At 35.5% G+C, this 220,691-nt stretch overlaps 20 protein-coding genes and 3 long non-coding RNA genes across 41 annotated transcripts; 12 read left to right on the top strand and 11 right to left on the bottom strand.

Moving 5' to 3' along the window:
• Window positions 1-3,529: 3,529 nt before the first annotated feature.
• On the bottom strand, window positions 3,530-4,691 carry LOC119085925. Its single transcript, XM_037196476.1, has 5 exons — window positions 4,498-4,691; window positions 4,323-4,433; window positions 4,194-4,256; window positions 3,814-4,099; window positions 3,530-3,650 (listed from the first exon to the last, which is right to left on the bottom strand). Exons 1-4 carry the CDS (start codon window positions 4,565-4,567, stop codon window positions 3,882-3,884), a joined length of 462 nt encoding a protein of 153 aa, XP_037052371.1. The 5' UTR covers window positions 4,568-4,691; the 3' UTR covers window positions 3,530-3,650; window positions 3,814-3,881.
• Window positions 4,692-16,067: 11,376 nt separating this feature from the next.
• On the bottom strand, window positions 16,068-16,358 carry LOC119085923. The gene is made up of 2 exons (XR_005089367.1): window positions 16,242-16,358; window positions 16,068-16,185 (listed from the first exon to the last, which is right to left on the bottom strand). It is a non-coding gene; the product is annotated as an uncharacterized LOC119085923 (long non-coding RNA).
• Window positions 16,359-18,410: 2,052 nt separating this feature from the next.
• On the top strand, window positions 18,411-19,475 carry LOC119085918 (dTTP/UTP pyrophosphatase). Its single transcript, XM_037196472.1, has 5 exons — window positions 18,411-18,659; window positions 18,722-18,963; window positions 19,024-19,170; window positions 19,237-19,265; window positions 19,324-19,475. The coding sequence occupies exons 1-5, from the start codon at window positions 18,570-18,572 to the stop codon at window positions 19,440-19,442; spliced, it is 627 nt and encodes a 208-aa protein (XP_037052367.1). The 5' UTR covers window positions 18,411-18,569; the 3' UTR covers window positions 19,443-19,475.
• Window positions 19,476-20,703: 1,228 nt separating this feature from the next.
• On the bottom strand, window positions 20,704-27,129 carry LOC119085917 (ethanolaminephosphotransferase 1). 4 transcript variants are annotated; one of them, XR_005089365.1, is made up of 10 exons: window positions 26,331-27,105; window positions 24,035-24,103; window positions 23,772-23,955; window positions 23,444-23,700; window positions 23,213-23,370; window positions 22,953-23,133; window positions 22,682-22,888; window positions 22,572-22,613; window positions 22,384-22,459; window positions 20,704-20,819 (listed from the first exon to the last, which is right to left on the bottom strand). XR_005089365.1 is itself a non-coding variant. In XM_037196471.1 (9 exons), the coding sequence occupies exons 1-9, from the start codon at window positions 26,385-26,387 to the stop codon at window positions 20,790-20,792; spliced, it is 1,185 nt and encodes a 394-aa protein (XP_037052366.1). In that variant the 5' UTR covers window positions 26,388-27,106; the 3' UTR covers window positions 20,704-20,789. The 4 variants fall into 4 exon arrangements, 2 of the variants coding, with proteins under 2 accessions (XP_037052366.1, XP_037052365.1); XM_037196471.1 differs by lacking the exon at window positions 22,384-22,459 and having other exon boundaries at window positions 26,331-27,106; XM_037196470.1 differs by lacking the exons at window positions 20,704-20,819; window positions 22,384-22,459 and having other exon boundaries at window positions 22,515-22,613; window positions 26,331-27,129.
• Window positions 27,130-27,528: 399 nt separating this feature from the next.
• Window positions 27,529-34,286, bottom strand: LOC119085924. The gene is made up of 3 exons (XR_005089368.1): window positions 34,146-34,286; window positions 28,775-29,393; window positions 27,529-27,822 (listed from the first exon to the last, which is right to left on the bottom strand). It is a non-coding gene; the product is annotated as an uncharacterized LOC119085924 (long non-coding RNA).
• Window positions 28,810-33,133, top strand: LOC119085911 (protein smoothened). 2 transcript variants are annotated; one of them, XM_037196461.1, is made up of 11 exons: window positions 28,810-28,884; window positions 29,080-29,146; window positions 29,223-29,407; window positions 29,471-29,706; window positions 29,768-30,035; window positions 30,209-30,422; window positions 30,489-30,682; window positions 30,749-30,813; window positions 30,879-31,240; window positions 31,298-31,471; window positions 31,555-33,133. In XM_037196461.1, the coding sequence occupies exons 2-11, from the start codon at window positions 29,139-29,141 to the stop codon at window positions 32,960-32,962; spliced, it is 3,114 nt and encodes a 1,037-aa protein (XP_037052356.1). In that variant the 5' UTR covers window positions 28,810-28,884; window positions 29,080-29,138; the 3' UTR covers window positions 32,963-33,133. The 2 variants fall into 2 exon arrangements, with proteins under 2 accessions (XP_037052356.1, XP_037052355.1); XM_037196460.1 differs by having other exon boundaries at window positions 28,854-28,928.
• A 653-nt stretch (window positions 34,287-34,939) lies between the features above and the next one.
• LOC119085913 (nicotinate phosphoribosyltransferase) lies at window positions 34,940-56,613 on the top strand. Of its 3 annotated transcripts, none has more exons than XM_037196464.1 (10): window positions 34,940-35,256; window positions 39,375-39,756; window positions 39,830-39,957; window positions 47,807-48,119; window positions 49,996-50,310; window positions 53,415-53,680; window positions 53,753-54,033; window positions 54,092-54,220; window positions 54,285-54,348; window positions 54,408-56,613. In XM_037196464.1, exons 1-10 carry the CDS (start codon window positions 35,196-35,198, stop codon window positions 54,419-54,421), a joined length of 1,953 nt encoding a protein of 650 aa, XP_037052359.1. In that variant the 5' UTR covers window positions 34,940-35,195; the 3' UTR covers window positions 54,422-56,613. The 3 variants fall into 3 exon arrangements, with proteins under 3 accessions (XP_037052359.1, XP_037052358.1, XP_037052360.1); XM_037196463.1 differs by having other exon boundaries at window positions 49,993-50,310; XM_037196465.1 differs by lacking the exon at window positions 49,996-50,310.
• On the top strand, window positions 45,926-47,781 carry LOC119085914 (calponin homology domain-containing protein DDB_G0272472-like). Its single transcript, XM_037196466.1, has one exon. The coding sequence runs from the start codon at window positions 46,012-46,014 to the stop codon at window positions 47,626-47,628; it is 1,617 nt and encodes a 538-aa protein (XP_037052361.1). The 5' UTR covers window positions 45,926-46,011; the 3' UTR covers window positions 47,629-47,781.
• Window positions 56,614-57,056: 443 nt separating the features above from the next.
• Window positions 57,057-95,005, bottom strand: LOC119085922 (gametocyte-specific factor 1-like). The gene is made up of 2 exons (XM_037196475.1): window positions 94,911-95,005; window positions 57,057-57,377 (listed from the first exon to the last, which is right to left on the bottom strand). Exons 1-2 carry the CDS (start codon window positions 94,962-94,964, stop codon window positions 57,150-57,152), a joined length of 282 nt encoding a protein of 93 aa, XP_037052370.1. The 5' UTR covers window positions 94,965-95,005; the 3' UTR covers window positions 57,057-57,149.
• On the top strand, window positions 59,846-63,999 carry LOC119085915 (zinc finger protein 1 homolog). The gene is made up of 6 exons (XM_037196468.1): window positions 59,846-59,880; window positions 60,065-60,574; window positions 62,386-63,341; window positions 63,411-63,600; window positions 63,658-63,684; window positions 63,747-63,999. Exons 2-6 carry the CDS (start codon window positions 60,437-60,439, stop codon window positions 63,837-63,839), a joined length of 1,404 nt encoding a protein of 467 aa, XP_037052363.1. The 5' UTR covers window positions 59,846-59,880; window positions 60,065-60,436; the 3' UTR covers window positions 63,840-63,999.
• Window positions 66,164-67,518, top strand: LOC119066452 (mitochondrial ribonuclease P protein 1 homolog). The gene is made up of 4 exons (XM_037168953.1): window positions 66,164-66,180; window positions 66,246-66,573; window positions 66,634-66,782; window positions 66,854-67,518. Exons 1-4 carry the CDS (start codon window positions 66,164-66,166, stop codon window positions 67,437-67,439), a joined length of 1,080 nt encoding a protein of 359 aa, XP_037024848.1. The 3' UTR covers window positions 67,440-67,518.
• LOC119085919 lies at window positions 68,042-68,727 on the bottom strand. The gene is made up of 3 exons (XM_037196473.1): window positions 68,480-68,727; window positions 68,275-68,418; window positions 68,042-68,218 (listed from the first exon to the last, which is right to left on the bottom strand). Exons 1-3 carry the CDS (start codon window positions 68,638-68,640, stop codon window positions 68,077-68,079), a joined length of 447 nt encoding a protein of 148 aa, XP_037052368.1. The 5' UTR covers window positions 68,641-68,727; the 3' UTR covers window positions 68,042-68,076.
• Window positions 68,821-72,706, top strand: LOC119085912 (polyphosphoinositide phosphatase). The gene is made up of 6 exons (XM_037196462.1): window positions 68,821-69,512; window positions 69,571-69,831; window positions 69,900-69,961; window positions 70,023-70,483; window positions 70,551-70,868; window positions 70,934-72,706. The coding sequence occupies exons 1-6, from the start codon at window positions 68,934-68,936 to the stop codon at window positions 71,809-71,811; spliced, it is 2,559 nt and encodes an 852-aa protein (XP_037052357.1). The 5' UTR covers window positions 68,821-68,933; the 3' UTR covers window positions 71,812-72,706.
• LOC119085920 (protein TIPIN homolog) lies at window positions 71,770-72,825 on the bottom strand. The gene has a single exon (XM_037196474.1). It carries the CDS (start codon window positions 72,689-72,691, stop codon window positions 71,822-71,824), a length of 870 nt encoding a protein of 289 aa, XP_037052369.1. The 5' UTR covers window positions 72,692-72,825; the 3' UTR covers window positions 71,770-71,821.
• On the top strand, window positions 74,245-77,283 carry LOC119085916 (dnaJ homolog subfamily A member 2-like). The gene is made up of 2 exons (XM_037196469.1): window positions 74,245-74,463; window positions 75,872-77,283. Exons 1-2 carry the CDS (start codon window positions 74,395-74,397, stop codon window positions 77,015-77,017), a joined length of 1,215 nt encoding a protein of 404 aa, XP_037052364.1. The 5' UTR covers window positions 74,245-74,394; the 3' UTR covers window positions 77,018-77,283.
• Window positions 95,006-95,262: 257 nt separating the features above from the next.
• Window positions 95,263-138,024, top strand: LOC119085910. Of its 4 annotated transcripts, none has more exons than XM_037196458.1 (6): window positions 95,263-95,455; window positions 128,461-129,298; window positions 129,405-131,360; window positions 131,425-131,623; window positions 131,692-131,970; window positions 135,893-138,020. In XM_037196458.1, exons 2-6 carry the CDS (start codon window positions 128,493-128,495, stop codon window positions 137,486-137,488), a joined length of 4,836 nt encoding a protein of 1,611 aa, XP_037052353.1. In that variant the 5' UTR covers window positions 95,263-95,455; window positions 128,461-128,492; the 3' UTR covers window positions 137,489-138,020. The 4 variants fall into 4 exon arrangements, with proteins under 4 accessions (XP_037052353.1, XP_037052350.1, XP_037052351.1 ...); XM_037196455.1 differs by having other exon boundaries at window positions 131,692-132,069; XM_037196456.1 differs by lacking the exon at window positions 95,263-95,455 and adding an exon at window positions 124,630-125,247 and having other exon boundaries at window positions 131,692-132,069; window positions 135,893-138,024.
• Window positions 138,025-142,368: 4,344 nt separating this feature from the next.
• LOC119085908 (chromobox protein homolog 3-like) lies at window positions 142,369-145,393 on the bottom strand. The gene is made up of 4 exons (XM_037196454.1): window positions 145,234-145,393; window positions 144,952-145,080; window positions 144,698-144,868; window positions 142,369-142,834 (listed from the first exon to the last, which is right to left on the bottom strand). Exons 2-4 carry the CDS (start codon window positions 145,072-145,074, stop codon window positions 142,466-142,468), a joined length of 663 nt encoding a protein of 220 aa, XP_037052349.1. The 5' UTR covers window positions 145,075-145,080; window positions 145,234-145,393; the 3' UTR covers window positions 142,369-142,465.
• Window positions 145,394-147,466: 2,073 nt separating this feature from the next.
• LOC119085907 (sodium- and chloride-dependent GABA transporter ine) lies at window positions 147,467-161,486 on the bottom strand. 3 transcript variants are annotated; one of them, XM_037196451.1, is made up of 14 exons: window positions 160,996-161,486; window positions 160,681-160,930; window positions 152,909-153,045; window positions 152,794-152,844; window positions 152,021-152,155; window positions 150,630-150,759; window positions 150,488-150,555; window positions 150,393-150,417; window positions 150,199-150,331; window positions 149,777-150,140; window positions 149,596-149,708; window positions 149,192-149,533; window positions 148,953-149,129; window positions 147,467-148,038 (listed from the first exon to the last, which is right to left on the bottom strand). In XM_037196451.1, exons 1-14 carry the CDS (start codon window positions 161,306-161,308, stop codon window positions 147,796-147,798), a joined length of 2,481 nt encoding a protein of 826 aa, XP_037052346.1. In that variant the 5' UTR covers window positions 161,309-161,486; the 3' UTR covers window positions 147,467-147,795. The 3 variants fall into 3 exon arrangements, with proteins under 3 accessions (XP_037052346.1, XP_037052347.1, XP_037052348.1); XM_037196452.1 differs by lacking the exons at window positions 160,681-160,930; window positions 160,996-161,486 and adding exons at window positions 156,528-156,754; window positions 156,829-156,934 and having other exon boundaries at window positions 147,759-148,038; XM_037196453.1 differs by lacking the exons at window positions 160,681-160,930; window positions 160,996-161,486 and adding an exon at window positions 156,528-156,867 and having other exon boundaries at window positions 147,759-148,038.
• An 8,973-nt stretch (window positions 161,487-170,459) lies between these two features.
• On the top strand, window positions 170,460-174,420 carry LOC119085906 (protein rhomboid). 2 transcript variants are annotated; one of them, XM_037196450.1, is made up of 7 exons: window positions 170,897-171,031; window positions 171,096-171,184; window positions 172,788-172,859; window positions 172,921-172,956; window positions 173,034-173,249; window positions 173,315-173,447; window positions 173,506-174,420. In XM_037196450.1, the coding sequence occupies exons 2-7, from the start codon at window positions 171,176-171,178 to the stop codon at window positions 173,679-173,681; spliced, it is 642 nt and encodes a 213-aa protein (XP_037052345.1). In that variant the 5' UTR covers window positions 170,897-171,031; window positions 171,096-171,175; the 3' UTR covers window positions 173,682-174,420. The 2 variants fall into 2 exon arrangements, with proteins under 2 accessions (XP_037052344.1, XP_037052345.1); XM_037196449.1 differs by having other exon boundaries at window positions 170,460-171,184.
• A 286-nt stretch (window positions 174,421-174,706) lies between these two features.
• Window positions 174,707-189,070, bottom strand: LOC119085905 (mucin-3A). Its single transcript, XM_037196448.1, has 7 exons — window positions 188,475-189,070; window positions 180,990-181,361; window positions 180,530-180,820; window positions 180,272-180,460; window positions 178,000-180,192; window positions 176,955-177,083; window positions 174,707-176,891 (listed from the first exon to the last, which is right to left on the bottom strand). Exons 1-7 carry the CDS (start codon window positions 188,563-188,565, stop codon window positions 175,651-175,653), a joined length of 4,506 nt encoding a protein of 1,501 aa, XP_037052343.1. The 5' UTR covers window positions 188,566-189,070; the 3' UTR covers window positions 174,707-175,650.
• Window positions 189,071-195,879: 6,809 nt separating this feature from the next.
• On the top strand, window positions 195,880-196,590 carry LOC119085901 (nicotinamide riboside kinase 1-like). The gene has a single exon (XM_037196445.1). It carries the CDS (start codon window positions 195,955-195,957, stop codon window positions 196,570-196,572), a length of 618 nt encoding a protein of 205 aa, XP_037052340.1. The 5' UTR covers window positions 195,880-195,954; the 3' UTR covers window positions 196,573-196,590.
• Window positions 196,591-197,487: 897 nt separating this feature from the next.
• On the top strand, window positions 197,488-198,344 carry LOC119085904. Its single transcript, XR_005089364.1, has 4 exons — window positions 197,488-197,673; window positions 197,802-197,938; window positions 198,065-198,195; window positions 198,254-198,344. It is a non-coding gene; the product is annotated as an uncharacterized LOC119085904 (long non-coding RNA).
• Window positions 198,345-203,278: 4,934 nt separating this feature from the next.
• LOC119085898 (S-adenosylmethionine synthase) lies at window positions 203,279-216,076 on the bottom strand. 7 transcript variants are annotated; one of them, XM_037196440.1, is made up of 9 exons: window positions 215,921-216,076; window positions 213,863-214,055; window positions 211,934-212,011; window positions 209,620-209,742; window positions 209,353-209,465; window positions 204,950-205,093; window positions 204,511-204,729; window positions 204,135-204,451; window positions 203,279-203,455 (listed from the first exon to the last, which is right to left on the bottom strand). In XM_037196440.1, the coding sequence occupies exons 2-9, from the start codon at window positions 213,972-213,974 to the stop codon at window positions 203,350-203,352; spliced, it is 1,212 nt and encodes a 403-aa protein (XP_037052335.1). In that variant the 5' UTR covers window positions 213,975-214,055; window positions 215,921-216,076; the 3' UTR covers window positions 203,279-203,349. The 7 variants fall into 7 exon arrangements, 5 of the variants coding, with proteins under 5 accessions (XP_037052335.1, XP_037052333.1, XP_037052336.1 ...); XM_037196438.1 differs by lacking the exon at window positions 209,353-209,465 and adding an exon at window positions 206,479-206,591 and having other exon boundaries at window positions 215,921-216,075; XM_037196441.1 differs by lacking the exon at window positions 215,921-216,076 and adding an exon at window positions 206,479-206,591 and having other exon boundaries at window positions 209,361-209,465; window positions 213,863-214,221.
• Between the last annotated feature and the right edge of the window lie 4,615 nt (window positions 216,077-220,691).

Genomic DNA, 220,691 nt, shown 5'->3' with positions numbered 1-220,691 from the left:
TGCCAAACAAAACCAGACTCGTATTACATAAAACATAATTAACCTGTAGCACTGTAGTTACTTTAAAGCGATGCAATTTCTTAGTGAAGGAAATCGATATACGGTCGTTTGCTAACTTTCAAATCAATTAAAAAGTTTAGTAAAAAAAAATCAAAGAAAAATTCTACTTGTAGGGTGCTGAAGCCGACCGACTGATCAGATTGAACAACCTAGGTTCCTTCCCGATCTTGGTGAATAAATTAACTTTCATCGAATTAAATTTAAAAGAATATGTCCGTTTGTCTAACTAGAAAATTGGTGTAATGGTCCAGTAATGATGGATCATTAACATGCAAATATTCAATTCACGTGTGTAATACACACTGTGTATAAAATGAACGATACCTAGATAGGTATGCTATTTTCAAATAAATAACCAAATGAATGAGTATAGTCACAATATTGTCGAATTAATGTCGATAATAATACGTCCGTACATATGTTGAGTGTAACGTGTAATTAATTTCGTTTTTATTATTGAAATCGTGTATTTAATGAAAGTGAAATTACAATTTCTTCGTCATTATTGTATGAATTCGCACCGGATTTTTTTTAGAGACTGTCCACAAAATATTTCTTTCTTTTTATTTCATGCTATTCGACTTAATGTGTCGTTTGTAACACATGCCATGTGTGAGGAAAAAAAGCCAATGCCTAGAGATACCAAATTCACAAAAATAAATCGTCTAACTTTACGCCAAGGCTTGAGTAAGTCAGATTTTGAAAATTGGTTATTCTTTTCAGATTGATCTGAAATTTACCCGATCTGAATCTGATCTGAAGACTTGAATCTGATCTGATCTGATCCAATCTGAATGACCTGAAGTCCCAAGAATAAAATTTGAAATTCCAAAACTTGCTACTATTATAGAAATATTTTTGATTTTATTAGTTCCCCTGCACTCGCGGAGCCTTGCAGTTCAAGAATTTCTAATAAATTAGCATTTGTTTAGTCATACTGATTTTCAGATTTGAGTTTGATCCGAAAATTTCCAATTTTCAGTTTTCAGATGAGATCAGATCAAGCCGTGTGAGATCTGGATCTGAAATTTTCAGATCGCCTTTTTCAGATTCAGATCAGGTCAGAACGATCTGTTTCGAGCCCTATTCCAGAGGGTTTCAATGTCATTTGTATTTATATTTCAGAACACAAATAACTCGTTGTCAGTGGTAATTAATTCATGTGAATTGTAACACTGTATACACTGTATACAGTTAGAGGAACGGGTCAGAAATATTTTTTTTGTTATTTATGTAACAAGAATCATATGCTGGTATATTATCGGTTTCGGCTTCGTCTCGGATTGGCAATGTAACATCTAGTGCGATAATATACCTCTACTACTGCACTAGTTCGATAAAACTCCTTGCATATCCTTTATCGCACTAGTGCGATAAAATACGTTCAAACGACATTGATCACAGGCGTCTTAAGTTACAAATATCAAATATAAAAAAAATTATTCGACCTCTCGTGGGCATCAAATGTTTTTAGTGGTTTTTGTAGAGGGCGTCACCACGAGTAAGAATAACCTAACAAGAAAATATTTCGATTGGAAAATTTTTAATTTGATCGATTTTTCGTTTTTTTACCTCCGGTAAGCTTTGAAAACCTACTGGTTCCCAAAAAAGAATATATCGCTCAGTGATAGGTCCTATCTTCAGGATTTTTTGTTCCTGAATTCCGAGAACTTCAGGAATTTTAATTTTTGGCATTCTTGAAAATTCTCGTTAACTCCTAATTTTGGCATAGCTGGGGACAGGTTACGCCACAAATATGTCTATCGAAATATAGAAATGTTTCACAACTGGTTCACGCTCACAATGGGAATGCGGGATCGTACGGGAATAACGTCACAGCGATCTGCTACGTTTCAAAGCTGATGGTTTCATTTTCGTTCAGTCTTCTGAGTGCTTTTCAAACGCCCCACTTTTTGCAGATGGTCTATTCACACTAACAAAACAGATCAAACATTTTCTTTGGAAAATTCCTTTGATTTGGTCGGGAAAATTAAAATTTAAAGAAATGTTCCCGGAAGTGATGGTACAAAAATGGAGAAATATGGAGAATACGTACGTCAATATAGAGAAAATGGTACAAATAAGCTTACATTGTAAGTTTCAGTTCAATGTATTCTTTTGTCATTAGTTCTTTTAATGCGGAAAGCCATCTATTAAAAATTCCTTTTATGAGTTCAGAAAAATAAAAGTTTAAAGAGGTGTTCCTGGTAGTAGCGATATGAACTAACTTTGGAGCTTAATGTCATGATATTTTTGTAAGACTCTTTTCATGGAATTTCAATAAATAGACTACATATCACAAAAGACTTTTCTTTTTCCATTGTTAATTAACTTTTGAAAAGTCAATACAGCGTCTGCATTGTCATATCAAAAGTTTATATGAAGCTCTACGATGCCGGTCAAGCAAAAGCAACTATTTGAAAATGTTTCTTCGAATCAAACTCGGCCAGTGTTGTAGAAATTTTAATGGCTGGCATCCGTTGATGTGTATTTTATTGCAAAGATGATTGACATATATGAGGCTTCAAAAAGTTTGAAGCTGTTCGAATAGGTGGACATATTAATAAAGAAAATTAAAATAAAGATTGCATCACTTCTTCATATGCTTGCATTGTTATATCGTAAAATAATAATGAACACATAAGTAACTGAAAATCTTCAAATACAAAATTGTTGCAATGATAAATGTGTTCATTCATTTGCACTAGCACCGAAACACAATTACATGTAATCACGAACAACAACGAAATATTAAAGAAAAATCCGACAACAGTAAATAATTAAAGACACCAATTGACGGTGAAGATGAATTAAAAAGACAAAAGAATTTAATTTCCCAGAAGCATTACATTTCACATCTCGTGAATTTGACTTGACTTAAGGTATTCAAAGTATTATAGACACAAACTATATTTCCTCACGCTAGAAATATTGTCATTTCCCAGTCACAACCGTCCTATTATTGCGTATGCAGATCTCCAACAGAGTCATAATAACATGCCACACAGGTAGCTTTTTTCAAAAATTTAATGTGCAACAAGTTGTTCAATGGCTTATAGTTATTGGCAAGATCGAGGATGATGTACAGTCTATCACGAAAAAATTTTAATTGATGAGGCTGGAGCTTCTCGAAGAGTTGAAAATAAATCACTGGAAGTTTGTGATCATTTGTTGTCGACAACTGTGTCAAAAATAAGGGATGGGCTCTGTCTGTTAAATTATAAAGTAGAAAGAAAGTTAAAACAATTGAAGTAAAAGATTTTGTGTCAAACACTACGCGATACTTTAAACTTTCAAAAGTTTAACACCTAAAACATTTAGGAAATATGAAAGTTAGTTGTGGGTTGGGTAGGATGAGACTCAGGTTATTTGGTTTAAATAGCAATGCGAGTCTCAGAAGAATGAAGTTAAAGTTTTTGTGTGTGCTGTGTTGAAAATAATTCGATTAAAATAGACAAATAAACAGAAATTGATCGAAATTCCATACTTTATTGAAATACGATTTTGCCTTTGTGCATGTGTGCTTGTATTGTATAACTAACCCAACTAAATAAATCTATTACCCAATTAAATTACAATTTAAACTTAAATTGAATACGTAGTGACTATTCGCAGGCGCCTGCTAATAGCCAAATTATTACTAAAGATGCTATTGGCAGGCGCCTGCCAATAGCATTTTCTCTTTTACACAGGCTATTGGTAGGCGCCTGCCAATAGCATTTTTCTGCAGGTGAAATGGCCTGCCAACAGCATCTAAGAATTTTATATTTTACTTTTGTCCAATAGCGATGATATAAATTTCATCCACATCTTTTATCCATTTAGTGAATAACAACATTCACCAGGGTGCAAACACAAACGTGTTCATGTCCATGCATAGTATCGCTTATTTGGAAGCGTAACTGTGCAGGAATTCCTCCATGATATTCGCTAAACACGGGAATTGTGGTACCTTGAGTCAGTGACTCGCCAACTGTGACTGGACAGGAGCCCCTGACCAAACTGTTGCAAGCATTTGACGCTCCAGGTGGTAGAGTAACTGCAGAATGTATCAATGAAAAATAGGAAAATATTAGGGCGGCTCAGATTTCTCTAAATGTAAGCTTGAAATAATAAATTTGGTTGCACTTTACCTGGACGTTCCTGACCAAGAATAGTTGCAGTTATGGACAGTGTCAACGTATCAGTTGAATGAGCTGGAGCGAAAACATAAGATTTTTTTCTGAATTTCTTTCTCAAATAACCGAATGTGATTTTCTTACTTGCAGCGAAATCGACTTCATAACCAATTACGTCGTCCCGGTTTATGTGGCAAGGAAAACTAGCGCATAATGGGATTCGAACTCCTGTCGGTGCTGGTAGTCCACCTGGACCTGTATTCAACCAGAAAATTTGTTCAAACAAACAAAACTCAATTCAAATTAAGTTTTAAATTACAAGGAACGATGTGATGATGGCCAAAGACAACTGCTGGCAGCAATACAACGACCAGTAAGTAACTGAACATTTCAATAAGTTTATTCTCTCTTGTATTGGACGGAAGGCGACGTGTGCAAAACTTTTCGTGTAGAAAAGATCGGCAAGTAGTAAGGTGTGCAAAAGCTGTCCGAATCTACTGACTTTTTCAGCGTGCCAGTCAGTCGCTTTATAGCACCAGTTGTGCGATATTCCACTTGAACCGAATTCTGTTTTAGATAACTGAGTTATTTTGACAGACCTACTTGAAGATGATAAGTGCATAATGGGCGTATCTCATTTGATAATCTGATTTTTTAGTAGAAAAAAAAAGTTTCTGCCAAATAAGACCAACCACTCTAAACAAATCACACATCGGTATATCTGTACACTGAATTGTTCAGCTTGAATTTACATCAATATCTAAGTAATCTTCATGCATTCAATCTCCTCATGATTTATTTGATCCTTTGGTGTCAGTTGTTGTTATATTATGATATTTTGAACGCATGTTATCTGGGTACATTGTGACCGCCTCTGTCTGATTGATTGATAATAATTTGTATTTCGCATTACCAGAAAATTTAGAGATTAGAGAGTCGGATCGTACGACTTCTTATTCTTTCCTATTACGAGACCAGAAAATTCGCAATGACTTCCAGTCAATGTAAGATCAGGAAAGTAAGAAGATTATTTTGTATAAATCTGGTACAAAATTTGTACTACAAATACGTCAATCCAGAGCAGAAGGAGATTTGAATCTCGGTGTGTTTGGGACTAAACCTACCTTGCCCGTTTCTCTTCTATATAATCTCGGTGTGTTTGGGACTAAACCTACCTTGCCCGTTTCTCTTCTATATACTCATTGAAGAGTATAACCTGAAGTGAATCATAACTCGGTGTGTTTGGGACTAAACCTACCTTTCCCAAACACACCGAGGTTACACTCTTCAATGAGTATATAGAAGAGAAACGGGCAAGGTAGGTTTAGTCCCAAACACACCGAGACACACCGAGGTTATACTCTTCAATGAGTATATAGAAGAGAAACGGGCAAGGTAGGTTTAGTCCCAAACACACCGAGACAGAGGTAGAAAAGACGAGGAGGAGACGATTGCTTCATGGATCAGCGAGTTATGATTCACTTCAGGTTATACTCTTCAATGAGTATATAGAAGAGAAACGGGCAAGGTAGGTTTAGTCCCAAACACACCGACAATGAGTATATAGAAGAGAAACGGGCAAGGTAGGTTTAGTCCCAAACACACCGACAATGAGTCTATAGAAGAGAAACGGGCAAGGTAGGCTTAGTCCCAAACACACTTAGATAAGTATTTCTAAAGAGACCGAACATCTGACCACTTGTAGTGACCTCGACAAGAGAATTGTAAATTTTATAGAAACGCTGTCAGATCAGAGAACATGATAATCTTTACGGATGAATTCCTCCATGAGCGATTTTCGAAAATGATTGTCTCTGTTAATTTGCCATTTACATTACTTTGGAAATCGTTGACAAGCATATAATAGCTAACATGGACAAAAGGCTAATCAGCAATCGGTAGCATAGTCACATAAACCTACCGGTCCTGAAACAGTATCTAAATCTCTGGCACATTTTGAAACAATAGAACCTAAAAAAAACTGAAATTAAAATGAAATGAAGATGAGAAATCGAAAACGTGATGAAAAACTTTGCTTTCCTCTTGCATTGTCTGTTGTAAGCATTTTAGTTGGAATTGAATTATTGTTGTTTGATCGGAAGATAAGTAAGTCGAGAATGAATACTAAAACTTTTCCGTATACACATCAACATCAATTGCTAATGTGTTTTGTTGCGTCATTGAAAGTTACTGTAGCAGAATGTATTTGAAACGAAGTAAAGTTCATGAATGCGAAATCCTAATCATAAAATGGAAACTTCAGAGAATGTAAATATAAATAATATGCAAAATACGTTGGTTTGTGGTCTACGTTCACTTTAGTGAATTAATTGCCGCCTTTAAATAAAATCGAAATTAATTGATAAAACATTTGGAATTGCAGATGGTAGAAGAAGAATTCATTTAAATATTCATTCAATTTCTTACATTCACACACAGACTTGAACGGAGTGAATAGAAAATCAAACATCGTGTTACAAGAGACACCAAAGAACTCGAATAATCAAATTCGGAAAATGTACAGAAAGTCTGTCTTTAATGCGAGAAAAGTACATTCAAAATGTAAAATGTAAAACATTTTGTGTTGCTTTTTCGTTCCTTTGACAATTTTACAAACAAGTTGCTTTAAGGTCGACAGGTTTTATCAGTTCAAGGCTGGTCGTCTGAGACAAGAAAAGAATAAATGAAATGAAAAAATACTTTCACTGGTTAATTTTCAACTATTAAGTCACAATGTTCGTAGTAGAAATGTAATTGTTTGTTGATTGTTCTGTCCTATAGTATAGTTCCATACAGAAATGCAGTATAGGATACTGGATGGAATTCAGACTGAGTATGGGTTCATATTAGTGACCTTGTGTAACGACGTGAGGTGTCGGTTGATTGGTATAGATTGTAGAGTTACGTAGTTGGACTCTGCATTAGTTTGACCGTTTAGTTTTCTAAGAAATTGTTCAAAAATGTTTCCTCTGTCGACCACGGTTACAAACGAAATAAAACCGCGAGCCTCATGCCTGTTCAAATAATCTTAATTGAAGAAATAGTGAGATTCCAAGGAAATATGAACTTTATATTAAATCATCTCGAAATACTTGATACCCGTACATTGTATCAACGCACTTCAAGCATGAATGGAACTGGACAGTGTGTCATACCACGGCAGAGTAAAATAAACCAGGCAGGAGCGGTTCATTTTCGAAACGTCAAATAAGGGACCTAATGCATTGTATGAAAATGAACTCAAATGAACACTGACATAAATTGAAAAATTTTGTTCGCAAAAAATATTGGGCTTCTAGATTATTCAGGTCCCTTGTCAAATCAGCGCTCCTGCCTGGTTAACTTTACTCTGTCGTGGTCATACTCATGCTTGCAGTGCGTCGATTGTACATATGACCACAAAATTCGCGCGTAAATACTCAACGAATCTCTGGTTAATTTATGTTCCAATAATTCTAATTGAGGTGAGGATTCACTCTGTACCATGTCCAGTCCATGGTATCAAAGATTATATAGAAAATATTTGTACAACACATTACGTACTTGCACCGATTTCATAACATTACACAACAACGTTAACGATTTATCGGTGTGTAATTTTCCTAAAGTAAGATAAACTTGACTTATTATATTCGATTATTCGATCGATTTTCCGCTGTACATATACATCCGTTAATCTAATAGTTCGTAATAAATTCAAGCCACAAAGTAAATGGAAATCATTTAATAAAAACGGAGAACAACACACCGAATAGAATTCTCTTCACAAAGATATTCGATTCGTTATTTTGAAACTGAACCGAAAAAGTCGAGGGTTTTTCTTCGCTCGTTCGTTTTCATAAGAAGTTCGATTTCCTATTATTGCATGTTTAGATATTACATTAGACGTGGTTACATGGTATGAATATTTATTAGACGAACGTTCTTAAGATGTTGCTATGAAATTTTTTATTATCTTCTTTTGAAATGGGTCCGTTACGTTCGCACAAAGTGTCACAGATTTTATCAGTCTTAGGCCTCCTAGGAATTGGATCTCGAAATTTACTTTCAACAGCAACAAGTTTCAGATCACCTCAGTTTGTGTGGATATATGCTTGAAGAGTGAAGAGTTTCAGAAACGTCCAGTCATCTGCCATAGATTCCGACGACAAAAAGCACTGAGCGGCTCCAGTCAGCTATATCTTATATTCAAATAAGTATTTTACTATTATACATACACTAGCCGTTCCTAAACGACGTAACAGACTTAAATTGATCGTACGGGTACGTGAGCACCAACCCAAATTTTCAATATTTTGTTTTCATTTTATACTTTGCTATGTCTAGGGGATTCTCTTTTCAAAATCCATCTTCACTTCTTACACACGAAATGATTTTCCCGAACAGAGCCCATCGATGGTACACTTCATTCTATATACAAGTTTTAATGAATATCTCGTCGAAGGATATCCCATTTTTATTTATATATTTACTTGTGATACGATATAAGAAAATAAGAATAGTTCTTGTTTACACCCGTCCTTCAACATTTATTTACCTTTCGCGATGTATACACAGATTCGTTTCAACGTTTGTGTTGTGATAAGTACTACAGTATCACTTGTCAACCGATCCTTCATTTAAGCCTGATAAATTTTACGTGTTTTTGAGTCAAAAAGCTTAGTTTTTATCAGGGCCGGATTGGCTCGAAAAAGCTCTTCGGGTGTTTTATGGGGAAAGTTTGAAAAAAGCCCTTCATTGCCCTTGTTCCATACAAAAAAGAAAGCCCTTCAGGCATCGCCCAAATGACCGTGGAGGCAGTGTGGCTGGTTTTTATCACTCTCTATCTACTTTCGGTAACTTAATAACGTTGAAGTTATAGATTCGAAAAAATACAGACTAGATTCACTTAACTTTTGTATTCCATCTGCAAAGGTAAGCTATTAAAAGTTATTATGGTCAATACCACCTTTAGCAGAGGATAAGCGAATTGATCAAAGGAAGTAATAGATTGAATATTGGTGATATGCTTGCCGTGTATGAAAGTATGGTTTTCAGTCCTGAAGTAAGACCCAAAGGGAGGATTTATGTCGGTGCAAGGCAATGAATTTGTCGTTCGCATATTTTGCTGCATCTGCCTTTACCAATACGTGATCATAAAGTAGAGTAACTTCTTCCCATCAATCAATATTTAATCACCGAAAAGCGGTATGTTGTGCATATTAGAAATATATTACATGCATTCCATTCGTGTGGGTCTATAAAACTTCCCATCAGCCATTTATGGCTTCTTGCACATCTTATGTGTTCTTTGCGAGGTTGGATACATTTTTGTAAATAATAGGGAAAAAAATATTTCAATATGGGATATAGTCTCAACGGACTAGCCGCGTTGAATGTGATAGATGGATAGAGATGATTTGGGAAAGGAATAATGTTTTAGTGCAATGATGTAGTATATACGGTATGTATAGCAAAGTAAACTCCGAATACAGCAATTTTAAGACGAAGAATCAGAATTTGCAGTTCAATTCGAGTTCAATTTAAAGTGCATTCAAGTGCATTTGAATGCGCTTTGGAAAATCGTCGATCTCGTTCGATAATATTTTTTTTCTGCAAAGACGTGGTCATGGAATTATGTTAAGTAACCGATTGGGATATTCATTTAATAGGCCCTCACAAGGCTGGAAATCCGCATTTGTTTTCAAACAGTTCGTCAGCGCACTGATTAATTTTTCACTATCCTATTGTAAAATGAACACTTTTTAACTGAAGCAGGTGCACCGTGTAACCGATGTAATTTAAATTCCATCCGATTCGATTAAATTCAGTTCGTTTATATTTTAATTTATAGTTTTGAAAACAATTTGAACAATTTGAAAATAATTGGGCTTTTAATTACAATGAGAATTTCAAAAACGCCAACTCATTCATGAACCCAAACCACCGCGTACCATCCACTTACAAACCCACACCACCCCGATTGAATGAAGAGTGTACGCCAACAACAATTATTTTTTTAATATATTTTTGTCATGTATATGTAACAAAGATCGAGAAACCTTCACGAAAAGCTTAAACTCTTAATATTCTTGTCATAAGTTACCATCTTAAGATCCATATGCTGGATGGGGTGTTTATTCGGTTATGTGTGGTATATAAAGCGAATAAGCGGAAAAGTTGCTGTTGTGGGTATACCTTTATGTCGGGATTGTAGTAAGTGTTTCGTTGCTGATAACAACTATTACAAAACATCCATCCATGAGTAACCGCAACCCATATAAATAAATCAATTTCAGTATACGCATTAGGCATGATAAGTTCGGCAACCCATTCGCCATCGAGTCATCACTGTGGATGAAATGATGAGGGAAAATGGTTGTCATCATTTCCACTTTAAGAAAAAGAATTAAATTCGATTAAATGGCAGTACCTAACCGTTTCATGAACTGGATGTTTTTTTCTTCTCTATGGTTCAAGTCTTTTACAAGTACTTCAGTGCAGGTGTTAAAATGGCATAAGAAACAAGTAGTGGTGTAGGTACTTCATTGTTAACATAAATACAAAACTTTGCACTTGCCGATTTTTATAGAAAAATTCATTGTACCAGATTATGGGATTGTGTTGTAGCGTTTGATTTAGTTTCGTCTAGAAAGTTGAAAGCACTTTTTACGAGACGTGCAATTTAGCAAATTTTTTTCTTCACAATTTTTATTATTCATCTTAAAGTTCAGACTGGTTGACGTTCCAATCCTAAATCAAACAATATAATTCGAAAGTTGAGTGGTTGGTGATATTATTGTCTATTCAAATTCTAAGTCATTTCTTATATTTAAGTAACGCAGCCGGAGTAGTGACATTCTCTCACAAGTTTTTTTTAATGGAAATGTTAAGCAATTCTCATGGGTTATATAAAATAAGCTCTTACTAATATTATGGTAACTAAATTTGGCCGTTGACTTGGAATCAAACGTCAAAGAGCTAAACAATGGTTTTCAAATTGCAGAATCCCATACAATATCTGAGGTACTGCTTCGGTCAACCATCGTTTTTATGTTTCTTATGACCAAATTTCATTTTATTTACGCCCCCTGAGAAAAAAAATGTATTAGAGCGGAACGCGCGGCGCTCGAAGATCCCAAACGTTTTCAACTTTTAGCTCTAAATTTCAGAGGATTGAAATGAAGAAAGTTGTTTGTCTTCGCTAACAATCTAAAACGCCCGCTGCAAAATGTTTCCGGGCTGTGACTTTCATTTGGACGAAAATGAAAATTTATTAAAAGAAATTTTTTGAAGTCGGACTTGTAGTAAGTGCCAGAGGAATTATCTGTGAAGTTTTTTTTTATTAAAAAAATTCATTCATACACATGTTTGGAAATTAAAGAACAAATTACAACAAGAAATACACTTCGTTAAGTTTCTCCGAATCTGGCAATGAGCCCATGATACAAGCTGCATTTGAGCTCTGGATAGTAATGCTGATCTTTTGCATTTAAAACGTTTTAGACCTCGGTTCACCGGAAGTCTGTCTGATCAATGAACCCAGGTCAATCGCCTCATCACACCAGGGACCAATCGTTTCGCACGCGAAAGGAACAAATAAATAATTCTGTTCGATGATGTCGGAATAAGTTGACCTTTTCCGCGTTGCAGCCATCTTTGCGACGGACCCAGCCGCCGCAGCGGAACTTTTAACGTATGAAGGAGCCAATGTGTCCCAACAAGTGGCATCCCACACCAAAATCTGTCCATGCGACCACGGGACTAGCGTCATTCCGTCCCGGCGCTTTCCGTCATTTCTACACAAACCTTCCGGTTCCAATTTAGCTGGAATTTCTGCCGAGTTACATGCCCTCTTAAGAATGTCATTCAAATGCCGATGACGATACAGGCGGCCAACACTTTTAATACATGAAAGCCCATGAGTTCCGGTGGAATCTACAAAGTCACCACACAAACATCTGTGAGGAACACAAATATCACATCCAAGTCGCAAAGCAGTTCCGATTCTAAATGCATTGTTATCCAGCAACGTTGCAAGATTCTTGCTCGGTAACACAGTAAGCCAAGAACTAGCTTCTTTGCTCAACGATGCCTTGTACCTCGCCTTGTCTGGGTCTGAACGAAATGACAAATCATTGATGATTCGGTTGACGTTGATGCTATCCCACTGATGTTGGGATGATTGTTGCGATGGTGGCAAAGTATCGGGACACAAAGAAGTCCAGGCATCCAATGTCTCGTCAAGACCTGAGGTATCGGAAAAATCTGTTTGTAAACAAGGTAGTATCGTACAGATTAATTCCGAGGAACCGATTAGAGATGATAAGAACGATGGAATAGCAATGTCCTGTACTCGGCGAACACCAACACCACCATTGCGAATTGGTAACGAAGCAAGGATCCATTTCTTCTGACCCAAATTAACATTCAAAATTCCTTGCAATGTCTGACAGATGAGGGCGTCGAACTTGTGAACCAAATCCGGAAACTTCCATATAGGAAAAGTACGTAACAAGAACGCCAATTTCGGAATAGCAAAACAATGTTTGAGCAAAAAATACGCAATGTGGTGATTCAGATCTGTCAGTCGTGAAAACATCAACTCCAGCTCAGCAAATTTCTTTTCAAAAATCAACTTATTTGCAGAATCCGTTAATGGCGCGCCAAGCAAATGCAAATCTGACTCAACCATCTGTATACCAGGCTTGTAGTAATGTAAAGGTAATGATATCCATGATGAGACACAATAACAAAATCAACATAAAACACTATTTCCGGTCTCAATATACGGGAAAAACTCTTATATCGCATCTGACCTACACTTCGAATGGCTCTAACTCGGAAAAGTCACCGTCGAAGACCGAATTTTGTTGCTCAAAAGATTCTCTTTAACACGAGGAACAATAGTAAAGAAAAAATTTGAGTTACATCTCACTCTTAATCTTAATTCAGTCCAATTCAAGCGCACCGTAAAATAACAACGAGCCATCAGAACAGTCGGAGCGTTTGCTGCGACTGAGCCCCGTACAAACCCGTATATCTATTGCGTACGTGACCCTATTGCGTCTGTCACCCTACTTTGACCGTAAACCTATTGCGCCGGTTAATGTAGTTAAAGTAAAATTATTATGGAATGTGTACATCTTAGAAATTGCGCATAGCGCAATTACGAAGCCCCGTACGACGTTCCTTTCAAATGAAACAAAAATTTCAAATAGCCCTAAAATTTAAATTTATTTAGTATAAATACACATAGGCCTAGTATCGGCCTCAGTCCGAGGATCCAAATTTATTTTTTTTCAACTACATTCTATTCGGCCTTTGATTACCTTCCAAATGAAACAAAAAATACGAAAAACGTATGAAATTTGCTCGAGTTATATGTAAAATACACATAGGGCCCTAGTAGCGGCCTTAGTCCGAGGACCCAAATTTATTTTTTTTCAACAACATTCTATTCGGCCTTTGATTACCTTCCAAATGAAACAAAAATTACGAAAAACGGATGAAATTTGCTCGAGTTATATGTAAAATACGCATAGGGCCCTAGTACCAACCTTAGTCCGAGGACCCAAATTTATTTTTATTTTCAACTACATTCTATTCGGCCTTCGATTACCTTCTAAATTAAACAAAAATTAAGACAAACGGATGAAATTTACGCGAGTTGTATGTAAAATACACATAGGGCCCTAGTACCAGCCTTAGTCCGAGGACCCAAATTTATTTTTTTTTCAACTACATTCTATTCGGCCTTTGATTACCCTCCAAATGAAACAAAAAATACGAAAAACGGATGAAATTTGCTCGAGTTCTATGTAAAATACACATAGGGCCCTAGTAGCGGCCTTAGTCCGAGGACCCAAATTTATTTTTTTTCAACAACATTCTATTCGGCCTTTGATTACCTTCCAAATGAAACAAAAATTACGAAAAACGGATGAAATTTGCTCGAGTTATATGTAAAATACGCATAGGGCCCTAGTAGCGGCCTTAGTCCGAGGACCCAAATTTAATTTTTTTTTCAACAACATTCCATTCGGCCTTTGATTACCTTCCAAATGACACAAAAATTACGAAAAACGAATGAAATTTACTCGAGTTCAATGTAAAATACACATAGGGCCCTAGTAGTGGCCTTAGTCCAAGGACCCAAATTTAATTTTTTTTTCAACAACATCCTATTCGGCTTTTGATTACCTTCCAAATGACACAAAAATTACGAAAAACGAATGAAATTTACTTGAGTTCTATGTAAAATACACATAGGGCCCTAGTAGCGGCCTTAGTCCGAGGACCCAAATTTAATTTTTTTTTCAACAACATTCTATTCGGCTTTTGATTACCTTCCAAATGACACAAAAATTACGAAAAACGAATGAAATTTACTTGAGTTCTATGTAAAATACACATAGGGCCCTAGTAGCTTTTCACTTCTAAGGCCCTAACTCACGGTCCACTCACCCGATTTTAAAAAACTTTTTTTTCCTGGATTGGTATTGACAATACCTATCATTTGCCGTGTCATTTACATTTCCATCGTTTATTTTGCCATAAATATCACCAAAAGACCTTAAATCACTTAGGTGGCCCTAACTCACGAAGGGCCGACCCGAATATGCCCATCTTCGAACTTAGCCTCACTATTTTGACTATCTTTCAGGGAAAAAAAATTTTGAAATCGGATTTGATTTACTCAAGATATCGACGTGACGGACAGACTGACAGACGGACAGACGGACAGACGGCCCAAATTTTTAATGCGGATTCGTCATCTATGAACATAGGCAAACACTTTGCCCTTACCGTCTGCTTCGAATTCCATCAATTACACACGGCATCGTAATCCTATAAGCCCCTTCGTACTTCGTACGGGGCTAAAAAGTTTTTTCTATAAATTAGATATAAATCATTTATAAGGTGTAATAGAGTGCTTTCCAATATGGTTCTTAGCAAAGAATATATCGCTACACATATTGCATTGCTGTAATAAATATTATAAAATATGATGAAATTCGGCGAATATAGCCTGAGCTGTTAACAGTAATAACCGTATGATGTTCACCCATTTTCATTCAAATATTTTAAAAGTTTGATCCCTAGACCAAGACTAAATCCATCGAAAAGCATATTATTACTTTACCAGATGCGAAAAGCATTATTCAACTACTTATATTACTACCTACCGCATGCGAAAGTTGACCATTACATAATAATTTGCCCTCTGCGGAAATGATCCATTACATGTAGACTATGTTCGGTTCATTTTTTTTCATTTTCCAGAGTGGAAGTCAACTGTCACATGGCGCAGGTACTCACTGGTGTGTTTTTGAGCAACTCTCTGGTGTTGGTTTAAGCAGCTTGCTTCTGTAACTGTTTTTCGACAAAGGTACTCGTATAACTCGGCTTCGGCTCGGACATAAAACCTCTACACTTATCGAAGAGACAGTTACCGAAGCCACACGTTGAAGCATTTAACCTTCTATATGATTGCTAGGAGGGTTGGTCTAGTGCAGTGCATATCACAGCCAAATATGAATCAATTCTAAAAGCAGTGCCAGACTATTCTATTTATATTCTCCGAGGCGATAAAGAACTGAAAGAAATTGTGGGCACGAGAGCAGATGTACAGTAAGTAATACACACGAACCGAGACATGAACAATGTATTTTAATTACGGCAACGAAAATAATCGTTGTTGTCTTATCATTAAAAGTATCAGCGTGCCCCCACTTTGAAAACGTACTTCAGCATCAATATTTAAAAAGTGCGAGAAACGCTCAATTTTGTGGTGGAACTACATTTTTAACAAAACTTTACGCTAGAAACTCACTCAATTGAATGAAAATTTAATTCACCCAACTTAAACTAACGAGAGTATAAACAAGCAAAAAAACAGTTGTGTTATCATTTATCTTTGTCTCAACCATACGGTTCGATGTTCCTTTGATTTATTTCTTTAAATCAGATTGTCTCACACCACAAATAAAATTAGCGAAGTACGTACACCGGTGGCCAAGTCTAGCTGTAATAAATTCAAACGATAAATCAATACAAACACCCATCAAAATCCTTCTACACTTTCAGTCACTTCAATAATTTGGTGGGATTTTCTATTGCTGCAGTCCCCGGTACGGATTTCGATTGTTGAACTTAAAGCTGTAAATTGTGGTGTGGAACTGTACAATCGATATAACCGTTGCTTTTGTGTATGAGAAGGAAAAGTGATCACATGTTGTTTACTGAAGAAGACAAATCTTTACCTTTGTTGGTACATTTTGATTTAAACGAAAATTATATCTGACATAGTATTTTTCTTTCAAAATTCAGTTTATTGCACTCGGTAGCGATTTCTACTACGTTAACAATGCACTCGTATCTGGTCACAGGGAATGACTTTTTCGCATCGTAAGGAAACTTCACTCTTTAATTCATTGATTCATTTCGTTGTCATAAAAGATTCTCGTAATAGTAGCAGCACCTTTGGAAAATTTAATTTTGTCGATGACATTTTCCCTTATTACATCCCTTCCCATATTGAAACGAAGTGTATTTTCTCGTTGTTCCGTAACTGAGAAGAAGAAACTGCTAATTCTTTTATGGGTTCGGTGAACCGAGACAAATAAACGACAAATAAATGTAAATGTAGCCAGACTGGGAAACAGACGTATTGTAATTGGTAGAGATATTATCAAAATAATAATAAAAGGAACGACTGAATCGTGTGGGAATGAGATTTTCAATCTATAAATAGATGACAATCAGAAGATAGTAAATCTACGATGAAAGGTGATTTCGATTGTTTGCTTGCTCGTTCCCAACTTTAAATATACTTCCGACCTAAATGGTTTAAATATTTTTGGACTGAATTTCAAAAATATAAAATCATCTTTACCTTAGTAGGAAAGTAATAAGGTCATTACTGCGCCAGGGCAAAGCCTTCACCAACCTCGTTAGGTAAAATAGCATACTCTGGGAAGTAACGAGTTATCTCGTATCCAGGTGAGTAAAAGTATCCGAGGTCGGCAGCCCGAGTTATAGTAATCTACTATTAATGACTTCAATAGAGTTACTGGAATTTTACCATTTCCTGTTTTGGTGTTTACTCTTAAGATGAGCTGCTACCATTTAACATTCTTAACGTAAATTTTCTAGGTCTTTTTACTCATCGGAAAACATAATAAACATTTCAGATTTATATTGCTGCGCCTCGTAAATGGTAAAGAAATCGGAACGAGAATTTAGTTCACATTTAACACCGAATAAAAAAAATCTAACGAAGTTTTTCATCGCAATAAATCTTTTCTAATGTTTAAAGAAAGGGTGTTAAAGGAAAAACACAAATTCCGACAGGTTTTTTCTGAGGGTTGTTTTTGTTTATTTTAAATTTCAACGCTACGGAAAATAATAGAAAATATCGCTTCAAATGAGAACAGTGTATGGAAGCAACAAAAATAAATAATAAATTGGAGTGAGGCAAAGTATAAGTAGGAAATCCTTTGCAGCATGTCTGAGAGTCATGGGAGGTTTATTTACGACTATAAACTATTTACTAGTAAATTCTTCAAAATATGCAAAAATGGGAATTTCAACTCGTAACGGAATTCACGTCGGGATAATTTCTTGATTTCATGTCTTTCAGCAATAGTAGATTACGAACGTAGGAATATATGGGAAATGGAAAGTGGATTCGAGGGTGCAGTACCGAGTCCTTGGGCGAGGGAAAAATTTATCTCAGTAAATCCGTTTTTACCTTTTTACCCTGCAAAGCTAAATAAATTTTGATAGCAAGAAATGATGTTCAATTTATCTCCCTGGGGAAACACTGTGTTGAGGAAAACACAAGCAAGGCCATCACACTTCACACAGACTTACCGAATATGTTACTCTGTTGGGTCTAAAAGTTTTCACTTTGTATTCCTACCAAAACCAAAAGTGGTATTCGCGGCTGTTCAGAAATACCATCAATAAAAGTGGAGAAGCCACTCTTACTTTCAAAAGAAACTTTGAAGGTTTTTATAAATTCTTTCCACCAAGTGTACGCCGATTCATTGGCGACTCTTATTTTTGAATTCATTCTTTGTGAACGTAACTTTACTGGCGAACGGTAATGACACAAAATTCCAACAGATTTATAGTAATCTATCGCAATCGATAAAACATTGGGCTCCTCTTCTGGTCATCCGAGTAATTTTTTATGGGTAACAGTGCGCATTCACCATTCCGAAAAATCAGATGTTTTGACATTCTTGTAAACACTATAAGTTGGTATACGGGTTCGGCGGACGGTGTGTGCTCTCATTATCCAAAGATATTGTCTTCAATAACAAGTTACTTATTCCAGAAAGCGAGTGCATTAAAGTCCGAAGTTGAGTGTTAACATTGTGATTCCATTGAATTTCATAAAATATGCTGTCCCCAATCAAAAGTCTTTTAAACTGTAAAAGAATATTCCTGGCAAGTGGTTCACCCAGAAGACAAGAGCTTATCAAGAACATTGTAAGAAAGTTTGCAATTAATCGTCGTTCTCAGTGATAGTTCAACCGATTTCCATGTTACAGGGTGTAAATGTTGAGCTGTGTCCATCGTTATTCGAAGAGAACTTAGATCCGAAGAGTTTTTCTGGATTTTCGGAGTTTGTAGAAGCAACTGCTCTGGGCAAAGTCGCTGAAGTGTTTGATCGACTTCAATCGGATAATACAGCGGTGGACATTGTTATTGGTGCCGACACTGTGGTGACATTAAATGGAAGAATTTATGGCAAACCGAAGACAAAACAGGAGGCTTTCGATACGCTGACGGAGTAATGTCGTATAAAAAATCATGTTCAGAACGACGTAGATTTTATTTGCTTCTTTTTTAGGCTGGTAGGCAAATCTCACATTGTGTATACTGGAGTTGTGATCAAGTATGGCCAAAGAATAGTTAAATTTACGGAAACCGCTACTGTTCAATTCGGTAAAGCCAACTCTGAACAAATTCAGGCGTACGTAGATACTGGGGAACCGATGTAAGTCCGAATATATTGAGAGACTCCAGAACTTTTCAATCTTCTTTCTAATTCATTCGGTTTTAGGGATAAAGCTGGAAGCTATGGCATTCAGGGTATAACATCTAATTTCTAGACACTTTTCTCTTTGTATTTATTGTCCATTTTTTGTAGGAGTTGGAGGTACGTTAGTGGAAAGAATTGATGGCGATTTCTTCACAGTCATGGGACTTCCGCTATACAGGTTATCGGTGGCGTTACTTGAACTATTTGATTACAACATCGACAAATGAATAAACGAAATATGCTGAGCATATCATTCCAAACGATTTTTTGTTGGGTAATGTAACTTAAGTCATTGGACCTTGACCTCTCATGGTAAACTTACGATTACACTTACATCAGTATATAGGTCATTAACTTAGAGAGCACGTGTTTTAGTACAGCAATTACAGTTGAGAGAGTGAGACTAAGAGATAAGCCGGCAACTAAAGACTCGAGACTTACAAGATCATCACTCAAGCCATTTATTTTTTTACTGCCGTAGTAGACAATTCCGAACAACAAACTCACTTTTTCAATATTTCCGCGAAACTATTTTATAGTGGCATGGCTGTCTGGAAAATGAATACCAACAAAGCACTTCAAGCATGAGTGGTACACTCAAAATGTTTCTGAAACTTGACAGTGTGGCATATAACTGTAAAAAGTCATTTCATACAAAATAGTAAGGTGGGTCCGCCCATTATACCTTGTAAAATAGTACTCTATTTGCCAGCTGATCACGTTGGTGATCACGTTTGCTTGAAGTGCCAATCGAAGAGGAAGAAAAAACATTAAAAAATTGAGTTTTTTTTCGGAATACTCTTAGGTCAGGCCGTGCTTTTTCTTCTCTTCGAATCATCTTCAACCCTTAGTTACCAATCATTTTTCTGTTAACCGCCCAAAGTAGGGAATGACTTTCTATAAAAGGTACTTTTATGCAGAGGACTGTTTCGTATCGATCTGTTGCAAATACTGAGACAAAAGAATCAAAACAGACTCAATAACTACACTAGTATTATACTGTTCATAACAGGTTAACACAAATGACTCAGTAAATTTTCACATTATTATTTCAAGGTTTTCCGATAGCATACTTCCACATCTTGTTAACCTAACGCAATAGTTGTAATGTTTCCAAGAAATGATATGGCATGACTAGGCTAGACAACAGACCGGTAGTAATTATTAGGTAAGGTATGTAGCTGTATGAATTGACAGAGAACAGCTTGTGGTTTACATGTAACATATTTATTCAGGTGTAGCGTATCGTCATGATTCCATTCGATCATCGTATTGAAAAAACAAAAATTTTGCACATTGCCTACCTACCGTGTAATGGATTTTCATGTATATTTTACAATCCAAGGGTTGTAATCGATTTCTTGTTTTGTAGTTAGTGTGTAACGTTGTGTATCTAACTAAGGAAAAGAATGCAAAATCACGTTTTCGTATAATTATTGACCTCAGATTCGAAATCGAAAATCGAACCTCCGAACCAAAACTACAGAAATGATTCGACTTGTTTATTTGCCATTAAGATTTAACTTCGTAAAATGAGTATTTTTTTGGTATAAAACATTAAACAATTTTCTGTGTTAGACTTCTTGTTGGTCTGGTAATCGAATCTAAAAAGTAAAACATAGAGACGATTGAGTTAGACTAGTCAGGAAAAACGATTATAAGATCAGTTTATAAGCGGAAAAAGATCATGCGCTGATAGTGAAAGTGGATTTATTATCAAACATTCGATCCACTCGTTACTGATAAGCAGCTGGGTGCATCGTACTTACTTTAATGCATGCACTTGTTTTATCTCTGCTAGCGATCTACACCGACTTCGATCATTAAAATTAGTTTCTACATGCAACGCTTATCTCTACGAATCTAAATAGGACAAGCCAAAAAGTTCAACAAACGTTGCCCGGTTTTGCATTTTCATTTTCTTAAATTTTTGAAAAGTTTTCTTCGAGTTTTCGAAAAAAAATGAAAACCTACCAGATTAGTCACTTGATAATAGGTCTGGCTGTGCAATCACAGCAAATGCAACATATTGATAAAAAAAATCCTTTTCGATAGATACCAAAGCACCTTTGGGTGCTCTAGGTGCTTTGTATAGATACTCACCTTGTGAAATATTATCAACTTTTTAAGATGTTAAGACGAATAAGGCAAAGGACTTTTTGTGTGATTTTGTTGAAAATACTTCGATCAACAGAATTAACAGATTTCGATATCTCGAAAGACGTTTGCAGACGTATAAAAACTTTTGTTTCGATGAGTAGACCAGCTGAAAACAGCTGAAGCAAATTCATGCCTTAATTTCACTGACATCCTCCGTAATACACATTCTTTAACTGTGAAACAATTCTACAGGGTAGGGTACCTTCTATGGAAATTGTAGGTTCGATTGATTACAATCCGATGTGGTAATTCCTCATATGATATCGACCTTACAATACATGCGTGAGTAACGTAATTAATGATGTTTTAAATGGAATCAATACAACAATGGAAGTTAAATTGCACGACAAAACAGTAATTGAATCAAAGGCACAGCATGATTTGATTGTAAGGTATACTTAATACTATGAATCGTTGCTGCGATGTCCAAGTCACTAAGAACAAGTAAGAATGTTCCGCTAGCGAGCCAAATAACACTTCACATCAGTCTGTGGTGCTGAGATAAATCCAAAGCGACTTTAATTTAATTGTTTTTAACGAATTGTTTAACGAAAGCCACTTGATAAAAAACTGATAAAAACTAAGCTTAGGACCAGGTCAACCTGAAAATGAGTGTGAACACGACAGAGTTAAATAAACCAGGCAGGAGCTGATTTGACTAGAGACCTCAATTATCTAGTAGCCTTATAATTTGCGAAGTAAAATTAAATCAATTCATTTTTCATAAAATGCATTATGTCCCTTATTTGACTTTTCAAAAATGAACCGCTCCTGCCTGGTTTATTTTATTCTGCCGTGGTGTAAATTCAGGTTAAGTTCCAATCAGATTCAGTTAATCTTAGAATCAGGTTTCAGGTCAAGCTGACCTGTTCCGAGCCTTAGAGAACTTGTTAAAGCTAACAAAAATGTTACTATTCGACCACTAAACTTTGTGCAAAGCCTCATGCATATCTTATTCCAACAAAGTTAAGCGTCTGAAAACAGTCATTTTATTGACCAAATGTTTACCTCAAACGTTCGTTTGATTGCGATTAGTTTGGTATGGTGTTAGTTTCATAAGCAAGCTGTTTAAAGATTTTTAAATCTGAAAATTTGTTTATGACATAAATACGATTGAATTATGAATATAAATACCCCCATCAGCTTAAATATTAATTTATTTTAACTTGGTTGTTATTCGTAATTGGTTCTCTTACTTTAAAACATTTGATTTTAAAGTGGCGACACATTTCTCGAACCTGTAACCAAACACGAATGGAATACAATTAGAAAATGAGAAACAGATCCAGAATCTTCATACACTCACCACCCCCTGACCATAGTGAAAATGAGCAATCGTTAGCATTGACGTTAATACATAAACGAGCCACCGTTCCGTAGCCGGAGCAATATCTCCCATTGCAAAATATCGATACGGAAATATCGATATGCTAACAGCAACCAACAGTGGCCAAAAGAAGGCGTTCCAACCCTCTGTACGTGTGTCAGACATTTGAGCCACAATTAGGCGACACTGTAAATAAGATCTATGAATTGAAACTACAGTTCCATTGCGCCTGTTCACGCAAAAGACTTACGCATATGTTCGAGAAAATTGTGCCGAAAAGTAGAAACATCAGTCGTGGTTCCATGGAGCATATGTCATTCCTGGATAACATAACCCAAATTGTGGTTATGATGAATAATGCAGTGAATGGCATAAGTGGCCTCAATGCTTCCAAAATGGGTCTCATTTTCCCTGTTTTATTTTTGTAAGATCTGCATCGAAACGAATTTTTCAGGTGACAGAGAAAACTTTGTAAAGTAACTTGAAAGGTCCATATCTCCTCCGACTTACTTGTACACATTGTATATGATAAATGGATGGCTGCTGATTATTCCAGATATGTACAGTAGCCATTCGAATGCAAATGCCGGTGCTATGCCGCCTGGCAATGGTGTATGCCAAATGTTCGTTCCGAACAGAAACGTGACGAGAAGTGTCAGCGTAACTCCCTAAAATGTTCAAACATCTTCAACGAATATCAATTAATTGCATTATTTACGTTTCCGTGTCCAATTCACCTACCCACATTGTGAAGTCATAGGCCCATGGCAAGAACAGAACACCAGTATTGTACTTTTCGAAGTGGGTGAGATAAAAATTCAGAAATACGTTCCACGTAACAAAGTGCATTCTTAACGGACTCAGTTCGACTTTGCCAAACAAACTGAAAACATAGATGGGTATCAGCACGGCCGAATATGAATCCACGCCGTGATCGAAGAGTTCTCCCAACGGACCACTGGTTCCAGTTCTCCTAGCTTGTTTACCATCGATTCCATCTATGTATAGCATATAAGTTTGACCACAAATTAGTAAATCAATTGAAGACATTTCTTAACATTTTGTATACCTAAGGTGTACGCTAAAAAAATATTTATCGATGCTACCAGCCATACCCATCTCGGTATCGGATGTTCTTTATCGTTTACTGCGGTAAATCCATAGTCATAGTATCCTATCAGCAAGAAATTGGCTATCGTAAGTAAGAAACCGGTGAATGTTATTAAATTCGGCGCGATCCATCTGGGGAAGAACTGAGGAAAACATATTTTCGCATCAATTTTAACGTACAAAAAAAAATCTTTTAAAAATCATTCCAATCAATTTGCTTACTTGTACACACCAATTCCAGAATGGGTGCATCACCTTCGTACTAAATATACTGTTGTCAATGGAACTGTACTGGAAATAAACGAGAAAAAATGTATTCAACAATAGCAGTTCTAGATTGAAGAGTAAGACTAGTAAGCCAGCGAAGATTTTCTAAAGGAGAGTTTCTTATGAGGTCGATAACAGTTTGTAAAACTGATCCTGATATTATGCGATAAGGGCCTGTCTTTGGAAAATTGATTTGCTGAATTTGGTAAGATTTTACAAAATTTCGTTAAAAAATTGTTTGGAAAATTTGAACGTCTTCAGGAAAATATTAGCAAACTTTGAAAGATTTTAGCAAATGGAAAATTTAAGCAAGCTAAAGGCTTTAAAAAAAAACTTTCTAGGAAATTAACCCTGTATGAGATCATTCAAACTGTGCCCTTTAACGATAGTGAAATTAAGAATGAAAGATTTTTGTTTTACAACAGCGAGTGCATTTTCTATCCGGCTCGTACATATATCACTTGAGGTTCCCGTCCTGTCGTAATTCACACAATATAAAAAAGTGTCACCAGCAAATTACTGCATCGTCCTTAAAAACGCAAGAGTCTCAAGCCAAAGCTTTCAGACACCTTGAAATGCGATAAATCATACCGACATCAAACCTCAACCAAATCTTTAACCTGCCACAGACGGCAAGCATATTAACAGAGTTGTACTATTCAAACTGTTACTTCATTTGATCGAATATTTTCAGAGATTGATTTCAGAAATCTTTTACTTCATTTGTTTTGAACATGCTCTTTGCTATATAAGGCCTCATTAGTCAGAGACTCTCGTTTATTCTCGCTGTCGTTGTCGATAACAGATGACATCAAAGGTTAATTGGCCGTGAAAAAACCATGTCGTTTCTTCATCTTTTATCTGATCAAAATATCACAAAAATTTCTTTTAAGAACCAAATCAGATTTTGAAACTTGACAGTCTGTCACACAACTGTAAAACACTGTAAAAACAAATTCATAAAAATTATGATCTATTTGGCAGCTGTCGACCACTATGGCCACTCTTGCTTGAAGTGCGTTGACTATGCACAATTTAGTAATACTTATTTTGGATTATTTCTTGTCAACAACGAGAATGAAAAATGAGCATATAGGCAACGCACATCAGACATGAGTGATCATGGTGGTCAGCTGCAGAAAGTACTCTATTTTACATGAAAACATTTTTAGAGCGTTTTACGTTTGTACAGTGCCAGACTGGCCCTATGGGCCTTCGGGCGATTCCCGAAAGGCCTTTTGATTTTTGAATGGATAAATGACAACGAAGGGCTTTTTGAAAAATTTCTCCATACAACGCCCGAAGGGCTTTTTTGAGCCAGTCCGGCACTGCGTTTGTATGATACACTGTCCAGTTTTAGTACTCTATTTAGAGAACCACTGTACCACTCATGCTTGTAGTGCGTTGGTGTATAGGAAAATTCATGTTTAAAATTAATGAAGTAAAAGATTTTTCATCAATTTGCTGAAAATACAAGGAAGTAAACTCGATGCTTGTTTTGGATATTTGCCTTCAGAATATTCGTATATCTAGTTAGAAATCAAGTTTTTAGATGATCGGAAAACCTAATTAGTCATATTCTGGTCCGAATTGGTCTGGTAAAATTATTATTTTTAAATGTTGTACTGAAGAACTCTGAAAAGTGCAACGAATGCCACAGACGACAAAACGAAGCAGTAATACTACCCCGAAGCAATGGAAGTGTAGTAAATTTAATCATTACTGTTTACATCCTTGCTCTTAACAATACAAGCTGGTGTATTGTCCTCAATTAAGAATCGGTTTTATTAGCCATAAGTGAATTACATTTGAAGAAAGAATTATGGGAGGACGAGATCGCGTTTAATTCATCAAATCTCCCATTTGCATTGATATTCGCGATATTACGTAAACTGGGTACAAATCGGCGCTAACACCAACTTGATATCATTCAATGTATAATATTAATCTCTTATCTCAATGAATTATTTATGACCAGAAGGTTTGAGCAAATAGAGGTCTAAATTCCATCATGTGCTACGTTTCAATAATCTTTGTTTCTCATATTTTTTTTTGCTTTTTTGTTTGTTGAGGCAATTACTAAATTCTATTGACCTTTCGGAAGGGTTATCTCGTTGAAATGTAAAGTCGAAGAAATTGAATAATGAACAACTCAATTTAAAAATGAGAATATCGTTTCAAGGAATAAATAAAATCGGAAACGCTGACAATGCGAGTGTAATACTAACACAGTTACGAGATGTAATCTTACCTTGTATCTTTCGAATCCCTTCAACTGGCCTTCGTTTAGGTATCGTTTGAAGATCATTTTTGCTTTTTATTATTGCAACAAACCACAACTTCAAAGGAATATTAAACTGTGACACACACTCGACTATGCAAAATAAAATTATTTTTTCGCCGAACGAATATCGTTCAGAATTTTTGACTGTCTTACGATTGATATTTATAAATATTCCAAAATTAGTAAGTACACAACGAATTTATTGCAATTCACGAACGAGCCACATTGTTATTAAAGTGTTATCATGTATGCATACACGTCGGTATTATCTTCTACGCAATTTAAATCAAAATGATTCAGATTTTTCGGACATTAATTCATTTTAATCACTTCCGGTTCTCTAGCCTTTTAGCATACGATTGTCTATATGTTCACGAATACGAACATGATAACGAGTTTATTACACCCTTAAAACACGTATGCAAAAACAACAACAATTTCAATTGGAAATGAATTTCTTTTCACAGAAAACTTGCACTTTGTAGTATTCAATTCCACGTAACGTGTGGAACAGATAATAAGGAATATAACTGAATATGGTACAACTACTAAAACAGTCACAGCCAGTAAAATAACAGGCCACACCACACGTAATCCAATTCACAAATTCAAATCAGTCTATTTTTCCAGACACCGATTCTGGTGTATTTGCTACGTTCACAACATACACAAGTCGCTCTTCGTTGTCTCCGAAATGTTGCTAGAGACTGAGCCAATAATATCGGCTTAACAGCTATTACACTCGGCCAATTCATCGAATCCAGACGATTTGTTATCAGTCAGCTGTACTCTAACTCAATATATTGCTACAGACACTTTAAGTATGCGTACATGTCATTGGAAAATATATATTTATATTTTGTGTTGAATGTTGAATGTACGTAAAATGTATGTTATAAATGTGGTGCCTCTCGATATGCAGATGCTTTAGAGTAACAGCAAAATTTGATTTTGAATGAGACGAAATGTGTAGCGAACTTTGAATAGAGTGTGACTTCGTGAGGTTTCATCATTTTTGCGGCAGACTCGTATGACTCGTATTTTTTGTAGTTTTTCAATTGAACTGTGATAAGACCGAGGAATATTCGTTTCATATCAAGTACGAAGACACTCAGTGGTGGTCAGTGCGGACTGCTCATGCAAAACCGAAACACGTTCGTAATTTAGTAATCCATTCTTTATTAACAACTTTACAAAGGATGGTACATGGAACATCCAATTAATTTTGATTTTCTGAATAGTTGCGATTCAACAATTCGAAAATCTTTCCTTCAATTTCATTTTGTCCAGCGATCTTCAACATATGCAGGCTTGTTGATCTGAAGGCACCGTTTCGACTTAATTGGATAATGGTCTGGATGGACTTCGAAATGACGAGAAAGTTCTTGGTCGAATCATTTCGTTTGGCCTTCAGAGCATCCTTTTTAATTTGTCTCTGATCGGCATGCGATTGATTCATCTGTAACAGGGAAATGGTTAATTTTAGAATTTATTAGAAGCTCTATCGATTAAGAGATAAGAGGCCATTCGATATCGTTATCGTAGAGTCAAGCGGTCCAAGAGGGAACCATTATGTTTTCCAAACTTTAGTACATTGTCTCGAAGTCAAGTGAATTTAATTCGCGACATAATTGATGATCATTTCGTACTAACTTTTCGGGAGTCGTACCATTCTTTCAGAAAAGACTTTGAGGACGATCGGAAATAATTTTGAAAAAACCAAATTAAACTCAACTCTTCCTTTCCTGTTGGTTTTTGGTGATTCGATAGGTGTCGGAATACACTTGACTGTAAGAGTGTTATTGATAGTCGAATAAAATCAAAAACCTAACGTCTCGTTCTAAATACTTTAACCATGTCTGCAGCACATAGAAACCGAACAATCGCTCGCCGATTTTTTATCGTCAAAAATTTATCTTTTTCATCAACGGAATTCTCAGTTGCTATAACCAACTAATCAAAGCCGACGATGACGACCAATCCATGAAAAATACAGGCCGTACCTGAACAACAATTATTGTATTTATATCATGGCATTTGCCAGCTGAAAGCCAAACCCTTGGATTTTTATAGATTTCATCCAGTTAGAGCTGACCATTTCTGATCAAACCCTTGGATGCTGTGACATTAAAAGAATAAATTGTGATTGAGAAAGGATCTGAATTTACATGGATTTGTATTCGTCGTTAATTGTACCAAAAACATGACCTTGATGAAAGGGAGACCATTAAAATATCATTCAGCTTCGAATTTCAAGCGAACCGCCTCATAAGTTCCAATAATTCAAATTCTGAAAATAACAACCGACCGCCATCTCTCGACCAAAATGCAATGCTTTCTTAAAAAATGTCTTAAAGAGACAGCATAAGTACAAAACGTCAAAATTCAAGGAAATATAATAATATACTCACGATGGGTGGTCTTCTAGCTCGGCGTGTTGTAATATAACAATTCGACGCGTTTTTATTAGCAAAGAAAGTGAAGCGTCTTGACGAATAATTTACGAAATTGAAATGGATTAGTGAGTAGAATAAATGCTGGTTTCATTCAACAAAATCGTATACCGTACGCAACACCTATACACACATTATTAAATCACTTGTTTTCTTTGTACTTATTGTCATTTTTTTCTGATTTTTGTTTATTTATATGCACAGAACATTGCCATTCGATGTAATCACAAAGTTTTTATTTTTTCTCGATCCTATACGTTCAGCCTCATTTCGTAATCTCCTTTTTATGTGTTCAAATTATGTTTAGTTGTACTCATGCACAATGAAATTGTAAGTGATTCGAATCGCTATCGGGAAACTGTACTGATCGACCATTCACACGTTCCGATTTTATGTATTTCTGCAGACCACCGAATACTCTCAAAATAACTGTGATATTGACGATACTGCATTTAAACTGTTGCATTGGAAACAAAGCTCAAAGATCTGTGCCGGATTTTGGCCAGGGAGTACCACGACTTCCGGTTGCAAATGATGATGATGTGCCCGATATTGAACCGATTTACGGCAGCCGAAACTATAGAATAAATGGTAATGTTAGCTTTACAGTCACACTGGCAGAGTTCTAAGAACACAAAATGAAAATTCAAATAGGCAAAAAGGGTAAGGACGACAAACCGTGGTTTGACGGAAGAGACATACGACATATTCACTGTGTGCGACCGGGACGATGCGAGAAACTGAAGAATGCCACTTGTTTCGGATCGAAATTGCCGTATCAATATACCAGTTTGGATTTGACAGACTCGTTGAACCAGGATGAGAGTCGAGAACGTTTGTACAATTACGAGGCGCTACGAAATATTCCGAAATGTTGGGCGGTCATTCAAGTAAATTCATTCTTTCTGTTCAAAATGGGGAGGGAATATGTTTAACTTGCTTGCATTGCAGCCCTTTCTCTGTGCAGTCTATGTGCCGAAATGCGAGACAATAGGAAATCGAGATATGGTTTATCTACCGTCATTGGAAATGTGTCGCATAACACTCGAACCGTGCCGTATCCTGTACAACACGACCTTTTTTCCGGAGTTTTTGAAATGCAACGATACACTGTTCCCGTCGAAGTGCAACAATGATGTGAGGGAAATGAAATTTAATGCAACCGGAAATTGTCTACTACCGCTGGTGCCAACTGATTCAGCGACCAGTTATTATAAAGGTAATTTTAAAATAGTCCCAGAGCGACACGGGAAGCTTCTTGACTTACTTTCCTCGAGTTTGAAGTTGAGGGAAATGTGAGGAAATTTAGCCGATCGATTCCCTCAATGATGGGAACTGTAGCCTCTCAAAGGGTTGAGAACACAAAACTACTTTTGGTTCTCGTCCCGATAGATATCGAAGGATGTGGCATTCAATGTAAGGATCCACTGTATACGGACGATGAACATCGACAGATAAACAAACTGAATGCATGGGGAGCCTCACTCTGTTTCATGTGCAATCTCTTTGCCATCGTAACATTCTTGATCGACTGGCAGAATGCCAATAAGTATCCAGCACTGATAATTTTCTACATCAACGTTTGCTTCCTGATCAATTGTTTGGGGTGAGGGTTACGATCACAGCTCATTTGATCAACGCCATTCAACCATCAATTATCTAACTCTTTCAGATGGCTAGCACAATTTACACCAGGTAGTCGGGAGGACATTGTCTGTCGCAAAGATGGAACTCTAAGATATTCGGAGCCGAGTGCTGGCGAAAATTTGTCTTGCATCGTGGTGTTCGTTTTAGTTTTTTACTCGCAAATTGCGGTGATGGTATGGTTCATAATATTCGCGTACTCGTTTCATTTGAGAGCGGTTGGTAAGTACAGCACATACTACAAAACGACGTTAAACAGTTTCGCTAATTCAAAAAATTATTTTCAAGGAAACGCTCAAGATAGAATCGATAAAAAGGGAAGCTATTTTCATCTGGTGGCGTGGTCCTTTCCCGTAAGTTTGATCATTTTAAATCCACTGAACAAGCGACCTCAAGTTTTTCTCTGTTCCAAAATTAGTTGGTTTTAACCATCACCATAATGGCACTAAGCGAAGTCGATGGCAATAGCATCGTCGGAATATGTTTCGTTGGATACGTGAATCATCCAATCCGAGCCGGATTCATGCTCGGACCGCTGTGTGGTGTCTTGTTGGTCGGAGGTTTCTTCATCATCCGAGGCATGGTCATTCTGTTCGACTTGAAGAAATTTTCCACTAGCATCAAGTCTCCGACCGCCAGCAATAAGATTCACGTTACAATCGTTCGCATTGGATTGACCACAATGTTTGCGTTCGTGTTCATTTTGGTGGCGATCATTTGCCAGGCTTACGAATTTCGAAACTCGCATCTGTGGACCGAAGGCTTGAGGGAATTGATTATGTAAGGAGTGCTAACGGTGGGTTGGATTCGTTCTCTCAAAATGTTTCTATCTTTCAGTTGTAAAATTCTGTCCACTTACACCGACGTTCATTCGGCCTGTAAACTGGAAAATCGACCGAGTGTGGCCATTTTACAGTTGCAGCTGCTCTGCCTGTTTGGGTCAGGAATCGTTATGTCTTCCTTATGTTGGACTACCTCATCTATCGATACTTGGAAGAGATACATCAAAAAGTGAGTTTACCCTACCAGTCTGTCGATTACTTGAATTTCACCTGTGACACATCCTCTCTCTCTCTTGTTCTTTGTCTAATTAGAAAACTCGGCTATGAGCAAGGTAACGAGGAGATGAAAATCCGAAAGCACAAAGTTATAGCCCAAGCATATGAGAAACGTAAGGAATTCCAAGACAAAGGCCGTCTATCGATATCGTTCTACAAGAGCCACACAGATCCGGTTGGTTTAAATTTCAACGTAAACGACTTAAATTCTACTGCCACCAATGACATCAGCACAACGTGGACCAATTATTTGCCTGGCTTATTGAGACGCCGATATGCGCTGACTGGAGCTAACAATAATTCGTCCAGTTGTGCATCGCGCAAAAGCTCATTGGACTCGGAGATTAGTGTCAGTGTTCGTCACTATTCAGTTGAATCTCGACGGAATTCCGTTGACTCACAAGTATCCGTGAAAATTGCCGAGGTACAGACAAAGGTTGCTCGTCGAACGCATCATGGAACAGTTAAAAGTAAAACGCGGGGTCGACGACGAGATTTCAATGCGACAAATAAGCAACGCTTCCGCAGGGAGAGCAGCACGTCGGTCGAAAGTCAAATTATTACGGCAATGCAGAAGACCAGCTATCCGTCAAATTGTTTCTTCACATCGAAAGATAAGAGTTTAAAGCGACGTAATGCTGGTGTTGTTAACGCCAATGACATTACCCATATTCTCAAGACCGTATTGCAGAATCAGAACATGGGTACGACTACCGATGACGATAATCAGTCGAGAACGTCTGTTAAAATTCAGGACTCTCGTTTGGATTTCGTTATGCGACAGGACATGCGAGTAAGTGACGATGAATTCGGTGGTGAGGCTCGCAGTGATGATGAGCCCGAACGAAGGGCGTATCCATATCCAAGTCTACAAGAGGTTCTGAATGCAACGAATAATATCAATTCGACCAACAACTCGCTCAAGAGCAGCAAAGAACGACCGGACGTTGATCGAAACAGTAAGAACAGTTTGAGAAGCATAAGAAGCAGAAAATCATCACGACCAAACTCGAGACGACTGCGAAAAAGCTCGAAGAATGTCACAAAATTGACAACAAAAAGGGATGCAGCCGGTCAATTTTCCGGCATAGATGATTCGTCGTTTGCATCGTATTCATCCGGTTTGGAAATTCCGGCCGGTGTGCAGAGTTCGTATTCGGGAGTATCTATGGGAAAAACGCATTCCCGCAACAGCAAAACCAGCTGTGACGTCGGCACCCAGGCGAATTCTTATGAAATCGAAACGCAAACTCAGCTAACCGATGAATATGACACAGCGATCCGAAAAATGGACCGAGATGTGAAAGACGATGATGAATTTACCGAAAATCATCAGCTATTGACACCAAACAAACGGAAAGAGTCGACGATGACCTCGAGGCGAGACACGCTGACTATGAGCGAAACTGATAAACTTAAGATGTTGCTACTGCCATCCAAATAGATGGAATGTAAACCAACATTTTCTGACTGACTGGAGTGAGCGCGATGTGGAAGCTTTACTTCGAATCGGGCAGACTGTTTTTATAAACTCTAATGGAGTTACATTGTGTAGTTTGATTGTGTATACGTACGAAAACCGATCATCATTAATGTTAGGGAGAGACAATTTGTCTAGAAAACAGTTAATTTCTGGAAAGCATTTTGAAGACTGAACCTTGGCAATGAGATTTGTTTGTGGTACTTAAGAAAATTGTTTTCAGTTCAGTCTCCAATCAACGTTTACTATATTATGTTTAGGCGATAGGAATGTTTTGTCAAATATTTTTAGTGTTTTTAAAACAATTCCGGCAGCATCGACAACGACACTCAGCGAGTGTAACTGGTGGCGCAACACTATACAAAATTCTCTGTTTCGTCTCAATCGGTAATATTACACTGTCCGATACGAAAGCATGTTTCGTACGACTTTCATTTTTGAAACCCTAGAAGGGACCTAACATTTCAGCCATCACACATGGGAAATTCAAGTTGGTGTCAAAATGAAGGTTTCGGTATCAAATGAAGAATGAAATTTAAAACTTAAATTTCCGGATTATCAACACAGATCATGCCAGACGGCTTTTCAATAAAACTTTTATTTTTAAATTTCATTCTTCATTCGACACCGAAATCTTCATTTTGACAGCAATTTGAATTTTCTACAACGTGTGCGACGCTGCTCACAAACGATAAGGTCAACCAACCCACTTCAAGCAAAAGTTCTTCGAGTGACAGCTGTCAAATATAGTACTTTTTTGTATGACAAATTTCTCCAGATTTTTTTACAGTGTCAAAATTTCTTTGATACACTGTCCCGTTTCAGTACTCCGTTTAGAATACCACTCATGCTTGAAGTGCGTTGGATCAACGAAAACGAAGGCGAAATGGAGGACTTCTTTTTAAACTGTAAGGTCACTCCTCAAAATCCTTGATGGGGAAATTGCTTCTGGATGTGACGTTATTACTATGACAAAGCATTCGCATCGCTTTTGTAAGAGAAAATCATCTCAAATTTTTGCTACGCTCTCATTTTATATAAGTGAATGACTTAAGACCTACCGAAAATATTTTTAAAGAATTTTTTTTGTATACTCTATTGTGCCTTTTAACTTAGTTTTTACTTTTAACTTTTGTAATACATTTACTTTGTGTATAAAAATGTGTGGCCTGCGTTTTATTTCACTTCAAACATGCAAGTTATTCAATTTAAACCGAAAACAAACACAATCTATTGTTGGGCACCAACTTACAACTTGCAACAGATAACAATCAGGATAAAAGTAAAGAGAGCTAGCTAACATTGCTGACGACAGACGACGACGCGACCCATACATATATGTAAGTATGAACTGTATAAGCACGAAACACATAGACTGCACTCCGTTTACTCACCGTTTACGAAAAAAAAATTGGACATGGTTCAGAACCATTGGTTCTGTTTACTGAACAGCTCTCTCTAAAATGAGGGAAAACGGGTAGAAAAACTGTGAACAGAATAGTCAAACTTGATATCGAATCACGAAAGAAAAATCAACATTCTTCACATAACAGCCGCATCTCAGTATTCCTATACAGTACACTTGATTCAAATAATTTTCACAAACGTGAACCACCCTAACACTACCGTAACAAGAGATTTCTTTCTGAACAAACGATTCATACCCGCGCTGTTCACAGTTTTGACAGTGACAGTGCAACTAATGACCTTCATGCAACCTTTCAAAACATAACGTTTCACGTGCTCCAAAACGTCTAAAACTCATCTCACTGAACATATGTTCGTGTGTTTTGATGTGTATTTTCCGTTCGTGAGTCTCTTTCGTGTGCGTAGTATTTATTTGAAAGTCTCTCCACACTCTTATCATTCGCTCGATTCGCTCTCATTTTCGAGGAATGTTTCCACTCCACAAAATATAAATACAACTGGATTTTTGTTTTGTCGTTCAGTTTGAAGAGAGCTCTCCAGTTCGTATTTTTTTACAGTTCCATTCAGTTGGTGACTTTCCATTCGTTCAGTTCACTACTTCGTAGTGAGGTTATGTAAAAAGTGTTGAAACTTGTTTTCATTGATAAGAAAAAGGAATTTTATTCACTCGGTCTATTTTGTGGCTATGTGTTTGATCTGAAATATTCGGTTCAGGTTGTTGTTTAAACTAATAAATCTTACGCGGTCTTATTCTACAACGCGATCGACAATGATGGAAGAGCCAGGATATTCACATAATCAGAATGCTGTCGTTCAACCACTATTAACAGGTTTGTTTTTGTTTTAATGTATTTATTGACGTGTATGTAAGTGCTCTGTTGCTATGAAAATCATCAAAAATGTAAACTTAGAGTTGTGTTAATTACAATTTGTGTCGATTTACGAACAATTTATTGGCCTTGATTCGATTTGTTTTATTTTTATTTGTACGTCTCTTGAAGTATACTTCTCAACGAATCAACTTATACTCGAATGCGTGAATGTTGTTCAGATAAGACACCACAAAAACTGGCATTGTTTGGTCAATAAATTAGATATTCCGATTCCGGGATATTTTCTAACCGTTTGTAACAAACAAACACAAAACGAAAGCAAGAAAATAAAAAAACAAACAAAAACGATCCGATTGCATATCGTTTTTTTCGTTCCGTTTAAGCCTTAAAGGTCAATGATACCATATTCGCATTCTAAGACGTTACTGATTTCGACTTTTGTTCAGTTTTTTCTTTCTTCATTGTTATTCGTCCTCTTTATACAACTAAAGATATGGAAATTGAATGCCCCATTAATTGGTACAGATTGACAAAGTTGCATTTTCTTATATCAATTGAAATGTAATGTGAATAGCTTGTGTCACGGCTGGCACGGCTGGTGTTAAAAAAAAACCTTATAATCTTCATGTTATCTTTTGGTTATCACTTGTCGTATCTTTCTTCTTTACTTTGTGTGAAGGTGTCTGTTTCACTTTTTGTTATATGGATAGTCACAGACTTTGTATTATTGTAATTATAGCATCTAATAAATGCAGTATGCGTACAAAATGCTTCGTAGGGATTTTCCATTCTTTGAACGTTCCTATACATGTTACGAGGCAATTCAGGACAATCTATTTTCAACCATTCGTTTCGAATAGAACTCTAAAACATTTGCTTTGAAATGATGTTATTCGTACTCGAAGATTTGCCAATCATTGTAGCTCGTCAGGATCTCCTGCAGTAGTGACCAAAGCCGCATCGTATCGTCCCGAGTAAAGGATAACTTACTTTGCAACGTTTTTTTAGCTTTATTGCGTCAGTCATTCACCAATTCCACACAAATTCTACTGTCGATGTGCCCTAATTATTCATCTTTTTTACCGGCTGTGCTATATGCAGTTTTTTTTGTTTATTCGAATGAAACATTTTAATTATTATGCGAACAGTTGGTAAATAATGAAAATTATGTGAGACAGAGACACATCTGTTAGTTTTACCGAAATATTTCTGTGGAAAAAATGTGTTCGAACGAATTTCGACAGCAAAACAATTTCGAAATTTTTCGTTTGCGTAAAAACACTTTGTTGAATCCTGTTTCCTTCGAAAAGTTACATCATATGACTCAACGTGCATAAATTCATTGTTTATATGGGCTCATTCAAAAAGCTTGGACGCCCTAAGGGAGTAGGAGAGTTCGTAAAAAGCGTACGGAAGCGAGTAATGGGGTTGCAAGTTAGGCGAAAGAGTATGTAATCTTGTAACGAATTTTGTATTTTGAACTTTTGCGAAGTTCAGAGAGAAATTAGATAGTAAGACAAAGGGACTATGTTCAGGAAAGTATTTCTTTTGGTTTTCTATATATTTTCGTAGAAGTTTTCGTCAATATCAAAAACTCTCCTGCAACTTTTGCACAATTTTTTCGCTTCTTTGCTTCAAAGCTTAAATAAACGCAAGACGTTATAGGTATGAGGTTAAAAAGTTGTGGTTTGTATAGGTAATTCTATTCGTTACCTACTATTTATTGTAGAAAAGATCTTGTTCTAAAAGTTATAAAACTGCTACTTTAATGTGTGGTTTCGAAAACAAACCAACAATTTATGTTGTACACATATTATGTGTCACATAAACCTTTAATAAATTCTTACCTATGCTTACACAGAATAGACGATCCCAGAGCACATTAATTACACAATTTAGTTCAGAGCACATTTTTCAATTAAGATATTTCAAGCTGAAGACAGTCAAGACAGTCCGAACGTGGCGAGAAATAGGTCAAATGGTAGGTGTTAGCAGCGTGAAAGGTAGAACTTTGAATGTTCATTAAACAAAGACTGTCAATGATAAGAAACTAAACGTCTAAACTATATAAATGTCGAGTAAAATGTGAATTTCCCATGTTCACAAAGAGCTATATAGTAAACGCTTCAAACTAAAAAAATTGTTTGCTGAAACAAACCAAAGTCAAAAGCTATCCTTGTAGCAACTGAAATCCTTGAAGCAGCAATTCCGCTTCATTTCATTCATTGCCAACGATCTGTTCAGTTGTTAAATTGCAGTTATTCACATATCCCGGTAAATCCTGTTCAAACGTCGCATTCCATTTAGGCTCCGGTCGATCATTTGTCAATTTTGGCTCACGAATAACTTCTCGTATTCTTAGCTTTCATAGACATGCCACAAATTTTTTCATGTTCATTTTTGTTTCCCGAATGAGAAAAATATCGTCAACATTTTCCACAATTTCTTTACATCGGTTTACAAGCATCCGACTTTTGATGCCGCATAAGCCCCGCGTGTGGCATAAAACATAACATTTCCGACACACACATAAAAGTCCTTGGATGGACGACATTTTATCACATACAATTTCACAGATTTGATTGAAGATCACAAAAAAACATCGCACACGGTGGCCATAAACAAAATCACAAACCGAACGGAAAAACCATCAACAATTCAATAAGCGACTAATCAACTTTTTTCGCGGTTTTTTATCAAATACCAGCAGAAATACGAAAAATAAAAATCTAGTACATCAGGCATTCTCAAAATATTGTTACATTTAAAAGATTTTACAAAAAGAAAATCATGAAAAAGCACTTCACACTCACTTTCACACTCAAATTACATCCAAGGTTCTGAAAGTATAGGTTAAGACAACCACGAAGGCGGGTGACACCAAATTTTATAAACAGATAGTGTGAGAAATCAAATTAAAGAAAATATTTTTCTCGAAATTTCAAATTTTCTTTTTGTAAAGTTCCATTTTACGTATAAACTTCGCAGCCGTTGACGCAATTGTGTGTCACCGCCTTCGTGATCAACTCAGAGTTGTGTTAACCTGTTCTTTCAGAACCTTGGTTGTCTTAACACATTTAAATTAATTGCGGTAATCCGAGGAAAGGCTCCAAATCTAAAAATCCAAAACTGAATTCTAGATTTTTAGATATTTATTTGGAGGTATTACACAACTATTAAAGTAAAGTCCAGGCTGCCGAAAGTTGACAAGCCGCAATTATTTTGAATGTGTTAACCTGTTCTTTCAGAACTTTGGTCAAAGCCACCAAAATGATGAAAAATTTCTTATGACCAATCATGTAAACATTATTGTAGTTTGGTGTGATCTGAGTTTCAAAACAGATGACCCAGTAGGAATAAAATGTCGGCGGTAATCTTAAAAATTGCGTTTTAGCGGAAACGCTTTAGTTTAAATGTGTGTACGTTTCCGACAAAATATGCAATCACTTTTGAGGAACTTTACGATAACTACTGCAATAGTTGGGGGTGGGTCACATCCCTCATTTATTTATTTCATTTATTTCAGTTTCAAAGTGATTATAAATACAAAAACATCTGCGTAGCTCTAGTGTGACGAAGTCAATTCGAAAGAGCTATGAAAATTCAATTCAATTAATTTTTTGCAATCTAAACAGGTGTTCGTTTGTTCTGTTTTAATGTTTTTCCATAAATTTCGTCAACAAATGTACGATTAACCTGTCACAGACGACAAGCATCTGACTAGTATGATTATCGGGTCTATTACTTCCATAGATCAAATTATTTTTAATCTGTTGATTTCAAATCTAGTACTTCAATTGTTTTAACATTCATTTTACCATATAACGGACCATATTACCCAGAGACTGTCATTATTTTTGTCGTTGTTATCGATAACAGATGAATAGCCGTATGTGACAGGTGTGTAAGAAGTTTTATATATTTCGATGTCGATATGGCGAAAAATTTAAAAATCGAGTGAATGCAAAAACGGGTGTAATGGTCGAGTCTAATAAAGCTTCTTAGTGTTTCGCGAGCTGTTTCTATCAAATTTTATTTGTTGTAAAACCACACTGACCCGAAGTAAAATCAAAAACAAGTGTTCAACGCAATAAACCTTTTCTCTTCCATTCCAGATTTATATCAAATCACAATGGCTTATGCCTATTGGAAATCGGGTAAAACAGACGATTCCAGTGTGTTCGATTTATATTTCCGAAAAAATCCCTTCGAGGGCGAATTTACAATATTTGCTGGTTTGGACGAGTGCTTGAAATTCATCGACAATTTTCGCTACAGCGACGGTGATATCGAATACCTGAGACAGACACTACCCGAAGGAATTGAAGATGCTTTCTTCGATTATCTGAGCGAACTAACGGCAAAACAAGTCACCGTTCATGCTATTGAAGAAGGATCGGTGGTCTTTCCTCGAGTGCCTATAATCAGAGTTGAGGGTCCACTCATTATCGTGCAGCTGCTAGAAACAACGCTACTGACTCTGGTCAATTACGCAAGGTATTGATGACAAGAAAATATCCAAATTTTGGCACAACTCTAACGAACAATTTGTTTCATTTGTTTCCAACAGTCTAATGGCTACAAACGCAGCACGATATCGTATGGTTGCTGGCAAACACATAAAATTACTAGAATTCGGTTTAAGGCGAGCACAAGGTCCCGATGGTGGCCTATCGGCGTCGAAGTACTCGTACATTGGTGAGTTTGAATTTTTTATGTTAATTACCAGTTGACATCGGTCTGATTGCTAGCATCGGATGATGATGTCTTGTCCGTATAATCATAATTTATAATCGTTCACCTTCATATTAGACATTGAATTGTAAATCCTCTATAGTTGAAACGGTTCGCTTTCATAAATATACGGTGCGCGCTCTTCCATTTTATACGTAATGTAAATTCTCAGCGACTTTAATTGTTTAATCGATGTGTATGCATAATGACGACGACGGTAACTTTATACATTTTCAATTAAATATGATCAATAACAATAAATCAGCGTCTCTCTGTACACAATACATAAAATATGGGAGACACGCTGCTGCCAGTTTTGATATGATAATCAATTTATCCGTTGATAAGCTTATACGCACATCTGGATATATATCATTCGAATCGAATAATTCGATAGAAAACATATCAACAACAAAACGCAAAAACTATAGACTCGAAAGGCGTTGGGACTATTTTTCAAACATCGCATGCATAAATGTACAGACTACTCTACAAGGAGGTACGGGGATTATACTTTTATTTTCTGCAAATAAATAATTTACTGTCTGAATGTGTATGTAGGTTATCATGGATCGGTATCTCTATCAGTAATGTTGGTAGTCACATTCGTAAGGTAGAAAATGTGAGTGATTATTCCTGGGCTACTACTTTCATTTTGTGCAGAGATTCCCATATATTTGAAGGGAAACTGTTCGACTTACTTTCCAATAATTTTTTCGCTCAGAATCATGAGGACCAAGTGAAGACCGACATCCAATTTTTAATGAGGAGTGAATAGACTCGGTCTATTAACCATAGAATTTTGACCTACTGAGTATCTGAACCGCCAGGATACGTTTATACTCATCTGCAAACTAATTCACTCATCTAAAGGGCTCAAGAGTTACTGCCCCAATGTTAGCAAAATTATTAGGTTTCGTGAAACAAAATGGGTCTCGGAAACAGACCTGTAGTACAAACGGATGCGGAAGTGGACCTATGGCCTAGTATTGGTACAATTCGACCGGTAATTATCACTAATTAAAATTGGAAAAATCTGGTACTCCCCCACCCCTAGTCTTGTTAATCGTGAAGTAAAGTCTCCAGAGACCCCGTGCCCATGTGATTTCTTAAATTATTTTGACAATTTGACAGACTTTATCACGATGTAATAATTTAATCCAATCTGTTACTTCTCTTGTTTAATGTATTAAATGTATTAAATGTATTAAATGGTATTGTATTCGTTTGATACAAAATCTTTTACTTCATTAGTTTTGGCACACCCATTTTGCAATATAAAATCGTATTAGGCATAGGTCGTCGTTTATTTTTTCCGTTGCTGCTGGCAACAGATGATATAGTATAGATGCCTCGATAGATGCTTATAAGAATGCCTTCTCTAAGCGTGTTACACTATTCACGCTATTTATATATATTTTTAGTCCAAGTGGCCCCAAGGGTGTCATTCTCTGAAAATTTTCATTTTCGTCAAGACAGCCAAGGGACTTGATCCAGATTTTGTGCAAATGTTATCATAATTTCATTGGGTCTGTAGACCATTCACCTCTCATCTTCTTTTTTCTAGCATGACCTAAGACCTTCTAAATTTGAATTACAAAGAGTGAGCGCTAAAAACAGCTGATACAAATTTGGCTAAGTTTTCACTTTCGTAAAATGGTAAAAACAAAAAAAAAAACAAAAAAAAAGTCTCCACGTGTTTCGAAAGCTCTACTCTGCTATAATCAAGAGAAATTCGATTCTACAGCAAAATGAATATTTTACCAAAAATTCCAATTTCCCGAAACGAAATGGGGATTGTAAATAGATTAAAGTGGAAGTTTCTATTGTCTGTCGTCATGTTTGTTTCTTTTCGGCAAAATTTATATCAATCATAATAGAGCACTAGCGATAATATTAATAAAAAAAAACGTGTCGGCTCATGTTATAATAACTTTTCATTGGTTGTATCACACAGACGTCTCAGGGTTACGATTGGTGTTTTTCCTAGTAGAGAATTGGACAAATTCATGTGTATAAATATTCACAGAAGGAAGAAAAAAAAACAACCACCAACAACAGCAGCAACACATTCGGTACCTTTGCGTACCACTTTTAGGGTTAGTTTTGGATCGTGTTGTGTGATTACAGTTTTGAGGTGAAAGTGTATTCTTTTTCGTGGCAACTGAACGTTAATTTTATGCTTTATCGAAATTGATGTATACGAATTGATGATTGAAAAGCAGCTCAATGGAAAAATAAGTTTCGTTTCGGTGCTAATGTTATAAAATTGAATTAGCTTTTCCATATATGAAGGTTAACGGTTGTGCATTGAGAGGAGGAGGTGTCATGTAGCCAATAAAATATTACTGTTACAATCGACGAATGAGATATAGAAACTAGATGTTCGCTGTATAAAATAGTAGCCGCATTTTTGACTTGCGAAAATAAAAAGCTTTAGCTGTGAACCATAACACAAAGACTTACGATTTCTGTGTAAACGAAACTGATTCGAATATTTGAAAGACCAAACATACTTAGTAAAGGTCTTGTTCAACAATAGGGACACTTCAAAACGATTCAAAACTGATGCAACAAGTAAAATACCGTCCAATCGACGGTGATATCCCTTAAAATGAACATACATCATCCATGACAATGTCGTCATACACTTAATTCTTATAGAACTCATTTAAAACTGGAAAATTTAACAAAGGGAACAGAATTTGTTAGAATTGGGACACGGGACTTCGAGACTCGTACTTCAAACACTTCAGACAATTCCATTTTGCTATTTGCACGTTCGTGAAATAAATCGTCTTAAGGGGCAAAGTTCTCGAAATAAACGAATGACGAAAGTTAGATTAGAATTGGAACTATGGCAACACTGATTAAAGGGAAAGGAAAGTGTTGAAAATCAATCAAAATTTTGCTAAATAATTTATAAACTGTTTCAATAGACCGCTTAGTGAAGTGTACATCAAATTTCAAGTTTTTTTTTCTAATTATTAAAATAACAGATAAAACAGTTTGCTCATACTTATCTCATTTTGTTATCTTGCCCCATCCAGACTACCCACTTTATCTAGTTAAATCAGCCATGCACGATTGATTGATTGATCAGTAAGATAACAATGTGACATAACACAAAATGAAGAGGAAATGAGCAGCATTCTCTTTCAGCAAAACGTTTATGATTGTAGATTATAGATTATGTTCTCGTTTAGACATACAGTGAACGACATCTCAAATGTCTCACTGTCATTTTTTTCAGAGAATGTAATTGTGAGTTTGCAATGACACAATAAAATTCTCAGAAAAATTTGACAGTGAGACATTTGAGATGTCGTTCACTGTAATAATAGAAACAGGTCACATTAAGCGCTAGTGGGTAACACTTTCCAGCACACGGAAATTTTTGAACCTGCTGTTGTAGTCATTATCATTCTGAAACCCACAAAGTTTACCCGAAAATTGGTTTAGAAATTGAATGTTACTTTAAATTACTGGATCTGGCTCGACATTCCACGCAGATACAATTTTCCGTAGTGTGATTCAAGGAAAAATGATTCGTTTTTTTTTGTACTTGCACTTTCCCAGTTTATTAATTTAGAAATGTCAGAGGCTAGGCTAGCCTTTATCTTACTTAACATTAAGTGATTTTTCTCATTGCAGTATCGTATTTAACATTCGAATTGTTTATTTTCTCTGTAGGCAGATCATATCTCTCTATTAGAAAAAAAAAACCATCTGAAACGATTCCTTATCGGTGAGAACTGTAAGTCGACATGAGTTAACAAAACAAAATGTTTTCAAAGTCGTAAATCTTTGACCTTAAAATTGTATTAAAGGCCATATACATCATGCTCGCAAACCACTGATAAAATATGTCAATAAAACGGATCAGCAACAACATAAGAGAACGTAAACATTTCATTCAGGTACTGTGCACTATGCCCAAGGAATGACATTTTTCACCTTCCTTCCCTTTCTGTTAAGGATGTTCTCGGAAACGGAAACAACGTGATAAAATTTGCTACTTTGTTTGTATTCAAATTGTCGCAAATTTGCTATATCTCGGCCATAATTTGTTGAAATTGTAATATTATTCAAATACTGGCTGTTCATATGAAAAAGGTTGTGTGAAATGTGAACTTCACGGTTTTAATGTGAATTGTTTCGTTTATTACAATCAAACATGCATCGTGTTGTTTTAGTTAGGGCGCTGAAGGCAAGCTTTCTTCAGAATTTTATGTCATTTATAATGATGCTACTCATGGAGAGATCAAGAATAACCCTACCCTTCCCTATAATCTACATGGCGAATGTCAAATGTTACAAACGCAACGGTTTCATGCAAGAATTCTCCTACTTATAAAATGTTCGATCTTTCAATAAATCATTTTTCTTCCATACCATTAACGAAGGAAAGTTTGACAAAACTATTTTACGCAAATAAATACCATGATGAGACATGCGACTGCAACTGCAACCGTTAATGTAAGACTATAAAAAGTTCTTTTTATCGTTGAACAAGTAATGAGTTAGTTATCCTTGTCATACATAATGTCGTATGTCGTTGTGATGATACCACGTAGTGCAAATACTGCATAAGTATAACTCGGGTATTGCAGTTTACTCAGTTGACTTGAATACTTTAATTTATTTATTTTATTCATTTAATGGGACAGTGCTGGTAGAATAATCGTTACCAGGCTTTAACTACCGAAAGTTTTAAGCATAGTTTTGCAGAAATTTTGTTAGTTGGCTCTAGTTTGTCATTACCGGATTTGGTTTTGTTTTTAGTAGTTTTTAATGAATGAAGTAAAAAGCGTATAACAGGGAGACATTACTCATTCCTTTTCCTTATTTTGTACGACGGTTATGGACGCATTGCACTAAAAACGAAATTTACTGTTAACTATATTTATCATTCAAAGTTCTTCCTACACTGGTCTGATTGAAATATTTCAATTTTGATGATTGTCCGGCAAACGAGATAGAAGATAAAAACTAATTCTTCGAATGATCACATTCACTATAGTCAATGATAGTATCATTGAATGATCCACTTTCATCATGTTTTAGGTGTCGTTGGTTCTTCGAACTCGTTCGACTCTAACCTTGAACCTTGAAGCATCATATAGTTCTATTAAACTGGGTGAACTGAGTCTACGTTTAAATTAAACTGAACTGACAAATTTTCATTTTTATTTTACGCAGAAGTTGAATGCACTTCAAATTCTCGCATTGTTAGAGATTGTATAATGTAGGTAGCCTTGACTATATTAATATGGTGAATGTGATATCATAGGAAAGTGGCGATGATACGCTTAAATAAAAATTTAATTATCAGCAAAAACCTCTTATCTCCATTGTAAACTTTGGATTTTTTGCGTAATAAGTTTTCTGAAATGGATGGAATTAAGCTAAGAAAAAATTCCTTATTTATGGATCATTAGTTTAACACCAGGCTGAAAGCCATCAAGTTTTACTTTACATACAAATGTGTGCAATCATCAGATTATATTTCTACAGCAAACGTACGATGATTTTGTCATTTTTATCTATTAATTCGCTCGTTTAAAGCTAGTGTTTGATAAGAAATCTTTTACTTCATTTGTTATACTACATAACAGAGCAACATGAAAAGCTCATCGTTTTTTCAGGTTATCGTTGTCGATAACATATAACCACTAATCATTGCGGTCCATAGAAAATAAGTGGACAAATGTCCATTAAAAAAATCTTTTCTTGTGCCTGTTATTGGAGCGAGTGGATTGCAATAAGTAGATAACTTGTGAATTCATCAAATTTTTGATTTTATTCGAATGGGTAGTACCAATAAGTTTGAATCTTCTTATCTTCTAGAACTATTAACCCATACTATACTCCAAAACTTCCCTTCCACATTATCCGATCTGCAAAGACCATTTATTAGTTAGATTAAATCAAACTTGAAATCAGATTACAGGAGGCCATTTTCTATTGTCTATACTTTTTGTTAGATCTCGTCAATAGCCAGAAAATAAATTTAAAATGTTAGTCGCGAGAGGTTCCCAATCTTCATATGGACAAAATAAGACAAAAAGGAATTTTGTCAAAGAAAACGCCAGAGTCAAATTTGGTAAATATGCTGCACAAAAAGGATTTACCTCTGGATCATACACTCAACATCATCCATCAAAATGTAATCATACATTGAATGGACAGCCGATTCACCTGAAAAAAGACAGTGAAGTACAGTTGGTGCGTATCAAATATCAGGAAAGTGTTAGAGATCTGGTAGTGCCAACAACAGTCAACATACATCCGGCCATATGGCCTGTGAAGGAAATTAACCGGCTTACAGCTAAAAGCCAATTGGTTACAATCGACGAAAAGAAATCCGAACTGCAGCGAAAATATGACGAAATGAAATATTTGGAAGAGGAATGTGAGAAGAGGAAAGCTCATTTAAAGGAATTGGACAAAATTAAAGCGAACTACAATTCGGATGACGAAGCGGACGATGCTGCTGAAAAACAACAAATTTTAGATCGAGCACGTATTGAACAAATTGAAGGAACGGCCGAATTTAGGCGAGCGAACCAATTGATTGTTTCGAAAAAGTGTCAGCTTACTCGGGCCGCCCAAATTGCAGAAAAGAACCAAATTCAACGTGAAGTACGCGATTACAACTTGTTTTTGGAAAAATCTATTTTAGATGATTGTGCGAAGGCACTTCAATTGGAATCGGAAAATGCTCTGAAACGGCGCCAATCAAAAGCCGAACTCGCTGAGAGCTTGAAGGATCGGGTCAATCAAAAGGAATTATCAGAAAAGATGGCTGCAGAAAAGGCTCTAGAAATGGATAAAGCTGAGGTTCACGCGAATGCAGTAGAGCTCGCTATGCTGGAAGAGCAAGAGAAAAAGCAGCGAACAGAACAGATGTTCAAAACACGCGAAGACATTGAAAACTTCAAAGCTCTGAGAGAAACGTTACAAAATAAGGCTCTAGAAGAAGAACGCATCATGGAACTGAAGGCTCAGGAACACATGCGTAAAAAACAGGAGGAAATGAAAAAAATGGCAGAAGCAAGACGTTTAGTACAAGAAGAAAAGCGACGGAAAGCCGAAGAATTGCTCATGATACAAGCAAAACTTCTGGAAACTAGAAACCAACAAGGTGAATCAAATATAAAACGTCTGGAAGAAGAAAAAGAACGAGAATTCCGTCGTAAGGCCAAAGAAGATGCGCTGAAGCGGAAACTATTACACAAAGACGTGCAAGATGTTCGAGCATTTCAGTTGCAAGAAATTCGCAGAAAAAAGGAAATGGAAAAGGAGCAAGAGAGAGTGGCTCTCAAGCAGTTGAAGGAAAAAATAGATTCCGAGGAAATGGAGGAAAAAAGGAAAATGGAACGGAATCGGGTGGAGAAAGAACAACTACAAAATGAGATTATAAACCAAATTAAGGAAAAGGAACGGAAAAAACAAATGGAAGAAGAAAGAGCCAAAGTCGATTATATCAAAGAACAGGAACGACAGAAAGAACAGTTGACAAGTATACAAAGTGTTCTGAACGCAAAATTAGCAGAAATGGAAGAAGCAAAGATGCCGTTAGAAGACATTCGAGAGATTAAACGAAAAATTAAATCGAAATTGGTTAGCTAGCCAAAACAAGCTTCGTGCGCTCGGAAATTTTAATTCGGTTTTTGTTCGTCACACCTTCTCCCAAATTAAATTCGTATCAACCAACCAAATCCTTTTATTTAAAACCCAAAAACCCTGAATACATCCCTCAAATCCTCTGGCATTTCGTCTTAATAAATAATTTTTAATTTAATTTTAGGCGGATTCGACGGAACATCCAACGTATTGGCGGGAAAACTGTTCAACATTCCCGTCAAAGGCACCCACGCCCACGCATATATTACATCGTTTTCCGGTTTCGCCGAGCTGAAAACGCGAAACATCAAACACAAAGAACACGGAACGCTGCGCGACCTATTGGAACTGGCAATCGGCCATCGAAACGCTTTGTCACAAACGATGGAAATATCAACGGAAGAGTCGAGCGAAGGTGAATTGGCAGCCATGGTTTCATTTGCAATCGCATTTCCGGATGGATTCATGGCTTTAGTCGATACGTACGATGTCAAGAGGTATTTTGCTTTTTAGGCGTAACTCTCTCGGTTATTATACACAATTTCGTTGGTTGAAAAAACATTTGTTGTTTGAAGCGATGGGATTTCCTTTTGATTTGACTTAAATTTATCGAAAACAAGCGAAAATGACGAGTTCATTTTCTGGTATCAGTTGAGTAACGATTTCCTTTTTAGTTTCATTTATGATTTTTGGTATACTTAACAACGCTTGAACTAAATTTAATAATCCACGTAATTTATCATTATGAACTGTGCTGAAAGTATGTAATGTACTAGCGACTAAATGTTTGTTTCAATAATGTTTGATTTGATGTAAGTACAGCCTCTCGATGGTATTAACACTTTCAACAAAAACAAAATTTGTAGACTGTGAAGACAATCATAGGTGAATGATTATACTGAAAATTATTTCATTCGCTTTCCTGAAATGGTGGAAAAATTCTCTTTGTTTGTCAAGGTGGACATTAGTTTGAGGAATTTTTTTGAAAACGTACCTACCGGAATCGTACGCATTTTCCAGCTGACTTTTTTATATGTACCCTGAAAGGTCAGAAGCCAAAACTACCACAAAAAAAAAATTTAGATGCTTGTGTGGCTATTGGGAGATGATCAAAATGCAGATTCATGAAAGCTTTCTGAAACGTAGTCGTGCGGGGAGTTATTGTCTTATTGGGTTTAAAATGCACTTACACTCGGATATATGCAGGAAAACGGTTTTCCCTGATTGCTATTGGCTTTAGATTTACGACACCGAAAATTCATGGGAAGAGCCGCGATTAATTTTCCTTTGAAGTGTAAGTTTGGAAGAAGCTTTCCTACTCGAATGTCTATGAGCACGAATATTTTTTTATTGAGTATGTAAGGCTGCTGACCTACGTTTTCGATATCAACGAACATAGTTTAACAAAAAATAATGAAATGAAAATGTGTCCGATTTCGGTAGGTACCTTTTCAACAGAAACCCTCTCTATGCCAAAATTTCTCAGATCAGAAATTACAGGGGATGATTGAGTTCTCAAAGGAAAACAATTATGAAAAAGCAGTCGAAACAATGGCAGGAGTGTCTATAACAGATGCATTTCGTTAAAATGTTTTCTGATTATTTTCTCCGAAATTGTGATCTGCCTAGATGATCTAAATACATCCAAAGTGCAACTTGCTTCATGTTGAAAAAATGAATGACTGGGTCAGCTGACTTAGCAGCTGTTTCAACGAACTCAAGTTCAGTGGCACTAACTCATTTCTTTGTTTTTTGTAAATTTTAAAAACTTTGCATCCAACCCAACCTGTTACAGACGGCTGTCATCTGTTATCGACAACGACAGTAATAATAAACGATAAGCTCTGACTAAAGAGATCTTATATAGCGAAAAGCATGTTCAAAACAAATGAAGTAAAAGATTTCTGAGATCAATCTCTGAAAATCTTCGATCAAATGAAGTAATAGACCAGATAGTAAAACTGTTAATATGCTTGCCGTCTGTGACAGGTTAAAAAAACAGGTCACTTTCACAAAAATGGATGAGTGATCTACTCAATTGAATTTTCGCGAATTGGTACTTTCGTCTAGTCTAAATTAAAAATAAAGCTTTCAGAAGAAGAAGATTCTACAGCAATTGTCAATTACACCAACTGAGATGGGCAATTACAATTTTTGGTCGGTGTTTCTTCACCTTAAACGGTTCTTAATATTAACAAAATTGGTGACTGTACCAAATTCCGAAATATCCAAATTTTGTTGGAACATTTCCCATTTTCGACTGGGTCAGTGTTACGGGTTTGCAGTTCATTTAGACGCGTGTATCACTTGATTTCCAATCAGCAGAATTACTTTTTTTTTTGTTGAAAACTTTGAACTAACTAATTTCAGCAGTGAACCAACCAATTCAACGATAAATGATCCTTCAACCCATGCCACGAATGGAATTGTAAATACAAATGGTTTGAATGTGCCAATAGAAAATGCCAAAGTTGATGAAAATTCAAATTGTGAACATGCGTCGAATAATGAAAATCCGTTAAATTCGTGTACAGAGGACAGAGTAAATGGGGAATTTAGTTACAATATTGTTGACGGTGATAATGATGATGTTAACAAAATGGATGATGGTACTGTACATAAATGTCAATCTAATAAAATGCTTTCAACGCATACCAAACTGCTAAAAACTGTCGGGAAGTCATTCAGGTAACTATTCTTATTTTAGTAAAAATAGCACGAGTGACGTTTCGTTCGTTTTTTTATTAATTATTTTTTTTAACGTTTTTTACGTCCGTTTCGTCTTCATAATCATTTGTCATTGTTAATAATACCTTTCCATAACATAGTCAATCCAACTGAATTTGAAACTTACTTGAAGAATTGGTTGTGGCAAAGAAAAATCAGCTAGGCCTGCGATATGGATGCATTTGAACCATTGGCACTTGAAATTGTGAGACATCATATCAATTTTTGTACAGTTTTTAACGTATTAGGTTCGTGGAGAGTGGGTTCGGGTTGGGATATATACGGGTCGGAAAATATGAGGGTCGAGATTTATTAGATTTGTTAATAAAGAGTTCAGGTTTTATAGAAAAAGCCACTGCTTTTGTTGTTCATTCTTTGAATTCGGTCGAAGTAGAGAAATTTTCAAATTGATGGGAAATCGAAAAATTATTTTTTTTATTAAACTTCTCTTCAATAAAAAAAAATTAAAAATTCTTATGCAAGAATGTCTTGAAAACGTTCAAAGTTCCTTCGTAAAACTATACCAAAAAGTATTGATTTAGAATTGAATTGGACATAGCGTCCCACGGTCCATAGACGCATCTATAAATAACTGACTGTGGAATGAATGCCATAACTCTGATGAAAAACATTTGAAACCAAATTCAAGTCAAGTCTTCTATTAAGATTCAGATTGAAACAAATTTCGCACCTTTCCATTTCAAACAACATAACTCATTCGATCTTCATTACTCACTTCGTCTGTATATTTACTTCTCCCATTTCAATAACAAATTGCCCTAGTTTTCGTTGTGCATGCTACTAACTCTTAACCAAATGTTTTTTTTTTTGCTGTGAAAACTGTTTCTGTGAAAGTTTCAATCATTTTTTTCATTTTTTAAACTTTTTTCCTTTAATTTTTTTGATTTTGCCAAAATGACTTCCCGACAATCATAATTCCAGGGCAGAGGTATGTAATGGTTATCAATTGTTAATTGCTAATTCTCAATGATTGGTTTTACCTATCAAAAAAAGTTGAATCATTTTTAACAACCATAATTGTGGATTGTGGAGAAATTTTTGTTTTTTTGTTTAGGAACCAACAATATTGGCAGTGATATTTCTTCAATGGAATTTAAAAAAAAATGAAACAAAATTTTACTGTAAAAATATTAAGTCTGTGTGTATGTGTCTTTAGATAGAATCTCCGAGAGAGCAGTGCATGGCTTGATGTATTTAAAGAAAGAAATACATAATTTTGATGTTTACAAATCGGCTGTTGTAAATAAAATGCATTCGTTTTGCATGATTTATGTAGAATTGATTTAGTACTCACATTATACGCTTTGAGATCATTCAAAACCTTTTTTTGTAATTCATTTAAACGATCACCATTCACCATTTGGTCTAAAAAATGTAAAAATCACCATACACTGAGAAATTGTGAGAATCTTTGGACTGTTAATGTGATGTAGACACAGTAATCCTATTGAACGTTAAGGGTTCGAGCTAGGGTTTCTAATATTATTACTAAATTTAAGTCTGTGGAGTGGTTAAGTCAACTTAAAGTTCTTCTTTTAAGAGCAATTTACCCAATAAATTCACTGAAATTGGCTGAAGAGTCTTCAGTGAAGACTGCGCAATTTTTCAGTTTTTTACTACGAAACGATGGGTTCGAGGGAAATCGAATCGTAGAAAACATTTTCAAAACGCAAGCGAGAAAGTAGTCATTTTCTACCCTCCGTTGAAACATCGGAAGCCTTTTTTGTGAAAAACGTTGTGTTTAACTCGTGAAAAAAGTTGGAAATTGCATTGTCTCTGGTGACTACACTCTCGAAACAAAAACTTTTTTTTTTGTTTTCACAATATTAATGGACTAAAGAACATTACTTGATGTAAATGTGACATTTTACGACCACCACAATCTATTATTTCCTGAAAATTACAGGCACAAATTCCTGAAGCCATTTTGAACTCAGTGGTTTAGTCCTCTTATGGTCTTCTCTCATTTCCATAACATAATAGCGAGTAAATAGCCTCAATACGAACAACACACACTCTACGGATAATAGCGGCAGAGTCAAAATGACCCAAAATTATATCGGCTAAATTTGAAGTTTTTAGACAAAATGATGTATGAACGACTTGTACATTATTAAAAATAAGGGGCACCTTCCATACATCACTTTTCGATTGGACCACAGGTACCACCCGGAACCATCTGGAACCACTTGCAAAAATCAAGCATCGACTCTGCCGTTATTATCCGTAGAGTGTGTGTTGTTCGTATTGAGGCTATTTAATAGCGAGGAGTGACGCACTTCTTCATTTGGTCAATTCAATTCCGTAGGATCTAGTCCAATAAGTGCATCACTCACCGAGTATTTAACCTGTTACATACAGTAAGCATTTGACGCCAATATTATTATCGGGTCTATTACGTCCATCGATCAATTATTTTTAATCGGTTGATTTCAAATCTTGTACTTCAATTTTTCACATGTATTTTACTATATATAAAGAACCACATTAACCAGAGCTAGTCATTAGACAATAGATGACAGTCAGGAATATTTCGTTTATTGTCCAGCTAGTGCATGTAAAATAGCTCCTCATTCTAAACGCTTCTCTTACGATGGTGTGCGAGATGAACAAATTCGATGAATCAAATACAGAATCCGTATTACGATCCACAACCGCATCAAATAATCTATTTCAGTACAACGGTTTGTAGCTGACCAGAATCCGGTGTGACTGGGCGAAAATAGCTGAAAACTGTGCCATTCTTCGATCCATTTGATTGGAATGACTTTTATGATCGCGATCGTCTGATGAAAGGTTCACAAGTTCATTTTATTCGTTGTCATTTGTTGTCGTGTTGTTTTTTTTTGTATTAGACATTCAGTGTCATTTGGCTGTCGATAGCACTGTAGCACTTTTAGAAGCTGCAGTTTTTACTTGTTCTCGATTTATTTTATTTTTTATTTTCCTTTTTGAATAATTTTTTTACCATCTCTCTATAGAAAATCAATTCAACTTTAATCGCCGTACCACCAAATCTAATTGCTGAACTTTCAATATTTCAGGAGCGGCCTTTTGAATTTCTGTGCAGTAGCTTTAGCATTAAACGATCAGGGTTATCGAGCGTTGGGTATACGAATAGATTCGGGTGATCTAGCGTATCTGTCGTGTTTGGCTCGTGAGACATTCGAAAAGGTGGCTGTCAAATTCAAAATACCTTGGTTCAATACTTTGACAATTGTAGCGTCGAATGACATCAACGAAGAGACAATTTTAAGCTTAAATGAACAGGGCCATAAAATCGACTGTTTCGGCATCGGAACACATTTGGGTGAGGTTTCAGAATCCATTTACGATTGCGATGCGGGATCTAATTTTGCTTCGAATTATTTATTGCAAACAGTAACCTGTCAGCGACAACCTGCACTCGGTTGCGTTTATAAATTGGTGGAAATTAACGGCCAGGCACGAATTAAGCTAAGTCAAGACGTGGAAAAGGTGACAATGCCGGGCAATAAGAATGCATATCGATTGTACAGTGCCGATGGTCATGCACTCATTGACTTACTGCAAAAAGATTCGGAGGATGCACCGAAAGTCGGTCAAAAAGTGTTATGTCGACATCCATTCCAAGAGTCGAAACGGGCCTATGTTATTCCGTCTCGCGTGGAACCACTGTATAAGGTGAATACAACCGGAGGGCATTGGGGTTCTTAAGATTAACTCAGTTGAATCGATTTAGGTGTACTGGAAAGAGGGACGCTTGACGCAACCGCGGGCCACGTTGGAACAGACAAGAGATAAGGTGAAACGATCTCTGGAGATGCTGAGAAGTGATCACAAACGCAATTTGAATCCAACTCCCTACAAGGTAAGCACGAAATATGATCCACCCGAACAAGTTTTATCAATGATGTGAACGTCTTCTGGAATAGGTTGCCGTCAGTGACGATCTGTACAGTTTCATACACGATTTATGGCTGCAGAATGCTCCGATTGGTATGTCCTCTATTTCAACAATCCGAAATGTTCTCACTAATATTCTCCCTTCTATGCAGGCGAGCTTTCATGATAGATTCCGTCCGGGAAAATGTACTTGCCTGTTGTTTTCCTATCAATCAAAAAAATATCGATGTGCGTGTCGTCTGTGTAAAAGATTACGTTCCGGAACAAAATCGAACTTAAAATCCAAAATTTATTTAGAATGTAAGGGAATTGTGAACGAACTTGATTTAACAAAAAAAAGGCAGAACGGTATGATCTACCAACCGAAGGACAGTGTCAAAGGGTTGTAGACTTGAGTGTAAAAACAATAGTTTAAGAATCACAAGTTTGTGGTTCGATTAGTTCTTTAAACTTGCGCGACATTTTGTTTCGTAGCCGTTACTTGGCGCTTGTAATCACACACTAAACTAAGTGGAAACCAAAATAATCTTAACAACAACCAAAGCAATTTCTTATTTGTACCACGAATTACACATTTTTTACATTTTATTTTGCTTGTTAGCATGCTGATCGCAGTCTATAGTTGAATAAGTTAGTTGGTAGCTCACAACATACAGTACCCTAAGACATTTATTCGTACTGAATGATATGGGTACGGTCAACGATTTTTGATTCGTTCGTTTGGTTTAGCCTGGTGTTTGGTTCGGACGGATGTTACTTAAGTTGAGTTAATTTTTAAGTTCTCGCAGATTCGTTCTCACCTACCGCAGTCGACGCAACATGTCGATAACAGATGAGATGACCTAGTCGTCTGTAAATGGTTAAGACTTCTAACGCATCCGCAACACAGCAGAAGGTAGCCAGATAAATTAGAGAACTTCAAGATTTGTATACATCAATAGATGTCTATATTATCGAGTCTAAAGGCTATCCAGACTTGGCATGGCAAAAGTGGCGGCCATGCCGGTAAAAATATTTTGACTTTCGCTTCAGAGATCGACCGATCGCTCGCAAGATAGCCAGTCCTGAAGCTATCATGTGATGAAAAATGATGACGGTGGATATTTGGTAGATCGTGGTAGCACCATTTTCTATAATCAATAGGGCCTATACTACATATCCAATACGATTTCATAGTACAGTTAGGTCTATGGAAATTTCAGCATGTATTTGCTTCAGCTGTTTTCCAGCTGATCCATACAATCGAAATGGTTTAAACGTCTTTATACGGTTTTACCACTACAACGCGCGTGCGTGTTTTAGCTTCAACCATTGAACAAGTAAGGGCAGTTTTGATTGTATGTGTGGATCAGCCGAAAAGCAGCCGAAGCAAATTCATGCTGAAATTTCACTGCCTCTGACTGTATGTAGTCATTGTGATCATTTCCTTGAAGAAGAAAAAACGACAATCTTCGCAGAATTGTTTTAAAATGCACAAAATTTCGAAAGAAAATGCTCTGAGACCGTTAGGTCTTATTTAGCTGTAGCCACCGACTGAATGCAGACTGATGGGTCCGAAGCTCGCTATAAGCTGAATCATGGATCATATGTGTTTATCAAAGTTGATGCACGCATTCTGTCAAACACATCAGTTTGACTCGGTTTGTTGTGTAAAAGATGAGTTCGTTTCACTACTTTCGTGGCAACTTCAAATGTGAAGACCTTATGCTTTACATGAGTTTGTGTGATAACAGAAACAATTCTAGTAAACGGCTGGGTTTGAAATGTGAAATTCAATTGGGCTTTTTTGAGCGAAATAATTTGCTTTTTACATTAACGATCCCATAAACTTTCTAAAAGGTGAAAATCTAAGAATACTCTGAGACCCTTGTGTCTCAAAGAGTTTTCATGCAGATTACTATTCCTATAGATGTTAAACGCAGATGATTGTGTCGGTATCGGGTAGGCAAGAATCTATTGCATCCTGAGTGTCACATACCTATGAGCTGTTTCGGACGGAACTAGTTCAGCTCTGTCTGGTGTTCTCTTAAAAATTGAGAAGCGAGTCTACTAATGAAGTACTAATATTATGCATGCCGTGCCGTCTGTAAAAAGTAATTTTTTTCTTTTGTATTAATTGGGCACTTGACTGTGAGCCCTCGGCTGTAATTGTTGAAAGGATTCAAGGGGAATTGAACTTAACTGAAATTGTTTCTGAAATTGTTTGGCACTTAAAAATGTTGTGAGCCATAACGGTGGTAGACCAAACATCAGACACAAATACAAAATTTACTAAAGTAACAATCTCACGCTTGAGCTATATAAATGAACAAAAACTTCTACTTTAATTACGAATTTAATTAAGTTTAGGTGAGTTAGTGAAACGTAAAACGTTTAAACAGTTGGACAGATTTAGTCAATCTGCAGATATAGGTTTACGAAACACATTGAATTTTGTGATGAAATTTAGTATTTTAAGAGCAAATATCATTAGCCATTCGGTTGAACGTGTGAAAATTGCTTTGACCGGTGTAACCAAAGAAAAGGTCAAAGCTTAAATTGGCGTTGAATTGTTAGTGGAAATTTAGTTTGTCTTTGTCTCTGATAGAGAGACCTAATATTTGCACTGCCCAGATTTGTAAAGAAATGAATTTCGTTTAATGTTATGAGAAACGTTCCGAGATTTCCAAAGTCTATACACAAAGTAAAAAAATTATTTTTGTAAAGTACACTGCAAAGAGCACACAACATTGTTACGTAGAATGACGGACTTTTTAGCCGAAGATGTAAATTAAAAGTTGAAATAAAAAAAAACATTTTCCTTTACTTGAAACGTCAGTGTCTTCTTTATTTACATGTCCATCTTAAAATTAAATCGAATTTACAATAAATGTCACTCTCGAGTCACCAACGTATTAGTCCGACCCTACGCCTTGGGCTATGTGATAATCAGGACAATCCATCAAATGTGGTACCATTTTCTCCTTCGGTACCATATGCATTGCGTTGTATGGACATGATTCCAGCGGTGGACCGGTGTAGCTTTTCTTGCACTTGACGAGATGAATTGGCATTCGGTGTCGAATAATACGATGCGAAGAATTGAACGGACACTCCATCAGTTCATCCATGATTGTCGTTATCTAAATTTGGATGAAAGTAAAATGGAACCTTAGGATTATGAAAATGGATGGACAGACGTAGAAACAGGAAGATGCTGTTACTGACAATAGAGTGGCTGCTGGTATGAGCTTCGTTGTAGCTCTTCAGTTTTATCTTAAATCATAAAGTCTCCGTCTACAAACTTCGCACAGAGCAGATACAAAACCTAAGAAGGCAAAGTTCGGCTCCTAGACATTTTGTCGAGAAAACTTGACTAAGGTCAAGCAGTCCTCAATCTCACATCTAGGTTTCTTTTCATACAATAAGAGACACTGAGTAACATTTTTACAAAGATCCGTTCGATTTATAGACAAGGCCGTCAAGTGTACCCTCAAAGGCCTTCCAAACTCGACGGATAATATCTACTCTTCGAAACTGCGTTCACGATATTGGTTTGTTTTCAGGGAGAAAAATTCGTCGAATCAGCTCACTGAACGAAATAAACAAATTCCAGCAATGTGTTGGCACCTCGAACACAATGTCAAATGAATGTTACATCAAATTTTAGAATACTGTAAGGAGAAATGGCAGAATCAGCATTTTATTGTCTTCGCTCAAAGCTATGCGTGATGGTATAGAGTTCATATAGGGCGACAATTCAGGTTCGTTCTTTCACGTGTTTAAGAAATTTTTGACAACAATAGAATGCGACTCAGGCGAGAAATAGTAATTTTCTCACCTCAACTGATCCTTTGTTATGATGAATGTCGTGCTGACCTCGGGGAAAAGGTTGAAAACACAAATGTTCCCATTTTGAATGAAACTTTACATTAACGAGTGTTAACAGCAAATTTGAAAAAAATTTCAAGCAACGAATTAGATCGAACGTTAAATCAGAGAAACTGCAGCAAAACTTCATTTCAACAAAAATCAGTTTCCAAACTAAAACTAATTTCCTCACCTAATGCCGTGTCTTGATTATAAAAGCGTTCGTTCGCCCTGATCGTAAAATAATTTGTGTTTGATACGACAAGAGGTTTGTTTGAAAAATGTTTAATGACAGTGTTGTCGTCAGCTGATGATGGTGGAAAGATTCGAGTTAGGTACTAGATGCTCGAGTAACAGGTCCAATGACAACAAAAATAAGCGCGATGAAAATTCAAATGAATAAAGGAAATGATTTCTCATTGATGTTCAAAATACTTAAGTCAAAAGAAGAAACAGACTTGATAATACTATACTGGTGATGTGTTTATTGACACTTCTCTACAGTTTTTTGAAATTCACGAAATTTCTTTTCGGAAATTTCTCGATTTTCTTAGCGAACCTTTGGAAAATAGTTAATTTTAGGTGCACGAGTTCGACCCTGTTATGTCATCCTTTTTTGTTAATTTTTTTAATGAAACCAAAAATTGCAGTTAGATTTATCAGTTTGGGACGATCAGTTAAGATCTCGAAACACAGATCTGCCCATCATGTAAATCATGGCAGACTTCCTGTTGCCGATAGGAACCTGTCTAAGATGTCAGGTCCTATTGCAGCAATTTCCGAAGGAACCACCTCGTAGTCTCCGAATTTGGGGCAATCACATATCAAGTGTGCACCCGTTTCTACTTCTAGATCAGAGGAACATCTCGGAGTGTCCGAAAGCCTCAACTTATTCATGTGCCGATTCAGCCCACAATGTCCCGTAACCGCTCCTACTACTCTTCTAATGTAATTTCGGTCCATTTTGAGCAAATCTTTGGCCCTTTTTTTGTTAGGCTTAGGGAGAAAGCATTTCGTGTGAACGCCTCCATTATATGCTTCCCAGCGTTCTGCGTATTTACGCTTGACCCAGTCTTCCAGTGCAGTTAAGTCTAATGTAAGATAAAGATCGAACATTTGGATACAAGAGGCTGTTGTCTTCTCTAAAATAAGTGTTGCGAAACAGTATTACTCACTGCTTTCACTCTCATATAAGAAGATTTTAGGTGTGAGATTGCCTTAGCACGAGTGTATTATATTCCTCAGGACGTTATTTTACCGCTGTTTTACTTTAAGCAAGACGTTGAAATGAGAATATTTCAAATTACGTTGATGAAACCTTTAGAGAAGGCTTATCATTAGGTGTTTCATAGATCAGTGTGAAGTTCCATTTATCCTTCAAGAAATTTGTATAACTCTGTCAGTCTCTTCGCTGTTTATTGAAGCGCGATTGTTGGAGATTTAGTGTGTGCGTTACTTGTTTGCTTGCTTGCAATGTAGTGTATCGAAGAAAAACGAGAGCACACACATTTATTGCTGATATATGACGGTATAACACCAAATGAAAAAAAAAACAAAAAGAATTTGTTACAGGATAGAAACGATTCAATGTTTGCATTTATTATCACATTATAATCGCACACTATTATATTATGCGCATGATTCAAAAAAACATTTACACGGACCCATACATGTACAGTATCTCTTCTAAACATAGTTTGTGTAATAAGAGAAAAATATTTTTTTTTCTGTTTTGCACTCACGTACAGAACATTGTTTAAACCGCGCTATTGGAGTGTAGGATCGAATCGAAATTTGAAAGAAAAATAAATAAATAAAATAACGCACATCAATTGGGGGTGCAACTTGAATCAATCCGTCGCGTGTTGATTTCTATCAGATGTTGTTTTAACGACATTCGTACCAAAATCGTTCGTCACGTTACTAAGGACAACAATTTTTTTTTCTGTTTCTTTTACAGACGAAAGACGAACCATTAAAAAGAAGAAAAAAAAATCACACACATCAACAGCGTAAACATACGTCGCGACGGTCTCGACGCTCCGATTCAATGACTATTCGCATTTTACGGACCAACAATTCTGATCCAAACCGTTTATTTATTCGTGGACTTTCCTGATTTTTCAATAAAATTTAAAATTTTCATAAACAAAGAGTGTTGGTTGCTTAAAGTTGTTTGATAACAGATAACCATGGTGTTGTATTCGTGTGTATGCATTCGTCGCGTTGTTGTTTTTCATAATAATTTCAGTTGAATGTTGTAAACATTTTGGGAACGTCTTAATCATTCAGATACAACAGAGTCTTGAGAGTATACTAATAGCTCAAGACGATGACTTCGTTGCGGGAGAGCAATTTATTCTTAAAGTGTCGCATTTGTGTGTCAGATATTCAGCAATACTCGAATGCAATCACCATATTCTGCAAAGACTTCTTGGACGAAAAGATCAGAAAGTATCTGCACGTAAACGTAAGCTTTTTTTTTACTTGAATCAATTTTCTCTCATTCAAGAAAATAGATTTTAAGCGCGAAAATCATCACACGCTTCGTCGAGGTGCGATTTCCTAAATTCAATTTTCGTTTAAAGAAAATAAACTTCTTGGGATGTTCTTTTGTTCCGCATCGTACTTCTAATATCAATTCTATTCTTCAACCAACAACAAAAAAAAATTGTCTTTCATTTCGCAGAGATATTGATTTTATTTTTAACTATAGTTCTATAGGTGTAAAGACATAAACATTTGCATTGGTATTGTGTTTTATGCTTTTGTTAATTTCAAATTCAAGTATAAAAGCACCATGTCAGAGAACAACAGTCCGCTGTGGCTTTTCTACAAGAATACAAAAACTCTGTCAGTGTTAGTGCATCGACTCTCTTTTTCTCTCTATCGCACTCTCTTTGTGTGTACTATGTCTGCCTGAATTGTATACGTACATTTTATTGGAACAATTTTGTTTTCATGGAATATATAGAAGTTTATACCTAAAACACACGACGTTTTTAGCGCATATTTGTATCCAGCCCCAGTTTATGCATATACTAAATTTTGTTATTCAACCATTTCTATCAAACAACGTTTTATATAAATAATGGAATCAGTTGCCGTATTAGTAATACGGTATTACTCATACATACCACAGTCGCAATAATAAAAAAAAAACTTTAAATAATAACGATGGTTGGACCACTATCACTATAGTAGTAGTATATACTTGGTATAAACTTTAGAAGTAACACAAAAAGTATTCGCATTTATATTTCATTCACATATACCAAAAGTTTAGAGAATTATTTTAATCAGAATGGAATTTGTTAGAATTACTCATGAATCAGATGGAGTATGCGGTACTTAGTAGTAATATCAGTAGTACACAAATTCATTTTTGGAAAAAAATACAAGAAGTCGTTAAGAATGTTTTTTTTTATTACCGGTACGTAATCCCCACCTTTCCATATGAATGGATATTTTTTCATCGAATGAGAGGAAGCTTTTGGTGAGTCCCAGATCGCAAAAACTATTTATGTCTCTACCATCTACCATTTGTATTTTATTGTACTCGATGTCTTGTCAATCTTAGCATCGCCTCGGACAGACAATCCGAGATCCACAAAGAAGGTGATGCCAGCCAAGAGAAGTTAAAGTTCCGAAACTATAATTCTAAATTCGATATTTATAAACAATCACCTGTCGTTGCTCAAGAACCACAAGGACCATAAGTGCAAAATGACACCGTTAGATTCGATGGTTCACAAAGCATAACTCAATTTGCCCACTAAATTGAGAGGGTAAACACATACTACCAAACATTTTGTTCGAAATTTCCTCTCTAGGTAAAATTACTCTTAGGTCCGACCACTATGTGGACTATATATCTTGCCCATGCAGTAATACACTAGCATAGTTTAGTGAGGAAATACGCAACTTATATATAAAAATCAATAAATCCAAACTGTTGCATAATAAGTCAGTATCCCAGTTTGTGATTTCATCAATTTTTACCAGACTGTTTTTAATAAAGTAATTATTGGAAATATTAGGAAAAATCTCGAGAAACATGTCAAAATGTGGGAAAAACATTTACCCGTAAATAGTCCATGCGAGAAATTCATTATGGAAAACAATGATTTTGGACCAATTTGATCTGACATGTATCATTGAGTCGAGAATAACAGCAAACATCTAATTCCATTGAGAAAAAACTTTTAATTTCTATCTAACCACCAATTCTGTTCCTAACAGGACAAAAACTGATTCTTAAAAAATTCTTCAAATTTTCAGATTGACTTCAGCGACAAATTCCACAAACGAATTTGCCGGAAATGTTTAATTAAATTGGAAGACATCCACCAGTTTGCCTGTCTTGCACAAAAAAATCAACAGATTTTTATCAAGTATGCAGAAGAGCTAAAAACAACCGTCAGCAATTCCGTTAAATTAACTAAAACACCGCTGGTTTCGAATGAAGACATAACCATCTTTGCCTACGATGAATTGAAACTGGGTCAAGTAATCAAAGATCATGACTTGCTGAAATTGATACTCAAAGCTTTGAAATGGTCCCACTCCAAACGAAACCAAAACACTCAAATCGAAAAACTGAAGAACACAAACTTCCATGAGGTACTCGCCAATCCAGATCTACTTCGGGATACGGATCTAATGCAACTGCTAGGACCGTATGTGAAGCAAGACCGAAATGGTAATGGAGGACCGAAAGCCACGTTGCATCGATCGGGTCAGGAAAAGAACGTGGAAGTGTTAGAGCTGGGCCAATCTGATTATAAATCCAACCACTCAAACAACGATGGTACAGCTGACGAAACTAGTGTTGAAATGGAGGTGGTTGTGGATCCAGATTTATTTTTCCCATACGACGACGATGAGACACGAAGTGCAGAAGAGACTATCGAATTGGAAGAACTGAAACCACTAAAGTGTCCAACATGTCCGGAACTGTACAAAACCGAACTCGAGCTGAAGGAGCACATACTCAGACATATGATGGAGAAGCACGAACAAGACGAACTGGATGCGGAAAAGGAAGCCGATGAAGAGAAAATAAATGAAATGCTGGATGAATTAGTTCCGCGAAAAAGAACCCGGCGAAAACCGACATCGTCCAGATTTACTTGTCCCACGTGCAAGAAAAAATTGTCGACGAAAGGAAATTTAAAAGTTCACTTGGAGACACACAAGCCGAAGGGAAAATTTTCATGCGATAAATGTGGAAGAATGTAAGGTTTTCAGATCCTCTTCTTCTCTTTCCATTGTTATCATTAACGTCCATCCGTTTCCTATCATAGCTTCAAAACCTACATAAACTTGGTTCGGCATCGAAAGTATCACTCTGGCGATAAATTTTCCTGTCCGACCTGCTCTAGAGTTTATCCGACGAAAAGCACGCTACGAGCGCACATCATAACTCACAGCAATGTCCGACCCCACGATTGTCCGATATGCCACAAAACGTTTAAACGGAACCAAGATTTGAAGGTAATGGAACACCATTCCCACAACTTAGATTTTTTGAATTCAAAATTCTCATTTCAGTTTCACATCAATCAGCATACAGGAATGGTAATGGATCATCATCACCACATCGTTGTCCGATACTCAATATAAACGCTTTTTCTTTGTAGAAACCATACAAATGTGATAAATGTGACAAGGCGTTTGCAAGTTCCGGAAACTGTTTTTCACATCGCAAGCGTATGCACTCTGATAAAGTTTAAATTTAAGAGGTCGCTGGTCGAAAGAAAAAAGTTTATCACCGAAATGGATCCACATTCCTCCTCGGTTAAGCCACAAATGTTTCGTGCAGAATTTTCTGTGATAATAAGATATAAAGTTTGTATGAAAAAAAAAGAAATAAAAGCTTGGAAGATGGTAATTCAATTTGATAGAAAGATGATAACAGATGGCGTTGCTTCTCTCTGAACTAATCTGAAAGAGTCGCTCGATAGCATTGAACCAAGTACTAGAATAGATTTTTTTTTAAACGAAAGCTCGGATCTTGAGGGTCTGCACTGAACGAAAGAGCAAAATTTCGATGCTTCAGCGAAACCAAACCTGTCCCTTAATCAATCCTTATAAGCATAATTCAAATGCAATTTTCAAGTTCAAGTACTTTTTCCCCAATTAATGTCAGCACTGACTTAGTACGCATAGTGTACTCACACATTAACAAACAATAGAAACAAAAACAAAAGATCTCTAAAACTGTTTTGAATAGAACTCAAATATGCTAGCAATGACCGACCACAGATCCAAATCATTGCTAAAGTTCGCTTTAAAAGGAGCACACGAAATGGAAGGTCGCGGTCGAGAGTCGAAGTCAATGGCTTTTTACGTGTTCGGTTTAGCGACAAAGTACAGTCAGATCAGTGAAACATTCGATAGAACGTAAGTTCTTACGTTTTACATTTTTACTTTTCGGTTTTTTTAAAAGCAAAATTCGTTTTAGGCAAATGAACAGTTTTCTGTCCGCATTGAGAAACCTACATGGTGGTAACATTGGCACACTTGAAGTATCGTCGTGTGAAGATGGGATTCGAGATCTGATAGAAGGTGCAATGCCATTACTAATTGCGACAGTGGAGAGAGACATGTAAGTGGACAAACTATAAGAATATCAACTTTAGATACAAATACTTTTCGTTTCAGGCCTAGGGCGCTATCTGGATTACATGCAATTGATTGGCGTCAACTATTTCAAATCTACCCAGTTGCATCGATTCAAATCGTTGTGACATCGGCAAGCAATGAGGGTAGTCCAGACAGTGGAGGTGGGTCGGACGGCAATTAAAAATTGTTTTCAATAACTCGGATATTAAACTAGAATAAAGCTTTTTTCGCTTAACGGTTTGAGGCATATCGATCAATCGTGAGGTCATACATCGCTGCGCTCACAGTGTGCTTTTCGTCGAATACACTCTCATCAGAGTGATAATTTCTATGCCTAACCGAGGGTATCATAGGAAAGTATGGGCGTTAATAACATCGATGGAACGAGAAGTTTTTGCAAATCTGAAAATTTTACTTTCCTTTGTGCGTCTCCAAGTGAACCTTTAAATTTCCTTCCATTTTACGTGCTCCTTCAGCTCGAGTTCGGATTGTCCCGAACATGTTGGACATTTTAGTTTTCAGTTCTTCCACTTCGATGGTCTCTTCTGCACTTCTTGTCTCATCGTCATAGTATGCGAAAAATAAATCTGGATCCACAACGTACTCTATTTCAATGAAAGTTTCGTCAGCTGTATATACCATCGTTCTTTGAGTGGTTGGGTTCAGATTGGCTCAGCTCTAACACTTTTTCTGAGAAAATCGATGTAGGAGAAAAAAGCAAGTTGAAAACTGTGATTCACTTCAGGTAGATTTGATTTTTTATTAATTGGAATACGTGGTTTAGATTTTTGTAAAGTTTTTATTTTCCGAGCTTTCGCTCACAATCAGTGAGCTTCATCAGGGATGAAAACTAAATGAGACGGGCCTACTTATGAAATGGTTACAATGAATTTTGATATGTTTACTTAGCGAAATCATAAACGTTCGGGATTATTGGAGTCCATGCATTGCTCAAAACCAAACCTTTGTCAGTGTTCATTAATGGTGTTTGGCTTTGTTGTATAGCGAGACCTTCTTTGACCTTTCTTAAGTTAAAATCACTTCAGGTATACTCTTCACCGAGTTATTAGAAGTAAAACGGACGAATTAGGCTTTTAGTCCAATCGCTGCGGAAGCAACGCCATCTGTTATCATCTCTCTGAACTAATCTAAAAGATTTGCTCGATTCGCTCGATAGCATTGAACCAAGTACTAGAATAGATTTTTTTTTAAACGAAAGCTCGGATCTTGAGGGTCTGCACTGAACGAAAGAGCAAAATTTCGATGCTTCAGCGAAACCAAACCTGTCTCTTAATCAATCTTTATCAGCATTATTCAAATGCAATTTTTGAAAAAGAGAGCCACAAAGTGAAACACTCAAAATGTGTCACCATCAAAGACGACAGCACTGCGTTTTGTGAGGTTAGGGGTTTTTGTTATGACTTTTGTTGTGATGGTAAACAAACATTGGTAGATCTGGATTCTGATGGGAACAAAATGATTTTTTTCAAACGATGTTGTTTCTTAACACACAGTTTTTGCGGTATCTACTCCTTACATCCTCAATCGTCCATATTGAATAGAGCGACATATGTATTACCAAGAAAGTTTGATTCATTTAGACTAAGTTCATCGTCGGTTGAGCAAGAAAATGAAGGCAATTCGCTCGTCGACGAAGATCGACAGATCGAAACAGTTAAAACGGAAATTGCCTCAATACGCCAAAGGGGCGGTAGAGCACCCGACATCAATTTGATTCAAAAACATCACTGGAACGATCTACTTTCGTTGAAAACTACTGCGTCTAGACGAAGTTACTATTGGTACTTATTCTCCAGGGAACAGACTATAAAGAACGGCAAGGTATGTGAATGAGCTATTTGAACATTTTGCTATTGTTACGAGAGAAAATATGGGTTTCAGCTGAAACGACAAAAGCAGAAAAATGAACGTGAACAACAAGTGAGGCTAAATCCACCACAAGACGGACAAGACAAACTTTATTCAGAGGGGCAACCGACTTTTTTGTTACCAGTTGGACGAAGAACAATAAACAAGATGCGCAACTATAGGTACGCCTCCATGCAGATTCTATAAAAAATCACTTTTAAGCTGACTTTCGTTTCGATTCTGTTGCTTATAGACTGTGGCGTGCCGCGCAACTTGGTGAAAAGCTAATTTTTGATTGTTCCTACGACGAATACATGACCCGTCATGAAGCCAAAAGTGCTGCAAATCAGCTTGCCTGGTCGTTTACCGATAATAGAAGTGACACCGAACCATTTGATCTGCACTTTTGTAACGTTAATTTCAGCAGCGTAACCATACAGCAACTGGAACGGAACATTCCAACAATGCAAAACGAAAAATTCCCGATGCATTTACACGAGACCAGCTATGTGGATTTGTTTCCCAAGGAGCAATTAGTGTACCTAACACCACACTGTGATAATGATCTTACCGAATACGATCCGGACATGATTTACATAATCGGCGCGATGGTGGATAAGGGTGGTCAGGGACCGTTGTCTTTAGAGAAGGCCAAGGCATTAGATTTGAAAATGGCTCGATTGCCGTTGGATCAGTACTTGAACTGGGAAAAGGGTACCAGTAAATATTTGACATTGGACCAAATGGTCAGAATTATGTTGGACTTGAAGAGAACGGGAAAATGGGAAGTCGCATTGCGGCATGCACCGAAGAGGAAAGTGTCTTCTGCAAAGAACTAGCATTTTGGACTGTGATTCAAATTCGATGGAACGTAATGTTTTAGTTTAATAAAAGACAAACTGTGTGCAGTGAAGCTTACCTTGTTGTTTTTAACTTGTTTTTTTCTGCTACATCGATCTTCTCAGAAAAAGTGTTAGAGCTGAGCCAATCTGAACCTAACCACTCAAACAATGATGGTACAGCTGACGAAACTTTCATTGAAATAGAGTACGTTGTGGATCCAGATTTATTTTTCGCATACTATGACGATGAGACAAGAAGTGCAGAAGAGACTATCGAATTGGAAGAATTGAAAACTAAAATATCCAACATGTTCGGGACAGTCCAGATCCGAACTCGAGCTGAAGGAGCACGTAAAATGGAAGGAAATTTAAAGGTTCACTTGGAGACGCACAAAGGAAAGTAAAATTTTCAGATTTGCAAAAACTTCTCGTTCCATCGATGTTATTAACGTCCATACTTTCCTATGATACCCTCGGTTAGGCATAGAAATTATCACTCTGATGAGAGTGTATTCGACGAAAAGCACACTGTGAGCGCAGCGATGTACGACCTCACAATTGACCGACATGCCTCAAACCGTTAAGCGAAAAAAGCTTTATTCTAGTTTAATACCCGATTTATTGAAAACAATTTTTATTTGCCGTCCGACCCACCTCCACTGTCTGGTCTACCCTCATTGCTTGCCGATGCCACAGTGATTTGAATGGATGCAACTGGGTGGATTTGAAATAGTTGACGCCAATCAATTGCATGCAATCCAGGTAGCGCACTAGGCCTGAAAGGAAAAGTATTTGTATCTAAAGTTCAGATTCTTATAGTTTGTCCACTTACATGTCTCTCTCCACTGTCGCAATTAGTAATGGCATTGCACCTTCTATCAGATCTCGAATCCCATCTTCACTTGCCAATGGTACACAATGGCCAATGTTATCACCATGTATGTTTCTCAATGCGGACAGAAAACTATTCATTTGCCTAAAACGAATTTTGCTTTAAAAAAAACCGAAAAGTAAAAATGTAAAACGTAAGAACTTACGTTCTATCGAATGTTTCACTGATCTGACTGTACTTTGTCGCTAAACCGAACACGTAAAAAGCCATTGACTTCGACTCTCGACCGCGACCTTCCATTTCGTGTGCTCCTTTTAAAGCGAACTTTAGCAATGATTTGGATCTGTGGTCGGTCATTGCTAGCATATTTGAGTTCTATTCAAAACAGTTTTAGAGATCTTTTGTTTTTGTTTCTATTGTTTGTTAATGTGTGAGTACACTATGCGTACTAAGTCAGTGCTGACATTAATTGGGGAAAAAGTACTTGAACTCATATTATCCATTTCACATCTTCGTCATCTAGGTCATCCATCACTCTGTCGCTGTCAAATTATTGATATTACATGAAGAGGAGTGTCTGTTTACCTTCGTAAAAACTATGATAAACTACAAACACGGAATTCCGCCCGTGTAGAGCTTGAATTAGACAAAACAATAGAATGGCTAGTGTTAGTGACAATAATGTGATATTTCATTCAATGATCAGTTCGATCCAAAAAGTAGCCCTTTATGAGACCAAAACAAAATTATATTTGCTGGGCAGCAACGATCAGGAGACAAGGTTCCGTTTGTTGCAAATCGACCGAACCCATCCCAATGAGCTTATCATCCAAGAGCATCCCAGTGAAATGGAAGCTCGCGGCATTCGCAAATTGGTTAATTCATGGGGCCACTGTAAAGTTACATCGGCCTACGGGATTCTGGGATTCGTTCGGTTTTTGGAAGGATATTATTTGATATTGATAACGAAACGGACTCGCATCGGAATCATCGGAATGCATCTAATGTATACGATCATGGATACGACGATGATACGAGTGAATGACACGTCGAAACAACCGCATCCGTTGGAGCAGCGATACTTGAAAATGTTCATGAACATCGATCTGAAGAGCAATTTCTATTTTAGTTACAGTTATGATCTAACAAGGACCTTGCAGCATAACATGTCGCCTCCAAATTTTGTGGGTGAAAAAACGAACATTGAGACCGATGCTCCGTTACCTCCCTGGCAAAATGTAGTAGACAGACTTAACGGTGGCTCGATTCGAAGTTACAATATTTTTACCATTTTAGAATGGTCCCGATAGAGCCGAGTACGCATTCCGGAGTATTTCGCGTAAGAGATTCGTTTGGAATGCCTTTCTCTTGAAACCAATGGAAAACATCATGCATAGAGATTGGAGTTTGGAAGTCATTCATGGATTCATCAGTCAGTCTAATGTGAGCATTTTCGGGCGACCAGTCTACGTTTGCCTAGTGACAAGACGAAGTACAAGATTTGCAGGTACAAGGTATCTGAAACGTGGCGCTAACTTTGACGGGGATGTAGCAAATGTAAGTTCTTCCTCCATTTGTTCAAACCATTTTTTTTAATTTTTCACTTAATTTTCATGCATCTTTAGGAAGTTGAAACCGAGCAAATTGTTATCGATGGCACCCGATTCTCCAGCTTCGTTCAAATGAGGTAAATTTCAGTTTCACCTACCGTCAGTCAAAGCAAATCAAATGTTTGCTCAATCTTAAAGAGGTTCAATACCTTCACATTGGTCGCAAGAGCGCAGCAAAAAAATGGTACCCAAACCGCCCATTTCCTTGGATCTTTCCGATCCATACGCTCGTACACCCGGCAAACACTTCCGACGGTTATTGCATCAATTCGGTGCTCCGATTATCGTTTTGAATCTGGTGAAAAAGCGGGAGAAACGAAAACACGAGAGCATACTGACCGAAGAGATGCTCACTTCAATCCGCTACTTGAATCAATTTCTACCTCCGAAATTCCAGCTGAAGTACATTCACTTCGACATGGCGAGAAAGAGTCGTGGCGGAAATGTGATGTCGATACTGGCTGACATTGCTGAAAGTGTGGTCCAACAGACTGGACTGTTCTTCAAAGACGCATCCGAAACTACATTACAGACTGGCATAGTACGCGTTAATTGTGTCGATTGTTTGGATCGAACGAATACGGCTCAATTCGCCATAGGTGAGTCCACTAATCATACCGGAAATGCATGATGGTAACTCCTCGTCCATTTTTTTTTTTTTCATAGGAAAATGTGCGCTAGCCCATCAGCTCTTCAAATTGGGATTTATTCGACCGCCGAAGCTAGAATTCGATTCGGATTGTGTCACAATGCTGGAGAGTTTATACGAAGATCATGGCGATACTCTAGCTCTTCAGTATGGTGGCTCGCAACTGGTTCATCGAATAAAAACGTACAGAAAGACCGCCGCCTGGACATCACAGGGAAATGATATCATGCAAACGCTGAGCCGCTATTTGAGTAATACGTTCAGTGACACTGAGAAGCAGCACAGCATCAATCTGTTCCTCGGCTATTACATTCCCTACGAAAATTCGCAGAAAGGTAATTGGCAGATCGCTTGCATGCCAAAGTGTTTTCCCTGTAACTGACCAATGTGAATCATTCAGACAATGCAGCAATTTGGGAACTTCCCACCGATTACTACATGCACAATTTACAAACGTTCAACGATCACGATGTGAGATCATTGGCCGCATTTACCGACTGGGTAGGAGATCAAATTATGCGCAACTTGCCCTATTCGACAAATGATCGGAACAAAGTCGTAAAAGAATTGATTCGGGTCCACTCGAAGGAATTGGAAATGATTGACTACTACTCAAATTATCACATACCCTACAAGTGGACAGCTTTCGAGGAGAACATTGCATTTCAAATCGGTCACTTGGCTCGCAACTTCATGCCCACTTATCGCACCAATTTCAGCCCATTCGATCCTAGCCGACGTGAGGTGCGAGTAAGTTTAAAAAATCCATCGCTTACCGGCCAAAGTTCGACCAGCTCAACGACCAGTTCGACCAGTTCCAGTTTGGATGAATATTCATCCGATTCCGATGACGAACAGGTCATCTCTAATCGGAACACCACTTCGACGAATGACAGAGAGGAAAAGTTCATTAGTTTTGCTACCCTGCTGTCGTCGACGTTGGACGTATATGGATTTGAAATAAAGCAACCGCAGAGGGATGACGCTCTAAAATACAGGCGATACGTTCAGATGGGTAAACTGTCGATGCCGAACCGAACATATCAGTTTGCTGGCGGGGCGAATAGTAGGAATCTTTTGCCGAAAACGGTTACATTAGCACCATTAAGCAACTATGGGACAGACAACTATCAGAAAGTTCATCCACCGAATGTTCCGGAAACATCGATGAGTGTCTACGACAAGTACATTAAGTCACCTCATACCATTTACACAAACAGTGAACCGAGTGAGGAATTGTTGAAATATTTTCAGTTTAATTTCTACGCATCCAAGTAAACTAAATAAATTACAAAGGCTCGCTATTATTACTATCGTTGCTTGGTGCTACTGTCTCATTGGTAGTTTGAACAGCAGCCGCTTCACGTCTTGCTTTCAGTCTTTCCAAAGCTTTTAATCGATTTTCTGCTATCATTGCCCGTTGCTCTGCAGTCAATTGTGGCCGGGGAGTATCTGGTTGCGATGGAATCGGTATCGGCGTTTCATCTAGCGGTCGACATCCCATTGGCGACATCGGTGTGGAAGCTTCCATTGGTCTTCGGCCCATGAATTTTGGCGTCGTAATTACACTCGATCGCATCGAATCGAAAGTTGTGTTGTTGGCTTTGGTGGCGGATGGGGCGGTTTTGTATTTCTCGATTTGTTGTCCGAGCAATTCGTCAATGTCGTCGAATGGTTGATCAACCACTTCCATTTCATCCGGTTCATCTTCCACAACAGGTTTCACAGTCAATTCAAGCATTCCTTGCCGATAGCGATTCATGTGCGTCTGCAATTGCTTCTTTTTACCCAACTGTTCGGCAGTGGCCAGAAAATCTTTGAAATTGTATTTCGGATATAGTCGATGGGCCCAGTGTTCCATACGTTTCAGAACGTTGTCCAAATCTTCCTTTTCGTGACCTTTGCCGCTATACTTTATGCCTTGAAAATACTTTTCCAGTGTGTGTACGCCTCGTTCAGCGCCAATCATTCGTTCTACGTTCAATCGTAACTGCGGTTTTCGAATCGTCCGGCGCTTCGGATCGACCGGTTTGGAAGTACCTTCCTCATCTTTTGTGTCGGAATTATTTCCATCCTCGTTTTCAGCACCACTGCCGATATTTTTGTTTAAGGCATCGTTACCCAGTATACTGTCAATATCGTCACCAAATACGTCCATTTTTTCAGATTCAATTAAAAACACTTTACTTTCATTTGAAACTAATGTTTTGAATTGTATACCATCCCACTCAATGTCAAATGATATTTCGCGCTCAAATTTACCCCTATTTTGTAAGATTTTAAAGACAGCATAGTGGATACGAACAATACAGAATAGATCAGAAAATGTCACTCATGATGACACCTATGTATTTCATTTTGTACAAGAATATACATAACATAAGCGCAGAAACACTAGCAGTACTAGTGCTCTCTTTAATGTCTACTATAGTAAACGCTGTAAGCGCTGGAAGGCCTTAGTCATAGTTTAGTCATTCACATAGACTAGGTGGACAATAGACTGTTATCATGAGAAAAAAATGAAATGCGGATCAGTTAAATATTTCAACTAACACACAAAAATTACACAAATTTATATGAAAATATTCAAAGGTAAGTAAATTAACTGATCCTCGGTATTCCAGCACTAATCACAGCAACCTATAGAATCAAAACATTTTTAGTTTTCAATTGAGATCAGTCCGAGGCGAAGCCGACATTAACCTTCAATCTGAATTTATGTAAAGGATTGAAGGTTGTTCTCCACCGATAAAACTTATTCAAAAAATCCATTTCAAACATAATATCCCGGCGAACAAATTTTGCAATCAAAGTATAAACCAGGTACGGTCTGTATACAAACCGGAGGACATAGCGATTTCATATGAGCAAACTCACCTCTCTTGAGAGAGAAAGAAATATTTTGACAAGTACCCCAAGGCAAGTTATAATAAACTCCGGTCTCCGGTCTTCTCACTCACATTATAACATGTTGAAAGAGAAGCAAATACATAGACAAGTACCCCAAGGCAGGTTATAATTAAATGGTCTTCGGTTTTCTCGCTCTGATCATAACACTCTATGTCCTCCGCTACATACAAAGTTTGACATTCGACCATACCTTGTGTTAACATTCATTGAAAGTTTAATGTGTTTTTTGACAGCACATACTTGTGTTAATGTTATAACGAAGTACAATGCTCTATAGACTGTTTAAATCGAGAGATAGACCAGTTTTGTGATGTGAGATCAGTTTTGCTCAGTTTCCGCTGGAGGTGTAGCTGTCAAATATAACAAAACAAAATTGAAATCGACAATAGAATGTTTACAACAATGTAACATCAGGTGTGAGGCCCATTAGTTGTTGCATTTTGCATCTAAACTTCGCAGCTGTTGACGCAATTTGTGTGTCACCGCCTTCGTGATCAACTCAGGGTTGTCTTAACACGTTCTTTCAGAACCTTGCATTAGTTAGCCAGAGCCTATTTTTGCAATAGTACGTAAATGTACGTAAAGCACTAGATACGACCAATAGACTGTTATGATCAGAGCCAGAGAACCGAAGACTAGTTAATTATAACTTGCCTTGGGGTACTCATCAAAATACTTCTTTCTCTTTCATCATAACACTCTATTGTATGTACTGTAGCCAGAAATCCGGTACATGTGTATATGTATGTACTAGATTTACGCACAACAGGTACTACAACTCGTTAACAAAATGTTAGAAATAAATGAACGAATCGGTGAAATAAAAAAGGTAAAAGAGGAACGAAAAACAAAAAAAGAATCCGATCGTTCCGATACGTCACGGCGTGTCTGTCAAACAATTTTAACAAATTTTTTTTAAGTCCTTTTCTTCTCTGACTTTGTTCCGTAAAAATGGCAGACAACAAACTGTACGAGGTTTTAGGTGTTACTCCAAACTCTTCGGATAGTGAAATTAAAAAGGTTAGTGGAATTTGATGCGGCGCTCCGTATAGCATCGATTTTAATTTATTTGCATAAATAAGTGACGGCCGTATCGAGACATCAGCATTTTTCACCCATTGCATTAATTGTAATGATGGTGTGCTTGTGAACCTTTGATCCGATGAAAAGCCGAAATTGCTTTAATTCACAGAAATTTGCAATGAGACATTGCAATGGTTTCGTTTTGATTCGCTAAATTTTGATTAATTTATCGGATACGATTTTGTCTGCCGGAATGTTGCTCTTTGTTTATTTTATCAATATCGTTGTCTAGTGCCATATCATTGTGACTTTCAAAATGAGAGACGGCGGGCATTGATGAATATACAACAGTCCTTTGTTGATATTTTTCGAGTTTTTTTAAGCTTTAGGGCGATTGAATAGAGTTCCGGGTACATTAAGACGTAGTTCGGATCTAGGCGCAATATTGGTCGAAAAACTACGAGTTATGTTAGTGGACAATGTCACTCAACACGTGTCTTATGCATGTATATAGACATAGCATCTAATTAGTAGACCGTTAATTTATTATAAACGACTGTTTTCCTCAAGGAGAATAGTTGGAAAATTGTGCCAAAATATAAAATTTCCAGACAACACCAACTATTTGCACCTGTTATATGTTCCTTGTTTATGTGGGTGTCATTATACAACATCGAATGACAACAAATTTTGTCTGATTGGTTCTAATTCAAATCAGAGTCAGAATTTCAAACGATAAAGTATTTCTGTCTGGAAATATTATGCGTCATGTCATTGAATTAAGTGTCATTACAGCAACGTAATCGCTTTGCAGTTAATTTTAATTCGATATCTTTGCGAAGTTCGAGGAAATAACATAACGACATACTGAAGTAGCGATTAAATATAGTGGCGGCTGGAGTGTCGTACAGAGTGTTAAAAGAGAATGTCAAAAAGAGTGTGCCCCATCGAGCTCGGTTAAATTAACTGGTTTGTTCCTAGTTAACTGGACTTTTACATACAAATTGTGACATTCTACAGAGTGTAAAAAGAGCGGAAAAAGATCAAGTGGTCTCGATATGTCACAATTTGTATGTAAAATTCCAGTTAACTGGGAACATACCAGTTAATTTACCTGAGCTCTATGTTGGCATACTCTTTTTGACATTCCTTTTTAACACTCCATGACGGTATCTCCGAGAAAAATCATGATGTCAGTCTATCACTAAGTAATCAAATCAGCCGGGGATTCTGAAGTTTTTAATCTATTATCAAATCCAATTAGTTCCATCAAACGCATAGAGCTACGCCCTTCTATGTGAGCAGAATTATGAATTAATAAATCCCATTCAAGCCACTTTTCCCTTACTTTCACAGAAAACTTCATTTTGACATTCGTTTCTAATTGTACTCCTTTCCATTTTAGGCGTATCGGAAACTAGCCAAAGAATTCCATCCCGACAAAAATCCTGAAGCTGGTGACAAATTCAAGGAAATTTCATTTGCCTACGAAGTTCTATCGGATCCCGAAAAGAAACAAACCTACGACCGGTATGGACTCAAAGGATTGCAGGAAGGTATGGAAAGTGGTGGCGGTCACGATGTGTTTAGCCGATTCTTTGGCGGCTTCTTCGGCGGTATGGGAGGTATGGGTGGCCGTGGACGACAGCAAGCCGAAGATAAGATATTGCAGCAGCCTGTCACATTAGAAGATTTGTATAATGGAGGCAAAGAGATTCCGCTAGAGTTTAAACGAATTGTGCTCTGTGCAAAGTGCGATGGGCGAGGCGGAAAATCGGGTACAGCTAAACGTTGTCACACGTGTCAGGGAACCGGAACCAAGGTGACATTACAGCATGTTCACATCGGCATCGCTAGGCAAATACATTCGAAGTGTACCGATTGTAAAGGTAAAGGTGAAGCGTTCAGTGAACGGGACACATGTGGCGATTGTCGTGGATATGGTACGAAAGAGGAGATGAAAGTGCTTCAGGTTCATATAGACAAGGGAATGCAACATATGCAGAAAATTCTTTATCGTGATGAGGGAAATCAGACGCCTGATTGTGACAAAGGAAACGTTATCGTTGTGCTAGCGTGTCGACCACACGAAACATTCCATCGCAATGGCAGCAATTTAATTGTGCGTCACACTATCAGTCTGACGGAAGCGTTGTGTGGCTTTCAGCTACCCATCAAACATTTGGATGGACGAAATTTAGTGTTGAGTTGTGCGCCGGGCGATGTAATTAAGAGTGATACGGTCAAGGCGTTAATAGGCGAAGGAATGCCGATATATAAGAATCCGTTCGAAAAAGGAAATTTGTATATTGAATTCGTCATCGACTTTCCGCCGAATAACTTTGCTACCGAAGAGCAAATGCAGATGCTGGAAAAACTACTGCCAGCCCGGCCACCATTCGTCCAGCCGATCGGTGATGATGTGGAAGAAGTGAGCCTTCATCCGTACGATCCGCATACATCACAATCGTCGTCGCATCGCGGTGAAGCTTATGACAGTGACGAGGAACACAGTCACGGCGCTCAGGAAGTACAGTGCCCGGCACAATAAGTTCGTGTGGCGCGCGATTCATTGAATTTTTCTTGCTTTATTGCGTCTCGGTGTGAGTGTGAGTGTGTGTAGACACAAACTCGGAACTATATAAATTAAATCGACAAAACTCGTCTCTTAACTTAAACAAAAATCATTTTCTTTTCACATTTTGTACGACAAATGGAACATTTATTGCCAACATAATGTCCTGTTTTCTGTAGCCTGTGATGAATTTGTATACTTGAAAGGGAAATGAATTCAATAAACGCGTTGGACAGCTTTTACGAATACTTATTTTTTTGTTGTTGTGAATTTTCTATTCAAATATATCCATTACCAAGCGCAAGCACACTAACAATAAATCAAAAGAAAAGAAAAAAAAAACAAATTGCGAATTCTAGATTAATTTTTATGTTTTTAAGTAGTTAGAACACAACTTGAGGAATTATTGTCGCAACAGCAACAAAATGATAGCCTCAAAAACAATGCAAAAATTCACTAATTATTATTGTCAATAAATTTATTAAATGAACCAAGAGTAAAACGACTTTTCCGTCGTACGGTCTAAGGTCCGAAGTCATCTGCAGCAATTTTATCGCCGCCGACGACGACCAAAGGAAACCATTGTGATGGTAATAAGGTATAAGAAAGTGGTATCTTTTCCTGAGACCAATTTTCCACTTTATCGTGTTGACAGTGACGCCGAGTATCCGCGCGTACGGAGACTTCCGAATATACTTTGCATGCACAGATAAAAATATGGGATTACAATTTTTAGGTCCCAGGGGATTACAATTTTTAGGTCCCAGGGGATTACTTTCAAAAAGTAATTCTTTCGGGATCAGATTTTTAATCTTCGCCAGAAATTGAAAAAATGTAATTCCATCAGGGATCGAGGATTGAACGATGATACTGCTGCTTAGAATTTTCCGTTAATAATTTGATTGTCTTGAAATCACACTTTTGTGTTAATTTAGTTCGAACACGATTTACGAGTAAGATGTGGTTATGTGAGAAAAATTAATTGAAACGGACATTTATTTGGTGTTAAAATGTTTCAATGGTACTACCGATGGTTTATTCTGCCTTACAATACCAGGCTCAGAATAGAAATTTTAAGGCGGTTTGTAAAGATACTACCAGTTAATATGGATATGGTTAAAGATAGTATAGAGAAATTCTAGATTGAAAATGGCAGTAAGGCCAATTTTAGCAGCGAACTATTTCACATTACTATGGGAAAACAGACAGAAATGGTTAAATACTTAAAAAGAATGGTAAGGAAACTACAGAAGAATATAAAAATGAAAATCATAAAAAAATATCGAGGTTTAAAGTGACGATCTTCCCATCTGGCAAGTTGCATTTTAATCCCAATTTTAATCCCACGAGGAATTAGTTTCTTTGAAACAACGGTTCACAATAAGCCACGTTGGGATTAAGAACAAATTGCAGCAGTGGTAAGATCGTAGACTGAAGTGCATGAGGTCCCGGTTTCAAATCTCGTCAGGTAAATAAAAAATAATAATTTCTGTTTAATAAAAACATTTCTCATTCCAGATTCACAAAAAAGCTTCTTCTCATATCAGACGTTTAGCTAAAAACTGTACTGGAAACACAATATCCGATAAAAAAATCTTTTTTTTTTTCATTTCTGAAGTGAAAGTAGGAAGGGTTAGAATTTTTTTTTACTACAAATAACATTTTGATCAGATTAAAATGAGATTTTCGTTTCAACGCATAGTAAACAAACGTCAAACGTTAGGGCCTCAAAGATTAAAATTTAATTCCTCTAGGGATTAATTATTTGGGGATAAGTTCAAGTAATCTCTCAAGGGATTAAATTTAAATTCTACAAAAGATTCGGTCGCGTACTGGTAATCCCAAAAAAAATTGAGATCTAGGTGCATATTTTTATCTGTGTGGGTTGGTTTGGGCGATGCGAACAATGTCCCTAATGACGGAAGAAAAATAATTCAAGCTTCGAATGATAGATTTCAACGAATTTATGGAATACTGCAGAAACTTACATAACTGATGATACTGCTAACAATTTCTTAATTATCTTTCATCGACTTATGCAGTAGACATTTTAAATAATTTTTTAGCACTTTTTTTAAAAAAACACCTTTATTGGTATGAATAGTACAATCTTAACTATTTGTAGAGTCCCTATACGGTGTGCTGTTTGCATCCTTCATGTCAGTTCGTGGGGTTTAACACGTTTCAACCTCCTTATTTCATTTGTAATATCTAGTAATAAGATGGCTTCTACATTGGTGTGGTGAAGCAGTCTTTTTTCGTGTTTGATGGCGTTTTCCCGAATTACATCGGCAACCCATTGTATTTTTAAATCTTTGTGAATTTCTTTGTTTGTCACGTAACGATATGCGTTGGTGATCATGCGAAGAAAGTTGTTTTGGCTTGTTTGGATGATATCTGTGTTTGATTTTTTAGCACAGCCCCAAAGAGTAGAGCCGTACATCCAGATAGATGCGAATATTGATTTGTAAATCAACGTTTTACAATACAGGTTAAGTTTAGAGTTGTATTCGACCAACCAGTACATTTGTCTCGTTTTGTGTTTGATTTGCTCAGCTTTTTGCTGGTATAAAGTATTTCAAATTTTTTAGGCATTTCAGGTATAAAATAAGAAAGGAGAAGAATCGGGTAAACCCTCAACATTCTTCATATGAGAATGTTGAGTGAATTGAAAGTATTTAGTCTCGTTTTTGCTTCACATGATGCTTCCAGTTTATTTTGTTATACAGATTTAATCCTAGATATTTAGTTGACTCTGCCTGCGGAATGGGAATCCCATTGAGGGGAATGCGGAGATTGCTGTTTAAGTGACGCAATGCAAAAGTGACGTGATTAGATTTTGACTCATTGAGTTTTATTTTCCAATCGATGGTCCACTGATTTATTTTATCCAAAGCATTTTGTAAATGTTTAACTGCCTCCGACTGCGATGTAACTGGGCAGATGGGTTCAATTTTTTGTTCTGCAGCAAGAACTACATGGGTATCGACAATTCTGATCAAAAGAATTTCTAAAAACTGTGTAAAATCAAAAATATAGGGTCGCCATTTTGTAATTTTCTAACAGGCGGCTGTTTCGAAGTTTAGACGAGCTTATAAAAAGATCAGTGCATTTTAGAGACACACCTTAAAACAATTTTTTGTTTGGAATAATGTTTGGGAAGAAATAAAAGCGATAAATCTAAAATAAGAATTGATCACTTGAAAATTAAAATGATTGCAGGAAAATAAGAATGTGATCACAACCAGTTTTTCAAATATAACACTACGAAATAAGATTCTATCAACCTAAAATAAGAAGTGATCACAAGTAGTACCTACTACTAAAAATAAAGAATTTGATCACTAAAAGTAAAGAATTTGATCACTAAAAGTCCGAACGAATACACATAAAAAGCGTTTTAACACGCCGAGCGATCCGGCCCATTGCCCCGGAGCGAAGCGGAGGGCCGCAATGCGAGCCGGGCGCCGGAACGGTGTTGGTAACTTAGGAGTTAATTTTTTCTCTCTCGCATCGTCTAATAATTAGTCTGTGTAATTCATTGCACATAAAAAGCGTTTTAACACGCCGAGCGATCCGGCCCATTGCCCCGTAGCGAAGCGGAGGGCCGCAATGCGAGCCGGGCGCCGGAACGGTGTTGGTAACTTAGGTGTTAATTTTTTTTTTCTCTTGCATCGTCTAATAATCAAACAGAATAATAGATAGCATATCCTTATTTCTTGCAATCAAATTTTTTATTTTGCACGATCATTTCTTTATTTTTTGTAATCAAATTCGTATAATTGTAGATCATTTCTTATTTCGAGACGATCATATGTTAGTGGTAAAATTGCATATATTTAGTGATCAAATTCTTATTTTTTGGTGATCAAATTCTATTTTTATTGCTATCATAAAAAAATTGTGATCATTTCTCTTTTTCTAGTGATCATTTCCTATTTTCTTGTGATCATTTCTTATTAAATAGCTATCACTTTAATTACATGCCATAATGTTTTACGTCGATTAAAAATAACCTGTCAAAACTTCAGTCCCCCATTATGTTACACTTCATAAAAATTGAAATCACAATTTACAACGAAACTCATTACCTTGTTGAGAGTTGCTACTCAAAGACCGTTACCACTCAATAGTAGATTATTCACCTCTGTCCACATGTTTATTTAGACACTTGGGGAGTTATTGCATGAGCTGAAGGCTAATGTTATAACCCCAAGTGTCTAAAAAACATTTAGACAGAGGTGAATACGCTATTTTATCTACCGACGGCGAAATAATAGCACTTTTTCACTGCTATTATTTCACCTAGGTAGATAAAGACAGTTACTTCGATTTTCGATTGGAGAATTACAACTCATCGAGATTAACACGACAGGAGGCATGATTATGATGTGAGAGTTAAAACATACAACATTTATAGTATGTAATGTTAAATAGTATCTAAAATTGGCGATGTTTTGACACCTGTGTTGAGCTTTTCTTGGATTTAGCGGCGTTGTATTGACGAAAGAAAACGAGGATTTTTGCTATATTTCGAGGTTTATTCACCTCTTCATCAGGCTATCTTTAACTAAAAACAGAAAATTTACTAATTTATTGCACAATCATCGCAATCTGACTTCTGTTGATATCAACCCTCGTTTTCTTTCGTCGATACAACGCCGCTAAATCCAAGAAAAGCTCAACACCAACGTAATTTTCTTGAAAAAATATCGATAAACGAATGAAATCGAATAACTTTGCCTTTACAATTTGGTAGAAGTAAACAGCCTCTATACAAACAAACGCCTCTCTCCTCGGGGAGAAGTACCTGGATTACAATATTTCGGTGCGTAAGAGTGATAGCCCTTTGCTAATTTCAAATGAAGTCACCCAAAATCTTAGGATGTCTAAAAATTTGCGTTGTGATATTGTGAATTTAAAGTTCAACTATTCCTTCCTAGAAATTCTACACTAAAAGGTTGTGATCTCTGATCTGTAATTATCATGACGAATGGTCTAATAGTTCTTCTGAAGAGGCATCCTTCTATGGTGCTGTCATTTACAAAACGAAGATCTATTTCTAGCTTTCACTAAAACTTTGAGTCAGTTTAGATTACAGAGGCGTTGACATAAAAGTGATCCACTATTTCCAGTATACAGTTTTTATCCAAAAATTTTACATTAAAAATTTCGTCCCGAAGAAAAGTGATAGTGTTACATTCGATATAAGGTAGTTAAGGTAGTTAAATGTGAATTCTAAGTAGCTTTGCGAAAGCTCCCGAACATTTCATTTCATCGTACGTTTCGCAAGCTCTAAAAGCGTTCCAGTTGGAATAAAGATTTTTTAGAATTCGCTCTATAAAATTGATAAAATTCCATGAACTTTTAGATGATAGACATTTTGGAAGAAAGTATTTTTGGCAGAGCCAACAAAAATCGTAGAAATCGATCCGGAGATATGATGAACAAAGTTAGGTGTAGGAAGTTGGGAAGGAAAATTGCATAGGAAATTTCCTATGAAATTCCCTATGATATTTCCTAAAATCGTCGTTCTCACTTCCTTCAAAAAGTATCGAAATTTTAATTGATTTTGACGTACGATAGCTCGTTAGAAAGTTCTTCACGAGTTTTAGGAAATAGGATAAAATTTGACCACTTTTGTTGCGCTACATCGCTACAGGAAGCGCTACAAAAATTGGTAAAATTGATCGAAAATTTCCTCAAACTTCATCTAAATGTTGTCCGACCTTAACAAAAGAGGGTTCGTTGAAAATGTCTTGACAAGATCTAGGAAATAGGATGGAACTTGAGGAAATTACCAATAAATGAGAAAGAAATATCTGTCAAAAAGCGCTAAAAACGCTAAAATTGATATAAATTTCCCCACTTTTCATCTAAAAGTGGTCCAATTTCATTAAATAGGGATTTGAATGATCACGACGAGATGTAGGACATAGAATGAAATTTAAAAAAAAAATAATTTTTAAAAGAATCTAAAAAGCGATAAAACCACCTAATTTTACCCAAATTTCCTCAAATTTCATCGAAATGTAGTCGAATCTCTACATATAGGGTGTCTTTGGAAAGGCCTGGTCCAAGTCCAATCAAACCGTATATTTTAATGAAGGCATTTATTCATAATTCCATTAATAAAGTTGCGCGAAATACAATATACTAAAACTTAAGTAGATCGTCTAACAATTTAAGTAAAATCCGAAAAATCAATAAAGTTTGTAGAAAACACCCAAAAGTAAGCAACATTTAATCTAGGATTTCAATTTCAAGAACCTCCTGTGGGCACTATGAAAAGGTAACGTCAAAATCCGTCAAACTGACAACAGGTGTGGAAAAAAAAACTTACAATTTTATTTGATATAGCTCAGATTTGCTATCATGAGTGTCTTGTCAAGAACTACAGAACTTTGATAAAATCACAAATTCTACGAGGTGAGGATTGTGTTGTAATTAATCATTGAAACATTGAAAACATCTTAAAGTATAGCAAAATGGTGACATGCCTTAGTAAAAAAAAATAATAGAATTATAAACGAAAGGCTAGCTTTTTTTAAAATAATTTCCCGGACCTCCAACATTTTTGGCCAACATTTTTTTTAAGGGTTTTCCGCCTGTCTGTGACTATTTTTTTCTTAAATACGAAATATTTCCCATCAGTTTGCTGACATCGTATGGTCTAACTTTCTGGTCTAACTCCGGATTGTGCTAGATACAAAAATATGTTTCTCAAATTTTAATTGCTGCTTCACACACACCTCCATCACACAGAATTAGCTCTCATACAAATTTAACAATCTGTGGTTCGTTTCTACATTTAACTCTGGTTTCCACAGCATAAAATTCTTCCGTATGGTATATATATGATACACACTTCGAATTCAGATGATAACAACAATGAGACTCTTTGTACTTTTGGTTTTATTTTTATAAGACATATTTTCGGTTGAAAAACTGGCGGGGATACATTGACCCTAGAAAAACGTCACGATCCCAAGTATGGAGAATTACAATGAGTAAATATTGGTATTCAATATCAATTTGTTTTTATCAGAATTACTAACGCTCTTTTCGTACATTTACCTTCATAATTTCATCGACAAGTTGTTCCACTCAGACTGTGGGCTCTGTTTTGTGCATATTCATAGGAAAAGGCGAATAATGTTGCAATAATGTTGATAGAAATTCTAGCTTTAAAGATTAACAATTTTGCATCAATGAATTAAAATTGGATTTAGTACTGAATAATGGTGTAATTACACTACACACACATTGAAATTGAAAGTGTGTGTATTATGATCTATTACTTCTTTTGTTATCCGAACAATTTTCTGGTGTTACCACACAAAATCTTTTACTTCATTATGTTAAAAAGAATGAGGATGTTGACTAGTTTTGTCATTGTTATAGATAACAAATGATTACAGCCGTTTTCTACAGTGGTGTCTAATTAGCTTACAGATTCGGGGTCATTCCAATATAAACGCATGTGAAAATTTCAACAACAAACGATGACTTCTGTGATAAGAGATAAAAGCGTGTGGTGTACAATCTACAATGAGGTGTATTGCTTGTATTAGTCTAAATAGTTGGTTGAAATGGGCGGGACATGCACAAATAATGCATTTTATCATTTATCACTAATTAGATTCATATCCGAGGTGTGCCTCACTTCATAGACTAAATATGTATTGTGTAATAGGATTAGCCCGCTCGGGAATGCCACAATTCAATTTAATACATTTAGTCTTATTAACCCATTCAGTCCATAAGAAAAGAGGTATTCCTCGATCACGTCATAAAATAGTTATGCAACCGAGTGGCAAATACTTTCTAGGCACTAGGCTTGCAGTCTCATGTGACTGAAAAGCCGTCTAACAATTTGTGCTGCATTTTGCATATATTTGCATATTCAAATGAATAATTGACTGAATTCTCCATAAAATATGACAGCTGAATTACATTGTAAGGTCAGGTTATTTCTTTGTCGAGAAGAAAAATTTTGTCCCTGAGCCACCAAGTCAAAGGTTTGCAATCACATTCGCTAAAACACATTTTTCCCGAGTCAGGTTTGAATCAGCTAACCTTTAAGTAGAGAGTCACACAGAGTTCAGTGATATTGATGTTAATTCAAATATTATACAACCGTCATCTATCGACTAAAATATTATTCGTTTCGTCCGAATCAAACTCGATCACACATATCGAACACTCAAATATTGTTTTACTAAATGATAAATGAGTAATATATACGAAAATTATAATTCAATTTTGACCTATTTGATGATATGAACTAAATTTTAATAATAGAAAGAAAAAATTAATCAACAAATCGAATAACATCGTCTTGCATTCAACAATATCTCGCAGCAAAACTTCATACTGGAATATATTGTATCACATATTCAATTGAACGTAATATTCTTTGTTATCTCTATCATTTTGATGCACAAATCCATGAGCTACACGAACTGTTTACTTTATCGCCACAAACATCAAATATTTTGTGGAGATAAGAAGTATAACACAGTGTCAGCCTCTTTAGTCTATTTTTTCTTGAAAAGAAATTAAATTTAAAGTCCAACCATTTCAAATTCATTCTATTCGCTGTTAAAAGTGCATCGAGTTCGACTGTTGAACTATTTTAACCTTAGACGTAAGGTAGGCAGCTGTAGATATCGAGGCTATAAGGACATGGATCTTATTTTATCTTATAAAAATTCACGAAAAAACCGTATTTTCAGCTATGAAAATAGGGATGGCAGTTTTGCTCTATATTTTCTTCGAACCAAACAGTTCAACCAAAATCTAGTACTTCATTGATTTTGCTAAAACAAAAGATCACATTGCATTCGGTGTCGATAGCAGATGAATAGCCATTCCTAATAGGTCCTTGAATAATAATTGATCGTTCGGTTCGGTTATATTACTAAACTTACCTAAACAACAGCGACCGACAGAATCATTGTTAAAATCAGATTCCGTTTACAGTCGTAATTCAGTGACCATGTTCTTTTCATCAACAATTTACGTATTTCATAGATTGTAATTATGGTAAGTTTCCATGATATAAAATGTGTAGCGTCCTTCCCCGCCATTAAACATAATCGTGCCAGATCACGATCTAAGTAAACTCTTTGTAACGAGAATGTAAACCTTACCTAATGTGAGATTCCGATCTCCACCCATAACTTATAAGCTTTTAAGCAACATTTTCAATGTTCCAAGAAACGACTCAATACTCCAAATACCTGGTCACCTCGAAAGTTGATCCCGTACATACAAATAAAATATCAACAGTCCAATACAATTCTGTAACTTGTTCATTGAAAGAAAATAACGACCAATTGCTTGTTCAATCATTTCCACAGATCAAGAGCACAGCTTTTAACATTAGAGGTGTAATACATAAAAGACCATATATAATCCATGCATCCCATATAAATATTGAGTCTTTTGAAAAACGTTTTTAACCTTTTGTAGACGGTGGGCATACGACCCAAGTATAATGTTATCAAATCCATTAGTTATAAGAATTCATAATACACAAATCTTCTACTTCATTTGCTGTTAACAATATTTATTTTTTGTCGACGTTGGCACAGACGACATAAAAAGTTCGTAAAGAGTTAATCCACATAAAACGCTACACAGTACAGTAACCGATTCCGTAGAAGTCTTTTTTTATTTGTTGGTTTCAAAATGAATCAATCATATTTTATGGTCGAAGCTTTGCCATTAATACTGCATTCGCATCTTAAAGTTTGAATTATTATTAGTCTCGCGGCATGACTAGATGGAAAAGCTTTAAGTAGTACTAAAAAGTAAAATTAAATTTAAAAAAAAATTCTACACTTAAAGCGGTTTGAAGGCCTTCTTCGTGAATGTTCGTCTTAATCAGCCTGTTGGCCAAGCATTTCTTATATAGCTTTAGTTATGTGTTTTTCAGCTTAGAATTTTAGTTATTTTCATTTCATGGACATCGTCTAAAGAATTGCACAGAAAACTGGAGTCCATGAACATACAACACCATATCAATCAATTAAATGATTTGAAAAGGAATTATAATTGAAAACCACTTGGAATAGGTGTAGATAGTGTGTGCACGTACAACAATGTCTATACAATGTATAATGGTAGCACAGCTTATTATTGTCTAGTGTTCTATACGATAGTCCGACCCGATTTTGGTTTATTTAGAAAATGATCGATTCAGCCATATCAGCGTTGACAAAAATAAGCAATGAGCTCTGCCTTAATACCTAACGAAATCTATGTTAACCTGTTGCAGGCGACAAGCGTATGACCAATAATATTATCGGGTCTAATACTTTTATCGATCAAAGTATTTTTAATCTTGTACTTCAATTTTTTTAACATGCATTTGAATATATAAAGGACCATATTACCTGGAGCTTTTCATTATTTTTGTCGTCGTTATCGATAACAGATGTGACATGTCAAATATGCTTTCACAAGTTTGCAAGAAATTTACCCTAAGAAAGGAGAGGAGTTTCTCATTTCTAACATTTAAAAAAATTAGAACCCTGCGAAAGTAGATGCCACACCAAAACTACAGTTCAACTATTTTTAATATAATCTTTGGCGATATTTATTCATCGTGGTACTGTGACAGGGCCAGCAGGGTTCGAATGACACATCAACTGGTGACAACACTCATAAGCAAAGACTGTTTTTGGGAAAACTTATTTCTATGTTTTCCAGAATTTTAGCTCATTCACTCACAATTTTCCCAAAATAAAATTTAGGAAAACTTGATAAAATATTGGACGTTTTCCCAAAAAATAGTCCCTACAATTAAGCTTTGGCTACAATTAAGCCAGATTCCTGAATGATTTAATTTAACTACTTAATTTACTAAAACTTTAACTATTTTCGTCAAAGGTAGTGTCCAACAAAGTACTTATGGAGTACCTAATCACATTGTGATTAACTTCATTCAAATTGTACGCCATTGCTTCGATATCGGTTTCAATTTATTAAACATATATTTCATATTTAACATTTTTCCTTCAATATTGCCTATTAATTGCATCAAACTCAATTTTTACGTCACACGTTCTCCATTTATACCAGGAAAAATAAATTCTTTGTTAAGCAGAAAAACAATTTTCAAGAATTTTCACGAAAACAAAAACTGTATAATGTCTGTGACCTCAATTTCCTTCAGCTAGAAAATATTTTCTTATATTTTCGTCTTGGGTTTTGTCGATTTCTGTGTAGAGAGAAGAGAAAACAACTTTTTTTTTTCCTGTAAGTAAATTCAGTGTATAATTCGATTGCGTGGCTCTTGTGTTGCTGGTAAAATTGTTATGGTCGCGCAGAGCGCAGACGAATATCTATTTTTGGATATCGTCAGCAGCAACAACATCATCATCATCGTGTTGTACGTAGCAGCCCATAGTGTTACGTGCTGTTAGAGGTGTGAGTAGCACGAATACAAGCACAGTCAGGGTTATAATGATGTTTGAGAAAAATTTAATTAGGAAAATATTTTGAAAATTATTTTGTGGAAAACATGAATTACGTCCAATTTGATTGGAATTGAGCAAATTGATTTGGGATGAACTATCTACTGATATTAGGCATCTGTTGTAACGATGATAACGATAAACAAAGAACTCTAGGCTTGCGTAACATTATAAAGCAAAATTTTTGTTAACACTAATGAAGTACTAGATTAAGCACACTTTAAACAAAGGAAATAATAATTATAAACTTTTCCTTTCTTAAAGATAAACGTTGAGAATTTTATCGCAAGTGTTGATATATCGAAATATTTAACAAAGCTTCTTATTTGTACAATAAATGTCAATACTTTATCGACGCATACAACCCTTCTTCCAGACTTTCAGTAGCATGTAGCATTCCATTTCAACGATCGCGTTTCCTTTCTGAATGGTCAATGACCATTGGTCATGTGTTGCTTTCAGAATGTTTTAGACCACGATTCCTCAGTTTTCTTTACTTCTAATTAACTCATTCCAAACAGCTTCAGTCTTATAGGTTTACGCATACGTTTGTAACACGTCGAATTGGACTCCCTGAGTAAGGGGAAACCTATTGTGGTTGTCTAGAGATGCCAAATCCGCGAAAAAAAAAATGTCCGTCTATCCGTCTGTCCGTCTGTCCGTCTGTCTGTCTGCACGATAACTTGAGTAAAACGCATCCGATTTTGAAAATTCTTTTTTTTCCCGTTTGGTAATGTCAAAAGACAGGCTAAGTTCGAAGATGAGTGATTTTGGATCGACCCCTCCCCAGCTGTGGCCCAATAAGTGCTTTACGGTTTGTCGAAGATATCTCCGGACATTTAAACGTTAAACTTGTAAGTGATACGTCAAATAAAAGGTATTTACAATACCGATCGACAAAAAAAAAGTTTATGGAAATCGGATGACCGACTCGTGAGTTAGACCCCTTGGTGTGGAACAGGCACAGGGCGGCAAGCAGTTTTTGCTTGTAGGTCGGCCACATTTGAACATATTTCGTCTGTTTTAGCTTTATTAGATAGGTATTGACCGTACCAATCAGGGGAAAAAAATTGTATGAAATTATGTTCTCCGGAGCGTGAGCTAGGTCTCTTGGAGTGAGCTCTTATCTGGCTACTCGGAAGTACAGTGAACGTGGTGTATTTTGACAATATCTCGAGTAAATTTTGACCGAATTTCATGAATTTTTTTTTGTTTGAAAGGTATTAACGAATGTAAAGCGTCGGTACTATTTCCGGCCTCCTAACAAAATGGCTGCCGGCGGCCATATTGGATTTTAGTAAAATAGAAATATCTTGGGAAAAGTGATACTTAGAGAGTTTCTGTTAACATGGAAATAATTTGTTATGTGTGTGGGGTTTCAGGGATTTCATATACGGACATCTATATATACCTATATACAGCTATATTGAGCTATATACATGCATATAGAGCTATATAATAGCATATATTTATCTGTGAAATGTTTATTTATAGTGAAATATAGGTAAATATAGCGGTATATAGCTGTTTAAATAGGAATTTATGAAATTTGTCTTCGTACGGGGCTGTCTATATTGCCTCCGGCAATTTAGTTGTATATGATAACAAGGCAAAGAGTGGATAATGTAACTGATTTTAAAGGGAGAATAGTTTTTCAACAGAGAAGAAAATGAAGTAAGAGAAATGAAGAGTTTCACATTAAAGGCTTTTGATACGAATAGGTGTTTCGTACGGGTCGGCGTTAGCTATGTTTTGGTAACATTTCAGGCAGATTATGGTTTTCAAATGTGGAGTGTAGTTGTTATTTTGAATTGAGTAAACCTTGTAGCTTACTGTGTACGAATACTGGCTTAACAAATATCCACCAAAAGTATTGAACGACGGCTTTCGACAGATGCGATGAACCTTATGTCATCAGATCCATTTTATTTTAGTTATGATAGGTATCGGTATCGTACAATGAACGAAATCTGCATGAAAAAATCAGAATTGACATAGAATCTCTCTTGATTATACTGTTTTCTGTTTCAAACTATTAATTCATATTGCTCTAGAACAGGAATGTCGACATGTTGTGTTCATTATGGTACGGTTAGGGTGGGTAATATTGATAATGGAAGAGAGACTTAGTTAACCAGAATTCTAAATAATATTAAAAGAGCTCCCGGTGATAGTGTGAAGTGTGTTGTATCGGATGTATCACTCTTTTGTAATCAGAACAAATTTTTTACCAACCAGCGAAATGGTCATCATTTTGCAGATTAAATCTTAAACTTTTCTTCACTGTTGCGATTGAAACGAAATCTTTTACTTCATTTGTTAAATTTTGCTATGAGCTCGTGGCTTGATTCTGTCACCATTGTCAATAACGAATAAATAACCGTTCCAGAACGATTGGTCCGTTGTCATGTTACAATCTAGAACATTGATCAGCCAACAACTTCCAACCTAACCTTTATAACGTAAAAGTAACAGAAAAGCGGCCCACTCATTCTCACGCTTTTGATAGAACGGACAGAAGGACAAAAGTCGTATGTACACAATAGAATTAGTGCCACTTGTCACATACGAATGCAATAGTCTTGCAATTTATTTTGCTATGCAAACAAATAAATTAGAGATTGTGCATTATCCAAGCATCTGATTTCCGTTTGGCAGTTCTACCAAAAGAAAAAAAAATGAAAAAACTCAGAGATCTCTTACATAACTGGAAGCAAGTATCGCAAATCTCTGCGAACATTTCATGTAATATTTAAAAAAAAAAAATTTCTATGAAACGAAACCACAATGAAAAATCATTCATGACATTGAAAATTTCTGGCCACATTACTAACACACTTATTCATTTATTACATCTCTTACCTTGAAGGAAACGTAATCAAAAGTGCACTTTTTCATTTTCAGTTTCAGTTTTAAGTTAAGGCGATATTATCGCATCGTATAAACTTTTTGTACGAAGCGTTTGGTAAAGTGAATTATAATTTATTGTGGTAGTGGTGGAATATTGTTACGTGTATGATCGAACGATACTGCATAATACTGGCACTAAAGCAAAGTCATGGTGGGTATAAAAATTTATATTCTTTTGTCACATTTACAACTAGATAAAGACATTTTTCATTTAGTTTCCCGATAAAATAATAGAATTTAATGATATGGCCCTGAGTACGGAACGGAAATAGGCGGCAGCTATTAATGTGACGGATTACTTACTTACTTATGTGACGGGTTACTGTTGAAAATATTTCTCTCGACAATGTAATGTACATTAGGTCCGATTCCCTTTTTTTCAAGTAAATTGTGAATCTTGAAATTGATATTGCCCTTATTAAGAAGTACCGACCTTACCTTTTAATGAGAAAAATTCTTCTTACGAAAGATCATCACAACAAAAATTGTGTCTACTCCCGTACGATATATTGAGACTAGCACGTCGAGCTGAAGATTGTAATATAATACTTACAATTGGGAAGACTTCATCGAGTATTTTGAAGTTCCAACGACTTCTCGTTGGGTTTTCAAATTGTTTCACGATTAACCTGCAATAGACGATCGCTACAAAAAGTCTGCAAATCTGGTACTTCATTGGTTTCAAGTATCACCTAGTTTGATACAAAAATTTTTACTTCATTAGTGGTGTGGTACCACTGATAGCAAACATTTATGTATATAATAGGAGATTATGCACAATAAAACTGCGTTACCGTCGTTGTCGATAACAGATGACAAACCGTTTCTAAAAGGCTGTTTTTAATTAGATCATTTAGTTATGACTCTTTAAAATTTAGAGGTATGGTTCGATCCTATCAAATTTATTCCACATAGACAATATGCTACCCCAGTATTGGTCTTCGACTAATATTTTTAAACAAAAGAAAAATAACGAGCATGCGACACCTCGAAAAGAAAATCTTTGTTCAACTAATTTTCAAAAGCAATAAACCAAGACCACAATAAATTCAAGACAAAAAATGTGTATCAAAATGCATCAGTCAACTGCAATTATAACCATATGAGAAACGATTTTATGTAACTCCACAACGCTGAAAGCCTAACACCATTACCAATTTTTTTTTAGTACCGAGCCGAGTACCTAAGCTCACAATAACGTAATTATAACCAATAATTAATACAAAAACAACAAAACCGACATACACACACGCCACACAGAAAAACGCTTCGTTGCAATAATTGATCTTAAGTTGACCTTCATGTGGCTTCATATTCATCTGTACTCTTCACAGACATAATAACACATATTCTAAAGTCTATTTTGCACAATTTAATTATAAAAAAAAATATTAATTTTTTTAATGGTCATAGTCATCATCATCATCGCTGTCGTCGTCGTCGTCAGAATAAAAATGATCATCAGTGAGTGCATCAGCAGCTTTGTGTGCACGCAAAGCTATCACAACTAAATATCAATATAATAACTTGATAACAGACACATTATCTATCTGTATACACACTCAATCCCACAATATCATTTTATATGTTTACCCATCCCATTGCACAATGGGCTTATGTAACATCATTCATACAGAATTACCAATAATTCTACAATAATTTTCGTGTGCGGAAAGAAGGAAATTTTTTTTCGAAAAATCATAAATATGAAAATCTTTGATGAATTTCTATTTTTTTTTTTTTGTTAAAATATGAACGATAAATCGTTATTCTTTTGGTTGATTGTGTGCTGCATAATTCTGCTCAATCCCCCATAACAATAATAAATAAGACGAAAATTAAATCGCAATTTTCCATACGAAAAGAACGGAAAAAGCTTCAATAGTCAGTGTATTTGCGACCGTTTTTACGTTCGGTTAGCAGAAAAGTATCGTACCAATCATCATCATCAGTCTAGTTGGTTTTTTCTGAGTGTACTACCATACCTACTAAAACTGTAGCAAAACACATTGAGAGAGTGAGATCGAAACAATAATATATGTCTACTTCAACTGGCGCGCAGAAATAACACGTAGGTATAATATCATTCAAATAGATAAAGTACCACAGAAGTTGGAATATATTTGTTATAAAGTCAAACCGATCGCTATATTTTCAAGAAAAGAAAAAAAATCAAACACACGAAAACATATAAATTTTTTTTTCTTCATAAATAACACGGTGTCCACACCAGCAGCAGCAGTAGTAATAAATATTTTTATCTCTAAGTACAGCAACGACGAGAAATAATAATAATGACAAAAGCAGCAATTTTATTCGTCATTGCATATGGTTCTTCATCATCAGCAATAACATCAAACGGCTAAACATCGACGAATCCCTCACTAAAATTTTACTACTTCAAAAAATTGTTAGTCGTTTGAGAACCGTCAACCAGTTGAGCTCGAGCGATCAGTTCTTTTCTTTCTTTTATTTCTGTACATATACACATCTATTATAACATCATACGTTTAGAATCGGAAAAGAAAATTTTTTGACGAGTTTTCTTTTAACAGAAACAGAAGAAAAAAATACAAGTACAGAAGAAGAAGTAAAAAAAAACGTTGTTGTGATTTTATATAATAAATATATTCTGTATGGACACAACTCTTGTGTGATGGTGGTATAATCATCTATATATATATATATGCATGTAGTACACATCCATATATATGTTTTTCTCTTCAATAAAAATCCAAGTCAACAAGGAGCCAGAGCCAACGAAAAATTTACCATTTCAACTGTGTGCCATACCATCATCATTTGCACATATGGTTCAGATATATACATATGTCATTGTGTTGGAATTTAATAAATATTTTTTTCTTTACAATTTTATTATCTTCGCAATAAATTTATAACAAAAAGAACACACGAACGGTTACGATAAATAAATATATTTTTTTGTGTTTTTGTATATTCAAAGAACTTCTTTTTAACTGTGGTGGTGTTACACATAAGTGCAATCCAATTAATTAAAAGTACAACAACGAAAAAAAAAATATAAATTTTTAAACGACAAAACCGAGAGAACATGTGCGATGGTAGTGGTCGTTTTTCGTTATCACTTGAGGACTCGACTTTGTGGTTTCGTTAGATTACAACAGTACGATGTCGTTCATCATACCCAGTGATTAACGTTCTGCACCGCTATTTATAATTTTTAAATATTTAGTTCGGTGTCTCGGCATAATACAGTGAACCGCATTAAAACGTTTTTCGTTTGTGAAATAAATTTGAAATAAAAAAAAAATAATTTCGGATCGAAAATTGAAAACATTTTTTTTTTGAAAATTGCATTTTGTTATCGGATCTGTCCGTTGTGCATACAATAACGACCGATCATCCGTAACGAAAAATTATATTATTATTTACCAAATCCAATTAGTCTAATCGTGGTACAATAATAAAATACAAATAAACACTTTGCATACCAATGATGATGACTCGTCAGTTCCAGCTAATAAGTGACCAGACCACCATACCATATTATTGACAATAAGTTCATATTCTTTGTCACTTACACTTTTTTTTTTCTTTTTCTTATGAACGATTTCGTTTTCGTTTTGTACGATTGACCGAGTTTTTATTTTGTGTTGGAAGAATATATTGCATATGAAGAAAAAGAGTTTAATATTCTATTCCATTACGACATGCGAAATGTAACAAGTTTTTCATCTTGTTGTGGATAACAAAAAATAATTGTGATTGTTAAACTAGTCAACGTGATTTTTCTCTCTGAATAATTAAAAAAAAAAATTTCTTCAGTGACGCGATGATGACAATGAACGAGAGATTTTGTAAATTAATTTTCGTTTCGAGTTGTTGTGTTATCAGTTAAAGTGCTTTCAATAAAATATCAAACATTGGGCTGTCGTTTCGCTATACACAATTTTTGTTGTTGTTGTTGTGAAATGTAACATATTCGAATGGTGCTGGAGAAGCTGACTTGAGCGGAATTTTGGATCAAAGTTTTAAGGTAAGAATCTGCTGGTTTTCTTAATTCTGTTTGATTTGATAATAAATGGATGAAATTTCACACAAAAACGTGTCAATGAATCAAACCGTTGAACTTGCTCAACACTCAAGCTTTTTTAAAATTGATAAATTCCACTAACACCGACGTCTGATGGTCATAATAATTTAAATTTTCGTGTCAATTAAGTGATAATATACTAACAGTTCTCATAATTGCGACGGTTTTTTCAGTGGTACTGGTAGATTGTGCAGATGTAAGAAATGTGATAGTAGAATTTCGTCAAGAGCCAAAAGATTTATGACAAAAATAAAAGTATTGCGCATGGTCTAATTATATATCCGAACACGTGCTACCCTTTTCACCTTTAAACACTTTGAGCAAAGTGCATAAGATAGAAAATTTGACTGAAGAAGTCTGTCTTACTTTCACATCGTTTGCTGACGAAATGTGCGGTTTATATGCATATATCGGGCTGTTTGATTAGTCGTTGGTGATTTCCTATAATTAAGTATAATTATAAGGGGAACAAAAGTTTTTTAGTCTGTAAATCGTATCGGATATTCTTATCCCTTTGTCTGTTATCAATTTCACTCTCATAGTGTTGCAGTCCAAACTTTTAAAGGCAGATGCACGTATTGAGCTGAATGAGTATATTTCAGATTCAGCTGACATTTGCTGGTTGCACATATTTCACTCGAACCTACAGGTGTTTTCACTGAAGTGTGCAAACATCTCAACATCAACTATAATCCACTTCGGGGTTTTCCCATTCCATTGAAAATCCACTCAGTCGTCACCATTTTGCAATTGAAGTTTTGAGCACTTTATGACGTTTTCACGAAAGATCTGAATTCTAAATCTTCTCTAAATAATGCCTGCTCATCAAGCTCCAAAATTCCTTATGTCAACTCATTGAAATAAAGTTTCGAAAAGCCTTTTTTTATAGAAATCTCCTTCTGGAGATTGATATTAGTGACGCTATCTACCAATTATCCTTTTCACAGTAAACAGTAAACATATCATTACGATTGTTGTCGAATCTAGTACTTCGTAAAATAGAAATACAATCTTTTACTACACTTGTTTCATCAAGTAGCGCTCAGCAATTATTATTGTTGTCGATAACAGACGATGTACCGTAGACGTTCGACCGTTAAAGGTAAATTGATGGTTTTAGCATAGTACTGCTCCAAGCATTAACACTCGCGGGTCAGATGTCAATATCTCCAAATATTCATTAGTACGTGTGTACACTGGCATGTGTTTCGTATTATAACTCACACCACAAAATGATACCTTCTCTCTTAACGAAAGAAATGCAAAGCCTATGATCATGACTCCAAATATTTTATGTGTTAATGCTAGGAACAGTGCTATGGTTTTAGTCTCCACAATAGTTACATATGTCGTGACGCAAGTCTTAGAGTTTTAAATAATTGTTGTCCTTTTTTCCTTGATATTCCATTTTCTCCAAAGATGTCCTTAAGTCCGGGTGGTAGTACCCAATCTTTTAGATATAATACCTTTAGTCAGTAGACTGCAGACAAAGAGTAAAGTGCCTGAATTGAGTATAGACGGAATGTTGAGTTGCATAAAATAAAGAAATTCATAGAATGAGAAATTCGGTTTTTATTTCGGAATGAGTGTTCCCTCTTATCACGAACAAATAAACTGATAATTCAATTTATCAATCTGAAAATTCGTCGTTTATTGACCTCATATATATATAAAATTCATTTAAATAAATAAATTACGAAAAATCGCTTGTGTTGTTGTATCCGTTTCACCAAATGACGACTCCCAACAACGAGTCACAATAATTTTTCTTTATTGACTTATTGTCTACTACCTGTATGCATAAACTGTGCAACGAAATTTTATTAACCTTTTGCAATTAATTTTGTTTTTAAATAAAAAAACAAAATTTTTGTTTAAAATAACCTGTGATGATACATTCAGCATACCGTCCAATTTTCTCTGTTATTCTCAAACAATACCAAATGCATACAGTTCAAGAGAAAAAAAACGTCCTCATCTCAATATTATACAAAGCAGACCTTTTTTTGCAACTGAATCAACATGAACATTCGCATTTATTTTAACCATTTTTGATACGACTATCTTATAACACTCGACTTGTGTTTTCGTTGTTCTTTTTTTTTCGTTCATTCTACATATCAACAATGTTATGATGTATTTTCTTACTCTCTTGGCGAATTGCAAAGAAATAAAAAAAAAATATTTCAGCCAAAAAAAAAATGTTGAAATTGTATGCTCACAGCTTCTGGTTTAAGTCTGACTTATAGTAACAGAAACACATTTACGTGGGCAGAAATTGGTAAAGTGTTTTTCGTCGAGGTTTTCGCGATGATGATGATGATACATCAGATCATACACGTTCCGTATTAAATAAAAATAAATACACCGATGGATGGGATGTTTTATTTTTCGCATGTCTCGCTGATGAATCGAAACACTGGCTGGCGGAAATTGAATTAAAAAAATGTTTCTCGATGGCAAAGACAGCAGAAATGTGTCTATTTTAGGCTCTGTAAACGTATTAATTAAACTTTGTTAATGTTAATGGAGATCAGTAAAAAAAAGAAGAGGAAAAGTCGAACGGTTCGAACCGTTTTTTCTTGTTCTTTACAACAGCACAGTGAAATGAAAATTAGGTCTGCCATCGTCATAAAATTACAATTAATTGTTTTTCATTCAAATAAAACGTTCTCTGTGCGTTTGTGGCAACACACACACACACACACACACACAACAAACAATGTGCCATTAAAAAGGTCATCTCGCACAAAAGATTGGTGTCGAGGTTCAATAAAGCGAATCCATAACGCGCGCATAATAATTATTATTATTATTTAACCAATTTGATTATTGTCGTGTACATGTCGTCGGTTTTTTTTTTATACACTACAGTACACACATTTACCTTACGTTACTAAACTATTGTACTTAAAAATTCACATTTCACAAACAAATAAAAAATATTGTCGAAGAGTTTTTAATTGCATTCACGACAACGACTGGTGGCCTGTCATGGATTCATGTTTCGTTCGTGGTGTCCGAAGGTACGACATGAGTTTGCAATAATTTCGTGACCTTTTTCGGTTTAAATGACTTTTTAGGGCTTCAGATACGGCTTTATGCAGCCGAGATTTAAATCGATTTTATATGTACATAGACGATGTGAGAAGGATATCTGCCAGATTTGTGTTTTTTGTCTCAGTTGGTAGTGTGAAGAGTACTTGTTTTACTACTTACCCCATGCGAAAGTTGACCATTAGATATCAATTTACCCCCTGCGAAAATGATCAATTATATGTGGACCATTTTGGGTTCATTTTTTTCATTTTCCTTTGTGGAAATACATTTTCGCTTGGTGCAGGTAGTAAGCCAGAAGACATTGATGCCGATACGTAATTCATTACCTCGGAAACAACTTTTTAATACTCTCAAACTAACTCGTGTGTTTTTGAGCAACTCGCCTTTGGCTCGGATATGCAAACTATCTTGTAGAAAAGACAGTTATTAACCTACTTGTGACTTTGTTTTTATCACGAAATCGTTACCTCATGTAATGAATTACTTTGGCAGCATCCAATGCAACCTCTACTATTGTCATCTTTCATATACAATAAACAACGACATGATGTGCAGACTGATTCCCAAAATTACACAAGATTAAAACCAGCTTCACTTGCCAATTGCCGTTCAGTTTTGTTCTCGTGTAGCATGCTTATAACCAATTATTTACTGGCATACATTAACACTAATTCCCTTAAATAAAGTCACGGCTTTGATTACGTGGTTTACTACTTCTATTTCGTGTTTCGTTAGAACAACTGTGACCTTCGTCGTAGCAGATGCCTCATTTCCGATAATTTTTGTCTGCACTCGCTCGACAATAGTACTTTTCTTAGGACTGGTGGTAGTGGTATAAAGACTGAACTTCTTAAAATTCTTAAAGAAAATCTTTTGGGAAATTGTATTGTTCTCCTATCAGTAAGCCATGTTTGACTTTACACAGACGATTTTCATATCTGTCACTATGACGAAAAATTAAGGGCTACAAAAGACCAAAAAAATTGTCACACCAGCAAACATAAATTCAATTTGCATCCACATAACAAAAGTGTAGAAACATACGTTTTATCCGCTGCTTATCGACGAGAAAACAAAAACTATATTTCCAGTATAGCGAAGCATGTGTAAAATGATATTGCGAAACATTGGATGCGAACCATACAGAGACCAACACGATTTATTCAATCTTTCCGTTGTGTTACACACAGAGTAAATGATTTTATTCTTGACGATTTCGTTGTTATTGTTGACGGTACAATAAGCTGCCTTTTAATAGTTCCACATTTCGAGAATATAGGCCAATTTGCTGATAACAACAAATCAATTACCATATGCTTTAACACAATTTAACTTTGCATTTCTGTTCAACTTTACGCGAGCGAACACACCAATCCCATTTCATTATATGCAAGCCACGAATCCCAAGGTTTTCTTTTCAGTTTATGTAACAATTTTATTAGCCAGCAATATACCGAACAATAACCACAGAATAGTAGTTAAATAAAATCGTTTGTATTTAGGTATTGGCTTCGGAATAAAAAGAGCGTTACATGAAAAATCAAAGAGGAGCCACACACACATCATTTTCTGCTTTATTTGAAATTATTTACGTGTTTACTTTGAATAAATTTAAATGTTCAACCTTTTATCTGAAATGGCCAGCTTTAACAGACGAACGACTCTTAAATTTCCTAAGCAAAAAAAGTCTCGTAGTCTTAATGCATTGCTTTTATGAACAATAATGTGGTTAAAGACAATGATTGATATTTTAACGATTGCTATTCAATGCAATGGAGATTTTCTTGGAAATTTGTGCGTTTTTTTTACGACGGAAAAAACTCATGACCTTACACGGATGTTACACAGTCCAAGTGTTTGTCTGTTAAATGCACAATGTATCCTTTAGAAATTTACCAATGCAAATCAACACTGAAATCATTTCAATTTTTTTTTTATAAATATTTACCAACATTTCGTACCATCATGCCTTCCGACTAATAAAACATTTTTTTTCCTTGTATCAGAAGAAACTGAGATCGACCGTTTCGTTTTCAAAATTACAAGCTGTGCTATACGACTGAATTGAATGATTTAACATAATTAAAGACGATAAAGGCTACTCCCATTTTTATAACTGAAATTGCTATATTTGTACGTACAAATTTTGTAATTTTTTATGTTCAGCTTGTTTATATTAGGTACTGATGGATGGCGCTTTTCATGGTCCGTGACCATGAATTTAATCATCTGTATCAAAAGAAGGTTATTTAAATTTGTCGTAGACATGATACAGTAACGTTTTTTCATTCTTGTTTTTATTGTTCTTAATCATTCCCAAATGCACACACAAATATTTTTGGAAGACTTCCGAGCCGTATTTTTTTGGTTTATTTATGGCAATGAATCATTATACTGAATAACAAGCATGCGTGTGTGTTCATGTTCAACCTTCCTTAAAAATGATAAATCTTTGTAAACTAATTTCAAATGATTTTCGGCTTTTCGGTTCCTGTTTGATGACAACAGAGAATTGAGAACAATCACGCATAGGACTACTGATTTTACTAATTATTTCTTATTTCGAGATGAAGTCACGAAATCACAAATATTTTGTGTCCTCAATTCAGCAGCACCTGCACTGGCTTCGTGGGCGACGTGGGCACTCTTAAAAAATCCATTCAAAAATGTTAAAAAAGTGATTTCTGGTGTCTGTCCCATAGGGACATACCTGGTGTACTGGAAGTACTCGACCTCCTCTACCACCTCATACCACAAGCTAAACATAATCATTTGTCTCTCAGGAAATATAAGTCAAAAACCAAAAGGTATAGTTTTCGATGTTAGGCAATCTTGGCAGTGGAACTTTTTGGACCATTGATATCTTCAGTAGTTTTGTAGAGTTTTCAAAGCTCTACATTCAGCTACAACATTGTTTTCAAGAATACTCTCAACTTTCCGAGTTATGACCATCGGAAACTTAAAGTCGTCCGGGTGGACTTCTTCCCGGGCTCCCTCGGATCCATCAACCACATGCCCGGACACAGTTTTCAATGATCTACGTTTTCCGCACACAGGCTATCGCAAACCTTAAAATTTGCAAAATTCGATACGCCCTACTTATTATGGACCAATACTGTAGATTCATTGAAGATGGATTCACGTCACATTTTTTTTTATTGAAACGACCTACGTTGACTACCAAAGAAAAATGTACTCTAAACTAACATTATAATTGGGGTGGTGTTTTACATAGCGTGACCTCACAATTGTCCTTTGTCACCGATGTTTGCTAGAATAATATGAATAAAACCAAGAAAGAAATGCAAATGAAGCCATCTGTGGCTTCTTATTTATAATTTAGACATTTTAAGCAACTCCAGCAGAGCTAAGTTTTTTAAGTGAAGACTTTCGGGAATGTATGCAATCGAATTGCTATACTGGGGATCAACGAACTTCATTTATTTATTGGAAATACTTACCCCACAAAATATATTCGTATCCTCTACTAACTGAATGCCTGCAGCTAAATTTGTTGGTTTATTAAAATTTCAATTGAAACAATTCATTTGGTGCAAAGTTCTGTAAATAATTATAAAGTTCCGTCTTAAAACGTAGTTACGATGCTTGTTAACACACATCTTCTGTATATAGGTAAACGCTATACTGCACTCAACCTAAATAAGTGGCAACATTTTCGTTCAACTTATAAATTCTGTGTATGCGCTCCAATCCTCATGATTCGCCGTGCATATTAGTTCTGCGAGATAAATACAGTAGTGCTGTTCAAATTTGCAAGATATTTCCGTAGTTTTATTTTCGACAAAGAGAATGTGTTAAATGCTCCTGTTCGTCTTACAGCACTAAGTATAGAGAGTAATGAAGAACGAATTCCGTCTTTTAGCAATCATGAGATGCACCAACTTGTAATTAATCTAAAGAGATCTGAAGAGGTCATTGTTTTCCTATATGAAGCCGAACGATAGATTCGTATAAATTCTCAAGATGAACAGGCAAACAACCGCAATGTCACACGAATCTGTATTGCATGCAACAATGAATCCATCCTTAACCACTAATAGGAAAAACCTCTAAAACAAAAAACAAAACCTCGAAGCAAAGCCAAACAAAAGAAAAATTGTTAAAAATAAACATGACGCCCAACCCGACGTCGTCGGTCGTCGTCTCATCACACAGAAAACTGAACAAGCACACAATCGTGTGTTGTGTATAGTCGGTGTACGACGTTTTAATAGTCTTTTACCTTCACACAAAACAATTTCGATTTTCTGCGCGCACAAAATAATAAATTCATTTTAAGCATTTTCCTCGGCATATACAACAGATATATACACAAAATGAATGAATGATATTATTATCCTCGTTGGATTGCGGGGCCGCGTCATCATTGATGGCAAATATAAAACAGCTTTGTTCCAATTTTATCTTTTAGCGCGCTTCGATGATGTGGTGTGTCGGCCTCGAACGATGTACTAATATACCACAAACAAAAAAACGCTAACGTGCTTATCGTACAGCACGAGAAATGAAATAAAATTTTTGTTATTTCTTAAGTGAATATTTATTGGTAAGCAGTTAATAATGTTACCAACCAATGCTAACATACCGAGAGCATACACACAGTATTACGTATAAATTATCTTCACGTGTTAATGAGCATTGTTGTTTGTTTTAAGTCAAATTTTGTGGAACGAAAGCATTTTTATGATATGATGCTCGTTAGAATTCTTGTACCAGTCTTTTTTTTCGAAAATTTTTATTTTTATTAATTACCTCAATTGAGAAAAATGTAATTACGCCGTACGCGTGTTAATCGATCGTATGACCCGTATCATTCGTTCATGTACACTCATCCAGAAAGAACGAAAAAAAAACAACGAAAAATCAGAATATTTCCTGTAAACGATTCGACCAATGAAAACAAACAATTGATCGAACAGATATTCATTATGCCAAGAGTTAGCTTCATAATTATACTAAAAGTCCATCTCCATCGCATACCTGAGTTACTTACTAAGAATAAACCGAAAGATTTCCATTCCTTTCTTGCCATATATTCAAATTGTGATACACTAAACCTCAGCGCAAACTCAACAGAAAAAGGGGCTAATGCCCTTTTACTGTTATAACTTATGCACACATGTGTCTAGATTAACATTTGGTTAGGGAATCAAACGGAAAAAAGTGTATAATATGGCTTAATATGAATGCAGTTCATTTCATATCACTTTCATTTTCTTTTATAAACAAATCCTAAGCCAAAAGTCGAATATTGAACAGAAAACCTCGACTATAATGTTGTGCTGTTGCTGGTTGCCGGTTACCATTTTTTTTCCGTTTCAGTTTTAGTTTTTACCGCACACACATATTTAATTTACAAAGTGGATGTGGAAGTGTAGCATTAATTCGTTTAATTCTAAATAGCATATTTAAATATGATGGTTCGTTGTTAGATGATGAGATGTTAACGATGAGGACAGACGTTATTTTATTTTTATTTTTTTCTCAACAACAAAAACGGTAATGTTTTTTTATCATAATCGGATCATGCACACGCACATACATACATATTTATATGCGTACAAAGTTCGTATATATTTTCACTGTTTTTCTTCTTCGTCGTCTCGTTACACTTTATATTTTCTATCGGTTTGTGTTTCTACACATAAATTGGAAGACGAAGCATGGCATCGTTGTTGGAGAGAGGCCATGTGAGTCAAATTTATAAGTGCAGACATTTTTAACTGATAAATAAAATTTATTTTTAGAAAAATAATCAGTTGGAAACATCGAACTGTTGTTGCCTTTTATCGACTTTAAATTAGACAACATTTCGATGGAACGTTTGAGTGCTTGAGTGTGGTAAAGTTATCGCCAAGTACTCGAAGCGTTCGGACAGGAATTTGACATGTGATGCGGGTTTGTAGAATTGATTTCAGTTTGAAGCTGAGATACGCATGGTTTGCGTGTCTGATTTGGCATTCAGAATCTCATCAGTTGGGTTGATCTTAGGATTTGTTAAAACGAGTAAAATTTGAGAAATCTGAAGAAAGCTCCTTGTCTATGCTTTCAAATAGGCGATGATAAAATATGAAGATTAGGAGATTTGAATTAAAAAAAAAAACTGAAAAAAAACCTTGAACAAACCCTTGTTGCAGAACACTATTTTCTGCAGACTTTTGTCCTTTTCAATTCGATGCCTCTTGGAAGGTTTTCAAATCCAAAGTGCAGAAAGATGTTTTTGCAACATTCAAATTGGACATTTACCAATAAAATTTATTTTTTAAGGGAAACTCACGAGATAGTTAGTCGTCTTGATCTTATCGATATAAAATCAATTTCGACAGAAACAGATTCTAGGTAATAAAACAATGTAGTGATGGTGATGTTGACGGTCTTTATTTGTCTCAATGAGCTTCTAAACTATTTTTTTAGAAGTTCATCACTCAAACACGACGAAATTTAGGTTCACGAAGTCACTTATCAACTATCGCCTATCAGTAACTCTTCGTTATTGCTCTCGGAAAATTCTGAAAGTCATTATCGTTAGCCTTATTGAAAACTCCATTTGGGTTTAACTACAGGCCTGAATAGTCCTAAAACTTATTTTAAGACTTCAATTTACAGTAATTCCTTTCCTAAAATGGTTTAAAGTGAAGAAAGTTTCTAGATTATTATAAGGGTTGAATAGATTCAGATACAAATACACCAAAGTGTGCAAAGTGTGTCAACGCCTCAACTATATTTTAATACCGCACGTAGACTGAATAACGAATATACTTAAATCCATGAGCCATTAAATCAATTCTACAAGATTAGTGATTGCCAAGCGCACTCTTTTATAGATAAGACTCGTTTCAACAAGTCACACCTCTTGAGACCGAAGATGCAAACGTATAAGGCGTATGTCATTTATGATAAAACATTTCATGACATTACAAGTTGGGAAAATCAGAGAATTCGAATAAACGGAAAATTTACGTTACAGTCACTATGTGAATTGAATTATTGTATGGTGGGTTAGAATATGTTTTTCCAATTGTCTTATGCCCATTAAATTTGTTGTACTCATGTGAATGATTAATGAGAATTGGACATTTTTTAAGGGTTAGAAAAGGCATAGTTGTACAATCTTTCGGAATTGAAACCAGTGACTTGAATTTTATTGTTGAGACCTAAGCACTATTTTCAGAACTATGTTAAAGATGTCTGTATACCATCAATACTTTGTCTTGTAAACATTTTATTATATCTATAAGGCTCTGTTAATAGATGTTAGTTGCAGACTACTTCATAGGACGCATTATACAAATCAAAGTCTGATTAATCTGTTGATTAAACAAAAACTTGCTTACTAAATTAATTTTCGACACAAAATTCTGTTTCGCATATAATCATGCAAAAACAAATCTTCAATGTTCGCTTTAGTCATACTGGATAAAAAAAACGTTATTCATCGAGTGTAAAATCCGACATCACAAAGAGATTTCTTTAAGGAAATATTTTCCTTATCACATTCGGAATTTCCAATGTATTTCAACAGCACGTATACTGTGTGTGTTACCACCTCAAAACATTTATGTCGACAAACCCAAAACAATGCTACAATCTAAATTGTACTCCATATATTCCATCTCTATCAGAGACTACAGTTTGAATTGTCTTTCGAAAAAATTAAATAAAAAAATTTTGTCATCCCAAAACGTATGGTATTGATGGGCATTTGCGTTACGAAATTATGTAAGAAGTTCTTTAAATAAGAAAAATAAGAAAATAAAACAACTTAAGGTCATTTTATTCTTGATTATAATTTATGATCGATGTTTTGAGTTTGGTGAGTTGTTACACAGAGTGAGAGAGAGAGAGAGAGAGAAGTGCAAAAGATAACTAAATATCTTCTATTTGTGTTGGATTAGCTTAAAATGTTGTTTTAGTTTCTATTAACTTCTACTGTATTTTTGTTTGGCTATACAATCATTTTTCCGTAATAACATCGAAGAAACTCTTACATTTTTGCTTATACAACATCATAACTACAAAATATTACAAATTTTTACTACTTAGGTAATGTTCCACTCGTACAGAAGATTAATAATATTTTCGTGCATAGTATGTGTATCTTTGTGTTATACTTCTAGCTCACTAATAACTAGTAATTCCGTGGTATTATAGGCCATAATACGTGCGCAAAGACAAATAAGAGATAAAAACATTTTAGTATTTCTGTTAAAACTTCATGGAAATATTGTGTAGATAGTTGAAGCAATGGCGCGATAGTGCTCATGAAAACAATCGACGGCTGTAAATAAAATATGGGTTATTATATATAATGGCTACACATAGAGTCATGAGATTATGTAGGTTAAGTTAAGAAAAGCATTGAATTGAATTTATTTGTTTAAGTTCCTTCATTGCGATGCGTACGAAATTTTCTTGTGTGGTGATTTCGAGTTCGGAGAAGAAGTAAAATATGAAAATTGCGGTGGGGCATGTAATTTCAGATGATCGATCTATATTTAAAGCAAAAAACCAATGTGGGGCACTTGATGGTTTCGTTGGTTTCAATCACGACTTGATTCAACTCTATACATCGTTTAACTAGTTCTTTGAGTTGGGACCAATTTTTCGATAAAATATTTCTTCAGTTTCATCAATTTTTAAATGTTGCAGAAATGTTAGTTCGACTATGTTTTCTGATGTGAGAGTGGTTGTTGTTTCATATTTTGTTATATAATTCTTTATCAAATGATGTGCTAGATTTCTATTTTTTAGGCGTTACAATATTGGCTCATATTACCCAAGACATAACATTCGTAGGCCCTATGATTCGTGAAAGAAACTTCACAATTGGGAAAGTCCCCATGAAATGTTCGGCCACTTTTTCCATCTGAGGAGTAATTAACCGAATAATATAGAAACACAAACACATAAACGCAAATGAAGATGATATTATTCTTCATTTCCCTTGCACAACATCTTCTGGTAATTTACTCGTTTGTTATGTAATGTTAAGGGATCATTCACTAGCTAGTTATAATCTGAAATAACTCGAGAAATACGCGGCCTGTGAACTTAAAACGATGTTCTATCTCCCCCAATATATCCCCCTAAATGGGGGATTTAGCATAGTTTTAACTTTACGGAGCGCGTTTTATTCGAGTTATTCAAGATTTAATTTTGATGACAGCACTGAAAAAAACGTTAAGTAATTAAGGAGTATACTCTAAAGGCCTACAAATCGTGCTGAAGGAAGAATCCGAAGGCCTGCACAACCTTCAGTTTTTGTTTGTTCATTCTTAATAGTTGTTTTTGAAGAGTTTATGTCTGTGCTACTCTACCTGTAGTTTGACTGTGTTTACTAAGTTCCATTGTTGAGGCTAAATCGGTAATTACCGAACGATTTTGTTGGAAAGAAAATACAACGACATCACCACAGTTATTCAAATGAGCATTACAGAGACATTAAATTAAATTTTAAATGTACCACCATTAATTCTTTGAATCTGGTACTTCTTCTGTTTAAAGTATTGCATAGTAGTGTGAAACGAAATCTTCTACTTCTTTAATTTTACCATGCCTTTGGCTATATATAATCAAACTTCAGGTAGGACAAACGATTACATTTGTCGTCAATGTTGATAACAAATGAGTTGCCATTTTTGAAAAACCGTTCAATTCAAACGTGGCAAAAATCAAATTTTGGCACTGAAAGGCGCAACATTAATGTTGAAAATGATTATCGAAAATTTCAGTAATTGTGGCCCCACCGCAACGTGCAGTTAACGATCACTGTATTGCTTGACGCATGCTTCGCTACAAGAATAATATTTTTGATTTTCATTGGAACTGGGATTAGAAAGAAAAACTTAGTCACTAATTACTATATACATAAAAGACCTTATGCTGAGACTTCTGAAAACAGACAATTTTCATGTACATATACGTGCAGCAACGGATCAATTAAAGTTAATTGTGTTGCACAATTTTTTTTTCGTGTGTTGAAAACAAGATTCATTTCTGGGTATTACCTTATTATCTGACATGATGCCATATAAAGTTTATTTACTAAACTAATTGTTTTCATTTACATGAGTCTTATGATTAATTTAATTCTTGCAAAGGAAGACATGCAGAAATTAAATTATAATTTATTCAAAACAATAAGCTCTACTGACGGTATAACTATATGTATTATACGTCGGATATGTACTCCAGTATAGAACCATATAATATAATGGAATCATTTTTGCACATATGGCTGTGTGTTTCATTTTATTTAATTTAATTTCTACCTTTTGGATGATGATGTTGATGTCTGCCTATTAATATGTCTGTTAAGTCTTATTTTGCACATTTACATCCATTTGTCATCCATCTATTTAGTCAAAGTCATCAAAGTCAAATCATGCCATTGAAGCAAAACCCGATTACGTCACAGACGATTTTACCTTGAGACTATCCTCTAAATATCATTCGTTCGAATATTCGGGTGGCACTATCATAGAGCGTTTTATTTACATTATAATATGTGTGTCAAATATTGAAGATGTGAATTCTGTTCGATATATATTTCATCCGGACAGTCTTCATTTATTTATTTCTTCTTCGTTTTTTTTTCGACTTTGCAGTTTGAATTATCATGGTTTGATACGGGAAAAAAATGATTAAATTATTTACTAAAATATTTGTGTAATCATAGTGCCCTCATCCGGTAGATACATCATCATTAAATTATTCTTCCTCTTATAATCATTCCATCTTCTTCTTCGTGTTCTTTGGTGATCATTTGGTCATGTCTTTTACAAGTAAATTAATTATCTTAAGTCGTTAGACAGGAAAGCATTGTTGATATATGTTTTATCAGAAGATGGTACCATCTTTTAAACAAATGAATGGATTTGGACACATTCATTGAAGAAGAAAAAACCGGTAGCCTACAGATGACTTGTGGACCACCATTTATAACTAACTCCTCAATTTAATCTTACAAGATAGGAATGTTATTGTTTTTGATCGTTTTCGTTGAAAGATCAATTATCATTCTTCAGAAGTATGGAATGTCTCTCATGTTGCTCATTAACATCAGAAAAAGGCCATTTTAGGTACTTCCAGCTTAAAAGTTTATCAAAATCTTGTACTTCATTCGTTAAGTGATCATCGCTTATTTTTGTCGTCATCGTTGCTTCCATATGATTCAGAAATCAAAAATAAAAATTAAGGTGAGATTCAGTGAACGTGTCGATAGAATGCTTTTTCTTTCTTCTGCAGCATTAGTATCATCAGTATTATCAGTATTATTATCGGGTCCATTACTTCCATCGATCAAGTTATTTTTAATCTGTTGATTGCAAATCTTGTACTTCAATTTTTTTAACATGTATTTTGCTATATGAAGGACCATATTACTCAGAGCTTGTCATTATTTTTGTCGTTGTTATCGATAACAGATGTATGTGACAGGTTATTAACTGCCTCGCTTTACGAGCAGAATTATATTGAGTTCACAAATGCAATTTTATTGAAATGAAATTTTGATTTATCGTCATTTTAGACCTAATGACTAATTAACCATAATGTTTTTCGCATGGTAGAAAATGTGATAAGCGTAATATGAAGCCATAACAATAGTTTAAAAAAAAACGATTGAGACGACAAAAGAGTTGTTTTGAGAGGTAAAATAATTCTTCGTCATTCTTCCTCGTCATTTCAGAAAAAGATTACTCAAATAAACCATCACCATTTCGAATATAAATGCGAATATATCCTTATAAAATGATATTGTTCTGGCATGGCCTTCATTAAGTGATCACTAAACTCACCGAAAACAATTTTATTTATTTATAACCGTACACACAATGTCACTCCAAGAACAATAATTCTACGCAAGGACTGAATTTTCTTTGTTTACAAATTTGAAAGAATTTTTATTTTTAAAATTAATTAGACTTTCAGCGGACTGTGACTTCTTGTCATTAATATTCATTTCAATACACAAAATTGTTATAGAAATGATTGACAACGAAACGTTGTCCTCTTAGCTAAATGACATTATCATAAAATAAAATTGCACTCGGTAGAAAATTATAAAAATCTTTTTTCATTGTTTCAACTTGATATTAAATATTATATTGCTCATTGTGCATATTGCTGCATTCATCATACATTCGTATATTATATATAACTGTGCGCATGAGTCAAAACGAACTATTTTCGCAAATTTGTTATGTCATGGATGGTTTGGATGCATTTGGTGATAGGTTTGTGATAAAAAAATTTAAGTATCCACACACACACATTCACTTAGTGATTACGCGTCTCGGCGCCAATAAAATAAATTACAGCGCCACAAAGAATTGCGAAACGAGTAGAATGTAAAGTTGTACAAACGAAGAGTGTATACCACGATTGATTTAAACACTAAATCTGCTACGTTTTTTGTTTAAAGTATCACTGGTGCTTCGTGTTTTTAACATAAAATCTTGTACTTCATTTCATGTAACATAGTTTTTGCTAATATAAAAGAAGGTTATCTAGAACTCAATCCTTATTAATGACGTTGTTGTGGATAACAGATGAAATCCATTTCGTATATAGATAATGAAAAAAACTGCCTTTTATTTTGCGCTTAAAGATAAAGAAAATTGTGACAAGTGATCGCTGACATGTCAACAGAAGTACCGTTTCGTATATATACACATTTACTGAAAAATTTAAGCCAATTTTATTGATAAGAATTGGACATATCGACACCACGCATCGTAAATGTACCGTTTTGATTAATTTCTAACTAAAAGAATCGACGGTATGTGATTTTAAGGTTGCTGGTTTCGCTTAGAATTTGTGATAAAATATTTGATTTTGTTTTCACGATCTGTTATCGACAGCTACAACAAAAATAAGAAACGATCTCAGACTTTTTTGGCTTTACATAATATTAAGAATGTTTTTTAAAATGTTCAGAATGAAGTACGAGATTCGATGTTTATAAAGATTTAAAAAAACTTTTTGTGCCACCGAGAATTGAAATACGACGGATTTCAATATCGATAACTAGATTGAAATGTCCAAAATTACAACACCCGTTTTCATGGCTTATTACAACACTCAAACCAGTGTTGAAATGAAATTCGTATGAGTTATTACAGCATTCGTTTTAAAGAAATGCAAAGCAACGTGATCGATCAAATTCGAAGAGTGATTGTTTACAATGAAAATTCTGAATTTTTGTGCATTTGTCTATTTCAATTCTCGGTTGGCACAAAGCATGATGTGTTACACGTATTGTAATGAGATTTTTTCAGCACACGACCCAATTTTCCTTACTCGCTCCGCTCGTAAGGAAAACTTGGGTCTAGTGCTGAAAAAATCAACATTACAATACTTGTAACACAACATACTATTTCAGAATTCAACAAATAATGTTGAACAATGACTCAAAGAAATGCACTAAGTTAAGCAACAGTTTAATGCTGGGTTTAATCCAGTGCCAATCAAAGGTACACAATTTCCGCACCATTACGATTGAAATAAAAATTACGACTTAATTAACACGAGCTTAATGAAGCGAGGAGCCAAGATTTATTTTACCATAATTTCATTATCAACGAAACCAGCCTCAAACAAACAGTCTCAGTTTAACAAGGCGTGTTAACAAGGGAATCCAAAACAAAGCATCAACTTTACAGAGGCGCATGTTTTATGTTTTTGAAAGTCAAAACACATTAATTTATTGCCATTGTAACGTCGTCACCTTAAAGCCTTATTTTAGAATTGAATTCATTCTCTTCGCCACAACAGAGAAGTGATCTTTCTCTATTATTTTAATGAACGAATTGTAAAATTAACTTTGGGTATAACTTTAACATCGTACATGAAATTCTATTTAGTCATAACAGAAATTTTTTTGTGTATAGTCTCCCAGCTCCAAACATTTTTCCAGTCGTCTCTACAACACAGCACATCATTGACATGCTCTTCATACATATTGATTAAAAATAAGTAATAATAAACACATTCTGTATTCAAAGAATGGTTTTCACCATTTTATGCTTATCTAAAACGACATATCCATTGAGGTCAAAGTTGGTTAAATATGTATATGTTCGTCGGCTGGTATAATGGCGTTTTTACCACGTATACTCTGTGTACTTCAGCTACACGACATCAAAACACATCACAAATATACAACACATTAAAATATTATTTGTGGACTCGGAATATCATTTTAAATTATACTGTTGATTTGACTTTTATTGAAAGCATAATACTATATGGTGTGCGGTGCTGGTGTGGATGAGCTGAAATATATATAAAATAATATTCGGTGCAAAGTTTGTCGCATACGATATGCGTATGCAATGTACACGGATGGCAAAAATGCAACACCATTCAGATGCAATCAAAAGCAAATCTCCAGTGTATATTGGCCAATTAGTCTTTGTCTAATGGATAGAATATGCATTCGACGGGGTCTTGAACGGGGTTTATTCCTGTTATTCACGCGACGTAACACGTCCATAAAAAATTAAAGAACTGATTGCAATGTAGGCATAATTTTCATCAAAGAAGCGTTACCTTTTTTAAAATTCATCTTTATTATCAGTCCCAGTCAATTAGCGCGTGAAGCACAAAATAACAATAAATAAGAATGAATGACTCAGAAGGGACAATAAAAAAAACAAATAATCCCCAGAGCGCATTAGGCAATAAATAAGTAATTACGACAGATGAAAATCACAATAAAATCAAATATCACAAAAAGAAAGTTAGACAAACCTTCAATGTTTGCATATGATGAATTAGTTATATCTAAAAGGCGAACTTAGCGTAGTGGAAAGTTCATTGCAAGAACTTTTTTCAGATTTAACTAAAAAGTAAAAAGCAACAACAAATAGTCTGATTGAATTTGTCAGAAAACGTCGCAAGTTCCATGAATAGACTCTTGATTCAATGTTATTTTTACGTATGTTACAGGAAATGAGACAGTAATAGAGATCCAACCTGTACACGGAACTTTTATCTAAAAAAAAGTCTTAAACCTTACCTTTATTTACATCTATGTTCTGTACATCATTATATCCATCTAAAGTTATACCATACCAGCCTTGTAAAAAGATAAGTAAAATGAAATATCGCAAGCTCTGACTCACATTTTTTTAAAATTCCAACAAAAAAAAATCCAGTTCCTAATATTATCTCCTTATCGATAAAGCAGAGGCTGTATCATAACCACCTAATTTATACTCATCAAAGGCCATCTTCAATCCGTCCATTTATATCTTTGATTGATTTTTGCTCGCGGTATTTTCGCTTCTCCTTCAGCAGACAAAATTTAATTATTTTTGTAATCAATGTAAGAAGTTCGAAATAACAATGTAAATGGAGTTTTAACGGGCCAACAAAGACATATTTATTGCATAAACCATTAATTAACTTCTTACAGTGAGAGAATAAGAACTACCAGATTTGTCTTCGGTCAAATTTATTTATTTTTTACTTGACTGGGGACGAAAAGGTGAAAAGTAAAGTTTTTGTGTGAATTTTGTTGATCCGAGGCGTAACCGATGTCAATAAAAACATGAAAATTCGCTGGGGGCGTCGAAAAGTATTCGCTAAAAGTCGGTTTTCGACGCATGTATTATGTAAATGACTATTTATCGACATGAGATTGACATGATCAGTCGTACATATTAATGTTTAAGTGTGGAATGAATAGAATGAACTGCATTGAAATTGCTTGAACTTATAATGTTCTGACTGTATTCCATAAAGTCCTATTGAACAACCGAACATAATGAAAATCGATTAAAGTAAAGCATTTAATGAGGCGCGACTAATTGTACGCAAAAAAAACTTTTAATCGAATTAAATTCGAATTTAGATGAAAAAAATGTTTATTGAAGATCTGAGACAAAACAAGTGGTTCGTAAGACAGTGTGGATTTTCTCTTTCCCTGTATCATTTCATATAATTAGTAGGGTGTGTCAATGCAAATCTCAAGAAAATTAGGAAACATGTAAAGACGTTGCAGCGAAGAATGTAGATGTTAACTGACAAAGTTGAATTTGAACAAAGTTGTCTCATGAATGTCTAAATTATTTCAATGAAAATTCTAGTTTTTTTCATGGTGTTCATATTCTAAGAGATGTTTTGGCTAACCAAGAAACAACTAAAAGACTAAAAGACAACGTTACATAAGATTTGTGGGAGACTTCGTTGTATCTAACAACATTAACAGCTTCCAGTAGAATCATTCTTCACTTTTTGCTGCATCGTTTTTTGGAAGGTCTTAAATAAATTCGGAAAAATTGACACACCCTACTAATCATTAAACATCCAACCATGGTCTTTAGTACGTTTGAAAGAAAGATGTGGAAAGTGTGCGCCATGATTTAACTCAGATATGTTCAATAAAATTCTATACTAACCGCACTACCACCATTCTAACAAACGTCTACCAATCAGTTCGTAATAAAAATTAATATCTCAACCAGCTAATTGTTTAAAACAATTTTATTTCTTCTCTTTTTTCTACAAAAAAAAGTTAATTGTTCTTTGCACAGCAAAAAAAAAATTATTAAAATAAAAGAATTCTTCTACTATAACTCTTTTGAATATGCATTTTTCCAATAGTCATTTTCAGTGTGCGATTATATTAATTCAAATTTGCATGCGGCATATTTATATAATGAATTCTTGATTTCTTCAATAACAAAACCAACGATTTAACCTTGAAGAGCGATTTGAATCGTAATAATAATAATAATTTTTGTACCATTTTGTAGCAGCTATAGGTTAGTACATGGTTCTATTGTAAAAATGTGCATCTATTTTCCATTATACTTTTGTTGTGAAAATGATGAGATGATGATTAATTTGGCTTTGATATTTGTATTCCGTTCTGGGAAGATGATTTCGGAAATATGGTGCACATAGTGCTCGAAACGAAAAGAGAAGAAAAACCAACTCGTACTCGTTGGTGCTTTGAATGAGCGATTACTAAGAATTACAGTGTCCAAGTGAAAGACGATTTGATGAAGAGAATAAACAGCAAACAGGTAGAAATACTCATTCAGCACATTATCCAACAAAAAATTTGCTTAATAATCATAGAGACCAAACAGGGACTCTAAAATGAAAAATTGCAATGACACCACACAAATAATTGGTACAGCAATCGTCATCTATTACTAATTCCGTCCTAACAATTTTTTCGCATTTCTTCAAAAGTTCTTTCCCTCATTTAACTGCGTTTCGCACTATGCGCAAATAAAATAAAATCGCGCCATGCGAGATCTGACCTTCAATTAAGCTTGACTCGACTTTATTTTCAATACATCAAAGTCTAAAAAAAATTATTCAGTTTCAGGATGGTAGGAGGGGTCTTTGATTTAAATAAAACGATTGGGTGGCCAATACTAATCTTAAATCATCCAAAACCTTCATATGTGAAAGTTAGCTGAAAAGAACATTTTTGTTAAGCTTTTCTTTCGATGATGTTCGTCGTGTCGATACAGATTCTTCAAATCAGACGAATTATTATTTCTCTTATCTTTAAAACATCAATACGGCTCCAATTCGACCAAATTAAATTTTCATGACGCGAGAAAACATTTCCGCATCGCTCAATAGGGAATGAAGTATGTATCGTTGCACAGCAAATATTACAATTAATGCTCCAACGCACCAATGGATGCAAATCAGAAATGTGGGATCTGCGATTGATTTATTGTAGATCTTTCAAATAGGCCAGTTCTCTAGTTAGTTGTATGTGAAGGTTGAAAAAATATGCAGCTAGAATTTTACAATTGATAAAGCGCATCCATATCCGTACCACACTTTCGTCTAATTGGCAATTCGAATCGACTCATCGATCCAATCTGGTACCATGAATCCAACTATTAATAATAAGAAAAATTGGTGCCGCTCATCCTCTTGATATGACAATAACAATAACATTTTTCCTTCTTTTGTACGTCTTGTGATAAATATTGGTTGTTCTTGATGTAATCACTGACTTCCTCTCAAGCACATAGCAATTAAAAATAAAACAACAAAATCACAAATCTTACTACCAATATCAAAATTCTAAACCAAAACTAAAACAATAATTGGGTCAAGGTAAACAGTTGGCAAAATAACAAAAACGCCTTCAACAAAGTCAACTCAACAGCGGAGATAGAGATTAGATATATAGCCGCGCATACATTTTATATGACGAAAACATACTGTTAATGCAATGAAATGCATTTTCAAAAATAATATCCACATTTTCCATGTAGGTCTGTATGTGCACGACGTATATGTACCACAGAGAGCTTGTATCGTATAAACATCTCGTTGCACGTTGAAAAATGTTAGCAAAATACCGATTTTATAAATTTGCAAAAACAAAACAAAAATTTCAATTTCAATCGGTCATGGTAAAATGCATTTTGGATTAAAATCTAAGTCAATGTTAGCGCATTACATAAAAATGGCATCAGAAACTACACACACGCGCGAGCGCGCAATTCTAAAATCAGAAAAATTCAAGTCGCAATATTGCATTTTTCTTAAAATGGAAATTCTTTACGAGCAAAATTTTATTTGTATTACATTTTAAATGCCTGAGAATATGTGTGTGCAATGTTATTTACTGTGAGACATACAAGTGGATAGATATGGCGTGTGTACTTCACTCAATTTATAGTTTGTCTTTGGCGTTACGTTTTTTTTTTCTTCTTTTTTCTTCAATGCTCAATCGTACAATTTTCAAACACTCAACAATCAGAAGAGTGCATATTATCATCATCGTTCGTTATTCATACACTTGATATGGTGCGGTGCAATGATGGTGATTTTTCTATGATTAAATTCTAATTAATTTATAAATCAAATTCAGTCTTCGTTAATTTATTTGAAATGCATCACACGCCTCGGAGCATTTATACTTTGATTTAAATAACAAGATGTTAAATATTTATTGCGCCTAGCCGAGGTCACCGTTTTTTTTTTCGTTGCCATTTTCTGTTTCATCGTTGATTTTTTTGTCATGTAACAAGTTTACTATTTTGTACATAATTTATGAAGGCAATGGAGCAAGTGAATATATGTATTTCTTTGATTATGTGATAGGAGACGTCGGCGATAAGAATCGGAAAAATGTTCAAACACAAGTGCAGCTATTAGTATTGGCATTTACATTTTGATTATAGAGAGGCTACATAACTTAAGGTTGGCAGATAAGGTTGTTTATTCAGAGCGATTTATTTTCCCTTTTTTTCGTGGTTTACCAATCAAATTACATTATTTTGTGATGGGTACGTTCGCTTCGGTTTCTATGGAAAAATCGGTAACGAAACGTTTCTCTTTAGACGTGCCACATACCAATGTTCAGAGTCCTGATAAATCATTGTTTACTTCAAATGAAAGGAATGTGGTGAATTAGATTTTAGGAATGAAATTTTCCTAAATCAGTTACCTTTCATTTTGGGAGACTATCGAACAGCTTTGGAGGATACGACCTGTCAAAATCGGATCAAAAGAATCTCAGTATTTGCTCAACATCCATTCGAAATCTCCGAGAAGGACCATAATCTGACTGTTTTTTCTGTCACAAACGTTACAGTCGGCGACTTTGAAATGATTAAAACATTTTTTTTTCAGCTGATCCACTCATACAATCAAAAGTGATACTTATTTATCGGGTTAAACAGTGACACACACGAGTCTGATAGTGGTAAAATCGTTTAACGACGTAAAGAATCTTTTGTTTGTATGAGAGGATCAGCTGAAGGCTGAAGGACATCTGATACGAAATGCGTCACATATTTGAAAGGCATCGACTGTAAAGTATGATTTCCACTCAACAAAAAGTACTCCGTATGAGAGAGCGAGTACTTTTTGGTAAGTGGAAATTAAGCCTAAGAATGGATTAAGCCTTACTGTGAATGGATAAAGTTATGGAGCATATTCACACGTGACAAGCCTTTCTATTTCAATTCACTAATTTAAGCCATTAGTCGTTCACTGTAACGCACTTTTAAACTACGTAAAAGGTGACTTCGCACACGCAAGGTTATTGCTGCAAATGCTTGTTAGCCATGACATCGACTTAATAACTTCTTTTACAAAATTTTGGTATCGAAAAATCGTGTGCGAGTTCACCTTTTACGTAGTTGAAAAGTTGTTTTAGTACCATGTGCCAAGTTACCCCACGCCAGTCGATAATGATCAAATCTAATGCTTCTATTGTTTCAAATACTGCTTAGCGGTTAACGTTAACATCAAATCTTTTACTTCTTTAGTTCCCCTGATTTGTTTGCTATTTGTAAGAAAACTGGTCAGTGCCAATCGGTTATTTTTGTCGTTGCTCGTTCGTTTAATTTGATTTCAAGAAATTGAAGTAAAATGTAGAAAATATGGCGTTCTGAAAACTGACCAAATTCAACGACAGTTTCGGTAAGACGACTGATCTCGTTCCCTCGTTCCGACCATATCATTGGAAAAATCACCTCGAACAACTTTTCTGTAACATTTTACCATAATATTTCACAGCAATGGACGCATCAGACACAAGTTCTAGTTTTCACATGACCGCAATCAATCAATACACATCTAATAAGTACATTTTATATTGTTAAATTAAATTTGTTGACCTCGGCCTCTTTGCTACTGCAAAGGCAAAACTAAAACATTTATATGAAAAAAAAAGAATATAGAAAACCAGAGACTTGTGTATATTATTTGATGATGTGTTTTTCTGAGAGATGAATATATGTATGAACACCAAGAACACAATATAAATTGCATGCGTAAACATTATATAATAATATGATGAATATAAGGCATCTCATTGCTGCGGAGCTGGTTTAATCGTCTTGTTCAGAAAATAATGCATATAAACAGGCAGGCAGGCAGTAGTTGCATATGATTGTGTATATATACATACAATACACACAGCATCATGCAGAATGCATTCAAGTGTATAAAAATATGCATGATGATAATATTATATAACAAACACGAGCAATATATCGAAATGAGCAAAAATACTGAATTGTATGTTAAGTTACATTATGAGCATGGAAAATAAATTATAAAATTAATATTTTATCATCATGGTTAAACGGCAATTCTTTCAGCTATTTATTAGCATCTTTGAAATATATATATTCTACAGACCCTGACATCGATAAGGTCGGTTTTTAGACAATTTTATGTTATTTTCATGAGTTGTAACAATGTATAACAGAGTGGAGGCATGAGAGTATTTCATTTTGGGAGAATTTAATTTTAGAACAAACATTAAAACCGAGTATTTACACTCCAATCAAAAATGTATCTTTTGCCGAATTACTGTTTACGACTACAGTAAAACAGGCGCAAATTTTTGTTCCATTTAAAAAAAAAACAATGTAATGGTGCGGTATGGTGCCACACTATCTCTGTTGCAAATATAAAAGTTGGCATTTTTATGAATTTGTTCTTGAACACACAACTAAAGGTTCGGACAGTTTGAAGATTCGTTTTTTGTTTATTCGAATCAGTGTCAGGTGATAATTAATACATCATATTTAACTCACAATGCAATTGTTATTTCAATGACATTACTTGATGAGCATACAATGTATGTTGGACGGACGGATGCACACACATTCAATAACAATTTTTCAAGTATCCATGGCCAGGCCAACATTTTATCAAAGTTAATAGAAGCACTGTCTTAGTTCTCGCGCTGAGAAGTTTCAATTGCTCTTCATCTTCACATTACATTGTGGTCTCGTGCAGTTAGAGGAACGAGTGAACCTGGAAAACTTTTCTATGATTCACATACAGACAGTGACTATTTATTTATTTAAAAAATTTTCCTCGAATTTCCTAAATTTTTCTGAATTTTCCCTACATTTTTTGGAAAAATTATGGAAAATGTTTTTAATGTTTTTGGAATGATTTAATTCGACTTCTGTCGTAAGAATAAGCATGAGTTTGAATCTTTTCCTTAATCATTTCAAGATAGAATTTAGTAAACTTATTAGGTCGAACCTCCCTTTTAATCTTGTAATTCAGAGAATTTACGTTCACAGGTTTCAGGTGCTTCAAGTTAAATAACCGAACCAGTAAATTCTAAGTTCAGGAATTCATTTTAAGAATTTTCGCGACAGTGTATGTAAAGTGCGTTATCGGTGTCAGTGCCATTGTGTTGTGAATATCACTGATATCGGTAGCAGATAATGAACGGAAAATCACTGATACTGGTCATTAAAATTTACTAATGCGCCGTTTCACAAGGCAACTAAATTCATTTTCTAAGACTTAAAAATTAACGGCATGTAATTAAAGTGATAGCTATTTAATAAGAAATGATCACAAGAAAATAGGAAATGATCACTAGAAAAAGAGAAATGATCACAATTTTTTTATGATAGCAATAAAAATAGAATTTGATCACCAAAAAATAAGAATTTGATCACTAAATATATGCAATTTTACCACTAACATATGATCGTCTCGAAATAAGAAATGATCTACAATTATACGAATTTGATTACAAAAAATAAAGAAATGATCGTGCAAAATAAAAAATTTGATTGCAAGAAATAAGGATATGCTATCTATTTTCTGTTTGATTATTAGACGATGCAAGAGAAAAAAAAATTAACACCTAAGTTACCAACACCGTTCCGGCGCCCGGCTCGCATTGCGGCCCTCCGCTTCGCTACGGGGCAATGGGCCGGATCGCTCGGCGTGTTAAAACGCTTTTTATGTGCAATGAATTACACAGACTAATTATTAGACGATGCGAGAGAGAAAAAATTAACTCCTAAGTTACCAACACCGTTCCGGCGCCCGGCTCGCATTGCGGCCCTCCGCTTCGCTCCGGGGCAATGGGCCGGATCGCTCGGCGTGTTAAAACGCTTTTTATGTGTATTCGTTCGGACTTTTAGTGATCAAATTCTTTACTTTTAGTGATCAAATTCTTTATTTTTAGTGATCACATTTGATTTAGCGGGTGGTAGGTAATACTTGTGATCACTTCTTATTTTAGGTTGATAGAATCTTATTTCGTAGTGTTATATTTGAAAAACTGGTTGTGATCACATTCTTATTTTCCTGCAATCATTTTAATTTTCAAGTGATCAATTCTTATTTTAGATTTATCGCTTTTATTTCTTCCCAAAATTAACCAGTTCTGCTTTGCAGCCTCCTTTCAAGTTATTGTATCAATTTTATCAAAGATTTCCTCAAAGATTCCGTTGTATTCATTCAATACTAATTCATGCACTAACCTGTTACAGATGGATGTCATAGTGCGCGTGTTATAACATCCACTATATAGTATCATCTGTTATCGATAACGACAGCAAAAATAAACGACAAGCTCTGACTAATGAGGTCTTATAATAGCAAAAATCAAGCTCAGAACAAATGAAGTAAAAGATTTCTGAAATCAATTTTTGAAAATCTTGTGTCAAATGAAGTAATAGTTTGAATAGAAAAACTGGTAAAATGCCCGTCTGTGACAGGTTCTTCTTCTTCTTCACAAAACTGATGGTGTTTCGAGTGCCTCACAACATTATGGTTCGACAGAATTATTGCCTTGCACAAGAACTTATGACAAAGAACTTAACGTCAAGGAGTTAAGGCTACAATATGGTTTTTCAGAGTTATATATCTATAAAATCAGGTCTCAGGATCTATTTTTAACAACAAATTTTTTTTTTGGAAACATAACTCTCCAAAAAGGTACAGAAGACTACCTATAGCAAAACCTTCAGTCCATCCATATTCAGAATTGACATAGATTCACTTTCAATTCGTACAGCACAAAATTTTTTATTGCATAATGTGCAAATCTTAAATGCGTTGAAGAGTACCTTGGACTTTTATCATAAGTAAAATAAAGCAAAAACAAAAAAATTACAAAGAGACCTCGCTTAAACATATGTGTATCTTGCTTGAGTCCGAGGTTCAGCAACAATAAGAAGTATCGTTACATTAGCTATAACTTCATTTAAATAAATCGCATGAATTACTCTCGAGATGACTATACTCCTAATTTATTCTTTGCTGGTTAACGATGTCACGTTCGTTATACATTACATATGTAATGTCCTAGATCATTTAGGTTGAATGCAATTACGTGTATGGTCAACTGATGTGTGCACTTTGTATGCGCTAAATGCATTGAATTTATTTCTTCCATTTGTACAAGTTGAAAAAAAAAATTCTTCAAGGGCGTGATAATTACATCATATGGCTTGTTACATTAGCTAGTTAAATATGTGTACCTCTTATTGCTCGTCCGAGTTGAACATGTCAAGATGTAAAGTAATTTTTGCGAAATTTCTTTTACACAATGTGTCCGTTGAAACATGCACTAAAAACTTAACTAACCCGCCCGAGCTAAATGTATTATCAATTCAACAACAAAAACATTTTAATGAAGGACGGTTATAAGTCCTAAAGGTGCTCATGATGCTGAAGGGATAGAAAAATATTTTTCTGGGTCTATTTCGATGCGGGTTTCTATATTTACTTTGAACTTACGGGATGTAGTGACAGCTTTGCCTACCTTTTACTATATTAACAAATTTTGCATCACTGCAATGTCTGCGACGAAACGTTATTCACCCAATAAGTCAATTGCATCCAAATATAGAGTTTGATGTCTTCAGAATCAGAACAGAGAAAATTCATTTTGAGTTGCTGCTATTGATTCTGATTCTGAAATTGTTTTCAAATTGGTTCTCTTCTCTGCTTGATATAATGCGCACGGTGAGCGATGACTCATCGAAAAGATTAATTACCTAACCAATCGCAAGCTAACAATAAATTAAGAAATTGTTTAATATGCTGGCAACAAGAGGAAAATCGTGTAGGATGGTTGCTTGTGTGAATGTGGACTTGTGAATTTTTCTTGTGGACACGTTTAAGAACGGTGTACTGTTTTTTTTATCTGCACCAGCAAGTGTACAATGACTTGTACATAAAAAATACGCTGGGCGATAAGCAGACGAATTGACTAGATTAACACAAATCTTATCATATTGTAGCTCATTAAGACAACAAATCCATCTTACCTCTCCTAACTCGTTATGACTTAACCACAATCTATTTAATAACAACAACGAACACATCATCCGCTTCACAATCCTCGAAACAATATTGATCGTAACCGCATGCGATACAATTCTTTCTTAGTTTTTATGCTATCTTGGTTCTCTGTTGATTTTGAATATTTTACCGAACCAATAACGCACAAACACGATTATAATATTAACCAAACCATCATTTATATGGCATGGTATGGCTGGTATGCATATATACACATAGAACAAGGGTAAAGTAATTTTTCTTCATTCTCTCCATCAGTTTTTATATTTATAGTTTTCATTTGCTGTGTTTATTTTATTTAGTCTGACTGTTAAAATTACTGATGTGTTGAGCTAAAACTCAGAAATCGAAAGAACGAAGAAAAAAAAGTTCTTCACGAAGAATGTGGAAGAGAAAAGAAATCATAGCACGAACAAGAGCCATAACAGCACAACACCGTTGGTGGTGTATGGTATGAATAATACAACAACAGAAAAAAAAATGCTCTAGATTGAATTGATCGTGTGTAGCCGTTGCCGGCTATTCGTGGCATCGTTGGCGTCGACGTCGTCGTCGTTCGTATCACAAAAATATATATAACACAAATATAAATACAGCGGTGTATATAGCGTCATCATCAACATTTTGGTTCTCTATATGGTTCAACTGTGTATATTGTACTATATTATATTCGCAACAGACCGGTTCGTTGCCGTACCATTTATTACTATTTTCACCTTACACTGCACGTATTTATACATCGTGCTCTGGTGCTATACATTTTACCGTATATACACCCCCTAAAATATAAAGAGCTGGATTGATATCACACTGTACACGTCTCGATATATACACATGCACAACCACATTATTCATACAGACGAATGTTTGTGTTGAAACGATTTTACTTTCAACCCCCCGTTTTACCACTTTAGTAGTTGTTAGTTTCGTGTGTTAGGTTGATGGTCGAGGAACTTCTTGTAGCAAAGCAGCTTATTTGCTTGTGGAAAATAGAAAGAAAGAAAGGAAAAAAAAGAGAATTTGAATGGAAGAAAAGCACAAGAATAAAGTGAAAATTCAATTCAATTTTTTTACGAATGTTCCGAAAATAACTTTGAAGTGAAATCGATTGAACGAGAGACCTCCTCAACAAAACAAACAAAAATTGTTTTATTTTTTTCTCTTATCGAATCGCAGTTTTTATTGATAAAGAAATGCCATCTTTAGAGCGATTGGTTTATTTGAAGAATATATCGACTTGCTGTGTTGAGTAACATTAGTTTCCATATTATAAGAGTGTGTTGTGAACTGGGGATATTGAATTTTTGATAAAAGTGATTCAACGAAACGAAATTACAAGAACAAATTTGTTTCGTTGGTCTTCATCAATGTGTGTATGGTGTGCCTAATGTTCCAATGGTTTAATAAAAATTAAGATTAAAATTATCAGTGGTGTGTTACGTCCTCGCTCAGCAATGTTTAAAAAAATCTATTGGTGTAACTAGAGCGACGATAATAAATTTTCTCTTTGTATATTGAACGTTTCCAGTCAACCTTTATAGTTTCCACCTATCGTCATGACATTGTTGGTCATAATGGTAAGTTGATTTTACCTTTCTCTTTCACAAGCTTTTGAAACTGGTAGAAAAACGAAAATGAAAAGAGTGTGTGAAAGAAGCGAGCTTGACTGTATTTTAAATAAATAATTTCATTTTCGCAACGTCACTACATTTGATCACAAGAAACGTTGTAGCGATTAGAAAATTTGCCGCAATATTCTGTTCACGTTTATGACTGAAGCATATGGTCGAAATTCTTTAAAGTCTCATTTTTACCGCAAGCAAAACTGATGACGTTGCCAATGTGTGTTAAGCATAAGCAATCATAAACACATTTTATTCGGAGGTGTCTTTTACAGCGTATAAATCATTTGTCAAAATGTCCTATCGGTGGTGTTTGGAATGTGAGGTATGATATATGATTTATGGATTTTGACTGGCATATCTAAATCAATTTTTGATTCTGTTTTATCGTTTCGTGAAATGAACTCTCGATTTGGGTGAATGCTCATAAAATACTTATAGTTTTGGATTTAGATAGGTATTACTTAATACTGCAATGGTTGGTTGGTTAGTGATTCCAATAAACATTTGGGAATCAGGAATAAAATTACTGCTTTGAATCAATTTTCTTTGTTTTCGATTTAATTGTAGATAGGGATTGATCGAATTCGATCATTTTGTAAAATATAATTTCAAAATTGAATATCAGAATTGAATTTTTTTAAACTCAAAACTTTACTTCTTCTTTCCTGTAGCTTTGAATTTTATGTGTTTACCACAATAACTATCGAATCTATTACTTCTTTTGATCTCAGTATTTTCAACATATTGGTACGAAATCTTTTACTTCATTAGCTTTAACATAATATTCTGTCATATAGAAGGTGAACTTCTAATAAAATATTCATTTAATGAAAGAGAAAGATAACATTTTTTGGGTACCCGTAAATAATGTAGGTCGTGCTCAAGGTTTTCTCAACACTGTCTCCAGTGGTTCTAGATTATTTTAACATGAAACATAAATAATTTCTAGAGAGGATATCGAATAACTTTCTTTGTTGCACCCCGGAAACTCGTTTTCCGTCATTGACAGTTAGCGTAAAAACTTATTTCCGGGGTCTTCGTGAGTAGTGGTTTTGAGACTGTTATTTTGACTTGCGTGGCATATCTCGCTCTCTCCTGAAACTACAAACGCTACACTCGTAAAAAATCGCCAAAACTGTATCTAATCTACTATTAACAGATAAACAGGCTGCCGATACAGAAGTATTACCAAATTCAACTCTCACCTCTGTGACTAAGGCAGAACAGCAGAACATTTTAAGATGTATTCATCCTTAACTTTCATACCAAAAATTAAAAATTTGAATCAATTTTTATTTCACATGCTTCGAAAACCGGACTTTTCATATTTCAAGGACTTCTTTGGACGCTCTCAGCTTCCATTACGATCGAGATAAAAATAAAAAATAATGTTTTCGGGTGTTTGTTCGCCTTAAATTTAAGAACTCTACTTTTCATCTTTTTCTTCATTAACTTGACATTACATCCTTGCTTGTAAGTTTCTTGTTTTGGTAAGTGTGAGCCTTGCGGAACGAGCCGAAGCCGAGTGTAATAATCACACAAGCCAAAACAATAACTTACAAGCAAGAGCTGTTCAGAATCTAAAAATTATCGGTGGAACTTGAGCAAAGTTAAATTATCTGAGCTGTTTTGACACTTGTCGTTCATAAACAATGTCGTTAACTCAGCTTTAGATACAAAACAATTTCTTCTTTATAATCTCATATTTTATACGTAGAGATGTATGTTTCTCATATTATTTACCACTAAAAGTGTCACATCACATTTGTTTCCGCAACATCAAATAAAAATATTCGTTTGTTGTAAAGAACAAATAATACGAACATCTTTGATGACAATTCTGAATTCACGACCAAAATAGATTGTGGAAATTGCTCTCGTCACTACCGAAAAATCAGCAATGGCACTTCGTTCGAGTCGGTCTTTTGAGATATGAAATTTATTAATGAAAATCATTTGTTAGAAAATTTAAATTTTCGATCTATTGTCCATGAAAATATTGTTCGTGTGAAGTGACAGAAGACCGACAGCGTCAACCATTGACGGTCCTGTGAAGTAGTGCTCAAATCCACAATCTATAGAGTGTTATGATGAAAGAGAAGAAGATATTTTGACAAGTACCCCAAGGCAAGTTAAAATAAACTGGTCTTCTGTCCTCTCGCTCTCAACGTACCACGTTGAAAGAGAAGCAAATACAAGTACCCCAAGGCAAGTTATAATAACTAGTCTTCGGTTTTCTCGCTCTGATCATAACAGTCTATACTTCGTGAAAGTAATTGTAACAACTCCAGTGAAAGATATTTCGTTTCTGAACGAGTTCCAAGGACGTAAGATATTTCAGGTGCTTGTGTACGGTAAGTGCATTTTCACTATCACAAACAGTGACGGTAAGTGCACTTTTCCATGCATAAGCATGTAATAGTACATTAAGTCCGAGCGTCCAAGGTGTCGAGGTTTTTATTGATGACGACTCTTCAAAATAAAAATGTGGAACCTCGTGCAGTATATTGCAAAAAGTTAGATCTTCGGCTGTAACTTCAATGTACGCAATTCTACTCTTCCATTTTTTTTATCTCCTCTACTTTTAGTTTACTTGCATCATCCCGACTTAAAATAAAGAACGGCATGAACGGTTGGTTAAACTCTTGCAAATTACTAATTTCATGATTCTTTGAAATTATTCTCTCACTGCAGTTATCTGCTTTTTTGTCAACAATTTGAAAGAGAACAAAAGACTTATCATGTTCTTTACTCATCATCGATGTGTCATCAACATTTCGTCGGCACTTAATGAACGTGGATTCATTTCATATTAAGAGACAAATAAATTTTCTTTACTTTGTTGTGGTGTACGTAAGGGCTTGGATCTTATTTTTTTGTGACTATTTCGTCATATAAATGAAACGATTGTTATACATCACTTCTCTGTATCTACTTAATAAAACTCGTGGTGAGTCGTTTGACAACTCATCAAATCAATCAAAGTTACCACTCACCATCTTTGATTTTGTTGAAAACCAAGCCACCTTCTACCATCAATCCGATGTTGGTTCTATTATCGAAACGAAGACACAACAAAACTGAATTTTTGAATTTGTAAATTTTCCATTGGAATTTTGTGTGTGACAAAATTAACCAAATATTCTCTCTCTTCTTGCATTGCAGGACGCACCCGGTGATCCAAAATCGAACGCAACATGGATGCACCATCTATGGTTCATCGGTCCGGCGACACATTGATCGTTCGAAGTGTGGTTAGTGGAGATCAATTGTATCTGGACAATAACGAGCAAGGAGTCAATAAGTTACTTCCATTCCACCATAATTCGTTCAACAATAACAATGACAATGAAAGCAACGGCGATGTGGACGATTCGAATCTAGACAATACGTCCAATTTGCCGCAGTGTAAAATCAAACGGAACTACTCCTGCAACAATTGCACATTTTTCACGCAAAATCCGAGACATTTCCTCAACCATTTGAAGGACGTTCATGGTGAAAAAATCATCATCAACGAATGCAAGTACTGTTTGTATGCATCAAAGCATTACCAAAAATTGGTCAGACACATGAAAATGGTGCATGGTTCAACTGACGGATTAGAGGAACAGGCACAATCACGGAAACGGGCATCTCAATTGGCTCGTGAACAGAAAAAACGGAAAAGTAGTCTCGAGGACATCCATCTCAATCAACAACCGCTGTCACTAATCCAACAGCAAACACAACCATTATTCGTCAATCAATTGCTGGCAGAACCGTCCTCCAGTCCCGATTACACCAATAATAAACTACTCAAATGTACGGTCTGTGACTACTCGACGTTGCACCGCGAAAAGCTAACGGAACATGAACGCGAAGAGCACAACAAAACGAAATTTTTCCGTTGTGAGAAGTGCAGCTACGTAACTCACATCAAAGCTCGATTCAGCAAGCACGTCAAATACCATTCGATGCCAATGATCAAGTGTGTGCTGTGTGACTTCCGAACGCCGTACAAGTAAGTAGAATGCTCAATTCCGACCAACAAAAACGATTCCGAAATTTCTCGGTCGACTTTGTCGCTTGGTGTTTGATCTGCAATAACTGTTTAACGTTTTGTTTAGGTGGAACTTGGATCGACATATGAAGAACCATGGTGGCGCTGGATTATATAAATGCTCCGCATGTAACTTTACCGCTGATATCAAACAGAGTCTAACCGTTCACGAAATGAATCATCATGTACCGCCGGTCGGTCATGCATCTGGAATGAGCATGGCACGCCGACGAAATAAAGTCGGCGGAACCGACATTGTCGAACAATATTCACCGATGAATCTCTCCGACAGCAGTGTCGGCGTGGCCAGTGGCATCGACTTTTCCACAAACAACAACAACAACAATTCGTCGCTGAATAGTTACAATGAACCGATGGCAAAGAAAATTCGAATGGAGGAACACGAACAGCAGTGGTACCAATCGATGGCAGCGGATTTATCGCAAAGGCCCCACACTGAAACGGTCAGTTCGCAAAAGAAGCCCGCACGTCCAGTACCGAATCTCATTCCAATCCAGCCGGCGATAGTAAGTCCAACGGCGATGAATTTGAGCATCACTCCGCGAAGTTTTCACGACAATACACCGGCCACTATAACGAAGAATGAGCGTACACTGAACGACCTAGCAATGCTACTATCCGGTGCAGATGCCATGAATTTACAGGCCTCCGAACATATGATAGCAAACAGCAAGAGAATATTCAGAGAACTTATGGCTCTCTCCCACCAAAATGAAGGATTAGTAATCAATCCGGAAAATGTTGTTTCACCGCCACAGCTGTCTCCGACGTCCAGCAATGCTTCGTCGGTGGCAAAACGAAAAACCGTAAACTTTTTCGAAGAACTGAAGGAGAAATTTATCGCTGCTAATGGGGGAAGCCTAACATGTCGGTGTGGACACTCGTCGAAGTGTCTATCGGAGCTTTTGATCCATCAGAAAATGTGCAGCAAATATTCGCAATCTCCAGTGAATCTGTCAACCGGTAGCAGCAGTGGATCGACTCGCTGTCAATTCTGTCGCCAGCGATGCAAGTCCAGTACTGATCTTATGGTTCACATGCAGCACTGTATGGAGGCTAGAAGCAATGCCGATTCCATGGAATCAATTTCTTCTGACTACGGAAGTACAGACAAAGTTGACGGATGCGATGATATTATGGATGAGTCGTGCGACGAGGAAAACGAAAACGATGGCGAACCACATCCGATGGAACACAAAGTGTTTGTGTGGAATAAAATGCCAGAACGACGGGAAAATGATAATGACATTGGCGATGATGATCGTGATGACAACAACGACGATGCGCACAATGAAGACAGTGAAACTACTGAAGACGGACGAACAGAGAAAAGTAAATATTTTGCTGTCGAGACAGCACCCGGATACGGTGAGGTGACTAAAAAGATGAACCCCGATGACGAACCAGCTAGTGGTTCGCTAAAGAAAGTGTTCAAATGCCCGCATTGCACATTTTGGGCATCGACAGCATCCAGATTCCATGTTCATATCGTTGGTCATCTGAACAAGAAGCCGTTTGAATGTTCGTTATGCTCATACCGCTCGAACTGGCGCTGGGATATTACCAAGCATATTCGCCTAAAGACAATTCGAGATCCCAGCCACAAAACGGCCAAGGTTTTAATGAACGATGAAACTGGCCGTCGAAACTACACCAAGTACAACAAACATATCACCCTGATGAAAGTGGACGCTGAAGACGGAGATCCTAAGCTGCTAAAGTCCGGCGAAATGACACCAAGTCAAGAAGCGAATCTTTCATTCCTTCAGAAAAGTGAATCAAACATTCCGCAGAAAGCGAAAGCGAACGAAGTGATCGATTTGGATAATGAAATTCCGTTGTCATTGGTGAAGCCAGTCGTTTCTTTTGACCTGACCGGCAGATCAACATCGTCTTCAGCAGTCACTGTTGGAGAAGAAGAACAGGATCTAAATAAACAGGCGAAAGCTAATAAAAATGATTCGAAGGTGACATCGTTCAAGTGCAAGAAATGCAACTTCCGGTAAATTCATTTCATTTAGCGAAATCTGCGACCCTTCGGTTCACGGCAAATTTTCTTATTTCAGTGACGCTAATCGAGATGTGGTCTTGAATCACGTTAAGGGACACTACCAGGAAGCTGGAATTAAGTTCGAAGATAAAAATGTGCCTGCAGCAGAACTGTCTCAACAAATCATTTCTCAACCGAATCCATCCCCACCGATAGCCGCAGCTAGTCCAATACCTACACCATCGTCATCGCAAACCAGCAAATTATACAGCAAGGTAACCTGCCAAAAATTCCAGTATTCCAACGGCAAAATTCTCAAAGAAAATCTCATTTTACGTTTCAGCTACTCTCAGCGGCAATGGGTTTTCCCAATTTGAATGTTCCACCGCAATTGCACCCGACGGCACTGAAGTCCTTACAACTACACAACCAGGATCTTCATTCAGCGCCATTAAATTTACAAAAGCCTGTAACGCCACAACCACCACAATTGGTTCCAGCCGATATGTCAACGGCCACTTCATCATCATCATCATCGTCAACAACTGCGTTGTCAGCAGCTGCTGCTGTTGTTGTATCAGAAACAGCACAACCAACAATTGAGCACGGTGAGACGGATGAGGCAAGTTCTCTGGGTACTTCGGTGACAGGTTGGCGAGACCCAGCACCCTATCGCTGTGGTCATTGCCATCAGATGTCTAATTGGAAGCATGTCATTCAGGTATTTTTGACTAACCAACATTCATAGCGTGAAAGTTTGCTGTTAAATTCAATTACGTAAATTAGCTCTACGGATGAGAATCACTCAATTCAAGACTAATGTTTCAATGTAGAATACCGTCTGACCAATAAATTTTTTATCGTAAATTTAACAGCAAACTTTTACACCTCGCATATACTTACCCTGGTACTACTAAAGCTTTTTGGGGGAATTATTACTCAAGTTATTTCATTTCATTTGGTTTTATGTGGTTTAATATTGGGTACCTTTGCTCGTTAACTATTTTAAGTCGATTTAGGTGGCAAAAACCAACGAATTAAACTTAACTTCGCTTGTTATACAAACTTGTTAGGGCTAAATCGTCGTTGAAGAAATTTTTTGATTTATCTCACAAAAACACTTGTTGAATTCACCAGTTGGACCACCAACTCGCACAAACTGCTTGTATAAAAAACAGTAGGCAAAACTCAAGCCAAATAGTGATTTTGCTACATGTTTGTAGCTTGTCTCTTTGGATGATTTGATGACACAAGGAGTTTGTGCTTGTTAATCCAGCTAGTGTGTCCAGCTAATGGTATCAAACGATTCGGTAACAAAAAAATTTTCCAAGTTTTTCTGTTCTGGATTTTGTTTCAAGGGTAATTTCAAGGGCAGAGCTTAAGATCCACAACTTCCATCTAAGGTTTGGCTGAGCTCAGAGTTTTTTTTTTTTAATTTTTAAAGGCAATATTTTCTGCAAAAAAACTTGAACAACTTGAAAATGTTGTCGCTTTAGTATATTAGTCGAAACTTCAGAATTCTTCATCTATTTCGGCAGCTATCCAATTCAGACTGATATTTATCGTTCAGAATCAAACTAGGATTGGATTTTAGCGCCACTGTGAGCTTTGAAAATTGTTTGAGCCCAGAAATGTTCTCTAGAACATACAGAACGATAATCTTGCGAATCTTGCCAATTACGTCCACATTCCACAAAAGTAAAACCCAAAAATTATCTTAGGTTTTTGAACTACAATTTTTCTTTATCAAATGAAGAACTAGATTTTCGTGAAATTGACAAATTGGCATCTCTCAACAAATAGAAAAAATTTAACTGAAAATCAACGAAAACGTCTTAATTTTCTGAGATTATTATGCCAATTAATTTTTTAAGGACACGAGAAACCGAAACCAATTTACAGACTTTTAGTTACAGACAAAAAAACAAAATGACTAATTACGTTAATGTTCCATCTTTACTAGACTTATTGACTTGATATTGGGAATCATTTAACGTAATTTATAAATAACTTTTATTGGTTAACAGTAAAGGGTTAGAGGTGATCAATTTAATGTTAATTAAATTTTGGTTTATTATTTCATTTTCTATTCTTAAAGGTTAGAAGCTGTAAGCATATCAAATAATAAATAAATTATTTTAAGGATAACCATTATAATGTCTACGGTTACAAGTTTATATTACTTAAGACTATGTCGTTACTAACCTCTCAAATTATGGGAAATTTACTGCACGGAAAACATATCAATGCACTTTAGGTTAGGCATGTTCGATTCATTTGATTTGATAATAATAAATCGATAATCTCGGATATTTTGATTATCGATACATATTTAGAAAGGACAGTTTGAGTGTCTTTTGGCAATACTCGATGAATTTGGTGTATAAGTTAAGTTCTAGGTTGTCGTCGAAAGCAGGGAATATTTTTGGGTAAACATTTTTCCATATTTTACTAAATTTTCCCACATTTTCACGAACGTTCCTAAAAATAATTTGAATTTAAGTTAAATATGGGAAATCTCATTAAAAAATAGGAAAAAATTTTCCCAGCAATAGTTCCTGAAAAAGTACTTCCGGTCAAGACTTTTTTTAGATATTTCACTTGAAAACTTAAAACATTTCTATATTGCTTCTAACGATATGACCCTGAGCTGAGCGTTCACAAAGTGAAAGAAACGCCCTTTACCATTTTGGCGCCACGGGCACTTTGAAACATAAATAAATTCAGTTTTCTTTCCGGCGTAAGCACTTATCCAAAGTGTCCATATGGAAAAGGTGGCAATGGAAACGCCAGTACCACGTTGTTCTAACAATGATTTCTCAATATTGATATTTTAGTCGATTTTCGGATAATATCTGCCTAATAAGAGACCGCACGTCATTTGTAAATGTATATTGAATATGGCTGAGACTTCAGAAACTTCAATCTTGTCAAAAGGCGTTTTCTCTTTTTTCAGTTTAAATACCCAGCTCATGTAATGTCGATTGTAGAATAATTATGAAAAATGTAAGGAAGGCGAACATATCGGAAATACCGGCATTTCATAAAACAACGAAAAATCATCGAACAAACTTCGTTCTCAGAGATATAGCTTCACTTAAGAACTGTATCTTTATCTGCCGAAATATTGGATAAAGCTGGAACCAAAAAAATGAAACGAATTGAACCATTACAATTCAAAATAAACAAAAAATTTCGGGTGTGAAATAGTAATTTATTCAATCTTTGCAAGCACTTTAGGGACTGTACACAAATTACACAAATTATTTTTTTCAGTGTTGTCATCAGATTAAAATCTCTAACAGCATTAAGAGCGCTCACAACTTGGCAAATTTTTAGCCTACATTTGTGCGCAAAAATATTCGTTTTTTGATGATTTCTCTGAACCAAAATCTTTTTTTGAAAAAGTAAAACCATTAAAGCATGCAAAAATGTGTTATTTTTAAAGGAAAAGTTGGTTTGTGATTGATAACTTTACCCACTTGGAGAAACCTTTGCAAAATGTATGTTTTGCAATGTTTTCTCCCAGTAGGTAAAGTTTTGACTCACAAACCAAATTTTCCTTTAAAATTAACACATTTTTGCATGCTTTAATGGTTTTACTTATTCAAAAAAAAGATTTTGGTTCAGAGAAATCATCAAAAAACGAATATTTTTGCGCACAAATGTAGGCTAAAAATATGCCAAGGGGTGAGCGCTCTTAACAAGTATGTTCGTTTTTGAGTCAATAGAGTACGTTTAAGGTTGTATTTGGGGGGTAGGACGACACATTATTGACTCAAAAGAGTGCACACTTGTGGAGCTATGTGTTAGTGACCTGAACAAAACTTTCGTAATTTGTGTACATCCCCTAATCAATTTTTCTACTCAAATGACTGAGATTGAGATTTCCAGTTGAAAAAGGAACTTCAGTTCCTTGTATTTATTAATCTGAGTAAAAGTAAAAGCTCACAATTCTTAAGTTATGTATTGTTAGTCTGCTAAGAGGCATGTAGTTCCGGTAGATGACCTCGGAATATCGCGCGATATAAAGTTTCACTTCTACGAAAATATCCGGCAACAGATAAAGAGTCCACCTACCGGATGTATGAAGTATGATGGTTTGATACAGTTTCCGTGTGAGTTCGGTTTTATCTTTGCCGATAGTGATACTGTTGCCCAATAATCTCAACTCGTTCGTTTCCTGTTTTGCATGATCGGATATATAAGAATGCTTAGTTTCCTCTGTCCGCGGAAATGGAAAATCGGAAATTATAATTCTCTGCTAATCTTGTATGACTTATGATGACTTGGGATTTACAATTTATCAGTCGACATCTAACGTTTCCACACGTTGTTTATTCGATCCTAGAGAAACGATACGCAAGATCTTTAACTGAGAGTCGCAGGTCTGAAAATTACATAACTTGACTAATAATAAGCCTCGGGAAAAGCTTATGGGTACTTCGGAAGTTTTTATGATTTTTTTCTACCGACCTCAGTGATGGTCAACCACTTTAATGACACTATTAAAACAACTTCCTCCTATTATTGTATCTTTGCAGCGTCATTGCCGTTTGAAGCACAATGGCGACATCAATATCGAGGTAATCGAAAAGCGCAATTCAAATAAACGGACATATGTGCGTCTTAACTGTCCCAGTTCATCCGGTCAACGTAGCAGTCATCATGATATGACCGAAAGTGGCAGTGAAGATGTTATGGAACATCATGCAATATCACAATCACCCAGCGTATCACAGCAACTATCCTCCACCAACAATGCAGAACAATTTAATCAATTGGCCGGCAATTATTCAACAGAAAATGCTACCGAATCACCGAAAAATATGGAAACGGATCATGACGATGCGAAATCACTCCCCAACCAATCGAATCCACCGAATCAACTCATTCAACTTTTGAATAAGAAACCGAAGCGCTATCAATGCCCCTCGTGCCCGTATGTGAGTCCATGTCGTTCGCAGCTGGAGAGCCATCACAAATTCCACAATCAAAACGAGTGCAGTACGTTCCAGTGTCGACATTGTAGTTATAATGTGACCAAAAAGCATCTGCTCTACCAACACCAAAAGATGCACGAATATGAAAAGGTCGGTAGAGACGAGACCAACGAGGATAGCAGTGCATCGGAAGCCATCGATTTGACCAGCAGTCTGCCCAAATCTTCGGATGGTCAACATGAAAAGCAATTGATGTTCTGCAGCTACTGCCCGGCACGATATTTGAACGAAAAAGAACTGAAAGGTCATACGAAGATGCATGCATCATTTTTCCCATATCGGTGCGCTATCTGTACGTACACATCGCGACAAGAATCGTACATTGAAACACACTTGAATGTTCATACCAGTAGCTACCAACAGAAGACAAAGTTGATGCTCAATGAATTCGACATCAAATCCGACTGTCCGCAGCCAAGACTATCAACCATTCCAACGGAACACAATGACGATAACGTTTTCTGGATCGTCAGCGAATACAATCCGAAACCTCGACCGAATGCTGGCAGCTCGAACAATGACATGGATTTGGATGATATGATATCGGCCAGCAAAGTGCCGAACAAAACATTCGCCAGTCCACCAAAAATACCACCCGTTCACGATTCACCATGCAAACCATCAACGTCGATCGATAGCATCGCATCGCCACCACCACCGACTACACACAAAACGATTCTACTACAGTCGCAAGGACTCCAAAATCGCGAATCGAAACAAAACAAAATCGTCATCAGCAAACCGGAGAAATGTCCGCATTGCCCATTCTGTACAACCAAACCGGACGTGCTGAAAGAGCACATGCAATGCCATGTCACCGTTTCGGGCACACAGAATCCGAACAACTGTGACCACTGTGACTATTCCGTGTCCGACGAACTGGTGCTGAAAGAGCACATCAAACTACATTTCTGTGCGTCGTCGCTGTCGCCGACGCTGATTTCGAACCGAAAATCTGTGGCCTTTTTTACGTGTTACGATGGACTGACGTTGAGCGGGAAAATGGATTCGGATGTGGATGGGCATGAAAGTCGTACGATCTATCCGATTGCCGACGATCAGGAAATGGAGAGTGTCAGTGACAAAGAGAATAAGAAAATTATCGTCGATATTAATACAGGTGAAGAAATGAAGTAAAATGAGGGGAGAATTTTTGTTTTTGATAGACATAAACGGGGGCTGCAAGTCAGCCGCGCAAATGCTACGACTAATATAAATAATATTTAGAGTAAATATTGTAATACACCGGGGCCATATCACCACAACCGATTTTTTTTTAAGTTGATGAAGAGAAAATATTTAAAAAAAAAATTAAACATTTGGAACGTTGGATCCAACACTGTTCATGAATGAATTGCTAATTATTTTTCTTCTTTTGTTTTTTTTTTTTTAATTTTACGCAAACGTCTGTGTTGAGGCTCACAGATGCTGTTAATATTTATTTTGTTGTTAAAAATAGAAAAGAAATTTCTTCTTCTTTTGTGAATGGTGGGCGCTTTCGCAGCAACCACCAATCATAGAGAAGATAGAGACGGGTGTTGGCCATAATTAGAAATCGCTAGTTGTAACTCTTTTTATCAAAGGCACATTTCATTAGTCATATAGGTTTACGTTACCCTTTACCAGCGTTAATTGTTAAACGACACAAAAAATGTAATTATAATTTAGATGAATAAAACGAGAAAAAAATAATTTAAAAATTCCTAGTTGGCACCATTGTAGACATTATTATTAACATACCACAACCACACTACCATTTACACACAAATTTTAGTCATTTCTATTCTGTGTAAATAAATGAATTATTTATCCGCAACAGCCACTCTACCCAGCAACTTAATTTTTATCTTTAAATTTAGCTTTGCAGTTCATTTACCAGTTAAGATTTTAGTTGTTTTTTTTCGCCTTTCAATAAGATTAATAAACAAAAAAAATTGGTGTACTGTTACGAGTTAAATAACAACCTGCAAAATAACACTTTTATATCACCACCCCTATACAGGCACTTTGTATTTATACGATAAAGAAATTAGAAATTGAAAAAAAATTGAAATGAAAATTGATTCTCTGAATATAAAGAAAATGGATTTAAATAAAGAAAAAAAAAATTAGGAAAATAATATTTATATTTATACATATATACATACAACACAGAAGAGACAACCAGCAACAACAAAAAAATCAATAAATTAATTATTAGAATTAAGACACAAATTACGATTTGAAATAATGAAAAAAAAATATTGCAAAAAAATTTCTTCTGGTTTTGTTTTTCGAATGGAATGAATGAACGGAATGGAAGAGTTTACATTATATATATTATGGAACTATTTTACTATATTAACCGAATTAATAAAATGAAGAAAAAAAATTGAAATATTTTTACCAAAGCATATAATGCCAAATGTATAATTATAGAAGTGATTGCAATAAAAATGAAATTGGAACCAAAATTGGTTTTGTGTTTTTTTTACCAGGCTCCTCGGTCATCACGTATCCAACTTTTAACAGAGTTGCAGGTCCAGGTTGCTCAATCTGTAGAGCGATGGACCCACGCCCTATATGTCACGGGTTCGACTCCCGTCTCAGACATAGTTCATAGGGTTTTTCCGTAAATGATTAGTCTCTGTTGTTAGTTACCACTAGTCAGCTCTATCAACCGTAATAGGTCTCTAAGAAAACAACAACAACAACAAATTCTGAACACAGTTCTAATACGTCACATGCGTAAGTCACAATATAGATTCTAAAAATTGTCAACTACTAGCGACACCTATGTTCTAATAGATAAATCATACGACTCACAATTGTAAAATCTATCGAAAATATGGGTAATGCATAACAGGTCCATTGGCGGCTTAAGTGCTTGGAAAGCGTCAGCTTTCCTGCCTAGCTTATCCTATCCTATCCTTTCACAGAGTTCTTTCTAACGGCAACTTTTACATGAAATGTTTGGATATTTTTGACATATTTGGCATTTTTAGCTCTTTCTCGCAAATTTGCAATAATTTTCTTCATTGATTTCAAATTCACTAAAATTTTATCCATTTTCCTAACCTCATCGAGCCCTTTCCGAAGAAACCCCATTTGTTGAAATTGGAACACTTTTTGGTGAAATTTGTAGACCGAAAACGAACGCATTTCCCATTGGACTTTTTTATATGTGTCTAGGAGCCAAAATCTCTCACAAAAAATTCCTCGACGCTGTAACTAATATGGGGCGATTAAAAACCGAAAACATATGCACTTTTAGATGTCATTAGATATGCATATGTACTTTCGGGGGAAATAGGGTTTCATAGGGGTTCAGCCGCATCTACGATGATATATGAGCAGTTGAAGTTTTCAACCGAAAAAAAAACTGAAACTGAACTTTAATTTAAGTATGCGAATATTTCCATGCCACTTTTTCTCAATGTCACCATCAAAATACTACTCTATTTGACGTGGTAAAACTTCTATTTCCCTACTAGGTGCTTTGTGTGGGAACTTGAAAACAACTACGATAAACTATGAGACTTTGAAGTGATAAGGTCGGTTTAAAAGAATCGCTTGTCATTTTTTTGTAGCGTTTTATGCAGCAGCGCAGCGCAATTAAAATGATTAAATTTCATCCATTTAGTGTCAGTGGAAGATAGACATTCAAAAATAGCTCCGGTATAAGATTAGTCTCTGAACACTACGCATCTTTTTGGTTCATATTATAAATATGAAATAGCTTTCCCGTTCATCTTCACTGGAGACTCTCTAGTACGCTACAAGTTCAAGTTGGACCAAGAACCATTCCCGCAGCTTCCGCATACATTTTTTCGTTACTGGCGGGCGTATGTATTATACATTCACGTATTAATTTTCAGTAGAAAATTGTTCTATGTATGCCTCTGAAAACACTAAAAAATGAAATGGGTTTTTGCAGTGTTTTACAGTTGTGTGTATCCTACAGTATCCTATTTAGAGTACCACTCATGCTTGAAGTTCGTCGGTCCAACGTTTAGTTATATCTACCGGGAAGCTCAAATATTTTTGTCTTATCGCGAATGTATGATTTGATTTACTGATTTGTTTTCCTCTTTTCCTTTTCTTTTTCTTTTTCTTGTTTTTGAATTTTCTTCAGCTTTTTTTTTATCTTTTTGACGAATATTTTTTCTTCAATTGTTTGAATATGATTCTTGTTTTCATCTTTAATTTCTATTTTTGTCATAAATATCAGTTGGTTTTATACTGTTGATAAATAAATAAATAAATAAATAAATAAATAAACGGCCTCAGTTAAGCTTGAGTGACTTTCAAAAATGTTTAAGAGGCATATTTCGTTTTTGATGATACCTTTTCGTCAGACTCCTTTTTCAAAAATGTACGACCGCAATTCCGACCACGAATGTGTTAGCTTTCAACGGAAAATACATTTGGTTGTAGTCGTTTGACCAGCTCTGAGAAAAGTGAGCAGTTTAACGAAATTGACATAAACTGCTCACGTTTCTCAGAGCCGGTCAAACTGCTACAAGTAAATGTATTTTCTGTTGAAAGCTACCCTATTCATGGTCTGAATTGCGGTCGTACATTTTTCAAAAAGGATTCTGATGGAAAGATATCGTCAAAAGTAAACTAAAATCCAGTATTTAAAAATCGCCCTAATGTATGCGTTTCAGCAAAGCACCGATGCCTCTTAAAATTTGGGTCGTAAGAAAATCTGTGCATTTTACAATCCTCTGAAAATATGTATGCGGGACGACGTATTCTATCAACGCACTTCAAGCAACAGTTCTATTAACGACAGCTGCCAAATAGAGTACTATTTTGTATGAAATTTTATCCCCACTCTTTTTACAGTGTAAAATTTTGTATATAACTGCGACATTCGGTTAGAGTTTCAACATTTTTGAATTTTCATTTCATCTTTCTTTTCTCTCAAGTTAGGATATATTTGGTCAATTTTGGATTTTTTCTCGAGTTTTCTTTAAGTAAATGTAAGATGATGCTAGTAAATCGAACCAATTCCTGTTAAACCAAAATTCGTTTCTTAAACCACCTTTCCTGTTAGTGAATTTTGTCAATCAATTGAAACACATCTGTTCTCTTTCGTCCAAATGGTTGGACCCAGGCCACACATTTAATGTGCAAACAATGAAGCCAGTGAACGCTTCAGTGCTCGTATGCCACCGTGAAGTTTCCGCGACAGTCAATCATTCAGTATTTTATTCAAAGTCAGAATCTTAGACTAATCATACATTAGTCTAAGGTCTCCGCAACAACCGTGGCCAGACCGAAATGATTTGAGGGATTCTTTTGAATTTCGACTGACCGAAATCGGCGCTATTTTTTCCGGGACTTTTAATATATGCCTAGTTAGGCCTTGGTGCCTAGGCCTCAAAACCAGTCTCAGATATTTTTGATCTTCCATACCTGGCTGGTTGTAAGTGGCCAAAAGTCGAAAAATGAGGTTTCGTAGTTCGGAATTCATTTCAGTAAGGTGGCGAGGACACGGGCGTGTATGGGTTCGTTGGAAAGCTGAGGTTAAGTACTCCTGGGGCAAATATTAACTTCATAAAATTTGCTGATAATCGGCCGAAAATATGACTTCTGGAAAATTTCTCAGAATCGATGGAACCTCCGTGAACTTTGATGAGAGCTGTGACCTCACTAATGCAATTATTTGATTAAATTATTACTTATTATGAATGTGGAAGGCCTCAGCTTTACAGCGATACGCATATCGCACAATAGGTGCTTCTGTACTTGTCGCAGTTGTTGTACAAATAATTCGTGAACTGAGATTCAGCTCGCTGCGTTCGGGCTCGGGGAACACTTAGTGGAATTTATGCCGTCACCACAGGTACAATAAAACGACCAAAAACATATTTTTTGAATTGGAATCATCGTGTTTCTCTTTTTTATTTTTACTTATCGGACGAAATACCCTAGACATTGTACTCCGATTTGCAATCCCATTAATGTGTTTGTTTTTATTTCCATGCTTGTTACTTACTTAAACAAACAAACAAACAAACAAAAAATAATTCGTGTGGAAGGAAATTTTTTTTTAAATCAAAATCAAACAAATTTTTCTTTTTTATAAAATTTAAAACGAAAATTAAATCGACCGAAAATCGACATTTATTTTTCATCGTCCGAATGCCACGTAAGTCTTTCCTCATAGAATGCGATTACCAATTGCGGACACTTTACGTTCGCTTCCTTTGCCGGTACCAATTCAGCCTTGTCCACATTTTTCCACTGAATCAAAAACATCAGCTGACCGGTAGAATCTGATGCACCCAGAATTTTCTCCGGCGAGTAGCCCAATTGGAATCCGTTGCCGCTGCTCTTCTTGTCGTCATCGTCGTCCTCGTCACTGTCATCTTTTTTCTTGCTGCTGGCCTTTTTGCTGTTTTTGGCCGTTTTTGAGCTCTTTTCGGATTGGACAGATTCATCGTCGCTATCGTTCTTTCGTTTGGTGGCGGTTTTCTTCTTTTGGGATGAACTCTGTCGAAAGGAAAAAGAGAAATGGATTAGAAAATGGTTCTGACGTGGTTGTGGGAGTTTTTTTGAGTGGTGTTTGAATGTTTCAAAACATTTTGCTTAGAAAGTGTAATGGTCCGGCTGAACCATGTCATTACTGGGCACATAGCCTGAAGAAGTTTTTAATCCATAGAAAACCGATAAATTCAAGTTGCTGAGAACGATAAATGGATTCTTTGCAATGCGAGAAGACATTCTCATTTTGATCTCCATTTCTTGTCATAATTTTTGAGCGAGGAATTATTACACGAAATAAAGAGCCTCGATAAGTAACGGGTTGCTCGTACGGCTTAGGCTGTCTAGATCATTCCTTTCTACCCTCACTATTTCCTATTAATTCAATTGCCAGACATTGCCCAAAAAAAGAAAATTTGTATAAGAATGCACGGCAGTGTAAAGTTAACCAGGCAAGAGCAGTCGATTTGACGAGGGATCTAAATGCATGAAGGCCTTTGATTTTGGTGCAAAACGATTACTAATACAAATGCACGAAAAGAATACTTAAACGATCGTTACGGGATTTAGTCCCCTTATTTGAATGTACTCGCAGCCTCTGCTCGTGCCTGGTTTACTTTACTCTGCCGTGAAGAATGCTATCCTACGAGACCTGTAGTACGAGTAAACAAAATGTTTTGACCTATTGCTTGCTGATTTAACAAAAATCTACCAGGCAAAAGGGAAGTCTTTGACAGATCGTAGTGTAGAAGAGACTAATTTTTAAACATGAATGTACGTACTGGTACGTTCACCTAACGTAATGAGACGAAAAAGCATAGATAACTGTTGTGACCGTCAAGAGGAAAGTATGAACAGTTGAGTTGCATGTCATGGAATCGGAAATTTTCGATAAGGTTTTTTTAGTCGGCATCGCAGGTCATTGCGTTAGCCAAGTCAAAAATTTCCCGGTAACGCGCGACTATAACGAGTGACACCCGTGCCAGACATGCCGAAACGTTATGGTTTCTATTGTTCTCAATAGAAGCGCAACAGGTTAAGACATAAAGCTGACTTTCCGGTTTATACATTTCCCAGTCTTTGTTCGGCGAAGACATGCAAGCGTGGAAATAATGCTCTCTTCCTGGTAACTGAGGCAAAATTTCCCGGTAATCAAAAAAAGTTGCATTGACTTCTCGATCCATACATTTTTCGATGGTTTGTTCGGGGACGGTTTGATTTCCCGGAAACTAAATTTTTGGTTACCAGAAACACCGCATTTTATCCCAAAGACTCGATTTCCCGGAATCCAATTTTTTTGCGAAAAAAAATCTCCCGGTAGCCAGGATTCCGCATCAATTCCCCGCCCGGTCGCGTGATTGTGATTAATAAAATCCGAATTCCGACCTTACAACTGGCTAGCAACAATTGGCTCAGAAAAATTGACAAATTTACCGGTAGAAGCATTGAGGTGATCTGATTATTTACTTAACTATTTGACCATTACCCGCTGTATCTACACCCACGGAAATTCAAATGAAACAATTCGAAGAAGCGACGACGCGAATTAATGTGACAGTTTTCATGCTCGTGTCGTCATTCGATATTTAACAATGTAGACAACAATGTACACGGCAACTTTCCAACCGAGAAACAATTTTGAATTCGTTGTCATTTATCCGAGCAAACACTTTACAAGACTCGGTATCCAAAGCGGAAAAATGACATCGTTCGAAGCGAAAACATTTTTCTTTCTTTGTTTATGAAAGACGAAACCAGCGACATTGGATACAAAATTACCTTTGTGATAACAACAAGCAAAATGGAAACGTTTGCACAAAAATAATTTAAACAAAATTAAAAACTGACGATGCACAACACAACAGTACTTACAGGCTCATCGCCGTCTTTTTTCTTTTTGTCGCCGTCTTTCTCCTTTTCCCTTAAATCATTTTGTCGGTTTTCTTCGAACGCCTTGATCAATTCAGGACAGGTGAGATTGTCCTCCGGTTCCCAGGTGTTATCGTTGTGTGAGAAACCTTTCCACTTCAAGAAATACTCCACCTGAACGAAAAACCGGCATTAAATTTTGCACACAAATTTTTTTTGTATTTGTTGGCGGAAAAGTGCGGTTATGTCTGACTTACCCTTCCATTTTTAACGCGTCGATTCAGAATCTTTTCAACGATATAATCTTCCTTTTCAGACGATTCAGATCCAGAACTTTCGGATTTATCCCTGCGCGATTCCTTTTTGCTCGTTTTAACCATCGTTGCCTGCAATGGACATAGGAGAATCGCAATTGAATTATCAAAGAAAAAAATTATTTCCAAGCAACGCCATTGTATTCTATCGGTTTTACGACAAGCGCATTCACATATTCCACTCTTTATTGCACATTTACACAAAATCTGCAGCAAATAACTTACTTTCTTTATTAAATAATGCTTCAGCGAACCTTTTAAATCCACAGGATTCGTTTTATTTGTTTGAAACGGTGAATTGTTTAGACGAACAAAATTTTGCGCGGAACAATATCAACTTTAGCATCAAGCAATGTCTGCATTTAAATATACATTGATTTGGCCATCGTTGATGTGCAGCGAGACGGACGATACGGACGCCATCTGTGTACAAATTTATGCTGTCAAACAGAGACGGGCGAAATAGATTATGGCGCGGAAATTTAAAATGTTTGATGATTGCGTTTGTTAATCCAAAAATTAAATAGAGGAATTCTTTTGCATTTCGACTGACCAGTCTCAGATATTTTTTATCGTCCATACCTGGCTGGTGGTAAGTGACCAAAAGTTGAAAAATTGAGTTTCGCAGACCGAATTTCATTTCCGTATAGTGGCCAGGACCCAGTATCCTTGGCGAGGATACTGGCGTATATGGGTTTGTTGGAAAGCTAAGGTCGAGTACTCTTGGGGCAAATATTAACTTCAACAAATTCAATTCAATTCAATCCATTTTTATTAATCAAAGAACAAGAAGGAAATGAATCCTTCGACAAATGTCAATACGATTAAGCTTAAGATAACAATATTTACATTTGATATGGGTGACAACACATTAACGACAATACACGTGACTACCAAACAGATAAAAACTGTGTGTTCCACCCCGACAAACTACTACATATTGGTATCGCTGTAAAGCTGACGTCCTCCACATTCATAATAAATAATAATTTAATCAAATAATTAAATTAATGAGGTCACAGCCCTCATCAAAGTTCACCGAGGTTCCATCGGTTCTGAGAAATTTTCTGGAGGTCATATTTTCGGCAGTTTATCATCAAATTTTTTGAAGGTAATATTTGCCCGGGAGTACTCGACCTCAGCTTTCCAACGACCAGTGTCCTCGCCATCTTACGGAAATGAAATCCAGACTACGAAACCCCATTTTTCGACTTTTGGCCACTTACCACCACCCAGTTATGGGCAGGGCCTATTTTTGAAAATTTTCTTTAGAAATTTTTTCTAAAATTTCCAAAACATTGACCAAAATTTCCACAAAATTGCGAACGTCCAAAAACCAGATTTTTTCACCAGTTCGAACGGTTCTGGCAACTGCTGAATCAGCCTTGCGTTTTAACTGACTCTCGATTAATGTAATGAAACTAGGACTTGATATCTCGTCAGCACACTCACACCGTACCTGGTTTATACTTTGATTGATTGTCGGTCTAATTCAACTTATTTTTATTTTTCATACATACACTCAAAAGGTCATGTGTTTTGTTGACGCTTCGACTGATGACAGTTTGGGGGAGAAAATGTCTATTTTCTTTTCTCTTGTTTTTACTATGGAGAAAATAAACATTTTGTCTCCCGAACTGTCACCTTTGTTTTTTGTTTTGAAAATCGGCGTAACAAATAGATTCAGGTAACAGATCAAAACCCATCGATGACAGGTGGCGACTCGCTTGATGAACCATTAATGTGAGAACAAAGTCCTTACTCTACCTCGCACACATGAAAAAAATTGTGTTTATCTCTGGAAGAAAATAGGAAATGAAAGACGAGTGAGAGCTGCGAATCGCTCAGGTTGGAATTTCCTATTTTCTTCCCTTGGTAAACAAACAACTATTGAGTTTGAAGGGAATTGATACGAAATCTATTACGTCGTTCAACTGTAATCGCACCTCACCGTTTTAATAATGCTCACGCCTTTGTTATTTAGCTATTTACGGATCTGTTGTGGATGGTAGATATTCGGTAATTTCGTGAGTTGTAGCCAGAACGAAGTGAAAGTGTCTACACCGTCAACAACAGATACGCATACAACTTTTCATGCTGAGGGCACGTGAAAAATTCCAAGGCCCAAGGCCGAGGGGGCAAACCATTCTTTTTTTATTGACGTGATTAACATGATGACGAATCAGTGATGAAATGCTGAACCGGGCGAATCGTCGCAAAACTATAATTAATCGTATAATATGGTGGTTAATTATGATAAATCACTGATTAACCGTGCGTATTCACAAAAATCATGTTGCTGATTAACAGATTAACTGATTAACCATGTTAATCACAAAAGAGTGGTTTTGCCCTCGCCCAAGGCATGAAAAAAGAGTTTCTCTCAGTCATAATGACGAGAATCTTTTCGATCAGCTGCATGACGTTGATAAAATATGAAAAATCGACTAACGTCCTCTTTCTCGTTTACAATCGATTTATTGAGCTCACATTTCGGATGATTTTTTTTTACAATTCTTTTGTCTTCTTCTTCAGAACAATAAATTAATTGGGCTTCAGAGATTTATATCGCTCGACTCAAAAATTTTCTTATTTTTTCACAACCTTAATCAACACACCTGCTCGCAAATAGAAAATGGTAATTAACTCACGCGCAGCCTCTTTTCCTTTCTGTAATAACTTATACTAAAAAAACCTAGTCACACACTCTTCCATTGCAGAACAGCATATATTTTGGGAAATTGATTGAAGTGGAAGAGTGCCAGAGGATTTAGTTCCATATTAAATTTACTGGTCTTGAGTTTCATTGTTTCGGTTATTTTGATTACCATCGGCAGTAACGTGATTTGCGGTGGTATTCGCTCGGTTGCCTGGCGGTGGTGGTTGCAGGACGATATTCTGTGGCCGAACAATTGGCATAATCGGTGCCATTTCTTGAACACTTTGGTCTTCGGGGAAATCATGCTCGCAATGATGTTCGCCGCAAATCTTACATTCGTATATGTTGGGCTGCGTTGTGTTTTTTAGTTTCTGAAATTACGGAAATGACATTTATCGTACAAAAAATTGGATGAAAAGTAGTTTTTTCACAACACAGACGAGAAAATAGTCATTTTCCCACCTCACCTAAAACTTCGGGGTCTTTGTTGTAAAAAATGTACCAGCGTTACAATAGTACCACTCTCTTAGTTCCACTTTTTTCGTAAAAGGAAAAGTGGAACTATCTTCACGCCGCATATATGCAGCGTTACAATAGTTTCACTTTTTTAGTTCCACTTTCCTTATACAAGTGGAACTGTTGTAACGTTGCATATATGCAGCGTTACAACAGTTCCACTTTTTCCCTTTTACGGAAAAAAGTGGAACTAAAAGAGTGGTACTATTGTAACGCTGGAAAAAATGTTGTGTTGACCTCGGGAAAAAAGTTGAAAATTTCATATTCTTGTGTGACTCGCTACGCTCACCTCAGGCTACAAACAACACTATCGAAACTAAATTTTCAACTTTTCCTCCTCGGTGAACAAATAACTATTGCAAAGTCTGTAAATAATTTTGGAGTGAAACGAAATGAAGACTTGTGGCCACAAAGATTCTTTGTTATCTCGGGGAGAAAGAAGAAGCCAAAATTTCAGTAGTTCAAAAATACCACTTAGATAACTGAGGGTGAACAGCTATCAAAACTCGAATTTTTTCATGCAGTCATGTCATGTAATCTGTTTCTATGACTGACAAATTCAATTCCAATATTTGAATTTCTTTAAACCTTCAGCGGATAAAAATAGAAAATCCAGCCAAAAAGACAGTTTCTAATAAAGATTAGCGTAGCTTTGTTTGTCAAATCCACCATAGTTTTGGTTGACTTATCAATGCTGAGCACATTGATAAAATGGAATCATGTGCACTCCAATGCACTGCTCTGCTATATATTCGATTTATTGACTTACCTCTAAAAATGTGTCACCTTCGGCTCGAATAATATTTACTAAAGCGTATGTGGGTATACACACTAATGACGCAGCTGTTAGCGACCATCCAAGCCCGTGAGCCCATCCCGGATATGTATATTTTCCGTTGTGGAATGTCGGAGGTTTGTAATTGATCAAACTGAAAATCCATAAGCTCTGCAAAGACAATGGGTTCGTGAAAGTTCTTAGGCTCCAAAAAAAAAAGAGAAAAAATTTACAATCAACAAAAGCGGTCCAACAACGAGCCAACACGATCGGAAGTAGTATGACGGTCCCTTTCCCGTCATTTGTTTGATATTTTTCGATAATCGGCGAACACCATAGAACCAAGTGATTGCTATCATCTGGAAGAATGCCAAGAACATGATGGATATCGATGCTGCGTAATGGTCGATCAGTTGGAAGAAATATATTCCGCCCTGTATCAGATTTGGCAGTCCAAAGAAGAATGACACGACACAAACCATCAGTACAAGCAGTTCGTGATAGACGAGTTTGTTTTTAATCCAGTTCGGGAAGCCGTCCTGAATGGATGTAACAACCACTTCGACGATTGCAAACTGTAAATTAGTCACAATTTTATGGGTCGTCTCAAGATGTAACGTGCGCCGAAATTCATTACTTGACTGTTTAATCCGAGACACAGTAGCATGAAGAAGAACAGCGCGGCCCAAAACTGTCCAATAGGCATTTTTGCCATGGCTTGGGGATAAACGACAAATATAAGTCCAGGGCCTAGAATAACCATCAATTTGTAACGTTAGTCATCAGACGTGTGCTATGAACCAATTTATTAAACGAACCATCACTGATCACATCTTCCACTGATGTATTCTGCTCCAATGCAATATTGCCAAGCGTAGCGAATGCAAATATTCCAACCAATAAGCTGGTAATGGCATTGACAAAAGAAACGGCCAATGTGTCGTGAAGGAAGTTGTTATTGTACTTATTGTAGGAAGCAAACGAGATCATCGATCCGAATGCTATGCCCATAGAGTTAAAGTTCTGAGCCGCTGCGTTAATCCACACATTAGCGTTGCCCAAAAGTTCCCATTTCGGTTGGAAAAAATATCGCAGGCCAAGTTCTGCCCCGTCAAGGGTGAGTGCTCGTCCGAGGAAGATGATAATCAGAACGAAGGGTAGTGTTGCCGTTACATATCGTACCTTTTTTAAAAGCCATTGTATAAGATAATAAGATTGACGAGGATGGAATTCAGTGTACCTTTGCTGAAGATTTTATCGATTTCCATATTGCAAAATAGACCAGAATCCACGCACATACCAAACAAGCAACCAATTCCCATCTCATACCACCGGGATGTTCAATACCGCTGCTAATTTGTAAGACTTTGTTTCTATGAAAGAGAAAAATCATCAAGAAAATCGACATCGGAATGGACAATCTATTTCCCTTACTCGAAAAACTCTTCGGACGGAGTGCCTGTAAAAGTAAATTTTGAGTAGAGACACACAGCGCAAAAGTGGATTTTTTTGCTCTATAAATTACTTACGGGAATTTAGTGGTCTCGTCATATTTGCTGCTAAACGTTCGGGTATCCAACAGTCAGGACTTGTCCATCTGTTCATTTGAAGAAGAAGTAACGGGGTTATTGGAACATTTTTTCGGTCAAACGTAGGGACAATTTTCATTACCGTGGAGTACAATCCACCCATGGCATTTCGGGTTTGAATGATGTGAAGAAGTAATAAATAGAATACGCTATGATAACACTGTAGTACGTCGACATTAAGAATGATACAACCACACTGGCCAACCCAGCACCTAAATAGAGCCATTGAAATTTGTAAAAAAATAAGCTAACTTCAGCAGGAAGAGTGTGAGTCATAGGAATAGAGGATACATCAGTTTATAATATTCTTTCAGTAAGTGCACTAAATTGTATTGGAAAATGTCACCGATCTTGACTGAATTAATAACCAAATATTACGCCTTCCGTAACAGGTGTACCTTCAATACAGTATAGGTATAATGAAGTACCTATCACGCAATCATCGAATAAAAAATCACCGCACCGAATGTAGAAAAGTTAAATGAAATTGAAATTAATATAAATTTATTGCTGTCGGATGTCGGTACTCATCAAAATGTTGTCCGTTAATTTAATTGTCAAGGTCGTTGATTACCACACACTGTAACTGCTTTAAAAGCATTATGTGATAATAAATGCAGCCTGGTGTGTATGTCATAAATGTTAGTGGAGAGATAAATATAGAAATTTTCTCAATGCACTTGAATTTAAAACGTTCATTTATCGTCGTTCCTTTATCGTCGTTCATTTGACGTTCGCTTTTTTGTCTGCAAAAGCTTCATTCAACAAAGATGATTAGCAAACTTTACCGTTCAATTGAGGAACAGATAAAAATTAATCGAACTTAAACAGATCCAATTAGTAGCATATTTTGCGTAATCAGCACAATTGGATCGTATTAGATTTGATGCTCGTTCTCATTACAATTTACAGTCGAACCGAGCGGTTTTTTATGTAAAAAAAAGGTTATGCGTGCAGGTAATGCTCTGCAATTTAGAATTGCAACACATTTTTCTGTCAACGAAATGTATAACATTATATAGATGAGTGAAAGCACTTTTAGCAAACAATCTCCTTTAGTGATGTTATTACACGTTTCCGAGGCTAATTTGTGAAAAAGACAATCATTACCTGCAGGCGGCAACTATCGGAAACACTCTAGTGCCTGTTTTATGAAATTGTCTTAGTTTTCTATACTTTTCGTCTATTTTCTAGGAGGCGGTTACATGAACCAAACATCTTTTCATTCTTGGGACATGAAAATGAGAAAATCGAGTTTTGGGCGCTGTTTCTACGAAGGTTTTTTATCATCATTGATATATTTATAGTCGACCCTAGAAACAGTACAGCTATCGAATCTGTTACTTCGTTTGATTTAAGCATTTTCATGCAAAATCTTTTACTTCATTTTTTTCAACAAAAATGTTTTTATATAAGACGACGTCAAGAATGCATAGCAGTCTCAAAACGTTTTAAGTTGTCATTTAAACTTACCTTTAAACAGTGGACATAATTGTCCTATCGCTCCAATCGGACCTCTTCCGGTATATTGACCAACCGCTAGTTCCATAAATAACATTGGAATCCCACATACCACCAATATGATAAAATAAGGTACTAAAAACACTCCTGCAACGAAACAGATTCGTTAACGAAAGTGAAAATGATTGCAATTGGTCAAATCATCAAAAATGTGAGAATGGAGAAAATTGACACCGTACCACTGAAATTTGAATAACAAAAAGAGCGGCAATAAGTAATTTTCGTATTGTTGCACACATAATGGTATATATAATACCCAAGTCTAAGATCGTGTACACGAGTATTTATATGGCACACATTATGGAGATTTATGAAATCTTCTGATAGTTTCGTAACTCATGTATTGTTGAGCGGATATTAATACAGGCTTATATTTAGGCTATGACGTACAACTAATGTCGAAATCAAGACATTTTTTGAGATCGTTTAGAATATTTAGGTGGACAAAATGCGCGATGATGACAAATGATGCGATGTGTGGGAAATTTAATTGACGAGAAAAAAAAATATTTTCGATGACATCTTTGAATTGGAACTAGAAAAATGGTTATGTCCGCCGCACATTACTTATATTTCGATTAAACTAATTAGTTTGATAAGTCCACAAACGGTTGCGCGCTCTAGAATAATGCATCATTTAGACTGGTTATGTGTGTGCTTAATTAACGCATGCAGTGACGTAGACTAACAAAAAATTGTACAAAAAATTGATTCTCAACATTTACCTCCGCCCGATTTGTAGCAAAGGTATGGAAAGCGCCAAACGTTGCCCAAACCTAAATAGAAAATGGCGCTCAATGTCGGCACTGATGGTGTGTTCAAAATCAAGAATGAAATTACCCACAGAGTAGCCAATACACGCCAGCACGAATTGCATTTTATTGGCCCAATATTGGCGTCTTGGCTTCAGATGTGCTGTATCAGAGTCCTCAGACAAGCCACCGTAACTCTCGTCATCGTCATCATGGTCAACAGGTCTGTAAGTTTAAAGAAACCATTTATTCAATTACTTGTTTGATGAGGATGTGATTGAAAAATGAATCGCATTGGTAAGATTTGAACGTCGGAGTGTTCAAGCTGTCTTAGAAAGTCACATACAACATCAATAACTACTTATGTAAAGCTGTTGCTACTTTCAATTGAGTGTGTAAATTGCAATCACCAAATCATTTAACATTCTGAGACTATTCTAGTGATTCGTCGCGAAGTATTACTATCCCTTCAAAGTTGACAAGGAATATCACCACTACAAATACCGTGTTTGTTAATTTTTTTACTAAATGAATTTTCTAAACTGACAAATCTTTTACTTCAATAGTTTTAACATGAGTTAGAACTATCCGCTTATTTTTGCCCTTTTCTGATGTGAAATGTTCACTCGAAGTTATTGTAAATTGAGTAAACATTTCAAGAATATTTCTAATGAATCTATCGGTTTTAATTCAATTATATTAGGTCCAGCTCATCGATAGTCCATTTTACGCTTCGTCATTTCACTAGAACCCTACTTCATTAAATATGTGCTCACCAGTCACATGGTGTATAAGTACACTGGTTTATTGGTATTATTACAACAATTTAAAACATTTATTGATCAATCCATTCGACTTAGTCAATAAATTTTCGAATATTTGATTTTTACTGCCATAGAGAACGTAATCTATCAATAGAAAGACATAACCAACTACAAATATTTAATTTTCGAATATAATTGATTTTTTGCTGGCTATTTATCGATCCAGACAGAGTGTGCGATCGATGCTACATATTTACATTGAAACACACGTAACTGATCGATCTCGAAAACGGTCATCTGAGATGGAAAGATGGTAACCAAATGAAAATGTTTGCGAATTCATTTCGCTGCATGCTAATGACAACACTAATAAATTGTTACAGATATTTACGTAATATGAACGACTTGGTTGAATCAAAACCATTGAAGCTATTAGCGCTATATATTTAGCTTTGGCTGAATTTGTACAGAACATAATCATCATATTCAGAATATTGAAGCCATAAACATGTTTTCTTTTTCGTTGGCAAACATAAAAAGTATGTAGCGAGTTTAAAAAAACAAAATTAAGTTTAGTTCACGAAATTTACTTTTTTTTAGTTAAAATTGCGAACTTTTAGATTGTTGACAATCGCGTCGAGGCTAATTGAGATATAATTCGTGTTTATTTATCCGGTTTAAATAACCGGCAAATAGATCTTGCGGTGTATTACAGTCCAAGAAGTTCGATAACAATATTGATGATAAGTTGGTCGTGTGAGGTTGAGGGAATAGGAGACTTAAATCTGGTAAAATAAATCACATTGGAAAACCGTTTGAATTTTCAAATTATTGGAATTTGAATGAAAAATCCAATGAATGTAAGAATAAACTTTGGAGCCGAAAAACACCGTGGGGCTGAGTTCGACGAGGTCGTAAATATTAAAGTTTTTTGCTAAAATTGGGTGGCGATTATTTTTTTCACCACTCTAATTACCGGATAAATTACTTCGATCTAGCAAGGATTTTTTGCTAAAAAGTCATTTAAAGGAATGACCAAAGTAGATTTTACTTAGTCTTGATTTCCACTTACGAAAAAACACTTCGTTTTCTCTCCGTTTATTCTTTAAACAATATAAAAGTGCCGTGGCTTACTAAACTGAGGCAAAACGAAATGGTAAGTGGAAATCAAGCCTTAGTATTGTTATCTGCTACTCTAATATGTGTTGAAAACAGTTAGCACTTTCCCTCCGTCGGGAGGACTTTTCTCATTCGAATTATCACTTTGTTTATGTTTTCGAAAATTCTATATCGAATTGATATTTTCGTTTCGTGGAGAAAAACGGCAAAACACGCATGAAAAACGTTGTTTTCACCTCTAAGAGAAATAGGAAATTCAAACTCGCTCTTATTGGAATTTCCTATTTTCTCAACAAATAATAATTTTTTTGTTTTTTGCTCAAGATAATCAATATTTGGAATTGGCATTGGCATTGGCATTGGAACTTTGGAGAAAAGAAACCGTTTGTGAAATGAACTAAAACATCGAAGCGTCATTAATCTAAATTAATCTGAATTATCTAAGAACCTAATATTTTGCCGTGTTCCCCTCTGAACATAAGTATTTGCTTGTATTGCATCCTTGTATATGTAAAAAACATTTATTTAAAATGAATAATTTAGACGATATGTTCAATAATCTACTATTATGTCAGTGTTGAACACTGAGTGTTCATTAGAGTAAATTTTCATACAGTTTGTTCGGTCCCTTAGTTGACTTCCGAGAAAGGAATTGGTCCTCCTTGGATTTACTTTGTCTTGACAAAGGCCAAAAGACATGGATCTTGTTGGCGTTTTCACCACTTGCCAGCAAAATTTCTTTAGCTGAAAATGGTGCTTGTGCTGTTGTAGTTTTCATGAAACAACCGTATTCAGATATAAGAACGAGGATGGCGGTTTCGCAGTTGTCAGGGTTAACTAGTTTGTCGTCCCATTATATTGAATTTCATTCATATAATTGATCTTTAAATCCAGTACTTCATTATAACACATTATTATTCGGACCATCACTTATTTTAGTCGTTACAATAACTGATCACGATGAGCTTGAAAATATCCATTTCTCATGCGTCGGGTTCACGAAAAGTTTCTATTGATTTTATTAGGGGGCAAATTACACTTGTCGAAACATATATCGGTCATCTTCGTTAGAAAGGTGAGACTATAGACAAAAAAGTTGAAACGGTACTCACTACTCAAAGTACAACATGGTTCACAAATTTCACCAGATTTTTTATTTCAATTTTATGTGATTCTTAATTAAAAAGCGTTCCTCAACTAAAATCAATAAAACTTTTCGTGAGCATGACGCATAAGGTATGGACATTTTCAAGCTCACCGTGTGATAATCAGCCACCATTGAAATTAAATTCTTGTTTGTGCTTTTGGAGTTAATTTAATTAGGGCTGGAAACAGACGAACAAAACAGCTCTATGTTTTTGATCTAAAACAAAGATATCAGCAACATAAGAAGCCGACATTAATTCGTATATGTCGCAAATGGATGAAAAGTAAGTTTTCAGTTACCAAAAACTGAAATTAAAAGCAAGACTGGACTGACGCATTTTCATGGAATTTATATCCGAACTCTATATTTAGCACGCCGTATATTACCATTGTTGTATATAACCAAACTGTCTTATAAAAACCTGCCACCAAATGACACGTTATTATAATAATAAATTGAAAAGCAAACAAAAAATCTATTTTGAGCTAAATCCAATTAAATTTCTTCGCATGAGATTCAGTTCCACTAATGAGTAAAATTAAAAAATAAATTTACTGCAAGTCGATACACGAATCACATGTTTGAATTTTTGTGTCTTCGTTATATAACACTGCTAGGAAAGTATTTGCATAAAAATTGACACAATTTACTTGGTGAGATGGAACAATGAAACTTACGTTTTGGACACTTTGTAAAACTGAAATGTTGTCATGTTTCTATAGTAATCGCTCGTTGTAATTGGCCGGTTGGGTTGACTGGCATTCGGTGGCATTGTGCCCTCCGACTCTGCGATTGAAGAGTAACGCATTGGACAAAATCAACTTTCGCTTCAATTTTCACCCTAAATTCACCAAATTTAAGTGTTGAATGGAATCAAGTTGTTCAGGTCCATTAATACTATAAACTGAAACGCGATAATGATAAGCTCCAGTTATGCAAATTATTCCGCTGTTTTTTTGTCGCTCTCTATTTATTTACCAGTTGAGATCCTAACCTTCTAAAGCCTGCACGAGAACTGATTCATGGAATGAAATAAATATTTCTAGTTTTCTGCGATAATTTTGATTTATATCCATCATGGCTGTATCTTACACGTTAATGATACTAAAATATATATCAAGTTAAGTTTACATTTTTCTGTTAATTGTGATAAGTAATTTGGTAAATAGTCTACAAGATGTTTTCTTGGTCGCGATCTTATTATATAAATTTTAAGTCAAGCGAATTGTTGATGATTATATATATAATATTGGGAGCATGCGTATTGATTTCGTCATTACTAAAGGAGGTATGTCTTACAAACAATATGAAGAAATAGAAAAATTAGGAAAATTATTTCTTTTTTCATACTGGCGCCAATAATAATCATAGCCAGTAGAGTTTGCATAAGCATTTAGAATTAGGAACGTTAAAAGTGGACTATCTTCCTAGATTACTAAATACAGAGAAATCTCCTATAAAAAATGACTATAAGCTCAGGCCTCAGGACGATACAAACATTTGTGGTATTTAGATTTTATCGTCAATCACAACCCACCTCAAGCATTAACCTGTCACAGACGGCAAGCATATTAACAGTTTTACTATTCAAACTACTACTTCATTTGATCGAAGATTTTAAGAGATCGATTTCAGAAAACTTTTACTTAATTTGTTTTGAACATGCTTTTGCTATATAAGACCTCATCAGTTAGAGCTTGTCGTTGTCGATAACAGATGACAGCTGTCTGTAACAGTTTAACTCTGTTGCCTGCAGAACAGCAAACAAGAACAAAGCAATACGTTAAATTCCACAACCTTTCCACTTCTTCAAGGCAAAAACTTTAAAACTTTGAATGAACAACACCGCTTAACATAGAATATGAAGATTCATTTACTTTTCACTAGAGGTACCGTCTCAATTCAATATATTATTTAAGCATATCATTAATTTATCGAATCTACTACTTCTTTTGATCTTAGAAGTAGAAAATTCATTAATATCATCGAATAAAACATAATCTCAGGACTACAGAACAGTAAACAGTTTTTTATTCGGTCCTATATCAGCTGGGGGATGAGTGTAAAAAAGGATATGCAATGCTTTTTCTAACCACTCTCTTCAAGACTTTGGCTTTGTTGCAGCGACATCTCCCAGTGAATCTCTATCGGTAGAGTTGACATAGAATAGAGGAAAGAGTATTGATGCCGTAATCACTCTCCAGATGAAGTGGTTTTTTGCGGAAAGTTTCAGCTGATTTGTACCTTCGAAAATTCAGGAAACATGCAAACCTAGACCATGGGAAGTTGGAGGAGACATGAATTAACAATTAATATTTCAATACAATTAGATGCTGATTGTAGCATAATTGTAATATTAATCAAAAAAAGAAGAAGGTTGCCTCCAATTACTATGCAGTTCGTTATGCTGTGTTTCCCATATTTCGAAATGTTCAATAAAATGTGTGGATATGATTTATGGATGTAATATTATGTGTTGACACATGAAATTTATTTGTTAATTCTTTAACGATATTTCCATTCAACATTAATTAGCACATTTTAGATGATTTAATTCGTTTGTTTGCTTTTTGAACCTCATTTTTTATGGCTTAATTAGACGTTTTATTTATGGAATGTTTTTTTTATGGAAAATTATTCACTGGCGGGGATCTATACAATTATCGGATGACACTCGTGCGGTCAATACATTTTATTTACGTGAAACGGAAATAAGCAGAAAACAAACGATGAAAGAAAACAATCAAAATGTTAACAAGGTATAATCGAATCTATTGTCTATCAACAAGTATCTTTGAACATGTGACTTCAATTTTTAATCTTCGATTACATAAATCTATAAATTTCGAAGATGTATTTTTCACGGATCAGTGAGCACTGTGGGAAAATCAGATGCATGTGAACAGTAGCGGTTTATTAATCAGAAATTAAATAAAGAAAAGATCGAATTAAATATTCAGTTTCGAATTGGCACAGCAACAAGTAACGATCAAAAAGAACAACAACTTTCTGCGGATAAGGTATAATGTTAACGCTATGCTTCAGCTGACGCTCTTACATAACTTCAAAAGGACTTTTGATCTGACATTATGTGGCGTTCCAAAAAAATATCGCTCTCGCGACCATAATCATTTTTCAGTCAGATGCATTTACATTTGACATAGATCGTCTACATTAGTGGATTATTGGCGGATAATTCAGATAACAGTGTGACATGTAATATTACTATTGGGAAAAAAGCCAAAAACGATGGAGAAAGTGAAGATATCACCTTAAAAATGTAAACATGAGATGAAATTTACTTTTCTACAGACGACAAGAGTATCACGACAGTAAATAATTCAATTATCGAAGTATTTTCAACCGGTTAAATCAATAGTAGAAGTGTGAAGACCAAGCCGAAAGCAGTGGCTTAATGGTACATGATCAATGAAAAAAACAATGTCCACGTCCTGTTTGCGAAGTCCATGAAACTGAAAACTACTGCAAATGTCATCAGATAATTATAATAATTAATCATTACCTTGAGATTTTGTTAACACAATCTACTACTTCACTTGTTTAAACATATGCTTTTGTATATTTGTGGGCTAATATGTCAATAACAAATTGCCTGAGAGTCTGAAAAATGTTATAGAAGATTGAGGAGAGTCCACATTTTATTGGTGGAGTTCGAAAGACAGGAAGAATATTAGATTGAATTAGTCTATGTTCGATACAAACTAGGGGTTGACTCGAGGAATATTTCTAACGGGTTATCAACGCATAGTTTGATGCTTCATGGAATGAAGATGTATAATGAAGTACCTCTGAACATTAGGAGTAAAGATGATTCGGAACTGTGTCAGAATTATTGTAGAGCTTTCGTCCAACTAAAGTATTCTTATGAATAGTGAAGGATTGTAAAAATGAGAATTTAAGTAGTTGTTTTTGACTAATAATTCGAAGAAAACTTAAAATTAGAAAAACTTAAAACTGTAATTAATCCGAGATACAAAAAGAAAAACTCCAACGCTACATTTTCATCGGTTAAGAAATAGCATATCTCAGTCTCACTATCGAATCTCAATAAAAATATTCAAATTACAGAATTTACAACAAATTTCTATCGTTTACCACACGATTAATGTCTCATAAATCGATAAAACATTCATGTTTGTGGACAAAAAAAGCATCCAATTAACTGCCCGTGTAAATCAGGAAAATTAATCCATTTTCTTGTTTCTCTACCGTCTAATTATCCGAGCTAGCTAAATATGCAAAAGGTTTTATTATGCAATTTGTTGCTATTAATGAACCTCCTCTGCATTATAAACATTTTTTCACAAATTTACATATAGAACCAATAAAACATCCCGGCCAGTGAATGCTGTTTAGCGAATTGCTCATTTGCAATATACAATTCATATGTACGCTCATATATGTATGTATGATAATTTCCTCAATTGAAAATACGGTCATGCTTTGTGTATGTGGAGTGAGAGAAAAAAAACATCAGCTTTGAAAATTATGAATGGAATTGACAACTGCCACGGTAAATTTAAAATTATATTTTTGCATCCGTTCTCAGAAAAATTTACTTTCTTAGATCTGGCAACACAATGGCTTTTAATGAAGAATAGCTGTTGCAATGATGTAGCTTTTTTCAAGGAGCTTTAAATTTGGATGCTCTCTCATACAATACACACAAAATATTAATGCAATGACGAACAAAGACGTTTGAATTTGATCAGTAAAATTAAGTAGCTCGTGTGTCGTACTGACCCAAATCATATCGTTCTTTGTGGAATATAATTTTGGAAGTTGGAGGCATCTTCACAAGAAACTCACCTTTGATTCACAATACTCAGCAGTTCCGTAGGCGAATTAGGCACCCTACGAATCACCATTTTCCTCCCGTCAGTCGAGCCCATTCCAATCGATGCTAATGACCGCACCGACATACCATCCGAAAACATTCGCCCAGATCCTGCATCACTAAACACATATGAACCGGTTCTGGATAGGAATGGTTGTGTAGCATGTGCTACCATTGGACTAGATGTTGCATTGCCTTGTTGATGCATCGCTGAAGCTGCTCCTACATATCCCAATTATAACATAGAAAATTGTACATCCAGAATGAGGCGCGACGAGAACACAAACCTGAACGTAATGACCTCGTGCTGTGATGGTGTTTCGGACGTGAAGTAATTGGTGATAGTACTGGACTAGTAGATGAGCTGGGACTCGTTGACGGTCCTTCGGACGAACTGTTATTACCTTTATGGCCTCCATTTGTATGTGAGGATTGCTGAGAGGTTGGCGTTATGACAGGTCTCTGGTTCGTTGGTAATAGTTTCGTTTGGTCATTGGTCGATTTATTACTTCGAAAGCTATTCGCATTGCTTATTGCGTTAAAATGTAACTCGGATATTGGTTTCCCTTTCGATGTTGACGGTTCGGGTGGCTGATCCATTACGTTTTATGTGGTTTTTAGTGTTTTCTTTTTGTTGTCTGGCAATTTTTCGTTTGTATTTTCACTGTATTTAACACTTTTTATTTACCCGTCCCGTCATCTTTTGTTGTAATAGTAAAGTCTTTTCGGCTAGTCGATTCATTGTGTTTCCAGTAATGATGTTTTTCATCAAGCCACTCTTAAATATGGGTCAGTTACTTAAGCATTATAGAAACATTTTCGCGAACATTTGAATTTGTGCTTCCCTTTCTATCCGATTAAAAAAAAATATTTTGCGGAAACAAGCTAATTCTATTATCTGTAGACTGACTGTGGAGAAGACAAACCACGTACGTACAAACTGATAATATGTTCAGCTGTTTCCTCCCATATTTCTAGTTTGTTTAGGTCAGTTCAATAAATAAATGTTTACCAACATGTTTTTCTATGTCACTGTATTTAAGGTGGGATTGACAAAGTCTTATCTAACACATTCGCTCGTTCCAAGGAAATGTGAGTAATAAAGCAATTGATTTTTTTTTTCATTTACTTAGTTAACTGAAAGAAAAGATAACAGAGATACGATACCGTCAAAATGCTGAATTACCTGAGGAAATTGTAATACATTTACAATCCAGTCTTACTACCGAAAAGTTATGAAGCAGAACATAAATTTTAGCGACTTTCGTGATGTTGTAATCAGTAGATAGAACTAGTAACAGATGCGCGTATAGGGGATTTCGAGTATATGTTACACGAATAAATAATACTGCAAAATGGACACTGAAGTCTATCAACGTAACCTGCCGTTTTTTTAAAGATTTTTTTTTATATTGAGCCTGGACAAATAAACAGAACGGATTCTTGTGTGATCATCGACATCGTCCTTGTCTCGGATCGACAAATTTCACACGAATAGTTCCAGTTTGTTCACTAATCGCTATACTACTGATGTGTACTAATAAGAAGCTAAAAAGGTGTGTGTAAGTTCTGAATGTGTATCTATCACCTGAGTACACAAAAGCTAGTTGAATTGAACCTTTCTTGCAATTATACTTATGTAAATCAATCCTCAAACTGCTATAATTTACAGTATAATGTTGGCAGAAGAGAAAAACACAAATTTCGGGCTTTGCATTAAACTCAATGTGAAAGGTGATTGTGATTATTACTGGTACTGTCAGGAAAAAACCATGTCCTCCAGACAGATTTTTTTTAAGTCCATATTTAATTGATTGTGTTGATCTTTTCGCCTTTTCCAATCAACAAAATTATTCAAAAAGTAACCGAAATTAGTTGCGCTTTTGGCGTTTTTCTAAAATTGAGTGACATGCCATGATAAGACAACCAAAATTTATAAAACATTTTAGCAGTAGAAACTTCAGAAATGTTAAGAAAGCTAAATCAAAATCGGTAGAAACATTACATCTGTTATCACCAACGACAACCGAAACAGTCAATTATTCTGGTTAGTGTTAGCTGGTATAATGTTTGATAAAACTAAAAGAGTAGCAGATTTCGTATGTTGAAAATATTTCATCAAAAGAAGTAAAAGATTTACTTAAGACATGCGACTTCAGTTCCACCTGACTAAAAATTCGATAATTTCCATAGAACACATAATCTTTTACTTCATCAGTTGTGGTATGCATTTTGTTCTATAAACCTTGATAACTGAGATCATCACTTAATTACATCGTTGATGTCGATAATAGATGACGCAGCGATACGTAAAGAGTTGAGTAGTTTATCGAAAACGTTTTTACAGTTTCTCAATTTTATAACACCACGCACGTATATCCTTTTCTTATAGTCTTTTTTATGACAATTAACACAAAATTGATGTTAGATTCGTTGTTTTACAGGTTAAAGAAAAATTAGCTTTAGTGATTTATAAGAAAAATGAAATTGGACTTAACTGTTTTTGATAAATTATTTTTCATTGTGGTCGTCAATAAGTTAGAAACAAAGAGAGACAAATATACTTTTCAATGTTTTACGTTATCACCTCAAAATCGAAAGCTTTCTATTTGGTGTGAAGAAGGAAAAAAGAACTCAATAACTTATGAGTCGTGCGAAGCATAGATAAGATTATAGCTGAATTATTTAAGAAAAGGTGTGGATTACATGGAACAAATTACCGATAAATTCGCTGACATTCACTCAGAAATACGAAAGATTAGTCATGTTTCCACAGAACGAATGCAAATATTAATTATGATTTGGAACTGAGCCTGACTCGTTTAAAGATAGATTGCAAATTTAATCTTCATTTCCAATCCAATGTCTACGAAATGGACTTCATTTAGTGTCATATTTTATCCGTGATTTCGTGGGAATGGGCATTGAGACGATTAATCAATTTAATTAATACGTGCACGCATGTGTATGCTCGTGTACAATATTTATGATGTCAATAGTTCATCCATTTTTGCCGTTAAAATATGAATTGCATATACTCATAACAGTCATGAATATAATAACATTGAAGCTCATTTTAAACGATGTTCAGAGTTCAGTTCTATAAAAATATAACCTCATAGGTCATTGGTACGTGCCGATATTCGCTCATTATGATAATATAAATTTTAAAATTGCAGATTGAGCGTAGTTCCTCAATCTCACACTGGTGTTGGCTTATGAAACATGGGCGAAATGTAAGGTAAAAACTGTCGAGATCTGATCTTGAAAGCGTTAGATTCTTACTAACTACGTCTCATCATCTCATCATTATTTTAATATTCTATACTCAGTTAATTAGAACGACACGACTTCATTACATTAGAATTGAATTGAAAAAAAAAAACTTAGAATAGATTGGTTAGGGCTAACTATACAAAAACCAAAAAAGCTAGGAAAATCTAATAAAAACCATCTTCGTGTTCAGTATACTGATTCAGTAGCAACCTGAATTTGGACTCACAACCGAAATCTTCACATAAACTGAGTGTTGAAACAAAAGTGTGAAAAAACGAGATAAAAAATTCAGTTGCAACCAGTCTAAGTTAGTTGCAATGTACCACTGCGATACGAATACTCAGTATTACTGTTAAAATCATTTTTTTAACGGACTCATGGTATGTTGGCAAAGAAATCACTTACTGTGAGGTCATTTAGCTTCCAGCTTTTTTTTAAATGGTATGTCTAGCGAGAATTTTTTTTTCATGCCGATCGATGGTGAGCTAGTGCAAGGACATGAAAATGCTTTGACACGGAAAATGAATCAATATTTCACTTCCAAACCTAAATGGTTATAAATTCTCAGAGAAATGATGAAGGGTGTGTTTGGCTACCCGAATCGGACCAATTTTCTTTTCTGAGTCCTCAACCAGTGTTTTCATATTCTAACAAATTAATCCCTTAATTTCACATAAAGTAACTGTGTGACTTTTTCGGATAATCATTACATCTGTTATCGACAACAAAACAACAATGATCTCTAGCTAACGTCGTCTAATTCATAGCAAATCGCAAGATGAAACAAATGAAGTAAAAGATTTGATTTCGATATGTTAATAAGTATCCATATCATTGATATGCTTCCCGTCTGTGAACTGCCACTGTCCATTCGTGAAACGTGCGATAATCACTTGAATCGCATCAATCAAAACATAATTATTTATTAGAAAACGACTAACCCTTACTGAATTTATCGTATTTACTCGTAATCGATTAAAAATATACAAAGATAACGCGATTCCACTTTAAGTTCTCATATCACACTTTACACTTGTGTGCACTTGTTGATGATGACCGCCAAAAGAATGTCTAAATGTTTCGTATCACAGATTTGAAAAATTCCGAATTATATTATCCGAATGCGATTAGACCGTGAAACAGATGCTACCACAACACATTAATTTTAATAATTTACTTAAGTCGATTCTACAAACTATTCAATTATTTAATGCCCGGATTCAAACACCGAAATTAAAAACAAAAATTTAACGATGAACACAGCTTTTCATAATTTTTACTCAATTCAAGTGGATAAATCATTCAAAACTAAATCCACAAGTGTAACACAATGAACAAAAAAAAATTAATTACAAGTTGAGTTGGAGGTGTATTGTTGTTATTATTTATGAGAACTCGAAATTAGAAACCGAGTTATGTGTGGTTTGCGCGCATCATATATATATCGCACGTTTTAATATTACTGATGCTGCCGGTATCACTATCAAATGTCAACTGAAAATATTATGAGTCTGAGTGATCGCGAAAAATTTCGCTGCGACTTCCATTTATCTATCTCTGAGCTATAAATTAGAGCTCGGTAAAGAAATAAAAAAATTAAAATAATTTCTATACCACGGTGCTGTGTTTCATATGTGAATGAAAAACAATATTTTACTGCCGCACACCATTACAATTCCACGTAAACCGTTTTGATGTGTACATACTTTACTTGAAATTTTAAAAATTGAAATCGGTAATGAATGCGATATGATAACAGCAGAGCTCTCTGAATAGAAATGAGCATGCGTAATGATGGATACGCTTGCAAAATGCTGTCAACGTCATATCACCAACTAATCAGAAGAAAAGCTAAGATAAGAAGGCGTCTTGCAAAAATTACTGATTATTTGGACATAGAAATAAAGTGTTTCAGTATACACCACCATATGACACTCTCAGAAACTAGTCGTCTGTTAACGACAGAGTAATAAAAACACACCAATGAGATCATCCAAATGTAGCAGAATGTATGTTAAAACTAATGAAGTAATAGATTTTCATGTTATTTCATGAATTAGAGAAACGATGATATCTCTGAAAATCCCGAAATCTACTTCTACATTTCTCCGACTGTATGCATCTGCCTCATATTTTGTTTGAAGTACATTGTCTAGTGTTTGAAAAAAACTTGTTTAAACACAGATTTTGCTATGTAAGAGGATAAAAACCAGAGTTCATCGTTTATTTTTGTCATCGTCGTCGATAACAGATGACTAGCATAGAAATTTCGTTAACAGTGAACCTGAATATAATTGCATTTATCGGAAACCAAAGGCCTCCGTCAAGCTTTAAGAGGCTGACCAAATGTACAGTGCAGTTTTCTTATTTTAGAGATATACCTTAAAGCATCTTTTTGCCTAGAACAGCGTTATGCGTCGAAAAGGTGGAAAAAGCCGTACCTAATTGTCGTATCGTTCCTTGACAGAATTGAAACCGCCTCCAATTTTATAGAGTACAACTATGTCAGTGTTTGAAGGACGAGATAGTCGCACATCATTCTATTTTGCAAATTTCAGTATAAGACCGGAGCCCCATCAGGAGCTACAAAATCGTCGCATGTATTTTCCCTGTTCTGTCGTTGTGGTAAAGCACGGTGGGGCTGAACCACATTATTTTGAGACTTCCGTTAACATGGGGATATTGGTTTGGAAATGATTGGAGAATGTTTTTTGAGTGATTTGACCGAAAAATCAAAATCGTTTGGGTGGGAATGCTCGCAAAAGCTATATTTGTTGCTCAAAATGTAATCGATGGAACACTCCTGATTAAGCCGCGAATCAGAATGTTTTAGAATAATGTTTTAAGGTTGTAAAATGATTTGTATGACTCAAATAAGTCTCTACCATTCAACTGAAACCCATTTCACAGGTAATTAGACGATAAAAACTTAATTTTAAGATATTTAGCGTCCCCACGTCCCTCCTCAACAAAAAAGAAGTTTTTCCGAAATGTACCCAAAAACTAAAAACGCACATCGATACAGGGACCTTTTGGGAGCTCAGAACAGCATTCAGTAAAATCGGACCAGCTCCTTCCCTATACAAAATTTTTCATTTCATGAAATTTCATGCAACCCTTCGAAACCATTTTGTCACAAAAGTTCAGTGAGTGGACATATTTTGATCGAAGTTAATTTGTATAAAACCTTAGCTAGCTATAAAAGATGGAATGAACGCTTGTTTCTGTCGTCATCGCTGTTACTAACAGATGATAGCTTGAAATGCCTAATTCTAAGTTCAAACTGAACGTTTCTTGGGTTCATTTCCGAAATCAATCAAGATCGCATTAAAATAGTAATTCTATGAAAAACTTACCGAAAAAAATTCCATCAATCATTTCGTTCTCTTGCATTTTTTCCTGAGTTACTTTGACCATATTTCAACCCCCCAAAAAAGTAACATAAACCGAACAGCAAAATACACACAGTGAAAATGCATTAAAATTTTTCCCTTCGTTGTTCAAACCCTCCATCTTTTACAGAAAAATTTTCCTGCAAAAAAATATGATTTTGATAACCAAGTCACCTGAAAAGCCGAATAGAAGGGATCAACCAATACGATATTGTGACAGGAATAAATTGTGGAGGGTGTATATCTCCCCTAATCGTAATATAACATATTGTGATTACCGCATGAAACACATACACAAAACACATTCACATTGATGCAGTTCAGAGGCAGCATCCCTAAAAAATGTTTCGCACTCTTTCATTAACTACAATAATACCGTTATGGTATCCATGGGTTACTTGAACCTTGACAGTTCAGGTTATAGTCAATTTCAATAGAATTTTCGTCGAGTTTTTCTTTATTCAACAGATCTTATTCAATCAATCAAATAGTTTTGAACTGAAAAATTTCAGTTTTTTATCAGAGGACATTTTGCTTTCTCAAACGAAAAAGACTATGACGACAGACTAGAAGAATTTTTAAACTCGCCAAAAGGTAGACACTCACTGCAATTCTATTCGTTACAGTCTCATTTCTAGTTTAGAGCAATTCGGTTGAATGTGATGTGTGGTGTTTAGTCGTATTTTCGGCGCGATGGAAATACATTTTATTGGAACAAAAGTGATTTTGTAGTTGTATAAGCAAAGGGTGATGTTGATTTCAAAAATAATGTTTCTTGTGTCTTTCTTAAAAACATTTTAAAACAAAAGGCAATTTAACATTTCATATACTTTGCCGCTCCTATTAACCGTTACTGTTGCCCTTTTCGTATATATAGTGTTGTTATATAGATATGTATTGTGTATGTAATCAGAATGTTTCGCCTAATAAATTTCCAACATCATTAGAAAAAAGGGGTTTTGTGGAGTCAACGGAATAGCTCATTAGTCACAATTTGAGCAAATAATACTTTCATCAGAGTTCTGTTCCATAAATAGATTGAACATTCGTTTTAGATGTTTTTTATAACATTCCCTTAGCCAGACAGAAAAACTGTTGGACAACTTAGAAACGTTACGTCTGTCTTAAAGACAGTGTCTTTCCATCTGGATCACGTTTTTTTTATAGGATTGGACAACGCCAGCGAATAACATGAATGAATTAACAATAATTTAGCCTTTTTTTCACACAAAAGGTTTCTTAGTCTTAGAAAAGGTCGATGACCTCAATCATTAATCTGAACTTTTAGAAAATTCAGTCTGCAAGGCAAACCCCTAAGACAGGCCCGGACTGGCCATATGGTAAATTCGGGGAATTCCCGATGGGCCTTTTGGATTTTTGTATGAGAATTTTTAATTTGTGGGCCTTTTTAAATTGAGTTGCATGGAGCCCCCGATGGGCTTTTTCGAGCCAGTGCGGTACTGCCCTAAGACACGAGTTGGAAATGGAATCATCTGTTACTGACGACGACTGACTAACTATTGCGATTAGCTCTGGTTAATGTCTCCTTTTATATGTTTGAACTATTTATGTTGAAACTAGTGAAGTAAAAGATTCTGCGTCAAACACGAGAAACGCTACACAGAAGTTAAATAATAGATTTGATATCTCTTATCTGTAAAATTATTCTGCACAGTGGACTTTCTGTTCTTATCACCTGAAAGACCTGTCACACTTTGTCGATTAGTTGGCTCTCTGTTTCCGATCGGTTCTGTGTCAAAGGGTCAATAAGTCAACATAATATTATTATGTATACTACGGAACTCCACCTCGCATCTTGATTCTCATACAATTTTACACTTCTTGCAGCATAATTACCCATAATTACGAAACGCTTAACGCTGATTTTAAAAGCTTAGGGGCGGCTCTTCTATCATTTTCCAAGATGTTTGCCAAACAAGTACTATTAACATCATTTTAACGTCATATGCATTGCTGTCAGAGAGAGAAAAGCCACATTCCATTTTGTTAATAGATTTTTACTAAGATGATGCAACTATTCTCCGCCACATATTACACCTGTAATCTGTAAAAATAGACGCAACTTAATTTATTGTATCCGAATCGAGTAGAAGCGTCCGATAAAAGCGATAAATTCTTTCCGTTTTAATAATAAACAGATTAGAAACGTTTCATAAAATGTCTATTACGACAATGCTACCGCAACGTATTGGTTTTTAGTGAATTTAATATTTTAAAATTTGCCAACAAAATAAATAAATAAAATGAGCACGACGATCATATTTCCTGGGCACATTTTTTTTATAACAGGATAGGTTGTTTGAACACAGTCACAGCGCCGCTTAACTCATTATAAAACCAATTCAAGTCGATGGTGCGTGGTATTAGAAACAAGCGATATTCATTCATCGTAATAATAAAATTAATAGTCGAGGATCGAAGTGCGATTCTTCAGGTATACCTATCGGTTTTCCTCACTTAAAAATGGAACATTCAAACAACTTTATTTTAATCGTTAATTTTAGATTACGACAAAGATCATACAAAAGTTTGTTAGTTTCCAGCTCCTTTATATTTTTTGCAAACACATACCAGTATTAATAAGTTGATTGGTCATATGAAGTTGACTCACCATACATTTTGTATGGACATGAGAAGTCACTGACATAATTTTAAGAATCTAAGAAAAAATCAAGTTCTATTGTTTTACTGAGTATTCAAAAGAAATAACAATTTTAGAATTCTCACCTTTTCATAAACGACAATCGTCTACTTCTTTCGTTTAAAAAGTCGCTTACTGCCGAATCTATAACTTCATAAGTAACAAGTAAACATTTTCTTATACATAGGCTTCTTGATTAGAACTCATCGGTTATTTTTGTCATGGACGTCGATAACAGATGACTGACTAGAGCAAAAATGTTTATACCGGTTCCATACACATTTTTAAACATAAAGTCTTAGCCAATTTTGAGTGTTAAATAAAAATGTTAAAAATGACTACACAAAGATCCGCAACTATCTGAAAAAATGAGTTCCGAAAAATTCAACAAATTTGATTTTAGTATTCAATTGAACTTGTAATAGATCAGAACATAACTTATAAATACATTCATTACATACACGGCTGAAACCAATTTAAAAACCACAAAAAATTGCCGAAATGTGACTATGTTGAATTTTTGAAAAATTAATTATTTCATTTAATTCAAACAGTGACAAGCAAATTGTTGGAACTTAATGAGCCACATCTAATTTATACGTACGTGTAATAGTGTTCTCACAAACAATGAAAATTTATCTCATAACGATATTGATAAGATAGTGAATTAATCAGTAAATTTGCACTTTTCAATAAATTCTCACGGTCAATTAACCGTTCGATCGACCATAAGTGCATTACAATTAATTTAGAATGACTGTTGAGTCTCCAATATTTACGAGAAAATTGAAAATCCTACCGAAAGTTTCCACCGAAAGTGAATCGAAAGCATGGACAACAAATGAAAAAATTAATGGAGAAAATTCATGTGAAACCATATCGAATGCATCTGGTTATTATGAATTGGAAACATTTCTACCAACAGTAGCGAAGACGGGCAAATCGGACGGAGTCAGTCACAGTGTAGTCAAAACATCCGTTAATGATGTAAAGGTGCGTCAGTTATACACTGATGGATTTGGCGGAATAAATGTTTACAAAAAATTTAATGATTTAGCTGTAAACAAAAAGCGCAAATCGTTTCGTCTAAAAGATTGCTGTCCTTGGACAACGCCATGGATATTACTAACAAATAGCATGGTTCAGGTGAGTAGATGTAGATACATATAATTATGCGATATAAATAATTAGACAATTTTCTGAAATGAAAAAAAAAACTTTGGTTCGTTCATGTGAAATTATTATTATTATTGAGTGCGAGTGTGAGCAAAGCCATTAACAGATCATTTTGATTACATTTAATTTGCCGGAATATTTACAGCTTCACACTAAATGAACTCGAAATGAGGTGTCTATATGTTAATCCAAAAATTATTATTTATCTATTCGAAAACTTGGTTCAGGTATTACATACTCTTTACGCACACAAATTATTCACGGTGCTACAGATAAGTAACAATTTTACAAAATTTGTTTAGTTGTTATGCTTTCATAGGAAAAGCCGATTAACCTGTAGAGGAGCCACAATTTTTTTCAGTACCTCATTCTTTCCGCACTATTTTCACGTGAAATAACTTCACTTTTGGTGAAATGTCATAGCAGTGAAGTTAGTTCTCAAAAAAATAGATCGCTGACATTATTGTAAATATACTAGAAATGTAATAGAAATTTACGACGTTTTTCGATCCAATCTATCGAAAATAAGAGATTTATTTAAAATCTTTTACTTCATCAGTTTTAACATTTAAGCTAAATTAAACGTTGGTGTGATGACCATTGCCTAGCCTTGATACTTGACCTTCAACAGAATACAATCCAATATATATTTATCTAATCTATTACATCTTTTCATTCAAGTATTTTCAACGATCTTTTTAATCGGTTGATTTCAAATCTTGTACTTCAATTTTTTTGACATGTATTTTACAATATAAAGGACCATATTACCCAGACCTTGTCATTATTTTTGTCGTCGTTATCGATAACAGATGAATAGTAAACAGCCTCGATGAAGCGGGTAACCCGCTTCATCGAGGCTGTTTAATGAATAGTGGTATGTAACAGGTTATGTAGTCTCGTATGATTTCATTATGTTTCCACATATTTTTAGCAATATAAGACGGCATAAGCCAAAGATAAATGCGTAATTTAGCTGTCGCTGCCCGGCACTGATGAAATCAAGTATGAAGTATTGTACTCATACTCCATAGCAACTATTCTGAAAGGAAGGTTCAAGAATGCCGATCTTGTCTTATCGTCGAAACTCGTTGATTATGAACCAAATTGTAACAACTTTCGAATTTTCGGACATTGTCTTGAGGAATAGTTAAATAAATAATAAAATGAAAAGTTGAAAAGTTAAAAAGTCGACTATTCGTGGAAACAAGGCCAATCCGAGGTCAACAAACACACGAAAGTGACCGAGGTGTCCTATAGCTTGGTAACAGTATTTGGATCCTCTAGTCAATTTTGTTTAAATTTTGGAACCCCCTCATTCCGACCTATTATTGCATGATTCCTTATGAGTAAAATGATACGGGATCAGCTGGTTCAAATTTTTACATAATTTTGAAGTTAGAAAGAAACACACCCTGTATTTTAGTGCGAACCACACAGGTGTAACTAACTTGTATTTGAAGCACATGATTTGTTGCCAATACGAGCCGAAAGCGAGTGCTCAAAAAAACCCCCATTTCAATAGAAGTACTTAGTGAAAAACAACTAAACGAGAAACCTTTTTACATTACAGATAATCGTTTTCTTCTTCGGCAGTGACGAAGTGTTCGAAAAACTGGTTTATTCTCCGACTCGAAGGAAGGAGGTAAAACTGAAGAGAATTGTTCCTAAATTATTTAAATTAATTCGTTCGACTGTTTTGTTAGATTTGGCGCTACTTTTCCTACAACCTACTTCACTCGGTATGGTATATGACACACAAATTTGTTGTAATCGAATTTTTGGATTCACTTACCAATCATAAAAACTATGTTTGCAGGATTCTGTCCACCTATTCATTAATGTATTCATTCAACTTCTTGTCGCATTTCCACTAGAAACGGAACAAGGCCACTTGAAAGTGTTTGTGGTATATTTCATTGGTGTCATATCGGGCGGCATTGGGGCGAGTATATTTCAACCAAATCTGTTGATGGTGGGCGCCTCAGCTGGAGTGTACAGTTTACTCATTAGTCATATAGCACACATATCTTTGGTAAGGAAACGTTTTTTTTTTATTTTCAATTTCGTAAAAGATTTAAGCTTGTATACCCTTTGTAGAATTTCGATGAACTCAGTTATCGATACTTTCGAATTGCCTCAGTCATTGTTCTGTGCGTAAGTGATATAATTTTCGTGATCAACCACTGTTTGACAAGGGGAAATTTAGAACCGAAAATAAGTGTGGCGGCACGTAAGATAGATTTATTGTTGATTCAATTCGTGAGACTCAAGGTAAAATTTTATTGCAGATGCCTGTGGAGCCGTATCCGGACTATTAATCGGATTCATCATTTATTCGGGATCAACACAACGGCTATTTCGCATTATACGCTATGTGTCAATGGTACTCTTAAGTGTCATCTTTGTGCTTCCGGTCATTCCAGTGATGAGTGGTGACTCTCCAGATGTGTTCAAGGGATTGTAAAGTTTCGATTGGAAATTTTATTTCTATTTTAGCTTATCTGTGATGTAACAAAACTAAATTATTTTTTTATTTCTTAAAAAAAAATTATAAATTTTCTTATTTAATTCGTTTTTAAAGCTATTTGTTGTCGCCGTCCTAGGCTTAGGTCTATTAATCAATTGTTTTATGTTTCTTAATTTAATTTCATTTTTAAAATGATTTCTCTTTAATCTTAAAATTCTATTTTAATGGAAGTCGAATTCGAAAATAATCCAACATGTATGACTTCATTCCGGGGTGACTTTACCTTTTCGTTTTTTTTTTATCCGGGTAAGCAACTGTGTTATATTTAAAAAAAAGGTACTCATCATGCGATTCGCACCCGGTTGCAAATAGTCGCAGTATTATTATAAATACTTTTCGCACCCAGCCAGTCGCTATTACTATATTGTGGAATCGTGAACAGTAAAATTTAATGTTACCGTATTTGTTCGATTGATAATAAGGGATGTGACACCCCTCTAACTAAAATTAAAATTTGTAAGGTGGACGAGTTATGAGTCATTTACATGCTACATGATTCGAAAACTGTACTTTTCATGTTTCAAGCACTTATTTCGACGCCCTTAGCATGTAATATATATTACACACTTGTCACGAAGAAGTCGAGGCTTGCCGAATTTTAACATCCGAACACAGCGCGTGTGTGATAAAATTTCGTTTTCGTGTGTTTATTGACCTCGGCTTCGCCTTGGATCAACAAAATTCACACGAAAACTCTACTTTTCATCTTTGTATCCCTAGTCATGTAATAGTACGTTACTATACCAGTGAAGTAATTTGCTATCTCGTATCCAGATGAGTAAAAGTATCCGAAGGCTTCAGTGAGGGAAAGGCCACATTACCTCACTAGTAAAGTAATAGTATATTACTTCCGAGGTTCCAAGTTGTGTATTTGATAAGTGGGGTGTTACAGCCCGACCCAAAGGGGAGGGCTGTAGTCCCCACTTGTCAAATAACAACTTGGAACCTCGTAAGTACAATGCTTTACGTGATTAGGCAATGTAAATGAAAATGAAACATGCCGTAACACGTAAAATACTATTATATCACCGAGGTACACACTCAAAAATAACGGAGCAATTTTTCGTCACTGAGTTGAGAAAATAAATATTTCTCAATCAAGACCATTGTGACAGAAAAACAAGATTCTATGTGGCACTCGATAGAAAAGTCGTTGAAATTTTAAAGTATCCAGAAATTTCTGAGTGCGAATAGCATCTTCAATAACACTGCGACATCCGGGTGCGAATAATCTTTCTATGTAAAAATGGACAACCGTGACTGATAATGAGATGAGGTGAAAATAATAAAATTAATTTTTTGTATTGACCAAATACTTTGTTTTGATGATTGCGTTTTAAGAAACGGCTACACTAGAAACTCCTTTTAGAAATTGCAAAGATTTTCCTCTAAAAGAACAGGTCGATAATTAATTCCTCCACAAAGATCCAAAATCATTGAGATTTGAACAAATAGACAGTAAATAGGAGCTCACCTAATTATTTTACGTCAATTATTTATCAAATATTAGGAGTTCAAGCTGAACTAAATTAAAGTAGGATTATTATCGAATCTATTACTTCTTTTGATGTAAATTTTCTTTAACAAATTGACGAATCATCTTTAACTTCAATTGTTTCATTAAGTAGTTTGCTTTATAAAACGACGTAAGCTAGAGCTTCGGTGTCGACAACAGATGATGTAGCCGTTCTTGAATGATCTTTTGTATCGATCATGACTAAATCAATTTCTGTTACTTTATTTCATCCGGCGGCGCCTAGTTTTTTCTTTCTTTTAAAAAATGATTGTAAAATCTAACAACATCAGTCCCAGCAGTAGCTCAAAATAATATGATGTGTAGGGAAGAAGGGATTGTATTTTGCTACAAATTGAATGAATTGAATCACATTGACGTTTGTGCTTCCAATCAACAGCTAAGAGTTGTACAATGAACCCCTACTTCTGTGCATTTACACTCTAGACAAGGATTAGATAGTTCAGTTATTATCCGTCCGACACGATACATTCTTCCATATATATTACAGCCAGCCAGTTTTAACATTCCCATCGAGTTTTGGAAGCCATTCGGTTTCGTGTATATACTGGGCGAATTGTCATCGGAATGGTGCTCTTTCAGGGCATCATAGTCGATGGGATTTTCACCGAATGGTTTATGGTTCGCTGTACTCGGGTAATCACTCAATACCTGATAGCTTTCCGGACCAAAAACGTTGTTATTCAATTCGTCTTTGTTGTCGCCAATTTGACTGTTTAATTTTGGTATCGACAAATCGATGTCGGAACTAATGGGAGAGTATTTGCTTGTAACGTGAGTTAGGTCTGAATTTCCAGCAAAAATTGGATTAAGGAACTGATGAATTGAATGGCTGGAGTAAATTGGTTTTGGCACATCAATAGTGGGATGAGTGTCTCTGTGAGCTGTAGGATCTATATTGGACGGACTATTCAACGTAGCTAGTAAAACATCTCTCAAAATGTTGAGATTTTCCTCTCTGGGTGGTGTTGATGTTTCTTCCTGTGGCTCAGAGGTCGTCGGATATTCGTAGATTTTGTTATTTTTCCTTTGTGGAATGTCCACTTTCTTAGAGCTACTTTCCACCGGTTTTGTGAAATTGAGAATGTCCATTAGGGACAGAGAGGTTGACGATATCTTTTTAAACGGCGGAATTGTTTGCCTTTCTTGTACTATAGTTGATTCAGTTGGTTCAGAGTTGATTTTATTGTCTTTGAAAATGTAACCTAACAGACTACCAAGGAAATCTTTTGGCGCAGGATCTGTCGTTGGATTTGATTGGGAATCACTACTTACACTTACTTCACTCGAAACGCTCGTCGACGAGTTGGTCGGCGATATGCTTACATTACTCATGGTGTCATTGTCGAAGTGATGGAAGGAATATTCAATATTATCGGTCAACGAATCCGATTCGTATTCTGGTGATGGATTGTAATTGGTATCGGTAGTTATGGAAATAATTTCCTTTTCGATGTCGGACAGGTGAATGGACGGATAGTCATGATCAATATTGGTTGCTGATAGTTCAGGCACTGAGTGGAAGAGTTTTTCTTTATCTTCGATGAGTGTATTCAAATTTGGTGGCGGTTCCGTGCGTATGACATTTTTGAATGGATCTTCTGATGTGATGCCTTGAAAGGAGTTTTGTTATTAGAATACTGGTTAGCTGGTAAATTGAACGGGAATGAAATTACCAATTATCTGAACAGTTCCATTTGATTTTGGCGATGGTTCTGTGAGTAAATCCAGTGTGTATTTCGTTGTGTGGAGTTTTTCGTAATATTGGTCGTCTTCTGGTGATGGTTCTTTTGGAAGGAATCCACCTTAATTCGGAAGAAAGATAGAGATTGTGATCAACGTTCATCGGCTCATTTCCGATTGATACTTTCTCCTCATTTAGAAGATTTGGATCAAATAATATTAAAAATTTCATAAATGCGTATCTTGGTACAATTAGAACTATCAATTCCAAGCAGGGCCTACTTTTTAGAAACTTTTAGAGAAAATCGAGAAATTCAAGAAACTTTGAGAAATTCAAGAAACTTCGAGAAATTCAAGAAATTTCGAGAAATATTTCTTGAATTTCTCAAAGTTTCTTGAATTTCTCGAATTCGAGAAATTTCAAGAAATTCCAGAAAATTCAAGAAATTCGGGAAACTTCGAGAAATTCAAGAAATTTCGAGAAACTAATTTCTCGAGTTTCTTGAAGTTTCTCGAATTTATCGAATTCGAGAAATTTTAAGAAATCCGAGAAAATTCGAGAAATTTCAAGAAATTCAAGAAATTAGTTTCCAAAAAGTAGGCCCTGATTCCAAGATTGATACAAGGTTTCAGGGTTTGATACAAAATCTTTTACTTCATTTTCTCTATCAGTCATTTTTCGCCGACGTTTGTCATCTTTTTTTTGTTCCAGACTTTGAGAACAAATCTAAAGAATGATTTTAGGATGGTCTCACTGTAAAAAATATATTCTTGGGGGACAGTTGAACGACTTTTTGGTTGTAAACGTTCTCACAAAAATGGTTCTGATCAACTACACTGACTCCGCTCACATCAAAATAAATAGCAACATTCACGCGACTCTCTGTTTTTCTTAGTCCCACATATTCCACACGTTTCATAATCTATTATGATTCCCTTTATACTCGGATATGAATTTCTTGCTATCTATTTTGAGGTGAGTGTAGTCCTTTCTCAAAAGCTAGTGTGAAATCGATAACAAAGTTAAAATTTTCCTACCTTCGGTTTTACTGGGCGGTGAAAATTTGTTATTTCCATTAAATCCATACAACGGATTACTGGTGCTGAATTCAATTTTGCTGTGCACATGCCTTTCCGGGTATTCGGTTACAAATTTATCGAATGACGGATTTCTACTTTGAATGCTGTAGTCATGACTATCCACTATTTCGTATGCCCCTGGCGCATACTTGTTATCCTTATCGAAAGGATCGTAGTCGTAGTCAACATTATAAGCAGCATACTTGTTGTGTATTGTCGGTTCCACACTTGGTTTTTCTGTTATCGACGGATATTGACTGTAATCCAAGGATTCTCCACTCGTTTTCGGTATACCGAAAATGTCGTCGTTCGAATAGCCCGCGGTCCGGATGCTGTAACTGTTGAAATCGGGACTGTCTTTCGCTTCAGGTTCGCTGATTTCGAAGGCAGTAAAGTCTGCGTTCTGACTTTCCGAATTGGCGCTGGTTAAATAAGGACTTTCATAATTTTCGGTCAGAACTGGATAGCTCGTCGAAATGGGAGAGTAATATTCCAATTTCGGATGAACATTATCTTTGCGGACCGCATCAGTTGGCAAAAAAGGAATTATTTTCAAGTTTGGCAGGCTTGGCGGTAGTGTCGGCTGATCACCATAATCGTAATTCAGATCTGAATCTAAAATTGAAGGGTTTGCATCGATCAACGTCGGTTGATTCACGGCCAAAGTATCTTCTGTTGTGGATGGGTGTTCAATTTCGCTAGTTGAATGTATGACTTGAACATTGATTTTAGGCGACGTATTACTTGTGTGTGACGGTTTTGATACAATTGTTGATGGTGTCGTTGTGATGGGTATTGGTGTGGTGGTCTGTTGAGTTTTTGTGGTTGTTTTTGGATGTATCGTAACACTAGTTGGTGATCTGTTTGGTGTAGATGAAGAAATAGTAGTCGTTTTGGGTGAAGTGGATGTTGTTCTTGTTGTTGTCGAAGATGTAACGGTTATAATAACTGGCATTGGAGACGTGGTAGAAGGATACGCTGGCGATGAAATAATGGTCGGATTGACTCTTTTGGTCGTTGTCGGCGGACTTGTTGTGGAAGAGGGCTGAGCTGGTTTTGTTATCTTTACTACATCCGACAGAGTAGACGTTTCTTTCTGATTCTCAGTTTGGGGTCGATTCTCATGCTTTACTGTTAAAGTGTTTTCATCACCAAAGAGATTCGAAAATTCTTTCAAGAATGCTGAGACTAAGCCTGCTTCGGTTGTTGTAGTTGTTTGACCGGTCTCAGTTTTGTCATATTGGGTGGAAGCCTCTGGTAATCTCGTCGATGTTTCATCTTTTGTAGATGTAATTTCTGAAAAAGTATCATCGTCCAGTGTTGAAATGCTAGTGGACCAGCTTGTACTATTTTCATCTTCAAATGTATCGATCGTTTCTTCCCGTGGTGGAGTGACTGACGACTGTTCCTGTGTGGTTGACTCAATCAAAGTGGTGGTTTCAAAGTCTTGACTGGTACTAATCGTTGATGTATCAAAATTGTAGCTCGGCACTGATGTGTAAGTGATGTACTCGCTTATTATCCTTTCGGTTGCACTGCGGTCATAGTTAGATGTTTTGACCGGTGCTGATGATTCTGAGTATTTTACAGAATTTGTAAGTGGTGGAGACATAGTCCCGTGTGTGGCTGATTCATCAAGCAATGTATAGCGATTGTGGTGTAGCTCGGCATCTGACAGATTTGAAACGTAGACCGTTGCAATGTCGCTAAGATTGATTGGGGCTTCATGATGTATCAAAGGCTTCTCGGATGCTGTTTCGCCATGGGGTTTGCCATCATCGTCGTAGTCTTCGTCGTCATCTTCACCAACATTGCTGAGTAGAATATCAAAGAAGCTGGGCTCAGTTTTATTTACTTGCACAGGCCGATCCGTTATAGCTGATGCGTTCACACCAGTCGGTTCCAAAATCTTCTCAACATGTTCATCGTTGCTATCGATGTAGTTTAAACCTTCCCTGAGTGCATCAAAGAAACTCTTCTCACTGGTGGAACTGACCGGCGAACTGTAATCCTGTTGCTCTGGAAACAGCGGTCGATCGGATGGCTCCACATTTGTTTCGTTTTCTGCGTTTTCCTCACTGAAGAAATAGGACAGTAAATCAAACTGTCGCGGTCTGTGACTAGATCCGGGCAATATTTCGTCTGAATGATCTGGTGATCGAGGAAAAGAAAATTTTTTGCTAATCTACACTGAGAGAAATTTAATGGAATGTTAAGGTGATGTTCTTACCACATTCGTAATGAGCTGGACAACATTGACCTTCAGGAATTTTCGGTTTACAGTTACCAATGTACGGTGCACACTTCTTTGGTGTACATTTACTCTCTCCACGAATACAAAAGCATAGATCACATGGGTTTTTGGGATTGGTTGGTAGTTTCTCTCCCTCTGCATAATATGTCGAGGCAACTAGACATCCTGTATACAAGTCAAAATGCAAAATATAAGATTGTGCCACATCAACATCATAAGAGATGAAAAACTTGCCTCGATTTCTTTGGGCCCGTGATCTCATTCGATTGTAATGTTTGTTTTCAATTCGATAATAGATGGTCTTTGGTTTCACCGGAGTACTTACGCCGCTCGTCACTTCTTTACAATCATATCGTATGGGACAGCATGAAGAATCAATGAATACGGGCACGCACCCAGGTGAGGTAATTAAGCATTTCGGTCGAACACATTTCTGTTTTCCACCGATACAATAACAGTACGAGCAAAGTGACGACGTGGACATAGCTGATCCAGTTCGATAAATTGTTCCGTTGTGGACGCACACTAGGGGAAAGGTGTGAAAGTGAAACATAGAATTTTGTCTAATACTACGATGCAAGACAGTATAACAGACTTAAATGTGCTCAAAGGAACATCATGAGAAGCAACTTCCCGTTTCTCACGACCCTTAAAAATCCCCGTGTAAAAACAATTTCAACGAAAAAAATCTTACTTTCATCATTGCCGTCAGTTTCCTCGTCTTCAATCCTTCGGTACAACGAATTTTTGCTCAACACTTTCTGTCTTTTATCCTCGTCGTCTTCATTTCGACTTTCTGCATCAGCACTATACCAATCGCTATGGTACGCTATCACTCGCCTATCCAGACTTTCGTGTTCGTTGTGGTATTTCTTGCATGATACATGCGGACAGCAAGACGATCGCTTATGTACGAGTACACATCCTCTGGGCGGCGGAATCGGCTGTTCCGCGCACACACGTAACGAACATTTCAAATGGGAGTCGACGCATTTGCAACTTAAGCACGGTTCCAATGACGGAACAAACGATCCATCAGCGAACATTGTACCATTGTGGGAACAACCTTTAAAAAAATGAAAGAAAATAAAAATGTAAATCGAAATTCATCGTGTGTGTGGGAAGTTTTAAATGTTTGTTAATTTCTTCATTAGGCTTTATTATGACCTAGTAGTTCTATACACGTTCATTAAGAACATTGAACTTGGTATTTTAGTGTTGTATGATCTGCTGCTGATGTGGTTTACCCGCACTAAGTATTGGACTAGTCTGTTTAGTTTAAAAGAAAGTCGAAAATTCATAGGAAATCACAATTTTTGAAAATCGGTAATGCAGTGACTCCTAACAATCCGGAGTTAAAATTGGGCTTATGAATGACTGCTGAGTTCTACAGTCAGAGGCAGTGAAATTTCGGCATGAATTTGCGTGTAAAGACGAATAAATAGTTGTAATTGTTTGTGGGAATCAGCTGAAACATTCATGTCCAAATTTCACTTCCTCTAACTCCTAACTGTATGTGGTTTTTAACGAATAAAGTAAATTTTTGGGAGAAATGTTTCAATTCTAATAATAGTTTTGCGATCTAATTTGCGTTCACAACAGGTAAATTTCAAATCGAGGGGCGGATAAACTAGAAAATCCCCTATCGTTAACCGAAAAAAATCCTTAGAAAATCATTTGAAAAAAAAAATCCTCAGAGAACTCAACTCAAAAAGAAAATCCTCAAAAATTGTTTTAAAAAAACCCTTGAAAGTTCATCAAAACTTTTGATTCAAAAGCGGTCAAGACAATCATAAGAAAATCCTCAAAGAATTTTCTTTTTGAGAATCATTTTGTCAACGAAATTTATAAATATCCGCACCTCATTTATGGTCATGGGCGAAAATTTTTAATTCGCATGAATGACTTTTAGGAAAGATAATCATTTGTTATCGACAACGACGTTTAAAATAAGCGATGAGCACTAACTGATTTTTATATAGCAAAATATATGTTAAAACAATTGAAGTAAAAGATTTTGTATGAAAATGTCTACGACTTCGTACTATTGTCATACGATTGTCGTTTCATAACAACTAACCTGATATTGCGACAGGTAACATTTTTACAAATTAAGATCAATTTACATTTGCGGCTACCAACCCTGAAATAATTGTTGGTCACCAGTGATCAAAACCCACTAACAACCATTTTTAGACCCGTACGAAGTACTGGGATCTTATAGGTTTACGCATACGTTTGTAACACGTCGAATTGGACTCCCTGAGTAAGGGGAAACCTATTGTGGTTGTCTAGAGATGCCAAATCAGTGAAAAAAAATGTCCGTCTGTCCGTCTGTCTGTCTGCACGATAACTTGAGTAAAACGCATCCGATTTTGAAAATTCTTTTTTTCCCGTTTGGTAATGTCAAAAGACAGGCTAAGTTCGAAGATGAGTGATTTTGGATCGACCCCTCCCGAGCTGTGGCCCAATAAGTGCTTTACGGTTTTTCGAAGATATCTCCGGACATTTAAACGTTATTTTTGTAAGTGATACGTCAAATAAAAGGTATTTACAAAACCGATCGACAAAAAAAAAAGTTTATGGAAATCGGATGACCGACTCGTGAGTTAGACCCCTTGGTGTGAAACAGGCACAGGGCGGTAAGCAGTTTTTGCTTGTAGGTCGGCCACATTTGAACATATTTCGTCTGTTTTAGCTTTATTAGATAGGTATTGACCGTATCAATCAGGGAAAAAAAAAGTTTTTGAAATTATGTTCTCCGGAGCGTGAGCTAGGTCTCTTGGAGTGAGCTCTTATCTGGCTACTCGGCCGTACAGTGAACGTGGAGTATTTTGTCAATATCTCTTGTAAATTTTGACCAAATTTCATGATTTTTTTTTGTTTGAAATGTATTAACGAATGTTAAGCGTCGGTACTATTTCCGGTCTCCTAACAAAATGGCTGCCGGCGGCCATATTGGATTTTATTAAAAGTGGGAAAAATCTTTGGAAAAATGGTACTTAGAGAGTTTCTGTTAACATGGAAATAATTTGTTTTGTGTGTGGCGTTTCAGGGATTGCATGTATGGACATCTATATATATATATATATCTATATTCACCTATATTGAGCTATATACAGGCATATAGAGCTATATAATAGCATATTCCTCTGTGAAATGTTTATTTATAGTGAAATATAGGTAAATATAGCGGTATATAGCTGTTTAAATAGGAATTTATGAAATTTGACTTCGTACGGGCTGTCTATATTGCCTCCGGCAATTTATTTGTATATGATAACAAGGCAAAGAGTGGATAATGTAAATGATTTTAAAGCGCGAATAGCTTTTCAGTAGAGAAGAGTACGAAGTAAGAGAAGTAAAGAGTTTCACATTAAAGGCTTTTGATACGAATAGGTGTTTCGTACGGGTCGGCGTTAGCTATCTTTTTGTATTGTAATTGTAATTGAATTGAGCGACTCCAAATTTTCTACAAAATTATTGATAAAACGCTCATCAAACCCCTAATTAACAACCATTTCATTTGCAACCACAAAATGATTGAACTTATCTTCTAAGACCTAAAGAGCCTAAAATGATACTGCAGAATAAGTCTTAAATATCATCGAAAATGTTTACACAGGCGCAGATTCAACTTCACTGTTTAAGGTTTTTTGTAAGGAAAATTTATAGCAACAAGCTTTGAATCTTGAAATTTTTCCTAAGATTTTGGGTTCTGTACGAATTACCAGTCACTTCTATGTACGAGTTACCAGTCACCTGCTGCTTGCAAAGCATGTGGCTATTTATTACAAGCACAAAATATACATAGATCAAACAAATTATATTCTAAACTATACCTGTCTGTGCCGAATAAAACTACTTTTTTCGCTTCAAATTAATGTTCACGATTATTTCAAAAAAGACTCAACATTAACGTTTGATATCTATATCAGTTCAAGTTCATTCATTCAAAATGTTAATTACAGTGGTTGCGTGTTAGAGAAACAATAAAAACGTAGAAAAAAATAAGAGAATTTCAATTTCTCGATTTTTGACAATGAAAACGCAGACCTGATGTAGGTATTCTACTTATGTTTTCACAAAAGGAAAATTGGAACAAAAACAAGTTTTTTGATTATTTTTTTTTCATATTTGCTAAACTGCATTAGAATTCTCACTTTATTATACTTTCATTCGTTTCTCTTTTGTAAACTTTTTAAATTGTTTGTTTATCAATGAAATTCTTCCCAAAAAAAAACTGGTTTGATTTACATACAACAAATTCGGTCGGTGGACTCTTTAACGGATATTTATGTAATGTTCTTTTCTCTTCTCGTGTTCTTTATTTCGGCTTTCAAACTAATATGAGAGTGTTGTTTATATGCCAACTTGTATAAATTACTGTTTACAGTTTTTTTTTGGTTACCTGAAAAACGTGGTGGACTTAATTGTGCGCGAAGGTATTCATGTAGAATTCAGATTAGAGCCTGGTATAGATGAAATGGAAATTAGAATACAGCATAGGTTCAAAATCATCAAAACTTTCGACGACCTGTTACATGAACCATTCGAAAGAAAATCGAAAATTATCGTTAACGATATATGATTGTTGACCTCTTATTCACCTCGTAAACTATATAGAGTTTACGTCAAAACTTCCCCTTTCGACTTTCCTGACGGTGGAGTTTTTACTTCTGTCGCTCATAATGAACAGATTGATAAAAAATCTACTACTTCATTAGTTATAACATATGTATATTTCGACAAATAAGACCGAAAACACGAAACCAAAAAGCGCTTATTTTGGTCACAAAATCTCGTAGCCAGGCTGGGCTACCAATAATCATAATAAATAACCTGTTCTATATTCCCTCGACGTCTGAGAGGACTTTAGAGGAGCCACCTTCTTTTTATTAGAAATACGTCCAATATACTAAAGCAAAAGGTGGAAGTGGAAGCATTGCCTGAAGGCTAAATAGAGTTTCAAGTCGTAGAACTTTTTACGTTCAAATATCATCTAAATTTGAAACAGTAACGTTCTTACTCGTGTGCTAGATAAGAGATCAACGAACAAGTCTTTTACATTTTGTTAAAGACGTGTGGATTCCGGTACTGTGTGTGTATCAAATTTAAATTAATTTCTGTCAAAATGCAAACCTTTTTTTTTCATTTTCTTTTTTTTTAGTTAACATTCGTTATCTACTTCAACCGAATTATATTCTTTCATAAATCATCGTTTCCTTTATGACGAAGACCACCTGAATGTATATTTATAAAGTAACTCTACATTATTAAAACAAACCAGAAATGCTGCAAGACGATGCTTGAATTTATGAAAGAAAAGAAAATTGCACATGTTCAACAAAGTTCAATTTTTTATAGGCTTTGACCACTAAATTACTCACTTGCCTCCTGCTGATATTTTATTATATTTGTTATGAATGAACTTTGATATTTTACGAGTATAGAGTCAAGATTAAACTTTAAATAAATTTGTTTTCATTACCGCTGAACACCTTTTGTAATGTTCAAACGAAGACGATGAGTACGTGATAATATTCTATGTAGGTTTTTATGTGCTATACGAATGCGTTCGAAATCGTATTGAAAGTGTGTAAGGCTTTTCGACCCATCACAATGCAAGATCTACTTCAGCAAATGACGTAAAATGACTATTTAAACTAATGAAGGAACAGATTTTGCATTAAACTCTAAAAAATAGTATAAAAACATAAGTAGCCAATACTAGCAAGTCCATGGACAGATCATTGAAGTAGCAGATTTAGTGATTACACTGTGATGCGTTCGTTCCAAGAAGAGCCATGCACGGTGCACGCAGCATGGTATAAATGTGGTCAAGTCTTTTGCATGATTTTATGAAAAATAATCCAAAGAAATTAAAACTAAGATTAAATAACAGGAAAGCTTAAGTGCGACGACATTTTAAACAGCTGACCGTTGCACCAAGCACATTAAGTTTATCACCAACATAGGCATAATTTATTGAATAAGTGAGTAAAAACTTCTCGCTTCTCGTTTGGTGATTAACTCACCGAAAACGAATGTCAACGTTTACGTTACAAAAAACAGTTATGTCGGAAGAACGTTCGCTTAGAAAGATTGGAGTGGCCAATAGTGTGGGTGAGTGATGAGTTCAAATCCATTAGAAAAATGTTAGATTGTGTTGCGCTTTAACAATTCATGGATAGATCAGAATTTATTATAGTTGACCTCATTTACCCGCCAGCAAAATCATAAACGCGCGGATTATTTTCACATTGCTTGAATTGCTTGAGAAAAAGAAATGACTCGTCCGCTTAACCGTATCTAAAGCAATGCTTTATTATGTGAAAAATCCATGGACATCTTACCACTTGCGGTTTTATAAATGGATTATTGTGACACAGGAGGCAGCTTCATATCGGCTTTGTTTTAAACTTAAAACTTATCAAAACTTACGAACAGATTATTTCTGCAATGCAGATTAAACAACAAATTGACTTTAGCCGTACCGAGACCCATTACTCATACATTAAAATTGAAATATTTGCTGGCATCGGTGAGACGACTCATATGGCTAATTTATTTGATGAATAACTGCGTTACAACAATAAAAGAATTAATGAAAAAATTTCAAATCAAATTTAAGCCAATTCATATTTCAAAATATAAATCTTAATAGCACAATGTGTGATTAGAATACAAAATCAATAAATATCAGAACAAGAGAATTAAGAAGTCAAAAAACCATTCTTGTGTAGTTTTCGAAAAACTTTTTTCTTCACTGGCATTTGGAAGCGAATTTTATTGCTGATAAAAAGGTGGTATTTATGTGTATATAGAACTTGATATAGACGTAGGAGAGTGTATTGAACTTTGGTAACTTATGTAACGCGCAACCAATTTATTTTCAAGATTTGTTTTTGGGTAATAAAATTATGTGGTAAACGTACACACGAGTAAATGAGGTAATGAAATTACGTATAGAAAGGTAATCAAGAAATGCGATGAATTATGAGAAGATCTGGAGTAGAACTAAAATTTTATTAATTATATACAATAGTCGATCACTTTCCATCCGAAGGAAAAAGTAAAATCTGGAGGAAAAACAAAGTCAAGGAAACTCATTCGAGAAACGAGTTTGTTAATCATTTTAACTCTAAACTTTTAATAGTCTCACCGATCACACACAATTCAATGCTATATTACAATACGATATCAAGGTTTATAAACGCACAACATCCATTTCCTTCGTCCGGACAGAAAGTTTCTAAAGTTTTCTTTCCTAAACATCAAATATATCGTGATATTAATACAATACACCAGTAGAACTATTGAATCTATTACTTCTTTTCAACTAAAGGACTGAAACGAAATCTCGTACTTCATTAATTTTTTAACATGTTCGCATATAAGATCACAATAACCACATATTATCGTTTTTTTTCGCCACTGCTATCGATAACAGATGACATTGATCGAAGTTTTGTGTTTTGAAATATGTGACGGATTTTGCTTCAGCTGATCCACTCAAACAAGTAATTGTGCTACGCACATCACAGTCACATCACAGTTTTATTACAATTTCAAACAAAAATTGAAAACTTTTTCGGAGCGACAAAAAAAAGACGACCATTTACAATCACCCAGCCTCTGTTGAGACTTTCGGTGAAGTAAAAAGCCTTTATTGAACAAGATATAAATACGGAGCTACAAAGTTTTTCGTCAAATAAGTTTTCCAGCTGATCGCTACAAGTACCAGCTTGCTAAACATTGCATAGTTGATACACCAGGAATGGCTGTAGTTTAAACAGTAACAGTAAAAAGTGAAAGAAATATCAAGGAAGTATTAGACAAGTACTGTAATCACACTCAAAGCAACAAATTTCCTAATAGTAGTCTAATGTGAACAGACAATGTTGTCTATATAGGCGACTAACTACCTGCTACCGCTTCTAAAATTAAAAATGAAATATCGACTGTTGGCTCTCAGACAAATCGAATGGTTACTATCGACTCTTATTAATACACATTATCTATAAAACTATAAAGGATGAACACACAACATTTTATATATACGGGATACACTGACCGCTGCAGTAAAGAAATTAGAGACCAATGCTATACGATCATGTTAAGCCGACAAAATATTCAAATTTTATGCAGAAAAACATAAACTAAAAGTACCACTTACCGGCTTCGTCCGATGCATATCCAATAGCTAAGCAATATTGCACAATTACAAGAAACACGATTGCTTGTCTGTACGTGTGCATCTTATCCATAGAGTTTTTTTTTAGCAGCGTGACCAATTGTTACACTCAATTCTGTTTTGTTTCCAATATTTGGTCGTTTTTCTTTTTCCTTCGTATTTATTCAATAAAACACTGACATAATATCATATTGTCGAGAGACTGCCATGAGAAACATATTACCTCTCGACTCAATAAATGAATATTTTATGAAGCGAAAATGTTGCTGGCTCAACAATTGCAATTCTTTAAAAGCGAATATTTTATTAACAATTCTAACTTGTCAAGACACAAAGATCACAGGCACTGGCACATCAAACCGTCTATGTGAGCAATTTGCAATGATTGTTTTTCTGATTATTATGTATTTCCTTTAAGGTGTTTTTCAGAATTCTTGCACACAGAATACCGGTATACCGTTAGGTTACAAAGTGAAACTCTGCATGAAAACTGAATACGAAAAAAGTCACTCTGTCTACTGATTTTTCTATCAGTAATTAGCACTTGATTAATTTCTTTACAACGTCTTCGCTGGGAGTTATTTACACATTACTCATTGCTGAACACAAAATTCAATTCATTTCGACCATTTCACATTGGCTGCACTCTGGATGTGATGTTGATTTTACCTTTTAATTAATTCGAACAAATTAAACGACACAATGTTACACATATCTGGATCGTTGGACGGATAAACTATAAAGTTAACTGAGCATGATCACATTACATCAATCTTATGCTTATTACACGATCGTATTCGGAGACATTATTGCAAAGAATTCTGTCTTCGAATTTTGGAAATATTTGACTTTATGTAATGCAATTGTTTGGACTCTCATTTTTATTAATTAATTGGGTGGTTTCAGAAGACCGCTCATGAAATTCATTACATTTTGTGTAGTTTGTGCGTCCAACATATTAACCATACGAAATTTAAGTTAAGAAATCTGTAATTAGACGAAGTGGTGATTCAAAGTCTTAGTCTCAAAATCTGTAACAGCAAAAAATCCGTCCGACTGTAAAATTGTCCATAGAGTAACACTTGCTGAAGTTAGTTGTACAACTAACTAGAAACTAGGGCAGCTATACAAGTTTGCGTTGTTTTAAAACTGCAAAATTTACCTTTCACAGACGGCAAAAATATCAACAGTTTTACTATCGGATCTATTACTTCATTTGTTCTTAACTATTTTCAAGAGATTGATTCTAAATCTTTTACTTCATTTCCTGGAACCTCTTGACCCGAACCTGTTTTGATGTTGCAGACTCGACCTGAATGCAACCTGAAAAGCTTTATTTATGTTGACCTGTTCAAGTTGACCTGAAGGGTTCGACGTTTTTCTGACTTTTACCGAATAAAAAGCTGACTTGTGGTTGACCCACAGGTTAACCGGGTCAACCCGATTTTTTCAGTTCTGGTAGATTTTTAGATTGAACCTGAACTGAAATTGGGTCAATGAGTGTGAGTTTAGGTTCAGGTTCCACCCAAAACCACCCTTACCAAATACGAATTTGAATTACTCGAAAACATTTTTGAACTGAAACATCCGAAAATAATGTCAAATCTTTGAAGGGACCCACACGCAACATCTTTTACTTTATTAGTTGTAACACACTCATTGTAATATGTAATATCACTACAACAATAGATGTACACATAGACATTGTTGAAGATAACAGATAGCTAATCCTCAACAATTTTTTCTTTTCTCTGTGATTATGAGTATACAAGACCCATTACCACTGTAATTCAGTAAAGTCACAGGTCACTCTTATCTTTCTTGTGTAAATTTTGGATAATCTGAATCTCACCTACATAACTGATTTTAAGAGTATGTCGGAAAATTATTCAGGAAAAAGTACAGGAGCGGAAACGATATATATGAATTACATAGAAGAACCTCTGCATTCAAGAATCAAAAAAATTTCTCAATAAAATTTGAAACAAAACTCCAATAACTGCAGAGGTTAGCTGAACGATACACAAAAATTTTGAATGAAATGTTTTACTAATAAGAACCAGTAACCAGTATCGGATTATACATTTTGAATTCGTATGCCGACGAATATAAAAAACAGTTAAACGATTACAGTTATTTAGCATCTACGAGAGTTCGAAATAAGTGCTGGCTTAGTGTGTACTTATGTAAATTATCGAAGAATAACAAAACACACCCACTTTATCTTCTGGTATGGTCTGAAAAACGATTTATAAAATTGACCTTCCCAAAGTTCAATGTCAGAAACATATCACATTTGTCAAAATGTAAAATTAAATATTCCGAAAAGACAAAGAACAGCCAAAAAATGTAAAAACAGCCAAAAAATGAGAAATCACTTAAAAATGGTTAAAAACATCATCCAAAGTTGTAAGACTAAATTACAGTGATTATGCATTTTCCACAATAAAATTCCAAATTTATTCGGAAAAAAACTCCGTTGAGAATCGTCTTCAAAGAACGTTTCACCTGATCACTTAATCATTCTTTTGTTGTAATTTTTTTTCACAGAATTTTTTTTTTTGCTCTCTCGATGGATTTACCATTCTTTTATTTTAATCGTTTCGCACGTACACACATAAATATACTGCTTACAAGAGTATCAATTAGTAACACATCAGGTGCATCTCTCTTGTGAACGGTAATCAATTTATTAATGGCAATAACATGAACTGATACGCACTACTCTCATTAAAAAATAAAATTAAAAACCAATGTACATCATTATGATCAACCAAGACTTATGATATATCGCACATATCGACTTAAAACCAACACAAAACAAATGCCTCTGCTATGATTGTTAGAACAAACGAATTGAACATATAAATCGCGGTTAACTCATATATAAGTATGCTTAACTGATGTACAAGAACTATAACCCAAAGACAATATGCGGTTACCATGTGTTTTTGCTGCGGTTGAACTTCACGGAATGACGTGCTCGATGGAAATGTTGAAGCTTTTAAAGAAAGTTACATAATTTCTTGTCTTTGTGGAAGGTAAGAATAATGTTACTCTCGATTCGATGTTCGTTCTGAAATTCTCTTTTGTTTGTTTGTTTCTGCGTTTATATTTCACATCTCGGATCGGTGTGTTCTCTTGTAACGAAAAAGAAAAGTTGGAGAAATGGTAAAATGACCGGAGAAACAATCATCCGTTGTACCATAAAGATAGTTGGAATACGCACGTTTGAACGCATCACACGATTTTTGTTAGCTAAATCTAAATAAAATACAGCAAACCATATTCACAAAAGGATTATGCGGAACAAAATCGAATTGATTAATGACATCATTAAATGTTTCATAGACGGAGAACGCATAAGTAGCGCTCTATTAGCGGATCTATTGCTTCTTTTGATCAAATAACTAATGATATAAGTCTTTTACTTCATTTGTTTGAGCGTACAATTTACTATATATATAAGATCACATTAAACGCGGCTTGTCATTTATTATTTTTCTCGTCGTTGTCGATAACAGATGTAGATGTTTAGTTTAGTCTTTTCATTATATTGTGGCTATTAAAATTACATTTTACTGAAGTAAATCATTACCAATACAAATTCTATTGAGAAGTTCAGATAGTCAAGGGATCTGACCCACCACACAGGTACTATTCACTATTATTAGCATTACATACGAAAATTGTGATTGCGTGATTGCCATTACATTAAGACCACAAGAGTAGATTGTATGTAAGGTTCCCGTTGTAATTCTGAAACGTCGAAGCGTACATCCGCTCATGAGAAAAGTACAAAATGGCGGACCCATATTTTAACACAATTTTAAACAAATAGTTCGATTCTCTGTATGGGACAAGTGAGTTGGCCTGTAGAGGCGCTACATTTTTTTCATAGTACTTCATTCTTTGCGGCTTATTTTCATGTGAACCAACTTCACATTTGTCATTACAGAACAAATGTCACCATATGAAGTTGGTTCACATGAAAATAAGCGCAGTGACAGCAGTAGTTTTATGAAAGAATGTACTAAAATATGGGAAAACTCTATTACATTTCTTCGTAGTTTCTAAATATCATTCTCCTATTCTCTTCATTATCAAAATTTAAATGTTCTTTATCAAGACGCGCTTGTCACTTAAGTCTGTATTGTTACAGATTTTTTCTGTGATCAAATGAGAAAATAAGAGGGAGCAATTGAAATACTAGAAACGACAATCTGTTACCGACAATGATGATGAAGAAAAGAGATGAGCTCTACAGCAAATATTGTCTTACAAAGTAATTTATGTAAAAACCAATGAAGTACTAGACTTTGTATCAAACAAAGTTCCTCTTCAATGAACTGAAAATTATTGGCAAATCGTTAACAAAATTTATAATTTTAGAAGTATTAAGTCAGGACTTCACTGAGTTCAGTGAGGACTTTTTGAATATGAGAAAGTATAATTATAAATTTAAAAGTTTGCTGTCCCTTCAACATCATCCAAATCAGTTGATTCAAATTTCAATTCAGCTTTCAAATCGATGAAAGAAGACGATCGTATGCAAGAAATTGTGCGATTTTCTGACGTTGCAATATTATATTTCCTTCAAAGCACATGGAAAACAGAGATAAAACTTGTATCGCTCATTCATCAATTATCTTCCCATTGTGTTTGAACTTTGCGAACACACGGAAATGAAACGAAAATATTTACAATTCTTTTCAGTGGGTAACTTTAGAACATTATTTTGTGTGAATGTGAATGGGATGTTCCATGACCGGTATTATTTTGTGCAATTAAATTAGAGGTTCTGTTCTTAGTGCGCTCCATACATCATTGTGTAATTATATTTGAAGAAAAACGAAACGAAAAAGAAAACAACAAAATAGAAGAAATCATCAGATATATATCTAAACGGAGCATATAGAGCCAGAGATTCCAATAATAATTTATAAATGATTGCACTGCAACACACTGTTCTATTGTTTTCAGATACACGATCTACTTATTAGTGCTACAATTTTATTGTTAGTTTCATTAGTCGTACTATAACAGATGTATTGTAGGTTGTAGCGATTATATAATATACAGTCCCGTCTAATGTACATTGCATGGCTGTTATTCTCTTGTTTCTGTTGAAATTAAGCACTTGATAATTGAACTTCAGCACTCACTTCTAATGGACGCGCACATTGACTTCTTGTATTCTGTATCTTTTCCTGATCAGCGATCGTTAAATATTTATTAGCGTTCGTCACTCGATTCTTGATAGACATCCAAATTTAGCGACCATTTTAGTAAAAAAAAATTGCAGAAAAAATCGAAACTTAATGAGTGAACGGTCAAAGGACGAGCTCATCACTATAGATTTTATTGGCACCTGATGACCTGGTTCCACAGCAAAAGCTTCAATGGTGCAAAGGTTCTATGAGATTTCGGATATCTGATGTCCTCATGAGGGATTCTTTTGAAAAACAGAATCTTGAAATCGGACGCGTTTTCCATTGGACTTTTTTATATGTGCCTGAATTCAAAAAAATTCTTCGAATCTTGGGTGGCTGGTGGGAGGTGATCGAAAACTGAAAACATGCACTTTTCTTACAAAAATTTCTCCAGTTACACGAGCCGTACAGGGTCGTGTGGGGTGTCATTAAAAAGGTAATTGCATATCTTTTAGGAAAAATAGAGCTTACAGAAGTTTGGTGGCATCTACGATGAGTTATGTGAAGTTGAAATGTTTAAGTGCTTATATTGCATCGAAGATGCTACCAAACTAGTCCAATGGAAAACGCGTCCGATTTCAAGATTCTGTTTTTCAAAAGAATCCCTCCATGCATGTGATAGTATATTTTATTATAGTAGTTCGCACACCACAATACTCATCAGTAGCGTTATATAGAGTCTGTTTTACTTAAGTATTTGAGACTAAATTCCTTCCTTCTTGGACCTGTTACAGACGGCAATCATTACAGAACAGTATTATTATCGGGTCTATTACTTCCATCTATCAAAGTATTTCTAATTGGTTGATTTCAAATCTTGTACTTCAATTGCTTTATCACGTATTTTACTATATAAAGGACCATATTACCAGAGCTTATCATTATTTTTGTCGTCGTTATCGATAACAGATGAATAGCTGTATGCGATAGGTTTAACTTGTTTCCTCAGGCGTTTGAATGTTAATGGTCTCAGTTTGTGGTACGATTACCAACGTTTATATATTACGATTATATTCAGACGAGATAAGAGTCTTACAAAAAATGTTAAATATTCGAAACTTCAATTCTAAAACTTGGTACATACTCTGTAGCATGTAATGATAATGTAAACCTATCATCTGTTTTGCTTATGTTTCATTAAAATGGAGATCGTGCACAAATCACGTTACTTCATTAACGTTCGTGCACGATTATTTTAACGTTCATATTAGTAAAAAACGAATGAGATTATTGAGTCTCTCTTATACCGTTCCATTTTTATCTTAACAATGCGTTCAGCCACCGTGGCTATGCAAATATTCTGCAAAGTAATTATTTATACCACCAAAACTGTAAAATGTTATCTCAGATCGAGACCAAGTCGAGAACAAAATTTAACGCATCTAGATCCGAGATATCATTTGATAAATTATGTAAATATCACTGGGATAAATGATGGAAAACGGATGCAAGCGTGATTGTCACATCGAGTCCTTGGGAAAGCCGTATTAACCTATGGGCTAAGCCTAGACTCTGGAGCAGTTAAGGGCGATGAGAAAAGAGAATAAACGAGCGCTGGGAAATAACTATTTGCCGTATAAATTGCAAAATTTCCTCGTTCGCTTCGCTCAGGATTACTTTTTAATCCTTCACATCTGGCCCTGTCCTTCGACAAATCTATTTACCTCCCATAAATACTTAATCTATCTTTATCAGACTCTAAGCATCATCACAACAGAGTATCGTACAGGCGAATTATGAACGCTCGTTAAATACGCATTATTAGCAGAAAATACCGTTCCTGTAGAAGGTGATTATTTGTACTTATTATTGCCTCTTTCGTTGATGATCAAACATAATGTGCTGGTGGAGTTAATAACTCCGAGCTATTCTTCAAAAGTGAAAAATCGATTTATAGTCTTCAGCAATACTAAGTAATAATTGGTATCTGCGGTTGTGAACGCAACCATTGTAGAGCTTAGAGCTTACATAATAAAAGGTCGAATTTGATCTTCTACATACTTGCCTACATGAATGACCATTTGATTTATTCAAGCACATTTCCACCTTGTCTACGGCTTCAGACTAAATTTTATGTTATAAATAAATGCAGCAGTGGACTGTTGTGAATACTCGTGCCGCTTTAATTTAAACCATTCATGACATATATATTTGCTACCATCATGTCATTTTGTTATCAGTTTGTGTAGTGCTGCTTGTCAGGAAACATATCTGTTAGGAATCAAACTGAACTGTTAGTAATAATACTCATGAACTGGCTCATCATTGGAATAACAGGTGTTACCTGTTCCGGCAAGTCCACATTAGCCAGATCTATAGTCAGTGAAATAAGTGCCAATAAAGTCAGTTTCTCTAATAATATTACAATTGGTGCGGTGAAACTAGTGAAACAGGATGACTATTTCCACCCAAAGACATCCACCGAGCACATCTGGATACCAGAATTCAATTACATCAATCGTGAGGTCTTAAGTGCACTGAATATGAACAAAATGTGTGAGCACTTGAATGAAATTCTCGGTTCGACGTATCAACCGTACCAGAGGAAAGAGGAGGAAAGTGTTCTCAACGTTTTAGTCATTGAGGGATACTTGATATTTAACTGCACGCGTATAAGCGAATTGTGCCAACTAAAAATCGATGTACGATTGACCTACGATGCATGTTTCGAAAGACGAAAAACTCGCATTTATAATCCACCCAATCCACCGGCATATTTCGAGAAAATTATTTGGCCATTTTATCTAAAACATCGGAATGAGTACGAGAACACTTTGGGACTGCAGGTGATGAATGGAGAATTATCTGAAGAGGTTGTCTTAAGGCAGGCGTTGGATCACATCGTTGATTTTGTTAATAAGAAATAAAATTGTTGATTTTGTTAATGTTTTTTAACTTGAAGAATTGATCAGTGGCCAGCCAAGTAGGCAAATCGGTGAGAGTGGTTTCATAGATAGGTGAATTCAATAGGCGTTAGGACGTATTCGATCTTCATTTTTTACTCCTAAAAAAATCTGCCCGAAATCACAAAATCTTCCATCATGACGATATTGACCCAAATACACCTAAAACCTGATGGAAGATGAGAAGTTCCGAAGGCCTGAAGTCCTAGAATCAACGAACTATCATTGGAGTACCTCAATTATGTCGAGTTAAATCATCAGTTAGTAATACGCATTCGTTGGAAATGACGGATGTTTTCTGTATAACGCATTCTTATCGACGTCGGGACGTGCTGTATGAATTACTATATTAGCATACGTTAGTAACATCGATCAACTAACAAATATAAAAAAAAAAAAATCCAGATTAGAACTTCCATTAGAACCGTTGGAAATCATCAATTATATTTTCTAAATGAACTTGGTATGTATGTCCGTCCATACGCAATCATAAATCGATTAAACATCATTTGAAAAAGATATTTAGCCAGATTTCACAGATGACTGACTGTAACCTGACAAACTGGCCTAACATGATTCATTAAGCTTCATAAAAATAAGGTTGCACATACATTACAGGAAATTCGATTTTGAAAACACAAACTCTATAACCGCGCTTAACATTTGTTTCGTTAATTATGTGACGGAAAAGGAAATATTTATTGGGCCATACAGAATGTGTTAGGAGCACATTCACAAATTACATAGACTTTTAAGGTAGGAGCAGTGCCAAAATTCACTTAATCCTTCCTTAAGCCCTTTTTAGCATTTAGTGTGATTTATAGTCAACTGCATTAGTCAGTAACCCAGTAGTAAACTTAATGAAAGTGTCATATTCGGTCTTCAGGTTCACCAAAATCATACTAGACTCGATCTGGTGCTTACGAGTCTATAAAGCGATATTGAGTTTATTTTGCATTACCCGAATTTGCCCTGTTTAGAGGTCTCTCTTTCCATAAATCTTTTGCGTATACAAGGATCCAAGATTCGTCATTATTCTTGTGAGTACTTTGTGAACAGTCCCATGTAAGTTGCATAAATGGATTTAGTTGGCATATGCATTTGGTTTACACTTCTTTGAGGCAATCAAGTGTGATAAGTTTATGGAGCGTAGAGCAGATTTTGTTGCATTTTCAGAGAAATATTTAAATTAGACTTTCAGGACACCACAGGACCAAAGCCGAACATTTTTATCACCGTACGACATACCCGGTTAATAGATTATAATGTGCCGTTTGTAGCAAGTGAAATTCCGAATGTAGAGTAACTTCTGGATATACCAAATTTTAAGGTAATCGAAATTCTTAGTGCATGCTCGGAAATTGGCAAAATCGGTGACTTTGGAGACTCTGTATTAATCCACACGCAATGAGGTAAATAAATTTAAAAAAAATTGTTTCTTTTCTTGATTGACCAGAGCTGGAAGAACACACTAAGCAAAATAAAGTAATTACCATGCGCTGCCAAAGGCACGATTGGATGTTTTGGTCGTATATTTGCTGGTCAGTAATTATTTCAATCAAATGCGATAGTTTCATGGAGGCGCAGGTACACGAAGAGATTACATTTTTTTATGGAACATTTACATGTAAAGTTCATCTTGTAGGGAGTAAAACTTAGATTGGAAAGAGTTAAGTGTAAATGTGCGCCCGATTTGTGCCGTGTTGAAAAATGTATCGTTAAGTTCATATCACGCGACAGAGCCGATTTAAATGTTGTGGGAACATTACTGAAACCTTTAAATAATTATCTTGGATATCACATTCGGAGCTTTTACAAGCACAGCAACAATCAATATCGTCCAATGTTGCTTGAATTAACGGATGAATTTTGCAAGTCTTATCCGAATCGTAACGCCAGAACTCCTTTGACTATCGTATTGAAGATTATTGAAAAATACATAAATTTTAACAAGCCGTGCCCGTGGCTTCCTGGAACCTATCTCATAAAAGACTTCAATTTCGGGATAGCACATATACCGAGCTTCATACCGGAAGGACGTCACATGCTAAATTTTACCGGATATTATCAGCCGAATGTTTTGCTAGCAAATATTGAGGTGTACTTTCAAGTAACGAACCACGGTATATTGGATCTACGAGTTGGGTGATTAGCGTGTTTCCCACGGTCGTGAGGAAAATATTTTAATTTAGTATTCGTCGGTGATGGTTTTGAGTGATAATTTAAAAATCAAATAAATTGATTGAAAAGAGAGAAAAGTTGTTCGAATTATGTTCGAGAAAATTTGGGAAAAAAAAATCTTTAAAATAGTTGTCGTCGAGTGCACGGACCTAACAGTATTTATGAAGTTGGTTCACCTGGAATGAAAGTCACCAGCAATGTCACATTTAACCACAATCTGAAAGGGATTGTTGGACGAATTTATGAAATATGCAGCGCAAAGCTTTTTGGCACTTAAGGTGTTGATGTAAAAATCGGTAAATTTGTACTAACAACAGCTAGTGGCCCTTTAGTTGGATTCCGTAGGCATGTAAAAATTACAAAATCCCTTACCAATCACTTGTCAGACCTTATCATTAGGGTCGGTCGATTTAAAAAAATTTCAAATCGTGCTTCTGGGCCCAGCTGATCCCACTCAGCTTTAGGGATGGGAGGCGTTCAAAATTATCGATAATATCAATCGAAAGAAATTATCGATAATCGATTAATCATATCGTTATCGATAATTTAATAATTATCGATAATTATCAAAATATCGAAATTCGATAATTATCAAAATATCGATATTTTGATATTTATCTGAAAATTCATGATAATATAAATATCAATATATCGAATTATCGATATCTTGATAATTATCAAAATATCAATAATTATCGATTATCGATATTTTTTTGATAATTTTCGATAAAAAAAGTCGATAATTATCGATTATCGATAATTGATAATTATCGATAATCATTTTCATTATCGCCCATGCCTACTCAGCTTAACCAACGGAAGATTTTAAGACCAAAAAAACATTTTTTTTAATGTTCTATGCTTTGCCCAAGACGATTTTTTAGAAAATTTTTGAGTATCAGAAAGTGTTGGTACTTTGTTGTTACTCCTAATTAAAAGATTGAGTAAATTTTTTCTTTTTTCCTTTAAATATTCAACGTAAGGTTAAAGGAATACAACAAAACAAAAAAATACAAAAATTCGATCAAAACCAAGTTTTCCGAAGTAAACGAAGTTCATGGAAGTCGGTTTTTTTCAGATTTTTTCAACTTTGTTACTATTAAATCAGGAGTAAATTTAGACGGATTTTTGATAAATTGGCTCATTATCAAGGGAAATAAATAGTGATTCTAGAACACAAAAGTTTTTCACTGTCGGTTACTTAATGTCGGTGGGACTAGTCCAAGTCTAATACACCAACATTGTTAATGAAAAAAATATTTGTCTAAAACAATAAGTAAAAGATATCCACATCAAAACACCATGCACTACGAGTCAGACACGTCAAAATAAGCCTATTGGCTTAGCTGATCTTTTTTTTATTGTATATTATTCCAAATTGATGTTAAGAGCAGGGTTAAGAGGAAGATATTGCTTTCATTAACAAATCTGTCGTGCCAGCGAAGTTTCACATTCGAAGTTTTAACTTCTCTCAAGGGCCACCTTTCAGCAAAAAATCTCTTATTCAATTCCACTCTTCATTTAATACAAATACCTTCCTTTTCCTTGATCGGACTTGGCGAGTAGCGGGAGCACATACGAAAAACCTCAAGTTTAACGGTCATCTCCACGGAATAGATAGATCAACAAACCCTCTCTGTTCTTGTGGCTGAGCCTCCGAGACAGATGTGAACATCCTTAGGGACTGCCCGCTTTACATCAATCTCAGGGTTCACACCTTCGGGTATTATAAACGACGAGGTACTGGCATCTTTGGATGAATTCGTATCAAAAAACGGGGAGATTTCCATGATTAAGTAAGGTAGAGGAGAGTTGGTATCATGGATCTTTGATCTGTGTTTCTGGTTCTGCAGTGGAAGCCTCCCATAATCTCAAATCTAAATCTTTCTTTTCCGGGACTACCCTAATCGAGACCCTCATTAGGAACCTTGTAGCCTTCAAAAATAAAATTTGTGGAGCGAATGTTTTTCATATCAGGAACAGTCTAATGATATAACATAGGGAAGTCAATGACTGTCAAAAGCACTATATCGTTTTGCTCGTCAGGGTCATACAAAAATACTTTCTCCAGCTTTGGATCTTGAAATTCCTGTCTAAGCTACGGACTACGGTCCTGCATCGATGAGAGAGAGTGAGAAAAACGAAATCAGTTAAATTTTTGAATTAAATGTATTCCAATCAAGGATGATTTACATTATTATATCGTTTAAAGTAGAGTATGGTTTGGGTAAGTAAATTTTATAAAAACAAATCGTAATTTTCTACATTCTTTCTTCATATACTTTCATTCAAATTTATTTATTTTTTTGTTTGTACGATTAGGACTGCCGCAGAGCGAGTAATATTGCTACTCCTTAGTTATTCTAAACAAAAACAAAAAATCTAGAGACAACGAAAAATTAATAGATCTCGTTCAACTTAAACACGTAGATTAGCTTTCAAATATGTAAAATTTATTACTGCGATGAACAATGAAGCGAACGGAAAAACAAAACCAAATTTTCTGTTTGTTAATCCAACGACATTTTCATTCGGATATTTTACGATTAATTTGTTTGAATTTTTTTTGCCTTAATAAATACATTTTTTTACATGTGTCATTGTGCCAACTACTGCACGGTGTGTTTGTACATCAAAATAAAAATAATAAAAATTTCTTCACTTTTTTTTACACAATTCCTTCTCCTACTGTTTGCTACTGTTTCACGTTGATTGATTAATGATTAGAACACAAAACAAAAACAGAAAAAAATCATCACCTAAATCTAAACGGATTGCTTACAACTCGGTTCGGTCGAAAGAGATCAATGGTCGGAGTGTTTTCGGAATGGCTCTTTTCCACATTTAAAATCCTTTACGTAAACACAACACAAAACCGTTCTTGGTGATCGGAAAATTTACGCACACACGGGGATTGTTCTTAATTATAATTATAACTTCAATCCGATTTCTATCTTTCATCGGTTCGATTGTCTAACTTTCCAGGTCATTTTCCGGGGAAAAAGGAAAGAAAATTCGAGGAAAAATGTTGAATTTTCATATCAGGAAAATTAGAAAATTGAACGGGAAATTTATTTTTTTTATCGGCAACAAAAGGACGTCTCACCCAAGCACTCAATATACTCAATTCAATTGGGTAAAATGCTTTCGGTAAAAGATTTTCGTTGGTAAATTAATCTAATTCACGTATGTATTTAGCTACGCACACCATATCTGGCAAATGCTTCAATAAATAATGTGGTGACTTCATTTGGCAAAATTTTGGTCCATCTTTGGTACCAAAAGATTTTCAAAGTGAAGACGTAAGTTATTGAACATTTTCTGAATTTTCCACGCGACAATGTACGTATGTTCATAGATCTCGAATGGAACGAAGAAGTGGCGTGATGAATCTTTGATATTTTTGTAAAAAAATTTGTTCATTTTGAAAGAATTTGGCACCTCTCGGTCACCATCCGATTACAATGAACACAAGTGACATTTTTTAATTGTTAAAACGGCATAGAAATCGTTGAAGTTTTCTCGTTTATACTCATTTCGCTGGGATCATTGTTAAAATCTTTTCGTGACCACCAATAAATCGGTATTGCAGCAGATCATTTTGATTCGCGATGTTGAATTGGAATTGAAATGAATCTACTGTGACACACTGATTGACCTAGCTCGTTGGACATTATTATATGGATCCTAATCGACATTTTTGTTTTCTATTTTTTTTTTTTGGTTTTTTTTTTCATTTTGTTTTTTTGTTTTTCACAATTTTTCTATTTTTTTTTTATTGATTTTGCTTTTGAAATATTTTTTTTCTTCGGTTTTTTTTCTTTATATTTTTCATTGTTTTACACTTTACTTCTTGCTTAAATTTCCATTAGATCTAATTACATCTAAAACGCAACCGTATTGTGAAATATTATTTTGACAGAAAAAAATATTGATTCTTAACTTTCATGGTTGTAAATTGTTTTACCTTAATTCTTAGTATTGTTGTGTCAGAAAATGATGTTTGTCTGAATTCAAAAAATGCAAAAAAAAAAACTCTTTTCCACACAAGAAAAACAATTCGTGCAGTTTCCGGTTTAACTGCACTACACAAAGAACAGAAAAAATGACATGAAATATAAAATACATTTTTTTTTGATTTCATTAATTTACGACAAAGTTTTTACGGGACGAAATTTCTATTCAATTTTTTTAATAGGACCTAATGAGTCCAACAATTCATCAGATTCAGTCGCAATCCTAGTTACTTTTACAAACTTATTCACAAAAAACTATATCATCAATTCAACTATATCTTGATTGCTTGTGACTGCATCGTCTTCCAACGAAAAATCATGCATCAAAAATTTAAGACCCGTAAAAACTGTGCCGCGCAATACACCGAAAAGAAAATCTGAATAAATGATTTAAGTTAATTTCAAAACGGACAAAAGAAATTTTCTTTCTTTCAAAACACACGCGATTTTTTTTTTCTTTTCTTTTTTTTTTGTTATGTTTCGGTTATATGGATGAGGAGGAATATTTTGACTTTTTCGAATTCGGTTCGTCGTTGCTGTCTGGTCAATCAACAATAAGAGTTTTAGCCTCTTCCCATGTGAAGCCGGTACGGCCGAAATGTCCGTAGCAGCTGGTGCGTTGGTAGATTGGCTGTCTCAAATTCAATTCTCTGGAAATTTGGGAATAAATTGGATGAGTTAAAACGATCGTAGATGGTAGGATAGGTGATTAGGCAAAGCTTTCAAAATTTAAATTCAAAAAAATGATTTAAAATTGATCCGACAATAGTTTTATGGTAGCTACAGCAGCTGTTCTCATTTTGGAAGAATTATTATTATTGCAAAATCATGAACACGGCAGACTCAGCCACTAAAACCCTTCATTGAACGGGCATCATTTCAACACTCCTTGACTTTGGCATTGTAACAATTTTCGAAGTACGTTTGGAACCTCTCTAAAAGTAGATTGTGCGACTTGCTGTGTACGAGTCACCGTTTCGATATAAATTTTGATGTATCAGGCCACTGACAAAATAAAACTTTTTCCCCCTTAGTCAGGAATGCAAAGTCTCAAGGTTACAAACGGCTTAACAGCCTATTGAGCGTCTGATTATGGATCCATTGAAGTCAAATATTACTTAAATAATTGATGGAAGGAGGATATCGAACAAGAAATGCTTTCTATCAATTATTTAACTTCTTTGAAATCGAAACTTCTGAACCGATTTATGTAAAGCCAACTCAGTGGGCGAATGAAGCTTCTGATATTGGGATATAATCGCCATATTCTGACAAACCAACCGGTACCGGTAAATTATTTTCAAAAAATATTTGAACAAAAACACTCACTTGACAATCATTCCAGGTCTCAAATCAAAGTTTTTGCGAACGATTTCCAATAGGTCCTTTTGTGATCGGGTCGATGTACCAAAATCAAAGACTGTGATCGACAATGGTTCGGCAACACCAATAGCATACGACACTTGAACCAAACAACGTTTACATAAACCGGCCTTTACCAACGACTTTGCCACCCAGCGTGCCGCATAAGCAGCTGATCGATCGACTTTTGTAAAATCTTTACCGGAGAAAGCACCACCACCGTGTGCGCCCCATCCACCGTATGTATCGACAATAATTTTGCGTCCAGTTAAACCAGCATCACCCTACGGATTCGGATAGAATTGAGTTTTGTTTTATTGATAAATTGCTCCATCCAACCAACCATTGGTCCTCCGATGATGAACAGGCCACATGGATTTATGTGAACAATTGTCTGTTCGTCATAGTATTTGCTGGGAATGACCGTTTTAATAACATGCTCTCTAACGGCGGTCCTGAGTTCATCCAATTGAATCTTATCGGAATGCTGAAGGGACACAACAATTGTGTGTACACGTTTTGGGATGCAAGCGCCACGGTCGAAAAGGTATTCACAAGTAACCTGTTGAACAGAACAAATTGCCCGGATTTAATACGAATCCAAATTCAACAACAGAGAAAAATTAGATTTGTGTGGCTGAAGAAGTGATCAGAAAATGTGTTGGCATCATCTTTTATCAAGAGTAGCAAATAATCAACTTATGAATACATCACGGACTTCTTTCCACACCACGGATATAACAGATATTGTTTTTGCAAAAATATTTTTTTACGTAACTCACTTGTGTCTTTGAATCTGGACGTGCCCACCAAAATGTTCCGTCGCGTCTGAGTTCGGCAATTTTTTCATTTAGTCTGTGAGCCAAAACAACGGTCAATGGCATGCATTCTTCGGTTTCATCGGTAGCGTATCCAAACATGAGACCCTAAAAATTCCGTGGTTATCGAAATGTGAAATTCATTTTATTTTTTGCAATGAGAAAACATAAATTTACATGAAACAGAAAATGGTTACATAGTAAAGCACACAAATAAAGCTTGCAGGTAAAGCAACACTGACGTTGAAATCGACTGATTGCGTTTTGTGGTGTAATTGTGTTGATGACGTTTATAACGATCGGTGAAAACCCCGTCGGTTCATGTAGTAAATTTACTTTTAATTTAGGTCTCTAAAGCAGCGAATCAATTGCATCCGGGCTGCGAGAAAGGAAAACCCCCGTATTTTGATATCTACGGGGATTTTCCGATTGATTGCTATGGGATGGGAAAATCCGCTCTAATGGAAGCTAAGGAATTGTAGTTATGGATTTTGTTCCCCAGAATTTTCCGAATTTTTTTGATATAAAATTCCTACAAACACGCCCTGGTGCATTGTACTGCATCAAAGCAAGAAACATAAATTCAGCTGTAAGAAATACCAAATAATTTTAAAGCTCTCTCATAATATTGAAAACAAAAGCAGTGAAAGCAGTCGTCAAGCGAGAACTTATCGAATTATTACACTTAAAATTGACCCAGTTGATTGAGAAATACACAATTAAACAGCCGAAGTTCTTGTTGCTGTTTCATCATTTTAAATTCAATGTAATCGGAATTTTTAAGTATTATTGGCCTTGTTCTGCCGGCTTAGCGCGTTTATCAGTTTAAGAAGTCGACGTGATCGTCACAATAAAGCTGATAAGCAGTTTTTAGAATAATCGTCGAAAATGTTAATTTCACCAGCTGCATGAACGGGTTGTGTACGCATGGTTACGATAACCGACCATTCCGAGCGGATCTTTTTTTTTTGAATATTGTAAAACCAAACAAGTTTCTAGTTTGTAAATATGCAACAGCAAGACAAGATCTTTGTTTACAGCGATGATGACCGGATAATAACACACTCAAAATTCACGTTTGAAAATCGCAAGTAACAATATGTGATGGATGATGACATAATAACATGTTGAAAGTGTTTGCTGATCCATTAGCATGCAAATTTGATGTAAAGTGTGAACTCATGCAAGACATTTTGTATTTGTCCAGTGAATTTAGTTAGTTTATTCAGTAAAAGTTAAGGATTGGAAAGAGACACAGAAGAGAGGAAAGAGAAATTAGTTTTCACGAAAATAAAAATTGTTTGCGGTACAAAGCATAACATATTTCTACAAAATTAGGAGCAACTCCATCCGTACAAACAATAAATTGCAGAAATTAAAAAAAAATAGAAATCTATATACACATAACACCACCACCACCGCCACCAACACCGAAGAAAGGTCAAGTATACAGATTTACTACGGTAATCAAATTGGTCTCATAAATTCCTAACCTGATCTCCAGCGCCAACATTATCATCATCACGATTGATGTGTACTCCAGCCGCAATATTTGGAGATTGTTGATCTAATGCAAGCAAAACGTTGCATGTCTTATAGTCAAATCCTTGAATGACGCAAAAGAAAACAAAATTGACAATCAAAATTTAAATTCAAATGTTTTGTTGAACGATATAAAACAGATAAGGGACGACATCGTTTGTACATCCAAAAACACTATAATTATGCTGAAGAAGAGATCGTTTCACATTTAAGTAAACAGTTCAGATTGCATTTCATTTATGATGGGTTTTTGGTTACAGATCCGGTATCGTGTTTCGTCTGGCTGGACGGCGAAAGTGTGGATCAACTTAAAAATAGATAAACTTTATCGTAAGCAAGAATTGGGTTCGCATTAGGTTTCTCTTTTTTTTTGTCTTTTTGTGTAGTCGACGAAAAAATGAATCTTAGTAAATAATATTTAATTTCTCGTTGGATAAATAATTATTTATGTAAAAAAGGCGAAGTGATTGATCTGTTTGTTTGCTTTTGCTTTTGAACGTGGTACTAATTATTATAATTATCTTCCGTCAATTTCTGTTGATGTATCGTATTAACGTAATGACTTTCAATCACTCGTTCGTTTAAACCGAGAACCTCTCACGACAAAAAGAGCTAGACTTGTGTCTTTTCTTTACCGGATGTGCGTTTTTGCAGTGAGACCGACAATATGTATGTCTATTAGCCACTCATAAGGTCACGGTTTGCAGCCTATACCATGTGACATTAGAAGAGCCCTAACGAAGGCATACCTTCTGTATAAGTATATCAACCTTTACACTACTTAATCTTAGAAAATCGGAATGAGTGTCAAAGTGAAATTATTGGCCGCCAAATGAGTCATGAGAGTTAAAAATAAAATTTCATTTGAAATTATCTGACTCGTCAGACTCCTACTTTTCAATAACAACCTCATTTTTAACTCTAATTCAATCTGACATCAATCTCGATTTTCTACGATGTGTAACGGCTGAGATGCACTAGTTCAGCAGGGTTACTCTCGGTCAAATACGAGGGCGACAGAATAAGCATTTTTTTTTCTTAGTGGAGCAAGAAATGACGTAGACGGTTTCAATCTTGTGGGTCTTGTGCACACGTAGAATCTCGGTCTAGTAAATATTGCTCGAACCATTTACGTTACGTAGGTTTTACAGAGGATATTCGCTGACTACGAGTCAATTCAAATTACAAAGAAAGTCAGACCCAAAGTTTGCAATTTGATTTCCAGCACCCGGAACTGCTGTTACTCACCACGAAGTCAGTAAATGTTGATATGGATAACAGCAACAAATAAAATCGAAACAATTTCGACGGAAGATGAAATGGCTTTTTTTAATCAACTCGTGAAGCAACAAGTCGTCAAAAACAATAAATTCAATGACACTGAACTTATTGTTTTGTATGTTACATGTTCGGAGCGCAACGCGTGTATAATGGAAGGATTGTGCAAATGGATCGTAGCTGATAAGTTACAGAATGAACATTCTGCGTCAGCTCTTTATAAATTCAGTCGAAACTTATAATTTTCGATTATGAGTCGAAACGACATACCAAACGATGTGTTACTTCACAGTCACGCGTTTGTAGATAAAATCGCATATTGATGGTGCTGACATTATCTGAATAAAAATGGAAAATCGAAAAATGCTTCCTCTTGACATTTAACCCTCGAATGGAAGGTCTAACATGAAATTTAAATGTAAATACTTGAGGCTGTGCTCTTATCTAATCATTCAATTTCTTCGAATTAAAATCTTAATCAATATTAAAACATGCGCTGATGACCGAACACTTATAGTCGATTGATGTTTTAAGATTTTTTTTGTCGAGATGTCGTTTGTGAAATTTGCTAATGTTATTTTGACCCAAATCGTTCGTTAAATGATGAAAGTCGATTAATGAATATTGTACGAAGATGTTTTAACATTCCTCCCATCAGCATTCACATTCAATAATTTCGTTAAAATTCCCAATATATTTTTTAGCCATCCATCGTCTGAAACTACGTTCTAGGTATCAAATGTTAATCGATGAAAAATATGGTTTTTCAGAGCATAATAACCCAACCGAAAAAAATACTGCAAAGTCACGTCGTCAACGACGTACTTAATTATATCAGTTCAGCGAAAAAGAAGAAGAAAAAGTCAACATGACCATGAAAGTCGCATTTTTTTCGCTATATTAACCAAATTGAACGTAACAACGCAGTTTTCTTTTTTTTTGTTTGGTACTATCCAAAAAACAGAAGCGTATAATTTGACTTCGATAACCTTATGACATTTGCTTATTGTTTGCTTGATTAAATTAACTCGACAAAAAAGAGCTATGGGCTTACGTGCCGGTTGTCTTGCTTGCCAAATGACTGAATACAAAGGAAAATTCAAAATAAATAAAAGAAATCGATGGAATCGTTAATGTACTCAATTCAACTTGAGTAACTAACCAAAAGTGTGAGGGAACTATTGTGTCGTTGACTCTTGTATTTAAAAATGTAAGGAAATTTGATAACTAAACCAAAGTATGAGCTTTGATATAGTAGCCAATGATTCGAAGAAAATTGGTTCCACAAGAAGTAATCGAAGTCCCGGAACAAACAAGAAATGAGACTTACTCACAACATGCACTTCGTACTTTGACTATTGGCTTGTCTTGTCTTGTTCCACAAGCGAATAAAATCGCTGAATGGACAATCTTCGACTTGAATGATTGATTAACTCCCCGTTATGGTTTTAACTAATTCTAAACCCATAATTGCATTCAATGCGATATAAGTATGTATCCCCATTCAGTACTCGCAGTACTGCAAACAACGGATAAAAAATGTGTACCTGATCACCAGCACCTATATCTTGTTCTTCGCGACCAATATGCACACCTTCGGCAATATTTGGTGATTGCTGTTCGATTGCAACCAATAAATTTAGCGTCGCCCAATCAAATCCTAATTTTGTAAATGATTAGAGGAGGTGCGACAATATGTTACGAGAGTTTTTGTTTGATTTTTAATTCATGAACTTCAGTAGAAGAGATTTTTTTGTTATGAACTGTGTCGGTATTTGGGAATGGGATTTTTAGTTTGTTTTTTACAAAATTACCTTTGGATGAATCGTCGTAGCCGATGTGATTGACGGTGTCACGAACAACTTTTTGATAGTCTACAACAGCTTTCGATGTGATTTCTCCGCAGAGTAGGATCATACCAGTTTTTGCAACGGTTTCTAAAAATAAATACAAAAAATTAAATTAATTGATGCATACGATAGTTATGGATAGAACAGATTGGACTGTAAGGAAATGGCGCCAGTTTGATGAAGAATAGATTTGAAGGAAATATGAACTTTGGTAAGAGTGGTTCCAATTGTTTAAACAAATATCGTAGGCAATGGAATGCACGTAAAACTTTTTCTAAAAAACATCAGAAAAGGGACACACATTAAAAGCTTACGAGAAAATTCATTGATCGCAGTAAATTAGAATATAAATGTCTTGTTCCTTTTAAGAAAAAAAACAATTATTTAAAGAAACGTTCAGTCTAAGTCATGGCCTATTTTAAGTAATTTTATTTACCAAAAATTACCAAAATTACTAAAATTTTCCAAAAATTACTAAAAAATTACCAAAAAATGTCTGGTAATTTTTGGTAATTTTTAGTAAATTCTAGTAATTTTGGTAATTTTTGGTAAATAAAATTACTTAAAATAGGCCCAGGTCTAAGTTAGACTGTCTAACAACTCAAATTTTCGAATTTTAGTGTCATTTAAGAAATTGAGAAAATTGAAATTTGAGGGTACTCATATAAGCGACACGACGGACGTTTAAACCAAAGTTTAAGTTCGTCGTGGGTGTCAAAGGATGTTAAGTTCGTCGTAATTTTCATGAAGACATCAATTTTTTCATTAGGACACCGATCATATCAGATCAGGTAAATATATGGGTTGTCTCCCTACTGTATACCGGTTGCGGAAGTAGTTGAATTCGGTGTTCGGGCATTTAAACAAATGCCTGAATAACATATGAAACCTCATTTGTGTAGTGTTAGTGTATAATCAAAGCAAAGCAAATTGCCTAGTAATTAAATAAAATGCAAAATTGTGAGTTTAATTGTGCACTTCCTAAGCCAGTTTGAAGAAAAAATATTCGTCTTGTAATTAGTTATTTTATTATTTGGTGTTGATGGGAATATAAAAAAAAACTTTTCGACGAATAAATTTACATCTGGGGGCAGTATTTAGCGATTACAATCAATTTTATGATTACAGTCAAGTCTTATTCCAGTTTTTCATTAATCAATTTTAATTAGATTTTGATCATAAAAATTGCATTTAAATACCGTAAAAACTGAGTCTGTCTATAGCTCACAATTACCTACTATGCGGCACACGTCTGTTGTCATTGAGAATAAATTTTGTTTCGGTTTGAATATTTTATCACAAATTACATATTTCGGTCGATTCAATATTTAGATTAGATTGCCAATACGTCGTTTTACCAAATTCAAAATATTCATTAAATTTCGCCATTTCGTACAGAACCGAAATTATTAATGTCAACCGAATTGGTTGAACTTTGTTCCGGTTTTTATTCAGCTGGAACCACTCATTATGCTTTTATACGACTTTGTACTGATTTTTAAGTCACCCGTGTAGTATGAGTGGAATGGCTGGAAGCAAAGTTATATCTGACTCTGATGATCAGAGAAATGATAAGTTGGTACGCGCCTGTGGCGAGATAGAAGGAACATGTGAATGACAGTTGGCTCCTATGAAAGAGAATGTGAGATAATTTGTATGCAATTCTCTCACATTGTCACCCATAGTAGCCAACTCACATTCTCTCCCATAGGAATCAACTGTCATTCACATGTTCATTCTATCTCGTCACATGCGTACCAACTTATCATTTCTCTGAGACTCAGAGTCTGAGTTATATACAAATTCGGTTGACGTTGACTTTTAAATAGTGTAACTAGATTTAACCCTATTTAACCCCTACCAGTACTCAAAAACAGAACAAAAAAGGACTTTTATTAATTTAAAGTGGCATGGGATACTGTGGAGTCATGAGGATTTCAATCAATTGATGGACGTAGATAAAATAGGAAAAATTGCGGAAATTATGATCTCTGCAGGCTGGAATCATTTCAAATTTACTAAAATTTCGTTTTCTCCAAATCCATAGTTCGAATGTCTTCGATGGAAATTCAATATATGGCTTTCAGCAGCTATCGACATTATTTCTGGGAATTTTATAAAATTCACAAGAATTTCATCAGAATTCTCTTGCGGTACTGTAGAATTCCATTGAATTTTATAAAATTCTGAGAAGTAATGTGGATATGTGGATAGCTGCTGGAATTGGCCATATTCTGATAAAAACAGGTAAAAATGATTTAAATTTTTTTAAACTTACCGCAGGCTACCTTAGCATTTGGATCTTGTTTTAAGTGTGCATCTAAAATAGCGTCCGAGATCTGGTCACACATTTTATCTGAAACAAAGTAAAAATTCGAAATTGTAATTTTTCATAATTATTAAACCGACGATCCACAAAATGAGAACGGATTGTGTGTGTACGAAATTTGATTATGATGAGACGAACAGAAAACCGACTCGCTGTTGTTTTTAATCGTATCATATGTACTCACCAAGAAACGAAAAGATTACGGCAACATTATACAAATAAGAAATTCGGCACGTGTTGTCAAATTGCAAGAAAATTCGCTCATTGCGGGACAAAAAATGTGCGAGACATTTGAGCACAGTAAGACGACACTTTACACGGAATTATGTGGCAACGAAACAGCTTGCAATATTTTTTGTCCTAACGATTTTTTTAGTTTTAAAATTTAAACAAAAATAATAAAGTGATAGCAACGTTTAAAAAATTCAGCTGGCGTGTCAACTATTTTGAACAGCTAAAACACCACACACCTGTGTAATTTAAAGAACACTACCGGGTTGATATAATCGACATCAAAATTATATCGAGATGTTACTTGCCTCTCGAACTCCCATTTCGTAGATTTTCACCTTCGAACTAGGTCTACAATTTAGCTTTCAGGACAAATAAATTTATAAATCAGATAGGTCATAGAAAGAGGACAGACCACTGGACATTTTGCGGATGTACTACCAACAAATCTAATCAACCAGGACACGAATTCCAAATATTTACAAGAATCTATAAGTCTATGATCGCATTAGCCCCGATACGTCACCCCGGCCGGACTAACAAAAATATTCTGTTAGTTTGTGCTCACATTTTTAGCGACTCAAAGATGTTACTCATTAGCGACATGGAAAATGTGGTCAGTGGATTGTGTGTATAACCTTGAAAGACAGATTGCCAAACTGACAATGTCGAAAATTCGCTATGTTTACTCTTTAACGCGTTTCGCAGAGCCATGCGAAACGAAAACAACGAGGCAAAACACATCTCGCGGCATGGAAAATATATACAAAACGGCTGACGCACTTATTTTATTGTGACATGCGCACATGTCCGCCGAATCGCACTCATACAAATACAGTTCGTTCATCATGTAAATACACACCATTCACAACATAATACCCGAACTGAGGTTGTGTTCTACTTATGTATGGAGTGATAAAAAAAAAACTTTTTTTTTTGGGTATTTAATGTGCCCACGTGTGTTTCGCATCATCCCATACTATTTCTGGGTAAAATTTTCCACAAAATCGAACATGTCAAATGTGGTTTTTTCGAACAACCGACCGGGTGTTCAATGATCATTGATAAACATTGCAATTACACAATTTACTGTGTCATAACAGAGACGGAATTGTGTCTAATTTTCGTAAAAACTCTTCCAGACACGCGCGGGCGCCATGTTGATATTAGATGGAATCGAGAGGTCTTTTTGGTTTTTTTTTCTCGATGTTTATTTTTTGACATCATTCGTAGATATAATCAATGGGTTGAACCACCGACATTTAGACGCATTTCTTGATTGGTAAAATTTTCCATTGAAACAGATCGCATTTAAGTCATGATAAGAGCAAGAAAATGGGTCAGAATATTTGAAGGATAGACGGGTTTTGTCACGTTCGATTTTCTATTCTTTTTTCTGTTCAAATGTTCCGTCTAAAAACGTACACGCACTTGTCTAAAATTAGAATAAAAAAGTGCACACACCACAAAAGCCTAACATTAAATTCAATGAAATCTCATTCGAAAGTGAAGACATACGAATGGCTAATGAATGTGTGTAATGTGTATGGAAAAGGTGCAATGTTGGTGGTGGAGCGAGCACATTTTAACTACATCGCCGTGCACAATTTTTATGAGAATTTATTAATAATCAAGTTCGTTACTCACCAGGATGACCTTCTCCTACAGATTCCGATGTAAATAGAAAATTCTGGCCATCCTCCATATCGTATTTTCCGTGGCCGTTTGTAAAGCCATTGCTATGGGCTGATTGCGGCATTTTTTCCAATATTTTTGTTTTAATTTTGTTCGAGTGTAGATTGCTCGAATTGAATTCTGTTTTCCACCAAATTGATGATTTCTATGCAACAACACAAAGTCGAATTGCTAATTACCGTACTGATTCAGCAATAATGTAATGAGATTAACAATTAAAATATAAAACGAAAAACTTCACAATAATTTCAATATTCTTGTACTGCCCCGTCTGTCGTTTGTGGAAAAGAGACCTCGTAAATTGGAAAACTTCGAATTTATAACCTTCTGTCACGTGGTATCTACCGGTTGTGTTGCGTACTTTATTATAGTTTATGTCTGGAGGTGTGTGCGATGTTCGCGATGTTCAACCCGATCGAACACAAATGACGCGTACTTCAAGCAAATTTAAACATTTCCGGCACCAATCGAGTGTTTCAATGATTTTCATTAAAAAGTAACTCAATAAAACGGAATTTGTTCAGAAAAGTGGTCATAACACTCTTGTCGTGTTCCTGTATCGGTATCAATGAATGTGTAGCAATGGCCTCTACGCATACTCGAGGGTAGTGTTACAGAGTAAGTAGGGTACATCTACGGTTAATTAAAATCGCGGCAACACAGTCTTTCTGTATGACGCAGAATTACAAGAAAGTTGATACAAAGTTCTGTTTTCCAATCAAATTATAACATTTTCTCAACTCAATGACCGTAGTATTGAGAAAGACGTTTGTATGCATCCGACTGATAAATCCTTTTCTAGGCATACAATGTGTATTGTCACACTCGGTGTCATAACTAACGAATCGATAGAGAAATGAATATTTCGTACATGAAAATTGTTATTCGCGTGACGATATGAAGGCAAGTGATTTTTTGTTTCCTCTTTTTTCAAATCGTCAACAACAACAAAAACAAATTCAGTACCGTTATTGGATCACGCGTTTTAAATGTTAAACAATCACAACGACGGAACATCATGTTGTTTACATCAAATAAAATGAATACAAAAAATTTTAAATTCTGATAATATTAGAGCGTGTAGGTACTAGTTCAATATTGATAAATTTTTAATTTTATTTTCGTTTCAATGTGGTGATATCAATGTTTTTGGCAAAAAAGCGTGTCGCGCATTTCGCAGAGGTCAATTGATATTTTTCCTTTGTGGTTGTTTTTTCGTAATTCAATTTCAAAAATGTTTAAAATCTATAGTTATGACTGTAATGAAATTAATCTACAAAACCTCACAATTTTGATTGAAACAACAGGGGTAAACCATTTTGGCGATTTCGTAGACTCTTGACATAAAATATATGGAAGAACTGTCGAAAGTCAACGAAATTTCCATACTTACGAACTTTACGAACCATAATGATTTACCCCTTAAATTGACTAAACAAAGAGTAGTCTTTGTTTTGCATCTATTTACATAGTATATGAAAACCTGAATGCGCAATGGCTGAAATGGTTTTTGAAGTGAGCGACGAGTTCCAAGGAGTGTAGTACTAAACTCGAAAAATCACTGCAAAGCCAATAATCTACAACGAAAGTTTCGTTGACCTGACATTTTGGTTTGATTCTTTCTTTTAAATTGAGCTATCAGTGAATGCAATACCAAAATCAACGATTACTGGCTACGTTATGTAATGCAAGTAAAATCACGCCATAAGTGCGCAAAAGTTTAAGTCTTTCTAACTGAAAATGGACTACACTTACATATGGTTCGGCCTCTGTCAAGAAACGTTCGTTAAAATCTATTGTAACGTTTAAATTTGAATTGGAAGCACACTTGAAACAAAATCACTCACAGATTGAAAACTCGAAGAGCTACTTGAAAAGGGAAAACCTAAGCCAACATTTAAATTTGTTTTCAGGTAGATTTAATTTATTTCATGAAAATATCAATCGATGGTTGTGAGGTTATGCAATTTATAGAATGGCTTGCACGAAAATCACACAAAAATTTAAAACCTTTATTAGCAAAATCAGTTGCTTTCTTGCGCAGTTCACTGGATATTTTGAAAATTAAACAGAAAATTTGATCACAATTTAACAGTAAAAATGGTAAAAGTGTAGCTGTTTACACGTTAACTTCTGAATACTGAATGAATTCAATTTGCATTCTTTCTCAACTTCTATTAAATAATAATTCGCAACTGAATGCGGTGTATGTGTTGTAGACTGATAACGCACACATGAAGCTACATCCGTGCTAGCTAGCTAAAGTATTACGTGCAAAACACAATCATTTTGGGGGCCTTTCATTCAATGTCGACATAACAATGATAGGAATATGATTTCTAATCATTATCTCCACCACCACCAACAAAAAAGTTTATTTTTCAAAGAAACCTTAACGTTTTTTTCTCGCTGTAATCGTTTTAGTCGGAAAATTATCTGGACTAGGAATAAAAAGAACTACGAGACTCGAAAAACAAACAATACTCCCTTCAAGTGCGTTCTTAAACAACATTTTCGAAAATTTTACCGCCCTTCTCTCGGTCGAAGAAGACCATATACTTCAATTTCTGATACATATCGCAATCAATATCTGGATTTTTTACCTGACATCTTTAGAAAGACGCACGGGGGTTTTGGATCAGTATTTCTAGCAACACATAACCTCACTTCTATCTCTTGTATCATCCTTGCTTGGACCATGTTCCAAGGCACCACTCGATGGGAAATCAATTTTATTTCTATTAATGTCTTAATGATTAAAAGGGCTCTGTTGAAAATAAAGGTCTTCAAAGTTCGACAATCGTATACTTACGATCTCAAATTTATTGTCTTTTGAGACGTGAGTATACGGTTTCCGAACCTTTGAGACTTTCATTTTCACCAGGGGGAGGTAGTCAGACTGTTGATCAAATTCTTTGTGCCGTTGTGACGTATATGAACAACAATAACTCACTGATCGAATCATTTTACAAAACAAACTTAATTATTCCCATTCAATAAATTGATAAACAAATATTCGTCCTACTTTTGTTAATGTGACGTGGTTTTAGTATAAACGAATTAGTTGCGATTTCTGAAATAAAACAATTAAAATGTCATGTCACCTGACGTTAAGTGTGCCATTTTCAGTAATTAGCAAGACAAATGTTTCTTAATATTATTATTACTTGCACTCACGTCAGTCTGCGATAACCTTGAAAATGTGTATCGATTGTTTGTTTTTTTAAGTATACTAAGTACTCGCACTTTCGGAATCACTTTCAGCACAACAAATGAAAACAATGTCACTGTACTAAATATGTTTCTTGTTTCTTGTTATGATGAAAGAGAAGAAGATATTTTGACAAGTGCCCCAAGGCAAGTTATAATAGACTGGTCTTCTGTCCTCTCGCCCTCAACGAACCACGTTGAAAGAGAAGTAAATACTTTGACAAGTACCCCAAGGCAAGTTATAATAACTAGTCTTTGGTTTTCTCGCTCTGATCATAACAGTCTATTGAAAAGCATAAGTCAATGAAATTTTTAAGTTCACAATTTAATCGAAGTTCTGATCTACTCTACAATCAACTATACTCTGCAAAACATCAATAAATTCTGAACGTTTTCTAATCGTGATAAATTTCGTTATAAAGGTCAATACTGTGAAAACAATCATTCAATAAACAAAACAATCACCCTAATTATCGATTTTTAGTCGAAGGGAAGGTTTTTTTCGTGAAGGGTAAATTTTAGAAAACCAGTGTGAGTCGTTCTTAACACTCACGACACTTTAAAAACACGTTTTGGTCCTAGTTTTCATGACGAAAGGTCATAACTGTCAAATGAAGTTAGGAATTTTTCAATCGATAGTCGGGATTGCTGCAACTGTCAATGAAAACTAGGACGACAAGGACCAAATCGTGTTTTCAATGTCTCGTGTATAGCATAAGTCATTTTAAATTTCTCAACTTGTAAGAGAGAACTGACAGGTAGACTCACCCTTAAAATGTCACAAAGATTTTCATCACTTCAGTTGGAATCCGATAACTTTGCAACAATAGCTAGTTGTAGGAGCTTTCATTGTTCGACTGAGTCTCGTGCTTAAATGTCAAAGCCACAACGTTATCGAAGAACAAAACCCTGAAGAATGGTTAGAACCTTAAATATAATACTGAGAGATTGACGATATCAAAACGATCGAATCAAGAAGAAATTCAACAATCTGACTCTGAACAATCAGAAACGTGATTTGTGTAACGTGTTGTCGCTAGTATTAACGTACCCATAACCAGAAGCGGATGTTTAGCTCAACGAACATAAAAAGCTTATTTTAAAGCAATACCACTTATCAAGAAAACGATCGTGGTATTTTGTCTATTGTAAACGAAAAGCAAAACATTTTATTTTATTTTATTTCATCTAATTTTAAAATGCCTAATAATATATGTAATGTCACTGCTGTAAAAGATAAGTTATTTTTTGGTTATGTCATAGGTCAAGAGCGGAAATAATCGCAATAATTGACGTTAGCACTAACACCACTGAGTGCGCACTGTACTCGACTGTTCATATATTATTTTATTATTATTATGATTCGAGGAGTGAAAAGTCAAAAAGTTGAAAGGTGTTCTAAAATTCAATTTCAATTATTATCTCAATATGAGATTCTCATCTCGACTGTATTTGTTTAGCATGAATAACATTAGCACGTTGGTGTTTCGAACATATTTTCGTGTCTATCTTGGGAAAAGCCTCATCCTTCAAATTTCCTGAACTTAACCCTTGACTTTTTCGTTAACAATTTCAAGAAGTTTTGTGATTAGCGAAATTCAAGTAACTCGTTCAGCTACGATAATTGAATGCAAAGAGCTTGTCAACAACATGCCTTTGCCTCGGTATTTATACTATTGAGTTGTCAAGATCTAATGAGTTGTCAAGACGATCATCATTCAACGAACTTATTAGCTGAACCTTTTGCCTGTAAACAGTTTTGGATGTAGAATTGATACGAACCAAAAAAAAAAATTGTTTGTGTGTCTGACATCCATGATAACTAAAATTTATGAATGAGATGATTTACATCTGATGATACAGTCCATACAGTCAATAAAATTACGTCAAAAAACGTTTTTTCCCTCTATTTTCATAAATCTCACAGTCGGATATGTTTGATAGAATTTTTAGTTACCGCAGACGTTCACCTATCAACAACTAGTTAGTTAATATGTAATCACTAAGTGGAATTTTTTGTGGGTTTTTGTGGGCATTGATCCAAAGAAAATATGTTTAATGGAAATTAGTTTGTATAGTAGTTAGATTGTAGCAGAATATTTGAAAATTTAATTGATAGGAAAATGTAGACCATGTAGTCGTTATCCATTATCAGATCCATTTATTATTGTGAACGATTTTTGAGAATTAATACCAAAGTGCGCTGTTAAGCCCAAAAAAGATCAGGTCCATGTCTTCAAAATCGCTCCCAGGACTTAGTGAAACACATAAATTATTAGTATCACATTTAGATTGATGGAGTTATTCTAGCGACTTAAAATTAGATTTTAGAGGGTTCAATAGCCTGATGTGAAGAACTTTTGCATGTTCCCTAAAAATATGCAAATCTCAAGGTATATTGCCTAAAGACCTTGGAAGTGGCAAGACTGTATACTTTGGGGAGGTCACGCAGATGCCGATACGCGGGTTACACACCACGTTTTATAAAAAAAATTCACCACGCCATACAAATTCAATTTTGGTGGATTTGTTTGTATGGAAAAGGTGTGTTCCCGCGTATCTAATAAAATGGTGATCTGCGTGACCTCCCTAAAGTATACAGCCTTGGGAAGTGGAAGTCTGGCTTTCAGTTAAAATTAGTATAGGGAACTTGTAGGACAGTGTTGTGTTTATTCAATTTTTGTTAGCGATCAACTGTAATGCTATTATATTGACAATTTGTTTTTGTTTGGCAATTCAAGTCGAAAATTGTGTATTGTATTCGTATTTTGTAGTATTAACTCGGCGCGGATTAGTTTGTTGAACTACTGGAAAATTTGGCGTACATCAAGTTTGTTGTAAGAAATGTTCGGACTAAAAATGTCAACTTATTTGAGAATTTTTAATTCTTTTGAAGAATGTGCGGTGACACGGCCTAATTGTACCGAATTGAATCATATGCGTTTTTATTGCCTTTTCCCGCATCTTCCAGAGCGAATTTCAATATGCTACATGATCGAAAACTGTAAATAAATCGGGTTAAAGTCTCGTTTTCGTGTGTTTATTGTATTGACCTCGGCTACGCCTCGGGTCAACAAATTCATATGAAAACTCTATTTTTGTGCATATAGTTATTCGAAGTGACTAATCGCACTCGGGTGCCGTTAGTCAAATAACAGTTTATTCTAAATTCTGTTGGTACCAAAATAGCACATTCCTTCAGTATATCGCTACTAATTGTCAGAATAATCAAGTGGACCTAAGAAATTTATGCTGTGTTGTTTGACTAATGTCACGCGGTTGCGATAAGCATTGGCCATAGTTATTAACGTATTAAATTTTGCTTGTCGTCCTCACTTCGTTGTCCAAGCTAAATATATGGGCGGAGGTAATGCCATTCAGAAGCACTGCCTAAAACATTAGTTCGATGCTAATAACACCTTCTTTTAAATTTGCTTGTGTTTCACAAAATATTGTGTCTTTAAAGAAAGCGAGAGATGGCTGTTCTATCGAACTTTCGTGCCACCTGGTTCGGGTCTGATTCGGTTGGCATTAACTCCTCCCATATATCTAACTTGGTTCGGGCTACGAT

Source organism: Bradysia coprophila, chromosome IV, assembly GCF_014529535.1.
Source record: "Bradysia coprophila strain Holo2 chromosome IV, BU_Bcop_v1, whole genome shotgun sequence".
Lineage (NCBI taxonomy): Eukaryota > Metazoa > Arthropoda > Insecta > Diptera > Sciaridae > Bradysia > Bradysia coprophila.
This window is presented reverse-complemented; position numbering and strand designations above follow the sequence as displayed.

What these genes read in the sequence shown, in the direction of transcription:
- LOC119085907 (XM_037196451.1), bottom strand. Translation starts at nt 161,308, where the DNA reads ATGGATCAGCCACCCGAACCGTCAACATCGAAAGGGAAACCAATATCC. An exon ending in CCGTCCGAAGAGTTTTTCGA is followed by an intron (nt 150,332 to 150,392) that starts GTAAGGGAAATA and finishes TCTCTTTCATAG; the next exon opens with AAACAAAGTCTTACAAATTA. An exon ending in CGATAAAATCTTCAGCAAAG is followed by an intron (nt 150,141 to 150,198) that starts GTACACTGAATT and finishes CTTTTAAAAAAG; the next exon opens with GTACGATATGTAACGGCAAC.
- LOC119085918 (XM_037196472.1), top strand. Translation starts at nt 18,570, where the DNA reads ATGCTGTCCCCAATCAAAAGTCTTTTAAACTGTAAAAGAATATTCCTG. An exon ending in GCTTTCGATACGCTGACGGA is followed by an intron (nt 18,964 to 19,023) that starts GTAATGTCGTAT and finishes CTTCTTTTTTAG; the next exon opens with GCTGGTAGGCAAATCTCACA. An exon ending in GTAGATACTGGGGAACCGAT is followed by an intron (nt 19,171 to 19,236) that starts GTAAGTCCGAAT and finishes ATTCGGTTTTAG; the next exon opens with GGATAAAGCTGGAAGCTATG.
- LOC119085917 (XM_037196470.1), bottom strand. Translation starts at nt 26,387, where the DNA reads ATGATCTTCAAACGATACCTAAACGAAGGCCAGTTGAAGGGATTCGAA. An exon ending in TTTTTTAGCGTACACCTTAG is followed by an intron (nt 23,701 to 23,771) that starts GTATACAAAATG and finishes TGCTATACATAG; the next exon opens with ATGGAATCGATGGTAAACAA. An exon ending in CAATTTTCTCGAACATATGC is followed by an intron (nt 22,889 to 22,952) that starts GTAAGTCTTTTG and finishes TCTTATTTACAG; the next exon opens with TGTCGCCTAATTGTGGCTCA.
- LOC119085912 (XM_037196462.1), top strand. Translation starts at nt 68,934, where the DNA reads ATGGCTAGTGTTAGTGACAATAATGTGATATTTCATTCAATGATCAGT. An exon ending in CGTTACCTCCCTGGCAAAAT is followed by an intron (nt 69,513 to 69,570) that starts GTAGTAGACAGA and finishes TTACCATTTTAG; the next exon opens with AATGGTCCCGATAGAGCCGA. An exon ending in TCCAGCTTCGTTCAAATGAG is followed by an intron (nt 69,962 to 70,022) that starts GTAAATTTCAGT and finishes TCAATCTTAAAG; the next exon opens with AGGTTCAATACCTTCACATT.
- LOC119085906 (XM_037196449.1), top strand. Translation starts at nt 170,792, where the DNA reads ATGACTGTTGAGTCTCCAATATTTACGAGAAAATTGAAAATCCTACCG. An exon ending in ATATAGCACACATATCTTTG is followed by an intron (nt 173,250 to 173,314) that starts GTAAGGAAACGT and finishes TACCCTTTGTAG; the next exon opens with AATTTCGATGAACTCAGTTA. An exon ending in GAAAATAAGTGTGGCGGCAC is followed by an intron (nt 173,448 to 173,505) that starts GTAAGATAGATT and finishes ATTTTATTGCAG; the next exon opens with ATGCCTGTGGAGCCGTATCC.
- LOC119085916 (XM_037196469.1), top strand. Translation starts at nt 74,395, where the DNA reads ATGGCAGACAACAAACTGTACGAGGTTTTAGGTGTTACTCCAAACTCT. An exon ending in CGGATAGTGAAATTAAAAAG is followed by an intron (nt 74,464 to 75,871) that starts GTTAGTGGAATT and finishes TTTCCATTTTAG; the next exon opens with GCGTATCGGAAACTAGCCAA.
- LOC119085905 (XM_037196448.1), bottom strand. Translation starts at nt 188,565, where the DNA reads ATGGATAAGATGCACACGTACAGACAAGCAATCGTGTTTCTTGTAATT. An exon ending in ATATGCATCGGACGAAGCCG is followed by an intron (nt 181,362 to 188,474) that starts GTAAGTGGTACT and finishes ATTTTTTTAAAG; the next exon opens with GTTGTTCCCACAATGGTACA. An exon ending in ACGGGCCCAAAGAAATCGAG is followed by an intron (nt 180,461 to 180,529) that starts GCAAGTTTTTCA and finishes ACTTGTATACAG; the next exon opens with GATGTCTAGTTGCCTCGACA.
- LOC119085925 (XM_037196476.1), bottom strand. Translation starts at nt 4,567, where the DNA reads ATGTTCAGTTACTTACTGGTCGTTGTATTGCTGCCAGCAGTTGTCTTT. An exon ending in TGAAGTCGATTTCGCTGCAA is followed by an intron (nt 4,257 to 4,322) that starts GTAAGAAAATCA and finishes TTTTCGCTCCAG; the next exon opens with CTCATTCAACTGATACGTTG. An exon ending in TCTTGGTCAGGAACGTCCAG is followed by an intron (nt 4,100 to 4,193) that starts GTAAAGTGCAAC and finishes TACATTCTGCAG; the next exon opens with TTACTCTACCACCTGGAGCG.
- LOC119085922 (XM_037196475.1), bottom strand. Translation starts at nt 94,964, where the DNA reads ATGGTATGGTGGTCTGGTCACTTATTAGCTGGAACTGACGAGTCATCA. An exon ending in CTGACGAGTCATCATCATTG is followed by an intron (nt 57,378 to 94,910) that starts GTATGCAAAGTG and finishes ATCCAAATTTAG; the next exon opens with ATAACGACAATCATGGATGA.
- LOC119085913 (XM_037196463.1), top strand. Translation starts at nt 35,196, where the DNA reads ATGATGGAAGAGCCAGGATATTCACATAATCAGAATGCTGTCGTTCAA. An exon ending in CGTTCAACCACTATTAACAG is followed by an intron (nt 35,257 to 39,374) that starts GTTTGTTTTTGT and finishes CTTCCATTCCAG; the next exon opens with ATTTATATCAAATCACAATG. An exon ending in CGGCATCGGAACACATTTGG is followed by an intron (nt 53,681 to 53,752) that starts GTGAGGTTTCAG and finishes TATTGCAAACAG; the next exon opens with TAACCTGTCAGCGACAACCT.
- LOC119085910 (XM_037196456.1), top strand. Translation starts at nt 128,493, where the DNA reads ATGGATGCACCATCTATGGTTCATCGGTCCGGCGACACATTGATCGTT. An exon ending in TGCAAGAAATGCAACTTCCG is followed by an intron (nt 131,361 to 131,424) that starts GTAAATTCATTT and finishes TTCTTATTTCAG; the next exon opens with TGACGCTAATCGAGATGTGG. An exon ending in ATTGGAAGCATGTCATTCAG is followed by an intron (nt 132,070 to 135,892) that starts GTATTTTTGACT and finishes GTATCTTTGCAG; the next exon opens with CGTCATTGCCGTTTGAAGCA.
- LOC119085919 (XM_037196473.1), bottom strand. Translation starts at nt 68,640, where the DNA reads ATGCTAGCAATGACCGACCACAGATCCAAATCATTGCTAAAGTTCGCT. An exon ending in AGTGAAACATTCGATAGAAC is followed by an intron (nt 68,419 to 68,479) that starts GTAAGTTCTTAC and finishes AATTCGTTTTAG; the next exon opens with GCAAATGAATAGTTTTCTGT. An exon ending in GCGACAGTGGAGAGAGACAT is followed by an intron (nt 68,219 to 68,274) that starts GTAAGTGGACAA and finishes TTTTCCTTTCAG; the next exon opens with GCCTAGTGCGCTACCTGGAT.
- LOC119085901 (XM_037196445.1), top strand. Translation starts at nt 195,955, where the DNA reads ATGAACTGGCTCATCATTGGAATAACAGGTGTTACCTGTTCCGGCAAG.
- LOC119085898 (XM_037196441.1), bottom strand. Translation starts at nt 213,974, where the DNA reads ATGCCGCAATCAGCCCATAGCAATGGCTTTACAAACGGCCACGGAAAA. An exon ending in GTCCAGATTCAAAGACACAA is followed by an intron (nt 204,730 to 204,949) that starts GTGAGTTACGTA and finishes TCTGTTCAACAG; the next exon opens with GTTACTTGTGAATACCTTTT. An exon ending in TCATCATCGGAGGACCAATG is followed by an intron (nt 204,452 to 204,510) that starts GTTGGTTGGATG and finishes CCGAATCCGTAG; the next exon opens with GGTGATGCTGGTTTAACTGG.
- LOC119085914 (XM_037196466.1), top strand. Translation starts at nt 46,012, where the DNA reads ATGTTAGTCGCGAGAGGTTCCCAATCTTCATATGGACAAAATAAGACA.
- LOC119085908 (XM_037196454.1), bottom strand. Translation starts at nt 145,074, where the DNA reads ATGGTTAAAACGAGCAAAAAGGAATCGCGCAGGGATAAATCCGAAAGT. An exon ending in GACGCGTTAAAAATGGAAGG is followed by an intron (nt 144,869 to 144,951) that starts GTAAGTCAGACA and finishes TTTTTCGTTCAG; the next exon opens with GTGGAGTATTTCTTGAAGTG. An exon ending in AAAAAGACGGCGATGAGCCT is followed by an intron (nt 142,835 to 144,697) that starts GTAAGTACTGTT and finishes TCCTTTCGACAG; the next exon opens with AGTTCATCCCAAAAGAAGAA.
- LOC119085920 (XM_037196474.1), bottom strand. Translation starts at nt 72,691, where the DNA reads ATGGACGTATTTGGTGACGATATTGACAGTATACTGGGTAACGATGCC.
- LOC119085911 (XM_037196461.1), top strand. An exon ending in GTTTCATTTGAGAGCGGTTG is followed by an intron (nt 30,683 to 30,748) that starts GTAAGTACAGCA and finishes ATTATTTTCAAG; the next exon opens with GAAACGCTCAAGATAGAATC. An exon ending in GGCTTGAGGGAATTGATTAT is followed by an intron (nt 31,241 to 31,297) that starts GTAAGGAGTGCT and finishes TCTATCTTTCAG; the next exon opens with TTGTAAAATTCTGTCCACTT.
- LOC119066452 (XM_037168953.1), top strand. An exon ending in AGACTATAAAGAACGGCAAG is followed by an intron (nt 66,574 to 66,633) that starts GTATGTGAATGA and finishes TATGGGTTTCAG; the next exon opens with CTGAAACGACAAAAGCAGAA. An exon ending in AACAAGATGCGCAACTATAG is followed by an intron (nt 66,783 to 66,853) that starts GTACGCCTCCAT and finishes TGTTGCTTATAG; the next exon opens with ACTGTGGCGTGCCGCGCAAC.
- LOC119085915 (XM_037196468.1), top strand. Translation starts at nt 60,437, where the DNA reads ATGACTTCGTTGCGGGAGAGCAATTTATTCTTAAAGTGTCGCATTTGT. An exon ending in GAAAGTATCTGCACGTAAAC is followed by an intron (nt 60,575 to 62,385) that starts GTAAGCTTTTTT and finishes TCAAATTTTCAG; the next exon opens with ATTGACTTCAGCGACAAATT. An exon ending in TGCGATAAATGTGGAAGAAT is followed by an intron (nt 63,342 to 63,410) that starts GTAAGGTTTTCA and finishes TTCCTATCATAG; the next exon opens with CTTCAAAACCTACATAAACT.